The sequence below is a fragment of the Sphaerodactylus townsendi genome, linkage group LG06 (assembly GCF_021028975.2).
Source record: "Sphaerodactylus townsendi isolate TG3544 linkage group LG06, MPM_Stown_v2.3, whole genome shotgun sequence".
Classification (NCBI taxonomy): Eukaryota; Metazoa; Chordata; class Lepidosauria; order Squamata; family Sphaerodactylidae; genus Sphaerodactylus; species Sphaerodactylus townsendi.
The window spans coordinates 128,029,045-128,312,429 of NC_059430.1; the positions used below are offsets into that span (position 1 = coordinate 128,029,045).

The window sequence follows — 283,385 nt, forward strand, 5'->3', positions numbered from 1 at the left end:
AGTGCCAACATGACAATTTAACCTGAATACTGAGGTTTTAGTTTAGAAAAAACGGTGGGCTCCAAGGTGTGCCTTACTCAGGAGTAGGCTTGGTGGTAGTCGGTGGCTTTGCTTTGAAGCAACTGTGCAGCTCTTCCAATGGGTGTTACGACCCTAGGAGGGTTTTCTCAGAAGCAAGCCCCATTGCCAGCAACTGAGCTTACTCCCAGGTAAAGAATCATGCTTTAGTTCTTCGCATGAAAATCAGTGGGATTTAACAACGCTTAACAGGGTTACCTACACTGTTCCCCAAAACTGGGTCTTAGGTTTAATGCTAATAATCGAGCCCAGCAGCCCAGGCCAGCCTACATGTGGAGGGGGGGGGGCTCTGTTTGCGCGTGCCCCCAGAGAGGGCTCTGAGTGCCACCTCTGGCACCTGTGCCATAGGTTCGCCACCACTGGTATAGGGGGTGCTGTAAGCAAAGTCGTAAGGGACAAATGTCGATTTTAAAACGTCATTATAAAATGTAGAAGTTGTGTTTTTTTAAGGGTAAGTTTAATACAACCACAATTTGAAAGCAATCTTCAAAAACCTCGATTTCTGTAAAGAAGAAATCGTTCATTTTTATTCATTTTAGATCGGTTTAGATTTGTTTGGGAACCACCTCGAAATCCCACACATGTCTTCCCGACTGGCTTTCTAAAACTTGCCTCACCTAGCGCGAGGTTCCTACTTTGGAAAGCAGTTTTGGGAATTGTTCTCAGCAAATCTAAGTTGCCTTCTATTCCGCACATTACGTAGAATCAATGGCCACTTTCAAACCAAGCTTTCAGTGTTCTTTGAAGCTGTGCGGAATAGCAAAATCCACTAGCAAACAGTTGTGAAAGTGGTTTGAAAACGCATTATTTTGCGTGTGCAGAAGGGGCCTAAGTTTTCCAGGACATAAACAGAAGCCTGAAACACTGCAGCAGAGGCCTCCCCTGAGACTACGTGGACGGAGAATTTTTACCTGGATAGTTCTCATTATCCCTTCGTACACACGACACAGTTCACACCAAAAAAGTCAGGCTGAAGCAGGGAGTTTAGGTGGTGATCAGGTTATCGTTCCAAAAAAAAAAAGGAAAAAGAACTGTAGTTACTAAAGCAGACCCTAATTTCGGGAACCCAGAGATGCATCCGAATACATCTTCCCTTAATCTGCACCTTGGAAAAGCTGCTTCTGTTTATTTTACTTATTCGCTCCTTAAAACAGCCAGCCCCGTTTAACATGAATGTAAAGGGCACTACGACAACTCGGTTCCAACTAAAATAGCAAGAATTCCACGTTTTAATGTTTTCAATTAACTTCGCTTCTCCCTAAACATTCTTAGCTGTCAAATATGAGAAATTCATTTTTACTGCTTGCTGAGAGAGAGAAAAATCATCAGCCTCCAACTTCCATCTGATTTAACACAGCAGGCCAGAACCCACTGGAACAGAATTTAGCAAAAAGAGTTAGAAACTAAAAGCGCAATTTTCAGAATACTTTCCCGCAAGTAAGACCCATTAAACAGATCTGTTTAGGGCCATACTGGAAGATACTTCTAAGGAACAACTGTGGAACACGCGCGCACTTATTTCAATGGCTATAGCAGTGATGGCGAACCTTTTTGAGACCGAGTGCCCAAACGCAACCCAAAACCCACTTATTTATCGCAAAGTGCCAACACGGCAATTTAACCTGAATACTGAGGTTTTAGTTTAGAAAAAGCAGTTGGCTCCGAGGCGCGCGTTACTCAAAAGTAAGCTTGGTGGTAGTTGGTGGCTTTGCTTTGAAGCAACCCTGCAACTCTTCCAACGGGTGAATCACGACCCTAGGAGGGTTTACTCAGAAGCAAGCCCCATTGCCAGCAACCGAGCTTACTCCCAGGTAAAGGATCGTGCTTTAGTTCTTTGCATGAAAATCAGTGTGGTTTAACAGCGCTTAACAGGGTTGCCTACACTGCTTCCCCAAAACTCGGTCTTAGATTTAATGCTAATAATCGAGCCCAGTGGCCCAGGCCAGCCTAGATGTGTGTGTGTGGGGGGGGGGGGCAATTTTCCTCCCACATGATGAACTCTGTTTGTGCGTGCCCACAGAGAGGGTTCTGAGTGCCACCTCTGGCACCCGTGCCATAGGTTCGCCATCACTGGACTATAGCAACAAGGAAGGAGTCAATTGACAATGCAATGCTATGCACGGTTATGCCAACCTAAGCCCACTGAATTCAGCTGGCTTAGACTGAAACAACTCTGCGTGGGACTGCCCTGTTAGGTACTCCCCGCCCCAATTTTGGACAGTTTTCTTCTTTTTTCAAACAGTTATTCAGATTTAACTGTGATTCATCCTCTTTTTTTAACAATACAAGCAATAACTGAGTAGGTACCTCAGCAGAAATACACGTTAGAATTCTAACAGTTCTTCGGCACTCTAACGCTAAAAACTTTGGTCCGTTCAATCCATTTACTTTAGGCCCATTTACAGTGCAGGTGATTTCTACGGCATAAACTTGCAAAGAAATGTGTACGGGATCACGGTGAAATAACGTCACCTGCACTCATTTATAACCAAGTCATTTCAGTGAAATCCTTGGCTGGTTGTGGCAGCCGAGCACTTAAGTGAATACTCAGGAATCTAACAGTACGTGAAACCCCCAACTGCAAAAGAAATAAGCCCCAACCAATGTCACCATGACTTTAAATTCTAGATTCCGTTCAAACCATTAAAATACTTTTTTAAAAAAGAGAAAGGTAAAGCTCTCTTTAAATAACATTAAAGCATACCAGACAACAGAAGGCTGATTTGGTCAAAACCCCAGCAGTGTTATGTACTCATTAAAGCACAGTTTTCAGCTGTCCTTACGCACCTCAAACCCCACACATCTTCAAACCCCAAATGCCGGTCATTGTATATAGTTTTCTTACAGAAAGCTTTAATGAACAGCATCAATGCTCCAAAAAAAAAAATACAGTCACCAACGTACATCCAAAGAACATGAATTTGGCCCTAACAGCAAAAGAACAGGGTCAGCCTTCTTAAAAATATTTCGCCTCGAGTTTACAAAGAGAAATCTGCTTACCAAAAACAAAACAAAAAGCAAAGCAAAACAAATCCCCTACTCACATATGGTTGGAAGTCTCTAGGCATCATAGTTTGTGCACTTTAAGGTATTTAGATGCTTGGGTAAACTCAACAAAAAAGAAAGAGGATTAAAAAGTTGCAGTCCTACTATGAGAATTAAAAGCGGCCTAGGCCGCAGAATTCATATGCATATATTATACAGACATAAAGAAAACCCAAACATAGTGTGTCAAAAGAGGGGGAGGGGCGTCCCACACTCACACGAAGCGATGACTCAAGCACAAAAACCAACAGAAAATCTTAAAAGTGGCAAACATGTTTTTTATTTCGGCGGAATAAAGAAGCTACCCAGAACTGCGGGAACACAAGCGAAGGGGGGGGGGGGGAAGATGTTATTTGTCAACCAACAGAAAAAGAAAATAACTTCAGTTGCCTTTAGTTGGTGGATCGTGCATTGGCAAGCTGGCTGGTTTCAGATTGCGTTAAAGATGAATTAAAGGTGAATGCCCTTAGCCATTTCCCCCAATGAAACCAGGCACACAAGAGTTCGCCAGGCCAGGCGCTCAACTTTTGAGATCCCATAAAGAGGAGGCAGCCCACCTCTGGTACATCCCCCTCATCCCGACCGAGCTCAAAGCTCTCTCTCTACCCTTCCAGTTCAAACCCCTCTTACAGCCCTTCAGCAGCAGATATAAACAGTAGGATTCCCTTTTTAATCCAACACTGGGGAGGGCAGGGGGAATACTCCCGGATCATTTCCTTCCCCAACACCCAAGCCAATTTTCTCTCTTAAACCCAAGACTATTCCGACCCCTACACCCAAGCGTCAGCCAAAAGCCCCGTCTGCTTGGGATGGGGACTTTTTTTAGCTTTTATTTTCGTGGGGTGGGGGAGGCAACCAAAACAACAGGGGGTGCCTTTCAGCAACTGTAGAATAAAATACAGAAAAGGGGGCTGAACTGTCCAGATCCCCTCCTGGCTTATTTTTTTAAAACCTCTCCCCACCCCAGAAACCCCCTCTTGCTGGAAAAGGGGGAAAAAATCTTATTCCAGTTTAGGAGCCTTTGTGGGGAGGATATGGGGAAGCCTGGGGGGGGGGGAGGGGGAGATACATGGAAGCCAGGGGAGGGGGGAGATATGGGGAATCAAGAGGTGTAGCTTTACAAAAATGATACACAACGTTGTAATCCGGGGGGGGGGCGCCTCCCCCACGATTAGAACGTTGTGTATCATTTTTATAAAGCTGCATTGTATTCTATAGACCTGCCCTGCAGCAAGCTGGGATGGGAGGCTGTTTTGGTGGGGAGAAGGGGATGGGGGGAGGCGTCAGGGCTGCCCCCCCCCAGAATGGGGGGCGCGGGCCTGCTCCCCCCGCGGCTTTTCCCCGCCCTGTCACGGCCCGGGCGCCGCAGGTAAAGGCGACTGAAGAGATTTAAAGCGAAATTGCTACATTGTAACAAACTCACCGTGATGTTTGAGCAGCAGTCAGCGCGGGGTCTCCCAGACATCCCCGCACGGGCTCCGCCGGCAGGACCCCAGCAGGCACGGGCTCATAGCCGGTCAGCGCAGTGCCTGATCGCGAGGCCTGCAAAGGCGAGGTGGGGAAAACGACGTTAGAAACGGACCGGGGGAAGGCACGGAGGTCTTCTGAAACGGACGGTTTTTTTGGTCAGTTTTTTTAAAAAAAAGTTAAAAAAAAAAAGAGAGAAGGCCCAACCGCCTTCCTCCGCCCCTTCGGCTCATTTGCATGCGCGTCGCCCCACCCCCACCTCCAAAACAGCTACACGCGCGCGCGCGCAGGCGCGGAAGGGAGCCGCGCGAGGAAGACCTCATCGCCCGGCTGTCAAAGGAAGGGGGCGAGTTAAAGGGACAGGAGCGACGATCAGGGGAAGGGTTACACATACACAGTAACTATCAATACATACACACACTATATACCCACATACACATATATACAAACTATATACACACATATACACACACACCTATGCACACACAAATACACACACAAAGATATAAACACAAAGATACACCCCTCCATAACAGCTACACACACGTGCAGTATATATACACATATAGACATGCAGAAATACCCGCACAGACTTATACAAACGCACATACCTATACACAAATATACCCACACCCCTATACGCACACAAATATACCCACATAGACTTATATATACACACACCTATACACACATAAATATACCCACACAGACATATGTATGTGTGTGTATATATATGTGTGTGTGTGTGTATACACACAAATATACATACATATACCCACAGAGACATTTACACACACATATATACACACACAGATACACATGTACATATATGTGTGTGTGTGTGTGTATACACACACACTCATACACACACACATTTTTATACATCCTGGGCCATGCGCTTTTGCACTCTCTCTGAAATGGCCATCGTTTGGATTTACTTGGCGGTTTGTCTCCACTTTGTACACAGGCATAGACAACCTGTGCATAAAGATGCACAAGATGGCAAGACTTATGCATCCAAAGAACCCACAAACCCTGATGTCAAGTAGTTCAGAGAGAAAGGAAATTACTAGGGAGGGGGAAGTCCCTTGGCCAACCCAAGCCCAACGTGATGGGAAAGGGCAGGGTAGAAATTGAATATATAAACAAAAAAATTAATTTGGATCAGCTGGAAAACTAGGAGTACAATCCAGCCCAAGCTGAACGCTTTACTGTCCATTGATTTCTAACCAGACAGATTTATACACGTGCTTTAAGTTTTATATTGAAATCAATTGGGTTTTTTTTTTTTAAAAAAAGTATTGTTGAAGGCTTTCATGGCCAGAATCAACTGGCTGTTGTAGGTTTTCTGGGCTGTGGGGCCGTGGTTTGGTGATTTTAGCTCCAACGTTTCACTAGCATCCACAGATGCAGATGAAAGGTTTAGAAGCTAAAACTGCCAGACAGCCACGCAGCCCAGAAAACCCACAACAGACAATTGGAAAAGGTTTTCCTGGGCTGGACCACGCTTCGTGTTTGCATCACAGACCGTCGCTACACACCACCATATTAAGGATGCCATCCTAAATACGCAAACCAAGCAGCAAGTCCTGCTAAGTATGTAAAGATAACTTGGGAATGAACATGCTTTGAGACTGCCGGACAGGGCGTTGTGCAGCTAGAGGGGTGGCCAACCTATGGCACTCCAGATGTTCATAGACTGCAATTCCCATCAGCCCCTGGGCAGCAGGAGCTAATGGGAATTGTAGTCCATGAATATCTGGAGTGCCATAGGTTGACCACCCCTGAGAGTGCTAGACTATGGTACAAGGCCAACTGAACGTAAATTTGTGTGAATTTTAAGCGATCCGCGTTGGTGGGGCAGAGTTTGCATAAGCCAGAATTGAAACTAAACACAACTTAGTCCTCTTAAAGATTGGTAAGGGATGGGACCATGGCTGCATGATGAAGAGGAGGACTCTGGATTTATATCCCACCTTTCTCTCCTGTAAGGAGACTCAAGGTGGCTTACAAGTTCCTTTCCCTTCTCCCCACAACAAGCAGTTTGTGAGGTAGGTGGGGCTGAGACAGTTCAAAAAGAATTATGACTAACCCAAGGTCACCCAGCAGGAATGCAGGAGTGCGGAATCAAACCTGGTTCACCAGATAAGACTCTGCTTCTCATGGGGAGCAATGGGGAATCAAACCCAGTTCTCCAGATTAGAGTCTACTTGCTCTTAACCACTATACCACACTGGCACAGCAGTGGCTGTGCGGCCACAGTATGATCTAGTCCACTACAACTGATTCCTGGAGGAGGGGCTGAATCTCCATAGTCTGCTGAGGTGTGCACAGTTTCACATGCCAGAATTCACATGGTACTTGGTTAGCTTAACTACTGATATATAACCTGCATCACGTGGTCCTTCTGTTTTAAAAAGTGCTACAGAGAATCAGACAAGGATTCACCCAACCCAGCATTTTTTTAACAGCCAGAATTTGACAGGAGCAGCAGTGGCGTAGGAGGTTGAGAGCTCGTGTATCTAATCTGGAGGAACCGGGTTTGATTCCCAGCTCTGCCGCCTGAGCTGTGGAGGCTTCTCTGGGGAATTCAGATTAGCCTGTGCGCTCCCACACACGCCAGCTGGGTGACCTTGGGCTAGTCACAGCTTCTCAGAGCTCTCTCAGCCCCACCTACCTCACAGGGTGTTTGTTGTGAGGGGGGGAAGGGCGAGGAGATTGTAAGCCCCTTTGAGTCTCCTCCAGGAGAGAAAGGGGGGGATATAAATTTAAAAAAACCTCTAGTGAGAATCCTATTTCAGTTGAAAAGTGGCCTAGAAACTTTTTAAAATATTGAAACTTCTGTCCACATCTTGGCTACGTAACCCAGCATGCATTAATGAGATCCATTTTGTCTCCTATTCTGTTCACCAGGTAAGGCCTGAAAAGTCTGCTAAGTGGATCACTGTCTCCATGACGGAATCCTGCATGATCATCTCTAGATTCAGAGTTCAGAAGCATCTGTAATATGCTTCATTTGTGTTTTCAAGACAACTCCATCTTTTTCAAACCCTACCTCTTCTGCTAACCCTCTTCAAGACATCTCCATCTTTTTCAAACCCTACCTCTTCTTTCAAACCCTACCTCTTCTGAGCCCTTCGGGGGAGGGCGGTATATAAATGTAATTAATTAATTAATTAATTAATTAACAACGGAACAAATGTTCCCTATCAATAGCAACACCTGGATAAGTTAACCACATGGCAATCCCCTCTTCTATCCTTCACAAACGTGATCCTGTTTTAACAGCCTTTCAACTACTTAGGGGTAAACGAAACCCCACAGCCGTTGGGCTAGCACAGGGGTAGGGAACCTTTAACATTCAAAGAGCCATTTGGACCCGTTTTCCACGGGAAAAGAAAACACTTGGAGCCACAAATAATTTTTGACATTTAAAATAAAGATTACACTGTATATATTGGGTTTTTTAACCTTTTACTCCGCTCATTCTGAGAAGCGCATGGATGCGTCCGCCCTGCTGCCATTTCAGGGCTTTTGGGCAAGCGCGATAGGGGCCAGCAGCTCGGCCTCGCCGGCCGCCGGGAAAGCGCCCGCCCCGCTCCAACGGGGTGGGCAAGAGGGGAAGCCCGTGGCGTGGCCCAGCCAGCTGCGGGCAATTATGCCGCCCACTTTGTTAATGCCTTACCTGCAGAGGCGTATGGCAAGCGATGAAGCTGGCCCGGCATCGGCGCGGCTCATGGAGCAGCAGTGCAAGGGAAGCCAGAAGAGCAGCATCTTTGACCTCGTTCGCCGCCAGGTTCCCTACCCCTGGGCTAGCAGCACCATGTTAAAAACTGATTTATTGGGCATAGTGCTGGTCCATGCTCTTTTGGGTTGTAAGAACAGGTTCAGGTTATAGACACACATTTGCGAGCCGTCTTAAAAAGTGTGTGGTTACCACAGAGCCATTCTGTGCTGGCACAACCATCCAGTAACTAGCTATAATGCAAGAGCCACTGGTGGATTGTGGCGAGGCTGGGACAGACTCGTTTCGTGTCAGATACCACCGGAGAAGCTACATCTGCCCAAACCCCTTCACGCCATAGTCACTCTGTGGATCTCTTGTCTGAACTCCTAGAACAGGATGGTGTCCAACTCTGGCACCCCAATTGGCCATGTTGGCACAGCCTGGTGGGAATCGTAATCCATAAACATCTGGGGCGCCAGAGTTGGACACCCCTGTCCTAGAACAATCATGGCATTAAATAATTCAGTGTACCAAAATTCAGTAGCAAATCTTTGAGCCCCACAATTATAATACCTTTAGAGTAGAGTTCTTTCATATTCGAGTAGTGCTCTAAAATGAATTACTTGTATTAGCTTTCATTAATGGGGATTTATAATTAATACTACGTACCCTATATCAAAGCTCAGTCTGTTGGCTATTTCCCTTCCTTTACATCAGTATCTAGGAACGTAAGGTGTTTTAAACACCACCACAACAATAAAACGATAAAGTATGAGATAAGAAGGTATAATTCGAGCCATTATTAAGACCAACAACTTTAATATAAAAACTTGCCACAACTGTATGTCATTAACATACATGACTGTGCATACATTTTAATACATTAAACGTTAGAGCCATTTAGTTGTTCACAATATAGAACCTTTGTCTATAACAGTGGTGGCGAACCTATGGCACGGGTGCCAGAGGTGGCAGTCAGAGCCCTCTCTGTGGGCACGCGTGCACAGAGTTTGTCATGTGATAATAGTGTAATATTTCAGGGAAATTATTAGCATTAAACCTAAGACCGAGTTTTGGGGAAGTAGTGTAGGTAACCCTGTTAAGCGCTGTTAAACCCTACTGATTTTCATGGGAAGAACGAAAGCATGATCCTTTACCTGGGAGTAAGCTCGGTTGCTGGCAATGGGGTTTGCTTCTGAGTAAACCCTCCTAGGGTCGTGATTCACCCGTTTGAAGCGTTGCACAGTTGCTTCAACGTAAAGCCACCAACTACCACCAAGCTTACTCTTGAGTAACGCATGCCTTTGAGCCAACCGTTTTTTCTATACTAAAACCTCAGTATTCAGGTTAAATTGCCATGTTGGCACTTTGCGATAAATAAGTGGGTTTTGGGTTGCAGTTTGGGCACTCGGTCTCGAAAAGTTTCGCCATCACTGGTCTATAAACTTTAGTGACAGTGTGAGGTTTATTGACTACTGGTTTAGCTCAAAATTTCAGATGTCTACTAATTATGACATGCTGTGCATTGTCTACTCCAAAGTAAATCCCAAAGAGGGCTTACATTAAATAATATATATATTTGACTGCGATCTAATCCTAAAGGGACTTGCCCTTCTTTATCTCAGTAGGACTTGCTTCCCAGTTAATATGTTAGGATTGTAGGTTTAGCTGATAAATTCCACCATTAGCAACATATACAGCTGCAAAATTATTAGGCTGAAGACTGAAAACAACCAGAGCAAAGTTTAGAAACACAAATAAAAGCTAGTCTCTTGACACAAGATAGATGAAGAAGTCGTATACCCAAAGCAGCAGCTACAGCCATAGTGTTTAGATCACAAGTGCTGATCAGTCCTGGCATAATATAAGCTACAAGTCAAGGGCAGAAAATTAATAGCCATGCAAAGGTGAGTATACCCATGTTTCCTGGAAAATGAGACAGGGTCTTATATTAATTTTTGTTCCAAAAGACGCGCTACGGCTTATTTTCAAGGAATTTCTTATTTTTTCCCCCATGATTTTGCTCCCCCGCCCCACGTGACCAGATCAACTGCGCCGGGGAATCTGTAACTAGGGCTTATTTTTTGGAGTAGGACTTATATTTCCACCATCCTGCAAAAATCCCAAAAAATCATGCTAGGGCTTATTTTGGGGGGTAGGTCTCATTTCCAGGGAAACCGGGTAGAGGAGAATAATTCACAACCACAAGATAGAATCTACCATCCGGAAAATCAAAGAGGAGTGTCATCTGAGCAGGACTGGCCAGCAGCAGCGGCAGGGTACAAGGCGAAGAAATAAATAACTTTCAAAGGGGAAACACCAGCTCATTCCTGACCCAGGGGATGACATCACACCGTGACATTTAAAAGTCACATGCTTCCCTCAACGTGCAGTTTCGGCCGAGCGATGCTTCCCAAAAAGCATCAGCTGGCTGCAAGAGCCCCAGTGACTGAAGCAACCGGCCTCTCGCAAGCAGCTGATGGTTTTTGAGGAGCCTGCATATATATACGGATACACACACACACCCCTGCATGCATGCCAAGCAAGCCCTCCACCCGGCCAAACCCCACTGCACGAAGAACCCAGTTTGCCATTGCATCACAGCACCCCGCACGGCCGTACTATTTACCTTCCCACCGCCGGCCACATAACCCAGCGCAACTACCGCGCAACTCTGTCCGCTTACTCCTCGGGCGCACCAGCCACCCGGGCGCCCAGCCCAGGATGTCCGCCTGTTTTGCACGGCCGCGGCGCCTGCAAATCAGGCAGCCGAGCGCGCCGCTCCGCCAAAGGGTCCTCCTGGGCGCCCTAATTAAAAACGGGTTTTGCCGGAGCGAGCGCGCTCCGGATTGGCCCGAAGTGGAGCGGCGGCGCGAGGGAGGGGACGGGCCGAAGGCGGGCGGCGTCACTCCGATTCGACGGGCTGCGGGCGGGGGAGCGGCGTGGCCGGCGCGGGAGGAGGGGGGGGGAGGCGCGGGGCCGGCTCTGTTTACCCGCGGCCATTGGCTGGATTTGAATGAGCTCCGCGTTCGGGTGCCGCTGGGGTGGGGCCGGGCGAGGGGGTGACTCGGGTGCGCCATAAAAGGCCGCGGCTGGGAGCAGATGGGGAGTTGCGGGCGAAGGAGCCAGCCGGCTAGGCAGGCAGGCAAGGGAATTGCTCTGGGTAGCCCTTCGCTGCTGCTTGCAAGCGCCAGTTCGAAGCAGCCGACCGGATGTTACGCACCGGTGTTGGGGACCTTATTTTACGCACCGATATTGGGAACCCTATTTTATGCACCGGTGTTGGGAACCCTATTTTACGCACCGCTGTTGGGGACCCTATTTTATGCACCGGGTTGGGGACCCTATTTTACGCACCGCTGTTGGGGACCCTATTTTACGCACCGCTGTTGGGGACCCTATTTTATGCACCGGGTTGGGGACCCTATTTTACGCACCGCTGTTGGGAACCCTATTTTATGCACCGCTGTTGGGGACCCTATTTTACGCACCGCTGTTGGGGACCCTATTTTACGCACCGCTGTTGGGGACCCTATTTTATGCACCGGGTTGGGGACCCTATTTTACGCACCGCTGTTGGGGACGCTTCGTGCTGCGATTCGAACGTGGAACATGGAAGGGCTGAGAAAACGGGGTTCGCCCCGCCCCCCCAAAAAGCGATTGGCTTTTAAGATAATCGCAGAAAGGCTTTCCTGGTTTGCGTAAGGAAAGAATAGGAGAAGCGGCGCCAAACGCGTATATAGGGTATATTTAGGAAGGTGGTTTGGCGCATGTTTCAAAAAGAAATCCATTCTTTAAAGCGGTTTATATTATAGAATGAAGTTTGCGGCAGTAACACACATGTTTACAGTTCTGACCGAGTTAGAGGTACATCTAAACCTGAGTCTAAATATTCTCTGTGTTGTCTCTACTAGTAGTAAGATGGTTTGGCACATGTTTTAAGAAGGAATGTATTCTTTAAAGCAGTTGATATTATATAATGAAGTTTGCCACAGTAACACGTTTTTTTACAGTTCTGTCCGAGTTAGATGTACATCTAAACCTGAGTCTAAATATGGTGTTGTCTCTTTGGAACCATGGATTGGTAAGCACCTATGATGTAAGCCGCGGTGCACCGTCTCCACCTCATATTTTGTTTGTACCTCCCATGGAAGTCATTTTTGGGTGGTGAATTCCAAACATAGTCATTGGCTTAAAAAGCTTGGGGACCCCTGGTCTAGCTATTGGAAGTATTATAGGACAACAGTAAGTCCTGAGGTCTGGCCAGTGCCCCACTTCAAATGTCACTTTGCCCCGATTTAAATATGATGCTGGGAAGGCAAAAAGGGTTTTTCTGTTGCACCTCGCCAGGGACTCGAGACTCTTATCAGCTGGCAACACCCTGCAGAAGGAAAGAGGAGAAGGCTATTTCTGCTTAAAATCAGTTAGTAAGCCCCCTGGAAGACTCCACACATTTCTAAATCTGTGTTCTGTTTTGGGACTAAGATCCTGTAAGCCACAGTTAAAAATTGCCCCCCCCCCCAATTCTGTGTAACGTGGTGGGTTTCCCTAGAAAACAAGTCTCTGTGGAAAGATGTTCCTGCAGAAAGTAGGATAGAGCTGTCCTGTTACCCATAGCGCCATAGACTTAATATGAACATGGTGAACACAAGAAAAAATGTAAATCTCGTAAAGACCAGGAAGCCAAGTTGGAATTAATTATCTGGTTAAAACGCAATGCGTGAATTTCATGTTTTTAACAGTTAAGCTTAGCTTAACTTTTATTTTATTTTTCTTGGATTTTAGTTATTAATATTAATATGCATTAAACTCTCTTTTTCTTCTTTCTCTTATTCCCTCCTTACCTTCCCTATCTCTCTTCTTTATTTAGGCTTTTGTGAGATGTTATGATTTTATGTAAATTCTTTCACTCTTATCCCTTTCTTCCCCTTTCCTAACTTCCTTTTCCCAAACATCAGAGTCTTAAGACCTTGGGACCAATATAGAAAATATTGTGTGCATGGCATTCTAAATTGTTTGCTAGAACTCTGTATAACACTCCTTTTAAATCTCCAATAAAAAATATATTTTAAAAAATTGCCCCCCCAAATTCTGTGCAATGTGGTGGGTTTCCCTAGAAGACAAGTCTTTGTGGAAAGATGTTCCAGTATCACGCAGGGATACCCAGCCTATTATATTACAGCGCTCACAAATCCATACACAGGAGAGCCTATATGCTGGCTAGATTTAACATCATGCCATCTCCGCTACATAGAGGAAGACTTAAAGGTCTTCCAAGCGATAAGAGGTTCTGTACCTGTAGCATTGGACAGCTGGATTCCATCCCACACATTCTCCTGAACTGCGTATTATACCAAGAACTCCGATCCAACCTGCTATCCCAAGCTATAGACCCTATGATTGATTATACTGAATCAGATAAAGTAGTTATGCTTTTAAATTTTCAGGATTTTCATTGTTGCCTTATAGTGGCAAAAGTTTTTGTCAGAAGTTTGCAAACTGAATGTATGACAAACGCGAAGTTTTTTACTATTCACTTTTAACTGGAACTGTATATTTTAACTTGGAACTATATTTTAACTGGAACTATCGTGTAAAACGCCGTCCCCAGGCCGGCATTCGCACAGGGGGCGCAGCTGCTTTGCAGTCGCGCCGCCCACCCGGCGTTTCCAAACCACGCTTCCCCAGCGTGGTTTTTTGGAAACGCCGGCTGGAAGCCGCTGCCGTGCGAATGGCAGCGGCTTCCCGGCACTTCCCCCCACTCCCTCCCTGCACTTACCTTGTCCCTGGGCCTCCAGCCCGTCGCCAAGGCCTGGGGACACGCCCCCCTGCCCTGCGACACAGGAACAGGTGCGCAGGGCCGGGGGGGCGTGTCCTCATAAGAACATAAGAACATAAGAAGTAGCCAGCTGGATCAGACCAGAGTCCATCTAGTCCAGCATTCTGCTACTCGCAGTGGCCCACCAGGTGCCTTTGGGAGCTCACATGCAGGAGGCAAGGTGAAAAGCAGCAATGGCTCTTCTGCTTCTGCTTTCGCTCCTGGAGCACCTTGGTCTGCTAAGGCATTTGCAACCTGAGATCAAGGAGTGATTCCCAAGATTGGTAGCCAGAGAGATTGACTTCTCCTCCTCCATAAATCTGGTTCAAGCCCTTTTTAAAGCTATCCAGGTTAGTGGCCATCACCACCTCCTGTGGTATATATATATATATATATTACCTAAAATACCAATCACACACGCTATGCGTGAAGAAGTGTTTCCTTTTATTAATAACCTAATTCTTCCCCCCAGCATTTTCAATGAATGCCCCCTGGTTCTAGTATAGTGATACGTATGTTTCATTTCTCTCTGTCAACATTTTCTACCCACATGCATGTACTCTTATAGAGACTCTCAATCATATCCCCCCCCTCGCCAGACGTCTCCTCTCCAAACTAAAGAGTCCTGCAAACGCTGCAGCGTAGCCTCCTCATAAGGAAGGTGTCTTAATCCTTCAATCATCCTCGTTGCCTCCTCTTCTGTAATTCTATCTCTTCGATATCCTTTTTGAGATGTGGCGACCAGAACTGAACACGTGCCGGAGGCCTGGGGACATGCCGGATTGGCTGGGCGACAGCGCTGCGCGGCGCCGTTGTCCCAGCTCTTTCTGGGACCGCTCATGCGAACGGTCCCAGCGAACGGTCCCAGCCGCTTCCCCCTCTCTGTGGAAACGGACCAGGATAGAGCTGTCCTATTACCCTTGGGTAAACAATAAAGAAAAAACTATTCCCACTTCCTAGGGAGTCAAGCTGGAACAGACTGGCAGTTCCTTTCAAGTAAACATGTTTAGGATCAGGTGTCAGCACAAGCAGGTATCTGGAAGCTTCCCTTTCTTTAACCCCTGAGACTGCAAGAAGCAGCAGACAGCTGGCAGAAAACAATAGTTTTACAAGCACAGTTGGCTACTTCCTGCCTGGTGCTGGTGACCCCTTTCATTGAGGTATTTTAGTATGACACAGGTGACTCCGGGTGATTGTTTTCACAGCAGGAGCACGGCTGCAATACTAGGGAAGCGGTTTTTACCTCCTCAGTGGTAGGGGTTAAAGCCTTATGACTGCTTGGGGAGCAGTAAACACATTCGAATGTGTTTTGCTAGAAGCAGTATTCTTCCTGAATTAAAATCAGATCAACTACTTATAGTCTAACGATATTAATTGACTGATGTTGTTCGGAAGTGTACAGCAGGGTTGGAAATTGCCTGATTAAAATGAAACTTAATAGTGACAATAATGTTTCCCCGGAGTGAGTTTGGGGTGTTTTTTTAAATTAAGGTGGCGATATTGGATCATTTCTTTCCTTCCTTTATAGTCCACCTTTCTCCCTTGCAGTGGCGTAGTGGTTGAGAGCAGGTGTACTCTAATCTGGAGGAACCGGGTTTGATTCCCTGCTCTGCCGCCTGAGCTGTGGTGACTTATCTGGTGAACCAGATTAGCTTGTGCACTCCAACACATGCCAGTAATTGAACTACTATTACTGCATATAACATTCCTTTCGTGAGTGGCATCTTATATTTCCCTTCACATCTTGCCCATTTCTACCTCTCAACTGCCTCTTTCATGCCAATGGAAGAATGCTGAACACACAGTGGTACATTAGGGTTGCTGCTTTAACAGGTGAGATCTCCCAAAGTTGCAGCTACCGGGACCAGTTTCCTGGAAACAGCAGCTTTGGAGGGTGGGCTGGGTGGCATTAAACTCTACCGGGATCACTTTCCTCCAAAGCACAGATGTCAAACTTGCGGCCCTCCAGATATTATGGACTACAGTTCCCATCATCCCCTGCCAGAATGATGCTGGCAGGGGATGGTGGGAAGTGTAGTTCATAACATCTGGAGGGCCGTGAGTTTGACACCTATGCTCCAAAGCATGCTCTCCCGAGGCGCAGCCCCAAAAACTTCTAAGAACTTTCCAACCAGAGTTGTTAAACCTTGCGTATGTGTCTAGCTTTAACGATATTTTCTTCTGGTTTTAATTTTATTAACTACTGTTGGAACCATTAGGAAAGGGAGGATATAAATGGGTGTGTACATACATACACACAAGGTTGCCAACTCTGGCAAGATAAATTCTTGGAGATTTTGGGGTAGAGCCTGGGGAAGACTGAATCAGGGAAAGACAAGGAGTGGAGTATAATATCACACAGTGAAACCTCCAAAGCATCCATTTTTCCCAGACCAACTGATCTCTCGCCTGAAGGTCAGCTATAAGACCAGGAGATTCCCTCCATGCCCCACCTGGGAGTTGAAAACTGTGATTGAACCTTCTCCCCCCCCCACCCCATCCTGCTGTGCTGAATACATTTTTGTTTCCCCTCTCTACCTAGTTCTCTTCACACTGAATCGCCCCCCCCCCCAACTGCCTCCTTTCTTATGTACACCAAGGAGAGCTCCCATCATAACAATCAACATTCTTCTGTTTTAACATCACATTTGGAAACCCCTCTTCGTTTCCCCCTTTTGTGTCCATTCTCTACAACCCCATGGCCTAATCATCTCCCCTGTCTTCCGTACGTAACATCACCTCTCCTAGTGACATTGGGGATCAATCGTCTACTCTCAACCTAACCTACCTCACAGGGTTGTCATGAGGATAAAATCAAAGGGTGGGAGGAGGATGTAAGACTCTCTGGGGAGGAAGCCATGACGTGGGTATAGATTTTTTTAATGGGGTGGGTTCGGTGATTGAGGGCTTTCCGGCTGTTCCATTCCATGCATTGTTTCAAGCAAGCCAGACATGTAATGGGAGCAGAGGTGGGATCCAGCAGGTTCTCACAGGTTCCCGAGAGTAGGTTACTGATTATTTGTGTGTGCCGAGAGGGGGTTACTAATTGGTGATTTTGCCACGTGATTGTTGCCTTAGTTACGCCCCTCCTCTCAGCAGCAGCGCGCAGAACTTGAAGCAGTCTAGCAGGAGGTGCACCAGCGTGCGTGGCAGCCTGCGCCTGCATGCGGCTGCGTCCTTGCCACAGCCCCGCCCAGGAATGCCCCACCCCCTGTTGTGCCCCGCCACGCCCCTGTCGTGCCCCGCCCAGCCCCATCGGTGCTACGCCACAGTTTGAATCCCATCACCATGGGAACCTGTTACTAAAATTTTTGGATCCCACCACTGAATGGGAGGGGATTGAACCCGAGAAAACCCCCCCTTACCTACGTCCCTGGGAGGAAGGCGGGGTATAAATGGATTGAATAAATAAATGCAATTAAAATAAAAGTAGTATGTAGGTATCTGTCACAAAATGTCTTCCTGTGCCAGGGGTGTCCAACTCTGGTTGCCCCAGTTGTTCATGGACTACAATGGGAGGGGCTGATGGGAATCGTAGTCCATGAACATTTGGGGCAACCAGAGTTGGACACCCCTTTCCTATGCTCTAACAATTCATCCTCAGTCCTTTTAACGTGTCTGGATGTGTTAAAAAAAGTGTGGAGTTGTATTAAAAAAAAATCTCCCAAACAAAATGGCAGCGCCTAAGACAGTGGTGGCGAACCTATGGCACTCCAGATGTTCATGGACTACAATTCCCATCAGCCCCTGCCAACATGGCTAATTGGCCATGCTGGCAGGGGCTGATGGGAATTGTAGTCCACGAACAGCTGGAGTGCCATAGGTTTGCCACCACGGGCCTAAGATAAGGCAGCCCCTCTTGAGACCAGCCTAATCGTTCCCTCTGTCTTTTATCCATAACATCACCTTGGCGGGTTATCCATAACAGTGACCTTGGCTGCTAGTCACTCACTCTCAACCTAACCTACCTCACAGGGTTATCGTAAGGATTATATTGAAGAGAGGGAGAAGGATGTAAGCCACTTTGTGGAGGAAGGCGGGGTATGAATAAATAAAATAAATAAATGCAATAAAATAAGTTAATACATGAACATCTTATTTAATTTATTGACAGCGATATGAAATTTAAATCTTGTTTAATCGTATTTATAGTGACATTGTATTTAGATATATTGTTGATAGCCACTTTGAGCCCATAAAGGGAAGGACGGCCTATAAATGTAGTTCATAAATAAATTTAAATTATCAATAATATCCATTGCAAAGTTCTGCGGTCAACGTCTTCCTATGCTCTAACAACTCAACCTCATTCCTATTTATGTGTGTGGATGTATTGAAAAAAAAATTAAGCGGCCACCACTTCTCACAAACAAAATGGCGGCACTTAAGCTAAGGCTCCCACCCTAACACCTTAAAATAATTGTAGAAAATAAATGAATATGTGGGTATCTGTCATATGTCACAACGTCCTGCATTCAACTGTAAAAATTCAACACCGTTCATGCTCAAGGGTGTGTTTTTATTTTGTTGTTCATACGCCCTCCACTTTTCTCACAAACAAAATGGCGGCGCTTAAGCTAAGGCTCCCCACCCTCACCCCCCCCACCCCCCCCGCCCCCCACACCCCACCCCCCCCCCCCCCCACCCCCCCCCCCCCCCCCCCCCCCCCCCCCCCCCCCCCCCCCCCCCCACCCCCCCCCACACCCCCCCACCCCCCCCCTCCCCCACACCCCCCCCCCCCCACCCCCCCACCCCCACACCCCCCCTCCCCCCATACCCCCCTCCCCCCCACCCCCCCCCCCCCCCACCCCCCCCCCCCCCCACCCCCCCCCCCCCCCACCCCCCCCCCCCCCCACCCCCCCCCCCCCCCACCCCCCCCCCCCCCCACCCCCCCCCCCCCCCACCCCCCCCCCCCCCCACCCCCCCCCCCCCCCACCCCCCCCCCCCCCCACCCCCCCCCCCCCCCACCCCCCCCCCCCCCCACCCCCCCCCCCCCCCACCCCCCCCCCCCCCCACCCCCCCCCCCCCCCACCCCCCCCCCCCCCCACCCCCCCCCCCCCCCACCCCCCCCCCCCCCCACCCCCCCCCCCCCCCACCCCCCCCCCCCCCCACCCCCCCCCCCCCCCACCCCCCCCCCCCCCCACCCCCCCCCCCCCCCACCCCCCCCCCCCCCCACCCCCCCCCCCCCCCACCCCCCCCCCCCCCCACCCCCCCCCCCCCCCACCCCCCCCCCCCCCCACCCCCCCCCCCCCCCACCCCCCCCCCCCCCCACCCCCCCCCCCCCCCACCCCCCCCCCCCCCCACCCCCCCCCCCCCCCACCCCCCCCCCCCCCCACCCCCCCCCCCCCCCACCCCCCCCCCCCCCCACCCCCCCCCCCCCCCACCCCCCCCCCCCCCCACCCCCCCCCCCCCCCACCCCCCCCCCCCCCCACCCCCCCCCCCCCCCACCCCCCCCCCCCCCCACCCCCCCCCCCCCCCACCCCCCCCCCCCCCCACCCCCCCCCCCCCCCACCCCCCCCCCCCCCCACCCCCCCCCCCCCCCACCCCCCCCCCCCCCCACCCCCCCCCCCCCCCACCCCCCCCCCCCCCCACCCCCCCCCCCCCCCACCCCCCCCCCCCCCCACCCCCCCCCCCCCCCACCCCCCCCCCCCCCCACCCCCCCCCCCCCCCACCCCCCCCCCCCCCCACCCCCCCCCCCCCCCACCCCCCCCCCCCCCCACCCCCCCCCCCCCCCACCCCCCCCCCCCCCCACCCCCCCCCCCCCCCACCCCCCCCCCCCCCCACCCCCCCCCCCCCCCACCCCCCCCCCCCCCCACCCCCCCCCCCCCCCACCCCCCCCCCCCCCCACCCCCCCCCCCCCCCACCCCCCCCCCCCCCCACCCCCCCCCCCCCCCACCCCCCCCCCCCCCCACCCCCCCCCCCCCCCACCCCCCCCCCCCCCCACCCCCCCCCCCCCCCACCCCCCCCCCCCCCCACCCCCCCCCCCCCCCACCCCCCCCCCCCCCCACCCCCCCCCCCCCCCACCCCCCCCCCCCCCCACCCCCCCCCCCCCCCACCCCCCCCCCCCCCCACCCCCCCCCCCCCCCACCCCCCCCCCCCCCCACCCCCCCCCCCCCCCACCCCCCCCCCCCCCCACCCCCCCCCCCCCCCACCCCCCCCCCCCCCCACCCCCCCCCCCCCCCACCCCCCCCCCCCCCCACCCCCCCCCCCCCCCACCCCCCCCCCCCCCCACCCCCCCCCCCCCCCACCCCCCCCCCCCCCCACCCCCCCCCCCCCCCACCCCCCCCCCCCCCCACCCCCCCCCCCCCCCACCCCCCCCCCCCCCCACCCCCCCCCCCCCCCACCCCCCCCCCCCCCCACCCCCCCCCCCCCCCACCCCCCCCCCCCCCCACCCCCCCCCCCCCCCACCCCCCCCCCCCCCCACCCCCCCCCCCCCCCACCCCCCCCCCCCCCCACCCCCCCCCCCCCCCACCCCCCCCCCCCCCCACCCCCCCCCCCCCCCACCCCCCCCCCCCCCCACCCCCCCCCCCCCCCACCCCCCCCCCCCCCCACCCCCCCCCCCCCCCACCCCCCCCCCCCCCCACCCCCCCCCCCCCCCACCCCCCCCCCCCCCCACCCCCCCCCCCCCCCACCCCCCCCCCCCCCCACCCCCCCCCCCCCCCACCCCCCCCCCCCCCCACCCCCCCCCCCCCCCACCCCCCCCCCCCCCCACCCCCCCCCCCCCCCACCCCCCCCCCCCCCCACCCCCCCCCCCCCCCACCCCCCCCCCCCCCCACCCCCCCCCCCCCCCACCCCCCCCCCCCCCCACCCCCCCCCCCCCCCACCCCCCCCCCCCCCCACCCCCCCCCCCCCCCACCCCCCCCCCCCCCCACCCCCCCCCCCCCCCACCCCCCCCCCCCCCCACCCCCCCCCCCCCCCACCCCCCCCCCCCCCCACCCCCCCCCCCCCCCACCCCCCCCCCCCCCCACCCCCCCCCCCCCCCACCCCCCCCCCCCCCCACCCCCCCCCCCCCCCACCCCCCCCCCCCCCCACCCCCCCCCCCCCCCACCCCCCCCCCCCCCCACCCCCCCCCCCCCCCACCCCCCCCCCCCCCCACCCCCCCCCCCCCCCACCCCCCCCCCCCCCCACCCCCCCCCCCCCCCACCCCCCCCCCCCCCCACCCCCCCCCCCCCCCACCCCCCCCCCCCCCCACCCCCCCCCCCCCCCACCCCCCCCCCCCCCCACCCCCCCCCCCCCCCACCCCCCCCCCCCCCCACCCCCCCCCCCCCCCACCCCCCCCCCCCCCCACCCCCCCCCCCCCCCACCCCCCCCCCCCCCCACCCCCCCCCCCCCCCACCCCCCCCCCCCCCCACCCCCCCCCCCCCCCACCCCCCCCCCCCCCCACCCCCCCCCCCCCCCACCCCCCCCCCCCCCCACCCCCCCCCCCCCCCACCCCCCCCCCCCCCCACCCCCCCCCCCCCCCACCCCCCCCCCCCCCCACCCCCCCCCCCCCCCACCCCCCCCCCCCCCCACCCCCCCCCCCCCCCACCCCCCCCCCCCCCCACCCCCCCCCCCCCCCACCCCCCCCCCCCCCCACCCCCCCCCCCCCCCACCCCCCCCCCCCCCCACCCCCCCCCCCCCCCACCCCCCCCCCCCCCCACCCCCCCCCCCCCCCACCCCCCCCCCCCCCCACCCCCCCCCCCCCCCACCCCCCCCCCCCCCCACCCCCCCCCCCCCCCACCCCCCCCCCCCCCCACCCCCCCCCCCCCCCACCCCCCCCCCCCCCCACCCCCCCCCCCCCCCACCCCCCCCCCCCCCCACCCCCCCCCCCCCCCACCCCCCCCCCCCCCCACCCCCCCCCCCCCCCACCCCCCCCCCCCCCCACCCCCCCCCCCCCCCACCCCCCCCCCCCCCCACCCCCCCCCCCCCCCACCCCCCCCCCCCCCCACCCCCCCCCCCCCCCACCCCCCCCCCCCCCCACCCCCCCCCCCCCCCACCCCCCCCCCCCCCCACCCCCCCCCCCCCCCACCCCCCCCCCCCCCCACCCCCCCCCCCCCCCACCCCCCCCCCCCCCCACCCCCCCCCCCCCCCACCCCCCCCCCCCCCCACCCCCCCCCCCCCCCACCCCCCCCCCCCCCCACCCCCCCCCCCCCCCACCCCCCCCCCCCCCCACCCCCCCCCCCCCCCACCCCCCCCCCCCCCCACCCCCCCCCCCCCCCACCCCCCCCCCCCCCCACCCCCCCCCCCCCCCACCCCCCCCCCCCCCCACCCCCCCCCCCCCCCACCCCCCCCCCCCCCCACCCCCCCCCCCCCCCACCCCCCCCCCCCCCCACCCCCCCCCCCCCCCACCCCCCCCCCCCCCCACCCCCCCCCCCCCCCACCCCCCCCCCCCCCCACCCCCCCCCCCCCCCACCCCCCCCCCCCCCCACCCCCCCCCCCCCCCACCCCCCCCCCCCCCCACCCCCCCCCCCCCCCACCCCCCCCCCCCCCCACCCCCCCCCCCCCCCACCCCCCCCCCCCCCCACCCCCCCCCCCCCCCACCCCCCCCCCCCCCCACCCCCCCCCCCCCCCACCCCCCCCCCCCCCCACCCCCCCCCCCCCCCACCCCCCCCCCCCCCCACCCCCCCCCCCCCCCACCCCCCCCCCCCCCCACCCCCCCCCCCCCCCACCCCCCCCCCCCCCCACCCCCCCCCCCCCCCACCCCCCCCCCCCCCCACCCCCCCCCCCCCCCACCCCCCCCCCCCCCCACCCCCCCCCCCCCCCACCCCCCCCCCCCCCCACCCCCCCCCCCCCCCACCCCCCCCCCCCCCCACCCCCCCCCCCCCCCACCCCCCCCCCCCCCCACCCCCCCCCCCCCCCACCCCCCCCCCCCCCCACCCCCCCCCCCCCCCACCCCCCCCCCCCCCCACCCCCCCCCCCCCCCACCCCCCCCCCCCCCCACCCCCCCCCCCCCCCACCCCCCCCCCCCCCCACCCCCCCCCCCCCCCACCCCCCCCCCCCCCCACCCCCCCCCCCCCCCACCCCCCCCCCCCCCCACCCCCCCCCCCCCCCACCCCCCCCCCCCCCCACCCCCCCCCCCCCCCACCCCCCCCCCCCCCCACCCCCCCCCCCCCCCACCCCCCCCCCCCCCCACCCCCCCCCCCCCCCACCCCCCCCCCCCCCCACCCCCCCCCCCCCCCACCCCCCCCCCCCCCCACCCCCCCCCCCCCCCACCCCCCCCCCCCCCCACCCCCCCCCCCCCCCACCCCCCCCCCCCCCCACCCCCCCCCCCCCCCACCCCCCCCCCCCCCCACCCCCCCCCCCCCCCACCCCCCCCCCCCCCCACCCCCCCCCCCCCCCACCCCCCCCCCCCCCCACCCCCCCCCCCCCCCACCCCCCCCCCCCCCCACCCCCCCCCCCCCCCACCCCCCCCCCCCCCCACCCCCCCCCCCCCCCACCCCCCCCCCCCCCCACCCCCCCCCCCCCCCACCCCCCCCCCCCCCCACCCCCCCCCCCCCCCACCCCCCCCCCCCCCCACCCCCCCCCCCCCCCACCCCCCCCCCCCCCCACCCCCCCCCCCCCCCACCCCCCCCCCCCCCCACCCCCCCCCCCCCCCACCCCCCCCCCCCCCCACCCCCCCCCCCCCCCACCCCCCCCCCCCCCCACCCCCCCCCCCCCCCACCCCCCCCCCCCCCCACCCCCCCCCCCCCCCACCCCCCCCCCCCCCCACCCCCCCCCCCCCCCACCCCCCCCCCCCCCCACCCCCCCCCCCCCCCACCCCCCCCCCCCCCCACCCCCCCCCCCCCCCACCCCCCCCCCCCCCCACCCCCCCCCCCCCCCACCCCCCCCCCCCCCCACCCCCCCCCCCCCCCACCCCCCCCCCCCCCCACCCCCCCCCCCCCCCACCCCCCCCCCCCCCCACCCCCCCCCCCCCCCACCCCCCCCCCCCCCCACCCCCCCCCCCCCCCACCCCCCCCCCCCCCCACCCCCCCCCCCCCCCACCCCCCCCCCCCCCCACCCCCCCCCCCCCCCACCCCCCCCCCCCCCCACCCCCCCCCCCCCCCACCCCCCCCCCCCCCCACCCCCCCCCCCCCCCACCCCCCCCCCCCCCCACCCCCCCCCCCCCCCACCCCCCCCCCCCCCCACCCCCCCCCCCCCCCACCCCCCCCCCCCCCCACCCCCCCCCCCCCCCACCCCCCCCCCCCCCCACCCCCCCCCCCCCCCACCCCCCCCCCCCCCCACCCCCCCCCCCCCCCACCCCCCCCCCCCCCCACCCCCCCCCCCCCCCACCCCCCCCCCCCCCCACCCCCCCCCCCCCCCACCCCCCCCCCCCCCCACCCCCCCCCCCCCCCACCCCCCCCCCCCCCCACCCCCCCCCCCCCCCACCCCCCCCCCCCCCCACCCCCCCCCCCCCCCACCCCCCCCCCCCCCCACCCCCCCCCCCCCCCACCCCCCCCCCCCCCCACCCCCCCCCCCCCCCACCCCCCCCCCCCCCCACCCCCCCCCCCCCCCACCCCCCCCCCCCCCCACCCCCCCCCCCCCCCACCCCCCCCCCCCCCCACCCCCCCCCCCCCCCACCCCCCCCCCCCCCCACCCCCCCCCCCCCCCACCCCCCCCCCCCCCCACCCCCCCCCCCCCCCACCCCCCCCCCCCCCCACCCCCCCCCCCCCCCACCCCCCCCCCCCCCCACCCCCCCCCCCCCCCACCCCCCCCCCCCCCCACCCCCCCCCCCCCCCACCCCCCCCCCCCCCCACCCCCCCCCCCCCCCACCCCCCCCCCCCCCCACCCCCCCCCCCCCCCACCCCCCCCCCCCCCCACCCCCCCCCCCCCCCACCCCCCCCCCCCCCCACCCCCCCCCCCCCCCACCCCCCCCCCCCCCCACCCCCCCCCCCCCCCACCCCCCCCCCCCCCCACCCCCCCCCCCCCCCACCCCCCCCCCCCCCCACCCCCCCCCCCCCCCACCCCCCCCCCCCCCCACCCCCCCCCCCCCCCACCCCCCCCCCCCCCCACCCCCCCCCCCCCCCACCCCCCCCCCCCCCCACCCCCCCCCCCCCCCACCCCCCCCCCCCCCCACCCCCCCCCCCCCCCACCCCCCCCCCCCCCCACCCCCCCCCCCCCCCACCCCCCCCCCCCCCCACCCCCCCCCCCCCCCACCCCCCCCCCCCCCCACCCCCCCCCCCCCCCACCCCCCCCCCCCCCCACCCCCCCCCCCCCCCACCCCCCCCCCCCCCCACCCCCCCCCCCCCCCACCCCCCCCCCCCCCCACCCCCCCCCCCCCCCACCCCCCCCCCCCCCCACCCCCCCCCCCCCCCACCCCCCCCCCCCCCCACCCCCCCCCCCCCCCACCCCCCCCCCCCCCCACCCCCCCCCCCCCCCACCCCCCCCCCCCCCCACCCCCCCCCCCCCCCACCCCCCCCCCCCCCCACCCCCCCCCCCCCCCACCCCCCCCCCCCCCCACCCCCCCCCCCCCCCACCCCCCCCCCCCCCCACCCCCCCCCCCCCCCACCCCCCCCCCCCCCCACCCCCCCCCCCCCCCACCCCCCCCCCCCCCCACCCCCCCCCCCCCCCACCCCCCCCCCCCCCCACCCCCCCCCCCCCCCACCCCCCCCCCCCCCCACCCCCCCCCCCCCCCACCCCCCCCCCCCCCCACCCCCCCCCCCCCCCACCCCCCCCCCCCCCCACCCCCCCCCCCCCCCACCCCCCCCCCCCCCCACCCCCCCCCCCCCCCACCCCCCCCCCCCCCCACCCCCCCCCCCCCCCACCCCCCCCCCCCCCCACCCCCCCCCCCCCCCACCCCCCCCCCCCCCCACCCCCCCCCCCCCCCACCCCCCCCCCCCCCCACCCCCCCCCCCCCCCACCCCCCCCCCCCCCCACCCCCCCCCCCCCCCACCCCCCCCCCCCCCCACCCCCCCCCCCCCCCACCCCCCCCCCCCCCCACCCCCCCCCCCCCCCACCCCCCCCCCCCCCCACCCCCCCCCCCCCCCACCCCCCCCCCCCCCCACCCCCCCCCCCCCCCACCCCCCCCCCCCCCCACCCCCCCCCCCCCCCACCCCCCCCCCCCCCCACCCCCCCCCCCCCCCACCCCCCCCCCCCCCCACCCCCCCCCCCCCCCACCCCCCCCCCCCCCCACCCCCCCCCCCCCCCACCCCCCCCCCCCCCCACCCCCCCCCCCCCCCACCCCCCCCCCCCCCCACCCCCCCCCCCCCCCACCCCCCCCCCCCCCCACCCCCCCCCCCCCCCACCCCCCCCCCCCCCCACCCCCCCCCCCCCCCACCCCCCCCCCCCCCCACCCCCCCCCCCCCCCACCCCCCCCCCCCCCCACCCCCCCCCCCCCCCACCCCCCCCCCCCCCCACCCCCCCCCCCCCCCACCCCCCCCCCCCCCCACCCCCCCCCCCCCCCACCCCCCCCCCCCCCCACCCCCCCCCCCCCCCACCCCCCCCCCCCCCCACCCCCCCCCCCCCCCACCCCCCCCCCCCCCCACCCCCCCCCCCCCCCACCCCCCCCCCCCCCCACCCCCCCCCCCCCCCACCCCCCCCCCCCCCCACCCCCCCCCCCCCCCACCCCCCCCCCCCCCCACCCCCCCCCCCCCCCACCCCCCCCCCCCCCCACCCCCCCCCCCCCCCACCCCCCCCCCCCCCCACCCCCCCCCCCCCCCACCCCCCCCCCCCCCCACCCCCCCCCCCCCCCACCCCCCCCCCCCCCCACCCCCCCCCCCCCCCACCCCCCCCCCCCCCCACCCCCCCCCCCCCCCACCCCCCCCCCCCCCCACCCCCCCCCCCCCCCACCCCCCCCCCCCCCCACCCCCCCCCCCCCCCACCCCCCCCCCCCCCCACCCCCCCCCCCCCCCACCCCCCCCCCCCCCCACCCCCCCCCCCCCCCACCCCCCCCCCCCCCCACCCCCCCCCCCCCCCACCCCCCCCCCCCCCCACCCCCCCCCCCCCCCACCCCCCCCCCCCCCCACCCCCCCCCCCCCCCACCCCCCCCCCCCCCCACCCCCCCCCCCCCCCACCCCCCCCCCCCCCCACCCCCCCCCCCCCCCACCCCCCCCCCCCCCCACCCCCCCCCCCCCCCACCCCCCCCCCCCCCCACCCCCCCCCCCCCCCACCCCCCCCCCCCCCCACCCCCCCCCCCCCCCACCCCCCCCCCCCCCCACCCCCCCCCCCCCCCACCCCCCCCCCCCCCCACCCCCCCCCCCCCCCACCCCCCCCCCCCCCCACCCCCCCCCCCCCCCACCCCCCCCCCCCCCCACCCCCCCCCCCCCCCACCCCCCCCCCCCCCCACCCCCCCCCCCCCCCACCCCCCCCCCCCCCCACCCCCCCCCCCCCCCACCCCCCCCCCCCCCCACCCCCCCCCCCCCCCACCCCCCCCCCCCCCCACCCCCCCCCCCCCCCACCCCCCCCCCCCCCCACCCCCCCCCCCCCCCACCCCCCCCCCCCCCCACCCCCCCCCCCCCCCACCCCCCCCCCCCCCCACCCCCCCCCCCCCCCACCCCCCCCCCCCCCCACCCCCCCCCCCCCCCACCCCCCCCCCCCCCCACCCCCCCCCCCCCCCACCCCCCCCCCCCCCCACCCCCCCCCCCCCCCACCCCCCCCCCCCCCCACCCCCCCCCCCCCCCACCCCCCCCCCCCCCCACCCCCCCCCCCCCCCACCCCCCCCCCCCCCCACCCCCCCCCCCCCCCACCCCCCCCCCCCCCCACCCCCCCCCCCCCCCACCCCCCCCCCCCCCCACCCCCCCCCCCCCCCACCCCCCCCCCCCCCCACCCCCCCCCCCCCCCACCCCCCCCCCCCCCCACCCCCCCCCCCCCCCACCCCCCCCCCCCCCCACCCCCCCCCCCCCCCACCCCCCCCCCCCCCCACCCCCCCCCCCCCCCACCCCCCCCCCCCCCCACCCCCCCCCCCCCCCACCCCCCCCCCCCCCCACCCCCCCCCCCCCCCACCCCCCCCCCCCCCCACCCCCCCCCCCCCCCACCCCCCCCCCCCCCCACCCCCCCCCCCCCCCACCCCCCCCCCCCCCCACCCCCCCCCCCCCCCACCCCCCCCCCCCCCCACCCCCCCCCCCCCCCACCCCCCCCCCCCCCCACCCCCCCCCCCCCCCACCCCCCCCCCCCCCCACCCCCCCCCCCCCCCACCCCCCCCCCCCCCCACCCCCCCCCCCCCCCACCCCCCCCCCCCCCCACCCCCCCCCCCCCCCACCCCCCCCCCCCCCCACCCCCCCCCCCCCCCACCCCCCCCCCCCCCCACCCCCCCCCCCCCCCACCCCCCCCCCCCCCCACCCCCCCCCCCCCCCACCCCCCCCCCCCCCCACCCCCCCCCCCCCCCACCCCCCCCCCCCCCCACCCCCCCCCCCCCCCACCCCCCCCCCCCCCCACCCCCCCCCCCCCCCACCCCCCCCCCCCCCCACCCCCCCCCCCCCCCACCCCCCCCCCCCCCCACCCCCCCCCCCCCCCACCCCCCCCCCCCCCCACCCCCCCCCCCCCCCACCCCCCCCCCCCCCCACCCCCCCCCCCCCCCACCCCCCCCCCCCCCCACCCCCCCCCCCCCCCACCCCCCCCCCCCCCCACCCCCCCCCCCCCCCACCCCCCCCCCCCCCCACCCCCCCCCCCCCCCACCCCCCCCCCCCCCCACCCCCCCCCCCCCCCACCCCCCCCCCCCCCCACCCCCCCCCCCCCCCACCCCCCCCCCCCCCCACCCCCCCCCCCCCCCACCCCCCCCCCCCCCCACCCCCCCCCCCCCCCACCCCCCCCCCCCCCCACCCCCCCCCCCCCCCACCCCCCCCCCCCCCCACCCCCCCCCCCCCCCACCCCCCCCCCCCCCCACCCCCCCCCCCCCCCACCCCCCCCCCCCCCCACCCCCCCCCCCCCCCACCCCCCCCCCCCCCCACCCCCCCCCCCCCCCACCCCCCCCCCCCCCCACCCCCCCCCCCCCCCACCCCCCCCCCCCCCCACCCCCCCCCCCCCCCACCCCCCCCCCCCCCCACCCCCCCCCCCCCCCACCCCCCCCCCCCCCCACCCCCCCCCCCCCCCACCCCCCCCCCCCCCCACCCCCCCCCCCCCCCACCCCCCCCCCCCCCCACCCCCCCCCCCCCCCACCCCCCCCCCCCCCCACCCCCCCCCCCCCCCACCCCCCCCCCCCCCCACCCCCCCCCCCCCCCACCCCCCCCCCCCCCCACCCCCCCCCCCCCCCACCCCCCCCCCCCCCCACCCCCCCCCCCCCCCACCCCCCCCCCCCCCCACCCCCCCCCCCCCCCACCCCCCCCCCCCCCCACCCCCCCCCCCCCCCACCCCCCCCCCCCCCCACCCCCCCCCCCCCCCACCCCCCCCCCCCCCCACCCCCCCCCCCCCCCACCCCCCCCCCCCCCCACCCCCCCCCCCCCCCACCCCCCCCCCCCCCCACCCCCCCCCCCCCCCACCCCCCCCCCCCCCCACCCCCCCCCCCCCCCACCCCCCCCCCCCCCCACCCCCCCCCCCCCCCACCCCCCCCCCCCCCCACCCCCCCCCCCCCCCACCCCCCCCCCCCCCCACCCCCCCCCCCCCCCACCCCCCCCCCCCCCCACCCCCCCCCCCCCCCACCCCCCCCCCCCCCCACCCCCCCCCCCCCCCACCCCCCCCCCCCCCCACCCCCCCCCCCCCCCACCCCCCCCCCCCCCCACCCCCCCCCCCCCCCACCCCCCCCCCCCCCCACCCCCCCCCCCCCCCACCCCCCCCCCCCCCCACCCCCCCCCCCCCCCACCCCCCCCCCCCCCCACCCCCCCCCCCCCCCACCCCCCCCCCCCCCCACCCCCCCCCCCCCCCACCCCCCCCCCCCCCCACCCCCCCCCCCCCCCACCCCCCCCCCCCCCCACCCCCCCCCCCCCCCACCCCCCCCCCCCCCCACCCCCCCCCCCCCCCACCCCCCCCCCCCCCCACCCCCCCCCCCCCCCACCCCCCCCCCCCCCCACCCCCCCCCCCCCCCACCCCCCCCCCCCCCCACCCCCCCCCCCCCCCACCCCCCCCCCCCCCCACCCCCCCCCCCCCCCACCCCCCCCCCCCCCCACCCCCCCCCCCCCCCACCCCCCCCCCCCCCCACCCCCCCCCCCCCCCACCCCCCCCCCCCCCCACCCCCCCCCCCCCCCACCCCCCCCCCCCCCCACCCCCCCCCCCCCCCACCCCCCCCCCCCCCCACCCCCCCCCCCCCCCACCCCCCCCCCCCCCCACCCCCCCCCCCCCCCACCCCCCCCCCCCCCCACCCCCCCCCCCCCCCACCCCCCCCCCCCCCCACCCCCCCCCCCCCCCACCCCCCCCCCCCCCCACCCCCCCCCCCCCCCACCCCCCCCCCCCCCCACCCCCCCCCCCCCCCACCCCCCCCCCCCCCCACCCCCCCCCCCCCCCACCCCCCCCCCCCCCCACCCCCCCCCCCCCCCACCCCCCCCCCCCCCCACCCCCCCCCCCCCCCACCCCCCCCCCCCCCCACCCCCCCCCCCCCCCACCCCCCCCCCCCCCCACCCCCCCCCCCCCCCACCCCCCCCCCCCCCCACCCCCCCCCCCCCCCACCCCCCCCCCCCCCCACCCCCCCCCCCCCCCACCCCCCCCCCCCCCCACCCCCCCCCCCCCCCACCCCCCCCCCCCCCCACCCCCCCCCCCCCCCACCCCCCCCCCCCCCCACCCCCCCCCCCCCCCACCCCCCCCCCCCCCCACCCCCCCCCCCCCCCACCCCCCCCCCCCCCCACCCCCCCCCCCCCCCACCCCCCCCCCCCCCCACCCCCCCCCCCCCCCACCCCCCCCCCCCCCCACCCCCCCCCCCCCCCACCCCCCCCCCCCCCCACCCCCCCCCCCCCCCACCCCCCCCCCCCCCCACCCCCCCCCCCCCCCACCCCCCCCCCCCCCCACCCCCCCCCCCCCCCACCCCCCCCCCCCCCCACCCCCCCCCCCCCCCACCCCCCCCCCCCCCCACCCCCCCCCCCCCCCACCCCCCCCCCCCCCCACCCCCCCCCCCCCCCACCCCCCCCCCCCCCCACCCCCCCCCCCCCCCACCCCCCCCCCCCCCCACCCCCCCCCCCCCCCACCCCCCCCCCCCCCCACCCCCCCCCCCCCCCACCCCCCCCCCCCCCCACCCCCCCCCCCCCCCACCCCCCCCCCCCCCCACCCCCCCCCCCCCCCACCCCCCCCCCCCCCCACCCCCCCCCCCCCCCACCCCCCCCCCCCCCCACCCCCCCCCCCCCCCACCCCCCCCCCCCCCCACCCCCCCCCCCCCCCACCCCCCCCCCCCCCCACCCCCCCCCCCCCCCACCCCCCCCCCCCCCCACCCCCCCCCCCCCCCACCCCCCCCCCCCCCCACCCCCCCCCCCCCCCACCCCCCCCCCCCCCCACCCCCCCCCCCCCCCACCCCCCCCCCCCCCCACCCCCCCCCCCCCCCACCCCCCCCCCCCCCCACCCCCCCCCCCCCCCACCCCCCCCCCCCCCCACCCCCCCCCCCCCCCACCCCCCCCCCCCCCCACCCCCCCCCCCCCCCACCCCCCCCCCCCCCCACCCCCCCCCCCCCCCACCCCCCCCCCCCCCCACCCCCCCCCCCCCCCACCCCCCCCCCCCCCCACCCCCCCCCCCCCCCACCCCCCCCCCCCCCCACCCCCCCCCCCCCCCACCCCCCCCCCCCCCCACCCCCCCCCCCCCCCACCCCCCCCCCCCCCCACCCCCCCCCCCCCCCACCCCCCCCCCCCCCCACCCCCCCCCCCCCCCACCCCCCCCCCCCCCCACCCCCCCCCCCCCCCACCCCCCCCCCCCCCCACCCCCCCCCCCCCCCACCCCCCCCCCCCCCCACCCCCCCCCCCCCCCACCCCCCCCCCCCCCCACCCCCCCCCCCCCCCACCCCCCCCCCCCCCCACCCCCCCCCCCCCCCACCCCCCCCCCCCCCCACCCCCCCCCCCCCCCACCCCCCCCCCCCCCCACCCCCCCCCCCCCCCACCCCCCCCCCCCCCCACCCCCCCCCCCCCCCACCCCCCCCCCCCCCCACCCCCCCCCCCCCCCACCCCCCCCCCCCCCCACCCCCCCCCCCCCCCACCCCCCCCCCCCCCCACCCCCCCCCCCCCCCACCCCCCCCCCCCCCCACCCCCCCCCCCCCCCACCCCCCCCCCCCCCCACCCCCCCCCCCCCCCACCCCCCCCCCCCCCCACCCCCCCCCCCCCCCACCCCCCCCCCCCCCCACCCCCCCCCCCCCCCACCCCCCCCCCCCCCCACCCCCCCCCCCCCCCACCCCCCCCCCCCCCCACCCCCCCCCCCCCCCACCCCCCCCCCCCCCCACCCCCCCCCCCCCCCACCCCCCCCCCCCCCCACCCCCCCCCCCCCCCACCCCCCCCCCCCCCCACCCCCCCCCCCCCCCACCCCCCCCCCCCCCCACCCCCCCCCCCCCCCACCCCCCCCCCCCCCCACCCCCCCCCCCCCCCACCCCCCCCCCCCCCCACCCCCCCCCCCCCCCACCCCCCCCCCCCCCCACCCCCCCCCCCCCCCACCCCCCCCCCCCCCCACCCCCCCCCCCCCCCACCCCCCCCCCCCCCCACCCCCCCCCCCCCCCACCCCCCCCCCCCCCCACCCCCCCCCCCCCCCACCCCCCCCCCCCCCCACCCCCCCCCCCCCCCACCCCCCCCCCCCCCCACCCCCCCCCCCCCCCACCCCCCCCCCCCCCCACCCCCCCCCCCCCCCACCCCCCCCCCCCCCCACCCCCCCCCCCCCCCACCCCCCCCCCCCCCCACCCCCCCCCCCCCCCACCCCCCCCCCCCCCCACCCCCCCCCCCCCCCACCCCCCCCCCCCCCCACCCCCCCCCCCCCCCACCCCCCCCCCCCCCCACCCCCCCCCCCCCCCACCCCCCCCCCCCCCCACCCCCCCCCCCCCCCACCCCCCCCCCCCCCCACCCCCCCCCCCCCCCACCCCCCCCCCCCCCCACCCCCCCCCCCCCCCACCCCCCCCCCCCCCCACCCCCCCCCCCCCCCACCCCCCCCCCCCCCCACCCCCCCCCCCCCCCACCCCCCCCCCCCCCCACCCCCCCCCCCCCCCACCCCCCCCCCCCCCCACCCCCCCCCCCCCCCACCCCCCCCCCCCCCCACCCCCCCCCCCCCCCACCCCCCCCCCCCCCCACCCCCCCCCCCCCCCACCCCCCCCCCCCCCCACCCCCCCCCCCCCCCACCCCCCCCCCCCCCCACCCCCCCCCCCCCCCACCCCCCCCCCCCCCCACCCCCCCCCCCCCCCACCCCCCCCCCCCCCCACCCCCCCCCCCCCCCACCCCCCCCCCCCCCCACCCCCCCCCCCCCCCACCCCCCCCCCCCCCCACCCCCCCCCCCCCCCACCCCCCCCCCCCCCCACCCCCCCCCCCCCCCACCCCCCCCCCCCCCCACCCCCCCCCCCCCCCACCCCCCCCCCCCCCCACCCCCCCCCCCCCCCACCCCCCCCCCCCCCCACCCCCCCCCCCCCCCACCCCCCCCCCCCCCCACCCCCCCCCCCCCCCACCCCCCCCCCCCCCCACCCCCCCCCCCCCCCACCCCCCCCCCCCCCCACCCCCCCCCCCCCCCACCCCCCCCCCCCCCCACCCCCCCCCCCCCCCACCCCCCCCCCCCCCCACCCCCCCCCCCCCCCACCCCCCCCCCCCCCCACCCCCCCCCCAGGGAATTGTAGTCCATAACATCTGGAGTGCCAAAGGTTCACCACCACGGCTCTAATGAGATTGGACTGGTAATACCTTTACCTGAGCATAATAGTAAAGAGGGATCTGTAAAGCTAATAAAATAAATTTCCATTGATCTGGCCACATATAAGTTGTTCTTTCCTTCACTCCGTTCCAGATTCTTTAAAGTTCTGCCACTGAATTTTGTTTTATTTTATACTTTGGGGGTTTTTTTAAGGGGGAGTTGTCAAACTAAAGACATTTTGGGTCCAAAAACTTCAGCTGTTCTTCTGGGAGCCAGTCAGACTATGTGTGTGTGTGCGCGCTGCCGTTTCTGCAGTACCGCTGTATCCCATACTCTGCACTCATAAATTACTTTTCAGGACGTAGATGAGGCGCGGGGCTTCATAATGGTGCATTGAATAAACAGTTGAAATTTTGGAATACCAAGTGAAGACAGAAATCCTCAAAGGATAAATGAAAGCAGTAGCACTTTCAGTAAGTGGTGGGAAACGAAGCAAACTGCTGGAAACAGTTTAGACCAGTGATGGCGAACCTTTTTGAGACCGAATGCCCAAACTGCAACCCAAAACCCACTTATTTATTGCAAAGTGCCAACACAGCAATTTAATCTCAATACTGAGGTTTTAGTTAAGAAAAAATGGTTGACTCCAAGGTGTTCGTTACTCGGGAGTAAGCTTGGTGGTAGTCGGTGGCTTTGCTTTGAAGCAACCGTGCAATTCTTCCAATGGGTGAATCACGACACTAGGAGGATTTACTCAGAAGCAAGGCCCATTGCCAACAAGCAAGCTTACTCCCAGGTAAAGGATTGCACTTTAGTTCTTCTCATGAAAATCAGTGGGTTTTAACAGCACTTAACAGGGTTACCTACACTGCTTCCCCAAAACTAGGTCTTAGGTTTAATGCTAATAATTGACCCCAGCAGCCCAGACCAGCCTAGATGAGTGGGGGGGGGGCGGACTCTGTTTGCACGTGCCCACAGAGAGGGCTCTGAGTGCCACCTCTGGCACCCGTGCCATAGGTTTGCCACCACTGGTTTAGACGCAGGCCTGATGCTTAAATGGCTTGCTTTACCCACTAGTACAGTTGGCCCCCAACGTGTTGCCATGAGCACTGTGGAGCACACATCCTTCGGTGCCTGGCAACGGGACAAGTGGGGATGTTGCCCAGTGAAGCTTCTAATTGAGAACCAGAAGTTTGACTGGCTATGCCGATTTTTTAAAATGTTACTTTGGCACCTGTAGCTACCACAGCACTGTGTTTTCGAAATTACTTTGGCACCCGTTTTGTGGAATTATTTTTATTGCTGTGCCTACCATGCTGTGTCAGAACTTAAACTGTGCCTGTAGGTTCAAAAAGCTTTGGGACCCCTGAATTTGACTCACCTGGTAAAAATCTTGAGCCGGTGGCATCAACTTTATTTGTCTGTAGAGCTCCATTAGGCATTTATAGCTCTATGGATAGAAAGATACTAGATAATTACTGTCATAGATCGTTATTACACTACAACAGTGGTGGCGAACCTATGGCACAGGTGCCAGAGGTGGCACTCAGAGCCCTCTCTGTGGGGGCACCACGCTAAACAGAAAGTCCCTACCATCCTAGGCTTTCGGCCTGGAGCCACTGGAGCTTTCGGGATTTTATTAGCGCGTTACTAAAACCGGTGAGACCCCAAGTTTTGGAGAAGCTTTGTGCGGAGGTAACCCATAATTTAAAGCCCCCCACTGATTTTCATGCAAAGAACTAAAGCATGATCCTTTACCTGGGAGTAAGCTCGGTTGCTGGCAATGTGACTTGCTTCTGAGTAAACCTTCCTAGGGTCGTGATTCACTCGTTGGAAGATATGCATGGTTGCTTCAAAGCAAAGCCACTGACTACCACCAAGCTCACTCCCCAGTAACGCACACTTCGGAGTCAACCGTTTTTTCTAAACTAAAACCTCAGTACTCAGGTTAAATTGCCGTGTTGGCACTTTGCGATAAATAAGTGGGTTTTGGGTTGCAATTTGGGCACTCGGTCTTGAAAAGGTTTGCCATCACTGCACTACAATATGATACTGATAATGGTTCCTCCCTTCTGCCTAGTTTCCTTTTAGTTACAGCCTGGATAAGGAAACACCCTCTGCAGAATTTTTGCCGCTCTCACCAAAGAGGGAGGCAGTTTTCCTAACATCTTAATTAGAGGGGAGTTTCCTGTTTTAAATGCCACTAAGGTAGAAGCAGCGCCTAAGGTGGATTTTGATCAATAGGCTTCCTTTGGTCAGAGGTTTCAGCATAAACTTTTCAGGGCTGACATCATTGGCCTTTAATAAAACAAATTGGCCTAAAATGTATAAAGGTTACTTTTACAGGCTTTATAAACTGGGCCCTCCCACTGTCCTTTTAACAGTGCAGCAATTATCAGGTGATGTTATTTAGCTCTGTGCGCATTAGAAACGTAGAAATGTAGAGCTGGAAGAGACATCCAGGGTCATCTAATCCTTGACACAAGGCAGGAAATTCAATTGGCCGTGCTGGCAGGGGCTGGTGGGATTTGTAGTCCATGAACATCTGGAGAGCCGCAGGTTGCAGATCCCTGGTCCAGCCTAGTCTACCTAGGTTAGGGCTGCTGGAAATCTTGTACCCTAGCAATGTTTTTAAATGAAGAAAGCGGCAACAGTGGAGATATAGAACCAGGGGGCATACATTGAAAATGCTGAGGGGGAAGAATTAGGACTAATAAAAGGAAACATTTCTTCATGTAACGTGTGATTGGTGTTGGAATATGCTGCCACCGGAGGTGGTGATGGCCACTAACCTGGATAGCTTTAAAAGGGGCTTGGACAGATTTATGGAGGAGAAGTCGATTTATGGCTACCAATCATGATCCTCTTTGATCTGAGATTGCAAATGCCTTAGCCGACCAGGTGCTCAGGAGCAGCAGCAGCAGCAGAAGGCCATTGCTTTCACCTCCTGCAGGTGAGCTCCCAAAGGCACCTGGTGGGCCACTGCGAGTAGCAGAGCGCTGGACTAGATTGGACTGTGATCTGATCCAGCAGGCTCTTTCTTATGTTCTTATAAACGAACACAGAATAATTTAGACACATTTTGTTAAAAATCAATAAAATGTAGAGGCACAAAGGCAGCAGTGTGCAAGTAAGAATGACAGGTGGATGCTGATATTGGGCCAAGACTGATCTTTTTTGTTGGCTAGGAGTAATAATGCTGAATTAACTGCAAGGTTCACCTTCTTGTGGTTCCATTTTTGGAGGAAATGGCTGCTTGCTTTAATTTCACTTAATTTGCTGAAGTGATGTATCAGCTGAGCACTTGATTTGGTGCTGAAGCAGCTGAATTGGAGTTGCCGTGAAATCAGAGGTTCTGCTACAAAGGCAGGCCCTTTGGCAATTTCACGTTGGTGCCTTTTAGGATTTTACTGCTGTTTTAAATCCCTGGTGGGCAGGGACGTAGGTATAGAATTTTTATGGGAAGAGTTCGGAGGGGGCTCAGGGTGGAGGCCGCCCCCACCCCCCCAGGGCCGTGGCCTCACTTCCCCAAGCCCTGCCTCCAGCCTGCAAGCCAACCAAAGCCCGGGAAAGAAAGTCTCACCTCTCGCAAAGCAGGTCTCCCAAGAGGCGAGACTTTCTTTCCCGGGCTTCGGCTGGCTTGCAGCTTGCCAGCATTCAATGCAGGCTGTGCCTGTGTGGGTGCACAGGAACGCCTGCCCCCACCGGACATGCAATGGGGAGGGTTTAAACCCGAGGAAAAAAAACAGGAAGTGATACTTTGCATTTGTGCACTGCTTTTTCTGAGCTTTCACAGCCTTAGACCGATTCTGAGAGAGAGATTCGAATTCACAGCTCATATTTTGGGTGGGGTTGCCCAGTGAGTCCATGGCTGAGATTTCAACTCCGCGAACTTACACTCGCCCAGCCTGTGAACATAAATCTGTCTTTACTTATTTAGAATTGGGGCTTCCTAACCCTTCAGCGCCTAAAGATGTGAATCCCGGAGGCAGAACCTCTTCTGGCAGTGGAAGGAAAGGAAAACACCAGCAGAGTTCCCCTCAAGCCCCTTTCCTGGACTGCAACCTGTGTGGGAAGGTGTTCAGTAGCACCAGTTCTCTCAGCAAACATTATGTGACTCACAGCCAGGAGCGAAAACACGTCTGTAAGATCTGCAGCAAAGCATTTAAGCGGCAAGACCACCTGTAGGTATCAGTTTGCCAATTAAAAAAATATTTTAAATGTATAAATTAGAGTTATTGCTACTGTAGGGATCTGGTCTGTTGTTCCGGGTTCTTAACACCAGATGTAGAATGCATACATTCGGTAGTAATAGAATGCACCTCCCAATTAAGGAAATGCCAAAAGTTATGATAGAGTTGTTGAAGGCTTGATTGAACTGGTTCACCCGCAATACAATACTATCAATCACATCTTTGCATAACAAGTTCCACCCAAACACTTACTGATTGGTTCCCCACCCTGGGACATGGACAGTATATACCCCAAACATTCCCTTCTCTCTGGACACAGTGTGCAACAGACTTCCCTCTGAAGATGCCAGCCACAGATGCAGGCGAAATGTTAGGAACAAGATCCACCAGACCACAACCCAGAAAACCCACCAGAACTATGATAGAGTTGTTCGCATTGAGGAGGCAAGCATGCTGCATGAACACAAATGAGAAACACAAAGGCTCAGATACCACTAGTTTATTAGACCAGCTGTGTTGCATAGTAAGCTTTTGGGTTTTACGGGAATACTCCATCCAGAAGTATTTTAGAGACCAGTAGGCAATTTGTGTTGAAGATAGAGGTTTGTAACCCATTTTGTGATTTTGGGGAAAGTCTCATTCTCAGAAAAGGAGGGTGGGCCTTTGGTGTCGACAGGTGATTTGTGGGTACACTGTGGTTTTACCAAGAGCTTATTTCATATAGCACAGTGGCATATTGTTGGGATTATGTTTGAAGGAGAAGTAATGGGATTACCACGTGTTTTGTGTTTGTCCCTTCCCCTCCCCCTTTCAGAGCAGAGGATAAAATTGCCTTCTTTTAATAATCTTTGCTGTTGTGTGTTTTATTATTGTTGTTGTACTTGTTAAGATGCAATCTTAACACCACCACAATTACAAAATTGCTTTGTAGATATAGATAATAAGTGGAAATTGTCCAAAATAGAAATTTGTTCATAGTAATAACGTTTTTAAGACTGACCCTCTTCTCTGCGTTCTGATCACTTTTCAAGATTTTGTTTTTAAACCTCAGGAGCGGCCATATGCTAACGCACCAAAAAACCAAGCCGTTCCTTTGCATAGAACAAGGCTGCAGCAAGAGTTATTCTGACTATCGCTCATTGCGCCGGCATTACGAAATGCACCACAGCTTCAGGTTGTTGAAGGATGACGAGGGATGCGAGAGCTCGCTGCCTGCACACAATTCCCGGGATCCGCCTAGCAGTACGAGAGCTGCTGAAAGAGTTGCCTTTCACCCCGACCCTCAAGTCCCTAATAATTCCCTCCTGCCCAACAGAGATTTGCTGAGGTGTATCGTGAACAGTTTAGTCAGCCAGAAGCTTCCATTGGCTCCGTCACCGTCTGAATCTGACTCCAAGGGTTCCTTGCAGCCATCCATTTCTGAATGCGGCCAGATTTCTTGCACCTCCACAAATGCCGCTGCATCTACTAAACTCACTGGCGATAAAGCCACGAAGGATATTTATTGTCAAAAGAACACAGTTTCTTCCAGTGTGTATAACTTTATAAATCCTGGGAACTTGCCTGTCCTTGGATCTGCAGAAAACAGTGCAAATGTGCCGGACCAGCAGCCTCGTCCAGAGCCCCAGTGCCCTTTAGAAAACACAGCCCTGGAGTATTGGGCAGACGGCGGCGTTCCTCGATTTCCATTGTTCAGAGGACAGAAGATTCCTACAACCGCTCAACAGCCAAGCAGCAGTTTCCAATGGGCCAGAAACGTGCCCCCCACCTGCACCAAAAGCAAAGGAAACAGCTCTTATGTGGCTCAGACGTCGCCTGTTGCAGCCCAGGATGTTTCTCAAGGGCTGGCGGGACCCTCTCAGACACCAACCTTTGAGCAGCCCTTCACTCCTTCACTCTTAAAGACACAAGGGGAGATCCCTGGGGAGCCAAAGCTCCATTGCTTCGAAGAGGTCTTCAGGCCAGCAGCTAGGTTCCCGGAAGCCCAGAAGCCGAGCCTGCTGCAGAAGGGTGAAGCCGGGCCCCTCTTCAGGCAGCTCTTCATGAAATCCCAGGAATCCTCTGTCAGCCAGGATCAGCTGCAAGTCCAGGGCCACCTCTTCCAGAGGATCACCAAATCGCAGCACATCCTATCCCACACTCAGCTGGTGTCTTCGCCGCAGGCGTCCGCTTCCGAGCCCGAGCAGGCAGTCGCGAAGCCGTTTCCGGCTGTGTTCCAGCAGCAGGTGGATCTGTGCCGCCCGCTGGCAGAGCCTACAGAACGCAAAAGATCCCTCCTGTGCATGAAAAGGTCCTTGGCCCAGTTTGAGAAAGACTTTTCATCTGACAGCGAGAAAGAAGGGCTGCAGCCAGGCACCCCTCCGCAGTCCTTCCCGTCACCTTCTCTCAGCACGGACGCTGGTTCTCAGGCCAAGCACCCCAGAATCTTGAAAGGGTGCTTGGGTTTCGCAGACTTCTCCGGTCCCAACCAACCACAGTCCGTAGCTTATGAAAACACCCCAGGAAACCATACGTATGGGAAGCCGCTGGAGAGTGACTGTCCCCCTTTGACCACGACAGAGAAGAACAAGGCTTGCGCTAAAGGGTCTGGAAGCAGAGGCCATTCTCGCAGCGGGCGGCCCCGCCGGAAGGAGAAGCTGAAGTTTGACGTCTCTTCCGTGGCTTCTCCCAGTCAAGTGGCCATGGCATCTTTTTCTTTACCTAGCCCTTCCTTCAACAGTGAGGCGGGAGCAAAACCAAAGATGACCATTTTCAACAGGATTCAGGCACGTCCAAGCAGTATTTTATTTAGGTGTTGTTGTTTTTATTAAGGGGAGGGGGTTCCCTCAAGGCCTCCATCAACTGCTTATGCTGGCAACGAGGGAGCGAGGGTCCTTTGCCGGTATCCTATGTGGGAGAAAATGGCGGGGGGGGGGGGGCTATTGAAGTCAGGGGGTTGGTTGGGATCAAGGGCTGTCCTGGGGCCAAATGGAAAGGCCAGGCCTCCGTGCTGCCTGAAATACAGGATGCAGAGTGAAAGAAAACGGATTAAAAAGCCATCGTTACTGTTTGAAAAGGACATTGACGGTTCCCAAGGGAAGTAGAATTGTAAGGCTCATTCTGCACATGCAGAATAATGCATTCAAACTGCTTTCAGTGCTCTTTGAAGCTGTGCAGAATAGCAAAATCCACTGCAAACAGTTGTGAAAGTGGTTTGAAAATGCATTATTTTGTGTGTGTGGAAGGTGCCTAAGAGTCAGTTTGAAGAGGAATGCTTTAAAACATTTAAATGTGTTTCGTTTCTTTAACCACAGGGTGGAAATATCTACAGCTTTACTAATGCAGTGAGGGAAGAACACATTCCCCCTGGATGGTAAGGATAGAGATTTAACAGTGCTTAAAATTGATGCAAGAAGGATTCCCATCACTCATCCCCCCCGCCCCGCCCCCCAATGTGCCCAGTTAAAATTGTACATGAATCTGTCAGAGCTGGGTTTCATCTGGTCTCTGCCAGAGGTTTACTAGGGTCATCTGGACGCTCTGCAGAAGCGCTCCCCTACCCAAAGAGCAGTGGTGGCGAACCTATGGCACGGGTGCCAGAGGTGGCACTCAGAGCCCTCTCTGTGGGCACACGCAGAGTCCCCCCCCACACACACACACACACATCTAGGCTGGCCTGGGTGGCTGGGCTCGATTATTAGCATTAAATTATTATTATTATTATTAGCATTAAACCTAAGACCTAGTTTTGGGGAAGCAGTGTAGATGGTTATGCACTGTTAAGCACTGTTAAACCCCACTGATTTTCATGCGAAGAACTAAAGCGCGATCCTTTACCTGGGAGTAAGCTCGGTTGGTGGCAATGGGGCTTGCTTCTGAGTAAACCCTCCTAGGGTCATGATTCACCCATTGGAAGAGTTGCATGGTTGCTTCAAAGCAAAGCCACCGAATAAGACTAAGCTTACTCCCAAGTAACGCACGCCTCGGAGCCAACCATTTTTCCTAAACTAAAACCTCAGTATTCAGATTAAATTGCCGTGTTGGCACTTTGCGATAAATAAATGGGTTTTGGGTTGCAATTTGGGCACTCGGTCTCAAAAAGGTTCGCAATCACTGCCATAGAGCCATGTTCTTTGCAGAAAAGTGGTGGTAATAGTTGTGAAAGACCTGGAGTCGTGTCGAAATCTGCATCACCCTCTTAGCCTTCATGGCCATCAGCTTTTCCCTACTAAAGTCACAAAAATTATCCTCTGCCACCACCATGGAGGGACTTCCTTTTATTCCCCTAGCCATTTGTACAGAGGGGTGTTAAACTTTCTCATGAAAGCAAAACATCCATGTGGCACACAGAGTATTTAAGCATAAGTAGTCACAGGGTTAAATGTATTGATGCACTGTGTAATCTAGAAGCATATTTGTATTATTGACCAATACATATCATTTGGAATTCAGAACATACAAGAAAAAATGTAACGTCTACATCAGGCTGAAAAGCAAACTTTTCCGTTCCGGTATAAAGAGACATGCAAACAGAGCTAGATTCAAGACCAGTAGCACCTTAGAAGCTTATAAGGTTATAAGAATCAAATTTCCCATCATCAGATATCGTGACAGAGGGAACATTGATTCCCAAAAGCTTACACTCTGTAGCTCTTGTTGTCCTCTGAGGTGCTACTGAATTCAGGTGCTACTGCGGTTTTACTGCAGATCAACATGTCTACAGCCTGAATGTTTTTAAAGTTTCTTCTTGAAGCCATTTCAAAGGGCCCAAGTTTCCAAGTCTTCCAAGTATCTAGCCGTTAGGAAGAATGAATAAAAAGGGAGTTGCCTCTCTTTATAAATCCAAATGCTTTAGGACCGCTGCCCTGTGACATGAACTGATCGATATCTTGCAAGTTAGAGGCTGGGTTTGTAAAAAGCCAATCAGGAGCGGTTATGCTAATAGAGGGGTTCCAATCCGCATCTGCACCTGCTTAATAATTATTAATAATGGATTTGCTACTATTTGCACAGAGAGAAGATGTGAAGGCAGGCAGGCCAAAGGACAAGATGCCAACACCTCTTTGTATAGGAGTTTCAAAAGCAGATTGTGATAAGGCACAGGGGTCACCTCTTTAAAGGGAGTGGGGGGGGAGCATTAAAAATATACTTGTGCTGGCAGAGCCCCCGAGGAGCTCTTTGGATTGCAGCCACTCTCTCTCCTTCAGCGATTACTTACATCTGATTTCCCATTGGGTTTTTCTTCACTAGTTAACAGTTTGCTGGTAAATGAACTGTAGAAGCTTTCTTTTCCCAGGCAGACTTATATAAAAGAGCTGTAAGGCAGGAAATGTAAATGTTCTTGTAACAGGAACTAAAGCTGAATTGCAAAACACTGGAAATTTAGCATCATAGTGGTACATGTTCCTATCATTTTTTTCCCCCTCTAAATTCCAGCATTTCTGCCATCGGGAGTAAGTCTGGAGGAGGCCCCGGAGGCAGGAGTCAGCATGAAAACAGTTTTGTTTGCAGGACCTGCGGCCAGCTGTTCTGTACGGAGCGAGGACTGAACAGCCACAGGTGTTTCTTCAGCGAGCAGTGGCAGGCTTTTTCAGAGAAGGTAAAAGAGAAATCGGATTCAGACCCCCAAGTAGTAAACCTACTAATGTTGTTTGTGTAACACTTGAAGTTACATCGGCAAGGCGTGTGCTATGTACAAAGTGTTGGACTTTGGCCAGCAAAATCTGGATTCACATCCTGACAGTACCGGACAGCCCTGAGTCCCAGAGCAGAACCCAGAAGAGCTGAATTCGAATCCTCACTTGTTTTGTGAATGTCCCCTGGTGTCAAGCCCTGGATCTGAGACCAAACAAGACTCCAAAACCATTGGTTCAAAAAGGCTTTATTTGGAAAGCATCAGTGGCCAGCAGAGGAAAAGCCAATTCTGAGTTGTCTTTTCCCAAACCCCAGTAAATCACCCCAGTGCTCATTCCTCCTCCCACCTTTTCCCGTGCCACCCAACTACAAAGGAAAGCTGTGAACTAGAGAGACCGAACTCCAAGGCCAAAGGACGAGATAAGCATCTGTCTGGCCTGGGCACCCCTACTTTTCCATCCAGACTTCTCACTCCCCTTCCCAGTTGCCTAGAACAGGGGTAGGGAACCTGCGGCTCTCCAGATGTTCAGGAACTACAATTCCCATCAGCCTCTGTCAGCATGGCCAATTGGCCATGCTGGTAGGGGCTGATGGGAATTGTAGTTCCTGAACATCTGAAGAGCCGCAGGTTCCCTACCCCTGGCCTAGAACATATGAACATAAGAAAGAGCCTGCTGGGTCAGACCAGAGTCCATCTAGTCCAGCCCTCTGCTACTCGCAGTGGCCTACCAGGTGCCTTTGGGAGCTCACATGCAGGATGTGAAAGCAAGGGCCTTCTACTGCTGCTACTGCTCCCGAGCACCTGGTCTGCTAAGGCCTTTGCAATCTCAGATCAAAGAGGATCAAGATTGGTAGCCATAAATCGACTTCTCCATAAATCTATCCAAGCCCCTTTTAAAGCTATCCATGTTAGTGGCCATCACCACCTCCGGTGGCAGCATATTCCAAACACCAATCACACGTTGTGTGAAGCAGTGTTTCCTTTTATTAGTCCTAATTCTTCCCCCCAGCATTTTCAATGAATGCCCCCTGGTTCTAGTATTGTGAGAAAGAGAGAAAAATTTCTCTCTGTCAACATTTTCTACCCCATGCATAATTTTATAGACTTCAATCATATCCCCCCCTCAGACGTCTCCTCTCCAAACTAAAGAGTCCCAAACGCTGCAGCCTCTCCTCATAAGGAAGGTGCTCCAGTCCCTCAATCATCCTCGTTGCCCTTCTCTGCGCTTTTTCTATCTCTTCGATATCCTTTTTGAGATGTGGCGACCAGCCTGACAGCTGGGTCATACTCTTTCAACCTAACACACCCCATAGGTTTGTAGTGAGGATAAACTGGAGGAGAGGAGAGCAACGTATGCTGCTTTGGGTGCCCACTGGGGAGAAAGGCGGGATACAAACAAATTAAGTGAGTAAAAGCCGCAAACTTAAGGGGCTGCTTTCAGGTTTCAGCCCCATTCTCCTCTTTGAGGGACCAGTGCAGACATCACAGTGGTTTTCGCTTTAATTATGGCTGAAAGATGAAACACCAATGGGATTCCTGCTCTCATCCCACCCCTATCCTGGCTTAGCCACAGCAACACAGAGAGTTGTCAGTGGTAATTGTGGCAATAGGAGCCCCGCAGTGGCAATAGAAGCCCCAAGTGGCCAGCAGCAGTACTGCAGTCAAAGCTCTGCTCACAACCTGAGTTTGATCCCGACAGAAGTCAGGTAGCTGCTTCAAGGTTGTCTCAGCCTGCCCTCCTTCTGAGGTCGGTACAATGAGTATTAAGCTTGCTGGGGGTTAGGTGTAGGAGACTGGAGAAGGCACGGGCAAGCCACCCCGTTAACAAAGTCTGCCTAGTAAACATGATGTGACGTCACCCCACAAGTCAGCAATGACCCAGTGCTTGCGCAGGGGGCTGCCTTCGCCTAATAAGTGTCCAGGGGTTGTTTTCAACCAGGATTTGAAACGGGTTGAACATCAGTTTGGACTGAAAATAAGAAGGCTGCCTACAAGAACAGGAAAGTGTGTGGCTTTGGCCAGCCGCATTTGAATTTCACCCTCCAAGTAGCTCAGGCTTCTGGGCCCTTAAAGTCGCTTTCGCTTGCAGTCATAGTTTCAGAAGTGGCGTGATTTCTGCAAAGTGCTTCTGATGTCGAAAAGGCACCCCTTTAAAACCTTGAAATTGTTGTTACCTGCCTCCAGATTTTGCGAAGCAGATTTTGCGAGTCAGCGTCATGTAGTGGTTAAGAACAGGTGGATTCTAATCAGGAGAACCGGGTTTGATTCCCCACTCCTCCACCTGAGTGGCAGAGGCTTATCTGGTGAACCAGATGTGTTTCCCCGCTCCTACGTTCCTGCTGGGTGACCTTGGGCTAGTCACAGTTCTTCGGAACTCTCTCAGCCCCCCCTACCTCACAAGGTGCCTGTTGTGGGGAGAGGAAGGGAAAGGAGCTTGTAAGCCACCTTGAGTCTCCTTACAGGAGAGAAAGGTGGGGTATAAATCCATACTCTTCTTCTCAGAACAGAAACTGAAATAAAACAACTAGCCTCAGGATTGCTAGAACCCATTTTTTTCATTTCCCTTCAGGTGTTTGAGGCAGAACACCTTCCGCTTCAGAAACTGTCCTCCAAGCCAGCAGGGGATGGAGATGTATCTCCTGGAACCAAAAGATCTCTGGATGATGGAGCTGCCACTGTCCCTCTGGTCATGCCCGTCTCAGTGCCCGTCACAGCAGCAAACCAGCAGCAAGAGAACAAAGTGGGTGGCAATTTGCAGTGTTGTATTCAATTTTTTAATTGCTTGGGAGCTTACTGATAGTAGCCTCCCATCAGGACTTTGCGAGCCTCCTTGTGTAAATACCTGCCCTGTGCAGAGTGCTGGGGAGCAGTCTGCGTCAGCACAAAACTGGCATCAAGCAGATTTAAATTCTAGGGGCTTTGAACGTAGTTATGTTCAGGAATAACATTTCTGTACGGCTCAAATGTTAGATTCCTTCTTCTAGTTAGAGGCAAGCATATTTAGGTTGTACTTTTATAGAGTGTTCAGGGTGCTATATGCTATTTTGTTGTTCTTCTGAACAAGCCTTATATGGTAGAGCAATATTGTCACCAAGGCTGGGAGAGAGTGGGTCCCCTAAGACCACCTGGGCCGAAATGAATGGCAAACTAGGGGTATTTTGATTTGTAATTCTGTGTCTTGGCCTTTGCACTGTGGGAACTGTAATTACAGAGAGGGGAGCGTAAGGAATGTTTAACAGCACCTCCCTGAACTACAATTCCCAGGGTCCTTTAGTTCAAAGCAGAACAGTTAAAGTGGTGTAAAACCGATACAGTCTTTATAGTGGAGATATTTCCTTGACTGTGTGTCCTGAATCGTCTTGAGTTAGTGCCCCCCGGGTAGTATGCTGGGCACAGAGCAGGGATCACTAGTGGAAGGTATTTGCAGGGAGTTGGACTAGAGGACCTATCGGGGTTCCTCCCAGCTTTATGTTTCTACCCAAAGTATTCTCAGAAGTGCACTGGATTCCAGTATGAAACTAGGTTCAAGTGTGGCATGCTTGTGGATACAGCGCTGTGTAGTTCCCCTCCCAGTTTTTTGCCACCAAGTAGCAATTTAAAATCTTCCCATCTGCCCCTGTCTTTTCAGGTTGATGAGAAGGAAACTCAGGACGATGACGGTCTTCAAGAAGGTGTTCCGCAAAAGAAGAGGAAGAGACGGAATCGTCCAAAGTCGCTGTTCATTCCGCCTCCGGCCCCAACCTGCAATGAGATACAGGCTGGCACTGGAGGATGCTACCAGAGTAACCTTCGCTCGACTGTCTTCCTGATGGACTACCTGCTGCAGGGCTTGGTCCAGTGTTCTCTTTACACGCCTCCTCCCATGCTCAGCCCTATCCGCGAGGGCTCGGGGCTGTACTTCAACACGCTGTGTTCTTCCTCTGCAAACACCGGTTCCTCCAAAATATACCCCTCTGTCCTAGGTAATGAAAACAACCCTCAACCATAAGCAAACAGCTGTGGTGGCTCATTGTCCGCTCCCTTTGCCGCTCGGAAAATCGGCACAGCGCTTTTATGCATATGGAAAAGAAGCAGTTCAAGTCCTGCTTAACAACGCCTGAGGGGGGATATGATTGAAGTCTATAAAATGATGCATGGGCTAGAGAATGTTGACAGAGAGAATTTTTTTTTTCTCTTTCTCACAATACTAGAACCAGGGGGCATCCATTGAAAATGCTGGGGGAAAGAATTAGGACTAATGAAAGGAAACACTTCTTCACGCAACGTGTGATTGGTGTTTGGAACATGCTGCCACAGGAGGGGGTGATGGCCACTAACCTGGATAGCTTTAAAGGGGGCTTGGACAGATTTATGGAGGAGAAGTCGATCTGTGGCTACCAATCTTGATCCTCCTTGATCTCAGATTGCAAATGCCTTAGCAGACAGGTGCTCAGAAGCAGCAGCAGAAGGCCCTTGCTTTCATATCCTGCATGTGATCTCCCAAAGGCACCTGGTGGGCCACTGCGAGTAGCAGAGTGCTGGACTAGATGGACTCTGGTCTGATCCAGCAGGCTAGTTCTTATGTTCTTATGTTCTTAACAAAACCGGCATGGAAGCTTTCTGGATTGACATGCAAGCAATTGCCTCTTACTAACTTGTCAAGTGCTTGTGATTTTTATATGATTTTTTTTAATTGCACATTTTGTGGGCTCGATGATGCACTCAGGGTCCAGTAGTTGTCATTATCCCGATGCTGTCCCTATTAAAGGGGAGGCTTGGAACTCTCACAGGTGGGATCTGTCACTGCCCATCACTTTTCCTTCCAGGGATTCTGGAATGGGGAGGAGACAGACCCTTCCAAATAAGAATCTTTGAGTTGTCATTCTGATTTGTACTTGATGAGAAGAGGAGGCAGTTCTTGAGGGAGAAAGATGTTTCTGCCCCTGTTTTTAGCTCATCTAAAGTAATTGAAAGGTGCAGCTGCCTGAGAATCATTGATAGTGGCACATGAGCTGCGGGGAGAAAGGGACTGGAAAATATGTTTCTGGATTCTCCTATCTAATAGGGGGGAAAACTACTTTCCTAATTAGCTACACGTAGGTCAAAGGAAGTTCCAAAAATATGTGAGAACATGTTACTGGGCTTTAAAGGAAAATGATCAACAGGAGGTCAAGGGCTTGGGGACCATTCTTTGTGGTGTAGTTGTTAAGAGCAGGGGGACTCTAATCTGCAGAACTGGATTTGATTCCCCACTCTGCCACATGCGAACCAGGTGTGATTCCCCACTCCTCCACATGAAGCCTGCTGGGTGACCTTGGGCCAGCCCCAGTGCTCTCTGAACTCTCTCAGCCTCACCTGCCTCACAAAGTGTCTGTTGTGGGGAGAGGAAGGGAAAGGAGTTTGCAATCCCCTACAAGTCTCCTTATGGTTAAGAAAAGCTTTTTCTTTTTCATTGCGTTCCTAATATTTGATTGCTGTTTGTGTTAAATTTCAGATGGCATGGATGGATCCCTTTTGTTCTCTCTTGTGAAAGATACCACCCAAATCAGTATTGAACCGTAAGTGCAGAGATGATAGCAGTGATACCGTGTTTCCCCGAAAATAAGACAGTGTCTTATATTAATTTTTGCTCCCAAAGATGTGCTATGTCTTATTTTCAGGGGATGTCTTGTTTTTCTGTGTTCTGTTCGTCGGGCATGCTTCCAAGCAAAAACTTTGCTACGTCTTACTTTTGGGGAATGCCTTATATTTCGCACTTCAGCAAAACCTCTACTATGTCTTATTTTCTGGGGATGTCTTATATTCGGGGAAACAGGGTAGGAAGAATAAAGTGATAACTTGTCAACATATGCGGAGCTTTTATTTCCTGGATATTCAGCTTCTTGTAAAATAACATGGTGGGGGAAGAAAGCCCTTTGCTAAATGTGCCAGGAGCGCTTTGTGTATCTCTTGTTCTCTTTTAAACAAACCAGGTGGGCAGAGGCGGAGCTCCCAGGGGACAGGGGGGTGCGCATTGCACTGGGCATGTGCCTGGGGGGAGATCGCCCCCCCCCCCTTTGGCAGTGCCCCCCCCCCCCCCCCCGTCCCTCCTACACTTACCTTAGTTCAGCCTGAAAGTGGCAGCTGGAAAAGCAGCCTGTTCACTTGAGGCTGAACACAGCCTGGTAGGAACTACACTTCCCAGTAGACCTTGCATGTCCCAAGGTCTCCTGGGAAGTGTAGTTCCCACCAGCCTCAAGTGAACAGGCTGCTTTTTCCAGCCTGCACTTTCAGGCTGAGCTAAGGTAAGTGTGTGTGTTGGGGGCGGGGCGCCAGGGCGGGCACGGAAAATGCAGAGTGCACACTGGGCACAGTACGCCTCTGCAGGCGGGGGTGGGGGAAATGAAAAGGTGGTATACGCAAACTGACTAAATGACGCTATTAGGATGTAGAGTTCGTATGCTGGTGGAGAAGCAATTTGTGGGTGTAAGTATATTCCCTTGTATTTTCAGGGAAATAAAAGCTAAGCAATCTGTCACAGGAGCTATCAGCAATGTGAACTGGCCTTTGGCCTGGAATAGTGAGATTTGCTGTGTCCTGGATGTTCCAGGCCAGCCTGATCTTCTCCGATCTCAGAAGCCGAGCAGGGTCTGCCCAGATTATCTGTTTTGTTGGAGACCGCCAAGGAAGTCCAGGGTTGCTATGCCGAAACAGGCAAGCAGCAGTGGCATAGGAGGTTAAGAGCTCGTGTATCTAATCTGGAGGAACCGGGTTTGATTCCCAGCTCTGCCGCCTGAGCTGTGGAGGCTTATCTGGGGAATTCAGATTAGCCTCTGCACTCCCTCACACGCCAGCTGAGTGACCTTGGGCTAGTCACAGCTTCTCAGAGCTCTCTCAGCCCCGCCCACCTCACAGGGTGTTTGTTGTGAGGGGGGAAGGGCAAGGAGATTGTCAGCCCCTTTGAGTCTCCTGCAGGAGAGAAAGGGAGGATATAAATCCAAACTACTCCTCCTACTCCTACTCCTCCTCTTCTTCTACTTCTTCTTCTTCTTCTTCTAATGAAGGCGTTGATTCATTGGAAACTTCAGATCAATATTAAATTCAGGAAGATTTCTTCCATTGTGTATCTTTAAGCATGCTGTTGCATTCCTAGTGCAGCCTGAACCTTTTCTGCACTGTTTCTTCCACACTGGCTGTTCTCAACCTGCTTGAAATAGGATTACCTCTCATCTTCCTCTAACTTTGTTGCCCCCTTGCAAAGGCACTTCATGCTGCCTTCCCTCAACACACAGGGCAAGAATCTCACATCAGTCAACCATGAACAAGTTTGTGTTCAATGTATTGTCGAAGGCTTTCACGGCCGGAATCGCTGGGGTGCTGTGTGGTTTCCGGGCTGTATGGCCGTGTTCTAGCAGCATTCTCTCCTGACGTTTCGCCTGCATCTGTGGCTGGCATCTTTAGATCCTCTGAGAGAATGCAGGAGAGAATGCTGCTAGAACACGGCCATACAGCCCGGAAACCACACAGCACCCCAAGTTTGTGTTCGGTGCTTCGTTCATAAGCAACAGGAGCTGTTTCACAGCCATTTAACAGGTTATGATTGGGTTCCTCATCCTTCCCAGTGCCGTCCAAGTGTTTTTAGATAGTGGCTGAGGCCAGGCAATGCTTCTACCCAGCAGGATTTCCAGTTGACGGAGATTTGATTGACGGTGTAAATGGTTAAAAACATTGCTTTGACAGCAGCTGCCGCCACAGCACAAGAATCTCCACTGTGTGATTGAGGGTGAGGTGTGGCTGCCATTTTGTGGCCTTTAAAATGGAGCTGTTCTGCCAGGCTTTTGTATCTGGCCAGCCGGGTCTGAACTGAACCAACTTGTTTGTCTGTGGCCTCCCAGGGATGTGTTAAGGGTATGGGATGGCACCATCTGTTGTTATTGTTTTAAATGGTTTCATGCTTTTATGGTGATTCTGTTTTGTACTGTTTTATCGTTATTATTGTTCACCACCCTGAGCCCTACGGGGACGGGCAGGTTATAAATATAAGTAAATGAATAAATATAAAATGTAGACGATCCAGATTCAATCCCTGGCATTTCCGGTTGAAAGGATCAGGTGGTAGGTAACGTGAAACACCTTTACCTGAGACTCTGAACAGCAGCTACCAGTTTGAGTAGGCAATGCCTGAGAGCCTGGAGAGCTGCTGCCAGTCTGAGTAACGTGTGATGGGTGTTTGGAATATGCTGCCACAGGAGGGGGTGATGGCCACTAACCTGGATAGCTTTAAAAGGGGCTTGGACAGATTTATGGAGGAGAAGTTGGTCTATGGCTACCAATCTTGATCCTCTTTGATCTGAGATTGCAAATGCCTTAACAGACCAGGTGATCGGGAGCAACAGCCGTAGAAGGCCATTGCTTTCACCTCCTGCATGTGAGCTCCCAAAGGCACCTGGTGGGCCACTGCGAGTAGCAGAGAGCTGGACTAGATGGACTCTGGTCTGATCCAGCTGGCTTGTTCTTATGTTCTTATGAGTAGGCAGCACTGACTTTGACAGTCCAAGAGTCTGATTTGATATAGGACAGTTCCGCGTGGTCTTGTGATCGTAGCCCGTGGGCCAAATCTTATCTCACTCACTCTCTCTCTCTCTCTCTCTCTCTCTCTCTCTCTCTCTCTCACACACACACACACACACACACACACACACACACACACACACACACTCTCTCTCTCTCTCTCTCTCTCTCTCTCTCTCACACACACACACACACACACACACTCACTCACTCACTCACTCACTCACTCACTCACTCACTCACTCACTCACTCACTCACTCTTTGGACTTATTTAGCTACCCTCCCCTGAAAGGCTCAGGGCAGCGCACAACAAATAATAATAACATTAAAACCTATAACATTACAACACTAAAATAAAACCAGAAAAAAACTCAGATGACAATAAAAACATCCCCCCACCCCACCCCACCAAGCCCACCGGTGGCCGGGACGATGGAGTCCACTCAGCCCGGCTGGCCAAATACCTGGCAGAACCGGTCCGTTTTGCAGGCCCTGCAGAAACTCGACAAGTCCTGCAGGGCCCTGGTCTCCCTAGGGATCCTGTTCCACCAGAGGGGGGCCAGGACCTTTACGGTTCTGGCCCTAGTAGAGGCCAGCTGGATGAGTTCTTCCTAGTTTAAAAAAAATTATCTGAAACCGGATAAGTCACTTGTAAGACAAAATGTTGAGATGTTTCTCAGGCCTTTCCCGAGGCACCTGTGACTCATCAGCATTGTCATCAGCCTTCTGGGGTGAAAACCCAGTTATGGCCTCTGGAGCCTTTGAGGGACAGTTAGACTGGATCCAGTAGCTGTTGCTTGTTAGATGTCGAGATGTGAGGGGAATGGGTTTTGCTGGAACCTGGTTCGTTGTGGGGGGGGGAGGGAGGGGGGCAGTTTTATTATTTTCTGTCCTGCTACAGCCATTTCCCCACTCCTGTGTTAATCAGCAAAGTGGTGAAAGCGATGAGATCATTGTGTATAGAATCCGGTCCAACCAATTGCATTGTTAAGGGAAGGTGTTTACACCTGACAAGTTGTGAATATGCAGGAGCGACAGCGTATATCAAACAGAAAAGATAGGGGAATATTTTATTTATTTTTATTTATTTATTTTTTGGACTTTTATACCGCCCTATCCCCAAAGGGCTCCAGGCGGTGAACAACATGTAATAAATACAATCATAAAACCATCATAATTTAATTAAAATCTATAAAAGCAGCGAGAGACTAGCTATGGTGCTAATAGTTATAAAGTAGTTGGCGCCCAGTAACCCATTATTAAATTCTTTCCCAAAGGGAGGATCGGCGAGTCCCCTCAGATGGTATCAGGCTCGGATGTAAGAGCCAAGGGGTGAGGGGCACCATCAGCGGCCGGTCCCTCCAAAGGTCCGGCGGAACAGCTCCGTCTTACAGGCCCTGCGGAATTCACCGAGGTCCCGCAGGGCCCGGACAGCTGGTGGGAGAGCGTTCCACCAGGCCAGGGCCAGAGCCGTAAAGGCCCTGGCCCGTGTGGAGGCCAGCTGCATCATCGAGGGGCCAGGGACCACCAGTAAGTTGGCCTCTACTGAACGAAGAGGCCGTGTGGGGACATATGGGGTGATGCGGTCTCGAATATTGATTAGTCAGAAATTTCCTAACCAGCTCTGTCTGCTGCTTTATCAAAATAAAAAAAAATCTTTGTCTTCACTTTTGAACATCATCTAGACCAGCCATTCTCAACCAGGGTTCCGTGGTACCCTGGGGTGCCTTGAGCACGTCCCAGGGGTACCACGGCAACACTACCCCCCCCCCCTAATTTTTGTGGTGTCTCCCACTGGCGCCAGCAAGGACATGGAGCTGGCCCATGGGGCAGGGCCTGCCACAAGGTCAGCAACCACCACCACCCCCAGTGCTTCCTTTCACCCTGGGAGGGGAAGGTGGCGGTGTGGCAAGCAAGAGCAATGGGAGGGTGGCGGCAGGGGTACCATGAGATATGAAGAGTGAGGTCAAGGGTACCCTGACCTCAAAAAGGTTGGGAAACACTGATCTAGACTTTAAAAGATCCATAGTAAAACTACCCTGAGATCTAGCAAACTCAGGGTGAAGGGACATCTTTTCTCCTTGCTCAGTGCGCCAGTTTAGTATTGTTTTGCTTTAGGCTTCACAGAAGTGTTCCATTTTCAGCCTTTACAGAGCACCCCTTCATGTAGAAACTATTTAACTTTTAAGTGTAGCCCAATGGATATTCTTTACCTGTTTGTTTTGTGTCTTCCTTTCCACCTGCCTCTCCTTATTGGTCATCAGACAATATATTCATTTCCTTTTCGGCTGTTATTTCAGGCATATCAACATTGGAAGTCGTTTTCAAGCAGAAATACCTGACCTGCAAGATGTGTCATCCTTGGATAATTATGAACATCCAGCTTCTTTAGTGTGGAAGCCATGGGGAGACATCACAACCAACAAGGAAACACAGAAAAGAGGCATGTTGGCAACTTCTTCTCCTGTGTGTAACCTCCCCCCAACACACACACACACACACACACACACACACACACACCACCACCACCACCGCCACCACCGCCACCACCCCCAGCTATTGCCAGCATGGTGTAGTGGTTAAGAGCAGGTGGACTCTAATCTGGAGAACCAGGTTTGATTCCCTTCTCCTCCACATGAGCAGCGGACTCTTATCTGGTGAACTGGTTTTGTTTCCCTGCTCCTCCACATGAAGCTTGCTGGGTAATCTTGGTTGATAACATTGAAGGAGGTTGTTTAACTGCATCGGTGTTACTGAAGCAGTGGCGTAATGGCTAAGAGCAGTGGCTAAGAGCAGGTGCACTCTGATCTGGAGGAACCGGGTTTGATTCCCAGCCTTGCCGCTTGAGTTGTGGAGGCTTATCTGGGGAATTGAGATTAGCCTGTGCACTCCTACACATGCCAGCTGGGTGACCTTGGGCGAGTCACAGCTTCTCAGAGCTCTCTCAGCCCCACCCACCTCACAGGGTGTTTGTTGTGAGGGGGGAAGGGCAAGGAGATTGTCAGCCCCTTTGAGTCTCCTACAGGAGAGAAAGGGGGGATATAAATCCAAACACACTCACTCTCTCTCTCTCTCTCTCTCTCTCTCTCTCTCTCTCTCTCTCTCTCTCTGAAGTTCTCCCTTCGGCGTTATCTGTAATGAGAGTAGAGATTATTAATATCAATTGCATTCAGTGTATGTTTATACACTGTAAAAATAATTGTAATATGCACGAGCCACTGCGCATCACACGTGCGTCACGTGATTTTTTGGTCTGTATTTGATGAATAATCTTGGTTATTCCCAGTTCCCTTTGAACTCTCTCAGCCCTACCTGCCTCACCAGGTGTCTGATGTGGGGAGAGGAAAGGAAGGGGTTTGTAAACCAGTTTGAGCCCTTATGATTGAGAAAAGGGGAATATAAATCCAAACTCTTTATTTTCCTCTATACTCTTGTGTTTTTAAATTTCCCGTGCAAACCTTGTTAATGCTTTTTTTAAAAAAATCTCACTTGCAGTAACAGATCTATTAAAATTGGCCTGCTCCAGCGCAATGCCAGGGGGAGGAACCAACATAGAACTAGCCATGCACTGTCTTCATGAGGCCCAAGGAAATATTTTGGTAAGACGTTGTATATTAATCTTAGACAAAATAGTCTTAAACCTTGCTTCTCATTATGCCACGGAGAACATCTTTGTTGTGCTGGAGCTGTTCTTCAGATGTCACGGCGTTTATTGTAAATACGTAGGCTTCAAAAGAACAAAAAGGTTAAAATGTATCACATTCCCACCTCCTCTTCCCAATATACATTTCCTCTTCTAGTGAGATGAAAGGAGTACAAAGCTAATTGCCCGCTGAAGAACAAACCATGGTTTCCTTTCTATCAATAAGAGGCTCAGAAGCTGGCAGTGTTCTGTTGGAGCACATGTTGATTTATCTTTTAAATTTGGATCTCCAAAACTGCAGGCCTCCCCAACCTTTTTGAGCCCACAGGCATCTTTGGGATTTCGACTTCGTGTGGTGGGCGGAGTCACAAAACGGTGGTGTGGTGGGCGGAGTCACAAAACGGAGTCACAAAATAGCTACCACAAAATGGCTGCTGCAGGAGGCGGAGCCAGTCATGACATGGCTGCCGTAGCGTACCGTCAGTCACACACTGACAATCTTATGCTGTGGTGGCAGCTTTTGGGAGCAGCAGTGGCGTAGTGGCTAAGAGCAGTGGCTAAGAGCAGGTGCACTCTGATCTGGAGGAACCGGGTTTGATTCCCAGCTCTGCCGCTTGAGTTGTGGAGGCTTATCTGAGGAATTCAGATTAGCCTGTACACTCCCACACACGCCAGCTGGGTGACCTTGGGCTAGTCACAGCTTCTCGGAGCTCTCTCAGCCCCACCTACCTCACAGGGTGTTTGTTGTGAGGGGGGAAGGGCAAGGAGATTGTAAGCCCCTTTGAGTCTCCTATAGGAGAGAAAGGGGGGATATAAATCCAAACTCTTCTTCTTCTTCTTTTGCTAAAGCAGTGTTTTTAAAAATCTTCTAAACCAGTGGTGGCGAACCTATGGCACTCCAGATGTTCATGGACTGCCACCACCACCACCATGCTTCTAAGTCATTCAGATTTCTGAAGGACGAATCAAAAGCCTTGCTGGGCAAAAGCTCCAGCAAGCCCCACCCGCTTTCTAAAAACACTTGGCGAGCCCCAGGAATGGTGTCAGCCGGTGGCGTGGTGCCTGCAGGCCGGGCGTTGCCCCCCGCACCCCCGCGGTTGAATGGCTTTTTTTTTCATACTGTGTTTTTTAATTGTAAGTGTCCTGAAGCGGGATTATGAAGAGGCAGCCTGGACATGTTCTAAACAATTAATTAATTGGAGAATATCCCGTGCTGCCAAATCTGATGAAAAGGGTTATATTAAATTTGGGGGTGGTGGAGTTATATTAAATTGTGAGCTAGCATTTCTAGGAGACGCCTTTTTGAACATTTAAACGGAAGCACCTTCGTTGAGCTTTGGGAAACGGCAGGTGTTATTCAGCTAACTCATCTCTAAAGTCAGCTTTTTAAAAAGCCAGATTTTAGGGAAAAATTCGAATCCCGTGGAAAGCCCTCGTTTTCTGGAACCCATGTAACATTGGCCCATCACAGTTGTAGAAAGGCCCGCAACCAAACCACAGGATCCATCCAACTGGCTGGCCTGGCGTAGTCATTCTGTGGCAATCTTGGTGCAGGGACTAAAGGAATGCTGGCATAGGATTGCCTCTCTCTCACCAATCTGCGCAGAGCCCAGCACATGGTCATTAAGTGGAAGCCCTTTACTGCATCTTTTGCAGAAAAGAAATTCTGCCTCCTATGAAATGCTTCTCCTAGACTGTGGCTAGAAATCCCCTAATGGCACCGGCTGTCTCCAAATGCAGATAGTAGAGACATTCTCCTCTTCTTCCACTCAACTCACCCACTTTCTGAAACCATTCCAGGAGGCGCTAGAGATGCTGTTACTCCAAGGACCGCAGAAGCCACCTTGCCATCCCCTCTCTGACTATCATTATTCAGGTAAACCTGATTTCAAAGATGCCAGCGTCAATAGGCATCGGTGGTGGAGGAAAAGGCTGCCAAGTTGTAGCTGACCTATGGCGAACCCTCACGAGATTTTCAAAGCAAAGGACAGTCAGGTGGTTTGCTATTGCCAGTGTGGTGTAGTGGTTTGGATTCTAATCTGGAGAACCGAGTTTGATTCCCGCTCCTCCGCCTGAGTGGCAGAGGCTTATCTGGTGTACCAGATGTGTTTCCGCACTCCTACATTTCTGCTGGGTGACCTTGGGCCAGACAGTTCTCTCTGAACTCTCTCAGCCCCATCTACATCACAAGGTGTCTGTTGTGGGGAGAAGGAAAAGGAGCTTGCAAGCCACCTTGAGTCTCCTTACAGAAAAGAACAGTGGGGTATAAATCCAAACTACTCCTTCTCCCCCTCCCCCTCCCCCTCCTCCTTCTTCTTCTTCTTCTTCTTCTTCTTCTTCTTCTTCTTCTTCTTCTTCTTCTTCTTCGTAGTTACCCTACGCTTCCTGGGTAGTTTCCCACCCTAGTGCTAACTAAGTCTGACCATTCTTAACTTTCTAGATCTGAAAAGATTGAGCTAGTCTAGGTCATCCAGATCAGGGCATTGGTAACCATTATGCTCCTTGAAATCACTAAGAATTTAGCAAGTGGTGATATTGTAGAGGGGGACCATAAGCCATATATGTCTGCAATCCTAAATGCGCTGTCTAGGAAGATGCTGCCATTGATAGAAGGCTGCCTTCTGAGTAAACATGCTTATATGATTGCATTCATAGGATGGCAGTCTTTCATCAACTTGCTGATGTTCCTGGGCACGACCATATAAAGAGCTATTAAAAAGTAATAAGTAGAAACCCTGTAGTTCTGAAAAGGTTAACCGAGTTTTATTCAAGCAAAGGTTTTTGTGGACTAGAGTCCACTTTATCACCAGTTTCTTGCTTGGCAGAAATATATATATGTAGTTTTGAAAACGATAAAACTGAGTCAGAGGTCTGTGAAATGCAGGATGTACGAGGTGCGATATAATCATGTCAAAGCTTGGATGTGACCCAGAAATGTACAGAGTACAGGAAGGATATTTAAACCATCTCTGAAAAAGCTTTATGTGATGGTGTGGTCCTGATTCCCCTTTTGCTTGAGGGGATTATGTATGACTAATGAGAAGTTAATGCACATTTATTTATTGAAGCCTCCAAAGCAACGCTGCTTTGAGCTGCAGCGACCCAGTGGAATAAGCATGCAGATCGTGATGACAGCATATGTGCGGTTTCGCCTTCCCAGCTGCAAAATTACACTGGCCCTTTCCCCACTTACCTTAAGCCCCGTGCTACTCTCCTCAAGTAGCGCAGGGTCCCGGGGCACTCCCCACGACAGGGGCGGCAACATGCGCAGCCGCCCCGACGCTGCCGCTGTCGCGCCCCCTCAGCGCGCGGCATCCCTGGCGCTCTTGCAAACGGCACCTTTTGATGACCCTGCGCAGAGTGCGGGGTCGTGGGGACGCCCAGGCGCGCGGCATAGGGGGGATCGGGGTGAGTGGGGAAACGCCCACTGTCCCGTTCATATTAAGTCAATGAGTTCTTTCAAAAGCAGCTGATTTTATTGCTTTGGCAGCCACGTGCCCTGGAACTCACACTTACTGGAAAGAGTTTATTAAGGATATCACAGGTTATGAACGATCAGAAAGATACAGCAACACCCCTCCCCTTTTGAAATCTAAAAAGGGAAAAGAGGATTTAGAATGTACAGTGAATGTGTTTCATGCAGCAAGATTAAAGACTGTCACTATTTGGAAGAACACACAATTTCCAAAGCTTTACGGGTGGATTGTTAAAATGTGGGAAACAAGTGCGGTTATCAAGTAGCTAGCTTTGTCACAGCTTGAGAAGACCCTCGCATACCAGATAATTTAACAGAAACTGGAGCATCGTTTGCCCACGACTGGAACAATTCGTATGATGTTTGCCCTTTAATATTACTTTCTTCTGATGATGTAGCGATCTGCTTTATTAATGTACTCAGTGTAAAAAGTGTCGTTTTTAAAAATTACGCAAGTTATGAAAATGATTTTCTGAGCATATTGACAGAGTCATCATTAATTCAGTTCCTCAGCTGAAAGCAAGCAAGCAAAAGAAGGCAGGAAGAGATTTTTAATTTTGCGAAACAGATTGCTTGCTCTGATACTTCATTTCTTGTAACTTCAGGTTCACATTTGTGGACTCCTGCTGAGAAACAGCTGTTTAGGAAGGCCTTTAGCGTGCACAGGAAGGACTTTTACCAGATACAGAAGAAGGTAAGAGCTTCACAGTTCAATCTTGAGCAAAGTTACATCCTTCTAAGCCAGTGATGGCAAACCTTTTTGAGACCGAGTGCCCAAATTGTAACCCAAAACCCACTGATTTATCGCAATGTGCCAACATGGCAATTTAACCTGAATACTGAGGTTTTAGTTTAGAAAAAACGGTTGGCTCAGAGGCATGCGTTACTCGGGAGTAAGTTTGGTGGCTTTGCTTTGAAGCAACCATGCAACTCTTTGAATGGGTGAATCACGACCCTAGGAGGGTTTACACAGAAGCAAGCCCCATTGCCAGCAACCAAGCTTACTCTCAGGTAAAGGATCGTGCTTTAGTTCTTTGCATGAAAATCAGTGGGGTTTAACAGCACTTAACAGGGTGACCTACACTGCTTCCCCAAAACTAGGTCTTAGGTTTAATGCTAATAATCAAGCCCAGCGGCCCAGGCCAGCCTAGATGTGTGTGTATGGGGGGGGGGCAATTTCCCCCCACACACGACGAACTCTGTTTGCGCGTGCCCACGGAGAGGGCTCTGAGTGCCACCTCTGGCACCTGTGCCATAGGTTCGCCACCACTGTTCTAAGCTCACTGAAGTCACTGGCCTCAGCCTAGAGTTCCTCTTTTTAGGATTGCCTAGTCAGTAGGCAGAGGACGCGTGTTCCGATGACTGCCTTTTACAAGCCTGATCACTTGCTACCCCTTGTGTATTCACTTTTGACATTTTTCTTCCCCTCCCTCCTGCTTTGATAGATACAAACTAAGACGGTTTCCCAATGTGTTGAATACTACTATAGCTGGAAAAAAATATTAAAATTCGACTGCAGTCGATCACAAGTGGTAGAAAAGAGGTCCAAGAGAGAACAGGATGAGGTAGAGATGGAAGAAGAAAAGGTAGAGAAAGATTTGGGGGCGGGGGGGGGGCATTTTAGTGTACAGATTTAAAGATTTCCTCTTTTCCTACTCCCTCACCCCACTCGTAGCTTTACAAGTTCTCTTGTTTTCTTACTACAAGGAGCAGCAGTGGCGTAGGAGGTTAAGAGCTCGTGTATCTAATCTGGAGGAACCGGGTTTGATTCCCAGCTCTGCCGCCTGAGCTGTGGAGGCTTATCTGGGGAATTCTCATTGATACCACCCAGGTTTTGTGAAGTTTGGTCCAGGGGGTCCAAAGCTATGGACTCTCAAAGGGAGTGCCCCATCCTCCAATGGTTTCAATGGGAGCTAATAGAAGATGAAGGCTACATCTTTGAGGGGAGTCTGCCATCCCCAACCTCGGAGAGCTGCTTTTATAAGCGCCAGGCTGGGGCCGGGGCTTGGGGAGGCGTGGCCATGCCCTAGGGGCAGGTGGGTGTGTGGCCCCACCCCCGAACCCCCCCCCCCCCATAAAAAATCTATACCTACGTCCCTGTGCACAGCATCAATTGTGCATGGCTAAGCATATGCAAGCTCCATTAATCCTGGGCAGTCACTTCCTACAGGCTGTCCACCGCATCGGTTCTGGTGGGTTTTCCGGGCTTTGTGGCCGTGGTCTTGTGATCTTGTTCCTAACGTTTCGCCTGCATCTGTGGCTGGCATCTTCAGAGGTGTATCACAGAGGGAAGTCTGTTACACACTGTCCAGACTTATAACAGACTTCTCTCTGTGATACACTTCTGAAGATGCCAGCCACAGATGCAGGCGAAACGTTAGGAACAGGATCCACCAGACCACGGCCACACAGCCCGGAAAACCCACCAGAACCAGTTGAATCCAGCCATGAAAGCTTTTGACAATACATTGTCCACCGTATTGTCCTGCCAGGGTTTCTCTTTCGCTTCGAACGTCTGTTTTGCTACTGGCAGCCGGGGCCGTCATTTGGAACTCCTGAATTGACCTGGGAATGCTTTATTGTTGTTGCCAAAAGATGAAAAAGAATTGTTAGGAGCAGCAGTGGCGTAGGAGGTGAAGAGCTCGTGTATCTAATCTGGAGGAACTGGGTTTGATTCCCAGCTCTGTCGCCTGAGCTGTGGAGGCTTATCTGGGGAATTCAGATCAGCCTGTGCACTCCCACACACGCCAGCTGGGTGACCTGGGGCTAGTCACAGCTTCTCAGAGCTCTCTCAGCCCCACCTACCTCACAGGGTGTTTGTTGTGAGGGGAGAAGGGCAAGGAGATTGTAAGCCCCTTTGAGTCTCCTGCAGGAGAGAAAGGGGGGATATAAATCCAAACTCTTCTTCTTCTTCTAATACTTTTTACATACATGTATTCCCTGACTTGCAGACTGCGTGCAGCCCAAAGAAAAGACACTGCCCCCTGCCCAAACAGGAGTGCAAGCTGAAATCGAAGACCTGCAAAAAAGCCGCACAGAGCTCCTTCTGTCCAGCCAGCAGCCTGAAGGAAACTCCAGACAGGCCCAAGAATGCAGGCAGTCAGGGGGTATTTCCATGTAAAGAATGTGCAAGGTATTCTTTTTTTTTGTTCTTACAAGAGCAGCACTGGCGTAGTGGTTAAGAGCAGGTGCACTGCAATCTGGAGGAACTGGGTTTGATTCCCCGCTCTGCCTCTTGAGCTGTGGAGGAGTATCAGGGGAATTCAGATTAGCCTGTGCGCTCCAATACATGCCAGCTGGGTGACCTTGGGTTAGTCACAGTTCTTCTGAGCTCTCTCATCCACACCTACCTTAAAGGGTGTTTGTTGTGAGGGGGTAGGGAGGGAAAGAGATTGCAAGCCCCTTTGAGTCTCCTACAGGAGAGAGAGGGCCCCTTCCGCACGCGCAAAATAATGCGTTTTCAAACCACTTTCACAACTGTTTGCAAGTGGATTTTGCTATTCCGCACAGCTTCAAATAGCACTGAAAGCAGTTTGAAAGTGCATTATTTTGCATGTGCGGAATGAGCCAGGGGGGATATAAATCCGTCGTCTTCTTCTATTGCAGTACGCCTACTGTGTCCTCACTGAAGGAATATCCTCTTTTCCCCCATGTCTCAAGGAGTCTCACTGTAGAACTCACTGAGGAACTCAGCTGTAGCTCATGTTCATCTCCGCATGCATCAGAAAAACCCAAACAGTAAAAAGCTGGGTGGGGGTGGGGTGGGGATTCCATTCTCATTATAATGGGTTCCTGAAGTGGAATAGCCTGTGTGTATAGCTCAGGGGTTTGCAACCTGTGGCTCTCCAGATGTTCATGGACTACAATTCCCATCAGCCAAGCTGGCAGGGGCTGATGGGATTTGTAGTCCATGAACATCTGGAGAGCCGCAGGTTGCAGACCTCTGTGAAAATGAAGAAAACTTGTACCCACAGGCTAACAATGAAGACTTCAAAAAATTAGTTCTCCCACTGGAGTAGCAATTTACTTTTAAGTAACCAAAATAAATTTATAATTTTACAAACAGTAACCAAATGTTTTGGAAAATTGTTTTCATTCTCCCGTAATATTTATAAACATAAGTTAGAACGGCAAGTAATCTCTCAATGTAAATGTAACAGCTAGCCAGTTTAGATAATTAACCAACAGATAATTAACCAACTGGCCTCGTTAAACTTCACGGCTGTTAAAGGCAGGTCAGGGTTTTTCAAAATACAATAATGGTTACAATCAGTGAGGACAACGCTCTGCAATTGGTTTGTTCTTATGCCTCTCGAAATGTCCTTATGTTTATAAATATTACTCCAATGGGAGAATGAAAACAATTTTCCAAAACATTTGGTTACTGTTTGTAAAATTATAAATTTATTTTGGTTACTTAAAAGTAAATTGCTACTCCAGTGGGAGAACTAATTTTTTGAAGTCTTCATTGTTAGCCTGTGGGTACAAGTTTTCTTCATTTTCACTTTTGTGTGTACCTTCCCCTCTTGCTTAGCATGGTTGCAGACCTCTGGCCTAGCTCATATTCCCACCGCGTGTCACTTGGCGCACTGGAAAAAAACCCTGGCCCTTGTCTCCCGTCCAGAGTGTTTGACAAGATCAAAAGCCGGAATGCTCACATGAAGCGCCATCGCTTGCAAGAGCAGATGGATCCGATTATGAAGATCAAATGGCATCTGAAGAACGAGCCAAAGAAGGAAGAAAGAAACGCTGACTTTCTCCAGTGGTAACTGGGAAGATGCCGTCCCGGGTAAGAACGGTGATAAACTCGTCCTCAACAAGGAAACAAGTCGAGCGTGTTTTGTCAGGCTTTTATTTATTTTTAAACCCATGGCACCTGTTCATTTGCTGTGCAAGGTTGAAAATAAGTGTGCATCTAAACAGATGGCCCGGGCGTAAGTTTAGACTGTCAGTAGCTGGGGGGCGGGGGCGGGGGAAGGTTTCACCTGGATTGAAGGTTGCAAAGAGACCTTCCATTGTATCTGTTTTAGGCTTTTTGAGGGCAAAATTAGATGATCCACAGGGCTGCCACCAAAAATGGCAACCGTGCCTAGTTCTCCCCACATTCCCCAATAACATCTGGCGGAATTCAGGCCACAACATGGTGACATCACGCCCCGAGCCGGCGACCTCAGTGCTGTGAGTTTTGCTTAGGTATTAAGGGGAGGGGGAGAGGTGGGAATGGGGTATTCCTGTGCCATTTGTCTTCTTTTCTTTTTTTTAATCCTGAAGGATTTAGCTTGTCAAGTGTCGGGATGCCTTCAGGGCTGTGGCATCCGCGCAGTATTGTTGGCTTCGCTCAGGTCTGCCTAAAATCAAAACCGCATTTTGGCTTTCAGGACTTCATGCTTATATTTTTGCACCGCAAAAGAGGTGGCACGAGTTAATCAAGTCTACGTTAAATTTCAATTATGCTCAGTGGGTAAGAACTGTAAAATAGCTTGTGCTCAGTTACAAACAGAAAGCCTTTTTTTCCCCTGCCTCTGAAATAGAACTAAAAAGCCCTCGTTCTGTTCCGCCTCTTAACTATTCTTTCCAGGGTTCTGTTGCGGGTTTTGTTTTGAGGACAGAGTATGCCAATCAGTGAGAAATCACCATTATATATGTGTGTGTGTGTGTGTATATATATATATATATATTTGTGACTGATGTTTGTGCAACTGCTTTTTTAAAAAATTCACTTATTCTGCATTATTGGTTGTTTTGTATATGCTCACAGTGTTGCTTATTAAATTGAGTTTCTCAGCTGAAGTTGCTTCATCTTTCTTGTATCTCTTGAAAAAAAAATTGATATTCCGAAAAGAAAGGGTCAAATTTAAACTCAAGCCATCAACCATCGGAGAGCAGGATTGGCCCCATACTCATTGAAGCGTAGCAGCTCTTTGGAAAGCTGTGTGGTTTCTCAGGCAAAGGTCCATTGGTCATTCCCTCTGTCCTTTGCCATTTCTGTGCCTCCGCCCATTCCCATTCTTCTTCAATTGATACAGAAGACATGCCCTGCCTTTTCCCCCTAGCCACGCCAGGCCCCTTTTCTGTGCCTGTCCTTCTAGGAATGATTCCTGCCTGCCTTTCTATCCTGTGAATGTCCTGCCCTTCTAGCTGATGCCTCAGCCAACCTCCTGGAAGGCCGACACAGGAACACCCCAGAGAGCAGCACAGTGCTGGGGTTGGCTGTTTGTTGTAGGAAGTGCATCAGTCACACACACTGCTGTCTCAAATCAAGGTTTTGACAGGGCAGCTTTACGGGCTATACCAGTGGTGGGATCCAAAAATTTTAGTAACAGGTTCCCATGGTGGTGGGATTCAAACTGTGGTGTAGTGCCAATGGGGCTGGGCGGGACACGACGGGAACGTGGCTGGGCATTCCGGGGGCGGGGCTGTGGCAAGGACGCAGCCACTGCGCCGGTCCTTGGGCGGGAAACGAATGCGCGCAGGCTGCCACACACGCCGGTGCACCTCCTGCTATGCTTCAAGTTCTGCGCGCTACTGCTGAGAGGAAGGGTGTAACTAAGGCAAAAATCACGTGGCAAAATCACCAATTAGTCACCCCCTCTCGGCACACACAAATAATTAGTAACCTACTCTCGGGGAACCTGTGAGAACCTGCTGGATCCCACCTCTGGGATATACCAGTGATACTCACGTGGCTCTTCCCCAATGCAGCACCCTTCCCGATCGATAGGAAAGTGAGCAAGGTAGGACTTGCGGCTCCCACTTTAAAACTGCCACTGCTGAAGGTCAGGTAAGTGTTGAGTCTTCTCCCTCAGCTGTAGGCCTCATCCCAGAGGTGAAGTAAAAATGCTGTCCTTTTTCACCAGCCCCCCTTCTCAGCAGTCTCCCGTACCCTGCTTCCAGCACCAGTGGAACGGCCAGGAGGGAAGCCAGCAGACTGCAGAAGAGAGAGACTACAAACCGCCAGGAAACGAGCAAGCCCATTACAGCAGCGGTGAATTCATTCCCCTTTATGGCCACCTGCTCACCCAGTCGTACCTGCTGTACCGCATGCTGAAAAGAGAGTGGGAAGGAAGAGAGGGAAGCCCCAGATAAGTTAGAGCCAGACTAGAAGTTAGACTTGGCGCTTCTCCAGATGTAAAGAATTACAGTTCCATCATCCCCGCCAGCATCACGCTGGCAGGGGATGCATGGAACTGTAGTCCATAACATCTGGAGCCTTGGTGCCGCGAAGTTTGACTACTCCAGCAGGGAATTGATATTTCGCGGCTCTCCAGAGGGCCAGGAACTCCAATTCCTATCAGCTTCTGTCAGCATGGCCAATTGGCCTATGCCTTGAAGGGCCTGATGGGAATCTGTAGTTCCTGGAACATCTGAGAGCCGCAGGTTCCCTACCCCTGGGCTATAGGTGCATACATAGGAGGTACTCTGAAAATGTAAAGTTGTGGAAGCAGCATTACTCTGACAGACATGCGTAATATTGCGGAGTGCATTTGGTGGGGTGGCCCAGGCGTTGAATCAGTGGTTCTGTTGGCTGCTGGTACCGCTGAATGTGGCTTCATGAGTTGCAGAGTTATTCATACTTGCGAGAAAAATGTCCTGGCAACCCAAACGGCCAGCTTCTCTGCTCAGCAGGGAGGCAAAATAATCTCCTTTAGAGGAGCTTGTGAGGCCACTAAATCTAGGCCTCTTCCTTTGAGGTGGGGGCCAGTCAGTCACCAAGCCCACAAACTGCACAACCTAAACCAGTGATGGCGAACCTTTTTGAGACCAAGTGCCCAAACGGCAACCCAAAACCCACTTATTTATTGCAAAGTGCCCACACGGCAATTTAACCTGAATACTGAGGTTTTAGTTTAGAAAAAAAATGGCTGGCCCAGAGGCATGTATTAATTAAAGAGCACGCTTTGGTGGTAGTCGATGGCCTTGCTTTGAAGCAACCGTGCAACTCTTCGAACGGGCGAATCACGACCATAGGAGGGTTTACTCAGAAGCAAGCCACATTGCCAGCAACCGAGCTTACTCCCAGGTAAAAGATCGTGCTTTAGTTCTTTGCATGAAAATCAGTGGGGTTTAACAGCACTTAACAGGGTTACCTACACTGCTTCCCCAAAACTAGGTCTTAGGTTTAATGCTAATAATCGAGCCCAGCGGCCCAGGCCAGCCTAGATTGGGGGGGGGGGGGCAATTTCCCCCCCACATGATGAACTCTGTTTGTGCATGCCCACAGAGAGGGTTCTGAGTGCCACCTCTGGCACCCGTGCCATAGGTTCGCCATCACTGACCTAAACTCTGTTCAACAGAGGGCCCAGTTGCACCACAGAAACCAAACAGCTGGAGGTGTTTGATACCGGTTGAGCCCTGCTCGTATTGTAAGCCACCTTGAACCACGAGGAAAGGCAGGGCAGAAACGTTTTAAGAAATAAGGCAGGTGGGATCGCTGCTGGAAATATCTCAGCCCTGCGGGGTGTGCTTCTGTATGCCAGCAGAGTTCAGAGCCCCTGCCCAGACATGGTTTACAAGACCCTCCTGATCAGAACATGTAGGTAACTGCCAGCTTAATTCCTACCGTGTTTCCCCGAAAATAAGACAGGGCCTTATATTAATTTTTACTTCAAAAGATGTGTCAGGGCTTATTTTCAGGGAATGTCATTCCCCCCCCCCCCATGATTTTGTGCCCCCCACGCGACCAGATCAGCTGTGCTAGGGAATCTGTAACTAGGGCTTATTTTTCAAGCATCCTCCCAAAATCCTGAAAAATCATGCTAGGTCTTATTTTCAGGGTAGGTCTTATTTTGGGGAAAACAGGGTAAGATCTCAATGGTTGGAGCTGACAGCTGTGTTCTAATTCAATCATGGGAGGGACGTGCTCCGGACACAGGTCATATCTTGAACTATTAACTGAACCCCAACAGAGCTGGATTATTCCAAGGGCCAGATGTACACTTTTCCATCGCCGCTACTTAAGGGTCAGCTACTCATTCGTCCCTCTCCAGGATCAGTCTGTCCACACTGTAAAAAACCAAGTGGAGACTCTGTCTCTTAGCTATACTTGACTGTCCGAGATAAGTGGTATTAGGAATTTCTCTCCTGGGGCTGGTCTTGGACAAACCAGAAAGAGACTCTGACAACTCTATTAGGAACTTTTTGTTAAATAACACAGAGGTCATAGTTTTGGGAAAAGTAGCAAAAATTTCTTTTACAAGTGACAGAATTTTTCTAAGTAACGCCTCCAATGCTGGGGATACAGTTTCTCTGTCTGTTTTTTGAATGTACTTTTGATTTGTACTTCAGAAATGTCTGTAATGCTCTGGAGCCTATTTTAATATGCCGAATAAAGGTGGTTGTATTGAAGGAAGTGCTCTGGAACAGGTCACACTTGTGTACATGAAAGTGAGAATGGTGACCACTAAAACATTGAACAACGACGTGGATGCTCTACCTGGGAAATTGGTGTCACGTCCCACAGAGCATTTGACTGGAGCTGTTTCTTCCTTACTCTGCCCTGTCATTAGCCTTTATATTTCCCGCCAAGCAATTCACTCTCAAAGGTCGAAGACAGCGCTGCCCCCTTCTAGCTTCCCTTCTTTCCTAGCTGAATTTGGCTCATGAATTTGCAGCTGAATTTGGCTCCCTGCAGCTGAATTTGGCTCCCTGCAGTGGCGTAGGAGGTTAAGAGCTCATGTATCTAATCTGGAGGAACTGGGTTTGATTCCCAGCTCTGCCGCCTGAGCTGTGGAGGCTGATCTGGGGAATTCAGATTAGCCTGGGCGCTCCCACACACGCCAGCTGGGTGACCTTGGGCTAGTCACAGCTTCTCGGGGCTCTCTCAGCCCCACCTACCTCACAGAGTATTTGTTGTGAGGGGGGAAGGGCAAGGAGATTGTAAGCCCCTTTGAGTCTCCTGCAGGAGAGAAAGGGGGATATAAATCCAAACTCCTCTTCTTTTTCTTATCCACATGTGCATTTCAGAGAGTGCTGCTTTTCTAAATATCAGCAGAGCCCGTTAACAAAAAAAATCGCAGACAAAACCGAGTAACTTTCTCTTTATTTCCTCCCGCAATCAGACACGCTCATCCTTCCAGCAGACCCACGGTTACCTCATTATTAAAACACCACACCTTGATGCAGCTTTATTGCACCATTACCGTTGATTGCATAATGAACCCATCCACAAAAAAACAAAAAAATCACAACACAAACCATTTTCCTTTCCACTTCATATTGATTCAGATCCACTGGGTTGCCATGCATACGGCTTCGGGCCCACGAAACCCTCTTGCTCAGCCCGCGCCGGTGTGTTCGGCATTCCTTTCCACAAACCAGTTCCGCCAGATCTCAAGGTGAGGCAACATCTTTCAGAAAAACATCAACGGAGAACCCTAAAAGATCTGTAGTGTGAAACTCAAAGAAGGCCAAGCAGAGTGGCTCGTGTGAGGGGAGCTGGCAGTGACTCAGTAGAAGCGTTTTCATTTTCCCTGCCTTTCCCTTTCTCTGATGGCTACAGCTGAACATAAGAAAGAGCCTGCTGGATCAGACCAGAGTCCATCTGCTCTGCTACTCCCAGTGCCCACCAGATGCCTTTGGGAGCTCACATGCAGGAGGTGAAAGCAATGGCCTTCTGCTGCTGCCGCTGCTCCCGAAAGCACCTGGTTCATGGAAGGCATTTGCAACCTCAGATCAAGGAGGATCCAGATTGGTAGCCATAGATCCTCCCTAAATCTGTCCAAGCCCTTTTTAAAGCTATCCAGGTTAGTGGCCATCACCACCTCCTGTGGCAGCATATGCTGATGAGCCTTTTGAGTGGGGAGGGGGGACACATTCATAAAATAGGGGCTTGGCTCAGAATACGCTGATTTCTGAAATTAGGAAACACAACCGGACCAGCCACACTCCACTTTTTCACATAACTCTGTCCCTCTCCTCTCTTTCTGTAGTTTCTGGCCCCACTCATCCATAGCAGGGTTGCTACAATTTTATGCAGACGTCTACACACACCACTCAAATATGCTTATCACTTATTTCTGCCAAAGGGCCACAGACCTGTGACAGGTCAGAATCGCCTCTAGGAGAGCAGGCAAGGAACACCTCCAAAACCACATATTATTCTTTCACCTGGGAATATGTATACAAAGAGGGTAGTCGGCATTTGTGGGTAAGAAGGCCCAGCAAAGACTGTACTATCTGAGACTTTTAAGGAAACAATAACTGAATGGAAAACTCCTGGTGTCCTTCTACCGCTGTGCTATCGAGAGCGTCTTAACCTACTGCATCTGTGTATGGTTCTCCAGCTGCACAGTGGCAGATAGAAGGCGCCCAAAGGGTGATCACTACTGCTCAGGGATTATCTGCCGCCCTCTCCCTCCTTGAAGAACTCTATAACCTCTCGGCCCAAAATATTCTGGAGAGACCCGCCTCATCCAGCACACTTCTTTTGAACTGGTGACCATCCGCAGACGACAGATCTATCAAAACGAGACAAAGAGGGGCCAGGAGTATCAGCTTCTACTCTGGAGCTGCATATGCTGAACTCCGTGGCTTCGTACTGCATGTGTTTGGGGCTGCAGGGATGGGTGGAGGAAGGGAAAGGAGGCGGGGTATGAGTCTGAAATGGTGTGCATCGAAAATGCTGCTGTGAATTCTCATGAAGTGCACAATGACAATAAAATGCTTATGCTTATGCTTATAAGCTTTTAACATTTGCAGGGCTGCACTCTGTGCCCATACCTGCTTTGTAAGGGATTACAAACTGGATCGCCAGCTGATTGTTCCACTCTGGCTTTTAACCAGATCACATTTGCACACCGCCAATCAATTACAACGTGCCTCATTTGAAGGTCCTGATAACAGGTTCAAGCACCTGTGGTTTCCGACGGCCATGCTGGCAGGGGCTGATGGGAATTGTAGTTCATGAACATCTGGAGAGCCACAGGTGGCAGACCCTTAGCTCAAGCAGGAGACTTCATCTAAATCAGTCAGTTGCATCCCCCGAGGGGAAAAAAAAAGGCCCAATTCAAACTTGATCTTCTGTCAAAATTTGCCACAACTGTTTAGCTATTTCCTAATTAAAATCTAAAGACCTTAAGTCTAAAAAGATCTAAGTGACATTTATTGTTTTAATTCTATTGCCGGTGCCTAATAAACTTGTTATTGTCTTGCACTAAAATAATATCGTTGTTGTTTTTAAAGCCACAGTCATAGAATGTTTATACAGCCTTGGAGGGTACACGATACTTTTAAAAAGTTTTTTAACTTCATGTTTCTACTATTAAAGAAAACTAATCTATACATACTCTTATTCTTAGGTGAGTCACTCCCCTACGTAGCTTTCTCTCTTACAATCTGCAGCCATGATCAGTTTTTGCATAGAGATGCTGGTTAGAGTCAATAGTGGGAGGAGGTATATCTTCTTCCCAGGGTCACTTTCTGCTATTCATTTCCCCCTTCTGATTGGTTGTATAATTAGGCTGCTCACCTCGCCCAACAAAGATAAATAATCACCACAAAAAGCATGGACTGAATGTAGTTAGTGGGTAGGAGCAGCAGTGGCGTAGGAGGTTAAGAGCTCGTGTATCTAATCTGGAGGAACCGGGTTTGATTCCCAGCTCTGCCACCTGAGCTGTGGAGGCTTCTCTGGGGAATTCAGGTTAGCCTGTACACTCCCACACATGCCAGCTGGGTGACCTTGGGCTAGTCACAGCTTCTCGGAGCTCTTTCAGCCCCGCCCACCTCACAGGGTGTTTGTTGTGAGGGGGGGGAAGGGCAAGGAGATTGTAAGTCCCTTTGAATCTCCTGCAGGAGAGAAAGGGGGGATATAAATCCAAACTCTTTTCTTCTTCTTCTAGATCTGTGGTACAAGGTCACCCAGCCTGATCAGCAGAGCTACCAGGGGGCCGGTGGTGCACGTTGCACTTGGGTGAATGGAAAATTGCCAGAGTCCATCTAGTCCAGCACTCTGCTACTCGCAGTGGCCCACCAGGTGCCTTCGGGAGCTCACCTGCAGGAGGTGAAAGCAATGGCCTTCTGCTGCTGCTGCTCCGGAGCACCTGGTCTGCTGAGGCATTTGCAATCTGAGATCAAGGAGGATCAAGATTGGTAGCCATAGACGAATTTCCTCCATAAATCTGTCCAAGCCCCTTTCAAGCCAACCAGGTTAGTGGCCATCACCACCTCTGTGCAGCATATTCCAAACAATCACACGCTATGAAGAAGTGTTTCTTATTAGTCCTAATTCTTTCCCCCCCCCAGCATTTCTTACAATGGATGCCCCTGGTTCTAGACAGGAGAAAGAGAGAAAAATTCTCTGCCAACATTTTCACCCCATGCATAACTTCAACTTATCCTCAGATTTCCCTTTCCAAACTAAAGAGTCCCAAACGCTGCAGCCTCTCCTCATAAGGAAGGTGCTCCAATCCTACTTTCAAATGTAATTGAGAGGAAAGTGTTTCTGGTGGCAACTTCTCCTGTATGGGAGCCCAGAGCACGGCCAGTGGAAAGAGACGGAGCTTCTAGTCTCCATGGAAGGAAGTCTGCTCCCTTATGTAGGATTTCAAAGATGATCCAACATTCATGTTTACTCTCTGGAAGGGTAACGTGCACGTCAGCTCTCAAGTTTCACTCTCACAACTCTAAAAGTGCTTGGAAATCTACACACACACACACACACACCACACACACACTTCTATACCACTGTAACACACTTGCCGAAGAGAAATGTGGACTCTAGAATAATTTCTCCTTTCTTTTCCTACGTATGCCTCTCCAAGATAGATGCATATATTACAGCAGGGGCCAACCATGGCAGAAAGTGCCAAGGTGGGGCTGCCGCCAGGCTGATGCAACTGTATCCATGAACATCCGGAGCACCATAGGTTGGCCGCCCCTATATTATAGCAGAGTCCTACGCAGACTTACTCCCGTCTAAGCTCACTGATTTCAATGGGCTTACACTAGGACAACTCTGCACAGGACTGCATCATGATGATTTCTGCCAAAAGGCTTTTTAAAAAAACTCTCCTGATAAGTATTTGTGACCTCAGCATGCACCTATATCTTTTGTGAGTAATGCAGCCAATGGCTCTCTACTTTTCTACCGCTCATTTTTTAGCTCAAGCACACCTTTGGAGAAGAAAATTCAAGGAAATCAGATCCAAGTATGTGAATCTTACTCCTTTACATTTACCCCATCTCCCCGATTTAATTAGATTACACGACTTGCTGGACAATCCTGATCCTTCTCTCTGTATGATAGTGGCAGACTTTCTCCTGGAAATTACTAAACGCTAGTAGATTTCCTTCGACCTAACATTTATTTCCTGTATTGTATATGCTTTTAATCCGTTTTTATTATTGTTGTACTGTTGTCTATACCAGTAAAGGCTTGCTATGAAAAGTTCCAGGGGTCTGCAACCTGCGGCTCTCCAGATGTTCAGGAACTACAATTCCCAATTGACCATGCTGGCAGGGGCTGATGGGAATTGTAGTTCATGAGCATCTGGAGAGCCACAGGTTGCAGACCCTTAGGCTCATTCCGAACATGCAGAATAATGCACTTTCAAACTGCTTTCAAACTGCTTTCAGTGCTCTTTGAAGCTGTGCGGAATGGCAAAATCCACTTGCAAACAGTTGTGAAAGTGTATTGTCGAAGGCTTTCACGGCCGGAATCACTTGGGTGCTGTGTGGTTTCCAGGCTGTATGGCCGTGTTCTAGCAGCATTCTCTCCTGACGTTACGCCTGCATCTGTGGCTGGCATCTTCAGATCATCTGAAATCTCAGATCCTCTGAAGATGCCAGCTATAGATGCAGGCGAAACGTCAGGAGAGAATGCTGCTAGAACACGGCCATACAGCCCGGAAACCACACAGCACCCAAGTTGTGAAAGTGGTTTGAAAACGCATTATTTTGCGTGTGCGGAAGGGGCCTTAGTTTAGAAAGCGGCCAGATTTACCTTGTAAGCACAGTCAAGGTCAAACTGCATTACCTTTTCCAGACTAGACTAAAGGGACCCAGAAGGGCTAGTGGTGCTTTTAAAGATTCTGCACCCTTGCTCAATTCCCGGCGCATCGACCAACCTCCAGCGCCTCCGCCCGCTCTTCCCACACCAGACTTTTCAATATGGGCCGTGCGCGCTCTTGTTCAGGTTCTCGCTACCGTTCCTCATAGACTCTAGGAAGTCGAAATTTTGGTGCAAGAAGAGAATCTGGTCCAGATTCTCGGGGGCAAGGACACCTCTCCGGTGCTCGAGGGCACTTTCGCTGGCCGCAAAGGCCTGGTCGGGCGGCACCACGGTCGCAGGGATGGCCAGGTACTGCCGGGCGAGCCTGGCGACGGAAGGGAAGCGGTGCTCGTTATTCTTCCACCAGTCTAAGGGGTTGGTGCTACGTTTGCAGAGAGGCTCCACGATGTAGTTCTCCAGCTGTTGATGGATCTCGGGCATGCTTTCCGTCGGGTCTTTCCCCAGAAGGATGTCGTACATGCTCTGGGACTGCCCGCTCGGGCCCCTCTCTTTATGGGCCGACAGCTGGCCGCCCGCCTCGCCGACCTCCGCTTTGTAGTCGGCGTTCGGCACCCAGAACTGGGTCGCCGCGGGCGACTGGTGGTTGAAGAACTGAGACAGCATGCTCTTGATTTTTTTGTGCAGCTCGCTCCGCAGGCTGGGGCTGAGGAACCTCATCTCCTTGAAGCGCGGGTCCAAGAACGAAGCCACCACCGCCGGGCTCTCCAGCAGCTTCTCGTCGTCCGAGATGCCCCAGCGTTGCGTGAGCTCCGCCCGGATGTTGCCCACCACCGTCTTGATGACCCCGCTCGCCTCTTCCGACTGCTGCCCGATGGCGGTGACGATGCCGTGGATGCACGGCATCACGGACGAGATGGAGAAGTTCTGCTCCTCCCGCAGGAACGAGGTCGCGATCTTCAGCGTCCTCATGACGGGCACCAGATCCTGCAGGAGCTTCCACTGGTGGTCGGCTAGATTCTGGACCGCCACCGTCCCCTTGGGGTGTTCCTCCAGCACGGACATGATGGCCCACTTGAGGTCCAGGAGGGACTCGCACATCTCGATGGTGGTGATCCACCGAGCCCCGGTGTCCATCACCAGTTTCAGCTTCGTCTTGTTGATGGCTTCCAGCTTGCTGTTGAGCGAGCAGGTGGCTTTGGCGTCCTGCTGGAAGTAGCAGACAATGTTGCGGGCTGTGCTCAAGGCTTCTTGCACCTGTTCTACTTCCAGCCCCACCTTGACACACAGGTGCAGCAGGTGAGCGGCACAGCACAGGCTCGTCCAGCCATAGATGCTCTTGAGTTGCACGGAATTTGCTTCCAGGGCTTGTCGACTGTCGTGCATCACACAGAAGACGGACTTGTTGGACAGCCCAAAGTCCGTCAGGACGGAGTACAGCCTGTCCCCCAAATTGCTCTCCGCTTGGCTCTCGTGCACCTGTTGGGTCTCCAGGATGCACCTGGCCCGCCGCCACTCCCCGTCAATGAAGTTAGTCATGATTGTCAGGTACGTCTGGGTGGAGTGGGAGAGCCAAAACTCTGCTGAGATCACAATGGATTGAGCCGTCTGCAAGTAATGTTCTAGATGTTGCTTGACCACATTGTAGCGATGCCACAGCATGCTGGACAGCTGCATCGGGGAGGGAAGGATAAAGCTGGGTTCCAGGTAGCCAATGAGAAGACCGAAACCTTTGTCCTTCACGACCGAGAGGGGATGGAGGTCCCGGAAGATCATCTCGAGCACGAGCTCCAGAATCACATCGGTCCTGGGTTCCGCGCAGGACACCGCATGGTAGGGGGCGCTGTTTTCCGCGGTCAGCTGCCGAGCCCTTTTGATGGCGCTCTCCTGAGCGGCGTAGTCGGGGTCAGAGACCTGGTCGTCCTTCAGCTGCGAGAGCAGGGTGTCGCGGATGCTGTGTTTCCTCACGAGATGCTCCCGCATCGTCGTGGTGCTGTTGTGGAAGGACAGCTGTTTCTTGCAGACGTTGCACTCCACGTAGGCATCCCCTAGCTTGGTGTAATAGTTCCACACTTTGGATTTGCGGCGGTCGACATAGAGAGAGGTGCTCGTCCCGTCGTGACCTTTTTCACGCCGCCTCCGGATGCAGGGGCCCAGATTGGCTGGCACCGGGCAAGGGTTGAAGACCATCGAAATTTCTTCTGTCGGAAGGGGAGAGAATGAGCAGTGACGTTGCTTACATGGCTTAAGCCAGAAATCAAGTGCAACCTGGCAAGCAGCAATGTGTAATAAAAGCGGCAGTAACCTATGGCTCTCCAGATGTTCATGGACTACAATTCCTGTCAGCCCCTGCCAGCATGGCCAATTGGCTGATGGGATTTGTAGTCCATGAACACCTGGAGAGCCGCAGGTTGCAGACCCCTAGAACTGTAGTGGCAAACCTTTGGCACTCCAAATGTTATGGACTACAATTTCCATCAGCCCCTGCCAGCATGCAGGCCAAATTGGCTGATGGGATTTGGTAGGTCCATGAATCACCTTGAGAGCCGCAGGCTTGGTGCAGGACCCCTAGGAACCGTGGTATGTCGAACCTTTGCATTCCAGATGTTATCGGTACCACAATTCCCATCAGCCTGTACTGCCAGCAGCTGTGGCCAATTAGCTGATGGGATTTGTGGTAGTCCATGAACATCTGGAAAGCTCATGCAGGTTTGGTAGGACCCCCTAGAACCCAGTGGCGGAAGCCTTTTGGCATCTCCAGATAAGCAGGACTCACAATTCCCATCAGCTCCCCAAGCCAGGATGGCCAATTGTAGTCCACACGTTGCACCCTGGCTGTGTCTAATCTTATATATTAATCTTATATATAATTGAACAACTCAACACTTCTATTTGTATTTACATTTCCTTATTTCTCTGACAAGGTTCTTAAAAATACAGCATAAGTCTTCCAACTCTTATAACTAAACATAAATAATCACTTAGTCCATTCAATTCTCTATTCAGAAACAAAACTTCAGTTCCATGTAGTCCATGTATCAATTCTGTAGGTTCTACATACAAAGCAATAAAACTAAGCAACCCCACCTGCCCCGCAAGGGGTCTGTTGTGGGGAGAGGAAGGGAAAGGAGTTTGTAAGCCACTTTCAGACTTCTTAGGGTTGAGAAAAGTAGGGTATAATTCCAATCTCTTTTCCTGGAGCAGCAGTGGTGTAGTGGCTAAGAGCAGTGGCTAAGAGCAGGTGCACTCTGATCTGGAGGGACCGGGTTTGATTCCCCGCTCTGCCATCTGAGCTGTGGAGGCTTATCTGGGGAATTCAGATTAGCCTGTGCACTCCCACACACGTCAGCTGGGTGACCTTGGGCTAGTCACAGCTTCTCGGAGCTCTCTCAGCCCCACCCACCTCACAGGGTGTTTGTTGTGAGGGGGAAAGGGTAAAGAGATTGTAAGCCCCTTTGAGTCTCCTGCAGGAGAGAAAGGGGGGATATAAATCCAAACTCCTCCTACTCCTACTCCTTCTGATAAAACTATGCACTAAACAAAGCAGTCATCCTGAGGAGGTCAGCGAATGGGAAGCATGCAGAGGTGGTAGAGGGTAGCAGTGCATCAAAACAAACCCACTTCCGTAGCACCATTAAAATCTGGATCAAAAGGACTTTTAATAATCCCTGGCTCATGCAAGGTCTGACTGGCCTCAACACAGACTAGGGCCTTTTCAGTTCTGGCCCTGACTTGGTGGAACAGCCTCCCAGACGAGACCAGGGCCCTGTGGGACCTCATGGAGTTCCGCAGGGCCTGTAAAACGGAGCTGTTCCATCAAGTATTTCGCTGAGGCCTGACCTAATATTACCCCCTGTCCCCAGTAGTTGTGTACCACCTCTCAGCAGACGGATGGCTCCAGAGTTGTTCTCCTACATTCATGAATTTTAATTAGATTTTAATTTAACTGATTTAACTCATTTAACCCTCTATGCGCATAAAGGGGAAACCTCAGCTATACCTACAATTGAAAATGGTGAGTCTTAGAGCTGGCAGAGAAGGCCAAACTCACCTTGTTACTTCAAGAAAATAATTTAGTCACATTCTTGGGTTATTGGAAACCCTTGACAGATTATTTGGATAAAACAGAAAAATAAATAAATTGATGGTTAGTGGTTTTGAAGGCTAGGGGGTTATTAAAATAAGATCTGCTAGAGAAAAGTGCAGTGTTCATCAGTAGCAAGCTTAAAGATCCAATTTTTAATTGTTAATGAACAAGTAGTACTTTTGAAGGATTAGAAGAAGAAGAGGAGTTTGGATTTATATCCCCCTTTCTCTCCTGTAGGAGACTCAAAGGGGCTGACAATCTCCTTGCCCTTCCCCCCTCACAACAAACACCCTGTGAGGTAGGTGGGGCTGAGAGAGCTCCCAGAAGCTGTGACTAGCTCAAGGTCACCCAGCTGGCGTGTGTGGGAGTGTACAGGCTAATCTGAATTCCGCAGATAAGCCTCCACAGCTCAGGCGGCAGAGCGGAGAATCAAACCAGATTAGATACACGAGCTCTTAACCTCCTACGCCACTGCTGCTCCGATTAATACTCAGTGCAGATGAAACTGAGAGTCCTTATGGAAAATATACTTTTTTGGCAACATTTCTTGGCCTCCTGCATGATGTAAAATGGCTGAAGTATGAATAAAACTTAATTTTAAAAGAAGCTGCTGGGCAGGGCTCTGAACATCCAGTTATCAAGACACAAATGTCTCCGCAGAAGGAAGAAAACTCCGGTACCTTGTACTGGTTGAGGGTAAGATGGTGGAAAGATAGGGAGAGTTTGCACTTCTATAATCTCTGCCTTGGGCTGGGCGTCCTCTTCGTTATCCTCAAGCTTGACACATTTCTGTAGGAAATCCGGGACCCTTTTCGAGCTCACATCTTCCATTTCGGTCTTTTGCGGGAAATTCAAGGGGAAGAAACAGAGCAAGGGTCAGAAACGACAACAGCCGCCAAAGAATACCTACCCTCTCCCCCCCACTTTTTTTGCATATCAGCCTTTGCCCTATGACAGGGTTGGCGAACCTTTTCGAGACCGAGTGCCCAAATTGCAACCCCAAACCCACTTATTTATCGCAAGTTGCCAACACGGCAACTTAACCTGAATACTGAGGTTTTAGTTTAGAAAAAACGGTTGGCTCCGAGGCGTGCGTTACTCAGGAGTAAGCTTGGTGGTAATCGGTGGCTTTGTCGGAGGGTTTACTCAGAAGCAAACTCCATTGCCAGCAACTGAGCTCACCCCCAGGTAAAGGATCGCGCTTTAGTTCTTCGCATGAAAATCAGTGGGGTTTAACAGCGCTTAACAGGGTTACCTACACTACTTCCCCAAAACTAGGTCTTAGGTTTAATGCTAATGATAGCGGAGCCAGAAGTGAATTTATTCTGCTTCTGGACTTTTGTTCTGAATAAAGATTAACCGATGTTTGTAAGCCGCTTTGAGACTCCTTACAGGAGAGAAAGGTGGGGTATGAATCCAAACACCACTTCTTCCCAGTGTGACCAAATTTCTGATTTAACGCATCTCAAGATTTGGCTTTCTTGCCATTTCTGGAATGAAATCTTCCAAGCCAGCCATGTGGTTTTTTATTTATTTGTTTGTTTGTTTGTTTGTTTGTTTATTAAATTTATAGGCCGCCTCATCCCCGAAGGGCTCGAGGCGGCTCACAACACGGCTGTTTCCAACAGCAATTGAAAGAGCATAACAGTTAACTCATTAAAACTCAGCAGCAATTAGGGTGTATGCTCATTTTTATGGGCAAACCCCTCTCAGAATGGTTTCTCATGCAAGGAAAGGATGAAGATTTGGAAGCTCTGACCTCTCTATCCTCCCCGCCCCCCCTCTACGGTAAAAGCCTTCTTTTGAAAGAATCTGCTGTGTGGAGTATTTCTTCTTCTTGAAGGTGGGAGTTTGCTGTGTATGCTCACTTGTCTACTTTGAGTAGTACCGCTAAAGTCTGCTATCACCCCCTCACCCACAAACTTTAAAAAAAACATTCACCCTGATTGTGCCTTACAGTGACCTTAAGTACTATGGGGGGGGGGGGAACAGTCTGAGATCACATTTTTGAATCCACCTTGAAAAACATCTTTCAACCATCTGCTTAAAATGTTCTGTTCTTTTCCACTGGTACTGAAGAGGCAGAGCCGCGGCGTCTCTCAAACGCCCTCCAGTTCTCAGATTCCCCCAAAACAGCCATTATAGGCGGCTGTAACAAAACACCAGAATCCCGTGGCACCTTAAAAGCTTGCGGTGGCCAGCCCTTAATTCTTTGTTTTCCCCTCTCTCCAACGATCAGAGCCCTTCTCTGAGCTTAAGTGGTTTCTTTCCTCCCTTTCTACTTCAGCTCTTACTCCAGGTCTCCAAAGGCTCTGGAAACATACCATCTGTTCTTGTTAGTTTCCCCCCCCCCCCCCTGGATTTGCCCTCAGTTATGTGCTGGTACACACCCAGCCACCCTCCGTATGCAGCAGTGGCGTAGGAGGTTAAGAGCTCGTGTATCTAATCTGGAGGAACCGGGTTTGATTCCCCGCTCTGCCACCTGAGCTGTGGAGGCTTATCTGGGAAATTCAGATTAGCCTGTGCGCTCCCACACACGCCAGCTGGGTGACCTGGGGCTAGTCACAGCTTCTCAGAGCTCTCTCAGCCCCACCTACCTCACAGGGTGTTTGTTGTGAGGGGGGAAGAGCCAGGAGATTGTCAGCCCCTTTGAGTCTCCTGCAGGAGAGAAAGGGGGGATATAAATCCAAACTCTTCTTCTTCCTCCCTCCCCTGGGGTGATTACCTCTTTTTTTGTGAGCAGCCTGACTTGCTCACAAGTAGACCTCCTCAGTGGCACTGTGGCGCTTCTGTTGAACCAGGAGGAAAATCTATCATACCTAGCATTCAATCTCTGAGCGATGTTTCCTAGGGATTCTACCGGAAAGGGTTGACTACTACATCTTCACAAACGGGTGTGCAGGGGATATATAACCAGCAAGTTTTGCTTTGCCAACAGTGAAAGTTATTTGCTCTACTGATTTTCCAATCAAAACCAATTTGGTGTCCTAGTCGGAATATCCGACCAGAATCCCATGTTGGAGAACCTTGGCCTACTGTCATGCCCCCAGAGAAGCTCTTATTATTTTCTTATTAATTCTCAGTTGTCCTTATTGTTACAATGGGTTTAGTTCCTTTGTAGAGTGTTATAAGGGAGAGAATTTTAGTTAGACCCTGTCCCTTTAAGAAATCACCCTAGAGGCAGTCTTCCTTTCATTACCCAGCAATGCCCTTGTTTAGCTCAGTTAGATTAAGGTTCCAGGGAAGCTGGAAGGCTGCAATATCTGTTACGTCTATGGTGTATAGCAGTGATGGCAAACCTTTTTGAGACCGAGTGCCCAAATTGCAACCCAAAACCCACTTATTTTTCACAAAGTGCCAACACGGCAATTTAACCTGAATACTGAGGTTTTAGTTTAGAAAAAAACAGTTGGCTCCGAGGCGCATGTTACTCGGGAGTAAGCTTCGTGAAGCAACCGTGCAACACTTCGAATGGATGAATCACGACCCTAGGAGAGTTTACTCAGAAGCAAGCCCCATTGCCAGCAACTGAGCTTACTCCCAGGTAAAGGATCATGCCAAGGCCAGCCTAGGGGTATGTGTGGGGGGTGATTTTCCGTCCCCCCAACATAATGAACTCTGTGCACATGTGCCCATAGAAAGGGCTCTGAGTGCCACCTCTGGCACCCGTGCCATAGGTTTGCCATCACTGTACTAGAGGCAGTCTTCCTTTCATTACTCAGCAATGCCCTTGTTTAGCTCAGTTAGACTAAGGTTCCAGGGAAGCCGGAAGGCTGCAATAACTGTCACGTCTATGGTGTATAGTATAGAGAGCATTAAGTTAAGGTGTTAACAGAAAGTAGAATCCAGATAAAGGACACTGAAGGAACCAAGAGGAAGCTCAGACAAAGTGGACTTTCTTGGAAGAAGTCAAGAAAGAATAAAAGTCTCAAGCTTCAAGTTGTTCCAGTCAAGCAAGTACTCTGGCCCCTTACGCACACGCAAAATAATGCGTTTTCAAACCACTTTCACAACTGTTTGAAAGTGGATTTTGCTATTCCGCACAGCTTCAAAGAGCACTGAAAGCAGTTTGGAAGTGCATTATTCTGCATGTGCGGAATGAGCCTGTTTTAGTCTGACCCTGAGAGGAGTTAGGGTCTCAATTCTAAGCAATAAACCTTTTTTAAAAGAAAACTGTTACACCTTGCTTGTGAGTCTACCACTCTGTTCTGGCCAAGTATAGGGCACTTAAGACTGTTTTTACTTGGGGAACAGAACACCTACCGTAAGCACCCCTTCGGTTGTTTACTGCAAAGCTAACAATAGGCTTTGAGACATTCTTACCTACAAAACCATCTGTTGTACCACCTTCGGCACCTTGCCGGTCCCCTAACAGGCATGGGTTTGGACGCCGCCAGCAAACGTGGGGTGGATACTATGATGCTGCTATTGTTTTTAAAGAATTTTAATGTGTTCTTCTATATTTCTGCATTTTGTTGTAGGCTGTTGTTTTACCTTTTGGTTTCACTGTACACCGGCCAAAGCCCTGCAGGAGTTGGGCGGTATATGAAATATAATTAATAATAAATAATAATAATAATAATTTTTTAAAGCCTCTCTTGTTCAATAAGTTATATTCTTACCCTGTTTTCCCGAATATAAGACATCCCTTGAAAATAAGATGTAGTAGAGATTTTGCTGAAGTGCGAAATATAAGGCATCCCCCAAAAGTAAGACATAGCAAAGTTTTTGTTTGGAAGCATGCCCGACAAACAGAACACAGGAAAAATAAGACATCCCCTGAAAATAAGGCAGCGCATCTTTGGGAGCAAAAATTAATATAAGACACTGTCTTATTTTCGGGGGAAACATGGTAGGAACCTGCTCACAGTCTTCCAACCTGTCAATGAGGAAGGGTGCTTCAGCCAAGTAACCGAAGGACCTTTAATGTTCCTCAACCTCTTTATTTATTCATGAATATTTACACCCTGCCTCACACCAAAGTCTCTAGGCGGCTTACCTAGATTAAAAACAATTTTTTTAAACAAAATCCCAATAAAAACATGTTAAACAAATTTATAGCAATTAAAACAACATGCAAGCACTTTACAGCAATTCGCTTTTACGCATCGACATTTGGGCACTGTTTGCGTGGGCACGGCTGCAAATGCCAAGGAACGGAAACACGGTTTTTCGAGAATCCCAGATTCTGTGGCCACTACCCTTTTCACAGGGACAAGGAATCCATCTGGACTGTTTCTCGGAAAGCCCACCTTCGGTCTTGGGGGGGGGGGGGGGTTCCGCCGGTGATGCGCGAGACAACCCAAAACCTGGTTCGCCCAATCAGATTTAGACCAACGGGCTGGGTTTTAAATGGGAGCAAATGTCAAGAGATGTCCTGCAAGCCGGCAGGACATCTGCAAGAGATCCCTTCCCATGAAGCCGCCCTAGAGGCAGAATTTTCTTTGTCTGACAGCTTCCCCATTTCCTTGCTTTCACATATTTCTAAAAGGACGGCTCGACTTTCCTCCTTCGCCAGCATCGCTTTGATTCAGATCTGCGCCTGGTCAATGAGATTCCCCCACAGATCAAACCAGCTTACCACCCAACATGACAGCTGCTCTCCGGGCATCCCCCCCCCCCCCCCCCCCACACCCCCCCCACCCCCCCCGCCCCCCCCCCCCCCCCCCCCCCCCCCCCCCCCCCCCCCCCCCCACCCCCCCACCCCAACCCCCCCCCCACCCCCCCCACCCCCCCCCCCACCCCCCCCCCCCCCCCCCCCCCACCCCCCTCCCCCCCCCCCCCCCCCGACCCCCCCCCCCCCCCCCCCCCCCCCCCCCCCACCCCCCCCCGCCCCCCCCCCCCCCCCCCCCCCCCCGCCCCCCCCCCCACCCCCCCCCCCCCCCCACCCCCCCCCGGAAAAAGCCCCCCCCCCCCCCCCCCCCCCCCCCCCCCCCCCCCCCCCCCCCCCCCCCCCCCACCCCCCCCCCCCCCCACCCCCCCCCCCCCCCACCCCCCCCCCCCCCCACCCCCCCCCCCCCCCACCCCCCCCCCCCCCCACCCCCCCCCCCCCCCACCCCCCCCCCCCCCCACCCCCCCCCCCCCCCACCCCCCCCCCCCCCCACCCCCCCCCCCCCCCACCCCCCCCCCCCCCCACCCCCCCCCCCCCCCACCCCCCCCCCCCCCCACCCCCCCCCCCCCCCACCCCCCCCCCCCCCCACCCCCCCCCCCCCCCACCCCCCCCCCCCCCCACCCCCCCCCCCCCCCACCCCCCCCCCCCCCCACCCCCCCCCCCCCCCACCCCCCCCCCCCCCCACCCCCCCCCCCCCCCACCCCCCCCCCCCCCCACCCCCCCCCCCCCCCACCCCCCCCCCCCCCCACCCCCCCCCCCCCCCACCCCCCCCCCCCCCCACCCCCCCCCCCCCCCACCCCCCCCCCCCCCCACCCCCCCCCCCCCCCACCCCCCCCCCCCCCCACCCCCCCCCCCCCCCACCCCCCCCCCCCCCCACCCCCCCCCCCCCCCACCCCCCCCCCCCCCCACCCCCCCCCCCCCCCACCCCCCCCCCCCCCCACCCCCCCCCCCCCCCACCCCCCCCCCCCCCCACCCCCCCCCCCCCCCACCCCCCCCCCCCCCCACCCCCCCCCCCCCCCACCCCCCCCCCCCCCCACCCCCCCCCCCCCCCACCCCCCCCCCCCCCCACCCCCCCCCCCCCCCACCCCCCCCCCCCCCCACCCCCCCCCCCCCCCACCCCCCCCCCCCCCCACCCCCCCCCCCCCCCACCCCCCCCCCCCCCCACCCCCCCCCCCCCCCACCCCCCCCCCCCCCCACCCCCCCCCCCCCCCACCCCCCCCCCCCCCCACCCCCCCCCCCCCCCACCCCCCCCCCCCCCCACCCCCCCCCCCCCCCACCCCCCCCCCCCCCCACCCCCCCCCCCCCCCACCCCCCCCCCCCCCCACCCCCCCCCCCCCCCACCCCCCCCCCCCCCCACCCCCCCCCCCCCCCACCCCCCCCCCCCCCCACCCCCCCCCCCCCCCACCCCCCCCCCCCCCCACCCCCCCCCCCCCCCACCCCCCCCCCCCCCCACCCCCCCCCCCCCCCACCCCCCCCCCCCCCCACCCCCCCCCCCCCCCACCCCCCCCCCCCCCCACCCCCCCCCCCCCCCACCCCCCCCCCCCCCCACCCCCCCCCCCCCCCACCCCCCCCCCCCCCCACCCCCCCCCCCCCCCACCCCCCCCCCCCCCCACCCCCCCCCCCCCCCACCCCCCCCCCCCCCCACCCCCCCCCCCCCCCACCCCCCCCCCCCCCCACCCCCCCCCCCCCCCACCCCCCCCCCCCCCCACCCCCCCCCCCCCCCACCCCCCCCCCCCCCCACCCCCCCCCCCCCCCACCCCCCCCCCCCCCCACCCCCCCCCCCCCCCACCCCCCCCCCCCCCCACCCCCCCCCCCCCCCACCCCCCCCCCCCCCCACCCCCCCCCCCCCCCACCCCCCCCCCCCCCCACCCCCCCCCCCCCCCACCCCCCCCCCCCCCCACCCCCCCCCCCCCCCACCCCCCCCCCCCCCCACCCCCCCCCCCCCCCACCCCCCCCCCCCCCCACCCCCCCCCCCCCCCACCCCCCCCCCCCCCCACCCCCCCCCCCCCCCACCCCCCCCCCCCCCCACCCCCCCCCCCCCCCACCCCCCCCCCCCCCCACCCCCCCCCCCCCCCACCCCCCCCCCCCCCCACCCCCCCCCCCCCCCACCCCCCCCCCCCCCCACCCCCCCCCCCCCCCACCCCCCCCCCCCCCCACCCCCCCCCCCCCCCACCCCCCCCCCCCCCCACCCCCCCCCCCCCCCACCCCCCCCCCCCCCCACCCCCCCCCCCCCCCACCCCCCCCCCCCCCCACCCCCCCCCCCCCCCACCCCCCCCCCCCCCCACCCCCCCCCCCCCCCACCCCCCCCCCCCCCCACCCCCCCCCCCCCCCACCCCCCCCCCCCCCCACCCCCCCCCCCCCCCACCCCCCCCCCCCCCCACCCCCCCCCCCCCCCACCCCCCCCCCCCCCCACCCCCCCCCCCCCCCACCCCCCCCCCCCCCCACCCCCCCCCCCCCCCACCCCCCCCCCCCCCCACCCCCCCCCCCCCCCACCCCCCCCCCCCCCCACCCCCCCCCCCCCCCACCCCCCCCCCCCCCCACCCCCCCCCCCCCCCACCCCCCCCCCCCCCCACCCCCCCCCCCCCCCACCCCCCCCCCCCCCCACCCCCCCCCCCCCCCACCCCCCCCCCCCCCCACCCCCCCCCCCCCCCACCCCCCCCCCCCCCCACCCCCCCCCCCCCCCACCCCCCCCCCCCCCCACCCCCCCCCCCCCCCACCCCCCCCCCCCCCCACCCCCCCCCCCCCCCACCCCCCCCCCCCCCCACCCCCCCCCCCCCCCACCCCCCCCCCCCCCCACCCCCCCCCCCCCCCACCCCCCCCCCCCCCCACCCCCCCCCCCCCCCACCCCCCCCCCCCCCCACCCCCCCCCCCCCCCACCCCCCCCCCCCCCCACCCCCCCCCCCCCCCACCCCCCCCCCCCCCCACCCCCCCCCCCCCCCACCCCCCCCCCCCCCCACCCCCCCCCCCCCCCACCCCCCCCCCCCCCCACCCCCCCCCCCCCCCACCCCCCCCCCCCCCCACCCCCCCCCCCCCCCACCCCCCCCCCCCCCCACCCCCCCCCCCCCCCACCCCCCCCCCCCCCCACCCCCCCCCCCCCCCACCCCCCCCCCCCCCCACCCCCCCCCCCCCCCACCCCCCCCCCCCCCCACCCCCCCCCCCCCCCACCCCCCCCCCCCCCCACCCCCCCCCCCCCCCACCCCCCCCCCCCCCCACCCCCCCCCCCCCCCACCCCCCCCCCCCCCCACCCCCCCCCCCCCCCACCCCCCCCCCCCCCCACCCCCCCCCCCCCCCACCCCCCCCCCCCCCCACCCCCCCCCCCCCCCACCCCCCCCCCCCCCCACCCCCCCCCCCCCCCACCCCCCCCCCCCCCCACCCCCCCCCCCCCCCACCCCCCCCCCCCCCCACCCCCCCCCCCCCCCACCCCCCCCCCCCCCCACCCCCCCCCCCCCCCACCCCCCCCCCCCCCCACCCCCCCCCCCCCCCACCCCCCCCCCCCCCCACCCCCCCCCCCCCCCACCCCCCCCCCCCCCCACCCCCCCCCCCCCCCACCCCCCCCCCCCCCCACCCCCCCCCCCCCCCACCCCCCCCCCCCCCCACCCCCCCCCCCCCCCACCCCCCCCCCCCCCCACCCCCCCCCCCCCCCACCCCCCCCCCCCCCCACCCCCCCCCCCCCCCACCCCCCCCCCCCCCCACCCCCCCCCCCCCCCACCCCCCCCCCCCCCCACCCCCCCCCCCCCCCACCCCCCCCCCCCCCCACCCCCCCCCCCCCCCACCCCCCCCCCCCCCCACCCCCCCCCCCCCCCACCCCCCCCCCCCCCCACCCCCCCCCCCCCCCACCCCCCCCCCCCCCCACCCCCCCCCCCCCCCACCCCCCCCCCCCCCCACCCCCCCCCCCCCCCACCCCCCCCCCCCCCCACCCCCCCCCCCCCCCACCCCCCCCCCCCCCCACCCCCCCCCCCCCCCACCCCCCCCCCCCCCCACCCCCCCCCCCCCCCACCCCCCCCCCCCCCCACCCCCCCCCCCCCCCACCCCCCCCCCCCCCCACCCCCCCCCCCCCCCACCCCCCCCCCCCCCCACCCCCCCCCCCCCCCACCCCCCCCCCCCCCCACCCCCCCCCCCCCCCACCCCCCCCCCCCCCCACCCCCCCCCCCCCCCACCCCCCCCCCCCCCCACCCCCCCCCCCCCCCACCCCCCCCCCCCCCCACCCCCCCCCCCCCCCACCCCCCCCCCCCCCCACCCCCCCCCCCCCCCACCCCCCCCCCCCCCCACCCCCCCCCCCCCCCACCCCCCCCCCCCCCCACCCCCCCCCCCCCCCACCCCCCCCCCCCCCCACCCCCCCCCCCCCCCACCCCCCCCCCCCCCCACCCCCCCCCCCCCCCACCCCCCCCCCCCCCCACCCCCCCCCCCCCCCACCCCCCCCCCCCCCCACCCCCCCCCCCCCCCACCCCCCCCCCCCCCCACCCCCCCCCCCCCCCACCCCCCCCCCCCCCCACCCCCCCCCCCCCCCACCCCCCCCCCCCCCCACCCCCCCCCCCCCCCACCCCCCCCCCCCCCCACCCCCCCCCCCCCCCACCCCCCCCCCCCCCCACCCCCCCCCCCCCCCACCCCCCCCCCCCCCCACCCCCCCCCCCCCCCACCCCCCCCCCCCCCCACCCCCCCCCCCCCCCACCCCCCCCCCCCCCCACCCCCCCCCCCCCCCACCCCCCCCCCCCCCCACCCCCCCCCCCCCCCACCCCCCCCCCCCCCCACCCCCCCCCCCCCCCACCCCCCCCCCCCCCCACCCCCCCCCCCCCCCACCCCCCCCCCCCCCCACCCCCCCCCCCCCCCACCCCCCCCCCCCCCCACCCCCCCCCCCCCCCACCCCCCCCCCCCCCCACCCCCCCCCCCCCCCACCCCCCCCCCCCCCCACCCCCCCCCCCCCCCACCCCCCCCCCCCCCCACCCCCCCCCCCCCCCACCCCCCCCCCCCCCCACCCCCCCCCCCCCCCACCCCCCCCCCCCCCCACCCCCCCCCCCCCCCACCCCCCCCCCCCCCCACCCCCCCCCCCCCCCACCCCCCCCCCCCCCCACCCCCCCCCCCCCCCACCCCCCCCCCCCCCCACCCCCCCCCCCCCCCACCCCCCCCCCCCCCCACCCCCCCCCCCCCCCACCCCCCCCCCCCCCCACCCCCCCCCCCCCCCACCCCCCCCCCCCCCCACCCCCCCCCCCCCCCACCCCCCCCCCCCCCCACCCCCCCCCCCCCCCACCCCCCCCCCCCCCCACCCCCCCCCCCCCCCACCCCCCCCCCCCCCCACCCCCCCCCCCCCCCACCCCCCCCCCCCCCCACCCCCCCCCCCCCCCACCCCCCCCCCCCCCCACCCCCCCCCCCCCCCACCCCCCCCCCCCCCCACCCCCCCCCCCCCCCACCCCCCCCCCCCCCCACCCCCCCCCCCCCCCACCCCCCCCCCCCCCCACCCCCCCCCCCCCCCACCCCCCCCCCCCCCCACCCCCCCCCCCCCCCACCCCCCCCCCCCCCCACCCCCCCCCCCCCCCACCCCCCCCCCCCCCCACCCCCCCCCCCCCCCACCCCCCCCCCCCCCCACCCCCCCCCCCCCCCACCCCCCCCCCCCCCCACCCCCCCCCCCCCCCACCCCCCCCCCCCCCCACCCCCCCCCCCCCCCACCCCCCCCCCCCCCCACCCCCCCCCCCCCCCACCCCCCCCCCCCCCCACCCCCCCCCCCCCCCACCCCCCCCCCCCCCCACCCCCCCCCCCCCCCACCCCCCCCCCCCCCCACCCCCCCCCCCCCCCACCCCCCCCCCCCCCCACCCCCCCCCCCCCCCACCCCCCCCCCCCCCCACCCCCCCCCCCCCCCACCCCCCCCCCCCCCCACCCCCCCCCCCCCCCACCCCCCCCCCCCCCCACCCCCCCCCCCCCCCACCCCCCCCCCCCCCCACCCCCCCCCCCCCCCACCCCCCCCCCCCCCCACCCCCCCCCCCCCCCACCCCCCCCCCCCCCCACCCCCCCCCCCCCCCACCCCCCCCCCCCCCCACCCCCCCCCCCCCCCACCCCCCCCCCCCCCCACCCCCCCCCCCCCCCACCCCCCCCCCCCCCCACCCCCCCCCCCCCCCACCCCCCCCCCCCCCCACCCCCCCCCCCCCCCACCCCCCCCCCCCCCCACCCCCCCCCCCCCCCACCCCCCCCCCCCCCCACCCCCCCCCCCCCCCACCCCCCCCCCCCCCCACCCCCCCCCCCCCCCACCCCCCCCCCCCCCCACCCCCCCCCCCCCCCACCCCCCCCCCCCCCCACCCCCCCCCCCCCCCACCCCCCCCCCCCCCCACCCCCCCCCCCCCCCACCCCCCCCCCCCCCCACCCCCCCCCCCCCCCACCCCCCCCCCCCCCCACCCCCCCCCCCCCCCACCCCCCCCCCCCCCCACCCCCCCCCCCCCCCACCCCCCCCCCCCCCCACCCCCCCCCCCCCCCACCCCCCCCCCCCCCCACCCCCCCCCCCCCCCACCCCCCCCCCCCCCCACCCCCCCCCCCCCCCACCCCCCCCCCCCCCCACCCCCCCCCCCCCCCACCCCCCCCCCCCCCCACCCCCCCCCCCCCCCACCCCCCCCCCCCCCCACCCCCCCCCCCCCCCACCCCCCCCCCCCCCCACCCCCCCCCCCCCCCACCCCCCCCCCCCCCCACCCCCCCCCCCCCCCACCCCCCCCCCCCCCCACCCCCCCCCCCCCCCACCCCCCCCCCCCCCCACCCCCCCCCCCCCCCACCCCCCCCCCCCCCCACCCCCCCCCCCCCCCACCCCCCCCCCCCCCCACCCCCCCCCCCCCCCACCCCCCCCCCCCCCCACCCCCCCCCCCCCCCACCCCCCCCCCCCCCCACCCCCCCCCCCCCCCACCCCCCCCCCCCCCCACCCCCCCCCCCCCCCACCCCCCCCCCCCCCCACCCCCCCCCCCCCCCACCCCCCCCCCCCCCCACCCCCCCCCCCCCCCACCCCCCCCCCCCCCCACCCCCCCCCCCCCCCACCCCCCCCCCCCCCCACCCCCCCCCCCCCCCACCCCCCCCCCCCCCCACCCCCCCCCCCCCCCACCCCCCCCCCCCCCCACCCCCCCCCCCCCCCACCCCCCCCCCCCCCCACCCCCCCCCCCCCCCACCCCCCCCCCCCCCCACCCCCCCCCCCCCCCACCCCCCCCCCCCCCCACCCCCCCCCCCCCCCACCCCCCCCCCCCCCCACCCCCCCCCCCCCCCACCCCCCCCCCCCCCCACCCCCCCCCCCCCCCACCCCCCCCCCCCCCCACCCCCCCCCCCCCCCACCCCCCCCCCCCCCCACCCCCCCCCCCCCCCACCCCCCCCCCCCCCCACCCCCCCCCCCCCCCACCCCCCCCCCCCCCCACCCCCCCCCCCCCCCACCCCCCCCCCCCCCCACCCCCCCCCCCCCCCACCCCCCCCCCCCCCCACCCCCCCCCCCCCCCACCCCCCCCCCCCCCCACCCCCCCCCCCCCCCACCCCCCCCCCCCCCCACCCCCCCCCCCCCCCACCCCCCCCCCCCCCCACCCCCCCCCCCCCCCACCCCCCCCCCCCCCCACCCCCCCCCCCCCCCACCCCCCCCCCCCCCCACCCCCCCCCCCCCCCACCCCCCCCCCCCCCCACCCCCCCCCCCCCCCACCCCCCCCCCCCCCCACCCCCCCCCCCCCCCACCCCCCCCCCCCCCCACCCCCCCCCCCCCCCACCCCCCCCCCCCCCCACCCCCCCCCCCCCCCACCCCCCCCCCCCCCCACCCCCCCCCCCCCCCACCCCCCCCCCCCCCCACCCCCCCCCCCCCCCACCCCCCCCCCCCCCCACCCCCCCCCCCCCCCACCCCCCCCCCCCCCCACCCCCCCCCCCCCCCACCCCCCCCCCCCCCCACCCCCCCCCCCCCCCACCCCCCCCCCCCCCCACCCCCCCCCCCCCCCACCCCCCCCCCCCCCCACCCCCCCCCCCCCCCACCCCCCCCCCCCCCCACCCCCCCCCCCCCCCACCCCCCCCCCCCCCCACCCCCCCCCCCCCCCACCCCCCCCCCCCCCCACCCCCCCCCCCCCCCACCCCCCCCCCCCCCCACCCCCCCCCCCCCCCACCCCCCCCCCCCCCCACCCCCCCCCCCCCCCACCCCCCCCCCCCCCCACCCCCCCCCCCCCCCACCCCCCCCCCCCCCCACCCCCCCCCCCCCCCACCCCCCCCCCCCCCCACCCCCCCCCCCCCCCACCCCCCCCCCCCCCCACCCCCCCCCCCCCCCACCCCCCCCCCCCCCCACCCCCCCCCCCCCCCACCCCCCCCCCCCCCCACCCCCCCCCCCCCCCACCCCCCCCCCCCCCCACCCCCCCCCCCCCCCACCCCCCCCCCCCCCCACCCCCCCCCCCCCCCACCCCCCCCCCCCCCCACCCCCCCCCCCCCCCACCCCCCCCCCCCCCCACCCCCCCCCCCCCCCACCCCCCCCCCCCCCCACCCCCCCCCCCCCCCACCCCCCCCCCCCCCCACCCCCCCCCCCCCCCACCCCCCCCCCCCCCCACCCCCCCCCCCCCCCACCCCCCCCCCCCCCCACCCCCCCCCCCCCCCACCCCCCCCCCCCCCCACCCCCCCCCCCCCCCACCCCCCCCCCCCCCCACCCCCCCCCCCCCCCACCCCCCCCCCCCCCCACCCCCCCCCCCCCCCACCCCCCCCCCCCCCCACCCCCCCCCCCCCCCACCCCCCCCCCCCCCCACCCCCCCCCCCCCCCACCCCCCCCCCCCCCCACCCCCCCCCCCCCCCACCCCCCCCCCCCCCCACCCCCCCCCCCCCCCACCCCCCCCCCCCCCCACCCCCCCCCCCCCCCACCCCCCCCCCCCCCCACCCCCCCCCCCCCCCACCCCCCCCCCCCCCCACCCCCCCCCCCCCCCACCCCCCCCCCCCCCCACCCCCCCCCCCCCCCACCCCCCCCCCCCCCCACCCCCCCCCCCCCCCACCCCCCCCCCCCCCCACCCCCCCCCCCCCCCACCCCCCCCCCCCCCCACCCCCCCCCCCCCCCACCCCCCCCCCCCCCCACCCCCCCCCCCCCCCACCCCCCCCCCCCCCCACCCCCCCCCCCCCCCACCCCCCCCCCCCCCCACCCCCCCCCCCCCCCACCCCCCCCCCCCCCCACCCCCCCCCCCCCCCACCCCCCCCCCCCCCCACCCCCCCCCCCCCCCACCCCCCCCCCCCCCCACCCCCCCCCCCCCCCACCCCCCCCCCCCCCCACCCCCCCCCCCCCCCACCCCCCCCCCCCCCCACCCCCCCCCCCCCCCACCCCCCCCCCCCCCCACCCCCCCCCCCCCCCACCCCCCCCCCCCCCCACCCCCCCCCCCCCCCACCCCCCCCCCCCCCCACCCCCCCCCCCCCCCACCCCCCCCCCCCCCCACCCCCCCCCCCCCCCACCCCCCCCCCCCCCCACCCCCCCCCCCCCCCACCCCCCCCCCCCCCCACCCCCCCCCCCCCCCACCCCCCCCCCCCCCCACCCCCCCCCCCCCCCACCCCCCCCCCCCCCCACCCCCCCCCCCCCCCACCCCCCCCCCCCCCCACCCCCCCCCCCCCCCACCCCCCCCCCCCCCCACCCCCCCCCCCCCCCACCCCCCCCCCCCCCCACCCCCCCCCCCCCCCACCCCCCCCCCCCCCCACCCCCCCCCCCCCCCACCCCCCCCCCCCCCCACCCCCCCCCCCCCCCACCCCCCCCCCCCCCCACCCCCCCCCCCCCCCACCCCCCCCCCCCCCCACCCCCCCCCCCCCCCACCCCCCCCCCCCCCCACCCCCCCCCCCCCCCACCCCCCCCCCCCCCCACCCCCCCCCCCCCCCACCCCCCCCCCCCCCCACCCCCCCCCCCCCCCACCCCCCCCCCCCCCCACCCCCCCCCCCCCCCACCCCCCCCCCCCCCCACCCCCCCCCCCCCCCACCCCCCCCCCCCCCCACCCCCCCCCCCCCCCACCCCCCCCCCCCCCCACCCCCCCCCCCCCCCACCCCCCCCCCCCCCCACCCCCCCCCCCCCCCACCCCCCCCCCCCCCCACCCCCCCCCCCCCCCACCCCCCCCCCCCCCCACCCCCCCCCCCCCCCACCCCCCCCCCCCCCCACCCCCCCCCCCCCCCACCCCCCCCCCCCCCCACCCCCCCCCCCCCCCACCCCCCCCCCCCCCCACCCCCCCCCCCCCCCACCCCCCCCCCCCCCCACCCCCCCCCCCCCCCACCCCCCCCCCCCCCCACCCCCCCCCCCCCCCACCCCCCCCCCCCCCCACCCCCCCCCCCCCCCACCCCCCCCCCCCCCCACCCCCCCCCCCCCCCACCCCCCCCCCCCCCCACCCCCCCCCCCCCCCACCCCCCCCCCCCCCCACCCCCCCCCCCCCCCACCCCCCCCCCCCCCCACCCCCCCCCCCCCCCACCCCCCCCCCCCCCCACCCCCCCCCCCCCCCACCCCCCCCCCCCCCCACCCCCCCCCCCCCCCACCCCCCCCCCCCCCCACCCCCCCCCCCCCCCACCCCCCCCCCCCCCCACCCCCCCCCCCCCCCACCCCCCCCCCCCCCCACCCCCCCCCCCCCCCACCCCCCCCCCCCCCCACCCCCCCCCCCCCCCACCCCCCCCCCCCCCCACCCCCCCCCCCCCCCACCCCCCCCCCCCCCCACCCCCCCCCCCCCCCACCCCCCCCCCCCCCCACCCCCCCCCCCCCCCACCCCCCCCCCCCCCCACCCCCCCCCCCCCCCACCCCCCCCCCCCCCCACCCCCCCCCCCCCCCACCCCCCCCCCCCCCCACCCCCCCCCCCCCCCACCCCCCCCCCCCCCCACCCCCCCCCCCCCCCACCCCCCCCCCCCCCCACCCCCCCCCCCCCCCACCCCCCCCCCCCCCCACCCCCCCCCCCCCCCACCCCCCCCCCCCCCCACCCCCCCCCCCCCCCACCCCCCCCCCCCCCCACCCCCCCCCCCCCCCACCCCCCCCCCCCCCCACCCCCCCCCCCCCCCACCCCCCCCCCCCCCCACCCCCCCCCCCCCCCACCCCCCCCCCCCCCCACCCCCCCCCCCCCCCACCCCCCCCCCCCCCCACCCCCCCCCCCCCCCACCCCCCCCCCCCCCCACCCCCCCCCCCCCCCACCCCCCCCCCCCCCCACCCCCCCCCCCCCCCACCCCCCCCCCCCCCCACCCCCCCCCCCCCCCACCCCCCCCCCCCCCCACCCCCCCCCCCCCCCACCCCCCCCCCCCCCCACCCCCCCCCCCCCCCACCCCCCCCCCCCCCCACCCCCCCCCCCCCCCACCCCCCCCCCCCCCCACCCCCCCCCCCCCCCACCCCCCCCCCCCCCCACCCCCCCCCCCCCCCACCCCCCCCCCCCCCCACCCCCCCCCCCCCCCACCCCCCCCCCCCCCCACCCCCCCCCCCCCCCACCCCCCCCCCCCCCCACCCCCCCCCCCCCCCACCCCCCCCCCCCCCCACCCCCCCCCCCCCCCACCCCCCCCCCCCCCCACCCCCCCCCCCCCCCACCCCCCCCCCCCCCCACCCCCCCCCCCCCCCACCCCCCCCCCCCCCCACCCCCCCCCCCCCCCACCCCCCCCCCCCCCCACCCCCCCCCCCCCCCACCCCCCCCCCCCCCCACCCCCCCCCCCCCCCACCCCCCCCCCCCCCCACCCCCCCCCCCCCCCACCCCCCCCCCCCCCCACCCCCCCCCCCCCCCACCCCCCCCCCCCCCCACCCCCCCCCCCCCCCACCCCCCCCCCCCCCCACCCCCCCCCCCCCCCACCCCCCCCCCCCCCCACCCCCCCCCCCCCCCACCCCCCCCCCCCCCCACCCCCCCCCCCCCCCACCCCCCCCCCCCCCCACCCCCCCCCCCCCCCACCCCCCCCCCCCCCCACCCCCCCCCCCCCCCACCCCCCCCCCCCCCCACCCCCCCCCCCCCCCACCCCCCCCCCCCCCCACCCCCCCCCCCCCCCACCCCCCCCCCCCCCCACCCCCCCCCCCCCCCACCCCCCCCCCCCCCCACCCCCCCCCCCCCCCACCCCCCCCCCCCCCCACCCCCCCCCCCCCCCACCCCCCCCCCCCCCCACCCCCCCCCCCCCCCACCCCCCCCCCCCCCCACCCCCCCCCCCCCCCACCCCCCCCCCCCCCCACCCCCCCCCCCCCCCACCCCCCCCCCCCCCCACCCCCCCCCCCCCCCACCCCCCCCCCCCCCCACCCCCCCCCCCCCCCACCCCCCCCCCCCCCCACCCCCCCCCCCCCCCACCCCCCCCCCCCCCCACCCCCCCCCCCCCCCACCCCCCCCCCCCCCCACCCCCCCCCCCCCCCACCCCCCCCCCCCCCCACCCCCCCCCCCCCCCACCCCCCCCCCCCCCCACCCCCCCCCCCCCCCACCCCCCCCCCCCCCCACCCCCCCCCCCCCCCACCCCCCCCCCCCCCCACCCCCCCCCCCCCCCACCCCCCCCCCCCCCCACCCCCCCCCCCCCCCACCCCCCCCCCCCCCCACCCCCCCCCCCCCCCACCCCCCCCCCCCCCCACCCCCCCCCCCCCCCACCCCCCCCCCCCCCCACCCCCCCCCCCCCCCACCCCCCCCCCCCCCCACCCCCCCCCCCCCCCACCCCCCCCCCCCCCCACCCCCCCCCCCCCCCACCCCCCCCCCCCCCCACCCCCCCCCCCCCCCACCCCCCCCCCCCCCCACCCCCCCCCCCCCCCACCCCCCCCCCCCCCCACCCCCCCCCCCCCCCACCCCCCCCCCCCCCCACCCCCCCCCCCCCCCACCCCCCCCCCCCCCCACCCCCCCCCCCCCCCACCCCCCCCCCCCCCCACCCCCCCCCCCCCCCACCCCCCCCCCCCCCCACCCCCCCCCCCCCCCACCCCCCCCCCCCCCCACCCCCCCCCCCCCCCACCCCCCCCCCCCCCCACCCCCCCCCCCCCCCACCCCCCCCCCCCCCCACCCCCCCCCCCCCCCACCCCCCCCCCCCCCCACCCCCCCCCCCCCCCACCCCCCCCCCCCCCCACCCCCCCCCCCCCCCACCCCCCCCCCCCCCCACCCCCCCCCCCCCCCACCCCCCCCCCCCCCCACCCCCCCCCCCCCCCACCCCCCCCCCCCCCCACCCCCCCCCCCCCCCACCCCCCCCCCCCCCCACCCCCCCCCCCCCCCACCCCCCCCCCCCCCCACCCCCCCCCCCCCCCACCCCCCCCCCCCCCCACCCCCCCCCCCCCCCACCCCCCCCCCCCCCCACCCCCCCCCCCCCCCACCCCCCCCCCCCCCCACCCCCCCCCCCCCCCACCCCCCCCCCCCCCCACCCCCCCCCCCCCCCACCCCCCCCCCCCCCCACCCCCCCCCCCCCCCACCCCCCCCCCCCCCCACCCCCCCCCCCCCCCACCCCCCCCCCCCCCCACCCCCCCCCCCCCCCACCCCCCCCCCCCCCCACCCCCCCCCCCCCCCACCCCCCCCCCCCCCCACCCCCCCCCCCCCCCACCCCCCCCCCCCCCCACCCCCCCCCCCCCCCACCCCCCCCCCCCCCCACCCCCCCCCCCCCCCACCCCCCCCCCCCCCCACCCCCCCCCCCCCCCACCCCCCCCCCCCCCCACCCCCCCCCCCCCCCACCCCCCCCCCCCCCCACCCCCCCCCCCCCCCACCCCCCCCCCCCCCCACCCCCCCCCCCCCCCACCCCCCCCCCCCCCCACCCCCCCCCCCCCCCACCCCCCCCCCCCCCCACCCCCCCCCCCCCCCACCCCCCCCCCCCCCCACCCCCCCCCCCCCCCACCCCCCCCCCCCCCCACCCCCCCCCCCCCCCACCCCCCCCCCCCCCCACCCCCCCCCCCCCCCACCCCCCCCCCCCCCCACCCCCCCCCCCCCCCACCCCCCCCCCCCCCCACCCCCCCCCCCCCCCACCCCCCCCCCCCCCCACCCCCCCCCCCCCCCACCCCCCCCCCCCCCCACCCCCCCCCCCCCCCACCCCCCCCCCCCCCCACCCCCCCCCCCCCCCACCCCCCCCCCCCCCCACCCCCCCCCCCCCCCACCCCCCCCCCCCCCCACCCCCCCCCCCCCCCACCCCCCCCCCCCCCCACCCCCCCCCCCCCCCACCCCCCCCCCCCCCCACCCCCCCCCCCCCCCACCCCCCCCCCCCCCCACCCCCCCCCCCCCCCACCCCCCCCCCCCCCCACCCCCCCCCCCCCCCACCCCCCCCCCCCCCCACCCCCCCCCCCCCCCACCCCCCCCCCCCCCCACCCCCCCCCCCCCCCACCCCCCCCCCCCCCCACCCCCCCCCCCCCCCACCCCCCCCCCCCCCCACCCCCCCCCCCCCCCACCCCCCCCCCCCCCCACCCCCCCCCCCCCCCACCCCCCCCCCCCCCCACCCCCCCCCCCCCCCACCCCCCCCCCCCCCCACCCCCCCCCCCCCCCACCCCCCCCCCCCCCCACCCCCCCCCCCCCCCACCCCCCCCCCCCCCCACCCCCCCCCCCCCCCACCCCCCCCCCCCCCCACCCCCCCCCCCCCCCACCCCCCCCCCCCCCCACCCCCCCCCCCCCCCACCCCCCCCCCCCCCCACCCCCCCCCCCCCCCACCCCCCCCCCCCCCCACCCCCCCCCCCCCCCACCCCCCCCCCCCCCCACCCCCCCCCCCCCCCACCCCCCCCCCCCCCCACCCCCCCCCCCCCCCACCCCCCCCCCCCCCCACCCCCCCCCCCCCCCACCCCCCCCCCCCCCCACCCCCCCCCCCCCCCACCCCCCCCCCCCCCCACCCCCCCCCCCCCCCACCCCCCCCCCCCCCCACCCCCCCCCCCCCCCACCCCCCCCCCCCCCCACCCCCCCCCCCCCCCACCCCCCCCCCCCCCCACCCCCCCCCCCCCCCACCCCCCCCCCCCCCCACCCCCCCCCCCCCCCACCCCCCCCCCCCCCCACCCCCCCCCCCCCCCACCCCCCCCCCCCCCCACCCCCCCCCCCCCCCACCCCCCCCCCCCCCCACCCCCCCCCCCCCCCACCCCCCCCCCCCCCCACCCCCCCCCCCCCCCACCCCCCCCCCCCCCCACCCCCCCCCCCCCCCACCCCCCCCCCCCCCCACCCCCCCCCCCCCCCACCCCCCCCCCCCCCCACCCCCCCCCCCCCCCACCCCCCCCCCCCCCCACCCCCCCCCCCCCCCACCCCCCCCCCCCCCCACCCCCCCCCCCCCCCACCCCCCCCCCCCCCCACCCCCCCCCCCCCCCACCCCCCCCCCCCCCCACCCCCCCCCCCCCCCACCCCCCCCCCCCCCCACCCCCCCCCCCCCCCACCCCCCCCCCCCCCCACCCCCCCCCCCCCCCACCCCCCCCCCCCCCCACCCCCCCCCCCCCCCACCCCCCCCCCCCCCCACCCCCCCCCCCCCCCACCCCCCCCCCCCCCCACCCCCCCCCCCCCCCACCCCCCCCCCCCCCCACCCCCCCCCCCCCCCACCCCCCCCCCCCCCCACCCCCCCCCCCCCCCACCCCCCCCCCCCCCCACCCCCCCCCCCCCCCACCCCCCCCCCCCCCCACCCCCCCCCCCCCCCACCCCCCCCCCCCCCCACCCCCCCCCCCCCCCACCCCCCCCCCCCCCCACCCCCCCCCCCCCCCACCCCCCCCCCCCCCCACCCCCCCCCCCCCCCACCCCCCCCCCCCCCCACCCCCCCCCCCCCCCACCCCCCCCCCCCCCCACCCCCCCCCCCCCCCACCCCCCCCCCCCCCCACCCCCCCCCCCCCCCACCCCCCCCCCCCCCCACCCCCCCCCCCCCCCACCCCCCCCCCCCCCCACCCCCCCCCCCCCCCACCCCCCCCCCCCCCCACCCCCCCCCCCCCCCACCCCCCCCCCCCCCCACCCCCCCCCCCCCCCACCCCCCCCCCCCCCCACCCCCCCCCCCCCCCACCCCCCCCCCCCCCCACCCCCCCCCCCCCCCACCCCCCCCCCCCCCCACCCCCCCCCCCCCCCACCCCCCCCCCCCCCCACCCCCCCCCCCCCCCACCCCCCCCCCCCCCCACCCCCCCCCCCCCCCACCCCCCCCCCCCCCCACCCCCCCCCCCCCCCACCCCCCCCCCCCCCCACCCCCCCCCCCCCCCACCCCCCCCCCCCCCCACCCCCCCCCCCCCCCACCCCCCCCCCCCCCCACCCCCCCCCCCCCCCACCCCCCCCCCCCCCCACCCCCCCCCCCCCCCACCCCCCCCCCCCCCCACCCCCCCCCCCCCCCACCCCCCCCCCCCCCCACCCCCCCCCCCCCCCACCCCCCCCCCCCCCCACCCCCCCCCCCCCCCACCCCCCCCCCCCCCCACCCCCCCCCCCCCCCACCCCCCCCCCCCCCCACCCCCCCCCCCCCCCACCCCCCCCCCCCCCCACCCCCCCCCCCCCCCACCCCCCCCCCCCCCCACCCCCCCCCCCCCCCACCCCCCCCCCCCCCCACCCCCCCCCCCCCCCACCCCCCCCCCCCCCCACCCCCCCCCCCCCCCACCCCCCCCCCCCCCCACCCCCCCCCCCCCCCACCCCCCCCCCCCCCCACCCCCCCCCCCCCCCACCCCCCCCCCCCCCCACCCCCCCCCCCCCCCACCCCCCCCCCCCCCCACCCCCCCCCCCCCCCACCCCCCCCCCCCCCCACCCCCCCCCCCCCCCACCCCCCCCCCCCCCCACCCCCCCCCCCCCCCACCCCCCCCCCCCCCCACCCCCCCCCCCCCCCACCCCCCCCCCCCCCCACCCCCCCCCCCCCCCACCCCCCCCCCCCCCCACCCCCCCCCCCCCCCACCCCCCCCCCCCCCCACCCCCCCCCCCCCCCACCCCCCCCCCCCCCCACCCCCCCCCCCCCCCACCCCCCCCCCCCCCCACCCCCCCCCCCCCCCACCCCCCCCCCCCCCCACCCCCCCCCCCCCCCACCCCCCCCCCCCCCCACCCCCCCCCCCCCCCACCCCCCCCCCCCCCCACCCCCCCCCCCCCCCACCCCCCCCCCCCCCCACCCCCCCCCCCCCCCACCCCCCCCCCCCCCCACCCCCCCCCCCCCCCACCCCCCCCCCCCCCCACCCCCCCCCCCCCCCACCCCCCCCCCCCCCCACCCCCCCCCCCCCCCACCCCCCCCCCCCCCCACCCCCCCCCCCCCCCACCCCCCCCCCCCCCCACCCCCCCCCCCCCCCACCCCCCCCCCCCCCCACCCCCCCCCCCCCCCACCCCCCCCCCCCCCCACCCCCCCCCCCCCCCACCCCCCCCCCCCCCCACCCCCCCCCCCCCCCACCCCCCCCCCCCCCCACCCCCCCCCCCCCCCACCCCCCCCCCCCCCCACCCCCCCCCCCCCCCACCCCCCCCCCCCCCCACCCCCCCCCCCCCCCACCCCCCCCCCCCCCCACCCCCCCCCCCCCCCACCCCCCCCCCCCCCCACCCCCCCCCCCCCCCACCCCCCCCCCCCCCCACCCCCCCCCCCCCCCACCCCCCCCCCCCCCCACCCCCCCCCCCCCCCACCCCCCCCCCCCCCCACCCCCCCCCCCCCCCACCCCCCCCCCCCCCCACCCCCCCCCCCCCCCACCCCCCCCCCCCCCCACCCCCCCCCCCCCCCACCCCCCCCCCCCCCCACCCCCCCCCCCCCCCACCCCCCCCCCCCCCCACCCCCCCCCCCCCCCACCCCCCCCCCCCCCCACCCCCCCCCCCCCCCACCCCCCCCCCCCCCCACCCCCCCCCCCCCCCACCCCCCCCCCCCCCCACCCCCCCCCCCCCCCACCCCCCCCCCCCCCCACCCCCCCCCCCCCCCACCCCCCCCCCCCCCCACCCCCCCCCCCCCCCACCCCCCCCCCCCCCCACCCCCCCCCCCCCCCACCCCCCCCCCCCCCCACCCCCCCCCCCCCCCACCCCCCCCCCCCCCCACCCCCCCCCCCCCCCACCCCCCCCCCCCCCCACCCCCCCCCCCCCCCACCCCCCCCCCCCCCCACCCCCCCCCCCCCCCACCCCCCCCCCCCCCCACCCCCCCCCCCCCCCACCCCCCCCCCCCCCCACCCCCCCCCCCCCCCACCCCCCCCCCCCCCCACCCCCCCCCCCCCCCACCCCCCCCCCCCCCCACCCCCCCCCCCCCCCACCCCCCCCCCCCCCCACCCCCCCCCCCCCCCACCCCCCCCCCCCCCCACCCCCCCCCCCCCCCACCCCCCCCCCCCCCCACCCCCCCCCCCCCCCACCCCCCCCCCCCCCCACCCCCCCCCCCCCCCACCCCCCCCCCCCCCCACCCCCCCCCCCCCCCACCCCCCCCCCCCCCCACCCCCCCCCCCCCCCACCCCCCCCCCCCCCCACCCCCCCCCCCCCCCACCCCCCCCCCCCCCCACCCCCCCCCCCCCCCACCCCCCCCCCCCCCCACCCCCCCCCCCCCCCACCCCCCCCCCCCCCCACCCCCCCCCCCCCCCACCCCCCCCCCCCCCCACCCCCCCCCCCCCCCACCCCCCCCCCCCCCCACCCCCCCCCCCCCCCACCCCCCCCCCCCCCCACCCCCCCCCCCCCCCACCCCCCCCCCCCCCCACCCCCCCCCCCCCCCACCCCCCCCCCCCCCCACCCCCCCCCCCCCCCACCCCCCCCCCCCCCCACCCCCCCCCCCCCCCACCCCCCCCCCCCCCCACCCCCCCCCCCCCCCACCCCCCCCCCCCCCCACCCCCCCCCCCCCCCACCCCCCCCCCCCCCCACCCCCCCCCCCCCCCACCCCCCCCCCCCCCCACCCCCCCCCCCCCCCACCCCCCCCCCCCCCCACCCCCCCCCCCCCCCACCCCCCCCCCCCCCCACCCCCCCCCCCCCCCACCCCCCCCCCCCCCCACCCCCCCCCCCCCCCACCCCCCCCCCCCCCCACCCCCCCCCCCCCCCACCCCCCCCCCCCCCCACCCCCCCCCCCCCCCACCCCCCCCCCCCCCCACCCCCCCCCCCCCCCACCCCCCCCCCCCCCCACCCCCCCCCCCCCCCACCCCCCCCCCCCCCCACCCCCCCCCCCCCCCACCCCCCCCCCCCCCCACCCCCCCCCCCCCCCACCCCCCCCCCCCCCCACCCCCCCCCCCCCCCACCCCCCCCCCCCCCCACCCCCCCCCCCCCCCACCCCCCCCCCCCCCCACCCCCCCCCCCCCCCACCCCCCCCCCCCCCCACCCCCCCCCCCCCCCACCCCCCCCCCCCCCCACCCCCCCCCCCCCCCACCCCCCCCCCCCCCCACCCCCCCCCCCCCCCACCCCCCCCCCCCCCCACCCCCCCCCCCCCCCACCCCCCCCCCCCCCCACCCCCCCCCCCCCCCACCCCCCCCCCCCCCCACCCCCCCCCCCCCCCACCCCCCCCCCCCCCCACCCCCCCCCCCCCCCACCCCCCCCCCCCCCCACCCCCCCCCCCCCCCACCCCCCCCCCCCCCCACCCCCCCCCCCCCCCACCCCCCCCCCCCCCCACCCCCCCCCCCCCCCACCCCCCCCCCCCCCCACCCCCCCCCCCCCCCACCCCCCCCCCCCCCCACCCCCCCCCCCCCCCACCCCCCCCCCCCCCCACCCCCCCCCCCCCCCACCCCCCCCCCCCCCCACCCCCCCCCCCCCCCACCCCCCCCCCCCCCCACCCCCCCCCCCCCCCACCCCCCCCCCCCCCCACCCCCCCCCCCCCCCACCCCCCCCCCCCCCCACCCCCCCCCCCCCCCACCCCCCCCCCCCCCCACCCCCCCCCCCCCCCACCCCCCCCCCCCCCCACCCCCCCCCCCCCCCACCCCCCCCCCCCCCCACCCCCCCCCCCCCCCACCCCCCCCCCCCCCCACCCCCCCCCCCCCCCACCCCCCCCCCCCCCCACCCCCCCCCCCCCCCACCCCCCCCCCCCCCCACCCCCCCCCCCCCCCACCCCCCCCCCCCCCCACCCCCCCCCCCCCCCACCCCCCCCCCCCCCCACCCCCCCCCCCCCCCACCCCCCCCCCCCCCCACCCCCCCCCCCCCCCACCCCCCCCCCCCCCCACCCCCCCCCCCCCCCACCCCCCCCCCCCCCCACCCCCCCCCCCCCCCACCCCCCCCCCCCCCCACCCCCCCCCCCCCCCACCCCCCCCCCCCCCCACCCCCCCCCCCCCCCACCCCCCCCCCCCCCCACCCCCCCCCCCCCCCACCCCCCCCCCCCCCCACCCCCCCCCCCCCCCACCCCCCCCCCCCCCCACCCCCCCCCCCCCCCACCCCCCCCCCCCCCCACCCCCCCCCCCCCCCACCCCCCCCCCCCCCCACCCCCCCCCCCCCCCACCCCCCCCCCCCCCCACCCCCCCCCCCCCCCACCCCCCCCCCCCCCCACCCCCCCCCCCCCCCACCCCCCCCCCCCCCCACCCCCCCCCCCCCCCACCCCCCCCCCCCCCCACCCCCCCCCCCCCCCACCCCCCCCCCCCCCCACCCCCCCCCCCCCCCACCCCCCCCCCCCCCCACCCCCCCCCCCCCCCACCCCCCCCCCCCCCCACCCCCCCCCCCCCCCACCCCCCCCCCCCCCCACCCCCCCCCCCCCCCACCCCCCCCCCCCCCCACCCCCCCCCCCCCCCACCCCCCCCCCCCCCCACCCCCCCCCCCCCCCACCCCCCCCCCCCCCCACCCCCCCCCCCCCCCACCCCCCCCCCCCCCCACCCCCCCCCCCCCCCACCCCCCCCCCCCCCCACCCCCCCCCCCCCCCACCCCCCCCCCCCCCCACCCCCCCCCCCCCCCACCCCCCCCCCCCCCCACCCCCCCCCCCCCCCACCCCCCCCCCCCCCCACCCCCCCCCCCCCCCACCCCCCCCCCCCCCCACCCCCCCCCCCCCCCACCCCCCCCCCCCCCCACCCCCCCCCCCCCCCACCCCCCCCCCCCCCCACCCCCCCCCCCCCCCACCCCCCCCCCCCCCCACCCCCCCCCCCCCCCACCCCCCCCCCCCCCCACCCCCCCCCCCCCCCACCCCCCCCCCCCCCCACCCCCCCCCCCCCCCACCCCCCCCCCCCCCCACCCCCCCCCCCCCCCACCCCCCCCCCCCCCCACCCCCCCCCCCCCCCACCCCCCCCCCCCCCCACCCCCCCCCCCCCCCACCCCCCCCCCCCCCCACCCCCCCCCCCCCCCACCCCCCCCCCCCCCCACCCCCCCCCCCCCCCACCCCCCCCCCCCCCCACCCCCCCCCCCCCCCACCCCCCCCCCCCCCCACCCCCCCCCCCCCCCACCCCCCCCCCCCCCCACCCCCCCCCCCCCCCACCCCCCCCCCCCCCCACCCCCCCCCCCCCCCACCCCCCCCCCCCCCCACCCCCCCCCCCCCCCACCCCCCCCCCCCCCCACCCCCCCCCCCCCCCACCCCCCCCCCCCCCCACCCCCCCCCCCCCCCACCCCCCCCCCCCCCCACCCCCCCCCCCCCCCACCCCCCCCCCCCCCCACCCCCCCCCCCCCCCACCCCCCCCCCCCCCCACCCCCCCCCCCCCCCACCCCCCCCCCCCCCCACCCCCCCCCCCCCCCACCCCCCCCCCCCCCCACCCCCCCCCCCCCCCACCCCCCCCCCCCCCCACCCCCCCCCCCCCCCACCCCCCCCCCCCCCCACCCCCCCCCCCCCCCACCCCCCCCCCCCCCCACCCCCCCCCCCCCCCACCCCCCCCCCCCCCCACCCCCCCCCCCCCCCACCCCCCCCCCCCCCCACCCCCCCCCCCCCCCACCCCCCCCCCCCCCCACCCCCCCCCCCCCCCACCCCCCCCCCCCCCCACCCCCCCCCCCCCCCACCCCCCCCCCCCCCCACCCCCCCCCCCCCCCACCCCCCCCCCCCCCCACCCCCCCCCCCCCCCACCCCCCCCCCCCCCCACCCCCCCCCCCCCCCACCCCCCCCCCCCCCCACCCCCCCCCCCCCCCACCCCCCCCCCCCCCCACCCCCCCCCCCCCCCACCCCCCCCCCCCCCCACCCCCCCCCCCCCCCACCCCCCCCCCCCCCCACCCCCCCCCCCCCCCACCCCCCCCCCCCCCCACCCCCCCCCCCCCCCACCCCCCCCCCCCCCCACCCCCCCCCCCCCCCACCCCCCCCCCCCCCCACCCCCCCCCCCCCCCACCCCCCCCCCCCCCCACCCCCCCCCCCCCCCACCCCCCCCCCCCCCCACCCCCCCCCCCCCCCACCCCCCCCCCCCCCCACCCCCCCCCCCCCCCACCCCCCCCCCCCCCCACCCCCCCCCCCCCCCACCCCCCCCCCCCCCCACCCCCCCCCCCCCCCACCCCCCCCCCCCCCCACCCCCCCCCCCCCCCACCCCCCCCCCCCCCCACCCCCCCCCCCCCCCACCCCCCCCCCCCCCCACCCCCCCCCCCCCCCACCCCCCCCCCCCCCCACCCCCCCCCCCCCCCACCCCCCCCCCCCCCCACCCCCCCCCCCCCCCACCCCCCCCCCCCCCCACCCCCCCCCCCCCCCACCCCCCCCCCCCCCCACCCCCCCCCCCCCCCACCCCCCCCCCCCCCCACCCCCCCCCCCCCCCACCCCCCCCCCCCCCCACCCCCCCCCCCCCCCACCCCCCCCCCCCCCCACCCCCCCCCCCCCCCACCCCCCCCCCCCCCCACCCCCCCCCCCCCCCACCCCCCCCCCCCCCCACCCCCCCCCCCCCCCACCCCCCCCCCCCCCCACCCCCCCCCCCCCCCACCCCCCCCCCCCCCCACCCCCCCCCCCCCCCACCCCCCCCCCCCCCCACCCCCCCCCCCCCCCACCCCCCCCCCCCCCCACCCCCCCCCCCCCCCACCCCCCCCCCCCCCCACCCCCCCCCCCCCCCACCCCCCCCCCCCCCCACCCCCCCCCCCCCCCACCCCCCCCCCCCCCCACCCCCCCCCCCCCCCACCCCCCCCCCCCCCCACCCCCCCCCCCCCCCACCCCCCCCCCCCCCCACCCCCCCCCCCCCCCACCCCCCCCCCCCCCCACCCCCCCCCCCCCCCACCCCCCCCCCCCCCCACCCCCCCCCCCCCCCACCCCCCCCCCCCCCCACCCCCCCCCCCCCCCACCCCCCCCCCCCCCCACCCCCCCCCCCCCCCACCCCCCCCCCCCCCCACCCCCCCCCCCCCCCACCCCCCCCCCCCCCCACCCCCCCCCCCCCCCACCCCCCCCCCCCCCCACCCCCCCCCCCCCCCACCCCCCCCCCCCCCCACCCCCCCCCCCCCCCACCCCCCCCCCCCCCCACCCCCCCCCCCCCCCACCCCCCCCCCCCCCCACCCCCCCCCCCCCCCACCCCCCCCCCCCCCCACCCCCCCCCCCCCCCACCCCCCCCCCCCCCCACCCCCCCCCCCCCCCACCCCCCCCCCCCCCCACCCCCCCCCCCCCCCACCCCCCCCCCCCCCCACCCCCCCCCCCCCCCACCCCCCCCCCCCCCCACCCCCCCCCCCCCCCACCCCCCCCCCCCCCCACCCCCCCCCCCCCCCACCCCCCCCCCCCCCCACCCCCCCCCCCCCCCACCCCCCCCCCCCCCCACCCCCCCCCCCCCCCACCCCCCCCCCCCCCCACCCCCCCCCCCCCCCACCCCCCCCCCCCCCCACCCCCCCCCCCCCCCACCCCCCCCCCCCCCCACCCCCCCCCCCCCCCACCCCCCCCCCCCCCCACCCCCCCCCCCCCCCACCCCCCCCCCCCCCCACCCCCCCCCCCCCCCACCCCCCCCCCCCCCCACCCCCCCCCCCCCCCACCCCCCCCCCCCCCCACCCCCCCCCCCCCCCACCCCCCCCCCCCCCCACCCCCCCCCCCCCCCACCCCCCCCCCCCCCCACCCCCCCCCCCCCCCACCCCCCCCCCCCCCCACCCCCCCCCCCCCCCACCCCCCCCCCCCCCCACCCCCCCCCCCCCCCACCCCCCCCCCCCCCCACCCCCCCCCCCCCCCACCCCCCCCCCCCCCCACCCCCCCCCCCCCCCACCCCCCCCCCCCCCCACCCCCCCCCCCCCCCACCCCCCCCCCCCCCCACCCCCCCCCCCCCCCACCCCCCCCCCCCCCCACCCCCCCCCCCCCCCACCCCCCCCCCCCCCCACCCCCCCCCCCCCCCACCCCCCCCCCCCCCCACCCCCCCCCCCCCCCACCCCCCCCCCCCCCCACCCCCCCCCCCCCCCACCCCCCCCCCCCCCCACCCCCCCCCCCCCCCACCCCCCCCCCCCCCCACCCCCCCCCCCCCCCACCCCCCCCCCCCCCCACCCCCCCCCCCCCCCACCCCCCCCCCCCCCCACCCCCCCCCCCCCCCACCCCCCCCCCCCCCCACCCCCCCCCCCCCCCACCCCCCCCCCCCCCCACCCCCCCCCCCCCCCACCCCCCCCCCCCCCCACCCCCCCCCCCCCCCACCCCCCCCCCCCCCCACCCCCCCCCCCCCCCACCCCCCCCCCCCCCCACCCCCCCCCCCCCCCACCCCCCCCCCCCCCCACCCCCCCCCCCCCCCACCCCCCCCCCCCCCCACCCCCCCCCCCCCCCACCCCCCCCCCCCCCCACCCCCCCCCCCCCCCACCCCCCCCCCCCCCCACCCCCCCCCCCCCCCACCCCCCCCCCCCCCCACCCCCCCCCCCCCCCACCCCCCCCCCCCCCCACCCCCCCCCCCCCCCACCCCCCCCCCCCCCCACCCCCCCCCCCCCCCACCCCCCCCCCCCCCCACCCCCCCCCCCCCCCACCCCCCCCCCCCCCCACCCCCCCCCCCCCCCACCCCCCCCCCCCCCCACCCCCCCCCCCCCCCACCCCCCCCCCCCCCCACCCCCCCCCCCCCCCACCCCCCCCCCCCCCCACCCCCCCCCCCCCCCACCCCCCCCCCCCCCCACCCCCCCCCCCCCCCACCCCCCCCCCCCCCCACCCCCCCCCCCCCCCACCCCCCCCCCCCCCCACCCCCCCCCCCCCCCACCCCCCCCCCCCCCCACCCCCCCCCCCCCCCACCCCCCCCCCCCCCCACCCCCCCCCCCCCCCACCCCCCCCCCCCCCCACCCCCCCCCCCCCCCACCCCCCCCCCCCCCCACCCCCCCCCCCCCCCACCCCCCCCCCCCCCCACCCCCCCCCCCCCCCACCCCCCCCCCCCCCCACCCCCCCCCCCCCCCACCCCCCCCCCCCCCCACCCCCCCCCCCCCCCACCCCCCCCCCCCCCCACCCCCCCCCCCCCCCACCCCCCCCCCCCCCCACCCCCCCCCCCCCCCACCCCCCCCCCCCCCCACCCCCCCCCCCCCCCACCCCCCCCCCCCCCCACCCCCCCCCCCCCCCACCCCCCCCCCCCCCCACCCCCCCCCCCCCCCACCCCCCCCCCCCCCCACCCCCCCCCCCCCCCACCCCCCCCCCCCCCCACCCCCCCCCCCCCCCACCCCCCCCCCCCCCCACCCCCCCCCCCCCCCACCCCCCCCCCCCCCCACCCCCCCCCCCCCCCACCCCCCCCCCCCCCCACCCCCCCCCCCCCCCACCCCCCCCCCCCCCCACCCCCCCCCCCCCCCACCCCCCCCCCCCCCCACCCCCCCCCCCCCCCACCCCCCCCCCCCCCCACCCCCCCCCCCCCCCACCCCCCCCCCCCCCCACCCCCCCCCCCCCCCACCCCCCCCCCCCCCCACCCCCCCCCCCCCCCACCCCCCCCCCCCCCCACCCCCCCCCCCCCCCACCCCCCCCCCCCCCCACCCCCCCCCCCCCCCACCCCCCCCCCCCCCCACCCCCCCCCCCCCCCACCCCCCCCCCCCCCCACCCCCCCCCCCCCCCACCCCCCCCCCCCCCCACCCCCCCCCCCCCCCACCCCCCCCCCCCCCCACCCCCCCCCCCCCCCACCCCCCCCCCCCCCCACCCCCCCCCCCCCCCACCCCCCCCCCCCCCCACCCCCCCCCCCCCCCACCCCCCCCCCCCCCCACCCCCCCCCCCCCCCACCCCCCCCCCCCCCCACCCCCCCCCCCCCCCACCCCCCCCCCCCCCCACCCCCCCCCCCCCCCACCCCCCCCCCCCCCCACCCCCCCCCCCCCCCACCCCCCCCCCCCCCCACCCCCCCCCCCCCCCACCCCCCCCCCCCCCCACCCCCCCCCCCCCCCACCCCCCCCCCCCCCCACCCCCCCCCCCCCCCACCCCCCCCCCCCCCCACCCCCCCCCCCCCCCACCCCCCCCCCCCCCCACCCCCCCCCCCCCCCACCCCCCCCCCCCCCCACCCCCCCCCCCCCCCACCCCCCCCCCCCCCCACCCCCCCCCCCCCCCACCCCCCCCCCCCCCCACCCCCCCCCCCCCCCACCCCCCCCCCCCCCCACCCCCCCCCCCCCCCACCCCCCCCCCCCCCCACCCCCCCCCCCCCCCACCCCCCCCCCCCCCCACCCCCCCCCCCCCCCACCCCCCCCCCCCCCCACCCCCCCCCCCCCCCACCCCCCCCCCCCCCCACCCCCCCCCCCCCCCACCCCCCCCCCCCCCCACCCCCCCCCCCCCCCACCCCCCCCCCCCCCCACCCCCCCCCCCCCCCACCCCCCCCCCCCCCCACCCCCCCCCCCCCCCACCCCCCCCCCCCCCCACCCCCCCCCCCCCCCACCCCCCCCCCCCCCCACCCCCCCCCCCCCCCACCCCCCCCCCCCCCCACCCCCCCCCCCCCCCACCCCCCCCCCCCCCCACCCCCCCCCCCCCCCACCCCCCCCCCCCCCCACCCCCCCCCCCCCCCACCCCCCCCCCCCCCCACCCCCCCCCCCCCCCACCCCCCCCCCCCCCCACCCCCCCCCCCCCCCACCCCCCCCCCCCCCCACCCCCCCCCCCCCCCACCCCCCCCCCCCCCCACCCCCCCCCCCCCCCACCCCCCCCCCCCCCCACCCCCCCCCCCCCCCACCCCCCCCCCCCCCCACCCCCCCCCCCCCCCACCCCCCCCCCCCCCCACCCCCCCCCCCCCCCACCCCCCCCCCCCCCCACCCCCCCCCCCCCCCACCCCCCCCCCCCCCCACCCCCCCCCCCCCCCACCCCCCCCCCCCCCCACCCCCCCCCCCCCCCACCCCCCCCCCCCCCCACCCCCCCCCCCCCCCACCCCCCCCCCCCCCCACCCCCCCCCCCCCCCACCCCCCCCCCCCCCCACCCCCCCCCCCCCCCACCCCCCCCCCCCCCCACCCCCCCCCCCCCCCACCCCCCCCCCCCCCCACCCCCCCCCCCCCCCACCCCCCCCCCCCCCCACCCCCCCCCCCCCCCACCCCCCCCCCCCCCCACCCCCCCCCCCCCCCACCCCCCCCCCCCCCCACCCCCCCCCCCCCCCACCCCCCCCCCCCCCCACCCCCCCCCCCCCCCACCCCCCCCCCCCCCCACCCCCCCCCCCCCCCACCCCCCCCCCCCCCCACCCCCCCCCCCCCCCACCCCCCCCCCCCCCCACCCCCCCCCCCCCCCACCCCCCCCCCCCCCCACCCCCCCCCCCCCCCACCCCCCCCCCCCCCCACCCCCCCCCCCCCCCACCCCCCCCCCCCCCCACCCCCCCCCCCCCCCACCCCCCCCCCCCCCCACCCCCCCCCCCCCCCACCCCCCCCCCCCCCCACCCCCCCCCCCCCCCACCCCCCCCCCCCCCCACCCCCCCCCCCCCCCACCCCCCCCCCCCCCCACCCCCCCCCCCCCCCACCCCCCCCCCCCCCCACCCCCCCCCCCCCCCACCCCCCCCCCCCCCCACCCCCCCCCCCCCCCACCCCCCCCCCCCCCCACCCCCCCCCCCCCCCACCCCCCCCCCCCCCCACCCCCCCCCCCCCCCACCCCCCCCCCCCCCCACCCCCCCCCCCCCCCACCCCCCCCCCCCCCCACCCCCCCCCCCCCCCACCCCCCCCCCCCCCCACCCCCCCCCCCCCCCACCCCCCCCCCCCCCCACCCCCCCCCCCCCCCACCCCCCCCCCCCCCCACCCCCCCCCCCCCCCACCCCCCCCCCCCCCCACCCCCCCCCCCCCCCACCCCCCCCCCCCCCCACCCCCCCCCCCCCCCACCCCCCCCCCCCCCCACCCCCCCCCCCCCCCACCCCCCCCCCCCCCCACCCCCCCCCCCCCCCACCCCCCCCCCCCCCCACCCCCCCCCCCCCCCACCCCCCCCCCCCCCCACCCCCCCCCCCCCCCACCCCCCCCCCCCCCCACCCCCCCCCCCCCCCACCCCCCCCCCCCCCCACCCCCCCCCCCCCCCACCCCCCCCCCCCCCCACCCCCCCCCCCCCCCACCCCCCCCCCCCCCCACCCCCCCCCCCCCCCACCCCCCCCCCCCCCCACCCCCCCCCCCCCCCACCCCCCCCCCCCCCCACCCCCCCCCCCCCCCACCCCCCCCCCCCCCCACCCCCCCCCCCCCCCACCCCCCCCCCCCCCCACCCCCCCCCCCCCCCACCCCCCCCCCCCCCCACCCCCCCCCCCCCCCACCCCCCCCCCCCCCCACCCCCCCCCCCCCCCACCCCCCCCCCCCCCCACCCCCCCCCCCCCCCACCCCCCCCCCCCCCCACCCCCCCCCCCCCCCACCCCCCCCCCCCCCCACCCCCCCCCCCCCCCACCCCCCCCCCCCCCCACCCCCCCCCCCCCCCACCCCCCCCCCCCCCCACCCCCCCCCCCCCCCACCCCCCCCCCCCCCCACCCCCCCCCCCCCCCACCCCCCCCCCCCCCCACCCCCCCCCCCCCCCACCCCCCCCCCCCCCCACCCCCCCCCCCCCCCACCCCCCCCCCCCCCCACCCCCCCCCCCCCCCACCCCCCCCCCCCCCCACCCCCCCCCCCCCCCACCCCCCCCCCCCCCCACCCCCCCCCCCCCCCACCCCCCCCCCCCCCCACCCCCCCCCCCCCCCACCCCCCCCCCCCCCCACCCCCCCCCCCCCCCACCCCCCCCCCCCCCCACCCCCCCCCCCCCCCACCCCCCCCCCCCCCCACCCCCCCCCCCCCCCACCCCCCCCCCCCCCCACCCCCCCCCCCCCCCACCCCCCCCCCCCCCCACCCCCCCCCCCCCCCACCCCCCCCCCCCCCCACCCCCCCCCCCCCCCACCCCCCCCCCCCCCCACCCCCCCCCCCCCCCACCCCCCCCCCCCCCCACCCCCCCCCCCCCCCACCCCCCCCCCCCCCCACCCCCCCCCCCCCCCACCCCCCCCCCCCCCCACCCCCCCCCCCCCCCACCCCCCCCCCCCCCCACCCCCCCCCCCCCCCACCCCCCCCCCCCCCCACCCCCCCCCCCCCCCACCCCCCCCCCCCCCCACCCCCCCCCCCCCCCACCCCCCCCCCCCCCCACCCCCCCCCCCCCCCACCCCCCCCCCCCCCCACCCCCCCCCCCCCCCACCCCCCCCCCCCCCCACCCCCCCCCCCCCCCACCCCCCCCCCCCCCCACCCCCCCCCCCCCCCACCCCCCCCCCCCCCCACCCCCCCCCCCCCCCACCCCCCCCCCCCCCCACCCCCCCCCCCCCCCACCCCCCCCCCCCCCCACCCCCCCCCCCCCCCACCCCCCCCCCCCCCCACCCCCCCCCCCCCCCACCCCCCCCCCCCCCCACCCCCCCCCCCCCCCACCCCCCCCCCCCCCCACCCCCCCCCCCCCCCACCCCCCCCCCCCCCCACCCCCCCCCCCCCCCACCCCCCCCCCCCCCCACCCCCCCCCCCCCCCACCCCCCCCCCCCCCCACCCCCCCCCCCCCCCACCCCCCCCCCCCCCCACCCCCCCCCCCCCCCACCCCCCCCCCCCCCCACCCCCCCCCCCCCCCACCCCCCCCCCCCCCCACCCCCCCCCCCCCCCACCCCCCCCCCCCCCCACCCCCCCCCCCCCCCACCCCCCCCCCCCCCCACCCCCCCCCCCCCCCACCCCCCCCCCCCCCCACCCCCCCCCCCCCCCACCCCCCCCCCCCCCCACCCCCCCCCCCCCCCACCCCCCCCCCCCCCCACCCCCCCCCCCCCCCACCCCCCCCCCCCCCCACCCCCCCCCCCCCCCACCCCCCCCCCCCCCCACCCCCCCCCCCCCCCACCCCCCCCCCCCCCCACCCCCCCCCCCCCCCACCCCCCCCCCCCCCCACCCCCCCCCCCCCCCACCCCCCCCCCCCCCCACCCCCCCCCCCCCCCACCCCCCCCCCCCCCCACCCCCCCCCCCCCCCACCCCCCCCCCCCCCCACCCCCCCCCCCCCCCACCCCCCCCCCCCCCCACCCCCCCCCCCCCCCACCCCCCCCCCCCCCCACCCCCCCCCCCCCCCACCCCCCCCCCCCCCCACCCCCCCCCCCCCCCACCCCCCAGGGAATTGTAGTCCCTAACATCTGGAGTGCCAAAGGTTCGCCACCACGGGACTACACCGTAGCCACAGGAGGCCACTACGGATCACGAAGCTGAAGGGATCTTTGAACCCTTCTACTCCAACCCCTGCCGCTCAGTGGAGGAAAGGCGAAGTGAGAACACGTTAGAAACACAACTGCCCAGCTTCTGTCTGAGCAGTGTGATGCATTTTTCAGTCTTGGGGCCCTGAACCACAGTTAATTGTTTTTACACATAGTTTCAGAGGGTAGCTGCGTTGGACGCCAGAAACAAAAGAAATCAACTGAAATAATGCATTTTCCTTGAAACTGTACATGAGTCAGCAGTGTGATGCAGCAGCCAAGAAAGCCACCCCCCCCCACCCCCCCCCCCCCCCCCCCCCCCCCCCCCCCACCCACCCCCCCCCCCTCCCCCCCCCCCCCCCCCCCCCCCCCCCCCCCACCCCCCCCCCATCCCATCAGCCCCTGCCAGCATGGGCAATTGGCCATGCTGGCAGGGGCTGATGGGAATTGTAGTACCTAACATCTGGAGTGCCAAAGGTTCGCCACCACGGGAGTAGGAAGTACTGTTGGGAGAGGGCGAATCCTCGCTGCTTTTCTTCCTGGGTTCTACACCTGTCAGTTTCTTTGACTAACAGATGGGTGTTGAGCGCAGGCTCAGATATCAGATGAGAATTCTGCTTTCATCCCTGGCCGGCAGACTCAGAAGGGCCTGTGGATGGGGTGGATGTGAAGTCATTTCCGTCTCGTGGCCTTCTCTGCAGTTCAGATAGCGGGAAAACATCACGAGGGGCTCTAACTTGAGTTTTCCAGCGTGGCCGAGCACACGCTGGCCGCAGAAGGCGGCCCGTTCCGAGCGCTCCGTCACCATCCCCTCTTTCTTCTCCAGCCGCAGGGAATGCTTTCTGCCAGGCCGCTCAGCTACATCTCCAGCTGCAGAACAAACACGACGCGGCCACCAGCTTCGTGGATGCCGGCAACGCTTTCAAGAAAGCTGACCCGCAAGGTGGGTGCGCGCCTGTCGCAGCTGTGGCGAGGTCCCAGCTGCTGAAGTAGAAGGGTGGTGTTCAGAGGTGGGATCCAGCAGGTTCTCACCAGTTCCCGAGAGTGGGTTACTCATTATTTGTGTGTGCCGAGAGGGGGTTGCTAATTGGGTCCGCTTTTCCGCCTCCACGCCCTCGCCTCCCCCAGAGGCCTCCTGCCTTTGAATGTGAAGGTCCCATATAGCAATTGCGACTAATAATGTAGCTCCCTGAACTGGTTGAATCCCTTTCAGGTCCTGCAATTCATTGATTCTCAGCCTTTCGCGCCTTTTATCTCACCAGTCTCTATCAAAGAACCTGTGTGTTTCACCATTGCTGTGTTCAGATTTGTGAGTTGGGGCATTTTCTATAACGTGATGACGATTTAGAAATGACCTGGTGCAATTTTTTTTTAGCAAACCTGCTTTCTTACCTTAACAGTCTTCTGTGGCAGCATACTTTATTCTCCTCTGGGAGTGCTGTGTGCCATAACATGTATAGATTATAACTGGCATTCTGTTGATGATTCTTGTAAGACAGCATGGTGTGGTGGTTAAGAGCAGGTGGATTCTAATCTGGAGAACCGGGTTTGATTCCCACTCCTCCACCTGAGTGGCAGAGGCTTATCTGGTGAACCAGATGTGTTTTCCACTCCTACATTCCTGCTGGGTGACCTTGGGCTAGTCACAGTTCTCTCTGAACTCTTTCTGCCCCATCTACCTCACAAGCAGAGGTGGGATCCAGCAGGTTCTCACCAGTTCCTGAGAGTGGGTTGCTAATTATTTGTGTGTGCCGAGAGGGGGTTACTAATTGGGTCAAGCACACTCCTCCATGTACTTGCCTCCCTGAGAGGCCTACTGCGCTTTGAACGTGAAGGCAAAGGAGTTCCACATAGCAATATCGCGATATAATAATGTCAGCCCCCCTGAACTGGGTTAATCCCTTTCAGGTACCGCAATTCACTGATTCTCAGCCTTTTGTGCCTTTTATCTCACCAGTCTCTATCAAAGAACCTGTGTGTTTCACCATTGCTGTGTTCAGATTTGTGAGTTGGGGCATTTTCTATAAAGTGATGATGATTTAGAAATGACCTGGTGCAAAAAAAATGGGGGGGGGGTCGTGGTGGAGTGGCTGCCCATGTGGGGGGGCATCCAACTCAGGTTTTGCCCAGGGCTCAGGTTTGCCCAGGTACGCCTCTGCCCCCTTTGCTGAGGGGGGGCTGGCGAGGCAACCTGTTACTAAAATTTTTGGATCCCACCACCTGTGGTGTTTGGGAGAGGTGCAGGCATTGCTCCTAAATCCAAATACTCTGAGCATCTGGGGGCTGAATTCCTTGTTTCACCTAATTAAATCTGTGAACTCTTTAAAAATGTCGAATCTGGTCCTTCTTGGGGCACAGTACGCTAGAGCACCCTGGGGTTTACTGAATCAGCGACTCTTTCCTGAAGAGAAGAGGAAGAAGAAAGAGGAAGAAGAAGAGTTGGATTTATATTCCCCTCCTTTCTCTCCTGTAAGGAGACTCGAAGGGGCTGACAATCTCCTTTCCCTTCCCCTCCCCCCCCACAACAAACACCTGGTGAGGTGGGTGGGGTTGAAGAAATCTAAGAAGAAAAAGATTTAGATTTATGCCCAGTTTTCCTCAACTGTAAGGACACCTTGTGAGGTAGGGAATGAGAGAGTCTGGTAGCCTTATCAATCATATCCTCCCCCAGCTCCATGGATCTAAGTGGTGGCGGGCAGTTGAAATTAAAATACTTTCCCTGGGATTCTCCTGGGATTCTTTGCAAATGCTACCCCCTTCTGAACTCTTTTTTCAACTAAAAAGGCGACTCCTTGACCAGGAGCTACAAGTTCTACAAGACCGAGCGCGAAGTAATCGTTCCCCCTTCTTTGTCAACATCAAATTCAAAACCAATCTGATGGCAGACTATCTGAGTATACTCCAAGAGCCCAAGCTTAGATGGGTATACACAAGGGCTCGTTGTAATTCCTTCCCTTGTTCTGTACTCCAAGGGAGGTTTCTTAAAATTGACTCGCAAGAGCGGAAATGCCCCCACTGTACTATAGTGGTGCAATCCATGGAACATATAATGCTTAACTGCCCCAAATAAGAGGAAGCTAGGACCAGGCTTTTGACTCTTCTTCCTGCTAAGTTTAAGAAATACTCTGTTGCTGGGAAGGTTGCATTCCTACTAAACAACTCTTCATCTGTGATTTTAAATTCTGTAGCTAGGTTCTTTTTAGGAACTTTGGAATAATACCTGTGATGGTTTTCTGTGTGGAACATTTGTCTGGATAATGCTGGTTGTTATATTGTGGTTCTCCAGATGTTCATGGACTACAAATCCCATCAGCCCCTGCCAACTCATGTAGGAAAATCTTTCTCCTGTATCGCCAATTGGCCATGCTGGCCGGGGCTGATGGGAATTGTAGTCCATGAACATCTGGAGAGCCACAGATGGCAGACACTTGGACTAGCTCAAGGTCACCCAGCAGACTTCATGGGGAGGTGTGAGGAATCAACCCTGGTTCTCCAGATCAGAGTCCACCGCTTTTAATCCCGACTCCACACAGGCTCTCTACACATGCATGTAGCCATTTGCGTTCTATATCCCAGCGCATGCATAAGAACAAGCCAGCTGGATCAGACCAGAGTCCATCTAGTCCAGTTCTCTGCTACTTGCAGTGGCCCACCAGGTGCCTTTTTGACAGCTGCCAAACGTTACTTGCTGAACTCGTGTTTCTGAAGCTATGAATCGCACAGGCTGCTGAACAGCAGGAAGTGCCGTACCGTCTGGGCGGCTTGAGTGTTGCGTGCCGAGATGTCCTGTTCTATCTGGACTCCTCAGTTGCCCCCGGCCCTGCGGCAACGCCCCAAGTTAGCGCCTCTCCCACCTCGTCCCCTGTCAGTGGGAGCCTCTTGCTCACCTGCAAATGCACTCCACCGTGCAGATGGCTTCTGAGGAGGGTCTTGGACGCCCTCCCTTCTTCTGTGCCGGGCTTCTGCACCAGAACTGAGCTGGACCTCTATGGAAAAGCAAGCATGCCTCTGAGCATAGTTCAGTGAATCATTCCGTCCACTCTGGCGACCACATGTCTGTTCTGGCTTTCCGGCAGGTTAAAGAACTCTTTTAGAAGAAGAGTTTGGATTGATATCCCCCCTTTCTCTCCTGCAGGAGACTCAAAGGGGCTGACAATCTCCTTGCCCTTCCCCCCTCACAACAAACACCCTGTGAGGTGGGTGGGCTGAGAGAGCTCAGATAAGCTGTGACTAGCCCAAGGTCACCCAGCTGGCGTGTGTGGGAATGCACAGGCTAATCTGAATTCCCCAGATAAGCCTCCACAGCTCAGGCGGCAGAGCAGGGAATCAAACCCGGTTCCTCCAGATTAGATACATGAGCTCTTAACCTCCTACGCCACTGCTGCTTTTACATTTTTGTGTGTATCTTTTGTTCTTGATAAACAAAATTGACATAGAGCCTGTGTGGTGTAGTGATTAAGAGCAGGTGCACTCTAATCTGGAGAACCAGGTTTAATTCCCCGCTCTGCCACTTGAGCTGTGGAGGCTTCTCTGGAGAACCAGATTAGCTTGGCACTTCCACACACGCCAGCTGGGTGACTTTGGGCGAGTCACAGTTCTTTGGAGCTCTCTCAGCCCCACCCACCTCCCAGGGTGTTGTAAGGGGGGAAGGGAAAGGAGCAGAGGCGTACCAAGGGTAAACGGCACCCGGAGACAAATTGTCTCCAGGATGCCCCCAGGCTCTGCCCCCCACCACCCTAGCTCCACCCCTGATGCCCCAGGCTCCACCCCTCACTGCCCTCAACCCCGCCCATGTCACCATGGACATGGGCAAGGTCTAGGGTGCCCACCTCCCCTCCAGACTCCCTCTGCCGGCTGGGCTCCCAGGTGTCTAGGGTGGGGTTGAGGGCACTTGGAGGCAACAGGAAGTCCTGCTGCCTCGTTTTTGCGTGCCTCGACTGGCAGGGAAGGGGTCGAAGCGCGCGAAAATGACGAGGCAGCAGGACTTCCTGGTCACGTGGGGGGCCGATTCTGCGCCCCCCCAGGTGACCAGAAGAGTGGCGCCCGGGGACAAGGGGTACCACTTGTCCCTAGGTAGATACGCCACTGGAAAGGAGATTGTAAGCCCCTTTGAGTCTCCTTACAGGAGAAAAAGGGGGGGATATAAATCCAAACTCCTCTTCTTCTACTACATTCCGGATCTGCACACCAGCTAGCAAAAGCCGGCCTTTATTTCCCTTGCAGTGCTCTTTCTAGGTCAGAGGTCTCTCCCCGCAGAGGGTCCCTCTTCCAAGGTTTCACTGGCCTGTTTTTCAGGCAATCATTAACTAGGAAGACACCGGCAAGCAGGCAGAGAAGCGTCCACTTCTGCACCAGACAGCTGTTGGGGGCGGAGGCGGATAATGAAGCAACCTGGGGAGAAAACAAGATTTAATCCTCCTTTGGTTTTTGCTTAATCTTTGAAGATTTGCGTGGTGATTATTGCTGCCCCAGAGCAAAGAGCACCGAGAGTCCATTCACTGAGGGAAACACGGCCACATCGGAAGTTTGCGCTGGCTCACCCAAGGGTCTCTCCCCACCCCACCCCGTTTTAAAGGGGGCCATCCCGAATTCTGTGTTGTCCTCTTGTTTCACTCTGGATCCTCTGCTCTTCCAGAGCAGGCTTCCAGAGTGAAATTGGAGAGGAAAATTGTACCTGCTGATTGCGGTGTATTGTGGGGTGTGAGCTGTGTGTGTGGACGGGGTGGTGTGGAGGATAGTGTTTGGGCCCATCTGACTCCTGGTTGGCAAGAGTGCAGCAAGCAGGGTGGGAGTAACTTTCTGCTAAAACCACAAAAGACTAGAAACCAGACTTTCAGAATACCTGATTGCTAGGAATCTAAAGCATTAAAGATGAGGGTTCCAGCACGGTGTGAAAGCCAGTGTGGTTAAGAGCAGGGGACTCTAATCTAGAGAACCGGGTTCGATTCCCCACTCCTCCACATGAGCAGCAGGCTCTTATCCGGTCGACTGGATTTGTTTCCCCACTCCTACAGATGAAGCCTGCTGGGGTGACCGTGAGTCGGTCACAGTTCTCTCAGAACTCTCTCAGCCCCACCTACCTCGCAAGATATGTGTTGAGGGGAGAGGAAGGGAACGGAGTTTGTAAGCTACGTTGGGTGTCCTTACAGGAGAGAAAAGGAGAGAACCAGGGGGCATACATTGAAAATGCTCGGGGGAAGAATTAGGACTAATACAAGGAAACACTTCTTCATGCAATGTGTGATTGGTGTTTGGAATATGCTGCCACAGGAGGTGGTGATGGCCACTAACCTGGATAGCTTGAAAAGGGGCTTGGACAGATTTATGGAGAAGTCGATCTATGGCAGTGATGGCGAACCTTTTTGAGTGCCCAAATTGCAACCCAAACCCCACTTATTTATCACAAAGTGCCAACTCGGCAATTTAACCTGAATGCTGAGTTTTTAGTTTAGAAAAAAACAGTTGGATCCCTCTTCCTCTGTCCCACCCGCTCGAGGAGGGGCCAGCCTGCTCTAGCCTCCAGTAAGTCCCGTGTGCACTGCTCTGTGTCTCTCTAGCACAGTGGTGGCGAACCTTTGGCACTCCAGATGTTATGGACTACAATTCCGATCAGCCCCTGCCAGCATGAGCAATTGGCCATGCTGGCTGAGGCTGATGGGAATTGTAGTCCATAACATCTGGAGTGCCAAAGGTTCGCCACCACGGCTCTAGCATCTCTGCCTCCTCTGCGCCCCCCCCCCCCAGGCACCAGCCACCTGGAGCACAGGCACCAGGCCGCCAGCCGAGTCCTCCCTGCTCACCATGGTGCGCGCACGTCGTGCTCAGTGGCCCAGGCCAGCCTGGATGTGTGTGTGGGGGTGTGTGTGTGTGATTTTCCATCCCCCACGTGATGAACTCTCGTGCGCGTGCCCACAGAGAGAGCTCCGAGTGCCACCTCTGGCACCCGTGCCATAGGTTCGCCATCACTGATCTATGGCTACCAATCTTGATCCTCTTTGATCTGAGATTGCAAATGCCTTAACAGTCCAGGTGCTCGGGAGCAACAGCTGCAGAAGGCCATTGCTTTCACAACCTGCAGGTGAGCTCCCAAAGGCACCTGGGGCACCTGGTGGGCCACTGCGAGTAGCAGAGAGCTGGACTAGGTGGACTCTGGTCTGATCCAGCTGGCTTGTTCTTATGTTCTTAAAAGTGGGGTACAAATCCAAACTCTTTGTTCTTGTTCTTCTTCTGCTGCATGTTTAAAAGCATGGAAAGTGACACAGGGCTGCCTGGGCCGGCAGCGCATCCTGTCTGACGGAGGCCTCGCTGTTAATCGCGCAAGACTGACAGCAGAGCATATTAACATGTTAATTTTTCTTAACGAGAAGCAGCAGCCGAGCTGATAATACACAGAAATATGCGCGTGGGCTAGATTACCGAGGTCACAATGTTTAAACAGTAAACCTTTGGGTAATTTAAAGCGGTTGCCTCGTTAAGCGAAATTGACATCCTCATTAATTCCACGTATGAACAGAATACATATGCCCTTCTGACGTGAACGAGTTCCCTTCTGCAGTTCCTGGCCGGCCGCTGAAGGGCTGCAGGGAGCTCCAGAGGTGGGATCCAGCAGGTTCTCACCAGATCCCGAGAGTGGGTCACTAATTATTTGTGTGTGCCGAGAGCGGGTTACTAATTGGGTCTGCTTTTCCGTTAGAAATCCCATTAGGTCCAAAAATCATCAAGTCCTGTTGTTTCCTATGTGGCTGGTTAGTGAAGGTGGAAAATGGGATAATTCTCCCTGTTGGGCTGTTTTAAAAACATGTTTTAGAAAGATGGTAAAGTTCCTTGTTTAAGGAAAGCATCCTCCTTTTGATTTCTAGAAACAAAAGTAAGTATTTGAATGTATTTGCCAGGCAGTCAATGAGAGGAGAAGTAGTTGTTTCTGTTGGCAGTAGACGATAGGATTTGCTAGAATGAGTTTAAATTATGGACAGAAAGATGCCAGCTGGAAATTAGGAACTTTTTTTTTACAGTAAGAGTTTTTTACAGTAACAGAAGAAGAAGAAGAGTGGGAGTGTACAGGCTAATCTGAATTCCCCAGATAAGCCTCCACAGCTCAGGCGGCAGAGCTGGGAATCAAACCCGGTTCCTCCAGATTAGATACACGAGCTCTTAACCTCCTACGCCACAGAGAAATTATTAATGCCCCGCCCCAGAATGCCTGGCCACGCCCCCGTTGTGCCCTGCCCAGCCCCATTGGCGCTAAGCCACTGTTTGAATCCCACCACCATGGGAACCTGTTACTAAAATTTTTGGATCCCACCACTGGAGAGCTCTGATGGTGGACGCTGTTTTTCCTTTGAGGAGCCAGTTCTGCTGCGCATGCCTTGATGATGTTCCCTGTGGTTGCCAACCCTGGGCTGTGAAAGGCCTGGAGATTTGGGGGCGGAGCCTGGCGTGGGGGGAGCCTTGGGGAGGCCAGGCGTTCCAGTGGGGACAGAGAGCCTGCCCTCCGAAGCCGCCGCACTTCCTCCAGGAGAACGGATCTCTGCAGTCGGGAAATCAGGTGTCATTCTGGGAGATCTCCAGGCCCCACCTGGAGGTTGGCAGCCCTAGTAGTCTTCCATTGAGAGCATACTGCCCCAATTCCCATTCGGAGGAGAAGGCAAAATCTCTCTCGCACACGTACACCCTCCCCCCATCACCTAACTCCCATCAAGCCGGCTGCTAGAACTGGAGGATGCTTCCAACTCGTATAAGATCTGCAGGCCTTGGCAGATTTTCCCCAAGTGAGTATTGATTTTCTCCCGGGAGGAGAATGTGCTATGAATAAACTCCTGCAGCAGTGGCGTAGTGGCTAAGAGCAGATGCACTCTGATCTGGAGGAACTGGGTTGGATTCCCAGCTCTGCCGCCTGAGCTGTGGAGGCTTATCTGGGGAATTCAGATTAGCCTGTACACTCCCACACACGCCAGCTGGGTGACCTTGGGCCACTCACAGCTTCTCGGAGCTCTCTCAGCCCCCACCCACCTCACAGGGTGTTTGTTGTGAGGGGGGAAGGGCAAGGAGATTGTAAGCCCCTTTGAGTCTCCTGCAGGAGAGAAAGGGGGGATATAAATCCAAACTCTTCTTCTTCTTCTGCTTTGTCCCTCTGACGGAGGTCAAAGGAGTTGGCTTTATTATTTGTCCGCGCTATTGTGTTAAAACGGCAAACTCTTCTGTGTCTCGACAGAGGCCATCAACTGTCTCCTCAGAGCGATCGAGATCTACACGGACATGGTAAGCCAGTCTTGAGATGTCTCTGTTAACGTGATTATGCCCTTGATTGACTTGGAGTGTTTTGTCAAGGGAGGGGGTGGTTGTGAGTCCAGCAGAGGCCTCCCCGTGCCCGCTTGCGGAGGTTCAGACAGGACTCCATCTCGCGAGCAGCCCAGACAACGTGCAGTCTCTCCAGAGTGACTTAGTTTATATCATGAAAGCAAGCCTGGGAGAGCCAATGCTTGTTTCAGTAAAACCTGGGTTCTTTTCTCCAATAACTCCCACCAGCTGAGGTCTCAACGATTTTTATTGAAAAACAGAACTCAAAGAAATAAAACTTAAATGCACGGAGGTTGCTCAACTGGTTGCATTCCTTTTGGTTCTTTGTCCCCATTCCGGGAACCCATGGCCCAGAGATGCTTCCCTGACCACGTCTCAAGTTGGAATTCCAAAACCCTTTGTTTTCCCCTTCTCAGGAAAACTCTGTTCAGGCCACGGGGTAACTTAGGCCTTTGAAGTTTCATCCTGGCACCTCTGCATAGTTTCCTGTCCTCCCTCCAGGAGATCAAAAGGCAAAGATGCTTTTCACAGTCATATGTGGCTTTGCTAGTTTTACAGTACTATTCCATCACAGTTTATTACTTATTTATTGATGAACGTTGATTGAAAATAAAAACAAGGCGCATAAAAGACGACTGTTTAAAATCTCAAGTTAGGACTAGCCCCCACTGAAAAGATAAATTAGTTAAATACGTTCCTAAATACAGCTCTTCAGGTGCCCTCTGAAGATCAACAGCGAAGGGGCCCACCTCGCTAGAGAGGTTGTTCAATAATCACGGGGCGGCCCCCCAAAAGGCCCTCTCTTGTGTGCTCACTAGACAAACTTCATTGATTTGGAGACAGTGTGGGCTGTCTTAATTCTTGGACAGGAACCTGTCAGGGGAATTTAAACCTTTGGGGGGAGTTGTAGGTTCTGTCTTGTCCGTTCTTCCCCCAATTCTCAGTCATCACACAGCTTTGCGTGGTCCGAGCAAACAACATTGGGGAAGGTTGCTGCGTGTCGATATTTATTAATAGCATCCTGAAGGTAACGTTTGTTGGCTGAGCAGCTAGCGTGCGCTCCCTGCCAGAGGATTGGCAGTAAATCTGTGGGGATTGTCTGAGTGGAGGCCGGTGCTTTCAGTTGATGCCGTGCCCTAGCGTGGATGGTATTTAAAGCGTAATGCAGATTACTTTGCCAAGAGAGTCGAGGAACTTGTCGGAGCTGGCAAGGCTAATCCCTCGACATTCTTAAAATAATTTAATTGAAAGCAGTGCTTAAATCGTAGGCATCAGTGATGCTGCTGTCCTGTACATGAAAATTGCTGGGCCTATGAAAGGGAAGGGTTTGAATGTATTCCCCCCCCCCCCCACACACACACTGAGCAAGAGAGCAATTAAGTGAATGCGGCTGAATGCTAGCAAACAAAAAGTTCTAAACACTGATTAAAAGGTCATTTTCCCACCTCCTGTGGGTCCAAATCAGGTTGTTCTAGGGCAGGGTGGCCAACCTATGGTGCTCCAGATGTTCATGAACTACAATTCCCATCAGCCTCTGCCAGCACGTCCAACCTATGGTGCCCCAGATGTCCATGAACTACAATTCCCATCAGCTTCTGCCAGCACGTCCAACCTATGGTGCCCCAGATGTTCATGAACTACAATTCCCCTCAGCCCCTGCCAGCATGCCCAACCTATGGTGCCCCAGATGTTCATGAACTACAATTCCCCTCAGCCCCTGCCAGCATGGCCAACCTATGGTGCCCCAGATGTTCATGGACTACAATTCCCATCAGCCCCTGCCAGCACGTCCAACCTATGGTGCCCCAGATGTTCATGAACTACAATTCCCCTCAGCCCCTGCCAGCATGGCCAACCTATGGTGCCCCCAGGATGTCTCATGGAATTCCCATCAGCTCCCCCCAAGCCAGCATGGCTTTCAACCCATGGTGCCCCCAGGATGTTCAAGTGAACTACGAAATTCCCTCAGCCCCTGCCAACATGGCCAACCTATGGTGCCCCAGATGTTCATGAACTATCCATACCCACTTCAGCTCCCCTGCCAGCATGGCTAACCTATGCTGCCCCAGTTGTTCATGGATTCACTAGCAATTCCCATCAGCCCCCCTGCCAGCACGCTCCAACCTATGGTGCCTCCAGATGTTCTCATGAATCTACAAATTCCCCTCAGCTCCCTGCCAGAGCATGCCCAACTCCATGGTGCCCCAGATAAGTTCATGAATCCATACATTCCGCTCAGCCCCTGCCAGCATGGCCAACCTATAGTGCCCCAGATGTTCATGGACTACAATTCCCATCAGCCCCGCCAGCACGTCCAACCTATGGTGCCCCAGATGTTCATGAACTACAATTCCCATCAGCCCCTGCCAGCATGGCCAACCTATGGTGCCCCAGATGTCCATGAACTACAATTCCCCTCAGCCCCTGTCAGCACGTCCAACCTATGGTGCTCCAGATGTTCACGGAGTACATGAACATCTGGAGCACCATAGGTTGGCCGCCCCTATGTTAGGGTCGTGGAAGATGCACAGAACTGCATGCATATTTCACAACGCTGGACCGTGTTTCTCATTTGGGATTGTTCTCCAACCAGGGCCGTTTCACCATCGCAGCCAAGCACCACATAACGATAGCAGAAATCTACGAGATGGAGCTGGTGGATATCGAAAAGGTACGCGTTGAGATAATCTTCCCTGGGAAACAGGCGGTCTTAACATGAATTTGATGAGAGATGGGAACATTTATTTCTTATTCGAGGCTGAACCAACTATGTAAAAATGATAGTAGCAGGAAGAATATTAATTTGTTGATGAGCAAGGTGCAAGAAGTGGTTTACTAATATTAGTCAGATAGGGGCATAGGTTCACTAGGTAAGCCTCCAGGATGTTATGGGATTATAGTCTGAGAATTCATCCCCCCTGCCAGCATCATGCTGGCAGGGGATGATGGGAACTGTAGTCCATAACATCTGGAGGGCCGCGAGTTTGACACCTATGCTGTAGAGTTAGTGGACAGAAGGTAGTGAATTTTGAGACTGAGTATTGTTCTCTCTGATAACATTAGTTTTGCAATTTCAAGATCCAATGCGTTAGAGCTGATATTCATACCATTTTTGGGTATCTGTATTAGGAACAGCAGTGGCGTAGTGGTTAAGACCAGGTGAACTCTAATCTGGAGGAACCAGGTTTGATTCCCCACCCTGCCACTTGACCTGTGAAGGCTTATCTGAGGAATTCAGATTAGCCTGTACATTCCAACACGCGCCTTTCTCTCATCTAAAGAGACTCAAAGGGGCTTACAAACTCCTTTCCCTTCCCCCTCCTCACAGCAAAAACCCTGTGAGGTTGGGGAGCTGAGAGAGCTCCGAAGAACTGTGACTAACCCAAGATCACTCAGCTGGCGTGTGTTGGAGTGCACAAGCTAATCTAGTTCACCAGAGAAGCCTCCACAGCTCAAGTGGCAGAGCGGGGAATTAAACCCAGTTCTCCAGATTAGAGTGCACCTGCTCTTAACCACTACACCACGCTGGCTCTAAGAGGGTTTATCCCAGTGGTTCTCAACCGTGACCCTTTAATACAGTTCCTCATGTTGTGGTGACCCCCAACCCTAACATTTATCCAGATGGAGAACACTGATGCAGAGAGTCTTAGGCGACCCCCAGGTTGAAAACCACTGGTTTATGCTTCTCCAGTCTAAGATTAGTTGGGGCATTACCAGAATCTTTGGGATGGCTGAGAGAGGAGAGAGCTTCCAGAGTGCCTCACTCGTATCAGCTGCGTTGCTTACTGTGGTTTACTTCTTGAAGAATGTGGGATTCTGACCGTTATGCCTCATGTGTTGGGACTCCCGGCTATCTTCAACTTCCAGGTGTGCAAAGACGTGAGGTTTTGCCGCTCAGTCTTGCTTATGAACTCAGTGTCAGTCAAGTATTTATTGTTTGAGCCATTGGCTATAACAGTACAGAGATACATGCAGTTAAAACAGTAACTTAGTTAAAACAATAATTTAAATTAAAACAATAACTTAGTTTTACATGAAAATATAAATTATTTGTATTCGCAATCTCTAAATTAAAATGCCCCATCAAATACTTTCCACGTCAGATGTTTTTGCAGCTTCTTCAGCTAGTCTAAGTTAATCTCCAGTACTTTGGAACATCAGTTCAAACAGCGCTTTAAGTACTTTGCTCGTAGTTTCCTAGCCGCCAGGGCAAAGAGAGCCATCTTGTAAGAAACATAGGAATCAATATCAGATAATAAGAAAATCAGTTTCTCATCATCGGACAAAAAAGCTGTCCTAGGTAGTATTGGCTCCAAAAACCTTTTCCTTATTTCTGAATATAAAGGACAGGAGAGTATGTAATGAAAGAGATCCTCAGGCTCTTGTTTTCCACAGATACAAAAGTGTTGAGAAAATGGTACTCGTGTGTATCTACCACTAAGCACTGCTGAAGGCATTGTTTGAAATCTAATAGAAGTATAAGCTATTCTTAGGTTTCTTGTTAGTGTAGTGGTCAGATATGTAGCTCTAATATGATCTCTTTTAAATAGTTTATACCATGGAGCAGTTTTTGTCTGGACTATTAATTGTCTGTTTATTCTGGCATTTCTCTGTACAAAAGTGGCGACTTTTGACTGATCTCGGAGGCAAGGTTGCTCATCCAGCCCTCGTGTGCGTGCCTGGCCTGATCTTTTGATTGCTTCCTTCCTTTCCAGGCTATCGCCCATTATGAGCAAGCAGCAGATTATTATAAAGGTGAAGAATCTAACAGGTAACCAGAAGGCTTCTGTACCCGTCTAATTTTATGCTTCAGGGCAAAAAGCAGGGCCTCCTCTGCTGGGGCACCCTCATTGCTTTTCAGTGCTTCGGTGCCTCCTCCTTGAGTGGACCTTGGCCTGCTGCTGCGCTGTCCCTAGAGAATTTATCATAAGATGTGCAGTAGGCGCCTGTCGCTTTGCTGAAGCAGTGAGTAACTGCCCGGAAAGGCTGTCCAGAGATTTAGGATAAGGCGCCGTCAGCAGGCTGGTGATACCCCGTTCATTACCATCTTTTTGACAGGGGAAGTCGTGGAGCCCAGGGTGGGGCGAGTGTTGTGCTTGCCTTGGGCACCATTTTGGACAACTGCCCAGGGGCAGAGCGAGGAGAAACTGCGCCCGGGGCACACGCGCCTCCTTTGTCCCTGCCGCAGCGCCGCCCGCGCCCCCTTCACGCCCCCTCTGCAGCGCGCACCCCGGGCATTGCCCTTACCCCAACCCCATTGGCGCTGCACCACTACAACTGCCCCTCCTCGCAGGGCAGTTGTGAGGATAACGCAAAGGAGAGTGTTGAAAGCTGATTTGGGTCCCCAGTTGGGGAGAAAGGTGGGGTCATAAATGAAGTAAATAAAACCTTGTTTCACCTTCAGGTTTTGCCTGATTGCTGATATGGGTCATCAGGGTGGTTAAACAGGCAGGATTTCTAAGTGTATGTGGGCAATTTTTTCAGAGCCCTGAGCCTGACTTAACAGGAAAGGGCAGAGAATCAATTGAATAAACCAGGGGTCTGCAACCTGCGGCTCTCCAGATGTTCATGGACTACAATCGGCCATGCTGGCAGGGGCTGATGGGATTTGTAGTCCACGAACATCTGGAGAGCCGCAGGTTGCAGACCCCTGTTTTAGTGTGTATATTTTACTGCAGACGGGTGTGTGTGCGCCTCTGCTGAAATCTTGCTGGGCCTGCTCATTTTTCCTTTGAAACAACACCCCCTCCCCCCCCCCCCAAACCCCTATCTCTTCCCTTAAGGAAAAACTGTATGGCTAAAATATTAAAATTTGGGGGTGGGGAGAGGGAGGGACGAGGTCTTTGGAGGAAAGTATAGGAAAGCTAATAAAAGATTAAGCCCTCCCCCTCCCGGTTGACCACTGTCCTTTGCAAATCCCCTCCCTTCCCACTGTAGCAGAGGACCAAGTGGATAAGCGTTCCTACTGTGATATACCATTCCATGTTGTCAAGCAATCGGAGTCTGGCTTTAACAGCAGGATCTGTTTCTTTCTCCCTCCCGGCTCTGGTTGGGAGGCCCAGCCTCTTTTCTTAAAGACGCATCTCTCACCAGGACTTTGGTCCTGGCCATCCTTCCCTGAGCGACTCCTCGTTGGGGGCACGGCTTGTGAGTTGAGAGATGCAGGTGACCAGAGGAAGAAGAGGTTGGATGGGGAATTGCTGCCGCCGCTTCGTGATACTTTCTTTTCTCCTCTCCTTGCAGCTCTGCTAACAAATGTTTGCTGAAAGTGGCCACCTACGCAGCTCAGCTGGAGCAGTACCAGAAGGCCATTGAGATCTATGAGCAGGTCTGTTTCCTGGGATTCTCTCTGTCCGCCCCAGCCAATGCCCATCTCTGTTGGAGTCTCGAATAAAGCTCACAGTGTGTGAATGAGAGCACCCGCAGGATCAGGCTGCCAGTTCGCCTGGCCCTTGTAAGAAACTGGGCGGGGAGCAGCCAGACGCCCTGGGGAGCCCCTTGACAGCAATGACCTCTCCTGCTGTCACTCGACCGCCTCTGAGCACCAGCGGGTTCCCTTGTAACTCTCTTGAGGTCTGTCAACCCAGCCTCCCATCTCTGCGCTTTGCCTGATCAGCTCTGCTTTTCCTCTTTGGCATCTAGGTGGGCACCAGCGCCATGGACAGCCCCCTCCTGAAGTACAGCGCCAAGGAGTACTTTTTCAAGGCGGCCCTGTGCCACTTCTGCATCGACATGCTCAACGCCAAGGTTCGGGCAACCGTTTTGTCTTCTTAGAGCAGGGGTGGGCAATTATTTTTTCCACGGGGCCGCATAAGAAACAGAAAATATTGTGGAGGGCCGGGCCAAAAGGCAGGGGGGCGAGGCGCTTTTGAAAGCCCCGCAGAAGCCGGCAGACAAGGCAACCGGCTTCTGCGGGGCTTTCAAAGGCGCCTCGCTCCTCAGCACGGCAGGGGGGCCAGTCAGGGTCATCCGGCGGGCGGGATAATGCACAGGTCTGTCTTAGAGGCAGAAGGTGCTGGGTTTTGTATCTGCATTACAGAGAATTATTTTTGTTGCTTATAGCCTGCCTTTCTGGCTGAAACTCGAGGTGCATTATTGTATTTATTTATTTTATGTGCACAGCTTCTGGTCTGCCTTTCTCACTGGGACTTAAGGCAGATTAGACAGAATAAGTCATTGCGGGCAAAAGGAAGGGACATTCAAGAACAGTAGGTTGCATAAGTCTGGAACCAGCCCCAAAATTAAGAGTTGGAAACTGAAGCACAGTGGTTTTTTTACAAATCCTATATAGTTTTAGATTTTTTTGAGAATAATTTAATGAATCATTTTGCATATGTATTCTTAAATCTGCTGTCAGGATCTGTCAGGCTCCCCAGTAACCAGTATCTTGGGTTTAGAAATTGGTTTATTGAAGGGAGACTTCGAACATCACGCAAGCCAGTCTTTGCTGGAACTAAGTTCCATTACACATTTTTGGTTAATATCTCTTTTTCCCACCACCACCCCTTTCCATCCCAGTGGGGTGAAATCCCTAAAAGCATTCTCTGACACTTCCAAGCCTTGAAGGGCCAAGCAAAGATAAAATCCAAGTGCAGATCTAACAACAGAAATACAGAAGCACAAAGATAACAGCGCAACAAGCCAGGTTCTCACAGTATCTCCCTCTCCTGGCCTGCCCGCAGTCTCATGTCAAAAACCAGGAAGGAGCTAAACTCTTGACCATCTTGACATCTGCCCAGTATTTGGTATCATTTAAGAAAGCCTAAGATGTCACAGTAATGATTTGGGTTGATGACAGAACTTGTCTATGGCATTGCTGCAGCAAAGTGTTAAGTATTACCATGACACCGTGCAACAAATGACGTAGTAGGATCCTACTTACCACAAGTTATACACAGTGGTATACATACATACATAAGCCTTTATTGGCATAGTCAGAAAAAGTTACATAAATCAGGAACAATTGCATGGATACATGATAGATGAAAGGCCCCACGGGGAGCACAACAAATATGTTCTACTGGGAACTCTCAACTATCTCCGCAATGGCGGAAATTGGCGATCTCTTCACAAAGACCGGGGTCCGAGTTGTTTAACAATAGAGATAACCTAGTCAGATCAGGCAGCCCAGATTGGAAGAAAAAGTGTAGGCTGGTATATTTAGATCTGATGTTATCAAATCTGGTGCAGCGCAAGAGTTGGTGAGTCAGGGTTTCAACCACATTGAGTTTGCAACTGCATAACCTTGCGGATTTATCTAAATTGCTGAACCTACCCTTTAATAGGGCAGAGGGCATAACGTTAAATCGCGCAATGGTGAGAGCTCTCCTTGCGCGTGGGTTCATTAAGGTATGGAGGTAATAGGCCATACGTCTCTGCTCAAATGGAAAAGAATAAGAAAAAGGTTTACATTTAAGGATAAGGCAAAGGGAGCAGCAGTGGCGTAGTGGCTAAGAGCAGGTGCACTCTGATGTGGAGGAACCTGGTTTGATTCCCAGCTCCGCCACTTGAGTTGTGGAGGCTTATCTGGGGAATTCAGATTAGCCTGTGCACTCCCACACACGGCAGCTAGGTGACCTTGGGCTAGTCACAGCTTTTCGGAGCTCTCTCAGCCCCACCCACCTCACAGGGTGTTTGTTGTGAGGGGGGAAGGGCAAGGAGATTGTAAGCCCCTTTGAGTCTCCTACAGGGGAGAAAGGGGGGATATAAATCCAAAACTACTCTTCTTCTTCTACTTCTACTGCTACTACTACTACTACTACTACTACTACTTCTTCTTCTTCTACTTCTACTTCTTCTACTACTTCTTCTTCTACCTCTTTTACTACTACTACTACTTCTTCTTCTACTACTACTACTACTACTAAGGACAAGCAGGTGCAATAAAGTAACAAAATCTGGCTTCCTAACACACACTTACACATGTCAAGGTAAGCAGAGGGTACAACATCTTCAGAGCAGCAGGTAGGCAAGGCCGAACAGTGGAACCTGGCCCATTACTGGCCCTGATGGGTTTTTTGGTGCATGCTTAGAAATGGTGTCAAATGGTTCTAGGCCAACTTCGCAGAAAATTGGCCCACTTATTCCCTGACCAGTGTCAGCCAATCAGAAATGTGATCTATTCTAGAAAAGGAGCAAGATTCCCCCTGCCATCTGGCATCACTGAGGGGAGTTAAGTAAGACCTCTTTGAAATGTAAAGGTTCAGTCTCAAGCCTTTCATCATCGTAGGAACGGCAGAAGAGTTTGTAGCTTTTGATATGGAGCTCTCCCCATGTTATTCTTTTAATGCTTGGATGATGCTTTAGGACCGTGGTGGTAAACCTTTGGCACTCCAGCTGTTATGGACTACAATTCCCATTATCTGATGGGAATTGTAGTCCATGAACATCTGGAGTGCCACAGGTTCGCCACCACTGCGTTAGGAGATGTATGAATGACGTGACCGAACACTGATGGATAAACTGGCAGGTTGATTGACAGAGAGGTGACCATCTCTCTTGACAAATGCATGCAACAGCAGATAACATAATCTATAACACAGTATGCAGGATGTGTTCCAATTCCGCTCGCCCCCCCCCCCCCCCCAAAGAAAACCCCTTCTAATTTTACAAGTTGGTGGATGGGTGTACAGAGTTGGGATACAGTTGAGAAAAAAATGCAGCTCTCTGGCTCTTCCGCAGCATTGGAAATATGGCTAAAAGCATGGTATTCTCATGGGGGCACCCCCAGTGGTCAGCTAAGCAACTGGAGAAAGAACGCATCGTACAAGAGTTGTAGGAGAGGAAGCTAACTTTTGGATTAAATGCTAAAGCCATGCAGTAAAAACAAACAAGCCACGTGCGTCTGAGGGGCTGTGAAGTCATCTGACTGTAGATTGTGGCGTTGGAAAGAACCCGGGCTGCCGTAGATGCGGCGGTCTCTAAAACTAGAGCAACTACGCCCTGAACAGATGTAATGTTCAATAATTAACTGCCGGCTTTCTGTTCCCCCCTCCCCCCCCCTTTTTTTGTTTTTAAATCAGCTGGCTGTACAGAAATATGAAGAAATGTTTCCGGCTTTCTCGGACTCCAGGGAGTGCAAACTGGTCAAAGTGAGTCCTCTGCGTGTGTTTATCTCTCCTTTAATCTGATCTTTAACTCTGGCTACCGGTGTGTGGGTCCTACTCTTTGGCAAGAGGTATTAGAATAAGGAGCAGTCACTTAGTGTGTGAGGGAACCTGGCTTCCGCACTCGGCAACAGATGTGTGCCAGTTTCATGACAGTATGTCTGTAAACCAGACTTAATCTCTGGAAACCGATATCAGGAATGGTGTGAGGGCACGCAGGCGAAAGGTGGAGGAGAGAGAAGTTATGCAGGGCCAGTCAGACTTCTTTAAAGGCAGTCCAAGGGCCAGAAACTTGTTTAGAAAAATAATTTTTTTAAATCTCAGAAGAGCAGCCAAATCAGCCCGCCGTGGGGGACTCTTACACTGTATGTGACCTTGCATGTGAACGGATCCAGAAGACTCAATAATCTCCTTTCTCCCCAACAGAAATTGCTGGATGCTCACGAAGAACAGAATATCGACAACTACACTGAATCGGTATGGCCTCTGCTCTCCTCCTTGAACATGGCGGGGAGGGGAATCATTTCTCGTTAACCTGGGTTCAAGTCTGCAGGGCTGAGGAGACTTGGCTTTCTTTTAACTTGGGGTGTGGGAGGGGGGGGGTGTTCTCAGACTGCCACGCTCTTCCCTCCTTTCTGTGCTTCCCTCCACTTTATGAAAAGGCAGACAAGCTTTACGTCGCAGGGGAAACTTGGTTTCTCTTCATTGAAAGCAGCACACGGAGCAGGGAAGGTGAGCAGGGGTGAGCCGTTGGATCCAGAGGTCAGAGTGACGGGCCAAAGGTCAGCTGGCAACTGAAAACAATGATTGGAGCGAGTGGTATCCTAATGGGAGTGGTGCTGCGAATTGTGGTCCCATCTCCTAGATTCCCATGCTCTGGTTCAGGGGTCTGCAACCTGCGGCTCTCCAGATGTTCATGGACTACAATTCCCATCAGCCCCAGCCAGCATGGCCAATTGGGGAGGGAAACAGTCTGAGATCACCAATTGGCCATGCTGGCAGGGGCTGGTGGGAATTGTAGTTCATAACATCTGGAGTGCCAAAGGTTCGCCACCATGGTTGTATGGTGTGTTCAGGGGTCTGCAACCTGCGGCTCTCCAGATGTTCATGGACTACAATTCCCATCAGCCCCAGCCAGCATGGCCAATTGGGGAGGGAAACAGTCTGAGATCACCAATTGGCCATGCTGGCAGGGGCTGGTGGGAATTGTAGTTCATAACATCTGGAGTGCCAAAGGTTCGCCACCACGGTTGTATGGTGTGTTCAGGGGTCTGCAACCTGCGGCTCTCCAGATGTTCATGGACTACAATTCCCATCAGCCCCAGCCAGCATGGCCAATTGGGAATTGTAGTCCATGAACATCTGATGGGAATTGTAGTCCATGAACATTTATTTATTTATTTGTTTATTTTTTAAACTTTTATACCTCCCCATCCCCGGAGGGCTCTGGGCGGTGTACAGCAGAAATAAAACAATATAGGCAATTAAAACTTTTAAAAGCAGCGATAACCATAACAACGTTCCTAATAAATATGTAATAAATTACAGTAAATAAATAGCGTTCAGTGATCTACTGTTGTAGTTCCCTTCCCTTCCCCAAAGGGGGGAGAAAGGCGTCCGTCATTCTAATCTAAAAATTCCCTCCCCTCTCTAAAAAGAGGGGGATGGCGAGTCTGAGATGACAATTGGCCCAGATGTCGGGGCCGAGCCGGGGGCGGAGAGCACATCTGGAGCCGGGGGCCGAGCCGGGGGCGGAGAGAACATCTGGAGAGCCACAGCTTGCAGATCCCTGTAAGGAATCAGTAAGGTCCAGACCAAAAGTAGCCGTACGAGTTCTTTATTTGCTGGCTTTCATGATCAGCTCTACAGACAATGCAGATTCTACCCCCCCCCCCCCTTTGTCGGGCGACCGCTTATACAGGTCTCTCCTTCCCGCCAAGAACTGGACATAAACAATTACTCATTCCCACAAGACAGAAGCAGTTTCACACAGACAGAAAGCAAGGTTAAGTAAGCAATAAGAACTACGCTGGGCAATCAGCCCAACGCGTCTGAGGAATCCCTTCCAAGGCCGAACCAGCCTTCTAACTAAATCACAGCCTTACAATCCCTGCTCTGGTTGAAGAGGAAGCATAGTCCATGTAGAGCAGCGGTTCTCAACCTGTGGGTCGAACGACCCTTCGCGTGTCGAACGACCCTTTCACAGGGTCGCCTAAGACTCTCTGCATCAGTGTTCTCCATCTGTAAAATGGATTAAATGTTAGGGTTGAGGGTCACCACAACATGAGGAACTGTATTAAAGGGTCGCGGCATTAGGAAGGTTGAGAACCACCGATGTAGAGGTTAATAACCTTAAGTGTCCCAAGTGTTAGATTTCCAGGTTTGTCCATTCTTAAGGCCTGTTTGTTCTCTGGGTACAAACCAGCAACAATTCCTAGCGCAGGGGTAGGGAACCTGCGGCTCTCCAGATGTTCAGGAACTACAATTCCCATCAGCCTCTGTCAGCATGGCCAATTGGCCATGCTGGTAGGGGCTGATGGGAATTGTAGTTCCTGAACATCTGGAGAGCCGCAGGTTCCCTACCCCTGTCCTAGCGGAACTGGCCATACTTTGTTTCAAATCCTGCTGGGTTTTAATTGATTGTGTGACCAAAATGCCGTAGTAGAGAGTCCAGTCTGCTTTTATTAGAGCAGGCAAAAGTCCTTCCAGCTTGTACTGAATGTGGATCCTCTGTGTGTGTGTGTGTGTGTGTGTGTGTGTGTGTGTGTGTGTCTGTCTGTCTGTCTGTCTGTCTGTCTAGTGGCCTCCCTTTTAGGCTTAGATACCAGGTTGCTTTTTTTGTGTGTCTCCCCATCAGGTCAAGGAGTATGACTCGATTTCCCGCCTGGACCAGTGGCTCACTACTATGCTGCTGCGTATCAAGAAAACCATACAGGGTGAAGAGGAGGACCTACGCTAAGCGGCTGCCCCGCAATCCGCTGCTCCTTCTCTGCGGGGACTGCATGGATCAGTGGTGGGGGAGAGTGGGGGAGAGTCTTAGCAAAAGGAACTGGACTCCAATGGCAAATGGTTTATTTAATTCCTTTCTCATCACCCCTCTCCCTGCCACTGTCTCTTCGCACGGCCGGCACAGGACCAGGGAGCGATTCCTGCAGGTTGGCTCCAGCCCAGAGAGAAACGCGGGCCGTGATAGGAAGCTCTCCCATTTTCATTGCCTCCCTTCTCAGCACCGAGAGGCTCACTCCTCTCAAAACAGTCTGGATTTCTTTCTGGTGGCTTAAAATAACTTGTGTGGTTTAATATTTTAAAGTCTCTCCGGTGATCCCAGCTGGTAGCATCGGCTTCCTTTCCTCTCGCCTAGAAAAGATCCTGGGGATAGAAAGTATAACTCCGCAGAGGAGATACTAGATTCCTGTCACCTCATCTCATTGCAACCCTCTGATCTGTTTTCCTTCCCCGTCTCCTAACAGCAGTTCCAGCATCCCCGTGTGAAGTAGGTTTTTGTGCAGGGTTGATTAGGTTTCCTCTCCCTTCCCCAGACTGCTGTCTGCTGTCTTCTCCAGGAGTGGAGCTGCTTTCTGTTTTGATGGCCAACACCAAGCCCTTTCTCTCCTCTGGCAGTTTCCCACCAGAGCCAAATCTTATGTGGAGAATGGCTGTTTCCCCTTCCCCAATTGTACACATACTAGCAAAGGTCTAAGATCGCCGAACGACTAGGTTCACGCTTTATGAGCTAACTTTGCGCTTCTTGCTCCCCAAGTGTACTGTTTTAGACAGCCTCCATCCCAGCTCCTTTCCCTTACCTTATAAGCAGACGACACCCCCCTATACAAAAAAATGGTGGTTCTGCATATTCATAGTTAGTCCCTGGAGGCACGAAGCAACACGTTCCTCCTCCTGTCGCCTGCAGGGCAGGGATCAGCTAGTGCAGCCGGTTGTCCAAAACCCCCTTTTGAGCTAGTGACTTTGCATCGGCTGTTTCAAGAGCCCTCGGCTTTGGGCTCTGGGTTCCTTCTGCCAAGTATTTCATGCCCTGCACTCACGGCCATAAACCTCTGTCCCCCCCCCTGTCCCTCCTACCCGTGTTTCCTCTTGTGTTTGGCATTCAGAAACAAAACGTATCATGTAGCCAGGAGTAAAAAGGGGTTGGTCCTCCGGGATTTTTGCCCTTCAGTTATTCTCACATTGAAGTTTTTATTATTGAGAGGGGGAGCGGGAGGACTTCGGAAGCGTCCTGCATGTGTTTAGTCTCCACCCACAAGTGACTCTGCTGAAGATAGTGGGCAACCTGCAAACGGCAACAGAACAATAACTTAAAAACAACTTTGCATGGGTGGAAAAGAAACCACAATAACGTCTTTAACAGTAGCCTCTCTCTAGCTTACGTTTTCTGCTGCTTCTCTGAGCTTCTCTGACTTGCATGTCTTCAAATGTACCTCGCTGTTCTTTCCCCTTGTGTTTGAGAACTAATTCTGGCATCTCTTTCCCCCTGTCGCCCCACGAAGTTGTGGTTCCATCTCTGAACACTGGCTGTGATTCTGTGTATATGTCTATAAAAACACAATTGTATGCTTGAATCTGGCTGGTCGTGTGTGTGTGTTTGGTCTTCAGATTGACGGAGAATGGCACTGGGACAGACTTAATGGAGCTTTGGCAGGGTTAGGAATGTTGCAGCCTAGCCTCAAGCTAAGTAGGACTGTATTTTTTTTTTAGCAAAGCAGATTTAATTTGTGTGCAAAGTTTTGCTTCCTTGATTGCCGCTGTTCTCCTGAGCCCAGCTGTGGCTTCAGAAATTTCATTCAGCTGTGATGTGTTGAAGTTTTATTTTTCACCAAGACAGCTGGCAACTTGGTTTATAACCAGCGTAAGCCACATTCTCAGGATTCTGCACCCAATTATGCAGCAGGAGCAGCAGTGGCGTAGGAGGTTAAGAGCTCGTGTATCTAATCTGGAGGAACCGGGTTTGATTCCCAGCTCTGCCACCTGAGCTGTGGAGCCTTATCTGGGGAATTCAGATTAGCCTGGGCACTCCCACACACGCCAGCTGGGTGACCTTGGGCTAGTCACAGCTTCTCGGAGCTCTCTCAGGGTGTCTGTTGTGAGGGGGGAAGGGCAAGAAGATTGTAAGCCCCTTTGAGTCTCCTGCAGGAGAGAAAGGGGGGATGTAAATCCAAACTCTTCTTCTTCTTCTTTTCTCATGGTCTCTTCCTATTGCAGAATACATGCAGGCTAAATGTATTTCATTGCTTACCATGAGGTTGCAGGATGCGGCCTTGTGACTTGAGTCTCACGTTAAAGCAGAGGCAAATATTTTTTATAAGGGGCAGGGATAACCATTATCTCACCATGCTTTCTTTAAAACTGTGGATGTGTTTTAGACTGAAAGCTCAAACGCTATTGTGACTACATATACGTTTGCCAGTAGTGCATCAGAACTGTGGCCTAGTCATAAAGGAGGGAATTTTTAAACACAAACTGCCCCCCATAGGCTCTGAAATGATTTCCCAGTTCCCTGGGATTCACCGTTTCCTTAGAGGTGCCTATTTTTGTTGCTGGAACTTGGCCCAGGTAGCCGGTCCTACAAGCAGTGTTTTTAAAATCTCAGCTTGCTTGTTGCTACATCTACTTTGCTTACTGGTCAAGGGGATCTGCTAAACTTGCCCTTTACCTGTACTGGAGTGTTTTGGTCTTCAGCATGCAGCCATTTTGAAAGAAAACATCGGAAGATAAAGACAGATAAGGGAGTCATAAGCTAAAAAGCAGACTGTGGCAGTTTCTAAAACTACGATCTACTTTTAATTTGCATAGTGGGGAAGGATTGAGAAATGAGGCTGTCCTAGCAGTGGCAAAGCAGAAATTGGCCCTGTGCTTTGGCGTTTCTGTTCAATTACAGTCTAGCCTTAAGCAAAGCAGTGTAGTGTAGTGGTTAGGAGTGGTGGACTCTAATCTAGAGAACTGGGTTTGATTCCCCACTCTTCTACGTGACTGGTGGACTCTAACCCTGTGAACAAGATTTGTTTTTTGCTCCTCCACATGAAGCCTGTTGGGTGACTTTGGGCCAGTCACAGTTCTCTCAGACCTCTCTCAGCGCTACCTCGCAAAATGTCTCTTGTGGGGAGAGAAAAGGAAGGAGTTTGTGACTCACTTTGAGACTCATTGCGACTGAGAAAAGCAGGGTATAAATCCAAACTCCTCTTCTTCCTCCTTTCCCTCCTCAAGAATTCCGAACTGCACTGTGGAAAAGTACACTACCGTGATCCATTTGTCTTGAAAATTATATGGGGTCACCATGAGCCAGCTGTGCCTTACCAGCAAAATGCTAACTTGTGGAAAACTGATATCAGTTCTTGTAGCTACTAGAAGAGGCTCTACACCGCAAGGTTCTGCCTAGTGGAATGGAGACCACCGATTAAAAAAACTGCTAGGTATTTGGATGTTTCATAGGGTTCTGGACAGTCTAGGGTGTCCTTGTGAGGTGAGGGGGCTCATTGGATATCTGATGTCACTCTAGAACAGGGGTCTGCAACCTGTGGCTCTCCAGATGTTCATGAACTACAGTTCCCATCAGCCCTCAGGGGCTGATCACCCCTGAGGGCTGATGGGAACTGTAGTTCATGAACATCTGGAGAGCCGCAGGTTGCAGACCCCTGCTCTAGAACGAGCATTTCTTCTAGACCAAGGTGTCAAATATGTGGCCCAGAGGCTGGATCTGCACCCTTGAGGGGATTCATTAGGCTTGCAAGCCCCCCCCCCCCCCCCGGTTCCAGATCTGGCCTGGTGCACTTGACTTGCCGGACCAGATTGGGAACAGGGGGGGGGGGTTACCACACCAGATACATCCCCCCATTCTGGAGCCAGCCAAAGCAGCTACCCCCTCTATGGTATACAATAAAGTCTGATCGCCAAAGCTACCGTTTCCTCAAGGAGAATGGAGCTCTGTAGGGTGGAGGTCATTTGCAATTCCAATTCTGTAATGTTACACACTCACGCTCTCCTAGGGCCAATATATGCAACAGTATTTAGCAAGCCTTTGTTGGCATAGACAACAGTACAACAATAATAAAAAAGGATTAAAAAGCATATACAATACAGGAAATAAATGTTAGGTCGAAGGAAATCTACTGGCGTTTAGTAATTTCCAGGAGAAAGACTGCCACTATCATACAGAGAGGAGGATCAGGATTGTCCAACAAGTCGTGTAATCTAATTAAATCGGGGAGATGGGGTAAATGTAAAGGAGTAAGATTCACATACTTGGATCTGATTTCCTTGAATCTGAGACAGTGTAGTAATTGGTGGGCCAGAGATTCGACTGAGCCATCATGACACGGGCACAATCTTTTAGCCTTTTCTTGCTTATTAAATCTGCCATGTAACAAGGCAGAAGGCATAACATTAAACCTGGCAAGCATTATGGCTCTCCTTTGAGCAGGGTTTATTAAGCAAGTGGCCCCGTTCAAATGGGAGAGAAAAATACAGGGGGGAGCATGTTTTCTTGGCTGCGGTGATTAGGGTAGAGAACTCTCTATCCAATAGTTGACCTTTTAATTTCCTATAAGCTTCTGAATAGGACAAAGGGCAAAGTGAATCCACTGACAGTCCAATATATGCAAAAGCCCACCAAGGGGATAGGGAATGTTACGTTAAAAATGAAACCAAGACAACGGACCCGAAGGAGTTAATACGAAGTGCACTCAATGCCCCATTCTAAGCCAACTACTGCTCCCCCGTTGAAGCAGAGGCTCCCTGCAGCTCCATTGACGCGCTCAGCGTGACGCACTTCCGACTAGCGGCCTGCCGCGCCAGGCCTCTGACATCACGCCCTCCTGATAGCGCCGCGGAGAACCCAGCTGGACGCCGGATCGGCCATCTTGGGAAAGGGCAGAGACCAGCGGAGGCAAAGAAGACAGGCGCTTTGGCCCAATTTCCGGGACGCTGCGCTGCGGCAACGTCACCACCGCGCGCCAAGCACGGGAGGCCCCTTTCACGCCTCCGTCGGTCCCTCTCTCTTTTGAGCAGGGCTGTCCTCGGCGGTGCCTGAGCCGGCATGGAGCCCTCGTCGGGCTGCCCCTTGGTGGAGGACAGCTTCACCCGCTTCTCCTCTCAGAGCAACATCTACGGGCTGGCGGCCTTGCCGGGGGCGGCTCGGGGCGGCGGGCGGGGCCAGGAGGGGCCCTGTGGGGCGGGGCTAGGGCCGGAGGGGGGGCCGGGGGGCGAGGCCGCGGAGGTCCCCAAGGGGGTCCCTGAAGGGGCGCCATGCCTGTCGTCTGGGCAGGAGGGGGCCCCGCGAGCAGGGGGGGCCGGGGGGGACGGGCCGGGGGGCCTCCTGGCCGCCACCCTGAAGGGGAAGGTGATTTATTTCCGCTATCAGGACCTGCGGCAGAAGCTGCGCCCCGTGGCCCGGGAGCTCCAGTTCACCTACATCCCAGGTGAGGGAGGGCTGGGGGTCCCCAGGTAGGTGGGTGGGTCACGAGGTCAGGGTGGGTCACGAGGTCAGGGCCCCTGGGTTCATGCCATCTCCGACCCTGCGGAAAGGATCGTGAGCAGGTGCCACTGTTCTTTGGCCCATTGGGGTAGGGTGGCCAGCCTCCCGGGGGCAACTGGAGATCTCCCGGAATGACGTCCGATCTCCAGGCGACCAAGATCTGTTCACCTTTTTAAAAAATATGGCAGCTTTGGAGGGTGGACTGAATGGCATCCTACCTCTTTGGGTCCCTCCCCTTCCAAAATCCCCACCTCCTCAGACTCCATTCCCCAAATTTCTCGGTATGTCATAAGAACATAAGAACTAGCCTGCTGGATCAGGCCAGAGTCCATCTAGTCCAGCCCTCTGCTACTCGCAGTGGCCCACCGGGTGCCTTTGGGAGCTCACGCGCAGGGTGTGAATGTTAGGGATGTCCCCTAGCCCAGAGTTGGCCACCCTAGGCGTGGGACTGAGATGGAGGAGTGAAGCCACATAAGGCACCTCCAAGCCTCCCCAGAACAAGCTTTTTATGTTGGTGTAATCCTTCCGATGCCCCTGCAAGGTAGGCTGGTATTGTTATCCCATTATTACTGACAGAGGAGATGCAAAAAGAAAAGGTTGCTGGTTCTTTGTAGTTCCCTACTGGTAGATGAAAGTTTTTTTAGCCAACGTGCCATGGGTGAGGGAAGCCATTTATTTTTTAATTTTTGCCTTTTTGTTCCCAACATATGCATAGACACAACCTGACAAACATTTTCTTTTGATCACAAGCGTCCAAGGCAACTGCACACAATTATGCTACATGGAGATTTGGGGGGGAGGGGCGGTGGCAAGGGAAGAGATGAGAGATGCACGCGTCCTGATTCCTTTATAGTACATATTTGCAGATATTCCTCATTTGCATCCATGCCTCTTTAGGGTCTGCATTCTATGCTGAAATATCTTTGCTTCTGGCTGTTGTGGGTTTTCTGGGCTTTGTGGCCGTGGTGTTTGTGAATTTCAATGGCCTCCCCGTGCAGTCTGACATAGTAATTCAGAAGGCTACTATGTCAGACTGCACAGGGAGGCCAGTGAAATTCACAAGCACCAAGACAACTTCAACAAGAAAGAAGAGACTCTTAGAATTAACAAATCTTGGCTCCCAGTACTTAAAAAATGGACTGATAACCCCACCCACAATACAATGCACTCAACCACACCTTTTCCATAGCAAGTTCCACCCAAACACTTACTGATTGGTTCCCCACCCTTGGCCATGAACAATTATATACCCCACTAAACTTTCCCTTCTCACTAGACACAGTGTGTAACAGACTACTCTCTGTGATATACCTCTGAAGATGCCAGGCTGGTGATGGCAGGATGGAACGCTCGGAAACAAGATCTACTCAGACTAAGGGCTAATATTTCAGCCCAGAAAGTTTCCCCACCACAACCAGTTGAATCCGGCCGTGAAAGACTTCAACAATACTTCAACTCTCTCTCTCTCTCTCTCTCTCTCTCTCTCTATCTATCTATCTATCTATCTATCTATCTATCTATCTATCATTCATTCATCTATTCATTCTATCTATCTATCTATCTTATCTTATCCGTCTCTGCTCCGCTCGCTCGCTCGTTCTCGTCAATTGCTCATTGACGAATATCCCACCTAATCCCTGAAGGGCTCTGAGCGCGTTACAAGTTTAAAACATTCCATATAAAAATATAAATCCTAACCAATTAAAAAAAAGGTGAGATGATAATTAACATAAGTTCATCCTTCCCACCATCCACCCTTCCTTCCTTCCCCCAGAGACCAAAGAAGATGTTGTTCTGTGTTCAGTCAATTCGGCTGGCTAGTTGGGAAAGGCCTGGTGGAACAGCCATGTCTTGCAGGCCCTGCGGAACTGACGTAGTCCCCGCAGGGCCCTGACATCACCAGGCAATTTGTTCCACCAGGCTGGAGCCAGGGCCGTAAAAGCCCTGGCTCTTGTCATATCCCTTGAGCTGGGGATCACCAGGAGGTTCCCCTCTGATGAACGGAGGAGCCTTATAGGGGAGATGCTGTCCTGAAGATATGCAGGTCCCCTAGCACTTAAGGCCTTGAAGATCAATACCAACACTTTGAAAAGGGTCCAGAACTCCACCGGCAGTCAGTGTAGTTCTCTAAGAACTGGTGTTGTACGATTGCGACTGGCTGCCCCAGTAAGCACTCTTGCGGCTGCATTCTGAACAAACTTTAATTTCCGGATCAGAGACAAAGGTAGGCCCGTGTAGAGTGAGTGACAGCAGTCTATTCTTGAAGCGACCATTGCATGGATTAGAAGAAGAAGAAGAGTTTGGATTTATATCCCCCCTTTCTCTCCTGTAGGAGACTCAAAGGGGCTGACAATCTCCTTGCCCTTCCCCCTTCACAACAAACACCCTGTGAGGTAGGTGGGGCTCAGAGAGCTCCGAGAAGCTGTGACTAGCCCAAGGTCACCCAGCTGGCGTGTGTGGGAGTGCACAGGCTAATCTGAATTCCCCAGAGAAGCCTCCACAGCTCAGGCGGCAGAGCGGGGAATCAAACCCGGTTCCTCCAGATTAGATACACGAGCTCTTAACCTCCTACGCCACTGCTGCTCCTGTGGCTGTGGTCAGGTTTAGAGAGATACGGAGCCAGCTGCCGCACCTGTCTGAGATGAAAAACGGCAGTCCTGGGCAGTCCTCGTGATCTGGTCCTCCAGCGATCAGCTGGAGTCCAGGATCATACCCAGACTCTTGACAGATGCAGCTAAATGTGCAGCTCGCCATCCCGGGTTGGCATCTGGAAATCCATAGGTCTCTCCACCCGACCAAGCTAGAGAACCTCCGTCTTCGCTGGATGTCTTTGCTGTTTGTTTAAGAATGTAAGGAATTGCATCACTTGCATTCACTCACAAAATACAAGCATTGTAACAGGCAGCTCTGCTATTGGGCTGTTGGTCTTTTATTATTGTTTGAGAGTTCAGTCGTGTCGGTGACAATTCCTCTCCCGTTCGAAACCTTTACGGATCTCTTTTCCCTTTCCAGTTGATGCCGAGATCGTATCCATTGACACATTCAACAAGTCTCCTCCCAAACGGGGTTTGGTGGTGGGAATCACTTTCATTAAGGTATGTAGCTCTTGATTTCTGCTTATAAATATCGTTTCAGAAGGTAGCTGTGTTGGTCTGCTGTGGAACGGTGAGAGTCCAGTTCAGTAGCATCTTAGAGACCAACAAGATTGTGGTGTGGAGGGGAGAGGAGTTTAGGGTGCTGCAGGTCTTTCCTCTAGCTCAGACCTGGGCATTATACAGCCGGATGACCCTGACTGGCCCTTATGACAGACTTGGCCCTGGCCTAAGAGGACCTGTTTAGAACCGCGCTGCTCACGTTAACCCTTCCCCTTCCCCCCTCACACAGTGGCTTCTGGGGCGATCCCCTCCTTTGAAAGCCCCGCAGAAGCCGGTTGTCTTGGCTGCCTGCTTCTGCAGGGCTTTCAAAAGCGCCTCGTCCCCCTGCCTTGCTGGGGAGTGAGGCGTCTTTGAAAGCCCCGCAGAAGCCGGTTGCCTTGGCTGCCTGCTTCTGCGGGGCTTTCAAAAGCGCCAGTCGATGAAAAATGTAGGTCAAGGGACTTAAGTCTCTCCACTTGCTTGATTGTCACAGTCGACAACTATGCAGGTAGGTTAAGCCTGTGATTCTTTGTGCCAAATAGTGTTGTATGCAGGACAGTTGCCACTGATTCCAAGTTGATCTGTGCACCTGTCTGTCACTTATCAGCCCTATTATGCAGGATTGAGTTCAGCCTTTTGGCCCGGCCCTCCACAATATTTTCTGTTGGTTATGCTTCCCCATGGAAAAAATAATTGCCCACCCCTGCTTTAGCTGCTTGTCAAAATGAAATTCCCCAGATAATCTTGTTAACTCCCACAGTTAGGATACTGAAAAGTAAGGCTACAAAGCATACACAAGAATGGCCTGCTTTTCCCAGACTACCCGTTTCATCAGCTGAATGAAAAATCTGAGCCTAATTACTGAACTCAAACTGGACCGTAAGAACATAAAAAAGAGCCTGCTGGATCAGACTAGAGTCCATCTAGTCCAGCCCTCTGCTACTCACAGTGGCCCACCAGGTGCCTTTGGGAGCTCACATGCAGGATGTGAAAGCAATGGCCTTCTGCTGCTGCTGCTGCTCCCGAGCACCTGGTCTGCTAAGGCATTTGCAATCTCAGATCAAGGAGGATCAAGATTGGGAGCCATAGATCGACTTCTCCTTCATAAATCTGTCCAAGCCCCTTTTAAAGCTATCCAGGTTAATGGCTATCACCTCCACCTTTGGCAGTATATTCCAAACACCAATCACATGTTGCGTGAAGAAGTGTTTCCTTTTGTTAGTCCTAATTCTTCCCCCCAGCATTTTCAATGTATGCCCCCCTGGTTCTAGTATTGTGACCAAAAAGCCTTTTCCAAAATGGAGATTTTCCAGAAGGAATGGTTCAAATTATAATGATATACACAGGGGACATCTTATCTGGAAAGTCACATATAGTGGGGGTGGGGAGTGTAGTAAATACAGAGGAAATATGCCGATTTGCTTTTATGTATAGCTTGTATACTTTTATTTATAGCTTGAGCAGCCACAGGGTATGCCATTCCGTTGGTGATGCTTTGATCTTTGTATGTTTTCTTGGAACTGAGCCCTGCTGGGAAGGCAGGCACATTTGCTTAAGCCCGGCTGGGAAGGCAGGCACACCTGCATGATTCAACCTCCTTAGTATGCTCGTTTGTATGTGTCTAAAATGGCGACCCCAGCAAGGGGCTTTCAAGGCAACTGAGAAGTAGAAAGGATCGGCCATTGCCTTCCTCTTGCTTGGTGCCTGCCTTCCGAGGGCTGACCCTGCTACATCATCCTACCTTCTCTCACTTCCCGGCCCAATCCAAGGGGTTTCCCTTTTGTGATTGAACCTTGTATAAAATGACTGCTGAGCAAAGAGATTTCCTTTAACGGATCATGATTTCTTCACCTCCTCTTCTGCTTCAGCATGAAATCTCCCTTGAAATATTGGTCTTGTGAAACCAAAGATTGCACATTTTCCCCCTGGCGTAGGAGGTTAAGAGGTCGTGTATCTAATCTGGAGGAACCAGGTTTGATTCCCAGCTCTGCCAGCCTACTCGAGCTGTGGGAGGGGCTTGTCCTGGGGGAATTCAGGATTGTGGCTGGATTACTCCCACACACGCCAGCTGATTCCGGTGATCTTGGGCTTCAGTCATCACAGCTTCTCGAGCCTCTCGGAGTCTCCCACCTACCTGCACAGGGTGTTTATTTATTGAAGGGGAAGGGAGCAAAGGGAGTTTGGTATCAGCCCTTTGAGTCTCCTTGCAGGAGAGAAAGGGGGGATATAAATCCAAACTCTTCTTCTTCTTCTTCTTCTCTCCCTGCCCCCCTGCACAAGGTGTGGCAAGCAGGGGAGAAGTTGGTATGTAGCAGGAGGGGGGGGGGTTGGCAAAGATCACATCCCCCTGTTGTCCTTTGCTGTCTTTTCCTCTCTTCAGGATTCCAGAGATAAAGCCAGCCCTTTCCTTAACATCTACTGCGACTATGAACCAGGTTCAGAATACAATCTGGATTCCATTGCACGTAAGTTTGGAAGGAGTGCCTTTGTTGTTTAATCCCATCCTCTCTGCCCTTGGCTCTTTCTTTCCAGCCTTTTAGGCTACTCCGATTTTTGAAACCAAAAGGGCTCCAGAAGCAAGCCAAACATATTGTATTGTTTTCTTATGTCACAGTGAGAGCCTAGGCAGATGACAGAATGCAGAACAACCCGACAGCGGGGAGATCTGATTCACAGTGCAGAAGGGCTAAAATTACAAAGCTGGACAACCGTACAAACAAAACTGTTTAAGGCATGCCATAGCATAACACAAAAAGCCGGTCGTGAAGGTGGAGGACAGTGCAGTTAAATAAAAGCGGTACATAAAATAATCATTGCAAAGCACTACAAACCCATCTTCTATAAAGGGACCTCTGCTCTGTTCCAGAATCTATGCCAGTGGTGGAAAGCGCAAGACCTATGGCGAGATGCACCAGAAAGGTGGCACTCAGAGTCCTCTCTAGTGGGGACGCGTGCACAGAGTTAGATGCCATGCATGATAATAGGGTAATTATTTCTGTGGAGATTATTGGCAGTAAAACCTAAGACCTAGTTTTGAGGGAAGCAGTGTAGGTAACTTCCCTGTTAAAAGCGCTGTAAATGATTAAACTCCTACCATTTTCATGGGAAGAACCAAAGCTGATCCTTTACCTTGGGAGTAAGCCTTCAGTTGCCTGGCAATATGGGGCTTAGCTACTGAGTGAAATCCTCCTGGGGTTGTAGATTCACCGCTCGTTAAGCCTGTTACAGGAGTTGCTTCAAAGCAAAAAAAGCTCACCGGCTCACCACTCAAGTAACGCAGCTCTTGGAAAGCCAACCTTATCTTTTTCGAAATTAAAGTATATTCTAGGAGTTAAATTGCAATGGCCAGTTGGCACTTTTTTTGGTTAATAAATAAGTGGGTTTTGGGTTGCAGTCTGGGCACTCAGCCTCGAAAAGGTTCGCCATCACTGATCTATGCAAATATAAACATGCAAATCTATGCAAATATAAATTGTACCTATTTATTTTGGCTGCAAGAGCTTAATGCAGCTGCTCCCCTGTAATTGGAAAAGGCTTCTGCAACTCACATTGGGCCTTTTGAGGCAGGGTGTGGCTTCTTTGCTAGCCATCTCGGGGGGGCTACTGTGTGGCCACAGAGGCAATTCTACTGGAGCACAGAACAGGGCTTTGAAGCTGCTGGCTCTGCGTTCAAGCCCTTCCCCCCAGCAATTGACAATAGAAACCTTCCCCACCTTATAACTACCGTTGCTGGAGGCGTTCCCAATCTGTAATTCCTTTCTTCCAAAGTTAGTTTTGTTGGTTGTTGCTTTCAGCTTCCAGTGCAGCCAAGTAGTGAGTAAAGTAAATAGTGGCATAGTGGTTAAGAGCGGTGGACTCTGATCTGGAGAACTGGGGTTGATTCCCAGCAGGCTCTTATCTGATGAACCGGATCTGTTTCCCTGCTCCTCCACCGGTTGGGTAACCTTGGGATAATTTCATTTTCATTTCACATTTAATTTATATCCCGCCCTCCCCCAGAGGGCTCAGGGCGGCAAACAGCAGTAGTGAACAAACAATAAACAGCAACAACAATAAATCATAATCAACAGCATAATAATAACAGCATAATAAACAGCAACAACAATAAATCAATAACAGCATAATAATGCATCACAATGATATGCTATAAACAATAACCAATTATATCAGCTAACCCCCAAATCACAGTTCCCACATAACCACAAAAACTAAAAACACAGTGAACCAGTATAGAGGCTTCGCTCCATCAACCCTCCCCCAGACAAGTCCCTGAACGGGCGTTTGGTGCTCCTTCGGCACGCTGCCCAAGTCAGCTGCCAGCTTGGGCTGCTGGTTGGGAACTCCCACGTTGTAATGCCAGACCCCACCCCCTGCAGGTGTTTCCAATGGGGTTAGGAGTGGGGAAAGGACCTCCCACCTCCTTCCCATGGGCACCCAGGCACTTGAAATGGCAGCTCACTCAGGAGTGGGACTTCTGCTTGGCTAGCAGGCAGGCAAACCAACAGGGAGGATCTGTCTCAGGCAGGGGTGAACAGGCTGTCTTTTAGAACTCTCTCAGCCCCACTGACTTCACAAAGCGTCTGTTGTAGGGAGAGGAAGGGGAAGGGAGTTTGTAAGTCGCTCTGAGACTCCTTACAGGAGAGAAAGGTGGGGGTTATGAATCCAAACTCTTAATAAAGCTCATCATGAGCCCCGTGGTTCAGACTGGGAAGCTGCAGCGTAGCGGTCAAAGCTCTGCTCATGATCTGAGTTCAATCCTGATAGAAGTCGGTTTTGGCTCAAGGCTTGCTCAGCCTTCGGGCCTTCCGAGGTTAATAAAATGACTGTTCAGCTTCCTGGAGGGAAAAGGTGGGTGATGTGGGGAGGCTGTGGCAAACCACCCCGCAAACACAGTCTGCCAAGGAAACATTGTGCTGTGGTGTCACCCCATGTGTCAGTAATGACCTGGTGCTTACACAAGGGACTTCTCTTCAATAAAGCTCATCTTTTGAAAGTTCTTGAGACACCCTTTCAGTTTAGTTAGCCAAACACAGAGTGGATTCTGGAAATCAGGTACTGGCAACTGAGTGACAAGAAGATGGAAGAAGAAGAAGAAGATGGAAGAAGAAGAAGAAGAAGAAGAAGAGAGGAGGAGGAGGAGTTTGGATTTATATCCCCCCTTTCTCTCCTGTAGGAGACTCAAAGGGGCTTACAACTTCCTTTGCCCTTTCCCTCCCTTCCTCACAAACAAACACCCCTGTGAGGTGGGCGGGGCTGAGAGAGCTCTGAAGAGCTGTGATTCTGGCCTGGGCATCGAATGCTGGCGCAGGTAGAGCACAGGCTGACCCTGAATTCCCCAGATAAGCCTCCACAGCTCAAGGGGCAGAGCAGGGAATCAAACCCGGTTCCTCTGACTGCACCCACTCTTAGCCGTTTCAAATACCACGCCTAATTGCTGCTCCCTGGTGGTATTGTGTTTTGTAGAAATGCTTTTTCTGTGCATCAGTCACAGAATAGACGTGTGCGCCAATCCACCCCATTCTGTAATTGTCAAACCTCGAGTCCGAAAATAGTAGAAACTGTAGATTTGCTCTAAAGTCTTTATTTTGCAGTGAAAGGTAAACATCAGCAAAGAGGAATCTGAAGATTCCCGCTCAAACCTGCTGCCTATATTATTTATTTATTTATTTATTTATTTATTTATTTATTTATTTATTTATTTATTTATTTATTTATTTATTTATTTATTTATTTATTTATGATAATCTTTTTATAATCACCGCCCCATCCCAAGGGTTCTGGGCGGTGTACAAACAGGATAAAAAAACAATAGTATAGGTAAATAAAAACATTAAAAGCAGCAACAAAGTTAAATCCACAATTTCATCAGGAAAAAGTAAAAAATATAAATCGGGCCCAACATCTTAATTTTTAAGATTCTTCCCTCCCCACTCTTCCCCCCCCCCCAGGGGAGGCATGGTGGTCTCGGCTAGATGACAATGGCCGACCCAATTGTCCTGGTCGGGCTGAGGGCCAAGCAGGGAAGGGCACCACATCAGCCGCCAGTTCCTCCAGCGTCCCGTCTCAAGCGGAACAGCTCCCGCCTTGCAGTGCCCTAAGCGGAATCCGGGCCATGGTCCCAAGCGGAGGGCCCGGACAGCTGGAGTGGGAGAGCGTTTCCACCAGGCCGCCGGGCCAGAGCCGCAGGCCCTGGCCCGCTGGGAGGCTACAGGGACCACCAATGGGCAATTGGCCTCTAGCTGGACTGGGAGAGGCCGTGCAGGGACGTGCATGGGGTGATATGCGGTCTCAAGATAATGCCATGGTCCCAGGCCGCTGTGAAGGCTTTAAAGGTCAACACCCAACACCTTGAAAATGATCCGAATCCTACTTGGGAGCCAGGTGCAGCTGGCGCAACACCGGGCTGGAGGTGTCCCCAGGTGGCGCTACTCCGCCAGCAGGCGCAGCCGCCTGTATGCTGGACCAGCTTTTAATCTCTTGGATCAGGCGCAAGAAGGAAGGCTCAGCGTAGAGCGAAGTTACACATAGTCCAATCTGAGGTGACCGCTAAGTGCGTGGATCACAGTGGCTAGGGTTGAAGCCCTGCTTGGAGAGGGAAAGTGAGCCAGCCGGCTTGGGCGGCGTGGAAAAGCAGCCCTGAGCTGTATGGGCTGCACCTGGGTCTCCATTGAGAGAGACAAATCCAGGTGGACTCCCCAGGCTGTGACGGACGGAGGGGGGCTCGGCGCCAATGTACCGCCCCTCCCACACCGGCGGCTGGAAAGTCCCCCCCTCTCCCTCACGGCCCAGCCAGAGGATCTCCGTCTTCGATGGGTTCAGTTGTAACCTGCTCTGTCGCAACCAGCCAGCTACCGCCTCCAAACAGTGCTGTAGAGGTTTCGCGAGGGGCGGCAGCTGCTCCCTCCATCAATCAGAATGAGCTTGAAAGCGTCATTCTGGGCATACTGATGACAAATCAGCCCAAAACTCCGCACCAGCTGAGCAAGGGGTCGCATATAGATGTTAAACATTCCCTACTGTCCCCTCCCCCAGAGCCAAACGGCCTCCACATTCCCTACTACAAAGCATTACCAGCCTGGGAACAGTTCACCCTCCCCTCCAGATAAGATCTGGTCAAGGCTGTCCTGGGAAGGAGGGAGAGAGCCCCGGACATCTGCAAAGTAACAAGCAGTAATAGACCATTCCCCCCTTGCCATGGCTGCCACAGTCCTGACAATAATTCCCACTTCGTTCCTCAGCAAGCGGGCATAGGATTGCAGCTCTTAATTAACTTTTGGGTCCAAATTTTGCACTCTTTGCGAGGCCTTCTGTGTATTGCCATCTCCAGACAACTGAGCGGGCGGACCGAGGCATCAGTAGGGTGGGAATCTTAACAATCGGGGTAAGTCGGCCACCCAGATTTTGAGGGAGAGCTGAACACATCGGTAGAAGCGCGAGACTGATTTGCAGCGAATGCATCGGTCGCAGAGTGCAAGAAGTGAGCTACTGTGGGCAGTGAGCAAAATGGTTGGTGGTCTTTCTTCAGTGCATCTTGGCTGATTTATTGGGTTGGCCTAGAGCAGTGATGGCGAACCTATGGCATGGGTGCCAGAGGTGGCACTCTGAGCCCTCTCTGTGGGCACGTGCAAATAGAGCCCCCCCCCCCCACCCCGCACAAACATCTAGGCTGGCCTGGGCCGCTGGGCTCGATTATTAGCATTAAACCCAAGACCTAGTTTGGGGGAAGCAGTGTAGCTAACCCTGTTAAGCGCTGTTAAACCCCACTGATTTTCCTGCAAAGAATTAAAGCACGATCCTTTACCTGGGAGTGAGCTCAGTTGCTGGCACTTGGTTGGCACTTTGCAATAAATAAGTGGGTTTTGGGTTGCAATTTGGGCACTCGGTCTCGAAAAGGTTCGCTATCACTGGCCTATAGGTCCACATTATCATTCGATAAAGAATTATTTGCTCCGTCAGCATCAGAGAGAATGGTTAGAGCTCTTTCAGGGGAGGAAAGGAACATGATTACACGATTTCTTGTTTGTTTCAGAGGCGCTTCCTTCTTTCTTTCTCTCCAGTGAGCTGCTTGAACTTAGAACTACAGTTTACCCCTTTCCAGCTCTACCATGCAGAGTAGGTATACATCCTCTCTCCTCCCTCCCAGGCATTTTTTCATTCCTGTTTTTGTGGAAGCCCGATATTTTTCTGCTCCTGTGGATTTTCCTCTTTCTTGATCTCGATCAGCGTATTTATATCTTCTCTGCGCAGATATCCGCCTGAGGAGACTCATAGGGGGGGAAATAAAATCAAAACAAATAAATTGTGTGCATTTGAACCAGGGAATCTGTGAAAGAATTTTTTTAGCAGTTGCAAAATCTCCTCATAGTTATTACTTATTTGGAAAATTTCCCTGATGCTCTTCCAAGAAAGCTGCCTAAACTGTCCATGTGTTAAAACCGCAATCATAAAAAGCCAGTGAAAGCTTCCAACAGCCTTGAAATGTGTAAGGTAGATTTTCCATTCGCTCCAGCTGCATCCGATGCAGAGATGCCAAATGGCCCTTCTTTCTTGGAGCTGAGCGAGAAGGAACCAAATGTGGCCGGAAGCCTGGTCTATCTCTACTGAACTTCTGATTTGTGTCGCTTTTGAGGGTGCGTGTGTGTGTGTGCGTGTTGTGATTTCAGAATTGTTTTTTTTTTAACTCGGAAAACTCACAAATTTAATTTTATAGATACTCTCTGACACCCATTCCAACCCCTGGTTTTCCATAATTGAAGAAAAAATTGCTTCTATTGGACTGTCAGTGGATTCACTTTGCCCTTTGTCCTATTCAGAAGTTTATAGGAAATTAAAAGGTCAACTATTGGATAGAGAGTTCTCTACCCTAATCACCGCAGCCAAGAAAACGTGCTCCCCCCTGTATTTTTCTCTCCCATTTGAATGGGGCCACTTGGCACACTACCTGTATTGCTTAATAAAACCTGTTCAAGGAGATATTGCCAGTGATGCTCGCCGGGTTTAATGTTATGCCTTCTGCCTTGTTACATGGCAGATTTAATAAGCAAGAAAAGGCTAAAAAAGATTACGCTGCCCAATGTAAATTCGATGGCTCCAGTCTGGAATTCCTTCTGGCCCACCACACTGACTACACTGTCTCAGATTCAAGGAAATCAGATCCAAGTATGTGGGAATCTGACTCCTTTTACATTTTTACCCTCATCTCCCCGATTTAATTAGATTACACGTAATTTTGTTGGACAACCCTGATCCTTCTCTGTATGATAGTGGCAGACTTTCTCCTGGAAATTACTACACGCCAGTAGATTTCCTTCGACCAGTATTGTATATGCTTTTTAATCCGTTTTTTATTATTGTTGTACTGTTGTCTATGCCAATAAAGGCTTGCTTCTCGCGGATACTTTTTTCCTCATCAAAGTTTTCTTCTTGCCTTGTAGAGTCCAGGTTGCGGGCCAGCCAGAGACAGTCTTCCTGCTGAGCGGTAATGATCCTGCAATTCACCTGTACAAAGAGGTGAGACCATCAAGAGAATTGGCTCTACCTTTTCGAGTCCTCCTCTCCCTCCCACTCTTTCTCTTTGGGGTCTGTCTGATTGGTGCCTATCACCATTTTCTTTGTCCTGCTCTGATAAGGTGCTCTCGGGAATTTTCCCACCAAAATTCTAACTGTCACTGTGAGGGCTCACGGAGCAGCCCCCCCCCTCCCCATCTTGAGCACTGAGGTACTGTCACAATATTACACCCATGCGTATTCCAACTCACTAGGTGAATATCATTTAAACATTATCTTTCTATCACAAATATACAAAAAATTTTCACTGGTAAGTATACCATCAGGTATGGCTATAAAACCTCTAGATTAGGTTTTTATTTCAGCAGTCCTTTGTCAAGCCAATCTGAAATGTACAAATAGATATATAAGGTCTATCTAATCCTTTCATTTTCATATAATTAACAAAAACCCAAAGAACCGTCCCATATGCACTTACAATTGTTGCACAGAATATTCTTTTTCCTTACTCCTCCAGGAGCACAACTGTTTTTTCTTACGCCATATAAAAAATAAAACATTCATATTATTCAATATTATATTCCTATTACGCTATATATATTTTTATATAGCGTAAGAAAAAACAGTTTGTATATTTGTGATAGAAAGATAATGTTGAAATGATACTCACCTAGTGAGTTGGAGTACGCATGGGTGTAATATTGTGACAGTACCTGTTGTACGCCTGCCTTGATTATTATTGTTGAGCACTGAGGTAGCATAATTGGCTATTTGTTACCCACCTTACAAAAATGAGTGAACTAAGTCAGAAAACTGTAAAACTGCTCAGTTGCGACAGAGGAGTATATCATAAATATGAAATCCCCCAAATTCTCTTTTCTTTTTCTGTCCGACATCCAAAAACGAATAAAGGCACAAGAGGCCTTTCAAGAAGTTAAACCATCACAAGAAGTTTTTATTTCCAGGAACACTAAAAAATGTTGGCAAGGGCAAAATATTTACAAGCTAACTGAAATCGGGCAAGTCAGCAAGTTGGTTTATAGTTCAGTGCAGGCCGCAGCCTTCTGCTGTGTTTGACACAAGTTACCTCGCTGGAGTTCGGCCTCTCTGCCTCTCTCACTTAGTTGTTACCATCTCAGGCTTCCGCATAGGATGTTCCATTAAATAAAAATAAAATACTTTAAAATAATTATTAGCAATGCTTCGTTTCCTAAGAAGATTTTCCTTAAAAATCCTTTCCTTTTGTCAGTGTGATATTACTCCACCCACTCTCCAAAGACAATATTGTCAACAACAACAACAGCCACCTTTATTTGGCATTTAAAAATAGGTTCTAGAGCGTTGCCAGACATTTTTGAAATACAAATCAAGAGTACATTCAAAGCGCAGACAGGAAGACTGTATATAGCAGTAGACATTACTTAGAAAGTTCTGTCACTTGCAAAAGAAATTTTGCTACTTTTTCCAAGAGCATGACACCTGCGTTGTTTAACAGAAGCTCCACAACAGAACAGTCAAAGTCACTTCCAGATTTGTCTAGGGCCAGCCTGGGAGAGAAATTCCTGATGCCCACATATCTCGGACAGTCAAGAATAATGTGAGCAAGAGTCTCCACTTGATTTTTACAGTGTGGACAAACCCGATCCTGGAGAGGTATGGATAAGTAACGACCCTTTGTAATGGCCGATGGGAAGGTATTGGATCTGGCCCTTGTGATAATCCATCTCTGTTGGGGTTCAGTTAATAATTCAAGATATTTGGCTATGTGCCCCTGTTCCGGTATTATTCCGACAGAGAGGGGTGAGCATGGATTTATTTGCTTGCCCCAACAAGATATGATATTCCTGTTCTAGAAGTTTACTTTTCAAGGTTTGGAAAATTTCTCTGGGTGTCAGCATACAGAGATCTTCCAGCAATACACCTATTGAGTAAATTTTTGATTTGAGAAGTTGATACCATTCGGAGGCAAATACGTCTGGGCGCGCTGTGTATATTAAACTGCGCACATCAGAGTTAAAACGACAATCTTGTCTAGGCCCCAGGTTGATTTTCCTGAGCTGTATTTTTCTTCAATTTTCTGACCCTTGCACATAAAAATCCGCTCCTGTTCTAAGTATCCTGCTTGTTTTCCAGACTGGATCTTTCCCCTTCGGAGAACCTCGAATATCAGCCCTGCGTCAGCTTTAATGTGTTCTGGTTTAAACCAGGGACAAGTACAGAGTTGCTTTAGTCCCTCTTCCACAGAGCCTTCCGGACCCTGCCAGAGAGTCAGTGTAGTGTAGCGGTTCACCTTTCACACTAGGACAGGGGTCTGCAACCTGTGGCGCTCCAGATGTTCATGGACTACAATTCCCATCAGCCCCTGCCAGCATGGCCAATTGGGGGCTGGTGGGAATTGTAGTCCACGAACATCTGCAGCACCATAGGTTGGCCACCCCTAATGTGAATGAACAATTTTAATCAGATTCAGTTTTTACTTTGCTGTTCCCTTCCCGAGCTCTTCCATTTTTACTTTGGAAAATCCAGTGCCTGACTTTGTTTCCCCTCTGCACTTTGAAACAGTTTTATTATGGAGGGTCAGAATTGAGGCTTCCAGCAGTCCAGAAACCCCCGCCAGCCCACCCAGGGGCCATCCGGTACACCTCAGAGTCAGAGTCGTTTATGTACTGTTGTACATAATGGAGCAGCAGTGGCATAGGAGGTTAAGAGCTCGTGTATCTAATCTGGAGGAACCGGGTTTGATTCCCCGCTCTGCCGCCTGAGCTGTGGAGGCTTGTCTGGGGAATTCAGATTAGCCTGTGCACTCCCACACACGCCAGCTGGGTGACCTTGGGCTAGTCACAGCTTCTCGGAGCTCTCTCAGCCCCACCTACCTCACAGGGTGTTTGTTGTGAGGGGGGGAAGGGCAAGGAGATTGTCAGCCCCTTTGAGTGTCCTGCAGGAGAAAAAGGGGGGATATAAATCCAAATCCAAACACTTGTAGCCTTAGGCCAGAACATTATTAAATTACAGATCACCTGGTACAAAAATTATTACAGCATATTACTAATGTATTAAAAGTAAAATAAACCCCCCCAAATAAACCCTGCGTAAGCATGAAAACATTTGGCTTTATGTTGGTTGCTAAAAAGAAAAAAGACTTCCCAACGAGATAGTATCAGGCAATAAAAAACTAGTGCTTTCCTCATCGGGGCTGGGAAAAGTTGCCAGAAATTGATTTAGCAGTTTAAAATGCATGGGGACAAAGAAGGAGCCGTATAAAACATAATGGACAATATCGTCAACCTGACTGCAAGCACAGGGATATTCTGCAGGGGTTTTCTAGAAACTGCCCTGAAAGAATTCAGATGGCATCGTCTGGAGATGTGCCTTAGAAATTGCTTTTCTTATTGAGGCATTGGTTGAATCGGCTAAGTAATGGGATACATTTTTTTTTTCTTAAATGGAAAATACAAAAAAAAATTTAGATGGGTGCAACGTGCTGATATCACGAAGGGCATCTTTTTCAAAAAGCAATCTGTGGATTTCTGTTAGGTCCCAACGCTTTATCACCTCTGGGAAGGGAAGGAAGAAAACTGGAAAACCGGGAACAGTAATTTAGAGCGTTGGCTCTGTCCTTTGAAATACCAAAGGCTGTATTTTACCAAACGGTCGTTGTCGATAACCAGCAAGTTACCTGTAGTATTTTAATAATTTCAAGCGGACTCTTGAAGCGCTCGAAGGGAGACCAACAGCTGACCTTAAAAACGGAGCAGGGGCGCCCCGGCGGGTTTTTCTTAGGAAGGTGTTTTGAATGATTTCAAGCTGAGCGAGAATTCTTCCACTCCATCCCCAAGTTTCAATCCCATACAAAGGCCACGTTATGACTTTCCCCTGAAATGTTTTATTAGCTGGCATGATAAGCTGTCTGCCCTTTGGAAACAAAGATTTTAAAATGGCTCTCATCAAGTTAAACTTCTTGGATTGTTCCCCCCCCCCCCATTTGTACAAACTAAAACGTGATGGATTGACTTGATGGGTTTTGTTGGACATGTTAGCATAGAATCATAGAGTTGGGAGAGACCGCAAGGGCCATCCCGTCCAACCCCCTGCCATGCAGGAACACACAGTCAAAGCACCCTAGACCAGTGTTGGCGATCCTTTGGCATTCCAGATGTTATGGACTACAATTCCCATCAGCCTCTGCCAGCATGGCCAATTGACCATGCTGGCAGAGGCTGATGGGAATTGTAGTCCACAACATCTAGAGTGCCAAAGGTTCACCACCACGGCCCTAGACAGATGGCCACCCAGCCTCTGCTTAAAAACCTTGAAAGATTTCAATTGACATGGGTGCTGTGTGGTTTCCGGGCTGTATGGCCGTGTTCTAGCAGCATTCTCTCCTGACGTTTCGCCTGCATCTGTGGCTGGCATCTTCAGAGGATCCTCTGAAGATGCCAGCCACAGATGCAGGCGAAACGTCAGGAGAGAATGCTGCTAGAACACGGCCATACAGCCCGGAAACCACACAGCACCCAAGTGATTCCGGCCGTGAAAGCCTTCGACCATACATTTCAATTGACATCCTTCCAGGGGCATAGCTACCATGGGGACGTGTGGGGACAAATGTCCCGGGCGCCCACCATTTGATCGGGGGGAGGGAGGAAGGGGGCGCAGAAAAATGTGGGTTCGTTTGTATTTTTTTGATATTTTTAGTGTTTTTACTTTGTCGGCCAGCAGGGGGTGCAGTTTTTAGGCCAGCGGCCCCAAAATTTCAGGCTATCATCAAGCGACACTCCTGGTAATACCAGCTGTTTTGGGGTGGACCCCCCCCCCCCCCAAGCATCACTTTCAATGTTGTTTAAACTAGGGAGCCCAGAGTCTCCCTTTAAGGTGGATTTAAAAGGAGAATCTGGGCTTTCTAGTCTGAACAACATTAGAAGTGATGCTGTTTCAGGGTGGATCTCCTCGCCCACCCCCCCGACAGCATCACTAGGGAGCCCTGGATGTGTTCAGATTTGTAAGTTGGGGTATGTTCTGTAATGTGATGGTGACTTTGAGATGACCTGGTGCAAAAAATCATTCTTCTGTTGGGGGGGGGGGCTCTGCCAATACGGGAGGGGGGGGGAGCAGGGGGCGGAAAACTCAGATTTTGCCCCGGGCTTCATTTTCCCTGCATCTTTCAATTGAACGTTTTTGAGAGCAATCGTGGGTCCACGTGAGTCTTCTCATGGCTGGAAAAGGGGCTACAAACCCATAAACCACAAGGCTGGCAAAGGGCTCCAGAGCCCTGTGTGCTTTGCCCTCAGACCCAAAGGGCTCTTTGACCTCCCTCTCCTCATTTGAATAGCAGGAGCAGCTTGGACAAAACCTCTCTCCTTGTTATGCTGCCCTGTTCCTTGCTCACGCACCCGGGAGGGGGAAATTTGCTAAAGCCTCCGATGCAGTGTATGCTGGGGAAGCAGAGGTTGAAGAGCCCTTTGCCTGTGCAGTCACCCCTCCCACGACACTAGGGTTGGGGACGTGGTGCCCCTGACGATCTGGAAATCTGCATAAAATTTTTGGCCCTCCCTTCGTACCAGAGAAGAAGCCTGAATTTTTTTCTTTTTTTAACTTCCAAAAAAGAAATTGTGCATATTTTACTTACTTACTTACTTACTTACTTACTTACTTACTTACTTACTTACTTACTTACTTACTTACTTACTTACTTACTTACTTACTTACTTACTTACTTACTTACTTACTTACTTACTTACTTACTTAATTTATTTCTTAGGCTTTTATACTGCCCCATCCCCGAAGGGCTCCGGGCGGTGTACAACATGTAGAAGTAACAATATAAGATAGTTAAAACATTTAAAAGCAGCGATAAAACCATAAGAATTAATTCTAATAATTATACAGTAAATCTCAGCAAAATGAAAATATGAGTGGCGTCCAGCATTCTACTTTTAAAGTTCCCTCCCCCCAAAAGGGAGGAATGGTGAGTTATTGAACTTATTGAACTTATAGGCCGCCTCATCCCCGAAGGGCTCGAGGCGGCTCACAATACGGCTGTGCTACCGAACAGCAAATCAACAGCATAAAAACACTAAACCCGTTAAAACCTATGCAGCAATTACAAACAGCGAGGAACTGTAAATTAAAACAACCAAAGTTTTTATCAAACAGAAGTTGTTTAAAAACAGGCGCCCGATCTATGGCACTAAAAGATAAAATATGTTGATATTGTACAATACTATACATACTTTTTAGGCATTCCTGAGTTTCTAGACTTTTCCTGTACTGTCTGCTGGCCTTCGTGTGCTGTCTGCGGCTTCCGCAAAACTCCCCCCCACCCCCCACCCAATTCCCATTTAATTTCTTATGCCGACCCGCAATATATCAAAACCGCAATAAGGAGAGTTGCGATGTGGAAGGGATAATTGTATTTCCACCCACACAGGGGCAAGCTGGGAGACCGAGTGAGTGTTCCTTCTTCAGTTAGGACAAAGTAAACACAGGCCCTGCTTGGAAATCAGGGTTCTGCAGGCAAAATATCCTGTGGCTATTTACGCCAAAGGCGAATGTGGGCGATAGAGCCCTAGACCAGTGATAGCGAACCTATGGCCCGGGTGCCAGAGGTGGCACTCGGAGCCCTCTCTGTTGGCACATGGACACAGAGTAGTCATGTGGGGGGCGGAAAATCACCCCCCCACACACACACATCTAGGCTGGCCTGGGCCACTGAGCACGACGTGCGCGCACTGCAGTGAGCAGGGAGGACTCGGCTGGCAGGCCTGGTGCCTGTGCTCCGGGTGGCTGCTGCCCGAGGGGGGCGGTCACAGAGGAGGCTGAGATGCTGGAGAGACAAAGAGCGGTGCATGTGGGACTTGCTGGAGGCTAGAGCAGGCTGGCCCCTGCTCAAGCGGGTGGGGCGGAGGAAGAGGGAACCAACCGGATTTTTCTAAACTAAAACCTCAGCATTCAGTTTAAATTGCCAGGTTGGCACTTTGCGATAAATAAGTGGGTTTTGGGTTGCCGTTTGGGCACTTGGTCTCAAAAAGGTTCGCCATCACTGCCCTAGACTCTCCTGTGGAGCCTGGCAAACCTCTCTTTGGCTTCCCTTCCCTCCTCTCCTCCCTGCATGACAACACTCTGAATGTTTTCGGGGGTGGGGTCCCACTAATTTGAGGGCGTCAAAGTGCACCCCCTTCCTGCAGAACGAAGAACTGCACCAGTTTGAGGAGCAGCCGGTGGAGGATCTGTTTCCTGAACTCAAGGACCTTCCGAGCAAGTAAGCAGCCCCCTCCCAGCGGCTGGGCAGGTTGACCTGGGAACGGTGTGATATGATGCATGGGGGTGGGTGGGTGTAGGGGTCCCCCTAATAATCTGTGAGCGTGTTGCTATGCAGAGGTAGGCAATGGCAAACCACCTCTGTATATCTTTTGCCCTGACCTGGATGGTTTAGGCTAGCCTGGTCTTGGAAGCGAAACAGGGTCAGCCATGGTTAGTATTTGGACGGGAGACCGTCAAGGAAGTCCAGGGTGGCTAAGCAGAGGCAGCTAGAGGCAAACCACTGCTGAAAGTTTTTTCTCTTGATAACCTGTGGGGTCGCCATGTCAACTGGGACTTGACAGCCCTTTCCGTCCCCAACCCCCAGGGTACGGTTCCCCACCCTGTGCCTCCCCTCCTGTCTGGCTTGCTCAGGATGCTGCTGTGGTCATCTCTCCCCTTCTCCCCTTCTCAGTGTTCTGTGGTTGGACGTTTTCAACATTCCCGACTCAGGGCGGCGCATCACTGCCTTTGGTTGCCAGAGCGGCTACATCCGGCTTGCTCACGTCAACCCGGCCAGCAGAGGTAAGACCCTCACATCAACCCGGCCAGCAGAGGTTGTTAAGCCCCTGAGCCACAGCTCTTTGCTTGTGACTGGGTGGGGAGATGCAGCTGTGCCTCTTCTGCAGCTTTCTATGATGGGACACAGAAGTATGGGGTAGTGGTTAGAGCAGAGACGGGGCTACAAGGAGGCGGGGGGCCCACGTTGCACCGGACCCACGCCAGGGGGGTGGAAAATCACCCCCCCCCCCCCGCGGCTCTCCCCCGGTGGCGGGAGCCCCCCACACTTATCTTAGTGAGACAGTGCAGGCTGGAGAAGCAGCCTGTTCCCTTCAGGCTAAAAAACGGCCTGGTGGGAACTACACCTCCCATGGGACCTTGGGACTCGCAAGGTCTCATGGGAAGCGTAGATCACACCAGGCCATTTTCAGCCTGAAGGGAACAGGCCGCTTCTCCAGCCTGCACTGTCTCACTAAGGTAAGTGGGGAGGGGTGGGACGGAAAACCCAGAGTGCGCACCGGGCGCAGTACAGCCCGGCTACATCTCTGGGTTAGAGCTTTCAGACCAAGTCTTGAGTGTACATCTCCACTGTGCTCTGGAACTCCGTAGGGAATTTTGGGACAGCTTCCTGTCTCTCTCCCTGATGTGCCACACAGGGTTTATTTTATGTATTTAAAACATTTATTAGCCGCCTTTCTAGAAAAAGAAAAAGTAGATGAGTTTGGATTTATACGTTGCTTTCCTCCCCTGTAAGGAGTCTCAAGGTGGCTTACAAACCCGTTTTCTTCCATTTCCCAGGACAGACACCTTGTGAGGCAGGTGGGGCTGAGAGAGTTCAGAGAAAACCTGGACTAGCCCGAGGTCACTCAGCAGGCTTCATGTGTAGGAGTTGGGAGACAAATCTGGTTCACTAAATAAGAGTCTGCCGCTTATGTGAAGGACTGGGGAATCAAACTGGTTCTCCTTATTTGAGTCCACCTGCTCTTAATCGCTACACAGGAGCAGCAGAGGTTAAGAGCTCGTGTATCTAATCTGGAGGAACCAGGTTTGATTCCCAGCTCTGCCGCCTGAGCTGTGGAGGTTTATCTGGGGAATTCAGATTAGCCTGTACACTCCCACACACGCCAGCTGGGCTAGTCCCAGTTCTTCGGAGCTCTCTCAGCCCCACCCACCTCACAGGGTGTTTGTTGTGAGGGGGGGGGGGGGAAGGGCGAGGAGATTGTAAGCCCCTTTGAGTGTCCTGCAGGAGAGAAAGGGGGGATATAAATCCAAACTCCTCCTCCTCCTCTTCTTCTTCTCCTTCTTCTCCTTCTTCTCCTTCTCCTTCTTTTTCTCCTTCTCCTCCTCCTCCTCCTTCTTCTCCTTCTTCTCCTTCTCCTCCTCCTCCTTCTTCTCCTCCTTCTCCTCCTCCTCCTCCTTCTCCTCCTCCTCCTCCTTCTCCTCCTCCTCCTCCTCCTCCTCCTCCTCCTTCTCCTTCTCCTCCTTCTCCTTCTCCTCCTCCTCCTCCTTCTTCTCCTTCTTCTGCTCCTCCTCCTCCTCCTCCTCCTTCTCCTTCTGCTCCTCCTCCTCCTCTTCTTCTCCTCCTCCTTCTCCTACTCCTTCTCCTCCTCCTCCTCCTCCTTCTTCTCCTTCTTCTCCTTCTCCTCCTCCTCCTCCTCCTCCTCCTCCTCCTCCTCCTCCTCCTCCTCCTCCTCCTCCTCCTCCTCCTCCTCCTCCTCCTTCTCCTCCTCCTCCTCCTCCTCCTCCTCCTCCTCCTCCTCCTCCTCCTCCTTCTACACCACGCTGGCTCTTCTTTCCACCTTATAGATACTCAAAGCAGTTTACAATAATACAAAATACAGTTAAAAGTGCTGGTTAAGATCAAAATGCATTTAAAAGTACTAGTTAAAATCAATAATCTAAAACTGCTGGTAGGCAGAAGAACTTATCAAAAGCCATCGTGAATAAAACCTCCTTCAGCTGTCTCCTGGATATTGAGAACAAGAGGTCCAGACGCACCTTCTCAGGGAGGCTGTTCCATAGCCGGGGCTGCCACCGAAAAGGCCCTCCCTCGCGTACCCATCAAATGAGCTTTTCAGTCTGGAGGGCCTCTTGCTGTGATCTCAGTTGCAGGGCAGGAACGTGGGGAAGAAAATAGTCCTTCAGGTCCCCCAGTCCCAAGCTGTGTAGGGCTTTAAAGGTCAAAATTACCACATATGTCCCAGCTCGACCTCTGCGCTCGGCAGAGGCCAACCTACTGGAGATCCCTGGCCCCTCAGTGATGCGGCTGGCCTCCACTCGGGCCAGGGCCTTTACGGCTCTGGCCCCTGCCTGGGGGAACACTCTCCCTCCAGCTGTCCGGGCCCTGCGGGATCTTGGTGATTTCTGCAGGGCCTGCAAGACTGAGCTGTTCCACCGGGCTTTTGGAGAAACCAGTCGCTGAGTGGGACCCATTATTGGGATATATGGGTCCTTAATACCATCAGGACCCCCTACCTCTCCCCGCTCCTCCTAGGAGGATTAGGTCTAGGTGGGAGGCCATCTTAGGATACAACCGTTGTTTTTGTTACATTTATGGAAGTCTTGTTATGATGTTTTTATTTATGGCTTTATGTTGTACACCGCCCAGAGCGCTTCGGGGATGGGGCGGTATATTAAATAGATAGATAGATGGATAGATAGATAGAAAGAAAGAAAGAAACAAACAAACAAACAAACAAACAAACAAACAAACAAACACACACACACCTTGGATTAGTCTTGGGGGTGGCAAATGGTCCTGGCTGCTGCTCCAGCCGCCACGATTTGCACTCACAGCAGCCTTTCAACCCACTTGCGGCAGAAGAGGGGGAAACCACACACGGCCCACTGCTTCGAGTGCCTTTGGGAGCACAGGAGGGATGAATACGCAGCCGTGGCTGACCTGGGCCTTCTCCAGAGCCCCCGTGGCTGCAGAGGTGGCTGATCATGGCCCCTCCCTATTTTTCTCCTCCCCGTCTTAGAAGTGCTGCAGAGCTGGAACGTCCTGCAAGATGGGCCCATCTCCAAAGTCCTCGTGTTTGCCTTAGCGGCTCCCTGCTGTCCAGACGAGCTCGTGGAGACCACAGCTACACATGGTAAAGAACAAGACCCCCTAAGTTTGGGGGTGCCATCTGGTTTCCTGTGATGCCCAGAAGCTTGAGAGGTGTCGGGCATGAGGGAAGGCATCTCTGCTGTCTTTCTGAGAGGAGCAATGTGTTACAAAACTGGGTGTAAATGACAAAGGAGATTACATCCCTGGCATTATCCATTAAAAAGATCAGGTAGTAGGTAATGTGAAACACCTCCACCTGAGGTGGAGCCTTCAGAGGTGAGGTGAGACCCTTCAGAGCAACTGCCAGTCTGAGTAGGCAATACCTGAGACCCTTCAGAGCAGCTGCCAGTCTGAGTAGGCAATACCTGAGACCCTTCAGAGCAGCTGCCAGTCTGAGTAGGCAGAACCTGAGACCCTTCAGAGCAGCTGCCAGTCTGAGTAGGCAATACCTGAGACCCTTCAGAGCAGCTGCCAGTCTGAGTAGGCAATGCCTGAGACCCTTCAGAGCAGCTGCCAGTCTGAGTAGGCAGTACCTGAGACCTTGAAGAGCTGCTGCTGCTGCTGCTGCTGAGTAGACAAACCTCACCTGATTCAAGGTGAGGCAGCATCACATGTGCTCACGTTTCCACTTGATTTTGCATCTTCTCCCCAGGTACCGCCGGCAGCTGCAACCAGAGCTACAGCATTCTGGTCACCAGCACTATCGAGCTCTCCGTCGTGTACAGGTGAGGGGAGAGGGGAGAGCAGAAGGCTTTGCCGGCCCAGGATGGGCGGCTTGCTCTTCAGGCAGCGTCTCCTGCCTCCCTTCCTTCCAGGAACGTCCTGCAGAACGGCCTCGGGGACCAGCTGGTCCTGCCGTCGAGCGACCAGTATGACAGCGTGATCTGCGCCCTGGTGACCGACGTCGACTTTGACCGCGAGCCTGAGATCCTGCTGGGGACGTACGGGCAGGTGAGGGATGGGATGGGGGCGGGGCCGTGGCTCAGTGGCAGAGCATCCCTGCCACAATGCGGAAGGAGCAGCAGTGGCGTGGTGGTTAAGAGCAGGTGCACTCTAATCTGGAGAACCGGGTTTGATTCCCTGCTCTGCCACCTGAGCTGTGGAGGCTTATCTGGGGATTTCAGATTAGCCTTTGCACTCCTACACACACCAGCTGGGTAATCTTGGGCTAGTCACAGTTCTTCGGAGCTCTCTCATCCCCACCCACCTCACAGGGTGTTTGTTGTGAGGGTGGGGAAGGGAAATGAGTTTGTAAGCCCCTTTTGAGTCTCCTTCCGGGAGAGAAAGGAGGGATATAAATCCAACTCTTCGTCTTAATCCCCGGGCGTGTCTTCAGTCCAACGGATCAGGCCAGAGTGAATGTGAAAAACTTGGGAAGAATACCAGGGGTCTGCAACCGGTGGCTCTCCAGATGCTCATGGACTACAATTCCCATCAGCCACAGACACACACACACAGACACACAGACACACACACACACACACACACACACACACACACACACACACACACACACACACACACTCTTGAGAGGAAGTCCCAACCATTTCAATTTTGAAGCGGAGCCCTCCCAGCGCATACCTGTTCTACACCCATGAGTGACAGAGACTTGCTTTCAAAGAAAGTAAAGTAGGAGAGAGCTTTGGGAATCTGCGGTACGGGCCATGCTGATTTTTAGGAGGCTGTTTCACATGGCGTTTTGCAGCTTCTTGTCCTTTGTAGGAGTTGCTGTGCTACAAGTACTTCCTGCCGGAAGGGGAGTTCCGTCTTCTCTGGCAGCGCGCTTTCCCCAGCCCTTTGCTGTCCATGGAGTACGTTGATCTGACCTGTGATGGACTCTGTGAGCTGGCTGTGGTGTGCCTGAAAGGGCTGCATATTCTGCAGGTACGGCAGAGGAGTAGCTGGGCCATTCCGCGCCCGGTGCGCACTCTGCGTTTTCTGCCCCCCACCCCGGTGCTCCACCCCCCAACACACACAGTTACTTTAGTTCAGCCTGAAAGGGGAGGCTAGAAAAGCGGCCTGTTCACTTGAGGCTGAAAATGACCTGGTGGGAACTACACTTCGTAAGGTCACATGGGAAGTGTAGTTCCCACCAGGCCGTTTTCAGCCTCAAGTGAAACAGGCTGCTTTTCCAGCTTCCACTTTCAGGCTGAACTAAGGTAAGTGGGGAGGAGCCACCCCACCAGGCACGCACCCGGTGCAATGCACCCTCCCGTCCCTTGGTAGCTCTGGCTCTGAGGTATGGGAAGGGAGGGATTTCCAGCGGGAAAAAAGTGGTGGCAGAGAAGCCTTTCATGGCTGGAATCATCTGACTGTTGCAGGTTTTCTGGGCTGTATGGCCTGGTCAACTAGATTGTGTCCCTAATGTTTTGCCTGCATCTATGGCTATCTTGCTGCTGCTGCTGCTGCAAGAAAGAGGCTTGTTTTTTAAAATAGAAGCTTATCTGAAAGCAAGTTTTAAAAATGCCCTCCCAATCATCGAGGAGGACAGAAGTGGAACAGGGGAGGTGGGGTGGAGCCAGAAAGAGACCCTGCTTGATATCTATGTATTGATACAGGCATTTGAGAAACGGGAAGAAGTCGGCAACAGGGAAGAGGACAAGGGGAAGAGTGCAAAGCAGCATGAGGGAGTGGGGGGGAAAAAACTAGGTGGGCTGGCAATGGAGGGAAGAGGTCCAGGCAAAGCTGTCTCCATTGGCAAATCTGCCCGCTCCGGCTGCAAAGCAAAATTAAATTCATGCCAGAAGTTGAGTGCTTGCACCACGAGGAGAATAGAAAGTGAAAAAGCGAGGAAGCGTGCGGGAGAAATCTTTGCTGGCGACAGCAGATCTTCATCTCGCCTCGTTGGGCAGCAGATGCTTTGTGCATCACTAGCCAGGGTTTCCCCAACTCTGCTAGGTGAGATCCTTTTAACCCCAAAGTGTTCATGGATTTGTAACCCCAAAGGCCTAACCCCCAAATAGTTTCACAGGGTCGCTGTGTTGGCCTGCAATAGAAGAGCAAGATCCAGGTCCATTAGTACCTTAGAAACCAACAAGATTGGGGTGCGGGTGGGGATGAGCTTTTGAGGGTCAAAGCAGAGCTTAGATCTGGCTCTTCTAACTCTTCCACCTCTTGTCCTGTATGGCTTTGCTCCCACCCCGCTTAACCGGCTGTTTCTACTTTTATCCAACACGGCGTTTGTCCTTATTGGCTTGAAGGCAGCACAAGCTTCTCTTTGCCTCCTGGAGTTTCTGCTTTCGGTTGAGGGTACAGCCCTGGCACTCCAGAACCCCCCACGCCCCCCAGATCCCAATAGTCAGGACGCTGACGGGAAAGAAGGGCCAAAGGAGTGAGGGCTTCGGGGGGGCCCTGCTCTTTTCGTTCTGAAATGGTTTTAAAGCTTTGCCACAGCCATTGGAAGAAACAGGAATAATAAGGTCCTGGGTGGTGGCACTTCAAGGTTAAAGCTTCCACCACATGCTGGGCTGGCTGCCAAGGTGGGAGTGAGGAGAACAGACCTGGGACCCCTGCTGCTTTTCGGGACCCTTGGACGACAAACAGGAAGTGATAGCTCTGCAACACAGGAAGCAAACCTCTGGGGAGCACTTGTTCTTTCTTGCCTAAGAGGTTGGCCGAAGAACGCCTGACCGTAAAACCTGGAAATACGGGCTGTAGATCTGTAATTAAAAGCACTATTCACTCTTTGTGTCTGTGTGATGAATGCGAGTCTGGAACAAGACGAGGTGATGCTTCATTTCATTTTTCAGTTTGCTTTCCCAAACTACCAGCAGAATCAGAATGCTAAAACAAACGCAATAAAACCTTGATAAAGCAATGGGGATGTCGAACGAGGGAAGAACATCTGCTCTGGAGGCAGAAGGTCCCAGAATTGATCCCCAGTTAAGGTGATCAGAGATCCTGCAAAGTTGCTGCCAGTCTGAGTAGGCAATATCTGAGATCCTACAGAGCTGCTGCCAGCCTGAGTAAGCAATACCTGAGATCCTACAGAGCTGCTGCCAGTCTGAGTAGGCAATACCTGAGATCCTAGAGAGCTGCTGCCAGTCTGAGTAGGCAATACCTGAGATCCTGCAAAGTTGCTTCCGGTCTGAGTAGGCAATACCTGAGATCCCTCAAAGTTGCTTCCGGTCTGAGTAGGCAATACCTGAGATCCTGCAAAGTTGCTGCCAGTCTGTGTTGGCAATACCTGAGATCCTAGAGAGCAGCTGCCAGTCTGAGTAAGAAGCAACTCCCCAGGAGATCCTTGCTAAAGTTACTGCCAGTCCTGAGAAAGAGCAGTGCACTTAGGTACAGAGGTTGTTGCTGTCTCTGCAGTTCTTGATTTTTTGATAGACCGGTGTTGAGTGTCCTGCCCCCCCCCCCCCCCATGTCAATCTCTTGCCTCCATCCTTAGTAGGTTCAAGCAGCCCACATAGACCCTCCGGCCCTATTTCTCCTTTCTCCCTAGCCCTCCATACAAAGCTAGATGCCAGCTTTGCCCTATGGCAGCCAGAGGAAAGAACACAAAGAGGTCAGGATGAAAGTACAGCTTCTACCCTTCTCGTTTCAAAAAGGCTGGGCAGTGTTTCTGGGCTGTGATTTGGAGACCCTGCCTGGGAAATCCCCCAGGAGGCTTTGCTCTTTGCACTGCTCCAACCTCCGGGTCCTTTCTGTGAAGAATTGAGCCCTGAGCCTTGGGCTGGCGTTTGAAGGAGGAGGAGCCGCCAGCCGTGTCTGTCGCCCCAGGGTGAATGAACGCAGGAGTTTACACTCGGCCGCCGGTGCTCGCATAATGCCAGGCATGGTATCTACCATTTCAAGTGCAGTGGAAAGCACCAAAGCAACTTATGTAGTACTGGAATTGGAGGTGTTGCTGGCGGGTCAGAGCGGATGGCCCACGTGCACTAATCATTGGGAAGCATTGGCTGTACCATAGCACTGTGTGTGTGTGTGTGTGTTTGTGGGAGAAACAGAAGGGTCTTTGGCAACTCAGGAGAAGCTGTGGCTCACTTTTCCCACAGAGTCTCCTGTGGCTTGCCAGTCTGAGTAGGCAATACCTGAGATCTTGCAGAGTTGCTGCCGGTCTCAGCCCATTTTGAATGGAGGATGATTTCAAGCTCCTTCATGGTGGCAGAACCAGTCTTCGACCTCTTTGCCTGGTGGTCCTGTGGGAGCCTGGCTTCTTATGCTATTGCACCTGTGCTTTTTTGCTTTCAAGTGCACAGTAACTTTCGTGATGTCACCCCGCTGGGATAGCGAGGGTGGGACTGAGGGGTGTTTGGGGAAAGGAACGTTAACCAGCAATCGTGTAGGGGAACTCAGTTCCAGCAAGGCCTGCTTGCATCCTGTTCGCAGTATTCCTGTCGATAAACCGAATTCTGAACCCAGGAGTCTGGTCATTGCTGGGAGGTGGACAGATCTGACCGGGGCTGGACGAACACCAGTGCCTTGGGAGGAGACTGGCCCCTTCGCTGTATGCTTTGCAGGAGAGTCAAAGGTTTTCACGCTGCGTCAGGGACGATGGTTAGAATCCACCAGGATGAATGGGAAGAAGAAGAAGAAGAGTTTGGATTTATATCCCCCTTTCTCTCCTGCAGGAGACTCAAAGGGGCTTACAATCTCCTTGCCCTTCCCCCCTCACAACAAACACCCTGTGAGGTAGGTGGGGCTGAGAGAGCTCCGAAAAGCTGTGACTAGCCCAAGGTCACCCAGCTGGCGTATGTGGGAGTGTACAGGCTTTCTGGAAGCTATATTATGGTCTATATTATGGTCTCCTTTTATTGCGCTAGACTAGGGCTGGCCAACCTACGGTGCCTCAGATGTTCATGGACTACTGCATGCTGGCAGAGACTGATGGGAATTGTAGTCCATGAACATCTGAGGCACCATCGGTTGGCCACTCCTGGGCTTGACTGTTGGAGAATGCAGAATGGAGGAAGAAAAGAGTAATTTTGTCTAGTCAAGTCCCAGTATGGGTCTCCCTCCTCCAAGCCGCATTGATCCTTTTGGTCGTGGCTTTATGTGGTTTTTTAAAACCTGGATTCATTCAAGGACAGCGTGGCTGTGTGACTTGGTGCTTGGATATCTCTGCCCCGCCAGCTGCACCACTGCACTGTCTTTCTGGCTGCGGCTTTCCAGCCCCTGTTTTTACAGACTAATTGGTATTGGACTCTCCTTCTGGATTGACTCCTCTCGGGACTGCTGGCCCACCTTCCCCCTGGGATGCTAACACCTCACTGGTCTCAGGCTCCCCAACTCCTGCTCGTTTTGGAAGCCCACCTTGCAAATGACAGGAGGGAGCTTGGGGCGTCCCTTGTTGACTGTCCCTACCACCAGGCCTATCTTGTTCAAGAACCTTTTCTCTCCATGGAAGAGGAAGGAAGAGGAGGCAGGAGGAGGAGAAGAAGAGTTGGATTTATATTCCCCCTTTCTCTCCTGCAGGAGACTCAAAGGGGCTTACAAACTCCTTGCCCTTCCCCCCTCACAACAAACACCCTGTGAGGTAGGTGGGGCTGAGAGAGCTCCGAGAAGCTGTGACTAGCCCAAGGTCACACAGCTGGCATGTGTGGGTGTGTACAGGCTAATCTGAATTCCCCAGATAAGCCTCCACAGCTCAAGCGGCAGAGCTGGGAATCAAACCCGGTTCCTCCAGATTAGAGTGCACCTGCTCTTAACCACTGCGCCACTTCCACTGCTGGAGCAGACATGGAGGCCAAACCAAAAAGTTACTTAACTTCCTGTGTCTTGCCTGTGGTGAAATCTGTCAAACCCAAAGAGCTCTTCCAAAAGACATGTGCCCAAATATGCTCCCTGGTTAATGCTGGGCGGGCGTGATTTAATGTGAGTGGGCCTCAGTCAGTCCCCTCCGCTAGGGGGCTTCCTGTCTGGGCTTGCCTTGCCTCAGCAGAGCCAAGGGTCTGACCTACTCCACATGCGACCTCATCCTGCCAAGGCAACTGTGTTGAGGGAGATTCCCCTCTTTCCTTCTCTGATCAGGTGGATATTTCCACAGACTGTGACGGGGAACCACCTCCTACGCCAGGGGTCTGCGACCTGCGGCTCTCCAGATGTTCAAGGACTACAATTCCCAATTGGCCGAAGTGGCAGGGGCTGATGGGAATTGTAGTCCATGAACATTTGGACAGCCGCAGGTTGCAGACCCCTGTCCTACACATTCTCCCACCCCTTTCTGTCGAAGGCTATTCATGTGCTGCCTTCTCTGGCCGCAAGCCCAGGCCAAAAGAACCTCCTTAGCTCCCCAGGTGTGTGTGTGTGTCACTCATGCCCTGATGTTGGCTGCACTAATTTCAACCCCAGGGCCCTGTTTTCAGCTAGTCCAGTTGGCTGCATTGTTGAGTGTGGTGTGATGCAGTGGGCAACAGCAGCAGAGTCTAATCTGGAGAAGTGGGTTCAATTCACCTGAAATCTGCTGAGCGACCTTGGGTCATCCACAGTTGTCTCGGGACTTTCTTAGCCACACCTGCCTCACAAGGTGCCTATTGTGAGGAAGAAGAAGAATTGGATTTATATCCCCCCCTTTCTCTCCTGTAAGGAGACTCAAAGGGGCTGACAAACTCCTTTCCCTTTCCCCCTCACAACAAACACCCTGCGAAGTAGGTGGGGCTGAGAGAGCTCCGAGAAGCTGTGACTAGCCCAGGGTCACCCAGCTGGCATGTGTGGGAGTGCCCAGGCTAATCTGAATCCCCCAGATAAGCCTCCACAGCTCAAGCGGCAGAGCTGGGAATCAAACCCAGTTCCTCCAGATTAGAGTGCACCTGCTCTTAACCACTGCGCCACTGCTGCTCTGGAGGGGAAGGCAAGGCCATTGTTGTTTTCTCCTCCTCCTGCTGCCCCCAACTAGCCTCTGTGACAGTGGGATGGTGGTGGCCAATTTTGGAGGGTCTGTCCCTCCGCCACTGTTCTCTCCCTTTCAAAGACTAACTGCTTAACCAGAATGTTAACGGCAAAATGCCCAAACCAAAGGTCTGATTTTGCAAAACATCGGGAGGTCTTCTCCAGGACTCTCTGGTTCCACTATTGTATTTCTCTGCATTTTCACCCCTTCCTAAACCATTGTGCTTGGCTAAGTCATGCGAACGTTACGGCTGAAGCAGAGGAATTCGTTTCTCAAAAGAAAGGGCCCCGTGGGGCAGCAGTGGCGGTTTCTCTCCTTTGTCCAAAGCAGGTTAATTTCCCAGCTGTGTTATCTTTCTAACATCTTCCAAGGTCTGCCGCTGAGCGAGAAATGCATAACTTAGTGTGACATTTAAACGGTTCTTTTCTGGGGCCTCGCATAGAGGTGTTTTTGGCTGGGAGGGGTTGGTTTGGAAGCTAAATCCAAGAGTCAAAAGAATAATCTGTTACTCATCATCCTAGCTGGGGGAGGAAGGCGTTAATGGGGAGGGGGAGAGAGAAGCAGAAAATAGCTCACTGATTTCACTGCTCAGAAAAACCATAAATATTTTTTTCCTAGGTCGAAGGTGGGTTCCCCCGCCCCTGCGCTGCTAATGAGAGCTAGGCCCCTTAATTAAGTGGATGGCCACTAACCTGGATAGCTTTAAAAAGGGTTTGGACAGATTTATGGAGGAGAAGTCGATCTCTGGCTACCCATCTTGATCCTCCTTGATCTGAGATTGCAAAGGCCTTAGCAGACCAGGTGCTCAGGAGCAGCAGCAGCAGCAGAAGCAGAAGGCCATTGCTTTCAGATCCTGCATGTGAGCTCCCAAAGGCACCTGGTGGGCCGCTGTGAAAAGCAGAGTGCTGGACTAGACGGACTCTGGTCTGATCCAGCAGGCTCTTCCTTATGTTCTTAAGGCCATTGCTTTCACCTCCTGCACGTGAGCTCCCAAAGGCACCTGGGGGGCCACTGCGAATAGCAGAGTGCTGGACTAGATGGACTCTGGTCTGATCCAGCAGGCTCTTCCTTATGTTCTTAAGGCCACTGCTTTCACCTCCTGCACGTGAGCTCCCAAAGGCACCTGGGGGGCCACTGCGAGTAGCAGAGTGCTGGACTAGATGGACTCTGGTCTGATCCAGCAGGCTAGTTCTTATGTTCTTAAGGCCATTGCTTTCACATCCTGCAGGTGAGCTCCCAAAGGCACCTGGGGGGCCACTGCGAGTAGCAGAGTGCTGGACTAGATGGACTCTGGTCTGATCCAGCAGGCTAGTTCTTATGTTCTTAAGGCCATTGCTTTCACATCCTGCAGGTGAGCTCCCAAAGGCACCTGGTGGACCACTGCGAGTAGCAGAGTGCTGGACTAGATGGACTCTGGTCTGATCCAGCAGGCTAGTTCTTATGTTCTTAAGGCCATTGCTTTCACATCCTGCACGTGAGCTCCCAAAGGCACCTGGTGGACCACTGCGAGTAGCAGAGTGCTGGACTAAATGGACTCTGGTCTGATCCAGCAGGCTAGTTCTTATGTTCTTAAGTTTTCTCAGAACAGCCATCCAGGAGGATTGTTGGGGGAGAGAAGAGGGAAGGTTTTCCCATCCGTTCTGAGTCCCTGTGGGTGCCTTCCACTCACCTCTTCGCCTGGGCTGCAGGAAACATCCTACTTAACAACCCATCTCTCCTCTTCTTCTCTGCTTCTTAGTAACGCTGACCTAGGAGGGAGGGAGGGAGGGAGGGAGGGAGGGGGGGTGGATGCTCTGCAGCTGTGCAGTAGGTAACCAGTTTATGGCAGGGCACAGCTGGTGAGCCCCGCGTGGTGCTCAAACAGCCAGCGTCAGAGTGGATTTGCAGCTGCCGTTCAAGGGCTGACCTGTTTGTGCGGGTGACGGAGCGGCAGCTTTTCAATTACATTTGCCGAAATTCCACTGGAGCGCAGGAGGTGGGGGAGAAAATGAGGTTCTGTACAAAAACCCACATTTTTTAAAAAAAAGTTTTTTTTCCCCGGGGTACCCAACGTGGTGCCCCAGGGCCCCCCAGATCCCACTGGATTTGCAGCTGCCGTTCAAGGGCTGACCTGTTTGTGAGGGTGATGGAGCGACAGGTTTGTTACCGCGGGGTAACGGGTTTCAAATATTTAAGCCAAGAAGCTCAAGCCGACAATGAATAAAATCAAAGAAATATTTTATTCAGACCAACAAAAGGGCAAGCTGGTATCAGAGGAGCCAGACTAAAATGGTTGCGGTCTCCTGCTTTTAAAGAAGAAGAAGAAGAAGAAGAAGAAGAAGAAGAAGAAGAAGAGGAGGAGGAGGAGGAGGAGGAGGAGGAGGAGGAGGAGGAGGAGGAGGAGGATTTATATCCCCCCTTTCTCTCCTGTAGGAGACTCAAAGGGGCTGACAATCTCCTTGCCCTTCCCCCCTCACAACAAACACCCTGTGAGGTGGGTGGGGCCGAGAGAGCTCCGAAGAACTGGGACTAGCCCAAGGTCACCCAGCTGGCATGTGTGGAAGTGTACAGGCTAATCTGAATTCCCCAGATAAGCCTCCACAGCTCAGGCGGCAGAGCTGGGAATCAAACCCGGTTCCTCCAGATTAGATACACGAGCTCTTAACCTCCTACGCCACTGCTGCTCCTGGATAAAGGCAGGTTACATCAAAATGGCAGGAGAAGAATACACCCCAAAGTACCATCATCAATCAATCAATCACGGCTCTGGCCCCGGCCTGGTGGAACGCTCTTCCTCCAACTGTCCGGGCCCTGTGGGACCTTGGTGAGTTCCGCAGGGCCTGTAAGACGGAGCTGTTCCACCGGGCCTTTGGAGGAACCGGCCGCTGATGGTGCCCCCCCTTTCATGGCCCTCTGCCTCATCGCCCTCTACATCTGGGACCTGCCATTCCTCCCTCTTGGGGAGAGGATCTTGAATACGGAGCTGCTGGAAGCCATTTATATTTATTATTGTATTTTTATTGTATTATATTTATTATTGTATTTTTATTGTATTTTATTGTATTGTATTTATAAGATTTAGCTTTTACTGTTTTATCGCTGTTTTTAAAGATTTAGTCATTTTATTATGTTTATTGTTGTACACCGCCCGGAGCCCCTCGGGGATAGGGCGGTATAAAAATCTAAAAAAAAAAAAATCATTCAAGAAGGAGGAGATCTTCCCCTTACCCAAAACATTTTAGACATCTTGATGCATTCATTGGAGGATGTCAGTATTTCACACTTCTGACGTCCTGTAAACTAGGACCTAGCTAGCACCGTCTTATCGGCATTGTTCTCAGTTGCCCCACTTATCTAAACAAAGAGCCTAAACATTTGGCTGTGTTCTAGTTTGTATCAGAAAAAGGACAGACTTATGGTGCCAGCAAGCACTACAAGGCCTAAATGAACACATAATTTAATATCTCCCAAATTCCAATGGGTAAGTTAATACCAAGGGTATTCACCAAGGCTGTGAATCTTTGGTCAATAGAAAGAAAGAAAGGTAAAGAGCATAAGGCCTGCATGATTCTTGTTCAGCAGCTTTATGGTTGCCAACACCCCATTACAAGGAAAAGATTGCAAATGCCTTAGCAGACCAGGCGCTCGGGAGCAGCAGCAGCAGAAGGCCATTGCTTTCACCTCCTGCATGTGAGCTCCCAAAGGCACCCGGTGGGCCACTGCGAGTAGCAGAGTGCTGGACTAGATGGACTCTGGTCTGATCCAGCAGGCTAGTTCTTATGTTCTTAATAATTGGGGGTGGGGGGAATAGTCTTACAGGTTACTTTAGAGGGATTGTGGATATCCTTTTAACAGGGCTATGGGCCTACAGGTTTTTAATTACATTTGCTAAAATTTTCCACTGGAGCACAGGAGGTGAAGAGAGAACGAGGTTCTGTACAAACCCCCCATGTTTTTTTAAAGCACAGGTTTTTATCCCGGGGTACCCAACGTGGTGCCCAAGGGCACTCCAGATCCCATTGGATTTGCAGCTGTAATTCAAGGACTGACCGATCTTCATGGTTACTCACATGCTAAATAGATGGATCCCACCCGACACATGCAAATCAAGTTTGCTAATTGCACCCTTTACACTTGTTAAAAAAGGCAAATGGTTCTTTCTCCCACCCTGGACATTCCACAGGTATATATACTCCACTTGCTTTACTGTGGCAGTTGTACAGAAGGACTTATAACAGTGATGGCGAACCTTTTTGAGACCGAGTGCCCACATTGCAACCCAAACCCCACTTATTTACCGCAAAGTGCCAACCCGGCAATTTAACCTGAATGCTGAGGTTTTAGTTTAGGAAAAACCGGTTGGCTCCCTCTTCCTCTGCCCCTCCCGCTCGAGCAGGGGCCAGCCTGCTCTAGCCTCCAGCAAGTCCCGCGCGCACCGCTCTGTGCTTCTCTAGCATCTCTGCCTCCCCTGCGCCCCCCACCCCTCGGGCAGCAGCCACCTGGAGCACAGGCACCAGGCACGCCAGCCGAGTCCTTCCTGCTCACCGCAGTGCACGCACGTCGTGCTCAGTGGCCCAGGCCAGCCTAGATGTGTGTGTGTGTGTGAGGGGTGATTTTCTGCCCCCCACATACGAACTCTGTGCGCGCGTGCCCACAGAGAGGGCTCCGAGTGCCACCTCTGGCACCCGTGCCATAGGTTCGCCATCACTGACTTATAACGTGTAGTTGTCTATGCTGTTCCATGACTCTCTGAATTCTTCTCGTATCTTCAAGCAGGTGAAAAATGTTAGGTAGAAATCCTACCTTTCATTTGATGGTGGATTTTAAATGCCATGAGTTGCTAAAGAAAATTTGCAACTCTTCTTTGAAGAGCAAGTAGCTCCCCTCTCCCAGGAAACCAGCTGGATGTTTTCCATCAGCCACCCCCCCCTCCCAATATAGGAGAAGTCATAAAGCAATCAAGAGACTGAAGGTTGAGATGGGGAAGGTGTTATAGGTACAGTGGAGCACCCCTTCAGGTGAACCCAGGTGAATACAGGTGAGATTCTGAGCAAGTCCCTCCCCCTTGTGGTCTTAAGTGATTTGGGGGAGGGTTTGCATTTGGATAGAGAAATCAGGCATCTAATCCTGAAAATAGTTGGCCTTGACTTTGAAAAAATTTGGTTGTCTTTCATATTCTAAATGTTTGTCATTTGCTGTATTGTCGAAGGCTTTCATGGCCAGATTCAGCTTCCGCAGGGCCTGTAAGACTGCCACCATGTTCCGCTGGGCCTTTGGAGCAACCAGCCGCTGAGTATGGCACCCCTGTTCAATTCCATCAAGATTATCCTCCTATGGATGAGTGCGACTGCTCCCTAGGGGAGGGTTTTAAAGGAAAGGATTCTCCGGGTGCCTTTATTATGAAATCACCGCTGTTTTAATGAAATTCAGTATGTTTTAATGTTGGAGTTTTATGGGCTGCTGTTGTTTTATTTGTATGGTTTGCCCCTAACTTATTTGTATCAATTTTGTTGTACACCGCCCGGAGCCCCTCGGGGATAGGGCGGTATAAAAATCGAAATAATAAATAAACAAATAAATAAATAAATAAATAAATAAATAATTTTCCAGACCTTGGTGGCAGGGACTGATGGGAATTGTAGTCCATGAACATCTGGAGAGCCGCAGGTTGCAGACCCCTGGGCTAGAACATGTCCATACAGGCTGGAAACCACACAACACCCAAAAACAAAAACAGTCAGTGGTATCCATTTTACAGATGGGATAGCTGAGGCTGAAAAAGAAAAGTAATTCCACCCCCTTCCATGCCACCAAAGCTATTTGTTTGATGGCAAGACTGAGTTTTGGACCCTTTGGGCTGTCCCCATTAGCCACCAGGTCACCACCTTTAAAAATAAAAAAAACTCTTTGTGACCCTTTGCACTTTCCTTCCCCCGCGTAAATGACATACTGCTAATTTTTTCCTTATAAAATGCCAGCCAACTGAACTTTAATTATGCTTTGTCAACAGCTTTCGTGGCCGGATTCAACTGGTTGCTGGTGGGTTTTTCTGGACTGTGTGGCCGTGGTCTGGTAGATTTTGTTCCTAGCATTTCACCTGCATCGGTGGCTGGCCTCTTCAGAGGTGTATCCCAGAGATAAGAGAAGTCTGGACACAGTGTATAACAGACTTCTCTCTGTGATGCACGTCTGAAGAGGCCAGCCACAGATGCAGGCGAAAGGTTAGGAACAAGATTTACCAGACCACGGCCACGCAGCCTGGAAAACCCACCGCGACCAGTCTAAGGAGGCTGTTGAGAGGCCCAAACCCAAACCCACTCCATGCCAGCCACGGGAGCTGAACACGTGTCGAGATGGTGCCTGGGCGCTGTCCAGGCCTCCGTGGTGCTGAAACGACCCCGCTCTTCCCAGCCCCTGCCAAAGGGAGCTGCCCGCCGATCTGGGTGCTGAAATTTGCTTGCGGGCGCTGTCCGGCGATCAGGCGGTGCTGAAGCCCTGCAGGCGGTTTTGCTCATCCAGGCAGCAGAGCTTTACTTTCACGAGGGGTGGGGGTGGGGAGCGGGAAACCTGCATGCCGTCTGGGGCAGAGACCGCATCCTGTCCTGTGCCTCGCATCCTCCTCGAGAAACATTCGCTGAGCTAATGAAGACACGTTGTTTTTTTGGCCGTAGACTTGAATTGCTCCTCTGCCAGGGAGGCCTTTGAATGTATGACTGAAGGCTTTCACGGCCGGAATCACTGGGGTGCTGTGTGGTTTCCGGGCTGCATGGCCGTGTCCTAGTAGCATTTTCTCCTGACGTTTCGCCTGTGACTGGCATCTTCGGAGGATCCTCTGAAAATGCCAGCCGCAGACGCAGGCGAAACGTGCTACTAGGACACGGCCATACAGCCCGGAAAACACACAAGACCCAATCCCTTGAATCTTTCGCTCCTCCACCCCCGTTTGCTTGTTTCTGTGGGTTCCGCGAGCCCATTGCTCTCTGCCCGGGCTGGACGGACTCTCCCCCACCCCGACGCTCCGCCTCCGCCCCTCCTTTCCTGTGGTCCCCTCCCCTCCCACTCCCATGAGCGGCGAGCTCTCTCTGGCTGGAAGGAGGGGAGGGTAGCTGTTGGGGGCCGGCTGGCTTCAGGCTCGAGCAGCAGCTAGGGGCTCCTCAGCTCCCCCCCCCCCCTCTCGCAAGGCATCCTGCCTAGCCGCTCCTCCGGTGTTTCCAGGCACGCACGCACGCAGCCAGCTTCCAGCCCGGCGGAGCAAGGGGAGGATGGCGAGGAAGTGACTTGGCCACAGCTGCGGAGAAGGGGGGTCTCGAAGGGGCGCTGCGAAAGGTAGGTGCTGAACAGGGGTGGAGCTCCTTTCTCCTCGTGGGGCGCAGGATCGTGTCGCTGGCTCTGGATCGGGTCCGGGGGTCTTGTTTTCCTCCCGCCGCTGCTTGGATTGACACAGAGCTGGAGTACAAGGGGCGGGGGGTGGGGGGAGAGAGAGATGATGCGAGTGCCCACACTGGTCCGGATCAGTAGGGTTGCCATTTGGGCCATGTGGGTCCGTGCCTGCTCCTCGCCTCTTCCCTCCCGGTGGCTTCTCGTCATAGCTCCCTTTCGCCTCTCTCATGTTCTCTGACTGGCTACTTGATCCCTGCATTTACGGGTTGGATCCCCAGCCCGCCGTCAGTCTGTGTTCACTCCAGCGGAGCGAGGCTACTCGACACTGCCTTGGGGGGGATCTAGCCTCTCTGGCTCCGGGAGGCATTTCCGCCCCCCTCCCACCAGGAATCTAGGCCATGTTGATTCCTTTGGGAAAGAGATCCTGTCTGAGGAATCTCCCCTTCAAGGCTTGGATCGCCGCGATCGATAAATATAAGGAGGCGAAATTAATTCTCCACCCACTTTTTCAAAAAAATCGAAACGATTCAGTGCTGTCAAGATGGTCTCACGACCCCCTTGGAACAGAGGGGGAAAGTTACACTCTGCCATTTCCCACCTTGTTGCTCCCCCCTCTGAATTTAACAGATGGCTCTTCTGGTCAGGACAGCAGCTATAGGCACAACCTCTCCCCCCACCCACCCACCCAATTTTGAAGGGAGGCAATGTCTCCAAGGGGCACGCTTTGCATTCCTCCAAAGCAAACCCTTTGGTTTGATGATTCACTTGAAATCTGAGTTTCTGGTCACGGTTAATTGGGTCGGGGTGAATTGGAGAGGGGTTTTTTTTCTTTCTTTCAAGGAGTTGGCCAAGAACTGGATCTAGCAAAAGTCTGAGGGGGTTGGTTTTTTTCTCATGATAATAACAGATGTTTGAAATGTGGGAGTTGCGGGGCGGGGGGGGGAACGCAAATCCCCACCCCCCTGACGGTAAAGCACTGTTGAGCTTGCATAGTGTTCTTCCCACTCCCTAGCAGATGCCCACTCACTTCAACTTTATGGAACAAGCCGTAGGGAGGAGATGTTCGATTTCCCAGAAACTGGGAAGTATGCCCCCCTCGTGCGGGGAAATTCTTAAGATGCCTCGCCAAAATGTCACACAGTCAGTGGGCTTTCTGATACAACCAATTTTTTTTAATCTGTAAAACGTGGCGATTCCCAAAACTGGAGCAAGTTCCCCATTTGATGCCTGTAGGAAAAATCTTCCCAAAGGAGGCAAAGAAAGCACTTTAGTAGTAGCGTCACATCTGGGTAATTTCCAGAGCACCTCTCCAGATGTGCCACACCTTTGTCTTCTCACCTCAAGTAGCCAGTCAGGAGCAGCAGTGGCGCAGGAGGTTAAGAGCTCATGTATCTAATCTGGAGGAACCGGGTTTGATTCCCAGCTCTGCCGCCTGAGCTGTGGAGGCTTCTCTGGGGAATTCAGATTAGCCTGGGCACTCCCACACACACCAGCTGGGTGACCTTGGGCTAGTCACAGCTTCTCGGAGCTCTCTCAGCCCCACCGACCTCACAGGGTGTTTGTTGTGAGGGGTCAGCCCCTTTGAGTCTCCTACAGGAGAGAAAGGGGGGATATAAATCCAAACTCTTCTTCTTCTTCTTCTTCTTCTTCTTCTCTTTCCCTCTCCCAACTGTCTCCTACAGGAGAGAAAGGGGGGATATAAATCCAAACTCTTCTTCTTCTTCTTCTTCTTCTCTTTCCCTCTCCCAACTGTCCACTCAGCTGCACTAAAGGCAAAGCAACTTGTTGGAAGGGGGGCATGGTTTGCATTGGGTTATTTGAGAAAGGCGCATCTCTTGGGAAAAGCGGTTTCTCTCTGTGTTTGTTTTTAGGTGGAAGAAGCCAATTAAAACCCAGTGGGAATATATGCCTCGATGCGCAACTTGAGTGCACCGGTCCCAAACCCTCACCTGTTTCATCTGCTGCCTGCAGTTTGTAGGTCTGAGGATGAAGCACAGAATCAAATTCAAAGGGGACTTGGAGGGGTGTCGTTTGGGCTCAGTGTGGTGATGTCAGGATAGAACTCTGCTTAGACATGACAACTTAAATGTCTCAGTGCAGGCTTTTCAATTTGGGGCACTCAAACGAGGCATCCTCACCCCTTTAACAGAAAGGGGGGAAGATGCAAACGAAGAAAACCCTTGAGCTGTAATATGGGGATAACAGTAGAGGCCTGCTTTGCAGGCACGTTGTGAGGATACAATGGGATAAATTAATTTATTTTGCAACAAACTGTCTTGGGAGAAGGGCAGAGCGTGAATAGTCTCCTAGCAGCGCAGTCAAGTGCATCTTTCTAAGCATTTGGTGCTCAAGCAAAAGGGCAGGAGGTTTCAAAGATGCCCATGTCGTGTTTTATTATAGCTTGTACATTATGGGGAAGGGCTGTGGCTCGGTGGTACAGAATTCATTAGGATGCAGAAAACCACAGGTTCCGTTCCCAGTGTCTCCAGTTAAAAGGACCCGGCCGAAGGCGAAGTGAAAGACCTTTGCCTGGTACTCTGGAGAGCAGCTTCCTGTCAGAGTAGGCCAGTGGTGGCGAACCTTTGGCACTCCAGATGTTATGGACTACAATTCCCATCATCCCCTGCCAGCATGGCCAATTGGCCATGCTGGCAGGGGATGATGGGAATTGTAGTCCATAACATCTGGAGTGCCAAAGGTTCGCCACCATGGGAGTAGGCAATACTGACTTTAATGGACAAAGGGTCTCATTCAGTGTGGGCAGTTTCATAGTGATTGATGGTGTCACAAGTATGTCAATTGTCGAAGGCTTTCACGGCCGGAATGCTGGTTGGTGGTGTCACAAGTATGTCAATTGTCAAAGGCTTTCACGGCCAGATTCCACTGGTTGCGGTGGTTTTTCCGGGCTGCGTGGCCATGGTCTGGTGGATCTCGTCCCTAAGGTTTCGCCTGCATCTGTGGCTGGCATCTTCAGAGGTGGATCACAGAGGAAAGTCTGTTACTAGACACAGTGTGTAACAGACTTCTCTCTGGGAGACACCTCTGAAGATGCCAGCCACAGATGCAGCCAAAACGTTAGGAACAAGTCAGATCTACCAGACCATGGCCAAACAGCCTGGAAAACCCACCACAACCAGTGTGTCAATTGTTGGGGTTTTTAAAAACAAAAAAATGGGTGGGTCACAAAAAAATTGGGTGGGTTGCAAAAAAAATTGGGTGGGTTACCGGGACCTACAAGCAGAAATTCAGCAGCTGTAGATCCTGCTAACCCAGTGAGGGAAAAGAAGCTGTACCACTTGAATTTGTGCCTGTGGTTGCCAGTGCAGGAAAGAAGAAAGATGGCATCTCCAGCTGGCTGTCTCTTCTGTTCTCTTTTAAAGGTTTCTGTTAAGGTCCAAACACATTATTATTATTTTTTAAAGCTGAAGTCCATATTTTGTGGCGGCAGAATGGTCACGGAGGAGTCTTGTCCTTGGAGAGATTTGGGGTTTCAAATGGTGTTCAGAGTCTTGGTAGTGCTGAACAGTTCATGGCATATAATGCCATATAACAGTGATGGCGAACCTATGGCACGGGTGCCAGAGGTGGCACTCAGAGCCCTCTCTGTGGGCACGCACAAACAGAGTTCATCATGTGGGATGGGAAATTGCCCCCCCCCCCCCACATCTAGGCTGGCCTGGGCCGCTGGACTCGATTATTAGCATTAAACCTAAGACCTAGTTTTGGGGAAGCAGTGGAGGTAACCCTGTTAAGCGCTGTTAAACCCCACTGATTTTCATGCAAAGAACTAAAGCACGATCCTTTATCTGGGAGTAAGCTCGGTTGCTGGCAATGTGGCTTGGTTCTGAGTAAACCCTCCTACGTGATTTACCCATTCGAAGAGTTGCATGGTTGCTTCAAAGGAAAGCCACCAACTACCACCAAGCTTACTCTTGAGTAATGCACGCCTCGGAGCCAACCATTTTTTCTAAACTAAAACCTCAGTTTTCAGATTAAATTGCCATGTTGGCACTTTGCGATAAATAAATGGGTTTTGGGTTGCCGTTTGGGCACTCGGTCTCAAAAAGGTTTGCCATCACTGCCATATAACGTGCATTGCTTGGGGATGGGAGAGCAGAGGAAGGAGTTGGGTTAGAAATAGACCATATTAGAAATAGACAATGAATCAGAGGGTCCCAGCTAATTCTAGCTGTGTGTCATCTGCATGCCAGGTCTCCAAACATGACAGGTGTCAAACTGCCACCGGAAGACGGGCTCTGCTCCCAAAGGTGGTATTTTTATCCTGCCGTGCTGAGACATCGAAGCCGGGTTTGTTTGGTTTCCCATGCATTGAAGCCCAAACATATGCAAATGTGATCATGGACGGCACATCGTTGAGTTACGCTGCAAAATCCCAGGCCGGATCCTGCTATTCAAAATAATTTCTGGGGCAAAACCGGGGCATGTACAAAGTGCTTAATTCTTCTGCCCCCTGTGCTGTGTTGAGATTCTTTGTGCGCCCATTTTGACTGTGAGCTTTTCAAACATAGCTCTGCAGCCAAATTATTTTTCTGTTTAAAACAGTGGAATGTTTGGAGTACTCCTGGAGGCTGAGGATCAGTCACAGGACAAGGAGAATGGGGGATTTATTGTCGAAGGCTTTCACGGCCGGAATCACTGGGGTGCTGTGTGGTTTCCGGGCTGTATGGCTGTGTTCTAGCAGCATTCTCTCCTGACGTTTCGCCTGCATCTGTGGCTGGCATCTTCAGAGGATCTGAAGATCCTCTGAAGATGCCAGCCACAGATGCAGGCGAAATGTCAGGAGAGAATGCTGCTAGAACACGGCCATACAGCCCGGAAACCACACAGCACCCCAATGGGGGATTTGCCAGCTATACCACCTTATCTGTTCCTTTCCCAGAGAGGGATTCTAGCAAATCCACAGAACATGGAAGAAATACCCTCATACAGAGAGCCTGGATAGAAAGCCATTTTTCTTAGGCTGTGCCTTCACAGGGGTAATCTCCCTCCCTTCTTCCTAAGAGCTCTGGTGGTTCTCCTCTGCTCCAGTTTGCCCTCACGACCACCCAGTGAGGTGGGCTAGGCTGAAAGCGGGCAATCGGCTCAGAGCTTCCTGGTGGACTTCCATGTCGACGTCAGGATTTGAACTCAAGTCTAGATCTTAATCAGGCACTCTAGCTGCTATGCCACACAGGCTAAGGGTTATGGAAGTGTTGCTCGGTTTATAGTTTTGTCTTCACCTTCCACCACCATCCGACACACACACACAGAGTGCAATCCGCTCTCAGCAGTGGCGTAGGAGGTTAAGAGCTCGTGTATCTAATCTGGAGGAACCGGGTTTGATTCCCAGCTCTGCCGCCTGAGCTGTGGAGGCTTATCTGGGGAATTCAGATTAGCCTGGGCACTCCCACACACACCAGCTGGGTGACCTTGGGCTAGTCACAGCTTCTCGGAGCTCTCTCAGCCTCACCTACCTCACAGGGTGTTTGTTGTGAGGGGAGAAGGGCAAGGAGATTGTAAGCCCCTTTGAGTGTCCTACAGGAGAGAAAGGGGGGATATAAATCCAAACTCCTCCTCCTCCTCCTCCTCCTCCTCCTCCTTCTTCTTCTTCTTCTTCTTCATTGTAGCAAGAACTCTTTTGTCCAGGTTAAGTCCATTACTTGGTTGTGTGTGTGTGTGTGTCTGGGTTGCCATTTTCCACTTCACTTTCAGCCTCCCTGCTCTGCCAGTGGGTGAGGCTCTAGTCTAGGAGGTAATTGAAATAATCCAGGATCCATTAAAGTCTCCATCCTGTTTCCCCTCCCTCAACACAATAATCAGACCCCCCCTCCCAACAGTAGGGAAAATGCATCAGAAACAGACTTCCTATTTATAACAATTTCAGCCTAATATCTCGAACTCTCAGTGTGGGTGATAATAAAATTACACAAAGAGCCATCACGTTTTTTTTTTAAAAAAATATCTTTGTGGGGAGCTGTTTGGCTATCAGGAAAGCTACTGTGGTTTTTGGGAATACCCCCATCCCATAATGCAGTGATGGTGAACCTTTTTGAGACCGAGTGCCCAAATTGCAACCCCAAACCCCACTTATTCATCACAAAGTGCCAACCCGGCAATTTAACCTGAATACTGAGGTTTTTGTTTAGAAAAAAACGGTTGGCTCCGAGGCGTGCGTTACTTGGGAGCAAGCTTGGTGATAAGTTGGTGGCTTTGCTTTGAAGCAAACGTGCGACTCTGCCAACGGGTGAATCACGACCCTAAGAGGGTTTACTCAGAAGCAAGCCCCATTGCCAGCAACTGAGCTTACTCCCAGGTAAAGGATCACTCTTTAATTCTTCGCATGAAAATTAGTGGGGTTTAACAGCGCTTAACAGGATTACCTACACTGATTCCCCAAAACTAGGTCTTAGGTTTAATGCTAATAATTGAGCCCAGCGGCCCAGGCCAGCCTAGATGTTTGGGGGTGGGTGGGGGTGACTCTGTTTGCACGTGCCCACAGAGAGGGCTCTGAGTGCCACCTCTGGCACCCGTGCCATAGGTTCGCCACCACTGCCATAATGTCTCATTGGCTTGCTGAACCCTCTCCCGTAAAGTAGGATCACGTCCTCTAGCTTAGGCACTGGGGAGAGAGGATCAAAAAGATTAGATAAATTTATGGATGGGATTAGGTCCAGGCAGTTTGAATGCAAGAAAGAACCTCCAAGTCCAGAAGCAGTCTATCTGATTGCTCTCAATCCCTTTCTTGTTCTGCTTCCAATTGCTCTCTGCTTGCTCGCTGTCGGCAGACTGAATGGGGGGACTGGACAGCTCTTGATCCGAATTAGCCCGGCCATTCTTTGGCTCCAATGAGGCTCTGGTTGAGGGGACGCTGCCAGAGTTAGGGAATCTATAACAGTAGGTCAAGTTTGTAAGTCTTGCGGCTGGAGCTGCTACTCAGACATATGCAGGTGTACAGTACAGCCCGTTGCTTTGCAGAATAGATGCCAGGCTGCGTGCGTAATTCTCTGCCAACAAAATGAAAATCTGATACGCTGCATGTCCTAGTAACAAGTCCCAATCTGCTACTGAACAGCAGGTGTGTGTGTGTGTGTGTGTGTGTGTAAGAAAGAGCCTCCCCCAAACACTGCTCCTTTTTACACCTCGTCTGCTATGAATTCCATGCTGGAAAATTAAATTGATCTACTTTGCAACCCTGTTATATTATTGCTTCCCTAATAAACGCCCCCCCAGCTACAAATGCACGGCCCTTCATAAGAACATAAGAACGAGCCTGCTGGATCAGACCAGAGTCCATCTAGTCCAGCTCTCTGCTACTCGCAGTGGCCCACCAGGTGCCTTTGGGAGCTCACATGCAGGAGGTGAAAGCAATGGCCTTCTGCGGCTGTCGCTCCCGAGCACCTGGACTGTTAAGGCATTTGCAATCTCAGATCAAAGAGGATCAAGATTGGTAGCCATAAATCGACTTCTCCTCCATCAATCTGTCCAAGCCCCTTTTAAAGCTATCCAGGTTAGTGGCCATCACCACCTCCTGTGGCAGCATATTCCAAACACCAATCACACGTTGCGTGAAGAAGTGTTTCCTTTTATTAGTCCTAATTCTTCCCCCCAGCATTTTCAATGGATGCCCCCTGGTTCTAGTATTGTGAGAAAGAGAGAAAAATTTCTCTCTGTCAACATTTTCTACCCCATGCATAATTTTGTAGACTTCAATCATATCCCCCCTCAGCCGCCTCCTCTCCAAACTAAAGAGTCCCAAACGCTGCAGCCTCTCCTCATAGGGAAGGTGCTCCAGTCCCTCAATCATCCTTGTTGCCCTCCTCTGCACTTTTTCTATCTCCTCGATATCCTTTTTGAGATGCGGCGACCAGAACTGAGCACAGGACTCCAAGTGCGGTCTCACCACTGCTTTATATAAGGGCATGACAATCTTTGCAGTTTTATTCTCAATTCCTTTCCTAATGATCCCCAGCAATTATTCCCATCAATCCCCCCCCTTTTGGTGATTCCCTCCAGCCAGCCTCTGGGTTGCTGCCAAGGAGGTTCCTAAAACCCAGCAGGGCCGAGAGCCGCAAGGAATGGTTTCTGTCCCCAGGGATTCTGCTTACAGTGCCATTTGCCCCTCGTCCCGTGGCGATAAAACCAAGTGGGAAACATTTGGATGTACTGCACTGTCGAAGGCTTTCACAGCCGGAATCAACTGGCCGTTGTGGGTTTTCCCAGCTTCGTGGCCATGGTCCGGTAGCTTTTGCTGCTAAGTTGCTAGCCACGGACACTGGCGTTCCTGCCTAGCGACATGGGGTACCCCTTGTCCCCAGGCGCATCGATTGAGGTCACGTGGGGGGGCGCCAAAACATCCTCCTACACAGCTAGGGATTGAGCAAGCCCTAGAAAGCAGGCACTGAAGCAGCGGACTGCTCCCAGTGCCTGTCGTAGCCCCGCCCACTCTGTACGGTGGCCTGGAGTGTCCAGGGGCGGGGGAGAAGTCCCACTGGGCTCCCAGGAGCAGGACTGGGGAGCTCCGCCTCCCCTCCCTCTAACCCAGCATGCCTTATTTGCCTTAAATTAAGTGTGGCATGACTCAGAAGCCTTCTCCCCAGCAGCAGGCACAGGAAAAGGCAAGCTGAGCAGGGAGCCCAGCAGCAGCAGCAGCAGAACTGAAGATGATGCTGACGTTTGCTTGGTAAACCTTCAGATGGGGGGTGACTTGTGAGAGATTTACATGCTTAAACGTTAATTCCCCTTGCACTGGCTTGGAGCTGTTTCTCAGGCTAACAACCTACCTCATAGGGTTGGTGTGAGGACACAATTAGGAAAGAGAGTTGGTGGGGAGAAAGCCATGTATGTTTTGCTGGTGGTGGGAGGTGTTTTGTGAGCTGGTGCAAAAAATCATTGTTTGGTCGTTGTGGGGGAGGGTGGTCGTCCATACCTGGGGTGGGGGTGGGGGGGGCACCAAACTCAGATTTTGTCCCCGGGCTCCAGTTTGCCTAGATTCGCCCCTGGCCACGGATAACGGGCGAAGTGTTAGGAGCGAAAACTGCCAAACTGTAGCCACAAAGTCCAGAAGCCCCCAGCAGCCCGTTTGGATTCGCCTCTCTCGGGGAGCAAAGCACAACTCCTCTTTCGTGACTCTTGCAGGTTGTGAAGTTGTGGACCACCCACCGTGATGATGGATGTTGCTTTAATGCATTGGTGGCGAACCTATGGCATGGGTGCCAGAGGTGGCACTCAGAGCCCTCTCTAGGCTGGCCTGGGCTGCTGGGCTCGATTATTAGCATCAAACCTAAGACCTCGTTTTGGGGAAGCCGTGTAGGTAACCCTGTTAAGCGCTGTTAAACCCCACTGATTTTCATGCGAAGAACTAAAGCGCGATCCTTTACCTGGGAGTAAGCTCGGTTGCTGGCAATGGGGCTTGCTTCTGAGTAAACCCTCCTACGGTCGTGATTCACCCGTTGGAAGAGTTCCACCGTTGCTTCAAAGCAAAGCCACCGACTGCCACCAAGCTTACTCCCGAGTAACGCACACCTCTGAGCCAACCGTTTTTTTCTAAACTGAAACCTCAGTATTCAGGTTAAATTGCCGTGTTGGCACTCTGCGATAAACAAGTGGGTTTTGGGTCTCGAAAAGGTTCGCCATCACTGCTTTAATGCTTTACCTAAGCGAGTTCAGATTCCTGTCCCTATAAGCTTGTTCGCAGTGAGAGAGAAGCAAAGGGGGAAGAGATGCTTTGGGCTCAGAGGCAAACTAAGGAGCGAAAACACCCTGGAGCAAGCCAGGAGCAATGACCATTGCCGGTCTACAAACCAGACCCGTGCGCAGGGCCAGTAGAGGTGGCAGCCGTGGCCTTTGGCTCACCCGTTGGCTGCTGCCTCCTGCGAACCTGCGGTTGTCATGACTGCTGAGCCCAGCGGTCTCTGGGGCGCTGGCAGAACTACAAGAGCCTGGTTGTGTTTGCTCCTTCCTAGGGCAGCAGCCTGCTGGAGAAATTCCCCTGTAAATGCAGTGGCCCTTCCACCCTGGTCAGGCTCGATAAGAGGCCAGCTCCTACCATTCTGAAAAATGGGGGGAGGGGGGGACTTTAGGAATCTGCAAATGTAAGTGGTCTGCTTCTATGAGCCATGTAACTTTAGACCGAGGAGAGCGGCGGTTCTGTGTGATACCGCGACTGAGTAATTCTACGCCACTCTATTGCTCACAAACGGGTCATGTTGCAACTCAGTGGGGTTGACTTCCAAGTAAAGCTGGACAGGGATCTTAAGCACAACCAGTTTCCCCACTTCTTCTGCCCCCAACTCACCCTGCCGCCGGGACCCGAAGAGCAGGCATGGCCAAAAGAGGGAATGCACCTGCACTTATTTTATTTATTTAACTGAGGAGCCAAAGCAAAGGGGTTTGTTTTTTAAAAAGCAAAGGCAGGTAACCTGAGCTTCGTTTTGTTCTGTGGGTGGGGGATGTAGGGATGTAAATGTGGTGCCTTCTGAAGGTGGGCTTTGATAGGAAGGAAAATGGTGGAATCACCTCCATGGGAATCCGGGAAGGTGGACCAAGAAAATGGGTGGAATCAGCTAAGAGAGAAAGACTGTGCCCCCCCCCCCCCAGCAAGTGAAGGTGGACAACAGCTGGTAGAGCAAAGGTCTCTCACATCCTGCAGGTGAGCTCCCAAAGGCACCTGGTGGGCCACTGCGAGTAGCAGAGAGCTGGACTAGATGGACTCTGGTCTGATCCAGCAGGCTCGTTCTTATGTTCTTATGTTCTTAGACTTGAGTTAGGAATGCATCTCAATCACGTAGATACAAAATCTCGCCCACCACTGGATTATCTAATCTTTCCTACAAACCCACCTAAACCCACGGTTCTCACTCCGTCCATAGAGGTAACAGGCTCCTCGGGTCTTAAAAATAAATCGCAGGAGCAACCAATTCATTTGGGATTTCGGGGGGATAAAGCCCTGCCGTGCTGCAGCAGGAGAGCAAGATTATCTGCTGCCTACCAGACGCTGCTCCGAAGGACAGCGAAGTGCCGTTGCCTGCAAAACCTTGCTGATGAATTTGCCAGAGGTCTTTGCGTGGCCGATAGAGGCCTCCGTGGAAAGATGGTGGATCAAGAGTTGATGTGTAGTCAGTTGGTTTACAGTTGCAGTGTGTTCGAAAGCAGCTGCTAGTGTGGTTGATGGGGGTATACAACGGTGAAGAGAAAGGACACAGCACAAGTGAGGGACCGATTGTATCAGGAGATCTGGGTTCGAGTCCTCCTTTGGTCCTAGGGTTCCAAAGCAGTAGCCATATTAGTAGCCCCCTTGCAAGGAAAAAAGGCAAGAACTGGGCCAATCCAGTGACCCGTACAAAAGGCCGGCGGGAGAAGCCAAGTTAATTTTTACTGAAGGGGTCAGCAAAATGAAATACCAAGCTGCAATCATAACAATGCCAAATTGCAGCCAACTGTTTTATTTTGTTAAATGTAATACTCCACCCAGCAGTGGCGTAGGAGGTTAAGAGCTCGTGTATCTAATCTGGAGGAACCGGGTTTGATTCCCAGCTCTGCCGCCTGAGCTGTGGAGGCTTATCTGGGGAATTCAGATTAGCCTGTACACTCCCACACACGCCAGCTGGGTGACCTTGGGCTAGTCACAGCTTTTCGGAGCTCTCTCAGCCCCACCTACCTCACAGGGTGTTTGTTGTGAGGGGGGAAGGGCAAGAAGATTGTAAGCCCCTTTGAGTCTTCTACAGGAGAGAAAGGGGGGATATAAATCCAAACTCCTCCTCCTCCTCCTCCTCCTCCTCCTCCTCTTCTTCTTCTTCTTCTTCTTCTTCTTCTTCTTCTTCTTCTTCTTCTTCTTCTTCTTCTTCTTCTTCTTCTTCTTCTTCTTCTTCTTCTTCTTCTTCTTCTTCTTCTTCTTCTTCTTCTTCTTCTTCTTCTTCCTCCTCCTCCTCCTCCTCCTCCTCCTCCTCCCTGCCAAAGCTGGGTTCAGGGCAGCTTATAGGCCTAATTTAAAGCCAATTCCAAAATCAAATTAAATACAACTGTAGCAATGAAATTAAAACGCAATAAACATATTGATGGTGGGAAAACTGGCTATCCAAAGGATTCCTACATTTCCTAAAAATATCAAGCCAGTCCTACCATACATCTAACCATCGCTGTCAGGCTAGGGAAGGAGGGGGGAATTTGGGAGGCCAGCGAAGGAAAATGGACCTACAATTGCCTCCAGGAGACGCAGCAGAACATCTCTCTCTTGCGGGCCCCACAGAATTGATCAAGGTCCCGCAGGGCCCTGATGTCAGCTGGGAGGGAGCTGAGGCCAACCAAATGCCCTTGGAGCCAGGGATCCCCAAAAGGTGACCACCAGAAGAGTGTCATGTAACTGATGGCAATCCAGCCAGGTTTTCAAGGCAAGAAACTAACAGAGGTGGTTTCCCATTGCTTTCCTCTGCCTTTTAACTCTGATGAGCGCAGTTTAACATATATTGTGCGCCCAGACCTATTTGCCTCCGAATGGTATCATAGGAAACAACAGGACTTTATGATTTTTGGACCTAATGGAATTTCTAACGGAAAAGCAGACCCAATGAGTAGCCCCCTCTCGGCACACACACATAATTAGTAACCCACTCTCGGGAACTGGTGAGAACCTGATGGATCCCACCTCTGGATGGGGCTGGATTTCTCATCGCTGTTGGTCTGGTCCGTGAATCTGCGTGTTGATTTTGTTTCTCCCTTGGGGTAACTGAACCCAAGGATATTGACTCTGATGCTCTTTTTCTGTCAAATGGGTTGGATCGATGCCAGAGGCAGAGGAGCGTTTTTTTGGCGGAAGGGGCCTTCTCTGGATGCCAGAGGTGAGCAGACGAGGGGTAGCAAAACCGAGTAAGGGAAAGAGATAAACGGAGAGCCCTGCTCCCCACACACAACGCTGGGTGGTACAGAAAGGCCATCGGCATCGGGAAGGGAGGCCTTCCTTCGCACCTCAGGCAAACAACAATATGGCTTTCAGAATAATTAGCTAGATCCAGTTTCATCAGCCAGCGTTGTTTTGTTTGTTCAACTGTCTGACTTTTAATCAATCAATTTAACCAATTGTTGAAATTAAATCATAATGGGAAGCCGCAATAAAGGTGTGTTTTGGAGGTTTCTGGGGCAAATAGTTTCTCTGAGGACTAAATTATTATTATGTGACCTGGGAAAGGTGGGTGGGAGGCAGTGGTGGGATTCAAATAATTTAACAACTGATTGGGGTGCTGTGTGGTTTCCGGGCTGTCTGGCCGTGTCCTAGCAGCATTATCTCCTGACGTTTCGCCTGCACCTGTGGCTGGCATCTTCAGAGGATCTGATGGTAGGAATGGAAAGCAAGTGGAGTATATATACTGTGAGGTGAGAGTAGCCTGGCATGTGAGTCACAAAGAAGTCTGTAGCCTGGGAGTAACAATGAGCATAGCATGGTCAATAGGTGAATGGATCTGAATAGAAGTATCCTGGTCTTTGTTTCCTTTGAGTGCTATAGTCTATAGTTGTCCTGTGTTTGTGTGGAGCTGATCAGTCACTGTTTAATTCTAGAGTTTTTCAACACTGGCAGCCAAATTCTGTTCATTTTCATGGTTTCTTCCTTCCTGTTGAAATTGTCCATGTGCTTGTGAATTTTGTCCATGTCCATGTGCTTGTGCTTTTGACCTCACAGTATATATACTCCACTTGCTTTCAATTCCTACCATCAGATCCTCTGAAGATGCCAGCCACAGATGCAGGCAAAACGTCAGGAGAGAATGCTGCTAGAACACGGCCAGACAGCCCGGAAACCACACAGCACCCCAGGGATTCCGGACGTGAAAGCTTTCGACAATACATTAACAACTGATTGTTTACAAGCACCATTTTAACAATCGGTTCTGCCGAAGTGGTGCGAACCGGCTGAATCCCACCACTGGCATGAGGGTACTTTCAGTGGTTTGCTTCAGATTTTATTTTTAAAATAAGAGCCAATGTCTGCATCGGTTAGAAGGTTGGCCTAGTATCTGGGAAGCCCTGGTACAAATTCCTACTCATACCAGGGAAGTTGGCCAATAAGGTTCCACCTGGTGCTATAAACCTGCCCTCCTCTCCACCCAAACTCCTTTTTAAACTTACTATCTTTTATTGGCATTTGGATGGTACGCAAAAGAGGAAGAAGAAGAAGAAGAAGAAGAGGAGGAGGAGGAGGAGGAGGAGGAGGAGGAGGAGGAGGAGGAGGAGGAGGAGTTTGGATTTATATCCCCCCTTTCTCTCCTGCAGGAGACTCAACGGGGCTTACAATCTCCTTGCCCTTCCCCCCTCACAACCAACACCCCGTGAGGTGGGTGGGGCTGAGAGAGCTCCGAGAAGCTGTGACTAGCCCAAGGTCACCCAGCTGGCGTGTGTGGGAGTGCACAGGCTAGTCTGAATTCCCCAGATAAGCCTCCACAGCTCAGGCGGCAGAGCGGGGAATCAAACCCGGTTCCTCCAGATTAGATACACGAGCTCTTCACCTCCTACGACAAAGGTCTGAATAAAATCAAATTACATTAGAGCTGTACACAAATAACAAGATAATGACATCATATTTCGCGATCGACTTTCTGACTTTCACGAACTTCTCTTTCGCTGGGGCAAAAGCCCGGATGTCTGCAGCCGTTCAGAGCGTGCCCAGCCTCTGCTGCCCGAGAGCTGCAAAAGCGCTTGGCACCTTGCCTGCTGCATCCTCTTCCAGTCCCCCCCGCCCACAGGTGGGTCTTCAGGGCAGCATCAGCACCCGTCCGGCAAACATCTGGATCCCTGCTGCTGATCCGGCTGCAGTTTTTTGTGCGCGTTAGTCACGGAGGCAGCTCAAAGCAGCTATTAGCTCAGCACCAAACCCTCCATCGGAAAAAGGTGGGGGAGAGAAGTGTTAATAAAGCCCCGAGCCCCTTTGTGATCCACTGGTAGAACGAACCTCCCGGATGTTTTAATTGGTGTTTCGCCCAGATACAGCTAATGAGGCTATTACGTTAATTACAGGAATGTTTGTGCTGGAAGCCGAAAGTTCTGGGTTCCCTTTGCAGCCTGTCAGCCGGAGAATCTCCCTTCGCCTCTTGGCTGCTGTAGGCCTGGGCAGCACTGGGAACCCTCCGGGAAGCTGACTCATAGGGTTGCCAACTTTGGTTGCCAAATTCCTGGATATTTTTAAAGGGGTAAAGCAGGGTTTGGGGAGGGGCTGGTCCTCAGTGGGGGATGTCCACTGGTGGGATTCAGCCGGTTCGCACCACTTCGGCAGAACCGGTTGTTAAAAGGGTGCTTGTAAACAATCAGTTGTTATGTCGAAGGCTTTCACGGCCCGATTCAGCTGGTGGTGGTGGGTTTTCTGGGCTGTGTGGCCGTGGTGTGGTCGATCTTGTTCCTAACTTTTCTCCTGCATCTGTGGCTGGCTTCCTCAGAGGTGTAGCACAGAGGGAAGTCTGTGTGTGTAATCTGTGACCTGTGTAACCTGTGATACACCTCTGAAGAGACCAGCCACAGATGCAGGCGAAATGTTAGGAACAAGTTCCACCAGACCATGGCCACACAGCCTGGAAAACCCACCACAACCAATCAGTTGTTAAATTATTTTAATTACCATCACTGGAACCAGTTGTTAAATTATTTGAATCCCACCACTGGGCATAACGCCATAGATTCCACCTTCAGGAAGAGAGGGATCTCAGAATGGCTATAATGCCAAATCAGCCGTTTTCTCCAGAGCAGGGGTAGGGAACCTGCGGCTCGAGAGCCGCATGCGGCTCTTCTGCCCTTGCACTGTGGCTCCATGAGCTGAGCCGCCGGCTTCCCCTGTCGCTCCAACGGGGCGGGTGCTTTCCCGGTGGCCGGTGAGGCCAAGCCGCCGGCTTCATCCTTGCCCACCCTGCAGACAGCAGGGCGGGCGCATCCATGCGCTTCTCAGAATGAGTGGAGTAAAAGGTTAAAAAAACCCCTATATATATAGTGTTATCTTTATTTTAAATGTCAAAAATTATTTGCGGCTCCAAGTGTTTTCTTTTCCCGTGGAAAACGGGTCCAAATGGCTCTTTGAGTGTTAAAGGTTCCCTACCCCTGCTCCAGAGGGAACTGATCTCTGATCTCTGTAATTCCGGGATATCTCTGGACCACAACTGCAGAATGGCAAACCTCACTGGATCCCAGCTGCTCACAACCCCAACACCTTCTGACTGTGGATCCCTCTATCCGGTTTGCAAACTGGTCACTTTAATCCCCCTTATATATTTTATTCTAGACCCTTTTGGTTTCTCTGTTAAGGCTGGCTTGTTGCAGGTTTTATAGCATCTGTTTTTGTTTTGCTGGAGCTGCAGTATCTTTTATGGTGGTTTTAATTGTAAGCGTGGTTGTTTGGATGTGTTTTGGACCATTTTTATGCTGGTTATTTGATAGCTTGTGCAATATCTTTTTATGGTGGTTTTTTATTATTTGACAGCTTCTTGCAATGTCTTTTTATGGTGGTTTTTATTTGTGAGCTCTGCCATTTGGATGTGTTTTGGACCATTTCTATGCTGGTTTTTATTATTTGATAGCTTTATACATTTTTGTGCGCCATTTTTATGACCGAGGTACAAATCAATTTTCTGGTGTTTGATATCTGGTGTTGGTTGCCTCCAGTGTTTTGCTGGTTTTTATTATTTGATAGCTTCCTGCAATATCTTTTTATGGTGATTTTTATTATTAGATAGCTTCTTGCAATATATTTTTATAGTGGTTTTTTATTGTGAGCATGGTCATTTGGATATGTTTTGGACCATTTTTGTGCTGGTTTTTCTTATTTGACAGCTTCCTGCAGTATCTTTTTATGGTGATTTTTATTATTAGATAGCTTCCTGCAATATCTTTTAATGGTTGTTTTTATTTATGAGCTCTGTCATTTGGATGCGTCTTGATCATTTTTGTGCTGGTTTTTCTTATTTGACATCTTTTGCCGTCCATTTTTTGTGAGCCATTCTATGACCGAGGTACAATTCAGTTTTCTGGTGTTTGGTATCCGGTTGGCGTGGGTTGCCTCCAGTGTTTCGCCAGAGAGCTGACTAAGAAACCGAACTAGCCATAGTCCAGTGATGGCGAACCTTTTCAAGACCGAGTGCCCAAACTGCAACCCAAATCCCACTTATTTATCGCAAAGTGCCAACATGGCAATTTAACCTGAATACTGAGGTTTTAGTATACAAAAAACAGTTGGCTCCAAGGCATGCGTTACTCAGGAGTAAGCTTGGTGATAGTCGGTGGCTTTACATTGAAGCAACTGTGCAATGCTTTGAACGGGTGAATCACGACCCTAGGAGGGTTTACTCAGAAGCAAGACCCATTGCCAGCAACCAAGCTTACTCCCAGGTAAAGGATCATGCTTTCGTTCTTCCCATGAAAATCAGTAGGGTTTAACAGCGCTTACCAGGGTTACCTACACTGCTTCCCCAATAGGTCTTAGGTTTAATGCTAATAATCTCCCTGAAATAATTACACTATTATCACATGACTAACTCTGTGCACGCGTGCCCACAGAAATGGCTCTGAGTGCCACCTCTGGCACCCGTGCCATAGGTTCGCCACCACTGCCATAGTCTGTCATCTGTATCCTTGACCACATGAAGTTGCTTTATCTTGAGTCGGATCCTCAGTCCACCAAGATCAGTGTTGCCTACTCAGGTGGGCAGCTGCTTGCTTTCACAATACCTGCTCCCTGCTCCCTTTAACTGAAGAAGGCTGGGATTGAACCAGGGACGTTGTGCATGCCAAGTAAAGGCTTCACCAACGAGCCGCTGTTTCACATCACTTAATGCTTTGTCCTTTTAACTGGAGATGCCAGGGATCGAACCTGGGATCTTCTGTATGCAAAACAGATGCAGAGCAGCAGTGGCGTAGGAGGTTAAGAGCTCGTGTATCTAATCTGGAGGAACCGGGTTTGATTCCCCGCTCTGCCGCCTGAGCTGTGGAGGCTTATCTGGGGAATTCAGATTAGCCTGTGCACACCCACACACGCCAGCTGGGTGACCTTGGACTAGTCACAGCTTCTCGGAGCTCTCTCAGCCCCACCCACCTCACAGGGTGTTTGTTGTGAGGGAGGGAAGGGCAATGAGATTGTCAGCCCCTTTGAGTCTCCTACAGGAGAGAAAGGGGGGATATAAATCCAAACTCTTCTTCTCTTCTTCTACCTCTGAGTCAGGGTCCTTCCCATGGTCCTCATAGTCCTTCTCTGTCTCCAATTCGAGCTCCCCAGTATCCCACCTTTCCCAAACAAATCCCCACTCCCAGCACTTGGCCGTGCTGCCTGAAGGCTGTTTGCTCCAGATGGATCCTTCTGATCTGCCCTCTGTTTAGATTTCTGTGCAGATGGTCCCTGGCTTGCCTGTTTGGCATCTCCTCCCCCTGGGCCTCCTGGGGGCTGACTGGGACGCCCTGGCGGGTGCATATTCAGCCAGCACTCCTCCAGCTGCGTTGGCTCCAGGTACCGAAACAGATTCAAGGTTTGGGTGATCACCATTGGTGGGATCCAAAAATTTTAGTAACAGGTTCCCATGGTGGTGGGATTCAAACAGTGGCGTAGCGCCAATGGGGCTGGGCGGGGCACGACTGGGGCGTGGCCGGGCATTCCGGGGGCGGGGCATTAATAATTTCTCTGTTACTGTAAAAAACTCTTACTGTAAAAAAAAGTTCCTAATTTCCAGCTGGTATCTTTCTGTCCAGAATTTAAAGCCTCATTCCCTGTAGCAAGTCCTATAGAGGCCCTCAGCCTGCACCAACAGAAACAACTGCACTTCTCCCTCCCTAATTGACTGGCCTGTCCAATACTCTAATACCTTTCAAATACTTCTTAATTTTTGTTTTCTAGAAACTCTCAAAAGAAATATACTTTCTCCTTTAAACAAGGAACTTTTAACATATTTCTAAAACATGTTTTTAAAACAGCCCAACAGGGAGAATGATCCCGTTTTCTACCTTCACTAACCAGCCACATAGGAAACAACAGGACTTTATGATTTTTGGACCTAATGGAATTTCTAAAGGGAAAAAAGTGCATGAACCTTAAATGAAGTAACCCCCTCTACATGCACACACAGAATAATTAGATTAGCAACCCACTCTCGGGAACTGGTGAGAACCTGCTGGATCCCACCTCTGGTGATCACCTTTGAAGACCTTAATGATCTGGGGCCTTCACACCCGAGGAACCGCCTCTCTAGATATGCTTCCCAAAGAGCCCTGTGCCCAGGAAATAACCTACTGGGGATCCCTGGCTCCCAAGCAGTCCGGCTGTCTCAAAACCAGGGCTTTCTTGGTGCTGGCCCCAATTTGGTGGAATGCCCTGTCGAATGAGACCTGGGCCCTGCGAGACTTGTCACAGAGACCAGGACTGCGGTTGAGGACAGCAACGATATTACATCTATGTAACCTCCCCTTTCCCTTCCCTGGGGGAGGGGCAAGGAGATTGTCAGCCCCTTTGAGTCTCCTGCAGGAGAGAAAGGGGGGATATAAATCCAAACTCTTCTTCTCCTCTTCTTTCCCTTTCCCCTTCCGATTTTATTTCCTCCCGATCTTATTTCCTCTTTCCCCCCCAGCCAGTAGGAACAGAGTGGCGGATATGGTTTGACCATCCCTTTCTTTGGAATGTTGTACTGCAAATATGAATTTTTCTGATTTTAATGTATTTATGATGTTTTTTAATATTGTACGACGCCCTGAGCCCGCATGGGGAAGGGCGTCTTATACATTCAATAAGTGAAATAAATAATAAACGAACAAAACAGCCACAGGTAGAGCAGCAGTCGTGCCAAGGATGTAACAAAAAAGCTATCCGGGCCACCACGGGCCAAGATCTCCTGCCTGGGGCCTCCCACCCGCCAGCTGTGGTTTGTCCCGAAACCAGCCGCTCAACTCCAAAAGCATTCAGAGTTCACCCCCCTGAGCCAGACAGCCCCCCCAGTTTCTCTCTCTTTCTCTCTCTGTGTTTTTTTTAATTCCTGAGTTTAGCATCCTTTTTATAGCCCGGTTGCTACGGGAACAGTGTTGTTGCCATGGGCGGAGGAGCCTAGCAACCCTCGCCTGAGTCTAGCATCGAGAGGCAGGTGCATCTGGATTTGTTTCCACCGATGTGGCGTTCCAATTCCCGGCCGGCTGGGTGCTAACTTTATCTATTGGCTGGTCTTTTCTTTGTGCTCTCTCTCTCTCTCTCTCTCTCTCTCTCTCTCTCTCTCTCTCTCTCTCTCTCTCGCACACGTGCACACGCACACGATTCACCCCTAATTGCCTCTTGTAACTCAATTTCCTCTCCATTGAATTGATCAGCAAATGGATAATTGCGAATGGCTCCATCAAGACAACCCTGTTTCAGCGCTCGCTCCTAATTTTCAAGGTGTGGGAGGGGACTGAATTTGGGAGGGGGTTTGCCCCACAACCAATTTATTAATTTATTTTGACGATGACCCTGCAGGTGCTTTGATTGTGTGTTCCTGTGCAGCAGGGAGTTGGACTTGATGGCCCGTGGGGGTCTCTTCCAACTGTATGATTCTAGATCAGTGGTGGCGAACCTATGGCACGGGTGCCAGAGGTGGCACTCAGAGCCCTCTCTGTGGGCACATGCAAACAGTGTGCCCCCCCCCCCCACTTCTAGGCTGGCCTGGGCTGCTGGGCTCGATTATTAGCATTAAACCTAAGACCTAGTTTTGGGGAAGCAGTGTAGGTAACCCTGTTAAGTGCTGTTAAACCCCACTGATTTTCATGCGAAGAACTAAAGCGTGATCCTTTACCTGGGAGTAAGCTCGGTTGCTGGCAATGGGTCTTGCTTCTGAGTAAACCCTCCTAGGGTCGTGATTCACCCGTTGGAAGAGTTGCACGGTTGCTCCAAAGCAAAGCCACCGACTACCACCAAGCTTACTCCTGAGTAATACATGCCTTGGAGCCAACCATTTTTTCTAAACTAAAACCTCGGTATTCAGGTTAAATTGCCTTGTTGGCACTTTGCGATAAATAAGTGGGTTTTGGGTTGCAGTTTGGGCACTCGGACTCGAAAAGGTTCGCTATCACTGTTCTAGATCTTTCAAGGCAAGAGATGTTCATAGGTGGTTTGCCATTGCCTGCCTCCGTAACCCGGGACTTCCTTGGTGGTCTTGCCATTGTTTGCCTCTGCAGAGCAATTCTGGACTTCCTCAGTAGTCTTTCATCAAAGTACTAACCAGGGCCAATCCTACTTAGCTTCCAAGATCCTGACATGCCCATTAGGCAATTAAAAGGGAAAATTCTCTTTCTCTCTCAGCGTGGTGTAGTGGTTAGGAACAGTGGACTCAAATCCGGAGAACCCCGTTTGATTCCCTGCTATTCCACATGAGTGATGAATTCTTATTAGGTGAGCTGGGTTTGTTTCCCTGCTCCTCCACATGAAGCCTGCTGGATGACCTCCAACCAGTCACAGTTCTCTCAGAACTCTCTCAGCCTCATCTACTCCACAAGGTGTCTGTGGTGGGGAGAGGAAGGAAAAAGGAGTTTATAAGCCGCTTTGAGACTTCTTATGGCTGAGAAAAGCAGGTTATAAATCCAAATTCTTCATCCTCCTCTTCCTCTTCTTTCTCTCTCTCTCTCCAACTTGTTGGCAAACAAAAGCTGCATTTTTCTCAGCCAGCCATGATGAAAGAAAACACCTTTACCGCATTTTTTAAAATGCCATCTTTCCCCTTTGAAAGTCTGCGGATGTTCGAGTTATTCTCCTCCTGCATTTGATCCTTGCAACAACCTTGCGAGGTAGATTAGGTTGAGAGAAAAGGGTGACCCACAGTGGTCACCCACAGTGGGAATTATGAGTGAGTGCTGATTCGAACCCAGATCCCCCAGCGTTGTAAACGCTTGTCAGGAAGAGCTATCCTGACATCAAAGGGAGCTCGATTATGTTAATGGGTTTTTACTTTCACTTCTTTCCACCTTCCCTTGATCCATGCCAGGGGTCCGCAACCTGCAGCTCTCCAGATGTCCATGGACTACAAATCCCATCAGCCCCTGCCAGCCTGGCCAATTGGGGGCTGGTGGGAATTGTGTATTTCCTAGGGACATCCAGGGATCTGCAACCTGCGGCTCTCCAGATGTCCATGGACTACAAATCCCACCAGCCCCTGCGGCAGGGGCTGATGGGATTTGTAGTCCATGGATATCTGGAGATTCGCAGGTTGCAGACCCCTGACTGCGCAATGTAGCGAAGTAGAGGCCCCCAAGAGTTGGCCGCTGCCCTTACCTTCAACACCGGCCTTGAGGAGAATAACGGTGATAACATTCCTGCTCTGTTTTACTCTGTCTTTGATTTAGGGGTGAGAAAGAGGGAGGGGGGAGGAGTTGAGGCCCCGGGGTGATAAAAAGTTGTCCCCAAAAGCAGTTTGCCGGAACTGGCTTTCTCTAGCCATGCCGTCCGATGTCTGTCAACAAAGGCTTCTGATTCGAAAATCCAGAGTCCGATCGTTGTCTACAGAACCGGGCCTTGACACCACTACCCCACACTGCCTTTCCAATTTACTGACAAGATCCAGCAGAGTCCGGCATTCCTATTAGAAAAGCAGTCTGGAATAGCTCAGTATCTGTGGCAAGAGAGGCTTGATATACCTGCTGCCAGAAATTCGCTCAAGTGAACCAGAGCGATGTCATGCTCATTGTTTACCGTGTTTTAGTCTCTGCTACCTCGAAAGGGTTGCAGAAGTGGAAGAGGTGCAGGTATTTTTTTAGCAGAGAAACTCCAAGGGAATTTAGCAGATTGCCCTTCCGCGAAACCACTGAACGCTGCTGTCTGATTGGCCTCTAGAAGCCCTAAGGAAAATACCTGTAGATGCCTGATTAACTGTTGGAACTCACAGCCACAAGGTTTTGTGATGGCGTCTGTGTTAAATGACTAGTGGTAGGTGGAGAATGTACATTTTTGAAGACTTCTGCTCCCATATCTTGCGTGTGACATTTTAAACCTTTTGCTCCTTTGTATATTTATTCATACAATTAATCTCAGGCTGTTATCTCATAGGTTTTAATAGCTGATATTTTGGACCGAGTTGCTGTGGATGGCTTGCAGTCTGAATGGTTATTATTGGCCATCTTGAAAACCCTTGAGGCTGAAAGGCAGGAGGAGGGGTTATCTTGAGCTGCAACATCTAAACGAAACCCCCATGTTCAGAGACAGTCTACCTTTGAATACCACTAGCTAAGGAAGGACAAAAACAGAGTCTTCATGATCTGCTTTGTTGGATTCCTGAAGCATCTGATGAACGCAGAGGGGGGAAAGTTACCCTCGTGGGACGATCCCAAGATTTAATCCTGCGGGGGACTTCTTATGGGTGCTTCTTATCAGCCTAAGGCCGTGGTGGCGAACCTTTGGCACTCCAGATGTTATGGACTACAATTCCCATCAGTCCCATCAATTTGGCCATGCTGGCAGGGGCTGATGGGAATTGTAGTCCCTAACATCTGGAGTGCCAAAGGTTCGCCACCACTGGCCTAAGGACTACCTATCTATCTAGAATATTTTTATTTCACAGTTCTTCCAAGGAATTCGGGGCAACATACGTTTTTCCTGGATTTTATCTGGTCACCAGCCCTTTGAGATAGGGTAGGTTTTCACAGGCGTGGAAGAAGCAAATGGCACACACCCAGAGGTGGGATCCAGCAGGTTCTCACAGGTTCCCGAGAGTAGGTTACTAATTATTTGTGTGTGCCGAGAGGGGGTTCCTAATTGGCGATTTTGCCCCGTGATCTTTGCCTTAGTGACGCCCCTCCTCTCAGCAGTAACACGCATGAACTTGGAAGTAGTCTAGTGAGAAAGTGCACTGAAGCGCGTGCGCTGGCAGCCTCCGCGCCTCAGGTGCATTCGCTTCCCGCCCAAGGATCGGCACAGCGGCTGGGCGTCTCTGCTACAGCCACGCCCCAGCAGTAATGCCCCGCCCTCACATACCCGGCCTCACTGCCGCAGTTCCCACTCCAGCGCCCTACTGGCGCTACGCCACTGTTTGAATCCCACCACCATGGGGACCTGTTACTAAAATGTTTGGATCCCACCACTGCACACGCCCTCTTGATTTTTGATCTGCGCTTCCTGCAGCCCGGCTTTTCTTGCTAAATCTCCACAGACCGAAGGCCGTCTGGTAAGCTTATGTGGAGAACGAGAATTTCACCCCAGGTCTCCTGACTCCTAATCGGACATGCTAACCCTTGTGCCCTTTGCCAGGCCTTGTGCCCTTTGTCCACTGAAGGCAAATGACTCTTTAACTCTTTCCTTGCAAACCGTCACAGAGGCTTTGGCAGAGTTCTAGTAGCTGCCACCCTCCCTCTACCTTAGGCACAAAGGTGTGCAAACAGAGGGGGAAACTGAGGCAGAGTCACTTCCCTCTTGACCTAGGGAGAGTTTAGAGAGCCTCCAGCCTGTGTTTCCTGACTCTGCAGAAGGGCTCAGCACGGCTGTCCTTTGAGTCCCATAAAGCTAAAAATAGTTCCCTCTGCAAGCACTGGGTCATGACTGACTCACGGAATGACATCACATCAGAGCATTTAATGGCAGGCTGGGTTTACGGGGTGGTTTGCCACTTCCTTCCCCAGTCATCTAGTTACCCCCAGCAAGCCGGGTACTCATTTCACCAACCCCGGAAGCATGAAACGCTGAGTCAACCTCAAGCCGGCGACCTGAAACTGACTTCCCTCGGGATCGAACTCAGGTCGTGAGCAGCGCTTGGACGGTGGTACTGCGGTTTTCCACTCTGTGCCGCTGAGCTCAGCACCTGCTTAGTGGGGCATCAGAGGTGGGATCCAGCAGGTTCTCGCAGGTTCCCGAGAGTAGGTTACTAATTATTTGTGTGTGCCAAGAGGGGGTGACTAATGGGTGATTTTGCCACGTGGTTTTTGCCTTAGTTACGCCCCTCCTCTCAGCTGTAAAGGCGCAAGCAGAACTTTGGAAGCAGCTCCAGCAGGAGGTGCACCTGCAAGTAGGCAGCCTGCGCCAGCATGTATCTGCTTCTGCCCAAGTCCTTGCCACAGCCCCGCCCAGCAATGCCCTGCCCCGGAATGCCCGGCCATGCCCCTGTCGTGACCCGCCCAGCCCCATTGGCGCTACGCCACAGTTTGAATCCCACCACCATGGGAACCTGTTACTAAAATGTTTGGATCCCACCACTGCGGGGCATATGAAGGCACCGGCCCATTTCTGCCAGGGTCCTCAGTTTTTGCCAAGCGATCGGCATCCTCTTTCTGTCCAGGTCTCCGAACATGCTGATCCCAGCCAGAAGAGAGGAATCGCAGCTTTAGATCCAAGCTGGCTGGACTGGAATAATGTGTTGACGAAGCAGAAGGCATTGAGATGGGGCAGGGGGAGGAGGAGGAGAAACAGGACATCCACTGCCCAACCCCTGCGGTACTTGTGATGGAGGACTGCAAACCGATTTTGCTTTGTTGTTGGGTTTTGTGAGGGGGGGGGACACAAAACTGGGTTCTCTGATTCAGGGTTTTTTTTTGGCAGGTGGCTTTCGAAGCAAGCCTTTATTGGCATAGACAGCAGTACAACAATAATAAAAACAGATTAAAAAGCATATACAATACAGGATATACATGGTAGGATGAAGGAAATCTACTGGCATTTAGTAATTTCCAGGAGAAAGTCTGCCACTATCATACAGAGAGAAGGATCAGGGTTGTCCAACAAGTAGTGTAATTAAATAAATCAGGGAGATCAGGGAGAGGTAAAGGAGTGAGATTCACATACTTGGATCTGATTTCCTTGAATCTGAGACACAGTGAAGTAATTGGTGGGCCAGAGATTCAACTTCGAGCCATCAAGCATGGGCACAATCTTTTAGGCCTTTTCTTTGCTTATTAAATCTGCCATGTAACAAGGCAGAAGGCACAACATTAAACCTGGCGAGCATTATGGCTCTCCTTTGAACAGAGTTTATTAAGCAAGGCAGGTGGCTTTCTGGGAATCAGGAACAAGGTTGGGAACGGTTCCTTTGTCTGCTTTGATCTGGAAATGCGGGTTCCCGCACTGTTGGAGCCGAGTGCATGCCACAACGCCCTGTCAGCCACCTGCCACATATATAACCCAAGCTCTGTGAACAGCGCCCGTCGCAAAATTTTAGCATGCAGTCAAGCTGCAAAGCCAGGATATAAATGCAAAAAACTTTGGCGGGGGGAAAGAGAGAAAGAGAGAGGTTTTACTGAATCAAGTGTTCCCTGGACTGGGGGACATTGGCCCCTTCCGGACACACGAGGCGACTCAGGTTCGACTCGTGTCGGCAGAATCGTACCTCAGCTCGAGTCCTCCCGTTCCTCCTCACACAGCAGCTGACTCATGTCTCTGGAGCCGAGCTCAGAGGGCGGGGACCCCACCTCCCTGCCAAGCAGCGTTCTGATTGGCTGCTGAGTCCTTCCTTGCCTGGGCGCTGCGTCTAAAGCTTTTCAATCACGCTTACTTAGTCTCCCCTTCTGGCGCATGGGCTTAAATACTGGGCACAGATTGGCTAGGATGGCAGAGTCGTAAAGCCGATGGAGATTCTGCATCTCGGCCGGCTTCGGGCCCGAGAGCAACCTGAAGTCCGGCTTAGTCGACTCCGGGACCCCCCAGTCGGTGCCCAGGAAATTCAACAGCGCAGAGGGGGGTGAGTCGGAGTCAGACACGAAGTCCGGACGTGCCACGTCAAAAGGGAGGACTCGGGTCGGACTCAAGTCGATCTAAGGTCGACTCCTACAATGTGGAAGGGGCCTGACCCCGTTTCAAGGACCACTCAGCTTCTCTGGACTGACATCAGATCGGACTTGAGATATCATTGCCTGTTCTTGCGCTTTGTAAGGAACACCGCAGTGCTCGATGAAGCGTTCTGTCTGAGCTGAAAGCTTGCTTTTGCCATCTTGAACGTCAGGTGTAAGTGCAGCTAGGTTCAGGTCCAGCAGCAATTTTAGAGAGCAACAAGATATCCGGGGGGTAAACTTTTGAGAGTCACAGCTCCTTTTAGCAGATACTTTTGACTCTCAAAACTTTATACCCCGAGAGTGGAAAGTGCCAGTTATATGAAATGTCAGACTAGCTAACTTTGGAGGCTTAGTTGTCAGTCTTGGCGTTAGAACTTTAGCGGAGGTTGCAGAGAAAAGTGTTAGATCTCAAGAACATAGGGGTGAGGGTTACTGCTAGCAGAATTGTCCAATCACCTCCTTGCAGAGGTGTGTGCGTGGGGAAATGGTGCCTAGGCAACACCTGCTCCAAGCACCCCTTACCCCACCGTGCCCTCCCACGCCCCACTTACCTTAGCTGGGGGAGCCGCTGGCTGAAGGAACAGCCTGGCAGGACCAGGCCAAGGGAGGGGTGTGGGCAGGGACGTAGGTATAGATATTTTATGGGGTGGGTTTGGGGCCCGGGGCCATGCCCCCACCCGCTCCTGGGGGCGTGACCCTGCCTCCCCAAGCCCCACCCTTTGGCCTCAGTGCTTATAAAAGCAGCTCTCCGAGGCCAGGGATGGCAGACTCCCCTGCCCCCCTGGCTGGGCTCCCAGCCGGCAACCGGCAGTCCTTTCTGCCCTCCCCTCTGGGCATAGGTGTAGCTAGGGAAAATGGAGCCTGGTGCAACATCTGAGCTTTGCACGCCCCCCCCCCCCGCCCCCGGCATGTAAGTAGCCGCTGCGGATGTTGACTCCGAATTCCCACTCAATCCCATATCTATTCTCTTCCACAGCACAACCATTAACGTATTGCCCCCCCCTGAAAACCATCTTATTGAAAGGCATATGTAACCTCTGTCTGTGGGTTCTGTGGGGCAGAACTTGGAATGAGTTTGCAACCACAAATTTAAAAAAACAAAATGGTTGACTTGAAATGAAATGAAACCTTTAATGGCATATCTGTTATACACTGGGAATTAAAAGTTAATTTTAAAAATCTGTTTAGACATGCAGCCTGAAGAAACTGAAATATTAAACCGTTGAATTAAAATTGGTAAGCATTTGAGAACGTATTGTAATGACAGCGCACAGAAATCTGGCAGTTGGTTCAAGAGGGGCAATAGAGTTGCTGTCTAGCAGGAACAGAGTTTTGGCAGCATCTGCAGAGTTGCCCAATCCCGCCATAAAAGGGTTTACTTTCTTAATATATAACATCAAACATCAACATTTAACATCACACTTCAAAGTCCTGTTCAGGTTTCATTTTCAAGTCCTTCTAGTTACAGTCAACTGATACTGCCAAGTCCAATTCTTCTTTGCAAGTGGGTTGGCTCCTGAAGACTCCAAGGGCTTGATGGACAGGATGCAACATGATGAAGGTTTCCAGGAGAACTCTCACCCATTACAAACATAAAAAACCCGGAAACAATAAAATCTTACTACTACAAATATAGCAAAAATAAACAACTACCTTCCCACTAGTTCCCAACAACATTGCAGTTACCTTAACAAGGTGTTAAGGGCTTATACTAGGGGTCTTCAAACTATGGCCCTCCAGATGTTCACTCGGCCATGCTGGCAGGGGCTGATGGGAATTGTAGTCCATGGACATCTGGAGGGCCGTAGTTTGAAGACCCCTGGCTTATACAAACTAAGGTCCGAGTCTGGTAGCCTTGTCTCCTCCAAACTACATGAGCTCTGCAGCCTCCTGCTGCTTCGAGTCTCCACCCCTTTCTGGGTCAACCCATTCTGAGCATGGGGGTTACACATATACATGTGAAAGCCAGTTTGGTGTCTTAGTTGCCTTGCAAGTCAGGCGATTCTGGCAGAACAGCCCTTCTTTATCTTTTGTCCCCAGTCTTTGGGGTTCTGAGGTTTATACTGCTGCTGTACATGGAGGTTCCATTTATCTAACAAACACTGAGTATGAAAGAACACTGCAATCTGCGGTCCTGGGCAGTAGGAGCAAAGCCTTGCTAGCACAGAATTTTGAGTGTTTATGCAAATCATTGGGCCAAGCTGAAGGCACCCCGAGATCAAACTTACCGGAGTTTGGTTAGCCTGGAAGAAAATTCCTAATTGTACTTTGCTGAGTCACAAGCAAGTGTGCCGGATCTCTAAAGATTTACAAATAGTTTATAGTGACTGGGTCATGTTTCTAGTTGTAGAAAACAGGGGTCTGCAACCTGTGGCTCTCCAGATGTTCATGGACTACAATTCCCATCAGCCCCTGCCAGCATGGCCAATTGGGGCTGATGGGAATTGTAGTCCATGAACATCTGGAGAGCCGCAGGTTGCAGACCCCTGCAGTTTGCTATATTTCTGTGTTTGTTATTAAGCCGAGAGCTGATATATGTATGAACAAGTTTGAAATAGAGAATCTGAATCTCCGTTTATTGTAAGCGTGCTTAAATATTTTTGTGTGACATGACACCGAGGAAACAAACCTTACATGACAACAAATGCGCTAGGTTCAGAGTGGTTTGGTTGACTGGCTTTCAGGGGGAAGCTGGAGATCTCCCGAGATCACAACTGATCTGCTGACAATAGAAATCCGTTTCCCTGGAGACAATGGCTGCTTTGGAGGGTGGACTTTATGGCGTTTTGCCCTGCTGGGATCTCTTCCCTCCACAAATCCTGCCTTCCCAATGCTCCCCACCCCAATATCAAGGAATTTACCAAAGTAGAGTTGGCAAAGTTAGATTATGGCATTGGGTAGAAGAATAAGAAGGAGAAGGAGAAGGAGAAGGAGAAGGAGACGGAGAGTTGGGGTGCTGTGTGGTTTCCGGGCTGTATGGCCGTGTTCTTGTTGCTAGAACACAGCCATACATCTCGGAAACCACACAACACCCCCAGTGATTCCGGCCGTGAAAGCCTTCGCCAATACAAAGAAGAGCTTGAGACTTGAAGGGGCTGACAATCTCCTTTCCCTCCCCCCCACAACAAACACCTTGTGAAGTAGGTGGGGCTGAGAGAGCTCCAAAGAACTGTGATCAGGCTCCAAGGTCACTCCAGCTGGAGCGTGCAGGTGGAGTGCCCAGGCTAATCTGAATTCCCCAGATCGGCCTCCACAGCTCAAGCGGCAGAGCGGGGAATCAAACCCGGTTCCTCCAGATTAGAGTACACCTGCCCTTAACCACTACGCCACTGCTGCTGCCACACCAGCCAAAGATTATAGCTTCTGGATAGAAATTGCAGGCGGACAGTCTTTTTCTTAATTGTGCTGCGATGTGTGCCAATTCCAGGGACCGAAGCCAAAGCCTCCCGCTTGCAAAACATGCGCTCAGCCGCTGAGCTGTGGCCGCCCCTTATGTGGAAGGGAGTCCCGCTAACCTTTCCCAAACACAGGCTGCCTTCCCAGATGAGCCAGCGCTGCTGACCTCAGCCTGTTTCCCAAGCAGAGAGGCCTTGCAGGCAAGACCTACTTCTGGCTCTGCCTGATTTCCTCATTACTGCGGGAGGGGATTTCCTTCCCATCCTGCCTGCAGGAACGCTCTGGCTTTAATGAGGCCTCTTGTCAGCTGTTTTCCAGCAAGCCAAGAAACAGCAAGAGCAGCAGCTTCTGAGCCCGGTTTGCTGAGTTCAGAGCTGAACTTCTTGCTGGGCCAAATGCGGGCTTCCGAACTTGAGGGCCGCCCAGAGGGCTCGACTCAGATAGTGGAACCCATTTTGAACAGGTGTGTCATTGCAGCTGGGATGAGATTTATACCGGGGCGAAATCCCATGAGACTTTCCGGAGCCTGTCTTTGGGGAAGGTTTTTGGGGGGGTGCCTTCTAAAAAAACGGGGATGGGGTAGGGATGCCATCTTCCAGGAAGGACCTGGAGCATCCCCAGAATTACAAGTGATCTCCAGACTACAGAGATCAGTTCTCCAGAGGGAAATGACTACTTTGGACATTGACTGTAAGGCGTTCTGCTCCAGTGAGCTTTCTCCCCTGCCCTCCGCAAGCGGCAATCCTAAATCTCTAGACATCGCCCAACCTGGGATTGGTTTGAGCGGACTTATCAGCACAAGAGGAGTGCAGGTGCTGACCTTCTCCACCAGGTCTGTAATTTAAATTTCCAAATAGTGGGGGAGGGTGGCGGCGGCGGCGGCGGCAAGGTAATACTCATGCCGTGGCAGCCCCTTTATAGTGAATAATTACTGAGTTCCACTGTGAGATTGCTTAACGCTGCAGGAGATGCTGCAGCGTTTGGGACTCTTTAGTTTGGAGAGGAGACGTCTGAGGGGGGATATGATTGAAGTCTATAAAATTATGCATGGGGTAGAAAATGTCGACAGAGAGAAATTTTTCTCTCTTTCTCACAATACTAGAACCAGGGGGCATCCACTGAAAATGCTGGGGAAGAATTAGGATCTCCTCATAAAAGTGGAAAACACTTCTTCACACAACGTTGTGATCGTGCGTTTGGAATATGCTGCCATGCAGTGAGTGGTAATGGCCACCTGCAACCTGGATAGCTTTAAAAGGGGCTTGGACAGATTGATTGGAGGAGAAGTTGATCTATGGCTACTCAATCTTGATCCCTCCTTGATCTCAAAGATTGCAAATGCACTTAACAGACTCAGGGTGGATCGGGAGCAACAGCCGAGAAGGCCATTGCTTTCACCTCCTGCATGTGAGCTCCCAAAGGCACCTGGTGGGCCACTGCAGGTAGCAGAGGGCTGGGACTAGGATGGACTCTTGGTCTGATCCAGCAGGCTAGTTCTTATGTTCTTTAACTGTAAGAATTAGGAATTTTGAGGGTTTTTTTTCTTTATATGGGAAAAAAAAAACAATGAGATCTTTCTCTCAGTGGTCTTCACAGACTTTCCATCCCACATTTTTCACTTGTGATCACAGAATGTATTTTTGTTTGCATTTACTTATAATATTGTTGGATGCTCCCCACTTCTCTGAGTGGTAGGCAGAGTGGTAGGCCTTGGCAGGCAGAGCACTGGGGGCTTATGCTGTGTGTGTGTGTGTTTCAAAAAATACTTTCTTTGTAAAACATTATTTGTATTGTCGAAGGGTTTCACGGCTTGAATCATTAGGGTGCTGTAGGATTTAGTTGGCTGTATGGTCATGAATTCTAGTAGCATTCTCTCTCCTGGAAGTTATGCCTAGGTTTGTGGCTGGCATCTTCAGAGGATCTGAGAATCAGATCCTCTGAAGATGCCAGCCACAGATGCAGGCGAAACGTCAGGAGAGAATGCTGCTAGAACACGGCCATACAGCCCGGAAACCACACAGCACCCCAAAACATTCTTTATTTGCAAATGTACAGAGCAAAGCACAGGGTGGAAGACTAAGGCCGCATATCCATTTTAGAAGAAGAAGAAGAGTTGGATTTATATATCCCCCTTTTTCTCCGACAAGGAGACTCAAAGGGGCTGACAAACTCCTTTCCCTTCCCCCCTCACAACAAACACCCTGTGAGGTAGGTGGGGCCGAGAGAGCTCAGAAGAACTGTGACAAGCCCAAGGTCACTCAGTTGGAGTGTGTTGGAGTGCACAGGCTAATCTGAATTCCCCAGATAAACCTCCACAGCTCAAGCGGCAGAGCCGGGAATCAAACCCAGTTCCTCCAGATTAGCGTACACCTGCTCTTAACCACTACGCCACTGCTGCTTTACCACATCCCCCAATGCTCACGAGTCCGTAGTCCTTGATCTTTCCTTAAAAGCCTCATTTGATGAAAAAATGTAGCAATCAAGAACCTCAGCCGTTCCTGTCTCACACGCTCGGATCCCAGCAAGCCCCTTTAGACCAAGCTGATAAAGGAGAACATTTACAATAACCAGATCCCAAAATCACAATATTTCATATTTCATCCTAAAAAGAGCCACCGTTGGGGATTGGAGAGCCTTGGGTTGCCAGATCCGGGTCAGAAAATTCCTGGAGGCTTGGGAGTGGAGTTTAAAGAAGGCAGGGGCCTCAGTGTGGTACAGAAGTTCCCAGGCCTACCTGGAGACTGGCCTACCTGTGTTGGGCATGTCAGTCTTCCCCATCTCCTTTTCTCACCCCTCCCCTTCTCTGACAACCTCCCCCTCTTTCTCCCCTCCCCTTCCCTGTCAATCTTCCCCACCTCTTTTGTCTAGCATCCCTTCTCCAACAATCTAACCCTCCCCTTCTCTGTTAAGCAGCAGTGGTGTAGGAGTTAAGAGCTCGTGTATCCAATCTGGAGGAACCGGGTTTGATTCCCAGCTCTGCCGCCTGAGCTCTGGAAGCTTATCTGGGGAATTCAGATTAGCCTGTGCACTCCCACACACGCCAGCTGGGTGACCTTGGGCGAGTCACAGCTTCTCGGAGCTCTCTCAGCCCCACCCACCTCACAGGGTGTTTGTTGTGAGGGGGGAAGGGCAAGGAGATTGTCAGCCCCTTTGAATCTCCTGCAGGAGAGAAAGGGGGGTTATAAATCCAAACTCTTCTTCTTCTTCTTAACCTTCATCCTCTGTTTTTCTCTTGCTCCCGTCAATATTGTTTTTTCCACATCTTTCTTTCATTCTCTTTCTTACTTACCTGGAGAGGCTCCTGGATGCTGACGTTTTCCAGGTAGGAAGGAAAATAGTGCAGACTGGTCGAAGTGTCTCCAAGGGAACAAAGCTAAAGAAACAGGAAAGGGGCTACCCATAAACTAAATTATCTGTGTGGTAGAGGAACAGAACCGGGCATTTACCGTTCGATGGCTGTCACTGTTTTAATGGTACTTATATTTTAGATTTAGATGGTTTTAGTGGATCGGTTTTCAAGTCGCTATTATGGCTTGGTCCGATTTTAACAGAGGTTGTAAATTGCCCTGAGTTTTTTTTTATGGAATGGTGATTGAAAAAAAAATCTAATAAAGAAATGAAAAAATAATTTCAAAAAAAATTATATCTCACTTTTCTCCCTGACTGGGGACTCCAGACAGCTTGTCACACAGTCTTGCACTTAACTCTAATACCAACACCCTTGTTCAGGTAGGTCAGGCTGAGAGATGGTGAGACCCAAGGTCGCCTGGCCAGCATCCACAGCTGAGCGAGGGATTCGAACTTGGTTTGTTCCTGGTCTTGGACCAACTCTCTCACCTCCTCGCCATTCTGGTCCTGTGCCAACCAGGATCAGTGAACTAAAAGATCAGTGAACTAAATTTTACCCATTGTCCTCACAACAGCCCTGTGAAGTTGAGAGGAAAAATGATGGACCCTGGCATTCTATGTACTGGGCAACAAAAGTATCTGTTTTCACGGGTTGTAGGCAGTGGTGGGATCCAAAAATTTTAGTAACAGGTTCCCATGGTGGGTGGGATTCAAACTGTGGCGTAGCGCCAATGGGGCTGGACGGGGGCGTGGCCGGGCATTCTGGGGGCGGGGCATTCCTGGGTGGGGCTGTGGCAAGGACGCAGCTGCTGCGCTGGTCCTTGGGCAAGAAACGAATGCACGCAGGCGCAGGCTGCCATGCACGCCGGTGCACCTCCTGCTAGACTGCTTCAAGTTCTGCGCGCTACTGCTGAGAGGAGGGGCGTAACTAAGGCAAAAATCACGTGGCAAAATCACCCATTAGTAACCCCCTCTCGGCACACACAAATACTTAGTAACCTACTCTCGGGAACCTGTGAGAACCTGCTGGATCCCACCTCTGGTTGTAGGGTGAATGCAAAGCCCCACAGGTCAGTGCTTCTGCAGCACTCAGTATCGGGTTCGAATCATGCCTAAGAACTGCTTCTGCAACACTCAGTACAGGGTTCGAATCATGCTTAAGAACTGCTGAGCGGAATCGACGGGCACACCTTCCCCAGTTAATTTCCCGAGGCACTTCTGTACCAGAATGGAATCCTACCTGCTTCAATTCCCCTGGCCTATCGTGCTCGTGCGTTTGTTTGTGTCTCAGGCTACAATTTTTGGCTCACGGAGACCCTCCTGGGAGCATTCCCAAGAATGGAAAATGTGACGTCGGAAACTTCCGAGCGGCTTCCTGAGGGCTCCGTCAGCCTTGCCAGGGAAGGCGCTCGTGTGACATTCTGCCTCTTATATAGGGCAACCTTCGGGGATGGGCGGCTTAAAATCTAATATATAAATAAACAATATATTATAATAAATAAATAAATAAAACCGTTGGGGTGAGACCTCTCCACCCGTGCCCCAGCTTCCTTCAGGCTGCTTCAGATTCGTCTTAATGTCAGACCCTCGGGGTCGAAAATAATAGAAACTATAGATCTGCTCTAAAATTTTATTTCCAGTCCTATGGCAAACATCAGCAAAGATGAATCTGAAGATCCCGCGCAAAACTACTTGCCTGTATTTCCCAGAGTTCCCTGCCCCCTTATAGCCATACCAGTGGTGGGATCCAAAAATTTTAGTAACAGGTTCCCATGGTGGTGGGATTCAAACAGTGGCGTAGCGCCAATGGGGCTGGGCGGGGCACGACGGGGGCATGGCCGGGCATTCCGGGGGCGGGGCATTAATAATTTCTCTGTTACTGTAAAAAACTCTTACTGTAAAAAAAGAAGTTCCTAATTTCCAGTTGGTCTCTTTCTGTCCATAATTCAAACTCATTATAGCAAGTCCTATCGTCTAGTGCCAACAGAAACAACTACTTCTCCTCTAATTGACTGCATGTCAAATACTTAATACTTTCAAATACTTAATTTTGTTTCTAGAAATCAAAAGAAGGGTGCTTTCCTTAAACAAAGAACTTTACCATATTTCTAAAACATGTTTTGAAAACAGCCCAACAGGGAGAATTAACTAACCAGCCACATAGGAAACAACAGGACTTTATGCTTTTTGGACCTAATGGAATTTCTAACGGAAAAGCAGACCCAATGAGTAACCCCCTCTCGGCACACGCAAATAATTAGTAACCCACTCTCGGGAACTGGTGAGAACCTGCTGGATCCCACCTCTGAGCCATACAGATTCCCACTACAAATCCCACTGGATTTATACTCTGTCGGGCTGGGAACATTTCACACATCACCTCTGATAAGATTGGCTCATCCGGCCTGGCCAAGGCCGCCGGCAAAGGAGAGTGTGAGAACCGGACACCTGCAGGAAAAAAAGCAACATGCTTTGCGATGCCCGCCACCTCCCAACAGTCAGGCACAGACCTGACGTTCTCCCACTTAGCTCTTCTTTGCCACCTCTTCTTGCCTGCCGTGCAAAGCCGCACAACGTGTAGAAGCATGCGTGTACAAATCTGCGTACGCACATGTAATACATCCTTATAAAATATCCTTGCTCCTACACTAGAGGAATGCTGTTTCTTCTTCCCCACCCCTTTGCTGCATTCTCTTCTTCGTTGTCATGCTGGAGGAGTGGAGCGGTATTGAGATTACGGCGTCATGCCAAGATGTGGGAGATTTTGGTGCAATTTTCACTGCGTCTTTCAGCTTCCTGGGTGACCTTGGGCCAGTCATTCTCTCAGCTGCGCCTACCTTGCAGGGGGGATTGTAAGGATTAACAGGAGAAGAGGGAATCAGGGACACGGGCTCATCTATTCTGATTTCAGAGTCTAAAATATGTTAGATGGGCCCCTCCTAAAAGCTTCCATCATTTCTGTTTATCCAAAACACCTCCCTGGCTAGTCCCAGTTCTTCTGAGCTCTCTCAGCCCCACCTACCTCACAGGGTGTTTGTTGTAAGGTGGGGGAAGGGAAAGGAGATTGTCAGCCCTTTTGAGTCTCCTTACAGGAGAGAAAGGGGGATATAAATCCAACTCTTCTTCTTCTTCTTCTTCTTCTTCTTCTTCTAGACTAGAGGTCTGTTCGCCTAGGACAGGGGTGGCCAACCTAGGGCACTCCAGATGTTCATGGACTACAATTCCCATCAGCCCCTGCCAGAATGGACAATTGGTCTAGGTTGGCCACCTCGGCCTAGGAAATGGCAGGACCCCATTGCTCCTCCCCTCTCCAAATGTTACCTTCCCTAGGCTCCACCCCCAAACCCCCAAGAATTTTTAAGAGCTTTAGGAGCAAACCCTACCAGACCACGGCTACACAGCCTGGAAAACCCACAACAGCCAGTTGATTCCAGCCGTGAAAGCCTTTGACAATACATCTCGGAGGAGGGCTCATTGGACTGGAGGAAGACTCGGCCTACGCTGAGCAGGGGCCCGGATGGTGAGTTTCAGCGGCCTTTGCTCCTCTAATCCGGCCCTCTCTGCCCTTCTGCTCCAGCAATTCAAGGGAGAATTCCCAATTCGGCTCAGCCTCCTTCCGCCACCTGCCAGCTTCAGGGCTGCAGCTCGGCAAGCTGTTCTTCCAGCAAGATTTAATCGCAGAGAGAGATGCTCCTTCTGGCGGGCGCTCAAATCCCTCCCTCCCTCCCTCTGGCAGGCTGGGGAGCCGCTTCAAGGGAGAAACCTGGCCTGAGAAAGGCAGACCTGCCTCCTCGTGTGTAACTCAGGATCTAGGAAGCAGGGACGGCAAAAGTGCCCTGGCAAGACTGCATAATCTTCTGGGCCTTGTGGCTTAATGCCTTCCTTCCTTCCTTCCTTCCTTCCTTCCTTCCTTCCTTTATTTTATTTATTGGTTGGGTTTATATACCGCCCTCCCCTGGAGGGCTCAGGGCGGTGAACAAAATATGAAATAGAGCTCATACATCAGATTAAAATTCAATAAATATCAGTTAATAGGCTCTAATAAAAATAAACCCCACCCCATTAAAATTCAGCATTATTAAGATCAACATAAAAGATGGCAACTGCTAACCATTCCCTTAAAAACCGGAAGGAAGGGGCGGCAGGCTCCGCTTGATGTTATAAGAAGGCGGGGGCCCATCCGCGGCTGGTCTCCCCAAAGGCCCGGCGGAACAGCTCGGTCTTACAGGCCCTGCGGAACTCACTAAGGTCCCGCAGGGCCCGGACAGCTCATTCTCATGTCTGGTCTTGGCGTTTGCCTTCGTGCCTTGCTTGCTTGTGTGTCTCCTGGGCCTTCTACCCTAATTTAGATCATAAGACCCCTTCAGCCCAAGATTGGCCTCTGTGGCTCTGCCACCGAAAAACGGGTCCAACTGGCACTGTTATCTACTGCGCACCAGAAATGTACATCAGAACACCTCCCGCCCCAGATGTGTAGAAGAAGAGGAAGAGTTTGGATTTATACTCCACTTTCTTCAACCAGAAGGAGTCTCAAATTGGCTTACAAACTCTTTTCCCCTTCCTCTCCCCACAACAGACACCCCATGAGGTAGGTGGGGCTGAGAGAGTTCAGAAGAACTGTGACTAGCCCAAGGTCACCCAGCTGGCTTCATGTGGAGGAGCAAGGAATCAAACCTGGTTCGCCAGATTAGAGTCCGCCGCTGATTTGGAAGAGTGGGGAATCTATCTTGGGTCTCCCATTTGAACGGGGCCACTTGGCACACTACCTGTATTGCTTAATAAACCCTGCTCAAAGGAGAGCCATAATGCTCACCAGGTTTAATGTTATGCCTTCTGCCTCGTTACATGGCAGATTTAATAAGCAAGAAAAGGCTAAAAGATTGTGCCCATGTAACGATGGCTCAGTTGAACCTCTGGCCCACCAATTACTACACTGTCTCAGATTCAAGGAAATCAGATCCAAGTATGTGAATCTTACTCCTTTACATTTACCCCATCTCCCTGATTTAATTAGATTATACTACTTGTTGGACAACCCTGATCCTTCTCTCTGTATGATAGTGGCAGACTTTCTCCTGGAAATTACTAAACGCCAGTAGATTTCCTTCGACCTGACATTTATTTCCTGTATTGTATATGCTTTTTAATCCGTTTTTTATTATTGTTGTACTGTTGTCTATGCCAATAAAGGCTTGCTAGAATCTATCTTGGGTCTCCAGATTAGAGTCTGCTGCTCATAACCACTAAACCACGCAGTGTAAATTCAGATCGGTGTTGTTATGCATTGGAACATTTCACCGTAGAAATATGGCACAGAGACTGGGCTGTGGGTATCCCAGGAACATGCCCGTTTTACAGGACAGGGAAACTGAGGCTGAAGGAGCAAATGAAGATAGCCCCTTCCCATAGCAATTTTTAAACTGCAATTTGCAGCTGCGTTTGCACGGAAGATTTTGTTTATTTACTTGATCTATTCGTTTACTTTATTTATAGTCCCTTCTTCATGCTGGGACTCAAGGAGGATTACCGGATATAAAACGGTGAAATCAGACAACATAAAAATAGGACTAGGATTACAGAATTAGAAAGCCACGCGAACAACAAACTGTCTAAAGCAGGTAGACTATAAAACAGTAAAGATGTGGATGATAAAGTTAAAAACGATGCACTAAAAACAGTGGACTACGTGACTGCTGAGTTGGATACATGCCCTCCAGAACTGCTCTGTTCTGCTACATTTTTATTTATTTTATTTATTTATTATTTCCATTTGATATACCGCCCCATCCCCTAAAGGAGTGGTGGCGAACCTTTGGCACTCCCGATGTTCACGGACTACAATTCCCATCAGCCCCTGCCAGCATGGCCAATTGGTAATACAGAAGAAAGATTTCGCTACATGAGTTTCAAAGCCAATTGGCCATGCTGGCAGGGGCTGATGGGAATTGTAGTCCATAACATCTGGAGTGCCAAAGGTTCGCCACCACGGCCCTAAGGGCTCTGGGCGGTGTACAATTTAATATCAACCCTATCAATAATCAATAACCCCAATAAAATCACAAATAACTTCTCCATTAAAACATTTTAACTTCCAGTAACTCCATAGTGTCACATTTTAAAAATGCCGTTTTAAATATTGCTGTTTTGCACATACTATAAATTTTGACTACATAGACTGAAGGAGAACTAGCCTTCATTTCTTTATACCCCTCTGTGCACTCCAGTAGGGATTGAAAGTGACTTAAAAGATCACTCCTCCACTTAATCCTGGCAACAACCCTCTACGAGGTAGGTGAGACTTGAGACAGAGAGAGAAGTGGATTCCGCACAACATATTTATAACCAATTGCAGTTGGTACAAATGAACCCATTTTCTTTTTTCTTTTTCCATTTGCATGTGTGCCGTTTATGCGTGCCGGAAGCGATTTTCGCTCCTTCACATGAAAACACATCTTTTTTTTTTTTTTTAAAAAATTCCAACACATGAATAGCTGCAGCGTTTGGGACTCTTTAGTTTGGAGCGGAGACGTCTGAGGGGGGATATGATTGAAGTCTATAAAATTATGCATGGGGTAGAAAATGTCGACAGAGAGAAATTTTTCTCTCTTTCTCACAATACTAGAACCAGGGGGCATTCATTGAAAATGCTGGGGGGAAGAATTAGGACTAATCAAAGGAAACACTTCTTCACGCAACGGGTGTGATTGATGTTTGGAATATGCTGCCACAGGAGGTGGTGATGGCCACTAACCTGGATAGCTTTGAAAGGGGCTTGGACAGATTTATGGAGGAGAAGTCGATCTATGGCTACCAATCTTGATCCTCTTTGATCTGAGATTGCAAATGCCTTAACAGTCCAGGTGCTTGGGAGCAGCAGCCGCAGAAGGCCATTGCTTTCCCATCCTGCATGTGAGCTCCCAAAGGCACCTGGTGGGCCACTGCGAGTAGCAGAGTGCTGGACTAGATGGACTCTGGTCTGATCCAGCAGGCTTGTTCTTATGTTCTTTTGTTCTTAGCTGCAAAGGCAGACCCCAAGAATGAACCCGAGGATCGGGCCCATCCAGCTAACAAATGCTCAGTCTAAACAAGAAAACCGGTGCGAAATTTTACCCGGTCATGTTTTAATTAACTAGTTTGACGATTAGAATTGCATGTATTTTCCTTCTCCTGTATGATCGGAAATTATCTCACAATATGTTTGAATGTCGGATAAGGAGGTAAATAGATAAGACCTGTTATAGTAATGGTATGATCTGATTAAGCAATTGCTAAGGATGTAAATAGTTACTTAAATACAAGTAAAACTAGGATGTATTAACTACAATGTTAGCTCACTCACTAGTACACAATTATGTTTTTCTTTTGTCTGTCAACTTTGTGACCGACTCTAGGTGAAGAAGTTTTTACTTATTAAGATTTAAGAATAGAGATCACTACGGGGTGGATACACACCCAAGTTAAAGGTAAACAGCAAGGCCAAGAAGATCACTATTGGCCTTTATGACAACTTATGTATATTATGGTTTACCTGGCTTGATTTGGTTTACTATGTACTTTTATCAATGTAACCATATAAACTGTTGATTAAAAATAAACTATTTGAAACTCAAAAAACAAACAAACAAACCAAAAAAAACACAAATGCTCAGTCTAGGCCAAGGGTCTGCAACCTGCGGGTCTCCAGATGTTCATGGACTACATAATATTCTCCTTTTTTGTTGACACCCCCACCCCAACTTGTACCTTTAGCCTGTAAAAATTAAACAGCCCTTTTCTCCAGGAACAAGCCAGCTGGATCAGACCAGAGTCCATCCAGTCCAGCTCTCTGCTACTCGCAGTGGCCCACCAGGTGCCTTTGGGAGCTCACCTGCAGGATGTGAAAGCAATGGCCTTAAGAACATAAGAACTAGCCTGCTGGATCAGACCAGAGTCCATCTAGTCCAGCTCTCTGCTACTCGCAGTGGCCCACCAGGGTGCCTTTGGGAGCTCACCTGCAGGATGTGAAAGCAATGGCCTTTAAGAACATGGTAAGAACAAGCCTGCTGGATCAGACCGGAGTCCATCTAGTCCAGCTCTCTGCTACTCGCAGTGGGCTCCACCAGGTGCTCTTCGCTGAGCCTCAATTCTGCAGGAGGTGAAAGCAATGGTCTTGAAGAAGAACATAGTTGGAACTAGCCTGCTGGATCAGACCAGAGTCCAATCTAGTCCACAGCTTTCTGCTACTCTCAAGAGTGGGAGCTCCACCTCAGGTGCCTTTGGGAGCCTACATGGCAGGAGGTGAAAAGCAAATGGCCTTAAGAACATAAGAAAGAGCTACAGCTGGGATCAGACCAGAGTCCATCTAGTCCAGCCTCTCTAAGTTACCAGAGTGGCTCCAATTAAAAGTGGTTTCCTTTTTGGGAGCTCACCTGCAGGAGAGGAAAGCAATGGCCTTAAGTGAACATAAGAAAGAGCCAGCTGGATCAGACCAGGAAAGTCCATCTAGTCCAGCTCTCTGCTACTGCAGGTGGCTCCACCAGGGTGCCTTTGGGAGCTCACCCTGCAGGATGTGAAAGCAATGGCCTTAAGAACATAAGAAAGAGCCAGCTGGATCAGACCAGAGTCCATCTAGTCTGTGCAGCTCTCTTGCTACCTCGCGAGTGGCCCACCAGGTGCCTTTTGGGAGCTCAAGCCCACCCAGTGGTAGGTGTGAAAGCACTTTGGTCCTTTAGAACATAATGAAAAGAGCCAGCTGGACTGTGACCAGAGTCCATCTAGTCCAGCTCTCTGCTGCTCAAGTAGTGGCTCCACCACAGGTGCCTTTTCTTTGGGAGCCTCACATACAGGGATGTGAAAGCAATGGCCTTAAGAACATAAGAGAACAAGCCAGCTGGACTGTGACCAGAGTCCATCTTAGTCCAGCTCTCTTCAAGCTACTCGCAGTGAGTGGCCCACCAGGTGCCTTTGGGAGCTCAACCTGCAGGAGGCAAAAGAAAGCAATGGCCTTAAGAATGACATAAGAAAGAGCCACAGCTTGATCAGACCCCAGAGTCCATCTAGTCTCAGCTCTCTGCTACTCGCAGTGGGCTCCACCAGGTGCCTTTGGGAGCTCACATGCAGGGATGTGAAAGCAAGGGTCTTAAGAACATAAGAAAGAGCCTGCTGGATCAGACCAGAGTCCATCTAGTCCAGCTCTCTGCTACTCGCAGTGGCCTTTGGGAGCTCACATGCAGGAGGTGAAAGCAATGGCCTTAAGAACATAAGAACACGCCAGCTGGATCAGACCAGAGTCCATCTAGTCCAGCTCTCTGCTACTCGCAGTGGCCCACCAGGTGCCTTTGGGAGCTCACAGGCAGGAGGGGAAAGCAAAGGCCGTAAGAACATAAGAAAGAGCCAGCTGGATCAGACAGGAGTCCATCTAGTCCAGCTCTCTGCTACTCGCAGTGGCCCACCAGGTGCCTTTGGGAGCTCACCTGCAGGATGTGAAAGCAATGGCCTTAAGAACATAAGAAAGAGCCAGCTGGATCAGACCAGAGTCCATCTAGTCCAGCTCTCTGCTACTCGCAGTGGCCCACCAGGTGCCTTTGGGAGCTCACCTGCAGGAGGTGAAAGCAATGGCCTTAAGAACATAAGAACAAGCCAGCTGGATCAGACCAGAGTCCATCTAGTCCAGCTCTCTGCTACTCGCAGTGGCCCACCAGGTGCCTTTGGGAGCTCACCTGCAGGAGGTGAAAGCAATGGCCTTAAGAACATAAGAAAGAGCCAGCTGGATCAGACCAGAGTCCATCTAGTCCAGCTCTCTGCTACTCGCAGTGGCCCACCAGGTGCCTTTGGGAGCTCACCTGCAGGAGGTGAAAGCAATGGCCTTAAGAACATAAGAAAGAGCCAGCTGGATCAGACCAGAGTCCATCTAGTCCTGCTCTCTGCTACTCGCAGTGGCCCACCAGGTGCCTTTGGGAGCTCACATACAGGATGTGAAAGCAATGGCCTTAAGAACATAAGAACAAGCCAGCTGGATCAGACCAGAGTCCATCTAGTCCAGCACTCTGCTACTCGCAGTGGCCCACCAGGCGCCTTTGGGAGCTCACCTGCAGGAGGTGAAAGCAATGGCCTTAAGAACATAAGAAAGAGCCAGCTGGATCAGACCAGAGTCCATCTAGTCCAGCTCTCTGCTACTCGCAGTGGCCCACCAGGTGCCTTTGGAGCTCACCTGCCTGCGGTGAAGGCAATGGCCTTTAAGAACATAAGAAAGAGCCAGCTGGATCAGACCAGAGTCCATCTAGTCCAGCCTCTGCTACTCGCAGTGGCCCACCAGGTGCCTTTTGGGAGCTCACCTGCAGGATGTGAAAGCAATGGCCTTAAGAACATAAGAACAAGCCAGCTGGATCAGACCAGAGTCCATCTAGTCCAGCTCTGCTACCAAAGAGTGGCCCACCAGGTTTCCTTTGGGAGCCTTCCACCTACCGGAGGTGAAAGCAATGGCCTTAAGAACATAAGAACAAGCCAGCTGGATCAGACCAGAGTCCATCTAGTCCAGCTCTCTGCTACTCGCAGTGGCCCACCAGGTGCCTTTGGGAGCTCACCTGCAGGATGTGAAAGCAATGGCCTTAAGAACATAAGAACAAGCCAGCTGGATCAGACCAGAGTCCATCTACTCCAGCTCTCTGCTACTCGCAGTGGCTCACCAGGTGCCTTTGGGAGCTCACCTGCCGGAGGTGAAAGCAATGGCCTTAAGAACATAAGAACAAGCCAGCTGGATCAGACCAGAGTCCATCTAGTCCAGCTCTCTGCTACTCGCAGTGGCCCACCAGGTGCCTTTGGGAGCTCACCTGCAGGATGTGAAAGCAATGGCCTTAAGAACATAAGAACAAGCCAGCTGGATCAGACCAGAGTCCATCTACTCCAGCTCTCTGCTACTCGCAGTGGCCCACCAGGTGCCTTTGGGAGCTCACCTGCAGGATGTGAAAGCAATGGCCTTAAGAACATAAGAACAAGCCAGCTGGATCAGACCAGAGTCCATCTAGTCCAGCTCTCTGCTACTCGCAGTGGCCCACCAGGTGCCTTTGGGAGCTCACCTGCAGGATGTGAAAGCAATGGCCTTAAGAACATAAGAACAAGCCAGCTGGATCAGACCAGAGTCCATCTAGTCCAGCTCTCTGCTACTCGCAGTGGCCCACCAGGTGCCTTTGGGAGCTCACCTGCAGGAGGTGAAAGCAATGGCCTTAAGAACATAAGAACAAGCCAGCTGGATCAGACCAGAGTCCATCTAGTCCAGCTCTCTGCTACTCGCAGTGGCCCACCAGGTGCCTTTGGGAGCTCACCTGCAGGAGGTGAAAGCAAGGGCCTTAAGAACATAAGAACAAGCCTGCTGGATCAGACCAGAGTCCATCTAGTCCAGCTCTCTGCTACTCGCAGTGGCCCACCAGGTGCCTTTGGGAGCTCACCTGCAGGAGGTGAAAGCAAGGGCCTTAAGAACATAAGAACAAGCCAGCTGGATCTGTACTCAGAGTCCATCTAGTCCAGCTCTCTGCTACTCGCAGTGGCCCACCAGGTGCCTTTGGGAGCTCACAGGCAGGAGGTGAAAGCAATGGCCTTAAGAACATAAGAACAAGCCAGCTGGATCAGACCAGAGTCCATCTAGTCCAGCTCTCTGCTACTCGCAGTGGCCCACCAGGTGCCTTTGGGATCTCAACTGGAGGAGGTGAAAGCAAGGGCCTTCAGAACATAAGAACAAGCCTGCTGGATCAGACCAGAGTCCATCTAGTCCAGCTCTCTGCTACTCGCAGTGGCCCACCAGGTGCCTTTGGGAGCTCACCTGCAGGAGGTGAAAGCAATGGCCTTAAGAACATAAGAACAAGCCTGCTGGATCAGACCAGGAGTCCATCTAGTCCAGCTCTCTGCTCACTGCGCCAGTGGCCCACCAGGTGCCTTTGGGAGCTCAACTGCAGGAGGTGAAAGCAATGGCCTTCTGCTGCTGCTGCTCCTGAGCACCTGGTCTGCTAAGGCATTTGCAATCTCAGATCAAGGAGGATCAAGATTGGTAGCCATAAATCGACTTCTCCTCCATTAATCTGTCCAAGCCCTTTTTAAAGCTATCCAGGTGAGTGGCCATCACCACCTCCTGTGGCAGCATATTCCAAACACCAATCACACGTTGCGTGAAGAAGTGTTTCCTTTTATTAATCCTCATTCTTCCCCCATTCTTCCCCCCAGCATCTTCAGTGAATGCCCCCCTGGGTCTAGCATGGTGAGAAAGAGAGAAACATTTCTCTCTGGCAACCTTCTCTACCCCCTGCATAATTTTATAGGCTTCAATCATATCCCCCCTCAGCCGCCTCCTCTCCAAACTAAAGAGTCCCAAACGCTGCAGCCTCTCCTCATAGGGAAGGTGCTCCGGTCCCTCAATCATCCTTGTTGCCCTTCTCTGCACTTTTTCTATCTCCTCAATATCCTTTTTGAGATGCGGCGACCAGATTCTCTCCTTCCCCCCTGTCATCGCTTTGTGAGTTTGTGCCACCAAGTCACAGCTGACTTTGGCCAACCCCGTAGGGCACAGATGTCAAACGTGTGGCTCTCCAGATGATATGGACTACAGTTCCCATCATCCCCTGCCCGCATCATGCTGGCAGGGGATGATGGGAAGTGTAGTCCATAACATCTGGAGGGCCGCAAATTTGACACCTATGCCGTAGGGCAGTGGTGGCGAACCTTTTCGAGAGCGAGTGCCCAAACTGCAACCCAGAACCCACTTATGTGTCGCAAAGGGCCAACACGGCCATTGAACCCGAATACTGAAGTTTTAGTTTAGAAAAAAACGGTTTGCTCCGAGGCGGTCCGTTACTCGGGAGTAAGCTTGGTGAAGCAGCCGTGCAGCGCTTCAAATGGGTGAATCATGACCCTAGGAGGGTTTACTCAGAAGCAAGACCAGCTTAGATATGTGTGTGTGTATGCGAGGGGGGGGATTTTCTGCTCCCCCTACATGACGAACATAAGAGCGGAGGCTGGCAACCAACCTCATGCCCATGCTGGGGCAAAGGGAACTGGGGGTTGCATGCCTTGTATTCAGCAAGGAAATTGTGGTGGGTCTGGAATACCTCTTGCAATGGTGGCTTATTCAATGTTTTAGAAGGCCAGGATTCGGCCTTGTAGATTTGAGTGACGGTCCTGCTGCCACTCCCCAGCTACCAACTCAGAACAAGGGCCCAGAGGCGTAGCTGGGAGGGGGAGAAGAAGAAGAAGAGTTTGGATTTATGTCCCCCCTTTCTCTCCTGCAGGAGACTCAAAGGGGCTGACAATCTCCTTGCCCTTTCCCCCTCACAACAAACGCCCTGTGAGGTGGGTGGGGCTGAGAGAGCTCCGAGAAGCTGTGACTAGCCCCAGGTCACCCAGCTGGCGTGTGTGGGAGTGCCCAGGCTAATCTGCATTCCCCAGATAAGCCTCCACAGCTCAGGCGGCAGAGCTGGGAATCAAACCCGGTTCCTCCAGATTAGATACACGAGCTCTTAACCTCCTACGCCACTGCTGCTCCGTGACCTTGAGGGGGTGATGCACCGGGCACGCGTTCCTGTGGAAGCGTTCCAAGGCGGGACTGGGGGGCGGACGCACCAGTGCCCCAGGGGCTTCCCCCCTTGCTACGCCTCTGCAAAGGCCCTTTGCATTCCCTCTTTCTCAGGTGTCAGATTGGCTCAGACCCTTCTCTGTGGTGGCTCCTGCCTGTAGAACTGCCTGCCCGGGAAGGAAAGCTGACCAACTTTCTTGTTCGTCGAAGGCGGAGATGGCGCAAGAGTGGAAGCTGATCCCTTTCCTTTAAAATGACCAGACGCTGCTGCCGTGTTCTTAATTTGCATTTGTAGGATGACCTTTTGCAGTTAACTTTTAAGCCTCTTTTACAAAGGGTTGCCACCCTCCAGGAAGGGCCTGGAGATCACCCAGAATTACAGCTGATCTGCAGACTACCGAGATCAGTTCGCCTGGAGGGTGGACACTCTATGACACCCCGTTCCTGTTCATCTCACTCCCCTTCCCCCCCAAATCTCCAGAAATTAGAGTCGGCAACCCTAAATTTGCCACATGAAGTCATTTTAGCGGGGATGTGGCTCGTCTTGTCTATTTTATAGCTGAATAACTACCCTGTTTCCCCGAAAATAAGACATCCCCTGAAAATAAGACGTAGTAGAGGTTTTGCTGAAGTGCGAAATATAAAGCATCCCCCGAAAGTAATTCGTAGCAAAGTTTTTGTATGGAAGCATGCCCGTCGAACAGAACACCAGAGCATGCAGCTGTGGAGCGAGGAAATAAGACATCCCCTGAAAATAAGACATAGTGCAGTGATGGCGAACCTATGGCACGGGTGCCAGAGGTGGCACTTTGAGCCCTCTCTGTGAGCACGCACAAACTGAGTCCCCCCCCCCCCCATATCTAGGCTGGCCAGGGGCGCTGGGCTCGATTATTAGCATTAAACTTAAGCCCTAGTTTGGGGGAAGCAGTGGAGGTAACCCTGTTAAGTGCTGTTAAACCCCACTGATTTTAATGCGAAGAACTAAAGCGTGATCCTTTACCTGAGAGTAAGCTCGGTTGCTGGCAATGGGGCTTGCTTCTGAGAAAACCCTCCTAGGGTCATGATTCACCCGTTGGAAGAGTTGCACGGTTGCTTCAAAGCAAAGCCACCGACTACCACCAGGCTTACTCCCGAGTAACGCACGCCTCGGAGCCAACCGTTTTTTCTAAACGAAAACCTCAGTATTCAGGTTAAATTGCCGTGTTGGCACTTTGCAATACATAAGTGGGTTTTGGGTTGCAGTTTGGGCACTCGGTCTTGAAAAGGTTCGCCATCACTGACATAGTGCATCTTGGAGAGCAAAAATTAATATAAGACACTGCCTTATTTTCGGGGAAACGCGGTAGAGTGAGACAGACTGATTTAGGCTTCGCCTTCCCAAAGACTGCAAACCCCGGCTGTGTCGAAATTTGAACTTGGCTCCCTGAGCCCCAAACTGGCGTTCTCTGTGCTGAGCTCGGCCCTCCCTCTTTGCCACACTCCTGCAGGCGTTTTGCAGTCTTGTCTTGTTCGGGAATAAAAATAGATGTCTCTCTCTCTTTTTTCCGTCCAAGTGGCGGTTCTGCAGAACCCGCCCTGCGTGCGGATTGGAACGATCGCAATCCATCTGTCGTCACGTCAGGCCCAGCGACGGGGAGAATTAGTGCAGAAAAGGGAATTTTGTGCGAAGGCGCAGGCCGAAGCAAGAGAGGAGGAGGAGGAGGAGGAAGAAGGATTTGGATTCATATCCACCCTTGCTCTCCTGCAAGGAGACTTGGAGGGGCTTATAAACTCCTTCCCTTCCTCTCCCCACAGCAGACGCCTTGTGAAGCAGGCAGGGCTGAGAGAGTTCTGAGAGAACTGTGACTGGCCCAAGGTCACCCAGCAGGCTTCAGATGGAGGAGTGAGGACACAAATCCAGTGTCTGCTGAGGGGGAGGAGGGGGGAATCAAACCCAGCATTTAGTAAACCATTAAATAGGATTTGGATTGTCGATCCAACTGGATCCAGCTAGAAATCTACAAAAAGCAGAACTGATGTACAATTACACAATAGAATCCAGCCTCCAGCAGACTAAGGGGCTTTTTGCACTGACAGAGTTGTACTGGTTTCTATCTGAGTTCACCTCAGTGTATCCGCACTGCAACCGAGCTCAACGTTGTTTTGTCTCAGTCCCCCCCCTCAGAACTGCGACATCCCTGTCGCAGTTATGAACTGCACCTTTCTGCTGGAACAAGGTTGATACTGCTTTGAAGCTTCAAAGTGCGGACAGATCGAAACGACACCTCATCCATTTAACCAACCAGGAGCCGCTTTTGTGACATGCGCAGAACAGGAGAGTCGTGGCGGGTATGTAACTGTAAACTGTAAAAACTGTTAAAAAAAGAACGCTCCCGTTTCCCGTGGTAACACAAGCTCCAATCACGATCGGGGAGCGAAACAGGCACCAAGATGATCCCGCCCACTTAGCTCGGTTCCAGGGGGCCAAGTAAGTTGCTGTGCGGACAGCCTGGAATCGCCCCCCACTGAAAGGAACCGAGTCGACCTTAGCTCCCCTCTGTAGTGCGGAAAGCCCAACTGAGAAGAAGAAGAGATGGATTTATACCCCACTTTTCTCAACTTCAGGGAGTCTCAAAGTGGCTTATAAACTCCTCCCCCTTCCTCTCCCCACAACAGACACCTTGGGGCTTTCCCCACTACAGAAGGGAGCTCAGGTCAACTCGGTTCCCTTCAGTGGAGGGCGATTCCAGGCTGTCCCCACAGCAACTGAATTGGCCGCCTGGAACCGAGCTAAGTGGGCGGGATCATCTTGGTGCCTGTTTCGCTCCTCGATCGTGATTGGCGCTTGTGTTACGGCGGGAAACAGGAGCGTTCTTTTTTTTTTTTACAGTTTTTACAGTTTACAATTACATGCGCTTTCTGCCCGCCACGATTCTCCCATTCTGCGCATGCCACACAAGTGGCTCGTGATTGGTTGAACGGATGAGGTGTCGTTTCGATGCTTCCCCACTTCGAAGCTTCGAAGCTGTATCGACCTTGTTCCGGCAGAAAAGTGTAGTTCATAACTCGCAGTTCTGAGCGGAGGGGGAACTGAGACAAAACAATGTTGAGCTCAGTGGCAGTGGGGATTCACTGCTTGTGAGGCAGGTGGGGCTGAGAGAGTTCTGAGAGAGCTGGGGCTCAAGGTCACATGGCAGGCTTCGTGTGGAGGAGCGGGGACACAAGCCCAGTTCGTCAGAAAAGAGTCCGCCGCTCGTCGGGGAAAGTGGGGAATCGAGCCTGGCTGTCTGGATTAGAGCCCACCGCTCGTAACCACTATACCACGCTGCCTCTCCAGCGATGGTTTACATTGGAAGTCTGTGAAAGATGAAGTACTCGTGGAGGATAATGGCCACACCTGCTCCCCAGCCAACTGTGCCTGGTTGATGGAGGATCGAAAAGGTGACGTTGGTAGGAACAGGCTCACCTCATAATTTTGTTGCCAGCCACGTCTTTGCAGCCCAAGCCAGGTCGATTTCGTTACACGTACAGTTATGCCATTTTGTGCCTTACTGATATGGTATTACATATGAGCAGCAGTGGCGTAGGAGGTTAAGAGCTCGTGTATCTAATCTGGAGGAACCGGGTTTGATTCCCAGCTCTGCCGCCTGAGCTGTGGAGGCTTATCTGGGGAGTTCAGATTAGCCTGTGCACTCCCACACACGCCAGCTGGGTGACCTTGGGCTAGTCACAGCTTCTCGGAGCTCTCTCAGCCCCCACCTACCTCGCAGGGTGTTTGTTGTAAGGGGGGAAGGGCAAGGAGATTGTAAGTCCCTTTGAGTCTCCTGCAGGAGAGAAAGGGGGGATATAAATCCAAACTCTTCTTGTTCTTCTTCTACCTCACAGGGTGTTTGTTGTGAGGGGGGAAGGGAAAGGAGATTTGTAAGCCCCTTTGAGTCTCCTGCAGGAGAGAAAGGGGGGGGGATATAAATCCAAACTCTTCTTCTTCTTCTTCTACATAGTGAGGAAAACCAGATAGCACCTTCCTTTTGGCTGGCTTGCGGCGTTCCGGGTGCTGGAATTTTTTCCTTAATGTGTGTGTTCAAGGATTTTATTCCCCATCTCGCAGTGTGCAGCGGTACGGTCCAGAAACACACATGTCACGTGAGATCACTACGTGTCTGTTTCAGCCTTTAAAAAAAAAAACACGGGGTGTTAAATGCTGGGTCTGAACTTTCCGATCAGGATTTGAGAACCTGGCCAGCTCTTAGAGATAGCGCTGCATTCGTTTGTTGTAGAGCAGTGATGGTGAACCTTTTTGAGACCGAGTGCCCAAATTGCAACCCAAAACCCACTTATTTATCGCAAAGTGCCAACATGGCAATTTCACCTGAATACTAAAGTTTTAGTTTAGAAAAAACGGTTGGCTCCGAGGCATGTGTTACTCAGGAGTAAGCTTGGTGGTAGTCAGTGGCTTTGCATTGAAGCAATCGTGCAACTCTTCCAACGGGTGAATCACAACCGTAGGAGGGTTTACTCAGAAGCAAGCCCCATTGCCAGCAACCGAGCTTACTCCCAGGTAAAGGGTCGTGCTTTAGTTCTTTGCATGAAAATCAGTGGGATTTAACAGCGCTTAACAGGGTTATCTACACTGCTTCCCCAAAACTAGGTCTTAGGTTTAGTGCCAATAATTGAGCCCAGCGGCCCAGGCCAGCCTAGATGGGGGGGCACTGTGCGTGCCCACAGAGGGGGCTCTGAGTGCCATCTCTGGCACCCGTGCCATAGGTTTGCCACCACTGTTGTAGAGGGTCTGCAACCTGCAGCTCTCCAGATGTTCATGGACTACAATTCCCATCAGGAATTGGCCATGCTGGCAGGGGCTGATGGGATTTGTAGTCCACGAACATCTGGAGAGCCGCAGGTTGCAGACCTCTGAAACAGGCTTATGCCATTCCCTGTTTCTTTGACTTGTTCCCATGTGTTTAAAGCAGCCATTTTAGTTATACTACAAAAAGTAGTTCCTTTAGTTATCAGTATACTCGGTCCTTATCTCTTGTAATCAGCACCATAGTTAGCACCGTAGTTACAAAAGAATAAAATTAATTGCAAGGAAAGATCTGCTGAGCTTTGAAAAACCCTACTCACAAAGGCTTCTATAAATGTGGACAGTTTGCCGTGCCGTCCTTAAGGGAAACACTAAGGCCAACCTACGATTAGGACAATTAAAAAAAAGATAGAAAGTTGTGGAAAGAAAGAAAAGTAACAGCCAAACAGAAAGCCAGTTTTTAAAGACAGCAGGCTGCTAACAAAAGGGAGGCGGAAAGAAAACTGCCGCCCACACAGTGACGTTTTTGGCTTCACAGCATGTTGGATGAGATTTCACACGGACAAGCCACCGACACGTCTGTCTTGAATTTGTCTTTAAAGTACAGCGACACTTTATAGCTTCTGCTAGTTTTCAAAAATTTTGCAGATCTGAGAAACTCAACCCTGCAGATCCATGACACTAGAGGAGGAGGAAGAAGAAGAAGAAGAAGAAGAAGAAGAAGAAGAAGAAGAAGAAGAAGAAGAAGAAGAAGAAGAAGAAGAAGAAGAAGAAGAAGAAGAAGAAGAAGAAGAAGAAGAAGAAGAAGAAGAAGAAGAAGAAGAAGAAGAAGAAGAAGAAGAAGAAGAAGAAGAAGAAGAGGAGTTTGGATTTATATCCCCCCTTTCTCTCCTGCAGGAGACTCAAAGGGGCTTACAATCTCCTTGCCCTTCCCCCCTCACCACAAACACCCTGTGAGGTAGGTGGGGCTGAGAGAGCTCAGAAGAACTGTGACTAGCCCAAGGTCACCCAGCTGGCGTGTGTGGGAGTGCACAGGCTAATCTGAATTCCCCAGAGAAGCCTCCACAGCTCAGGCGGCAGAGCGGGGAATCAAACCCGGTTCCTCCAGATTGGATACACGAGCTCTTAACCTCCTACGCCACTGCTGCTCCTACGCCACCTCCTAGAGGTGGCGCTTTCCTCTGGCAAACGGAGTCTTCCCTAACATGGGATGCTTGCATCCTACACTGAGAAGCAGTGTGCTGTAGTGGTTTGAATGTTGGACTAGTATCTGGAAGACTCGGGTTCGAATCCCCACTCGTGCTACGGAAGCTTGCTGGGGGACCTGGAGTCAGTCACATTCTCTCAGCTACCTCAGCTACTTCACAGGCTTGTTGTAAGGACAAAATGGAGAAGAGGAGAATGTTGTAAGTCATGGTGGGGGTCTGTATTGGGGAGAAACATGGGGTATTAAGAAATTCGATAAATAAATAGAATGAAAGAAAATTGCCTTTCCTAGCAGAACAGAGCCCATGAGGTCCAACTCTGTGTCTCGGATCTAGAAGGCATGAGTGAAAGGATCAATTGATAGATGGCTTGAATTTTCTCCAGAATTTTCTCCAGAATTTTCTCCAGAAGGGTTCAGTTTATGATTCTGTGGCCACTTGTCAGCTGCCCTAAAGGAGGGTGAATAAAACATTTTGGAATTTTAAAAACTTTAACGGGATTTTTTGGCATTTAAATGCTGTTGGGGGGGGGGGGGCTCTTATCTAAAAATAGTTAAAATAGGTTTCTGTTTAAGCTACATTATAGTCCAAAGGTTATTCATCATGAACTAAGGATTCGTTTTTAATTATACGGGAATTTGTGTCTGCAGAGATAACATGCCTCTTTGAAAAAGAAGAAGAAGAGTTTGGATTTATATCCCCCCTTTCTCTCCTGCAGGAGACTCAAAGGGGCTGACAATCTCCTTGCCCTTCCCCCCTCACCACAAACACCCTGTGAGGTGGGTGGGGCTGAGAGAGCTCCGAGAAGCTGTGACTAGCCCAAGGTCACCCAGCTGGCGTGTGTGGGAGTGCACAGGCTAATCTGAATTCCCCAGAGAAGCCTCCACAGCTCAGGTGGCAGAGCAGGGAATCAAACCCGGTTCCTCCAGATTAGATACACGAGCTCTTAACCTCCTACACCACTGCTGCTCCTATGCCACTGCTGAGGCACTTTATTTCCCTCCCTTCCACCGCGCTGTCCAAAGTCAGGGAGAATCCGCCTGCCATTGCCCTGCCATTGCTCGGAGGCTCCCCTTTTTTAACAAAATTGTGTGTTGCACATGTGCAGCTACGCAGGTGCAGCTGATAATATTGTGGAGTGATTGGCATGGCTGTGGGAGTTCATTTCTGTATATCTGCACTGCTGTGCGTGCATTGCAGGAAATAAAATTAAAACAGAGAAGCGACTCTGCGTGAAGGCGCGAAAGCAACCCGGATTTTCCATGGGTTCCAATTGCTTCCTGCATGGCTCGCATGAGAATGGGGAAAAAGGAAAACGGGTTCCTTTATAATGACTGCAACCCTTTGTACACTTACTGTGCGGAATCAACCAAAAAAACACAAGGCCCATTGGGCCAAATGAAACTGATGATAGTGCCCTTTGCAATCTTTTCATAATTATCCATGTATTTCTAATAGTATATTTTTGATTTAGTTATACTTACCTGAGTAGGTTCATATAAAATGTTGATGAACCAAGATGGACTGAATATATTTATGTATATTCATGTTTTCGCATTGATTGAATACTTACCTTAAGGATGTTGAACTGATGGGAGAGTATGAACTAAATACTTACCTGAATTAATACGGATGACCCTGAATCTATTTGTTATGGTTGTTAAAAATAAGTTGAACTTACCTGTTGGATGTAGTTGACAAGAAGTGATTGTATTTATAACTAATGAAATATAAAAAATATGAACAATGATATAAATTCATGTATATAGATATACGCATTTGAAATATTAGTTATAGCCAGAGTGCAACAGTAGTGGTAGTTCTATTATTATTAATATTTCTAATAGTATAACCAAATCAATAATTTTTTGATATAACTGTGAAACTAATCCCAAAAGAGGTTATTCTAAAACGAGACCATCTTCTGGTTGATAGTGCTAAGAATATACCAGCAAGAACGAGCCTTTATGTAGAAAACTATGATTTAAATCAAGACTTGGTCCCCTTCCACACATGCACTTTCAATCCGCTTTGCAGCTGGATTTTACTGTGTGAAATAGCAAAATCCACTTGCAAACCATTGTGAAAGCGGATTGAAAGGGGCCTTACTGACTAGTGATTTAAATCAAATCCACCTTGCCTTGAAGTATTGCTGCCGATCGTTCTAATTCTTCTCCCCACTTCTTTCTCCTCAGATCCTGTTGGCGTGAACTGTTGAACGAGGATGGTGTCATCAAGGTGGGGGTGGTGGCTGTCCTCTTGTTCCCTTGCCAAAGTTCTGGTGGCCTCGGCCGTCTTTGCGGAGAACGCCTCCCAGGTGGGCGCATACGAGAATGAGCCGCAGGCCAACAGCACCACCAGCACCACCAACTGCAACGGATCCAGCGGATGTCAGCCGGGGGTTCTTCTCCCCGTTTGGCAGCCGGACAACCCGTCCTTGGGCGACAAGGCTGCCCGGGCAATTGTCTACTTCGTGGCGATGATGTACATGTTTCTGGGGGTCTCCATCATTGCCGACCGCTTCATGGCCTCCATTGAGGTGATCACATCCAAGGAGAAGGAGATCACCATCACCAAGTCCAACGGCGAGACCAGCATCGGCACGGTGAGGATTTGGAACGAGACGGTCTCTAACCTTACCCTCATGGCGTTAGGCTCGTCCGCACCGGAAATACTCCTCTCGGTCATTGAGGTCTGCGGCCACAACTTTGAAGCAGGAGAACTGGGCCCGGGTACCATTGTGGGCAGCGCAGCCTTCAACATGTTTGTGGTCATTGCTGTGTGCGTCTACGTCATCCCAGCCGGGGAGAGCCGCAAGATCAAACACCTGAGAGTCTTCTTTGTCACAGCATCCTGGAGCATCTTTGCTTACATTTGGCTGTACCTCATCCTTGCTGTCTTTTCGCCAGGGGTGGTAAAAGTCTGGGAGGCCTTGCTGACCCTCGTCTTCTTCCCTGTCTGTGTGGTTTTTGCCTGGATGGCAGACAAACGCCTCCTCTTCTACAAATACGTCTACAAGAGGTACCGGACGGATCCGCGCAGTGGAATCATTATTGGAACTGAGGGTGAGTTCCCAAAGGGGATAGAGATGGACGGCAACTTCATGGCCAATGATCATCGAGAAAGCGTCTTCGTGGATGGAAGCGTGGCCGCCGTGCCACCTGCACCCATCACTACGCAGGAGGAGAAGGAGCTGGACGAGAGCCGCAAAGAGGTCATCCAGATCCTTAAAGACCTGAAGCAGAAGCATCCAGACAAAGAACTGGAGCAGCTCGTTGAGATGGCCAATTATTACGCCCTCTTGCACCAGCAAAAGAGCCGAGCCTTCTATCGTATTCAAGCCACCCGCCTGATGACCGGGGCAGGGAACATCCTCAAGAAGCACATCTCAGAGTACTCCAAGAAGTCCACGAACCTTCTGGAGGTGCCCTCAGAGGCAGAGGTGGAAGAGAACTACAGCAAGATCTTCTTCGAGCCGTTTATGTACCACTGCTTAGAGAACTGCGGCTCGGTCACTTTGACTGTGGCCTGCGAGCAGGGCGGCGACACGTACAACACCTTCTACGTTGATTACAAGACAGAGGATGGCTCAGCCAAGGCGGGCTCGGACTACGAGTACAGTGAGGGGACACTGATCTTCAAGCCGGGGGAGACCCAGAAAGAACTGAAGATCGGCATAATTGATGATGACATTTTCGAGGAAGACGAGCACTTTTTCGTGAGACTGCTCAACCTGCGGGTGGGGGACGCGGAGGGCATGTTTGAGTCAGACTCAGCTGACCACCCCAAGGGGCGGCTCGTGGCACCCTTGGTGGCCACCATAACCATTTTGGACGATGACCATGCCGGCATCTTCACCTTCCAGGACAAACTCCTGAGAGTCAGCGAGTGCCAAGGGACCCTGGAGGTTAAGGTGATCCGAAGCTCGGGGGCCCGTGGGACAGTCATGGTCCCCTACCACACTGTGGAAGGGACGGCAAGAGGAGGAGGCGTGGACTACGAAGACTCCAGTGGGGAGCTCGAGTTCAAGGACGATGACACAGTGTAAGTAAACAGCGCGTCTTGCTGCCGAGTCGAACTGCCTGCAAATCCTAATTCAAATCCAAATTGGGGAAATTGGGGGGAGAGCGTTTGTAAACAGAATTTTGTTTTGGATGGAAGGTTCTCCGAATTTTATTGCAAATCTCCACTCTTGTGTTGGGTGAGAAGTATTTGCGGCAGGTGCTTTAATTTTGCAAGAATACCTGAGAGACAAGGGGTGTGACAAATCTGGGTAAGAGCATAAGAACAAGCCAGCTGGATCGGACCAGAGTCCATCTAGTCCAGCTCTCTGCTACTCGCAGTGGCCCACCAGGTGCCATTGGGAGCTCACATGCAGGATGGGAAAGCAATGGCCTTCTGCGGCTGTTGCTCCCGAGCACCTGGTCTGCTAAGGCATTTGCAATCTGAGATCAAGGAGGATCAAGATTGGTAGCCATAGACCAACTTCTCCGCCATAAATCTGTCCAAGCCCCTGTCCATCACCACCTCCTGTGGCAGCATATTCCAAACACCAATCACACGTTGCGTGAAGAAATGTTTCCTTTTATGAGTCCTAATTCTTCCCCCCAGCATTTTCAATGTATGCCCCCTGGTTCTAGTATTGTGAGAAAGAGAGAAAAAATTCTCTGTCAACATTTTCTATCCCAGGCATAATTTTATAGGCTTCAGTCATATCCCCCCTCAGACGTCTCCTCTCCAAACTAAAGAGTCCCAAACGCTGCAGCCTCTCCTCATAAGGAAGGTGCTCCAGTCCCTCAATCATCCTCGTTGCCCTTCTCTGCCCTTTTTCTAACTCTTCGATATCCTTTTTTGAGATGTGGCTTACTCAGGAACTCGTGGAACACTCCTTTGGGTACTCTTTGGCTGGAGCTCACATTGCAACTTCCCTCCCCAAGGGATAGTTGTCGCTGAAGCCCAGGTACGAGGCTCCCAGAAAGGGGGGTATTCACAGGGCCATCTTAACAGCATTATGGGCCCCCTATGGGTACCAATCTGGATCCTCCTTGATCCGAGATTGCAAATGCCTTAGCAGACCAGGTGCTCGAGAGCAGCAAGGCCATTGCTTTCACCTCCTGCATGTGAGCTCCCCAAGGCACCTGGTGAGCCACTGCGAGTAGCAGAGTGCTGGACTAGGAGCAGCAGTGACGTAGGAGGTGAAGAGCGCGTGTATCTAATCTGGAGGAACCGGGTTTGATTCCCAGCTCTGCCGCCTGAGCTGTGGAGGCTTCTCTGGGGAATTCAGATTAGCCTGTACACTCCCACACACGCCAGCTGGGTGACCTTGGGCTAGTCACAGCTTCTTGGAGCTCTCTCAGCCCCACTTACCTCACAGGGTGTTTGTTGTGAGGGGGAAGGGCAAGGAGATTGTCAGCCCCTTTGAGTCTCCTGCAGGAGAGAAAGGGGGGATATAAATCTAAACTCTTCTTCTTCTTCTTCTTCTTCTTCTTCTTCTTCTTCTTCTTCTTCTTCTTCTTCTTCTTCTTCTTCTTCTTCTTCTTCTTCTTCTTCTTCTTCTTCTTCTTCTTCTTCTTCTTCTTCTTCTTCTTCTTCTTCTTCTTCTTCTTCTTGGTGGAGTCTGGTCTGATCCAGCAGGCTCTTTCTTATCTTCTTGGGTTCTTAAAATAACATTAACAAATGCTGTTCTTTGGAACTAGATTATAATTATTATATGGATGCTAATGAAATCTTTATTTTGAGAGGGGACAGTTCTCTTTTTTTTGCTCAAGACTGTTGTGTTTTATTCTTTTCCCCATCTACGATATATTTTCATATGTATATTTTAAAATTTGCAAAGTTTATGCTTAGGCTGACACTTCTCTTCCTTGATGACATTTTTGGAAGCCAAAGACACATTTGTGACAAAAGTTATCCTCTTTGTATTGTCGAAGACTTTCATGGCTAGATCACTATGTTGGGAGAAGCTGTGTGGGCTTTAGTTCTAGTAGACTCTTCTCCTGATGCTGGCTGCTTGTGGCTGGCATCTTCAGAGGATCTGAAGATGCCAGCCACAGATGCAGGCGAAATGTCAGGAGAGAATGCTGCTAGAACACGGCCATACAGCCCGGAAACCACACAGCACCCCAGTTATCCTCTTTGTTTCAAAACGAGTACACACCTGCATACTGTGGTGTGTGGAATCATACTGTGAATGAAGCACTTGACATTTCATCCTGAAGGGGGACGAAAAGAAGGCAGAGGGACGGGATGGATGGATTTAGAAAAGCCCGTAAACGCTGAATAATTTGGTAGCTGAATCTGAAATGTGTTTTCGCTGAGTGAATCATCCACTGAGCTGTTTAGCTCAGGGGTAGGGAACCTGCGGCTCTCCAGATGTTCAGAAACTACAATTCCCATCAGCCTCTGTCAGCATGGCCAATTGGGCTGATGGGAATTGTAGTTCCTGAACATCTGGAGAGCCGCAGGTTCCCTACCCCTGGTTAGCTGCTTAGCTTCGTAGTGCATTAAAGGCAATTGGCCACAAAACCGAAATAGAACCTCCGTATTCCGAAGTAGTATTCCACTGAATCCTCGTTGTTGAGGGGCAACCACAGAGGATGGCTTTGGTGTCCTAGACCTCCCAAAGACATCTGGCTGGCATGAAACAGGGGCTGGACTAGAGGACATCTGGGCATCGCCAGGGAACTGCTTTCTGTCCCTCAGATACCTTGTAATTTCCAGAGATCTCTTGTCCCACCTGGCTTTAGCAACCTTAATTTCTTCTGGGCTACTCTTATTCTTTGATGCCACAATTTTACTGCACCACTGCACGGCTCATGCCGCATTTCCCCGAAAATAAGACAGTGTCTTATATTAATTTTTGCTCCCAAAGATGCGCTATGTCTTATTTTCAGGGGATATCTTATTTTTCTGCTCCACAGCTGCGTGCTCTGGTGTTCTGTTCGACAGGCATGCTTCCAAACAAAAACTTTGCTGCGTCTTACTTTCGGGGGATGTTTTATATTTAGCACTTCAGCAAAACCTCTACTACGTCTTATTCTCCGGGGATGTCTTATTTTTGGGGAAACAGGGTAGTAGTTTGTTGCTGTTTCTTCTGGAAAGCAAAGAGCTCCGGAGTAGACTTTTCCTGGGCGCAGACAATTGGCTGGGCGCAGACAATTGCACTCAAAGCAAGGCAGTGTGGAAGCATCTGTCCTTTTCTTAGAATTGTGGCCAAAGCAAGATTCCAAAGGAATTGTGGGCATCAATCCTCCAGAATTGAAGTGTTTATGCCCACAGTTGGAAGTGGGAGAAAGCAGCTGCTCTTTGAAGGTTGTGGAAAGTACTGTCAAGTTTATGCTTTTCTAGGCAAGAGACTTTCAGAGATGGCTTGCTGTCAGTGGCGAACCTAGGCAAACTGGAGCCCTGGGCAAAACCTGAGAAAGAAAGAAAACAAGCATTGGCAGGAAGGGGGTGGATTTAAAAGGAAAATCGGGGGGAAATGCCTGCTGTCAGGGGGGGGGTGCTCAGCTGTCAGGTGCACTGCAGCACCAAAATTTCAGAGTATCTTCGTGAGACCATACTGATGATACCACCAAGGTTTGATGAAGTTTGGTTCAGGGGGTCCAAAGTTCAGGGGGTCCAAAGCCCCCATCTCCTATTAGCTCCCATTGGAAACAATGGGGGATGGGGGCACTCCCTTTGGGAGTCCATAACTTTGGACTCCCTAAACCAAACCTCACCAAACCTGGGTATGGATATCATCAGGACAGTCTCCCAAAAATCCCTCCTGAAATTTTGGTGCTGCTATCCTCAAAACCGCACCCTCTGCAGGCCAAAACAGAAAGACACTGAAAATATAAAAATCCCCCCACAAAGCGAACTTGCAGTTTTATACTTTAATAATAAGCGGTGCCCAGGGCAACTGCCCACTTTGCCCAATGGGAGGAACGCCTCTGCTTGCTGTGATGACCCTGTGCTTTCTAACCACTGCGGAAATTTTTCCCTCCAAAGGACCATCAGTCTGTCCCCTCAGAAACCGAATCGCTCTTTATGAGTGTAGCGTGTAAGTGATGTTATATGAGCATGCAAATCTTGTCCTACCCTTTAATTAAAACGTATTTATTCAATAAATGGGGCTTCAATCCCAAGGTCCTTCCCAGAAAACTGTAGAGTGTCATTTTATTTCCACACTCTATTCCTTGTCACAAATGATCTGGTACCAGAAGCTTTTGAACAGTTTTTTTTAAAGAAGGAACTAATTTTTTTAATTAAAACTAAGCTGTTTGGCATCACAATGAGAAAACAAGTACGTTTCAATAGCAGGTAGTTATTTATGGGGAGATGCTGCTGTTTCAATTTACATTTCTCTGTCCCTGGCAAGATGGTATGATGTTACAAATAATTTAACATACGGAAAGCTTTCAAATGCTGTCAGTTTTCCTTAGGAATTTATAATAATATTTAGGTCTGTGCTCCTCCAGATGTCAGAGTTATCAGAACTCTATCACCTATAGATAGCCTGAGTGAATACTTTTTCTCTGAAGTAAAATCTTTAGCAGTTCGACCTAACACCAGACTAATGATAATCTCCCTGAAAATTATTCCCTATTCACAAGGCTAATTATCAGGATTTCCCCTTCTGACCCTCAGAAGAATCCCTTCCTTCTTTGAGTACTTGACTGAATTAGAAGCCTCGCTGCCTTTCTCTTTCAACATATCTTTTCCAAAGAAAAACAATATCCCTCTGTGTGTGTGTGTGTGTGTGTGTGACCTGTTATGGACCTGTGCTCTGCCTCATGTGTGCATAGATTCTCTTTGGGGCACAGTTTTTGTTATGGATGCCTTCTCTCATGCCACAGATCCAATAATCTCTGTTGTTTGAGAGAGCAGGCAAAGAGCAACCTATTCCCTGGTTTTGCGAGGAAAATAAAACAGATGCCCCTGCATCATTCTTTCCTTTTTTTTGGCTTCAAGTGCCCCTCCTGCTATACTTCCACCTTTGCCGATGATCAGGAGGGCTTTTAAAAAAAAACTTTAAGCACGTGGATCTATTGAGAATAAAACTGCAAAGATTGTCATGCCCTTATATAAAGCCGTGGTGCGACCGCACATGGAGTACTGTGTTCAGTTCTGGTCGCCACCTCTCAAAAAGGATATTGAAGAGATAGAAAAAGTGCAGAGAAGGGCAACGAGGATGATTGAAGGATTGGAGCACCTTCCTTATGAGGAGAGGCTGCAGCGTTTGGGACTCTTTAGTTTGGAGAGGAGACGGCTGAGGGGGGATATGATTGAAGTCTATAGAATTATGGATGGGGTAGAAAATGTTTTCTCTCTTTCTCACAATACTAGAACCAGGGGGCATTCATTGAAAATGCTGGGGGGAAGAATTAGGACTAATAAAAGGAAACACTTCTTCACGCAACGTGTGATTGGTGTTTGGAATATGCTGCCAGAGGAGCTGGTGATGGCCACTAACTTGGATAGCTTTAAAAGGGGCTTGGACAGATTTATGGAGGAGAAGTCAATGTATGGCTACCAATCTCGATCCTCTTTGATCTGAGATTGCAAAGGCCTTAGCAGACCAGGTGCTCAGGAGCAGGAGCAGCAGCAGAAGGCCATTGCTTTCACATCCTGCATGTGAGCTCCCAATGGCACCTGGTGGGCCACTGCGAGTAGCAGAGAGCTGGACTAGATGGACTCTGGTCAGATCCAGCTGGCTTGTTCTTATGTTCTTATGTTCTTATTGTTTTGTTGATGGACCATGTTAAATCAAGCAAAAATGATGCTCAATCTAATATGGGAAACAAAATTAAGCACCGAAAAAGTGTTTTTGATTGGAACACAGAAATCAACGGTGAGCAGGCAAAATTGCGGCTCAACTCAGCTTGGCTCCACTCGTTTTGTAGCAGGGTGATCAAGGAAGGACAGAAAGCTGTGAGGAAAACCCCTCTGTGAAGAGAGTAGCCACCGGGGGTGTGGGACATGCATGATTGCCCTGTGTTAAACATCTGTCCGACAATTTCCTCAGAATTTCCTCAGCTAAGAGTACAGAGATGTCCACTCAACCTCTGCCACCCAAAACTCCTCCAACTTACTTTTTTTGTTCAAAATAACCACCCATTGGTTAACTGGCAGTCTCTCCTCCAGCCAATCAGAAGCAATCTCTTGCTCTCTCTTATGCTTCCATAGTGACCTTGTTATATTCAGGTTGGTTCTGCTCAGTTACACATTAGCAAAGTCCTGGAAACCGTCGCATCTGCTATTGCCTTAAGAACATAAGAACATAAGAACAAGCCAGCTGGATCAGACCAGAATTTATCTAGTCCAGCTCGCTGCTACTCGCAGTGGCCCACCAGGTGCCTTTGGGAGCTCACGTGCAGGACGTGAAAGCAATGGCCTTCTGCGGCTGTTGCTCCCAATCACCTGGTCTGTTAAGGCATTTGCAATCTCAGATCAAAGAGGATCAAGATTGGTAGCCATAAATCGACTTCTCCTCCATAAATCTGTCCAAGCCCCTTTAAAGCTATCCAGGTTAGTGGCCATCACCACCTCCTGTGGCAGCATATTCCAAACACCAATCACATCAAGCGTGAAGAAGTGTTTCCTTTATTAGTCCTAATTTCCCCACCATTTTCAATGAATGCCCCCCTGGTTCTAGTATTGTGAGAAAGAGAGAAAAATTTCTCTCTGTCAACATTTTCTACCCCATGCATAATTTTATAGACTTCAATCATATCCCCCCTCAGCCGTCTCCTCTCCAAACTAAAGAGCCCCAAACGCTGCAGCCTCTCCTCATAAGGAAGGTGCTCCAATCTTTCAATCATCCTCATTGCCCTTCTCTGCACTTTTTCTATCTCTTCAATATCCTTTTTGAGATGCGGCGACCAGAACTGGACACAGTACTCCAAGTGCGGTCGCACCACGGCTTTATATAAGGGCATGACAATCTTTGCAGTTTTATTATCAACTCCTTTCCTAATGATCCCCAGCATAGAGTTTGCCTTTTGCCTTCCTTTGCATAATGACCCTGGACTTCCTTGGTAGTCCCCCATCCAGGAATTAACCAAGGTCGACCCTGCTTAGCTTCCAAGATGAATGAATGAATAAATGAATGAATTTTTAATTTCTATACCACCCTCCCTCGGCGGGTTCAGGGCAGTGTACAACAATATAAAACAAACAGTAAACATAATATACAGTAGTAATAATCATAAACATCAATAACAACAATATAACACATCACTAAAACATAACAATATTCCAAGATCAACAATGCTTATAATATAGCCAATATAATAACAGACCACCGTAATATCCTAACATCTTAACCACTGTAATAAAACATATCCTAACATATCAAATTAATAACATCAAAAATTATAGGTAATCAAATAATAACAACATAGAAGGACTGGCCTGGTGCCGTACATTCAAGTTTTGGGCCAGGATTTGTTTTAATCGGGATGAACTGGTCTATACATCCCAGGGACGCTCCATCCTCCACACAACCCAGTGGTGGGTTAAAATCGAAGCCAAACTTAATAAGTTGAGCATTTCCTTGGAGGACCTGCTAATGTTGAGCAGGAGGTCTATGGGGCTAATAAAACCTGTTCCCCGATCTCTCTGGGAATACCTGTGGATTGTATTTGTAGCCCGGTACCTTTATCTCCTGGTTGAGGCCTGGTGGCGTACAGCAATCACCTTAGCTAGGTGTAATGCCTTGCCTTCTGCCTTTAGCCTTGGACGCCACCTTGGAATCCCACATAAAGAAAGGAAATGCCCGTGTGGCATGGGTTCTGTGGAAACAATATCTCGTATGCTGTTGGATTGTCCTTTTTATGAGATAGGTAGGAAGAAGCACATAATCCCCTTCCTGCATGGGAGTGAAGGCATTACAGATAAACAGAAGGTTATGTATCTTTTAAACAGCCACAACTACGAGCTGTTGGAAGCGGTGGCTAAATTTTAAAATGGTGTTATTTTAACTTGTCGGAAGTTGTAAAGGCTGTTATTATCTTGCGGTGTTAATGTTAAACTGTTTATAGGCCATTAAAGGTATTCGAAATCGAATTCGAACATAGAAGGACACAGATGGCGAAATGGCATCTGGAAATGGCAAACCACCTCTGTTTATCCCTTGCCTCGAAAGCTCCTCGTTGGGGTCACCCTAACTTGGAAGCTAATCAGGGTCAGTACTTGGAAGAGAGACCTCCAAGGAAGGCTCTGCAGAAGAAGGCAATGGCAAACCACCTCTGCTTCTAATTTGCCTTGAAAGCCCCTTGTTGAGGTCGCCATAAGGTGGAAGTGTAGGCCAGTGATGGCGAACCTTTTTGAGACTCGAGTGTCTAAGCGTACACCTAAAACCTAATTTATATTTATCGCCGAAGTGCCCAATAACAGCAGATTTAAGCCGCCTGAATAATTACTGAGGTTTTTAGTTTGAAGGAAAATGGTTGGCTCGAGGCATGTCGTTACTCAAGAGTAAGCTTGGTGGTAGTTGGTGGCTTTCCTTTGAAGCAACCGTGCAACTCTTCGAATGGGTGAATCACAACCGTAGGAGGGTTTACTCAGGAATCTGTAGCAAAGCCCACTTCACTTAGCAGCAACTGGTTTTACTCCCCAGGTAAAGGATTGTGCTTTAGTTCTTTCACATGAAAATCAGTGGGGTTTAACTTGGCGGCTTAACAGGGCTGCTACCTATACTGCTTCCTCCAAAACTAGGTCTTAGGTTTTAATGCTAATAATCAGCGAGCCTTCCAGGCAGCTCCAGGCTGTTCAGATGTGTATGGGGAGACACATTCCTCGCGCATTACGATGAACTCTGTTTGTGCGTGCCCACAGAAAGGGCTCTGAGTGCCACCTCTGGCACCCATGCCATAGGTTCACCATCACTGGTGTAGGCTTTTAAATATATTAAAAGAGATACTCAGCAGAGATGCGGAATGGAAAAATAAAGATAGCCAGAGATACTCTGAGTTGCTTTTAAATAAATGATAGTTTACCGGCTTAGGGAAGGGTTACACGGGATAAAACAACAAGCTCTACTTCTCTGTTACATATTTACAGTAGAAGACTACATCTTGCGGCTATTTGCTAACTAGCCTCGTGATTCAGAACAAGTGTTAACTTTATATGTGCTCGTTGTCACGTACGTGAGAGTGGTCAAACTGACCAATGGCTAATCAGTACAGTAGCTCATAAAACAGAGACCCCAGCAACTGGTTTACATCCAAACAGTTAACCCTTTACTAACTGAGACAAACCCTAGCAAAAATATCAACAGGAAGCTAAATAGGAGAGACCACCAAGGAAGGCTGTGAAGAGGAAGGCAACGGCAAACTACCTCTGTCTCTCAGTTGCCTTGAAAGCCCCCTTCTGAGGTCTCCGTATGTCGTATGTGACTTGATGGCACTTTACGCACATGCTCTCAACTGCTATCCCTTTGGACTAGGCTTGCCAACCTGGAGATCTCCCGGAATGACAACTGATCACAAGACCACAGAGAACCATTCACTTGGATAAAAATGGTTGCTTGGGAAGTGGACACTGTGCCATTATATCAGGGGTCAGCAACCCACGGCTCTGGAGCCGCATGTGGCTCTTTCATCTTCGTACCGCGGCTCTGCAGCCATGACATTCAACCATCGCACGCTGTGCTTTGGATGTATAGTATGCCTCCTTCCTCAAGATTATTCTTCCTCCTCCCTTTTCGTTTTTTTCCTCCTTCCCTCGCCTGGTGCCTGGGAAGGAAAGGAAAGAAGGAAGGAAGGAAGAGGAATGAAGGAAGGAAGGAAGGAAGGAAGGAAGGAAGAGGGAGGAAGGAAGGAAGGAAGAAAAAGGAAGGAAGAATGGAAGAAAAAGGAAGGAAGGAAGAAAGAAAGAAAGAAAGAAAGAAAGAAAGAAAGAAAGAAAGAAAGAAAGAAAGAAAGAAAGAAAGAAGAAGAAGAGTTTGGATTTATATCCCCCCTTTCTCTTTTGCAGGAGACTCAAAGGCTTGACATAATCTCTCAGTTCCCTTCCCCTCACAACAAACACCCTGTGGGAGGTAGGTGGGGCTGAGAGCTCCGAGAAGCTGTGACTAGCCCAAGGTGACCCAGCTGGCATGTGTGGGAGTGCCAGGCTAATTTGAATTCCCAGATCAGTCTCCACAGTTCAGCGGCAGAGCTGGGAACAACCCGCTCCTCCAGGATTAGATATTAATTAAAGCTTTAACCTCCTAGCCACCTCAAGCTGGGCAGAGGGGAGGTTGGGCAAGGAAGGAAGGAAGGAAGGAAGGAAGGAAGGAAGGAAGGAAGGAAGGAAGGAAGGAAGGAGGGGCGGGAAGGAGCGACACCCCAAGGCCCCACGCAACTTGTCACTGCTGGAAGTCAGAAAGCTGTCTATCCCACCCACTTCTACTGAAGGCGGGCTTAGGAGGTCAGGGCGGGCTTGGGAGTAAAATGGCTCTCTTTGGGTGCTAAAGGTTGCCGACCCCTGCATTATACCCTCCCCTCTCCAAACCCTTTCCTTCCCAGACTCCACCTCCCAAAACTCCACAAATTTCTCAGTCCAGAACTGCTTAACCCCTGCTTTGCCTCTGCCCCCCCCCCCCCCCCCCCCCTGGCTGGCAGTAAAACGCTTGTTATCAGTGCAGGGCAACCGGCAGTTTCAATTCTGCAGCCTTCGTTGAAAAGTGTCTGAGGAGATTGCTTTTTCTCCCCTCAAAAAATAAGCAAGGAGAAGTATCTACTTCAGAGCGGCCTTGGCTAGATGTCTCTGTTCTCACACAAGTTCAGATGTTGATGGGATTGGCAATTGTGTTGTGTCGAGTGGGCAGATCTTCACTAGAGAGACTGTGAAACATTAGAGCAGGCGGCTCCCGACATTTTTTAAATTCGCGTGCCCCTTGGCAACCCATTTCTTTAAAATTGTACCCCCACATTAGCAAACCCATTATGTAATTTTTGTGTACCATCAAGTGCTGTTGTACGTAGCCCTAGGGCCGTGGTGGCGAACCTTTGGCACTCCAGATGTTATGGACTACAATTCCCATCAGCCCCTGCCAGCATTTCTCTCTGTCAACATTTTCTACCCCATGCATAATTTTAAGAACATAAGAACATAAGAACTAGCCAGCTGGATCAGACCAGAGTCCATCCAGGTCCAGCTTCCTTGCTACTCTCAGAGTGGCCCACCAGGTGCCTTTGGGAGCTCACATGCAGGATGCGGAAAGCAATGGCCTTCATGGGTTGTTGCTCCTGAGCTCTGGTTCATAAGGCATTTGCAATCTCAGATCAAAGAGGATCAAGATTAGAGCTATAACCCACTTCCATAAATCTGTCCAAGCCTCGTGCTATCCAGGTTAGTGGCCATCACCACCTCCTGTGGTAGCATATTCCAACACCAACTACACGCTATGTGTGAAGAAGTGTTTCCTTTTATTAGTCCTAGTTCTTCCCCCAGCATTTCGGCACGAATGCCCCTGGTTCTAGTATCAGAGAGAAAGAGAGAAAATGTCTCTGTCAACATTTTCTACCCCTGCATAATTTTATAGATCTCCCAATCATATCCCTCTGAGAGATGTCTCCCTCTCCAAAACCAAAGAGTCCCAAACGCTGCAGCTCTCTCCCTTATATAGCGTGCTCCAGTCCCTCAATCATCCTTGTTGCCCTTCTCGGCACTGAACCCATCACCTCTGAACCCAAAGTAGGAACCCATCACCACAGTAGGAACCCATCTAACCCATCACCTCTGAACATGAGTCTAATGTTCTTCCTTTGCTACTGAGTAAGCCAAAATGGTCCCCACCCACTTATGATGGCTTCCAGGTCTGACTTTGAGACAGACCAGAAATCCTGCACGTTCCAGAGTTTCCTGAACATAACCTGGAGCCTTGGGGAAGGGGAGGTTGTGCTTACTTACAGCTGTAGCTGGAACATCTACCTGTCTCCGCTAGCACTTTTCCAGTGCTGGCTCCTTGGCATCCCAGGCCTGCCGGGCACAGCAGAGGCATAAATTACTATCGATTTTTCAAACCTGATGGTTCTCTGGGCCTCTAGTTCATCAACTCCTGTCTCAATTTGCCCTTGCTGACAAGCCGGGAGGAATGAATGGAGGTCTTGGCAAATGGAGGCTGCAGAAGAAAAAAAAAACCCAATACGAGCGCAACGTAACAATCAGGTAATTAGAAACGAGACGCGTTGGCCTCTGCCGCTCAACTATTTAATGGGTGTTGATGTGCAAAAACCATTCATAAATAAAGACGTACAAAAGTGACATCTAGCCATCAGAACATTCCCACTTGCTCACGCGGGCCTGGGGACCCTCGTAATCTTAGGGACCGTGATACCCCATATGCCTCCCTACTCGCCTCTAAGTGCTCTCAGTAGAGGCTAATTTACTGAGGTCCCTGGCCCTCAATGATGCAGCTGGCTCTCCAGATGTGGGTCAGGGCTCTTACGCCCTGGTTCCCAGCCTGGTGGAACACTCTCCGCTGTCCTGGACCCAAGGGACTCCAGAATTCAAGAGGGCCTGTAAGACTGAGTTGTTCCACCGGCCTTTGAGTGCCCAGTCAGCTGTGAGCAGGGTGCCCCCCCCCACTCACTCCTATTTTTTACCATCTCTATTTTTTGTTTACATCTACGCTACCCTCCTAGGGAGGAGTCCACGCTACTCCTCCCCTTTGGGGAGTTTTAATAAATTCGTTATGGACTCGTTATTATTGAATCGTAATTGTTTTAATGGATTGTAATGGATTTTAGTAAATGTAACAATTGTTTATGTGGTCACTATTGTGATCCTTTGTTATATACTGTATATATATTGACGTTGTTGTGCACCACCCAGAACTCCTTGGGGATGGGGCGGTCTGCAAATCCAATCAATCAATCAATCAATCAATCAATCAATCAATCAATCAATCAATCAATCAATCAATCAATCAATCAATCATACCTTAACGCAGAATCTGTTAAGGTATTATGTGTACAAATGGGAATATTCTGATGTATACATGTCCACATATGTTTGTTGATGTTGTATAGCAGTGATGGCGAACCTATGGCACGGGTGCCAGAGGTGGCACTCAGAGCCCTCTCTGTGGGCATCTCAAACAGAGCCCCCCCCCCACTCTCACATCTAGTTGGCCTGGGCTGCTGGGCTCGACTATTAGCATTAAACCTAACTTGGTTTTGGGGAATCAGTGTGTGGTAACCCTGTTAAACGCTGTTAAACCTCACTTATTTTCATAAGAACTAAAGCGATCCTTTACCTGGGAGGCCTGCTGCTGGCAATGGGCTTGCTTCTGAGTAAACTCCTCCTAGGGTCGTGGATTCCTGCTGGAAGAGTTGCACGGTTGCTTCAAACAAAGCCAATTGACTACCACCAAGCTAATTCTCGAGTAATGAAGACTCCTGGAACAAGTTTTTCTAAACTAAAACCTCAGCATTCAGGTTAAATTGCCCCATTAAGAATTTCTATATAAATAAGTGGGTTTTGGGTTGCAATTTGGGCACTTGGTCTCGAAAAGGTTCACCATCACTGTTGTATAGCATTGTTGTTCAACACTTTAAGCGCTGTGCTCACTTTTGTATGTCTTTATTTATGAATGTTGGCAGAGGCAACGCTTCTCACATTCTTGCCTGGCAGCCCAACATGTCCCAACCTGCTGCATTCAGGAGTGACCATGCCCACCAACGCGTGGCTTGACCCCATGCAGTCAACCCATGCTGGTCACCCCTGGCATCTTGGGTTCGGGAACCTGGGGGAAGGACCACCAATGGTGGGGACATTAATGCTGCATGCCTGTCCTTCCAATCTGCCATTTTCTCCAAAGAAACTGATCTCAGTAGTCTGGATATTAGCTGCAATTCCAGGAGATCTCCTGGCTTTAGATCAGTGATGGCGTAACCTTTTCGAGACCGAGTGCCCAAACTGCAACCCAAAACCCACGCATTTATCTAGTGCCTACACGGCACTTAACCTGAATACGGAGGTTTTAGTTTAGGAAAATGGTTGGCTCTGTATGCAGGCATTTCGGGAGTAAGCTTGGTGGTAGTCGGGTTTTGCTTTGAAGCAACCGCGTAACTATTCGAATAGATAAATCACAATTCTAGAGGGTCTACTTCAGAAGCAGTTACATTGCCAGCAAACTGAGCTTACTCCCAGGTAAAGCATGACGCTTTAGTTCTTGCAAGAAAATTCGGCGGGGCTTAATGCTTAACAGGGTTACCTTACACTGCTTCCCCAAAACTAGGGTCTAGGTTTAATGCTAATAATCGGTTTCAGCTGCCCAGGCCAGTTTAGGATGGGGCGATTTCCCCACACACACACACACACATGATGAACTCCCAGCATGCCCACGAGGGTTTCTGAGTGCCACCTCTGGCAACTGCGGCTGGCTAGGTCTCATCACTGCCTTAGATGGTCGTTGGCAACACCCTTCTCCTTTCAGGTTTGTTTGGGCTTAGATATTTGTATCCTTGGAAACCTCTCTGGTTTATGAATATTTCATGGCTATGTTTTGGGTGGAAATTCAGCCAAAAATGTAAAATAAAGAGCCATCTCCGCCGAGCCGCAGGCCAAACCCTACCCCCCTTCCCCCGTGTGATTTTTGAAGTCTGAACTGCGCAGATTTGCTGATGGAGTGTGTGTGTGTGTCCCCTTCCAATGAATGAGTTTCTCTTCTGCATGGGTTGTATCCTAAGAAACTGGTGGCTGGCTACATTGAAGGGAACTCGAACACACCTGCCTGTTTCTCCTCGAACTGAGATACCAGATCAAGACGAGGCAGCTCGCAAAACGCTTCATGCCGGCCCTGGCGGAGATTGCCCGCCTGGCAGCTCGATGTGCTGGATGACGCCCCTCCGCTGGCGCCTCGCTGAGATGTAAACGGGTGTTTTGTAACTGTAAAGGCTTTCGAAGAAGTATTTGCAGGACGGCGAAGCCCCACCCTTGATATTGTTATTGGTGTTTTTCCGGCTTGTGATATTGCCACGGGCAAGGAAATCGGCTCAGAGCAGTCAGTGGGTCAGAACAGAACAGAACAGCCCCAATGGCGTATCTGCAACGGGGACAGGGGGTGTCAAACGCCCCTCGGGCACAATGGTGGGGTGGGGTTCAAAATCAGACACTGTCCGAGGGCCTGGAGAGGGCAGGAGGTGGCCTGCAGAGAGGCTGAGGGGGGGTCACCGGGCGCTGCAGTAGCAGGCCGGCCCACAGATGGTTTGACATGTTGAATGCCCCAGGTTCAGTCCCTGACATATCCAGGGTGATGGCCACTGACCTGGATAGCTTTAAAGGGGGCTTGGACAGATTTATGGAGGAGAAGTCGATCTATGGCTACCAATCTGGATCCTCTTTGATCTGAGATTGCAAATGCCTTAGCAGACCAGGTGCTCGGGAGCAACAGCCACAGAAGGCCATTGCTTTCACCTCCTGCATGTGAGCTCCCAAAGGCACCTGGTGGGCCACTGCGAGTAGCAGAACGCTGGACTAGATTGGACTGTGGTCTGATCCAGCAGGCTCGTTCTTATGTTCTTAAAATGGGCAACCTTGTGTTGCCTCCTTTCCCCACATTTGTTTCTTCTCCCCTACATGCCTGCCATGATAGAGTTTCTTGGCAGGACTAAAAAAATATGCCCATCTCTGGCTTAAAGGGTCTGTTCCGGAGCCCAGATCTAGCAAAGGCAAAATTGAGACAAATTCAATTGCAGTCTTTCTGGAGCAGTACTCACACCCCCCCCCCCCCGTTTATATTTTCCTGCTTTGGGAACTGTAGGCCCAGAATAACTGACGTTGTTGCCATGGGGATGCCACCGAAAATTGTCTCCCTGTAATGACAGATCCCTTCTTGGCCCATAACGCTGGTCTTCTCGCCCGACTTCTCCACTGGAACATTTTTGTCGAAATATGCAGGAGAAGGAAAGCTGAGAAGAGGCATCTGCCTGAATGTGGTGCGGGGTTTTGAGCTTTCACCTGAGGGAGACGTCTCCCCTGCCCTGAAGAACATCAGATGACCCTTTGTGGGTTCCACCCAAGGCTCCTCTTGTCTGAAGGCCCTGTTTCCCCAACCACCCAGGAAGACCACGAGTGATTGATTTTCCAGCATTCCTGTGTTGCTTAAGGTGTCTCTAGGACAGGGATTCAGGTCTGGGAGCCTCCAGATGTCTTGACCACACTCCCATCAGCCCCCTGCCAGCATGTAGTCCATGAACATCTGGAGAGCCACAGGTAGCAGACCCCTGCTCTAGAGTGCCTCACTGTTCTAGTTTCATTTCCCTTTGTTATGGTTTCCTCCCCCCCACCCCATTTCCCCAAATCAGCAATCCCTGGCTGTTCTGGTTTTTCTATGGTTTCTCCCCGCTGTTTCCAAAACCGGGTTTCCCCCCATCTTTTTTTCTAATTAAAGTTCTAATTAAAGTGTAAAAGTTCAGAGTGGGTACTCAGAGACATATGGCAACTCACAAAAGGCAGCATAGCACAATGAGCACAGGTAAGTATCATTAATAATATATAAAATGCTGTTAAGTACAATTTTCCAAGTAACATAGGGTCATTTCTGTACTGGCATGCAGGGATCAAGTGGATAGTGTAGATTGCTGGCAAAACATCTGTTCTGTCCACCATATTGTCAGCACTACCCATCTGAGCAATGGTGAGGGAAATACAATATTTTTCTTTTCCTCTCAGACTTCAGCATGTATGTTTCCTGGGGTATGCAGACAAAACATTTACCAGTGTGCCTAGGACAGTGGTGGCGAACCTATGGCACTCCAGATGTTCATGGACCACAATTCCCATCAGCCCAATTGGCCATGCTGGTAGGGGCTGATGGGAATTGTAGTCCACGAACATCTGGAGAGCTACAGGTAGCAGACCCCTAAATCTGTCCAAGCCCTTTTTAAAGCTAGCCAGGTTAGTGGCCATCACCACCTCCTGTGGTGGCCATCACCATCTCCTCCCCACAAAAGGTTTAGGGACCTCTGCGATTTTTCTGCTGCTTCGGAAGGGATTATTTTATTTTTGAAATCGGATTGCTTCCAAAAAAATTAGATTTTTTTTGGCTTTGCGTTCTGCCAAAATGCCATCTGCGCCGCAGACCTTTCCCTCGCACATATTCCACTCACATTCTTGACTTTCTTGGCTTTTCCTCTCTCTGCCACCCGCTGCTCGAACTGGAAGCTCACTCTTATTCTTAAAATGCCCGGCAAGGTTCCAAAAGTCTTCCGAGGAGCACTTGGTTTATCATGATCAAATGACTGGTGCGGGCAGGGGCTGTTCACCACCTTGCAGGCGGGAGAGAAATTGATGGTCTGAAGGCGAGTGCGGAGTTTTCTCCCCAACTGGGATCCTGAGATGCCAGCAAGTTCCTATTGTGAAGTTTACGGCCTGGGCGGCACATAGATTATAGTGACGGCTGAGCTGTAAATCTGGAAATGGGGGGAGATTTCTCTTCTCCCATGACCCTAAACACAATTTTCTGATTTATTTATGAAGGCCCCTAGCAATAAGACAATGACACACGTAAACCTGCCTTATACTGAATGAGGCCATTGGTCTGTATGGTCTTCTCGGAATGGCAACAGCTCTCCAGAAGCCGTGGTCCCGTCACCTTCCTGCCCAGTCCTTTTAACTGCAGATGACAGGGCTTGAACTGGGGACTCTCTGAAGGCTGACTGAGAGCCAGCATGGTGCAGTGGTTAAGAGCGGTGGCCTCTAATCTGGAGAACAGGGTTTGGTTCTCCACTCCTCCACGCAGTGTCGTAATGCCAATGGGACAGGGGGGACAGGGGTCAGTGCTATCAGTCACAGACCAGGAAAGGGATTTGGGCATCTTAGTTGATAGTTCCATGGGAATGTCAACTCAATGCACGGCAGCTGTGAAAAAAGGCAAACTCTGCTGGGATAATTAGGAAAGGAGTTGATAATAAACTGTAAGGATTGTCATGCTCCTTATATAGCACTGGTGCGACCAAGACTGGAGTCCTGTGTCCAAATTCATCGCCACATCTCAAAAAAAGGATATCAAGAGATAGGAAAAAGTGCAGAGAAGGGCAACGAGGATGATTGAGGGACTGGAGCACCTTCCATGAGGAGAGGGCTGCGCTTGGGACTCTTAGTTTGGAGAGGAGACGCCTGAGGATATGATTGAAGTCTATACACCATGCATGGGTAGAAAATGTCGACAGAGAGAAATTTTTCTCTCTTTCTCACAATACTAGAACCAGGGGGCATTCATTGAAAATGCTGGGGGGAAGAATTAGGACTAATAGAAGGAAACACTTCTTCACGCAACGTGTGATTGGTGTTTGGAATATGCTGCCACAGGAGATGGTGATGGCCACTAACCTGGATAGCTTTGAAAGGGGCTTGGACAGATTGGAGGAGAAGTCAATTTATGGCTACCAATCTTGATCCTCCTTGATCTCAGATTGCCAATGCCTTAGGAGACCAGGTGCTCAGGAGCAGCAGCAGCAGAAGGCCATTGCTTTCACCTCCTGCATGTGAGCTCCCAAAGGCCACTCAAGTAGTGCAGAGGCTGGACTAGATGGACTCTGGTCTGATCCAGCAGGCTAGTTCTATGTTCTCAGGTTCTTATGACACGACGCTCCAGCGCAAGCCGTGCAAGGGCATGCCGGGGTATCTGGGCGCCTGGGTAGGGGGAAGCCATGGGTAGGGCGGGAGGGCTCCAGGTGCCCCCAGGCGCAGTTCCTCGGCCTCACTTCTGCCCCCACAAGAGTGGTGGACTGTAATCCAGAGAACCAGGTTAGATTCCAGGAAACGTCAATGCTCACCTTTGATCTGAGGCCTTGTGCCGTGGCTCCTGGTTTCCAACGCTGCCAGGTGCATTTCTAGGTTTCCTTTAAAGCCTCCTTTCTCACCTTTGGGACCTGCATACCCGGGGCCCGTGTGAGCCCATTGGCCAGTCTCTTTAAGTGGTCGAAGGGTTTGGATAGGTGAGAAAAGCAGAGGAGGAGGATCAGGGTGCGGACACAGAAATGCAGAAAAGACTACATCTCTCCACAATGTGTGCTGGGATTTAGGGGCGTATTGCCTATGCAGAGGCGTAGCAAGAGGGGAAAGCGCCCAGTGCACCCCGCCTCCACCCCGCTCTGGAACGCCCCACCCCAGAATGCCTCTGTTTTAAGATTATCTGCCTGAAACCCTGGAGACCTGTTGACTGTCAGAATAACACCATACTGGCCTTTTCAGCTTGACTTGTGGGTCGGGATGCCAACCTCCATGTAGCACCTGGAGAGCTCACGCTATTACAATTCATCTCTAGATGACCAAGACCTGTGCCAGGGGCACGTTATCTGGGTGATTACGGTACATTCCTAACTCTATGTAACTGACTGAAATAACAAACCGATGCTGCTCTGAGAGGTATATAGCCAGCCTGCTGTAGGTATCCACTGCCATCTGTGCATTCTTTCCTGGATCTTTACTTTATGGCTTCACATGCTTGGAAGAAAACTAGGCTTCCCTTGGCACCTCTGTCCCATTAGAAAAGAATTACATCGGGCCTGAATGGATATTGCCCAGGTGGATTGCAGCTGAGGCTCTGCTTGACTCTGGCTGTGACCCCCGGCCCGCCTCAGGGATTCGTTTTGGAAGGAAGAAATTGGCGGTGGCCTGGGATTCTGGATTGTGAAACAGGTCGCTGAGCTGATGAAAGGCATTGCTGGGGTGGCTCCGGCCCCTGAAATCTCGACACCAAGAGGCGCCTCCACTGGCAGGCTCCAGGTGGTTTCCCACTGCCCCTCCTCCTCAGCCATCTGTGTCCATGGCAGGCGAGAGGTCTTCCTTGAGGCCTGATTGGTTCCCCGTGTGTGGCGTGTAGGAGGCCTGGACACCTTCCTTTCCAAAACAGCTGAGCTCAGACCTCAGCCGGCGTTCCGAGCCAGGAGCTGGCAGAGCGGCCAGCAGCTTGGGTGGCCTTGCCCAAACATCCGGCGAAACGAAAAACTGGGGAGAATAAATGACCGAAGGCAAGCAGGTCTGTGGGCTCCCTGCAGCACTAGCAGGGGCGGTCTTGGCCAATGGACAACAGGGACAGCTGCTCTGGGCCCCATTCTTGGAGGGGACCCTCACCCACCCATTGCCCCCAAGGAAAAGGAAGAAGACGAGACTCCTACTGCCGTTTGTGCCTGCCCTGTTTGTAGCAGCAGTGGCGTAGGAGGTTAAGAGCTCATGTATCTAATCTGGAGGAACCGGGTTTGATTCCCCGCTCTGCCGCCTGAGCTGTGGAGGCTTATCTGGGGAATTCAGGTTAGCCTGTGCATGCCCACACATGCCAGCTGGGTGACCTTGGGCTAGTCACAGCTTTTCAGAGCTCTCTCAGCCCCACCTACCTCACAGGGTGTTTGTTGTGAGAGGGGAAGGGCAAGGAGATTGTAAGCCCCTTTGAGTGCAGGAGAGAAAGGAGGGATATAAATCCAAACTCTTCTTCTACTCTTCTTCTTCCCGCCTGGCTCATATTTAGCCACTCTGAGCTTAGCTTTTGGTGTGTTGTCGAAGGCTTTGACGGCCGGATTCAACTGGTTGTGGTGGGTTTTCCGGGCTGTGTGGCCAGGGTCTGGTAGATCTTGTTCCTAATGTTTCGCCTGCCTCTATGGCTGGCATCTTCAGATATATACCCCACTAAAACATTCCCTTCTCACTGGACACAGTGTGTCACAGACTTCCCTCTGTGATACACCTCTGAAGATGCCAGCCACAGATGCAGGCGACACGTTAGGAACAAGATCCACCAGACCACGGCCACACAGCCCAGAAAACCCACCACAACCAGTTGAATCCGGCCGTGAAAGCCTTCGACAACACACCAAAAGCTAAGCTCAGAGCTAAATCTGCAGTGCCGTACTAGAAAGATCTGAGTTTGAATCTCTGCTTGGCCATTAAGTTCATTGTGCGACCTTGGCCCAGTTACTCCCGCTCAGTTTAAATGACCTCACAAGATTGTTGTGAGAGTAAAATGTGGAGTGAGGGGAGAGAAGCACCAGCTATGCCTCTCTAGCCTAGACTCTGAGCAGTGAGATGGAGCAACCCTTCAGAACTGGGGCATAGACGTGCATGTCATAGAATCAGAGCGTTTGAAGAGACCCCAAGGGTCATCCAGTCCAACCCCCCTGCCATGCAGGAACGCACAACCAAAGCACTCCTGACAGATGGCCATCCAGCCTCGATTGAAAAACCTCCAAAGAAGGAGACACCGTCATCCTCCTCGGCAGCATATTCCACTTTCAAAAAGCCCTGACTGTCAGGAATTTTTTCCTAATGTTTAGGTGGAATCTCTTGTCCTGCCCCTTGAATCCATTACTCCGTGTCCTAGCCTCTGAGGCAGCATCCCTTCAAATATTTAAGCATAGCTATCATGCCCCCCACCAACCTTCACTCCTCCAGACTAAACCTCCCCAGCTCCGTGAGCCTCTCCTCGTAGGGCAGTGGTGGCGAACCTTTTTGAGACCAAGTGCCCAAACTGCAACCCAAAACCCACTTATTTACCGCAAAGTGCCAACACGGCAATTTATCCTGAATACTGAGGTTTTAGTTTAGAAAAAATGGTTGGCTCCAAGGCGTGCGTTACTCAAGAGTAAGCTTGGTGGTAATCGGTGGCTTTCCTTTGAAGCAACCATGCGACTCTTCGAACGGGCGAATCACGACCGTAGGAGGGTTTACTCAGAAGCAAGCCACATTGCCAGCAACCGAGCTTACTCCCAGGTAAAGGATCGTGCTATAGTTCTTTGCATGAAAACCAGTGGGGTTTAACAGCGCTTAACAGTGTTACCTACACTGCTTCCCCAAAACTAGGTCTAGGTTTAATGCTAATAATCGAGCCCAGCGGCCAAGGCCAGCCTAGATGTGGGGGGGGGGGGCAATTTCCCATCCCACATGATGAACTCTGTTTGTGTGTGCCCACAGAGAGGGCTCTGAGTGCCACCTCTGGCACCCGTGCCATAGGTTCACCATCACTGTCGTAGGGCATGGACTCCAGACCTTGTACCCAGAGGTGGGATCCAGCAGGTTCTCACCAGTTCCCGAGAGTGGGTTACTAATTATTTGTGTGTGCCGAGAGGGGGTTACTAATTGGGTCTGCTTTTCCGTTAGAAATTCCATTAGGCCCAAAAATCATAAAGTCCTGTTGTTTCCTATGTGGCTGGTAAGCGAAGGTAGAAAATGGGATAAATCTCCCTGTTGGGCTATTTTAAAAACATGTTTTAGAAATATGGTACAGTTCCTTGTTTAAGGAAAGTCTCCTTCTTTTGATTTCTAGAAACAAAATTAAGTGTTTGAAAGTATTAAATATTTGACAGGCAGTCAATTAGAGGAGAAGTAGTTGTTTCTGTTGGCAGTAGACGATAGGACTTGCTATAATGAGTTTAAATTATGGACAGAAAGATACCAGCTGGAAATTAGGAACTTTTTTTACAGTAAGAGTTTTTTACAGTAACAGAGAAATTATTAATGCCCCGCCCCTGGAATGCCTGGCCACGCCCCCGTCGTGCCCTGCCCAGCCCCATTGGCACTACGCCACTGTTTGAATCCCACCACCATGGGAACCTGTTACTAAAATTTTTGGATCCCACCACTGCTTGTACCATTTGAGTTGCCCTCCTCTGGACCCGTTCCAGATTGTCAATATCCTTCCTGAATTGCGGTGCCCAGAACTGAACACAGTATTCCAGGTGAGGTCTAACCAATAGAGAGGTACAATTACATCCCTCAAGGTGCTCAAAGATGGTTCACACCAAAAATAAATTGAAACGGAAGAGCGGGGCTTTTACTTGCTTGTGGTAAATTGTGCTGCACAAATGGATTTTTAATAGCCTCTTCCTGCAGAAAAGGATGCTTTAGGTTAGAGGCATTTTATCCGTCGTCCGTTGCTTTTTCTGGTTTCCGCTGTACGTTCCCCCTTCCCAGCTACCAAATCAGCGACGGCAATAATAACCCACTCTCGGGAACTGGTGAGAACCTGCTGGATCCCACCTCTGGTTTTAGCTGTTCTTCAGTTGGGCCTGGTTCGTACATGCAGTGTTCGCCCCTTGACCTTCATGGGATGTCTTGGATGTCTGAGTGGGCCATCGCAGATTTCTGGGGCCACCCACAGAGGCATATATCCTAGGAGCAGCAGTGGCGTAGGAGGCTAAGAGCTCGTGTATCTAATCTGGAGGAACCAGGTTTGATTCCCCGCTCTGCCGCCTGAGCTGTGGAGGCTTATCTGGGGAATTCAGATTAGCCTGGGCACTCCCACACACGCCAGCCAAGTGGGTAACTCCTTTGGGCTTAGCTCAGAAGCCTCGGAAAGTTCCCTCTCAGCTCTCCACCCAATTCTCACAGGGTGTTTGTTGTGAGGGGGAAGGCCAAGGAGATTGTCAGCCCCTTTGAGTCTCCTACAAGGAGAGAAAGGGGGGATATAAATCCAATTCTTCTTCTTCTTCTTCTTCTTCTTCTTCTTCTTCTTCTTCTTCTTCTTCTTCTTCTTCTTCTTCTTCTTCTTCTTCTTCTTCTTCTTCTTCTTCTTCTCTGCACTCTGAAAAGTTTGAAGCTGGAGGAAAACCAGCTGTGCATGGGGAAATGCCTAGAAACTTGTGTGTGGGGCATAGGAAGGGTGAAGTATGGGCAGGGTATAATGCCGTAGAGTCCAGCCTCCAAAGCAGTCGTTTTCTCCAGGGGAACTAATCTCTGTTGTCTGGAGGTGAGTTCCAGGAGATCACAGAATCACAGCACCCACCGATACTGTTACTGGTACCTGCCAAGTGTTTGTAGGAAGTGGATGGGGCCAGGTAGGGTTTTTGCCCAGCAAAGCTTCTGATTGACTATTGGAGATTTGATCGGCTGTACAGATTTTTTTTTAATTGCTTTGGCAGCAGTCACCCCCACAACACAAAGATCTGCGCTGTGCTACGGAAATTAAGCTATGGCAGCCCGTTTGTGGCTGCAGCCACCGTTTCATGTCAGAAATTCCAAACACGTCCGCAGGCTCGAAAGGGTTGGGAATCCCTTCTTGAGTGAAATTTATTGAGGCTGTGCAGGCAGGGGGTCAGGAGCATTTCCTTGGGTGCCAGGAGAGAAGGAAATTCAATTCAGCTACAGCTGGATTCTACTTTACCACTGAGCTGGTACGTGCTATGTCGGCCTGCATCAACATATACGGGAAGGGTCAGAGGTGGGATCCAGCAGGTTCTCATTAGTTCCCAAGAGTGGGTTACTAGTTATTTGTGTGTGCCGAGAGGGGGTTACTCATTGGGTCTGCTTTTCCGTTAGAAATTCCATTAGGTCAAAAAATCATAAAGTCCTGTTGTTTCCTATGTGGCTGGTTAGCGAAGGTAGAAAACGGGATAATTCTCCCTGTTGTTGGGCTGTTTTAATAACATGTTTTAGAAATATGGTAAAGTTCCTTGTTTAAGGAAAGTCTCCTTCTTTTGATTTCTAGAAACAAAATTAAGAATTTGAAAGTATGAAGTATTTGACAGGCAGTCAATTAGAGGAGAAGTAGTTGTTTCTGTTGGCAGTAGACGATAGGACTTGCTATAATGAGTTTAAATTCTGGACAGAAAGATACCAGCTGGAAATTAGGAACTTTTTTTTACAGTAAGAATTTTTTACAGTAACAGAGAAATTATTAATGCCCCGCCCCTGGAATGCCCGGCCACGCCCCCATCGTGCCCCGCCCCGCCCCATTGGCGCTACGCCACTGTTTGAATCCCACCACCATGGGAACCTGTTACTAAAATTTTTGGATCCCACCACTGGGAAGGGTGTTGTTTGGTGTCTCAGCAACTACTTTTACATTCAAAAGGTCCTGGCTCAGTTCCCGGGTCACAGGTAGCGGGACTGGGACTTGAGACCCTGGTGTTTGGAATATGCTGCCACAGGAGGTGGTGATGGCCATTAACCTGGCTAGCTTGAAAAAGGGCTTGGACAGATTTATGGAGGAGAAGTCGATCTATGACTACCGATCTTGATCCTCCTTGATCTGAGATTGCAAATGCCTTAGCAGACCAGGTGCTCAGGAGCAGCAGCAGCAGAAGGCCATTGCTTTCACCTCCTGCACGTGAGCTCCCAAAGGCACCTGGTGGGCCACTGCGAGTAGCAGAGAGCTGGACTAGATGGACTCTGGTCTGATCCAGCAGGCTAGTTCTTATGTTCGTATGTTCTTAAAACACCATCTGTCAAAGTCTGAGTGTGAAGGAGATTCATACAAGTCTATTGAATCCCACAGCACAGGAATCAAGGCAAGGAAACCTTTGCAGGGCCTAGCCAACTTTGCTCTGCCACGGCAGCTTTTTGAGGCAGCCAAGATAACGGCCCTGGCCTGGATCTCGCAAATAAAGTTCTTGGCGAGGGATAATTTTAGCAGGTGGACTGTCAGGATTATTTATTGCTCCTACGCTGCGAAGGCTGAGTCCAACAAGAACATCTGAGCCAGAGAGGAAACCCTGGAAATAGCCACAGAACATCAGTCTGCACTGGCAAGATGCTGGCAGGAACTTGGCCTCGATTTGGGGAAACAGTCCTTGCTCAGTGATGAGGGTGCAAACAGACTAGAGGAAGATGCAGCCTCAGTTTGTTTTGGGAGCATGCGGGGAAGGTGCTTAACCCTTCAGCATCCTTGTTTGGTTATTAGCATTTGGGGGGTGTTGCATGTTTTGAAAGAACATGTCTTTTCTCTTTTAAAATGCTAACAAAAAAGGATGGAGTCTGAATGGAGCCTGAAGGGATAGATACCTTCAATGTTCTATGCACAACCCAGAGGCAAATTGAGGCTGCATGGTTTTCATCTCATTTTGAGTGACTTTGAACTGCTTGTGTTGTCTAACCCAGGTTGGTTGTTGTGGGGAGGGGAAGCCTCTATTCATTTTGCTGCCATGCGAACTCCTTGGTGGGAGGGAATGCTAACTCATTTTTCCCCACCCAGCTTAATATTTAATATTCGAAAAAGTGAATAGTTAACATTTTAATATTTTATTGCTGATTGTTATTGAGTAATTGCGTATTGAATTTACTGAATTATGTGTGTGAGCCGGAAAAGGGCGGGATAGGAAGTTTAGTAAAATAAAATTAACAAATGACGAGGGACGAGGGATTTTGAGAAGGTTGCTCTGTGCAACTTACAGACCTTGACTCTGGTTTTCTTAGCACAGAAGGCTTGTCTAAGTTAACTGTCTTGACACAAAAATCCTGTGTGTGGGGGGGGGAAGGGGTTGATTGGCAGGATAACTCCTTGTCAGGGATCCCCAAATCTCCCGACACAGAATTATATTTCTCTGAGAAGAAGGAATGACTGTTAAACTTGCTTAAATCAGTAGCACAAATATGTCCCCACGCTGAATTCCATACGTGGTTTGCAGGAGATGGAGGTTGGCAGATAGTGATCTAGACCGCGAGAGATCAGCGCAACTGGAGAATCTTTCTCTGGAAGTCCATGAGGCCAATACTATAGGACCAGAACTATCATCTTTTAAACTGCCTTGAATCCAAGATTTATATTCCCAGAGACCAACAGAGAAAGCTCAGATAAGATCTCATGATGCCAACAGTTCTGGACCAGCTGATTCCTCTGGTAGAAGGAGGAGGAGGAGGAGGAGGAGGAGGAGGACGCCGCCGCCGCCGCCGCCGCCGCCGCCGACGAACATTTAGGCCAGAAACAGAACATCTTGGTCAGCTGAATTGTTCTCTCTGTTTCCTGAATATTTCATCATTTGTAGAGGGCGGCCACCCGCAGAAACTCCTGTTCCTTTGCACTAAAGGGGACAGTTCAGTTTTTCTCTCCAGTAGCCGCATGATCTTGAAACCAGATGATCAGAACAAAGAATAACGCCGGAGCGTTGTCATGATATTTTCTTCTGTTTTCTGCCTGGCCCGTCATGTGACCACTTTTTACAGCTGGGGGGCAGGCAGGGAGAAAGCCAAGAAGAGAAGAAGAGTTTGGGCTTATACCCGGCCTTTCTCTCCTGCAAGGAGACTCCAGGCATCCGACAAACTCCTTTCCCTTCCTCTCCCCACAACAGACGCCTTGTGGAGTCAGTGGGGCTGAGAGAGTTCTGAGAGAACTGTGACTAGTTCACGGTCGCCCAGCAGGCTTCACATGGAGGAGTGAGGAAACGAATCCAGTTCACCAGATAAGAGGCAGCTACTCACGTGGAGGAGTGGAGAATGAAACCCGGATCATCAGATCATCAGCGCTCATAACCACTACCACCACGCTGGCTCACAGTAAGGAAAAGGGGACAAGGAGGAGAAAATCGGAAGGGAGAAAAGGGAAAAGGGAAGGCATATTATTTTGAGGGACATTTAGGTGGGATTGAGAGAGTTCTGAGAGAACTGTGACTGGCCGAAGGTTACCCAGCAGGCTTTAACGTAGAGCAGCGGGGAAACACCTCCAGTTCACCGGATGAGAGTCAGCCATTTATGTGGAGAAGTTGGGAATCGAACTTGGTTCTCCAGATTAGAGTCCACCTGCTCTTAACCACCGCATCACGCTGGGACAATTTTTCTTGACACACACCTGCAGCAATTTGTCCTTCCGACTTCATCTCTTTGGCACCCCTTGGAAGGCCTGAACTGTTCATACTGGCGAAGAAGAGATCCTGGGAGAAGAAGCTGATCGCGTGGAAGGAATACGCTGCCTGTGATCTTTTGCAAAACAGTCCGGGGGTCGGGAGCTTTTCCTGTCTTCCGCTGGCAGCCCCGTTGCGGGAGGGATAAACGGCAGACATCCTCTCCAAAAAGATAGCAAACCAAGGTCCATTTTCCAGAGCCATTTTCTGAGTCTTGGCCCTTTCCATCCCCTCCTTTATGTTTTATGATCCAATCCCCCAGCCGCGATAGGATTCCCTCCTTTTGGTGATTAAAACGAACGAGGCCTGAATTTCCCAGCAGCCACCTCTTCGTTCAAGAGCCAGGAGTTCCCTCTCTCCAGAAATCAGCCAGAGTCCAAACGAGGATCCTTTTAAAATGGACTCTCCACAGCGTATCTGTAATGAATTGCAGTCATTATAAATAAACCAGTTTTCTTGGGTGCTGTGTGGTTTCCGGGCTGTATGGCCGTGTTCTAGCAGCATTCTCTCCTGACGTTTCGCCTGCATCTGTGGCTGGCATCTTCGGTGCCGTGTGGCTCCGGCCATTGCATGGTCATAATTCCAGCAGCATCCTCTCCTGATCGCTCGCATCCAGTATTGCATCTCTCTAGAGGATCTGATATGTATGGCTGCTGATATGTATAGATATATATTGGTATTTTCATATATTTCGCTTTCAGACGGTGGTTGAGATCTTTTTCAGATTCGAAAGCAAGTGGAGTATATATATCTTGTTGGAGTGTCCAGGGTGGGTGAAGAAACAACAGATATATATACTCCACTTGCTTTCCCAACATCAGATCCTCTGAAGATGCCAGCCACAGATGCAGGCGAAACGTCAGGAGAGAATGCTGCTAGAACACGGCCAGACAGCCCGGAAACCACACAGCACCCAAGTGATTCCGGCCGGGAAAGCCTTCGACAATAAACCAGTTTTCCTTTTTTCCTTTTGCGTTTCCCCCCCCTCTACACATTCAGGAAGTGATGGGAGCCCATAGAAACAATTTTGGTTGCTTTTGTGCCTTTGAACAGAAACGCTTCTTTTAAAAATTTCATTCAACGCATGCACAGCTGCAAAAGCATGCCGAAACGGACCCCTGCAGCCATGCTGATTATCCCCAGATGTGTAGCGTCAAGGGGACAGGGGTGCGCACGATGCACTGAGCATGTGCCTCCGATTGGCTGCACCTGTGTAGCTTCACATGTTCAACACACAAAATAAAAAAAAGAGGAAAAGGAACTTTCCTGCAATGACCAGGCAATAATGAATGTGTTGCTGTAGACCATAGGTGTCAAACTCGCGGCCCTCCAGATGTTATGGACTACATTACCCATCATCCCCTGCCAGCAAAATGCTGGCAGGGGATGATGGGAACTGTAGTCCATAACATCTGGAGGGCCGCAAGTTTGACACCTGTGCTGTAGACCTATGAGTGAAATGGTGGTCATACTGTCATGGGGAAAAAAACTTGCTTGGTGGGAGGGGTTTTGTAAACTGGGGGCCACTCAGAGAATCTGCTCACAGCAGACTGCACAGAATGGCAGGCAGGCAGATTCTCCCTGAAATGGCGGACTGGGCCAGAACCTAAAGAGAACAGGTGGAAGGGAGGAAATTAAAGCGTTTCCTGCCGGTTGTGTTTTCGGGGACCTCTTCCCACCTGGGATTGTGCAAAAGGATTGCTGGTTTAGCTGGTTTCAAAAATTCCAGGTTGAGAGGAATAAAACGGCGACCTTTTGCGAACGGGACCTGTGTGAAGCCCCCCGCCCAGTGGTGGGATCCAAAATTTTTAGTAACAGGATCCTATGGTGGTGGGATTCAAACTGTGGCATAGCGCCAATGGGGCTGGGTGGGGCATGACGGGGGCATGGCCAGGCATTCCGGGGTGGGGCATTGCTGGGCGGGGCTGTGGCAAGGACGTAGCCGCTGCGCCGGTCCTTGGGCGGGAAACGAATGCACGCAGGCGCAGGCTGCCACGCACGCCGGTGCACCTCCTGCTAGACTGCTTCAAGTTCTGCACGCTACTGCTGAGAGGAGGGGCGTAACTAAGGCCAAAATCACGTGGCAAAATCACCCATTAGTAACCCCCTCTCGGCACACACAAATAATTACTCTCGGGAACCTGTGAGAACCTGCTGGATCCCACCTCTGCTTAAAATCCATCCTTTCCTGCAGGGAAACGGATCTGTAGTCTAAAGATCAGGTGTAATTTCACAGATCTCACGCCCTACCTGGCATCCGATCCGTGCCTACCTGAGTGGGTCTTTGGACCCTTTTCCCCATGAGCAGATGTTTTGATTTTCTCATTATCGGCAACCGTTCTGTCATCCCCCTCATTGTGGAAAGCCGCACACACATTTCCACCAATGCAAGCGCTGGTTCTCTCTCTCTCTCTCTCTCTCTGCCTCTCTTGCCCGTTCCTCCCCCACCGTAGCAGCCGGCAAGTTCTCCATCACCCGCCCACACACCCAAGGCCGAAGCTGCTAGCTTCTTTATTAAAACCGAATTCCCTGGAGCACCTCTGCTGGTAGGCTGGCGTAGATTTATTGGTGGCTGGCGTGGCGTTTTATTGCTTCGCCTGCCCAGACGAGACATATCTTTCTGCGCCCCAAATATTACCAAGGGGTCTGGTTCTGCAGGCTTGGGGGGAGAGTGTTGGGGAGCTGGAAAAACAGACGCCTGTCCCCCACAACCGTTCTGGGAGACCAGTGGCAGGGATTCCAACTACCCCCTTGAGAAAGCGGAATCTGCACTCAGAGCCAAAGGCTCAGGTGCCATTTATCAGGGCTCAGTACAGGTTTGCAAAATTCCTCCCCTCTATTCCGTGCTAGCGCATGAACTGTGAAAGAAAGGGGGGGGGGAACCCTATTTGATTTCTGCAGTGTCATAATAAACTAGCGGGCCTGGCCACACGTTGCTGTGGCTGAGTCTGGTGAAGTGGAAAAGAAAGAAAAGGGGAAGCAAACGGTTCGAACATGTGTCATTGCACAATGATTGCAAGGGAGGGGAGGGGCAAGGGGCCCCTCGCTCCCCTCCCTCTCTCCCGTTCCCTTGCATGGCAACCCGGCCGGTCCCTCCCTAACTTTCCCCTTCCTCTGCTAGGGTGGGTGGGCCATGTCCAGGTGGGCTGGTCCTGTCCCTTTCACTCCCTTCCCTTGCAGGCGAATTATCTAGCGTAAAACACGCTGGGAGGCATGAGCTACATTGTGTTCAAATGTCAGAGCGTTTGGTCCAGCAAACCCCCAGACCCTCCCTCACCTTCCCCTTCCTCCGCTAGGGTGGGTGGGCCAAGTCCAGATGGCGGGCCCCATTCATTTCACTCCATAAGGCAATGGTTTTCAAGGAAGGCATGGTTGGTTCCCTTGTATCAGAGGGTGTTGCTTTGACGGCCAGCAGAGGGCGCTGTTGCGGAACAAAACTGTGGTTCCAACTGTCACAGGTGTGGCATGTACACTATAACTGGCACAGTTGTGACATGTACACAACAGGAGGTGTGGCAACAGTATGGAAAACTGGCCGCACGCGAATGCGACGTTGTGTGAAAATTTCAAAGCAATCGGTCCAGTAGTTTGGGAGATTTCCTGTCAGCAGAAAAACGCACTGATAGATTTTTATATATATAGATGGAAGCAGCCATCCCTGCGCTGACCTGGGTCCCAAGAAGGCCCACCTAATGCTGGGTTTGCCAACTCTGGGTTGGGAAATACCTTGATATTTTGGTGGGGGGGGGGGCTGAGAGAGGGAAGGACCTCAGTTGGGAATAATGCCACCAAGTCCCCCCTCCAAAGCAGTCGTTTTCTCCAGCGGAACTGATCGGTATAGTCTGGAGAGGCAGTTGTAATTGCGGGAGATTTCCAGGCCCACTCAGATATTGTGACGCCGACTCATTCCCCACCCCGTCCCCCACACCCACCGATACAAAATAAAAAGGTTAACAGAGTTCTAAGGACACAGAATGGACGTGCAGAGGGCGAGGGTGTGCAGGCATCCTCCCTGGTTAAAACTCTGCTGGTGGAAAGCTTGCCCACAAATATCCAGGAACGGTTCCCCTCCCCTCCCGGCCCACCAGCAGTGGCGTAGGAGGTTAAGAGCTCGTGTATCTAATCTGGAGGAGCCGGGTTTGATTCCCCGCTCTGCCACCTGAGCTGTGAAGGCTTATCTGGGGAATTCAGATTAGCCTGTGCACTCCCAAACACGCCAGCTGGGTGACCTTGGGCTAGTCACAGCTCTACGGAGCTCTCTCAGCCCTACCTACCTCACAGGGTGTTTGTTGTGAGGGGGGAAGGGCAAGGAGATTGTCAGCCCCTTTGAGTCTCCTGCAGGAGAGAAAGGGGGGATATAAATCCAAACTCCTCTTCCTCTTCCTCTTCCTCTTCCTCTTCTTCTTCTTCTTCTCCTTCTTCTCCTTCTCCTTCTCCTCCTCCTCCTCCTCCTCTCCTTCTCCTCCTTCTCCTTCTCCTTCTCCTTCTCCTTCTCCTTTTTCTCCTTCTCCTCCTCCTCTTCTCCTTCTCCTTCTCCTTCTCCTTCTCCTTCTCCTTCTCCTTCTCCTTCTCCTTCTCCCTTCTTTTCACAGTCGTGCGATTAGGTCGTAGGTAGATCCTCCTCCTCCTCTCTCATGCTTCTCTCGGCCTTCTCCTCCTTCTCCTCCTCCTCCTCCTTCTCCTCCCTTCTTCTTCTTCTTCTTCTTCTTCTTCTTCTTCTTCTTCTTCTTCTTCTTCTTCTTCTTCTTCTTCTTCTTCTTCTTCTTCTCCTTCTTCTCCTTCTCCTTCTCCTTCTCCTTCTCCTCCTCTTCTTTTTCTTCTTCTCCTTCTCCTTCTCCTTCTCCTTCTCCTTCTCCTTCTCCTTCTCCTTCTCCTTCTCCTTCTCCTTCTCCTTCTCCTTCTTTTCGTCGTTGTCATCATCGTCGTCGTCCTCCTCCTCTCCTTCTCCTTCTCCTTCTCCTTCTCCTTCTCCTTCTCCTCCTCCTCTTCTTCTTCTCCTCCTCCTCCTCCTCCTCCTTCTTCTTCTTCTCCTCCTCCTCCTCCTCCTCCTTCTCCTTCTCCTTCTCCTTCTCCTTCTCTTTTTTTTTTTTTTTTTTTTTTTTTTTTAAATAAAGCTTTATTTCCAAATATGTTCTACATGTATTTACAAAAGGTTATACATAAAATAACATTGTTATCTAAGTTCCATATATTCTTATACTTATCATACATTTGTCTCTAAACCCTAAAATAAGGGTTTAAGAGTCCATTCTGACTACAACAAATCCAAAACTGTAAGTCAATAACTGAGTAATACAATATAGAGTTCAGAAAGAGAGAGAACATGCAAGGAAAAGTAAAAAGATAGAAAAGAAAAAAAAGAAAGGAGAGAAAGGAAAGGGTAGACAAATTAGATACAAATTGTGGGACTCCCACTTGGCAACTATTACACATTTTTGTGTTGATTTTCCTTGAATTTTAAGTTCAATTGTTAGCCATATCTTATTTCTTATTAATTAAGTTTCTTATGTTCTTATTTCTTTATTATTAACACTGCAAATATGACAGTATATTCTTATATTGTTCCTTTACTTGTAAAAATGTTATTAAAGGTTTCCATATTTCCAAAAAGTTCTCCGTTGTCTTATTTTTTAAAATATTTGATAGTTTATCGTAAGCCGCATATTCTGCAAGTTGTATTAGCCAATCTTCAATAGTAGGGGTCGAAGTCTTCTTCCAGTTTTTGGCGTATTGAATTCTTGCCGCCACTATCATATATAATAATAATGTTTCAGATTTTTTTCCTAAATTAATTTCAAACATATTCAGTAGAAACATTTCTGGTGTCAATACAAATTCTATTTCCATTATTTTTTTTATCATCTTATAAATATCCTCCCAATAGTTTTGAGAAATTTCGCATTCCCACCAAAGATGAATAAAAGTTCCTTTTTGTTTCTGGCATTTCCAGCATTTATCTGAGCAACCTTTATAGATTTTTGCTAATTTGCTGGGGTATAGGTACCACCTGTGAAACATCTTGTGGTAATTTTCTTGTAAATTAGCTGCTTTTGTGAATTTTATTCTTTTATTCCACGTTTTCTCCCATGCTTCTAAACTTATTTCTTTTTTTAAATCATATGCCCATTTTACCATGCAGTGTTTCACTTGTTCGTCAATCAATTCAAATTGAAGTGTATGTTTATATAATTTTTTGATTACCCCCTTCTGTGATTCTGTTAGAATATTTTCCAGTATTGATTGTTTTAATTCAAAACCTCTACTCCTATCCAGTTTAAATTTCTCCTTCAATTGTTGAAATTGGAACCATTGGCATTCTTGACCTTCAATTTTTATTTCTTGTCTTTCTTTTAACATGAATTCCCCATTTCTCGCTTTTATTAAATCTTTATATCTCACTATATTCTGTTGTTTTTCCATTCTCATTTTGGTGGCTTCGAGTGGCGCTAGCCAGCCTGGGGTTGACTTAATATATTTTTTTCTGTATTCCTCCCAAATCTTAAATATTGATTTCCTTATTTGATGTTCCATAAATATTTTATATTCTTTTCCTTGCGCGTACCAAATATAAAAATGCCACCCAAAAAATAAATCAACTCCTTCTAAGTTAAGTAATTCTTTATCCTCCAAAAGCATCCAATCTTTAAACCAGGATAGCCCTGCTGCTTTGTAGTATAGTTCTAAATTAGGTAAGCCTAACCCCCCTCTTTTAACGTCATCGCTCATAACTTTGTAACTAATTCTGGGCCTTCCTTTCCCCCAAATAAATTTACTTATATCTTTTTTACATTCTTTAAAAAATTTTTGATGTATTTCAATTGGAATGGTTTGAAACAAAAAATTCATTTTTGCTAAGATGACCATTTTTATTAATGCTATTTTCCCCATTAACGATAGGTTTAATTTAGACCATTTTTCCATCTTATCTTTAATCTTTTTCCATTCTAATTTATAATTATTTTCAAATAATAAGATATTATGTTTTGTCAAATTAATCCCTAAATATTTTATTTTATTAACTATTGTATAATTTAATTCTTCTTTTATTTTTTTAATTTTTTCTGGATTTATATTGAAGGTCATTATTTTTGTTTTGATTTCGTTTACTTTCAAACCTGTTCTATCGTTAAGTTGCCTTATTTGTATCTTCAATTCTTCTATTGTTTTTTTTGTTGGGTTTAAAAATAATATTAGGTCATCTGCAAATGCTCTAACTTTATATTCGAATTTTTTTTCCTTTATTCCTTCAATATCCTTATTGTTTTTGATGTTTAATAAAAATGGTTCTAAAGCTAAAATAAATAATAATGGCGATAAGGGGCAGCCTTGTCTAGTTCCTTTTTGAATATCAAAAAATTTGGGTATTTCCCGTTTATTTTATTCTGGCTCTCTGTTTTTTGATATATAGCGCTAATCCAATTCTGGAATTTTCTCCATGGTAATTTCTGTTAGGGGTTTTCATATATTTCCAGCTCAAGTTATCGAATGCCTTTTCGAGATCTATGAATACCAATAATGCTTGTTGATTAATTCTTTTATGTAGTAGTTCAATCATATTTATGGCCGTTCTAATATTATTTCTTAATTGTCTATTTGGTAAGAATCCATTTTGTTCTTTACTGATTATTTTATTTAATATTGTTTTAAATCTGTCTGCTAAAATGTTTGCAAAGATCTTATAATCACTATTAAGCAGTGAGATAGGTCTATAATTTTTGACATCAGTGAGGTCGTATCCTTCTTTAGGTATCATATACAATATTCGCTTCCTGCCATGATTCTGGAATCTTTTTTTTAGTTTTTTTTATTTCATTTATGGTTATAAATAGAATTAGGTGTTACTTAATTCAATCAAGGTTTTATATAATTCATTAGTTAAAACCGTCTGGACCTGGAGATTTCATAAGTTTTGATTTTTTTATACTTTTTTGGATTTCTTCAATCGTTATCTCCTGGTTTAACAATTCTTGTTGCTCCTCATTTAATTTTGGTAATTGATCAATATCATCTTTTGGTATTATTTTTTCTTCTTTTTGTGCATATAAATTTTCGTAATATTTTGTAAATTGATGTAATATATCTTCCTGGTTGGTATATTGCTTTCCTTCATTTTTTATTAAAGTTATTTTCTTATTCTGAATTTGTTGCCTAATTTTCCATGCCATCCATTTACTACATTTATTGGCTTGTTCGAAATTATTTAATTTGGCAATTTTTAGTTTTTGTTCCATATCTGCTGTATAAATCATAGTTAATTGGTTATTTAAACTGTTTAATTCATTTATTAGTGTCTTATCACTAGGTGTTTTGTAATATTTGTTTTTCAGTTTCCAAAATTTTTTCTCTTATTTCTTTCTCCATTTTATTTTTATTTCTTTTCCAATTAATATTTTCTTTAATTAATATGCCTCTTATATAGGCTTTGTATGTGTCCCAAAATAATGTTTGGATCAGCTTCTGAAGAGTGATGAATTTCAAAAAAAAATTCTTTTGTTTCTTTTTTTAGTCTTTTTTACTATCCTCTTCTTTCTTTTAATAAGTAATTATTCATTTCCATATTCTCTCTGTTTATATGAGGTGTCTTTTAATGTCCATGTTATTTACAAGGTTTTGTGGTGGAAAATATTTTAGCCCTATATTAATGTTTTAAAGTTTTAGACATATAAATGGTTAATTAAGCCCTTATCATATCTGTCTAGAGAATGAATTATATTTTTTTGCATGAAAGGTGTAATCTCTACTATTTCCCATTCATCAGTCTCATATATCTTTCAAATCAAGAAAGTCTACCAAGGCAAAGAAAGATTTGGGAAGCTTACCTCCTCTAAGTGTTTTCCCTTTTGATATTTGTTTATCTAAAACCGTCGAGACTACCCCATTTAGGTCTCCCATCAAGCAAATACTATTATAGTTAACCTCTTTCAGTTTTTCTAAGAGTTTTCTATAGAAATTTCCTTTGTTTTCATTGGGACCGTAAACTCCTATAACTAATACTTTTTCCCCTTCCCACATTATTTCCAAACCCAGGAATCTCCCCTCATCATCTTGAAACAATAATTTTGGTTGCAATTTTTCCTTAACATAGAGAACAACCCCTCTTTTTTTCTTTTTTTTCATTGCTGAAACAAAGCAAATTCCTAATTTCTTATTTTGAATCAGTTCGATATCTTCTTTTCTAATATGCGTCTCCTGCATACATATTAAATCAAAACCAATTATTTCTTTAAGTAATGAAAGTGTATTACTTTTTCTGGTGAATTTAAACCGTTAATGTTCCAAGATATAAATTTGAAATTCATGATTATTGTTTTTTAACCTAACCAAATAAATAAATAATTTAATAAGTAAATTGGTTTGCACTTACTAAATGTAGTTACTAATTATTCAATTCAAAGTCTTTCTTGATTTTCTCGAAGAAAAATTGTGCTTAGGGCGTGATTTAGTGGTAGGTTTCACATGTTTTTAATTTCAGTCCTTCTACTTCTTCCCATCTAAATGATATATTTTTTTCTCTTAGAAAGTTCGTCAAGAAATTGTAGTTTTTCCTTCTATTCAGGATCCAGATTGGTACCCCTCCTTCAAATTAAATGTCAGCTAGATATTTTCATCTTCTGTTTGGAATTTTTCTTTAATATTTCATCCCTCGTTTGTAATCTGGAAAAGAAAATTAATACGTCTCCACTTCTTTTATACTCTTCGTTACCTCTTGCCTTTATCCGTATGATTTTATCTATGTCTTCTTCTATAACATCTTCTTCTATTTCTAGAAACTTTTGAAATATGTAACCATTTTTTCTTTCAATATTTCTTCTTTTTCATTCTGGCATATTTTAAAATCTTAATATGTTCTTTTTTTTGGCGTAGTCCAAGAGAGCACATTGTTTAGCCATTCTCTCAGCTTCTTCTTCTAACAGGTTAATTTTCCCTTCCCATTTCCTGTTTAAGACTTCTTGTTGATCGGTTTTCTTCTCTAATGTTTCCACTGTTGTCTCTAATGTCTTTAATTGTGATAGATCTTTTTTCATTGTACCCAGATCTTCTTCTATATTTTGTAGTTTTGTCTCAAACTTTTGGTCAGGCCACTTTATTTTATTTGTCCTAAACTGATCGAGTTTAGTAACTGAACTGCTCGCCCTGCATTCTGCCATGTTTCTTGAGTTGATCCATTTTATTCCATCTCTGACACATCTGGCTTTATTCCAGGGATACTGTTCTTTCTTGTATTTGCTTTAGACATATTTGTTTATTTTATTTTATTGTTCAATCTCTTTCACTGTAAATTACTTAAATTTCTATTTTTAACCCATACCCCTGCCCAAGCTCCTAACTGTGTTCTCTGTTTTCTGTTCTCCGCCACCTCAATCTTTAGTTTCCGTCTTCTATTGTTCTTATTCAGCTGATATTAATTACCTCTTCCTCTCTCGGCTCTCGTCTCGTCTCTCCTCCGTGGCACTTTCATATTTAATTCCACTATTTGGCCAGTCCTTATCATATCTGTTCAAGTCATGTGCTGCAATCCTTCCTTATGTGTGTTCTGGTTTTGTTTGTTTTATAACAGCGTCTTCTCACCCATTGTGGCGATTCTTAAGTAACTCGAAAATAGCTTGTCTCGTTGTGACTGCTGCGTCCTCCAGCTCTCACGGGCAGCCCTGGCTATAATAAATCCTTTTACTGCCTCCCGTTAGATCGTTGTATGCCTTTCGTTCCAGCTTTAATTAAGCTGGCTCCTAAAGTGGAATGCACTCCTCCTTCATTAGCTTTTCGCTTCACAGATTTTTTTTTTTTGAGAGTTGCAAATCGGCGCATCGCCAGTTTCTCCATACATTTTAGTTAAGTCTTTTGTTTACATGCCAGTGTCTTCTCCTTGTTCGCGCGTCGCATGGTCATGAAAACCCTTAATTCCGTCACGTCTTCCTTTCGCCTGCTCGTTTCAACTTTCTGAGACTTTTGGCTCTTGAGTAAGTCTTTAATTTCAGTTATCCGTTATTACTTTTGCAAGTATTATCTTATTCTCTCAATACTTCTCTCTCTCTGCCCACTTCAGTTTAGTTTTCAAGGGTCTATACAGTTAATTTTTGCCAAGCTCTTGATGTTATTAGAGTGTTGCAGAGCTTTGGGATTGTGCTTTGCCGCTATGTGGCTATTTCGTCTCTTTTACCTGGAAAGCGCTGGTTCTCCCGTCTGTGTGAGGCTCTGGGGCGCTTTCCTCTCCAGTGGGCGATGGTGGCGAAGGTTGCCTTCTGGCCGTCTCCTTTTCTCCAGGAGAAATACCCTTCCTCAAACTCCGGTATTTGGGGGGGGGTTGAGGCACAGTATAATAGCTTTCACTGCTCTGGCAGCCTCGGTGGCAGGCCTCTCTCGCCGTCCTGCTCGCGGCAGTCTCTCTCCTTCTCCCTCCTCCTTCTTCTTCTCCTCCTCCTTCTCCTTCTCCTTCTCCTTTTCTTTTTGTGCGGTGGTAGTCGCCGTGGAGTAAATAGTCCTCCTCCTTCTCCTTCTCTTCTCCTTCCTCCATACCTCCTTCTCCTTCTCCTCCTCCTTCCTCCTTCTCCTCCTCTCCTGCCTCCTCCTCCTCCTCCTCCTCCTCCTCCTCCTCCTCCTCCTCCTCCTCCTCCTCCCCCTCTTCCTCTTCCCTTTCTTTTTCTTCTTTTTCTTCTTCTGCTTTTTCTTTTTTTTCCTTTTCTTCTTCTTCTTCTTCTTCTTCTTCTTCTTCTTCTTCTTCTTCTTCTTCTTCTTCTTCTTCTTCTTCTTCTATGCTAGTTTTATATTTCCCCCCACTTTTTATGTATAGGCACTGTGAAGAACGTCAGTCCCCTCCTGCAGCCTAAAATGCTTCTGTCCATTATAACCCCCCCCCATCCACTTTTATATTTTGAGGCGTAGCCTTAATTCATCATTTGGCCGGTTGCAGTTTTGATTTGATGAAGAAGAAGAGTTTGATTCCTCCCCCCTTTCATACATTGTCCTGTAAGGGCTCAAAGGAGATGACAATCTCTTCCTTCCCCTCACAACAAACTCTGCTGAGTGGGTGGGGCTGAGAGCTCCGAAGGTTCTTGATGGCTCCGAGGTCACCCTGCTGCAAAGTGTTTTGGAGTGCACAAGCTAATCTGAATTCCGCAGATAAACCTCCACAGCTGAAGTGGTAGAGCGGGGAATCAAACCCGGTTCCTCCAGATTAGAATGCTGCATATGCTGGCATGCCATTGCCATAGGCAGAAACGCAAAAGCGAGGGACCGACAGCTTTTAAAAAAACAAAACAGCCACTGTATTGCTTAAAAAGACACTCACGTCTCCTTGACTGTTCTATCTCCCTCCTAACAGGATACATTCAGGATATATAAGGAGCAGCAGTGGCGTAGGAGGTTAAGAGCTCGTGTATCTAATCTGGAGGAACCGGGTTGGATTCCCAGCTCTGCCGCCTGAGCTGTGGAGGTTTATCCGGGGAATTCAGATCAGCCTGTGCACTCCCACACACGCCCAGCTGGGTGACCTTGAGCTAGTCACAGCTTCTCGGAGCTCTCTCAACCCCACCTACCTCACAGGGTGTTTGTTGTGAGGGGGGAAGGGCAAGGAGATTGTCAGCCCCTTTGAGTCTCCTACAAGGAGAGAAAGGGGGGATATAAATCCAAACTCTTCTTCAAACTCTTTATAAAGAGCTGGGTTCGAATTCCCCTATTTGGTGTGACTTCCTTGCAGGTTTTTTTGGGGGTAAATAGAATGGAAGAAAGGAGAAGTGTGCACTCTCTGAACTCTGTGGCAGAAGGGCAGATAAAAATGTCAGCGATCATAGCGCTTGCTGGTGACAAGTTGGCCACCTTCCGCTAACAAACCCCAACTGGTGGTGCTATGAAAAGATGGGAACTGTTTTTCCAAGGTGTCGAGAAATGTCAGCGGTTGTCATTTCCTCTCTTCCGGCTCTTTGGTTTTCACATTGCCGGCAAAATCAAAGCAGGAGATGAGCCCCCCCCACCAGAAAAGAAATTGCAAAGGCAGGCTGTCCTTTGAGGGGAAGTTGACCTCTGGGGTTACTTCATCAACAGAACTCCAACATTGGGACATGTGAGCTGTTGTTTTCAACCCAAGCTAAGCTGAGACTCTGGTTGCCGGCCAGAATCTGGGGAATTCTCTGCTTGCTTTCTTCCTTTGGAACTTTACTTCCTTTGCAACTTTACTTAACTTTTTGAAAGATTGGGCGGAGTGGTAGAAATCACGGTTGAGTCCCAGCTGACTTACGGCAACCCCATAGGGAGAGATGTAAGAGTCTGGTACCCCAGTCAATGACAAGAGGAAAAGTTCAAGAGCTTCAATCAGAACCGTGTCAGCCCAACGGCCAGGTAGCTGAATCTGAGATTCAAACTCCCTGGCCCCAGTATATAGAAGAAGAAGAAGAAGAAGAAGAAGAAGAAGAAGAAGAAGAAGAAGAAGAAGAAGAAGAAGAAGAAGAAGAAAGAAAAGAAAAGAAAAAAAAAGAAAAGAAAGAAGGGGAGGAGGGAGGAGGAAGGAAAGGAAGGAAAGGAGGGAGGAGGAGGAGGAGGAGGAGGAGGAGGAGTTTGGATTTATATCCCCCCTTTCTCTCCTGTAGGAGACTCAAAGGGCTTACAATCTCCTTGCCCTCCCCCCTCACAACAAACACCCTGTGAGGTAGGTGGGGCTGAGAGGCTCAGTGACTAGCCAAGGTCACCCAGCTGGCGTGTGGGGAGTGCACAGGCTAATCTGAATTCCCCAGATCAGCCTCCACAGCTCAGGTGGCAGAGCTGGGAATTAAACCCGGTTCCTCCAGATTAGATACACGAGCTCTTAACCTCCTACGCAACTGCTGCTCCTTGAGGTTACAGTTTGGTTCAACCCATAAAGCCCCTGCACATTCCCACATACCAGCATAGAAGAAAGACAGTACTACAGTTACATTGGTTTGAGAAAGGCGAGTTACTCCCTGTGAAAGAAAGATAAGAGGTACTTGGTAAGCTCTATTGCAATGGTGGCGAACCTTTGGCACTCCAGATGTTATGAACTACAATTCCCATCAGCCCACCAGCACATTGTGATCCATGAACATCTGGAGAACTGAGACTACAAACCCTACATAAGGCAAAATTCAACACTTGAGTGGGGTTAACCGTTCACCAGGTGTAAGGCTGAACACCACTGAAAGTCAACGTTAAAAGAAGAACTTTATTGACTTGGGTCACCCCAACTACAAGGTGCTGGAACTGAGGATTCTTGTCCTCAGTTCCAGTATTTATTCTATTTTCAGAACAGACAGTAACCAATCAGCTTTCCCCCTCTGTCCTGGCCCCTGGTCTCCCATTGGTTCTGACGGAGCTACATAGTTTCGGTCAGATGTAGCTCCCCAGCTCGGTTTCCCGCTCTAATGCAAAAAGGCTGGTCATTGCTGGGAATTGCAGTCTGGACACCAGGGGCTGATCCACTCAGATTCGGCTGGTAGTGACTTTGCGCATTGTTAGTGTTACCGCGCTGCCTGGTAACTTTTAATAGCTCCAGACCAACCAGCTCTCGGCAGCTCAGAGGAACGGCAGGTTTAACACAGCTGATACTTAGTGAAATAATAAAAGTTTTAATTAGGATGCGACCCTCGGTGGTCAGCACCTCCTACACCAAAACAGCACCAACTGCCCACAACAGCTTTACAACAACTTAAAAACACTTTCTCCTGCCCGGGAGTCCGGGGAATACAGGACAGCCTACAACCATTCATTTACAGATACATGGGAACCAATTAGAGTCCAGAGGGCTGTCCCTTCTTGAATTTCGCGGCCAAAGCTGGGCGAGGCGATGACGTAAGCACAGGTTGGAAAAACACAAAAGATTCCCTTGGGTGCTCGGGGCCAGGAAACGAAACCTAACGACGACGGCACTCTTATCTGCCTGCTGGTGGGATTAAGGCAGATGGAGGCGCTTCTTCCGGGGTTCCTTTTGCCAAATGTGTTGTTCATGGTTTAGCAATTGAAAGGGACATGCCCAGGTGGAGCAGGGGTGGATTCCTGCCTTGAGCGAAGGAGGTTCCATGCAGGGCTGAAATACAAGATACAACAATAATTCCTGCATTCTATCTAATACAGCTTGTTCCTATCTAACTTAGAAAGCAATAAAACATACGTTCACCTTTATTAACAAACAAGATCAGAAATGGAATAATTCATTTCTGACTCCGCTATCATTAGCGTTGCTGTGGCTCTGGTTTTTGCTGAGCAGCCGCTTTGGGGCAGTTTGCCCCACGAGACCCTATCTGTGTTGCTCCCTCCCAAGCCCCTTCTGTCATCCCAATCCACCTGCCCTGGCTCCAGCCTGGGAGCGATTCTCCTTTGCAGTGTGTCCATCCAATTAAAAAGATGTTAAGCGATGCGATTCTGGGCTGTATCAGGAGGAGTCTAGTGTCAAGATCGAGGGATGAAAGTGTACCTCTCTATTCTGCGTTGGTTAGACCTCACCTGGAATATTGTATACCGGGCCTTTGGAGAGACCAGCCGCTGACGGTGCCTCTGCACCCCCCCTCTGATTATAGGGGTCCCTAATATCATCGGGGCCCATTATTCCTTTCTGGGGAGGGTTGTATATGGGTTCGTGGGACATGGTTTTAGAATGTAACTGTTTTAAATTGTATGTATGTTTTTTATATACAATATTTTATATTGTTCACCGCCCTGAGCTCTTCAGGGATAGGGCGGTATATTAAATCTTCTTCTTCTTCTTCTTCTTCTTCTTCTTCTTCTTCTTCTTCTTCTTCTTCTTCTTCTTCTTCTTCTTCTCCTCCTCCTCCTCCTCCTCCTCCTCCTCCTCCTCCTCCTCCTCCTCCTCCTCCTTCTCAATAATAATAATAATAATAATAATAATAATAATAATAATAATAATAATAATAATAATAATAATAATAATAATAATAATAATAATAATAATAATATACAGTTTTGGGCAGCGCAATTCAAGAAGGATATTGACAAGCTGGAACGGGTCCAGAGGAGGGCAACCAAAATGGTAAAAGGGTCTGCCCTACGAAGAGGGCTTAGGAGCTGTGGATGTTTAGTCTGGAGAAGAAGGTTAAAGAGGGGGACATATTATGCAGTTTAAATATTTGAAGAGGATGTCGATCGAAGAGGGAGCAGCTTCTATATCAGAGACCAGGACATGAGTCATGGATTCAAAGGTGAAGGAAAAGAGGTTCCACAGAAACGATAGGGAAGAAGAACTTCCTGACCGTGCCGTGGAATTCACTGCCTCGGGTGTGGTAGAGTCTCTCCTTCTTTGGAGGTTTTTAAACAGGCTGAATGGCCATCTGTCAGGAGTGCTTTGATTGTGTGTTCCTGCATTGCAGAAGGTTGGACTCGATGGTCCTTGGGGTCTCTTCCAACTCTATGATTCTATGATTGTTGAGTTCAATTGCTCTGAAAAAGCTATGCTGGACCCCCCCCCCCCCTCGGCAAAAAAAGATTGAATAAGGAGAAGGTGAATAGCCCTTATGCAAATCTTGCACAATAGATCTCTTAACTTGTGTCTAAAATTATTGCACTCTGGCTAACAGGAATATGTTGCAGCACAGACAAGACATTTTCATCCTGGCTTCATCTGTATATCGGTCAGGTTTCCGGTGTCTCTGATACTGGTGCCAAAGTGGTCCATCCCCCGTTCGCCCAGCTCTAAGGCCCGAGTCACCCGTATCTGCAGGCCCTCGTTCCCAGCACGAGAGGGCCCTGTTGGCGGAATAAACAGAACGTTGCGCTGAGGAATGTTGAACGCGGCCTCCGCCTGTGACTTGACAGATCGGCCACTTATCTGTGGCACGGTTCCCAGCAGTGGCCTTATCTGACATCTTGTTTTCGAGTGCAGACACTTTTTAACGCTCACCTAATTCATTATGTGCAGCGCTGAAAGGCAGCTCGGCTGGCCGGCGACAGCCACCCAACCCCCTCAAACGATGAATTACTTTCGCCTGTGTCTCCTCGCCCTGCATCCCCGAAAGAACGAACCAGCGCAGGGCGAGGGAAACGGTGGAACTCCCACCCTTTACCGCTTCCGTTCACATTTACAGCCCCAGGAGATGGGACCTCCCCACTGAGAATGACCAGTGTTGAGACGGCATGGCAAACCCAGAAGTCCCGGGTGCGAATCTCACTGCAGAACAGACTCGGCTAAAGGTTGATCCTCTTTGGCCGCCTGTGGAACTAGTGCTTTGTTACTGGGTCTATTTCTCTGCTTCAGCCTTGGCCGTGGGCAGCGAAATGAGCAGGGATCATTTGCCACCCATCTCTGACCATCTCGTTGGTTGCTGAGCCCAAATTCACAGGTGTACTAGGGCAGTGGTGGCAAACCTTTGGCACTCCTGATGTCATAGACTACAATTCCCATCAGCCCCTGCCAGCATGGCCAATTGGGGCTGATGGGAATTGTAGTCCATAACATCTGGAGTGCCAAAGGTTCGCCCCCATGGTACTAGGGGAACAATCCTCTTTCCAGTGGCTTAGGGGGAGAAAATGGCGCCTAGGGCCAAATGGCGCCCGCCCCTTTCCCCCTGCACTCCCCTGCGGCGCCCCCCACCCCTCACTTACCTTAGTTCACCCTGAAAAAGTTCAGGCTGAAAAAAGCGGCCTGTTCAGTTCAGGCTGAAAAAAGCGGCCTAGCCAGTGGGAACTTCACGGCTTCCTGGAGGCGTGAGTAGGGGCATGAGTGTGGAGCTTGAGTGGCGTAGGAGGTTAAGAGCTCATGTATCTAATCTGGAGGAACCGGGTTTGATTCCCAGCTCTGCCACCTGGGGAATTCAGATTAGCCTGTACACTCCCACACACGCCAGCTGGTTGACCTTGGGCTGAATCACAGGTTTCTCCGAACTCTCTCAGCCCCACCACCACCTCACGAGGTGTTGTTTTGTTTGAAGGGGCCGAGGAGATTGTCAGCCCCTTTGAGTCTCCTGCAGGAGAGAAAGGGGGGATATAAATCCAAACTCTTCTTCTTCTTCTTCTTCTAGTTTCCACCAGGCTGCTTTTTCAGCCTGAACTTTTTGAGCCTGAACTAAGATTGGGGGGGTGGGGGGTGGAGGGGCAAAGGGGAGGGATCAGGGCGATTTTCTGCTCCCCAGGTGCGTGCCCGGTGCACGGCGCACCCCCCTTCCCCCTTATAGCCCCACCTCTGCGTCTTTCCCCTGGAATTGGATTCTGTCAGCACAACCAGTTTGCCAAGCTTAGAAAGCAAATATGCTGGGTACCCGGGTGGGCCTTGGGTAGAATTGCATTATCAGTTTGGAACAAGAGTTGGTGTGTGTACACCCGGTAGCAGGTTTTAGTCAGAGACCTTCGGGGCAAAGTCGGAGGCTCAGACAGAAAAGGTGAAGATCACATCAAATGCAATTTTTTTTAAAAAAAACAT

General features: G+C 55.4%; 6 protein-coding genes across 9 annotated transcripts in view; 4 read left to right on the forward strand and 2 right to left on the reverse strand.

Moving 5' to 3' along the window:
- The window catches only part of BICRA (BRD4 interacting chromatin remodeling complex associated protein), an 83,237-nt gene extending 72,076 nt beyond the window's left edge, over positions 1–11,161 (reverse strand). For 2 of the 3 annotated variants that reach the window (XM_048499120.1, XM_048499117.1), the window contains exons 1-2: positions 10,947–11,161; positions 4,547–4,665 (exon numbers count right to left, since the gene is read on the reverse strand). The gene's annotated coding sequence lies outside the window, so the exon portion shown is untranslated. Of the gene's footprint in view, positions 1–4,546; positions 4,805–10,946 lie in introns of those variants that run through there. The other variant, XM_048499118.1, reaches the window with a different exon arrangement.
- A 26,452-nt stretch (positions 11,162–37,613) lies between these two features.
- On the forward strand, positions 37,614–74,905 carry ZNF541 (zinc finger protein 541). Its single transcript, XM_048501723.1, has 15 exons — positions 37,614–37,930; positions 38,991–40,704; positions 41,233–41,291; positions 43,355–43,547; positions 46,153–46,293; positions 47,182–47,515; positions 49,027–49,090; positions 54,384–54,526; positions 55,579–55,682; positions 57,527–57,602; positions 59,807–59,895; positions 60,647–60,787; positions 62,153–62,334; positions 63,826–63,990; positions 74,833–74,905. Exons 1-14 carry the CDS (start codon positions 37,614–37,616, stop codon positions 63,968–63,970), a joined length of 3,702 nt encoding a protein of 1,233 aa, XP_048357680.1. The 3' UTR covers positions 63,971–63,990; positions 74,833–74,905.
- Positions 74,062–79,152, reverse strand: LOC125435251 (E3 SUMO-protein ligase ZBED1-like). The gene is made up of 2 exons (XM_048501427.1): positions 78,913–79,152; positions 74,062–76,346 (listed from the first exon to the last, which is right to left on the reverse strand). The coding sequence occupies exons 1-2, from the start codon at positions 79,061–79,063 to the stop codon at positions 74,302–74,304; spliced, it is 2,196 nt and encodes a 731-aa protein (XP_048357384.1). The 5' UTR covers positions 79,064–79,152; the 3' UTR covers positions 74,062–74,301.
- Positions 79,153–83,081: 3,929 nt separating this feature from the next.
- Positions 83,082–137,920, forward strand: NAPA (NSF attachment protein alpha). The gene is made up of 10 exons (XM_048501725.1): positions 83,082–83,140; positions 114,717–114,883; positions 123,152–123,198; positions 125,831–125,908; positions 127,953–128,008; positions 129,481–129,565; positions 129,880–129,984; positions 133,260–133,328; positions 133,770–133,820; positions 136,201–137,920. The coding sequence occupies exons 1-10, from the start codon at positions 83,082–83,084 to the stop codon at positions 136,300–136,302; spliced, it is 819 nt and encodes a 272-aa protein (XP_048357682.1). The 3' UTR covers positions 136,303–137,920.
- Positions 137,921–141,300: 3,380 nt separating this feature from the next.
- On the forward strand, positions 141,301–168,281 carry KPTN (kaptin, actin binding protein). The gene is made up of 12 exons (XM_048501726.1): positions 141,301–141,772; positions 144,841–144,923; positions 147,343–147,427; positions 153,020–153,074; positions 154,397–154,472; positions 161,654–161,727; positions 162,181–162,290; positions 165,248–165,361; positions 165,971–166,043; positions 166,134–166,269; positions 167,041–167,202; positions 167,877–168,281. The coding sequence occupies exons 1-12, from the start codon at positions 141,391–141,393 to the stop codon at positions 168,279–168,281; spliced, it is 1,755 nt and encodes a 584-aa protein (XP_048357683.1). The 5' UTR covers positions 141,301–141,390.
- Positions 168,282–180,233: 11,952 nt separating this feature from the next.
- SLC8A2 (solute carrier family 8 member A2) overlaps positions 180,234–283,385 on the forward strand; it is a 160,478-nt gene continuing 57,326 nt past the window's right edge. For both annotated transcript variants that reach the window (XM_048500059.1, XM_048500060.1), the window contains exons 1-2: positions 180,234–180,457; positions 235,685–237,533. In XM_048500059.1, coding sequence (XP_048356016.1) covers positions 235,714–237,533 — 1,820 coding nt within the window. In that variant the 5' untranslated portion in view covers positions 180,234–180,457; positions 235,685–235,713. The remainder of the gene's footprint in view (positions 180,458–235,684; positions 237,534–283,385) is intronic.

Bases quoted from the DNA above. Each gene is read 5' to 3' on its own strand.
- ZNF541 (XM_048501723.1), top strand. From the start codon at position 37,614: ATGGCTGAGATTTCAACTCCGCGAACTTACACTCGCCCAGCCTGTGAA. The intron at 41,292-43,354 runs GTAAGGATAGAG...TCTAAATTCCAG, and splicing joins GAACACATTCCCCCTGGATG to CATTTCTGCCATCGGGAGTA. The intron at 55,683-57,526 runs GTAAGACGTTGT...AAACCATTCCAG, and splicing joins AGGCCCAAGGAAATATTTTG to GAGGCGCTAGAGATGCTGTT.
- LOC125435251 (XM_048501427.1), bottom strand. From the start codon at position 79,063: ATGGAAGATGTGAGCTCGAAAAGGGTCCCGGATTTCCTACAGAAATGT. The intron at 76,347-78,912 runs GTACCGGAGTTT...CCCTTCCGACAG, and splicing joins TTACCCTCAACCAGTACAAG to AAGAAATTTCGATGGTCTTC.
- NAPA (XM_048501725.1), top strand. From the start codon at position 83,082: ATGGTAGGAACCTGCTCACAGTCTTCCAACCTGTCAATGAGGAAGGGT. The intron at 129,566-129,879 runs GTCTGTTTCCTG...TTTGGCATCTAG, and splicing joins CCATTGAGATCTATGAGCAG to GTGGGCACCAGCGCCATGGA. The intron at 133,821-136,200 runs GTATGGCCTCTG...TCTCCCCATCAG, and splicing joins TCGACAACTACACTGAATCG to GTCAAGGAGTATGACTCGAT.
- KPTN (XM_048501726.1), top strand. From the start codon at position 141,391: ATGGAGCCCTCGTCGGGCTGCCCCTTGGTGGAGGACAGCTTCACCCGC. The intron at 153,075-154,396 runs GTAGGTATACAT...CTTGCCTTGTAG, and splicing joins TTCCAGCTCTACCATGCAGA to AGTCCAGGTTGCGGGCCAGC. The intron at 162,291-165,247 runs GTAAGACCCTCA...TCCCCGTCTTAG, and splicing joins CGTCAACCCGGCCAGCAGAG to AAGTGCTGCAGAGCTGGAAC.